Source organism: Schistocerca cancellata, chromosome 4 (assembly GCF_023864275.1).
Source record: "Schistocerca cancellata isolate TAMUIC-IGC-003103 chromosome 4, iqSchCanc2.1, whole genome shotgun sequence".
Lineage (NCBI taxonomy): Eukaryota > Metazoa > Arthropoda > Insecta > Orthoptera > Acrididae > Schistocerca > Schistocerca cancellata.
The window spans coordinates 2,131,845-2,420,202 of NC_064629.1; the positions used below are offsets into that span (position 1 = coordinate 2,131,845).

Sequence of the window (288,358 nt, forward strand, 5' to 3'; positions counted from 1 at the left end):
AAGGGTATTTTGTAACCCACATTTAATCACTCACATTTCATTAGTTAAATGTTGGAAACTTGTAAAGGATGACATTTGAGACAAATCGTTACTAATAGAAGTTGCATGGTACAATAGTTACCCGAGATGCCTACAATAATTGATATTTATGTATTCACTGCTTGCAATACCATAAGCTATATATTGAATGTACCTGTGGTAGACAAGGGGTGTTTCTTTATTCAAAATTTTGTCACTTCCTGTTGAAGTAGGCGCTAAGAAACATTAACTTGTTATACTCATAGAGCCCAAGGCAAGGATATGCTGTTAATTCATGATGCCAAATGACTATACACAAAATTAAGCAAACATCATTAAGTAATGATCACTTAAAAATGATTAGAGTAGCATATGCAAGCAAATATTTGTTTTTTCTCCCACATGTCTCCACAATATAAATTCCTAGAATTTGAAACATATTGCTTGTCCAACCTTCTCGAACCTTCCCACTGTAGGTATTATATGCCTTGCTGAACACTGGATAAAAGCTAAGGAGCTCTCATTTTTTAATTTTCCAAAGTATTTCATGGGCACTAGCTATTGCAGATCCACTGAAAGGGGTGCTGGCTGAATAATACTTTTAGGAAATGGCGTTCGGTTCAGTGAAATAAATAAAATGTATCATATAAATGTAGGAAAACACTTTTCTGTTGTTTCAGTTCAAGTACACAATGTTCAAACAGTCATTACTTGCAGCTACAGATCACCAGATGGAAACATGGCTCACTTTCTACAAAATCTGTAATTTGCAATTAATTATTACATGTCAAAGGAAAACAGTTATGATGTACTTTGATTTTAATGTAAATTAGCAGTGGCTTCATGTGAAGCCAGTGATTTAAGAAAAGAGCTTGTAATGTTCTCAATGGAAAATATTGTAAAAGAACCTACTAGACTAACTCAGACTTTCTCTTCTCCTACTGACATGATCATTGTAAACACCTACTCTACCCCAGTAATAAAACTTGAGAACTTGTCAAATGGTCTCTCTGATGATAAAGGCCTGTTAGATGTAAGCCTACAATATGAAGTAAATTCAATGTCCACCTAACCCAAAATAATTAACAGGTGGTGCACTAACAATCCTGATATTGAACAATTATTTAAGGATTTGTTAAAAGACAGTCTTTGGAAAATGTTTACCTGGAAGAAGACACTCATAAAAACGCTAAGAATTTTGTTCACACTCTGACCCACTGTTATAATACTGCCTTTCCTATTAAAAAAGATATGATTAGGATCTGAAAATGAAGGGTGGATAACACAATGAATATACAGTTCCTGTACAACCAAGCAAAGACTGTACAATGAAAGAAAAAGTAACAGAAACCCCAATTTTGTCAATTATTTCAAAAAATTCAAGAAAGTCTTTCAGAAATTGATATCCAAGTCAGATAAGCTCTCACTCAACCAGTGCAAGCAACACGAATAAAACTGTGTGGTAAGTTGTCAGTGGTACTACAAGAACAAAGCCTAAATAACCACTGCCTTATTTTATAAATGAGAATTGGAAAAAAATTCTCAGTTCCTAAAGAAATAAGTCAATTTTTTAATGCATATGCCACAAATAATGTAAGTATTTCGTCTTCAGGAATGGCAAAACAACAAAAAACTTCTGAAAAAAACAGGACGATCTCCTTAACACCAATGCCAGCTCCGAGTTTATACACTACTGACCATTAAAATTACTACACCATGAAGATGATGTGCTAAAGATTCGAAATTTATCTGACAGGAAGGAGATTCTGCGATATGCAAACGATTAGCTTTTCAGAGCATTCACACAAGGTTGGTGCTGGTGGCATCACCTACAACTTGCTGACATGAAGAAAGTTTCCAACCGATTTCTCATACACAAACAGCAGTTGACCGGCATTGCCAGATGAAATGTTGTTGTGATGCCTCATGAAAGGAGGAGAAATGTGTACCATCACATTTCCGGTTTTGATAAAGGTCGGATTGTAGCCTATCACAATTGTGGTTTATCATATCACGACATTGCTGCTCACATTGGTCAAGATCCAATGACTGTTAGCAGAATATGGAATCGGTGGGTTCAGGAGGGTAATACCGAACGCCGTGCTGGATCGCAATGGCCTCTTATCACTACCAGTCGAGATGACTGGTATCTTATCTGCATGGCTGTAATGGATCAGGCAGTCACATCTCAATCCCTGAATCAACAGATTGCATGAACAGTTTGATGACATTTGCAGCAGCATAGACTATCAGCTTGGTGACCATGGCTGTGGTTACCCTTGATGCTGCATCACAGACAGGAGCACCTGCAATGGTGTACTCAACGATGAACCTGGGTGCACGAATGGCAAAACGTCATTTTTTTTGGATGAATCCAGGTTCTGTTTAAGCATCATGATGGTCGCTACTGTGTTTGGCAACATCGCAGCGAACGCACATTGGAAGCGTGTATTCATTATTGCCATATTGGCATAACACCCGGCATGATGGTATAAGGTGCCATTGGTTACATGTCTCAGTCACCTCTTGTTCTCATTGACGGTACTTTGAACAGTGGACGTTACATTTCAGATGTGTTACAACCCCTAGCTCTACCCTTCATTCGATACCTGTGAAACCCTACATTTCAGCAGGATAATGCACAAGCGCATGTTGCAAGTCCTGTATGGGCCTTTCTGGATACAGAAAATGTTTCACTGCTGCCCTGGCCAGCACATTCTCCAGATCTCTCACCAATTGAAAACGTCTGGTCAGTGGTGGCCAAGCAACTGGCTCGTCACAATACGCCAGTCACTACTCTTGATGAACTGTGGTATTGTGTTGAAGCTGCATGGGCAGCTGTACATGTACACGCCATTCAAACTCTGACTCAATGCCCAGGCATATTAAGGCCATTATTATGGCCAGAGGTGGTTGTTCTGGGTACTGATTTCTCAGGATATATGCATCCAAATTGCGTGAAAATGTAATCGCATGTCCAATGAATACCAGTTTATCATCTGCATTTCTTCTTGGTGTAGCAATTTTAATGGCCAGTAGTGTAAAAATTATCAGAGAAACAAAAATCGCATACTTTTGTGATACTGATGACTTGTCTGACCAGTTAATAAAAAATTGTCTACAGATTTCTAGATCCCTTTGTGGTGAAATAAACAGTTTATTAAGCAATGACTGCTTTCTAAAACTCTTGAAAATCTCAAGATTCATTCTGTTTCTCAAAAAGAGGTGAGCAACATGATGTAAATAATTACTGGCCAATGTACCCCTTAGCAGCAGTAACAAATGTAACTGAAAAAGTCATGTGCAGTCATGTGTTAGAACTCCTGAATTAAGGAAACTTAATATCAGGACATAAAAATGGGTTTTGCAAGCACAGATCTGTTAATGAGCCCTCCTGCTCCCTGTGACTAAATTTTATTTTCTTTCAATCACAGAGAGTCTCCTCTGGGTTGTTCATTGATTTAACCAAAGCATTTGATTTGGTTAATTGCCATATATTGTTTCAGAAATTAGGCACGTATGGCAACTAAGTATGGTTTGAATCATACTAACAAACAGGATGCAGGTGATTGAAGTCTCTCCCACTAACAGAGAAAAAGACTTGCTCTAAGAAAGCCCTCATTACTTGTGATGTGCAACAAGGCCCTGTTCTAAAACCATGAAATCAATCCTGTAGAAGCAATGAAATTTTTTGTAAATACGGATAGATAACACTTTGAAGTGAAATTTGCACTAGGCTGAAGTACTGAATAAGCTGAGCAGCCTGTTATGCATTCAGAATCCTCAGTCAAACATGCAACACAGATACATTACGAAGGGTGTGCTTTGGCTTACTACATTCCATTTTAACATACCCCATCCCCTTGTGGCGATCATCGCAAAAGATCTTTATAATGCAGAAAAGGCCATTAAGGATAATGAATCAACAACACACTAGATCATCAGCAACACCAATTTCCGAAGACCTGAAAATTTTACCAGTAAGGATGATGCATTTATGCACCTCTTCACCAAAAATAGGATTATATATGATCACAATACGAAAATAGATTAGAACATTCATCTGCTGCCCCAGAGACAAAGTAAGTGTCAAGCAGGTGTCAGGAATACAGGCACTCATCAGTACAATAACCTTTCAATGCCCATGAGAAATAGTGAAGGTCTGTCACCCAGGAAGAAAGTAAAAGAACTACTTGTCATGCACTCTGTTTACTCTACTGATGAGTACTTAAAGGCAAATTTACACTAGCTCTCCAAAATTCCTTCCCCAGCAAATAACTACATGAGATCATTAATTGTCAAATAACACATTAAATTATTTTATCTATTCTTAATATTGTTTCATATAATGAAATTAATTGCACCCTAAGTCAGTTATGTATAGAAATGGGTCTATATGTTTGTACTAATTGTAGTTTCTTCATTCCCATATATATTACTGTTACTTCATATTCTATGCATTCAGATAACTGAACTGTCCGCAGTGGGTATTTGCCTTTATGACACTTTTTTATTCAATCATACACACAAGCTGCTCCTCTTTCTGGTAAGCTTTTTGAATATTTTAATGTCATCATACATTAAGCTTATGCATTTGAAAATATTTAACTTTATTACTATTTGTATTATATATTTTTAAAAAAAATTGAACAATTGCAATACAGTTACTGTAAACTATGTCCTATATCTTTGTACATTGTACACCAGAAAATGCCAATGACAATAAGTAAATAAACACATAAAGTAAGAAGAATACAGCCTGTTGCAGAGATACTTAATGACAGAATTCAAAATATACTGTAAGAAATGAAAGTGCTTTGACACAGATACACAGTAGCACTAAACACTGAAGGACTTACCTTGCTATGTAATGATGATAAACCCTATGGCAATCATTCAAATGGCTCTAAGCACTATGTGACTTAACATCTGAGGTAATCAGTCACCTCGACTTAGAACTACTTCAGCCTAACTTAACCTATGGACATCACACACATCCATGCCCGAGGCAGGATTTGAACCTGCAATCATAGCAGCAGCGCAGTACCGGACCGAAGTGCATAGAACTACTTGGTCACAGTGGCTGGCCCTATGACAATGTTAATCAGCTTGCAGACAAATTGAATCTTTGTAAATGCAGAGGCTATGGTGGTCAAATACTGATAGTACCAGAGTGGATTATTGAATGAAATATAACAAATAGTGATACAGTGCCAAAGGTAATATAGATTTAGAAAGCTATTTTGCTTACCAAGTTCAGCAGTTAAATGATTTAACTGTAACAGGACATAAGCTTGAGAGCTAGGAAGTAAAATCTTTTATCAATAAATGGCTGTTTTTAATGTCCTTTCACGGAGTTGTAACTCCAATTGGAGCTATGTAGGTTCAAGAGTAAGGATTGTACTTTTATTTTTGCTTATCTGTTGACACTGATAATTTTGTCAACATTCTTTTTCATTTCTTGTTTGTTTGGTTGTTTGTTTCATTTTAGGGCACAAAAAACAAGTGTGGTCATACGTGCCCAAGTCAAAATTGTAGAACACAAACAGAGACAAGGGAAATGACTGTGTCAGTCCCAATGGACAATAGGAGGCACCTAAAAGAGGCACATGGTGAAAGCACTAAAAAACAGCATACAGAAATGGAGGTCCAAAACTAAAAATTAAATGGCCTTCACCATATTGCTTTGGTGGATAAAAAGTAAAATGCAGTCAACTGCCTGCACGGTATTCGCTAAAACGGCTGATAAATGAGACGGCAAGGCCAAGCTGGAATGTAAATTGGTAAAACAAAGGGCATTTCAGCAGGAAGTGGTGGACAATTAAAATTTGGGTGCAATGCGTATAAAACTGTGGGGCAGCACCACTGAAAAAATGATGAGGGCTACAAAGGCAGTGTCCAATACGCAGCTGAGTTAAAATAATCTCCTCCCAGCAGGAGAGCTGCGAGGAGGTTGTCCAAGGTGCTGGAAGAAGCTTAAAAAGCCGAAGCTTATTCACGTGAAGGGAGGACCATTGGTGATGCCAAATGGACACCACCTCAGACAGATGGCAAGGCAGAAATCACCAGAGGGAATAGTGGTACTTGCGGACTGAGGTACGAGGATTGCAGCCTTGGCAGCAGTGTCAGCAGGCTCATTTCCTGGCAGACCAACATGACCAGTGACCCAAGGAAACTTAACATTGGCCCCACCAAGAGTGAGCAAGTGACAGTTTTCCAGGGCCCACTGCACTTAGTGATGAGCAGTGTACAATACACAGAGACTTAGGAGGGCGATGAGTGAGTCTGAGCAGAGGACACAATTGGGAAGACTGTGTCACTGGATATACTCTGTCGCCTGATACAAGGCAAAAAGCTTGACTGTAAATACTGAGGAGTGTGCCGGAACCCGATACCGAAAGACATAGGTGCAATGACGAAGGCACACCTGACCCCATGGTCTGTCCGAGAGCCATCGGTGTATACAGAGCTACTATCACAATCTTCCATGCAGAAGTTGGGAAACTGAACATGACAGACCGAGGCTGGAGTAGTGTCCTTAGGAAGTGAATGAAGGCCAAGGTTAACATGGGCCACTTTGCGAAGCCAAGGTGTTGAAGGATCCACACCCACAGGGAAAGCTTCAGGTAGGGTGAAGTTAAGCTGCCATAGCATGTTGCAAAAGTGGACGCCAGGGGTAACAGGGAAGAGGGACAAGCCCCATACTGTTGATCTAAGGAATGATCAAAGAAGGAGGCATAGGAAGGGTGGCCACGCATGGCAGACAAATGGCATGCATACCTGCCGAGGAGAAAGTCACGGCAGTAGGACAGTGGTAGTTCAGCAGCTTCAAAATACAGACTCTGAACCGCACTGGTGTAAAAAGCACCCATGGCCAAATGGATGCCACAATGGTGGATAGTGATGAGATGGCATAAAAGGGATGGGCATGCAGATGTCTAAACAAAGCACTCACAGTTGAGTTTCGCACTGACAAGGGACCGGCACAAACAGAGGAGGGTAGTTCGATCGGCACCCCAAGAATTACCATTGAGGATATGGAGGACTGAGGGACTGCGTACAGTGGGCTGCCAGGTAAGAGACATGGGAGGACCAAGAGTGTTTCCTATTGAGCATGAGCCACAGGAATTTCGTAGTCTGAACGAATGGAAGGGCAACAGGCCCAAGATGTAGAGATGCTAGGAGAAACCATTTGCACCACCAGGAATCCATAAAGACGGTTTTGTCAGTGGAAAAGTAAAAGCCACTGGCGATGCTCCATGAGTAAAGACGATTAAGACAGTACTGAAGACACCGCTCAGTGAGACAGGTCCGTGGACAACTGCAATAGATGGCAAAATCATCGACAAGCAGGGAGCCGGAGATGCCAGGTGGGAGACAGGCCATTATAGGGGTCATGGCGATAGCAAAGAGGATGACACTCAGGGTGGAACCCTGAGCACACCATTTCCTGAATAAATGTGTCCGACAAGGCAGAATCCACGCACACCATTAAAACTCAGTCTTGTAAAAATGCCCAAAGAAAACAGGGCAGGCACCCACAGAAGCCCCACGTGTGAAGAGTACCGAGGACACCAGTCCTCCAGCAGGTATCGTAGGCTTTCTCCAAATCAAAAAACGTGGCCAGTCTGGGATTTTTGAAGAACCATTCGTGACATGGGTGCACGAGGTAACAAGATGGTCAACTGCAAAATGCCATATGTGAAATCCACACTGTGCATTTGTGAGTAAATGGTGTGATTCTAGCTACCTCACCAGCTGGGCATGAAACATACCTTCTATCACCTTGCAAATGGAGCTGGTAAGAGAGATGGGGTGGTAGCTAGAAGAAAGGTTTTTGTCCTTACCGGGATTAGGTATGTGTATGATAGTGTCTTCACACCAGCATCCAGGAAATCTGCCCTCAGCCCAGATGCGGTTGTATGTGTTAAGCAGAAAGTGCTTGCCTGCAACACTTGAAAGTGGATAGCGTTTGGCCCTGGGGTGGAGGACCGGGATGAACTGAGAGCACAATCTAGCTACCTCATAGTGAATGTGGCATTATAGCCCTCACGATTTGGAGAAGAGAAGGGTATTGTCCAAGCCTATGATGACATCAGCACCTACTGTCAGACTGGAAATGGGGGAATGGATCTTGGTTCCAGAGAGCAATCGGAAGCTGGCCCACATGATAGAGGAAGGTGTGGAACTGTTAAAAGAACTAGTGAATGAAACCAAACTAGCTCTTTTGCTATCCTGAAGACCTTGACAACACTTTGCAGGCAACTTTTTATTGCAAATGCATTTTCCAGCATAGGGTGGTGGTTAAAAATGTGGAGTGCACATCTCTATGAGCAAATTGCATTGACAGGCAGAAGAGGTTGAGTTGGTTAAGAAGATCTGATGAGTTCTGTGAGAACCCCAAAGGGGATGATCCACATTAAAGTCACCAAGTAGCAGAAATGGGTGAGGGACCTGTCCAATAATCTGAAGGAAGTCTGCCCTGACGACATCAAAGGACAGAGGTACATAAATGGTGCACAGGGAGAAAATCGCATGGGGCAGGAAAAGGCAAATGGCAGCAGCTTTAAGACTGGTGGTCAGGGAGATAGGTTGACTGAACGTAATCCCACAGGAGCAGCATGCCACCCCCATGAGATGGGATGCTGCCCTCAGGGGGAAGGTCAAAATGGATTGGTAAGTAATGTGGAAGCTCAAAACAGTCCTGAAGGTGAAATTTTGTTTCCTGAAGGCAGAGTACAAGGGGATGCTGCAATGCCAGAAGCAGCCCTAACTCCTCGTTGTGGAACTGAAGGCCGCAAGCTTTCCATTGGAGGACAGTCGTGAGGAGGAAGAGATGTAGGGGTGTCAACTCGGTGGCCACTTAGGGACAGCCAGTGTAGGGTCGCTATTCCGGGGCATGGAAGCAGAAGAATCCTGCTCCATGGGGTCCACAGAAGCATCAGCATGCTTGTGTGGTCGGTCTGTGTAGTCCAATGCCAAAATAACAGTCTGTGGTGCACACCAGAGAGACAGAGGTCGCCCAGGCTAAGTGACCACGTGGCAACACCGTCAAGCATGATCGTTGAGTGGGCAAAGGAGAAGACTGTTTGCCCTTAGCAGAATTCTTCAAGCCCTTCAGGTTAGAGGAAGACTTGGGTAATGTTTGGCTGCAGGGATGGAGGAAGGCTTCTGAGGAGAACTCCTCCTGTCTTTTCCTGCCTGCCGGTTGTGTAGTGGGTAGCTTCGGGCCTTTAAGTGAGACTTTAAAGGTTTGTTGCTCAGCGGGACGGAGGGGGGGGGGGGGGGGGATGGCAATGCTACCTTGACACCTTGACACTGGGCGACTTCACAATCTCAAAGACAAATTTGAGGTCACAAGTTTGCACGACCATGTCCACCATGGAGTGAGGGGTAACAAGAATGGAACTATCGGTGCCAGACGAGAGAACACAGGGCTTGCGACCAGCCAGTAACTTGCAAGCTACTGGGTAAGGAGCTTTTTCCTTTACCCAAATCTCCTCAACAGCCCACTTATCTAGTTAAATGAGACAATCCCAGGAGGAGGCAGCATGGACACCATTGCAGTTGATACAGTGGGGAGAAGGAGGCAAGCATTGGCCCTCATGAGCATCCCTGCCACAGGTTACACCTTTGGCTGGGTGTCGACAAGATGTTAGAGTATGGCTGAAACGATGACACTTGTAGCAGTTCATTAGATTTGGAATGTGCGGCTGGACTGTGATGATTTCATAGCTTGTTTTAATCTTGGACAGCAGCACCAACCTATCAGAGGTGAGGAAAAGAGAGCTGGTGGGCACCAAGGATGAATAGACCTTTTTCATTACATGATGGATGGCAATTACACCCTGATCAGAGAGGTAGGATTGTATTTCAGCCTTGATTAGACTGTCAAGCAGCCTGGTGTAAGTGACACTATGGGAAGAATTCAAAGTTCTATGTGCCTTGACACGAACAGGGTAGCCGTGGAGAAGCGAGGCAGCAAGCAGTTGTCGTGCTTGAGAATCAGAAGCAATCTCCTAAAGCAAAGTGCAATTCCATAAATGAGATCAGGATTTCACAGGGCCAGCAATTGCATTAACACCTTTCTGAATAATAAACGGATTGACAATGATGAAGGACTGACCATCTTCAGTACATGATACCACAAGGAACCGCAGTGCAGCAGGAAGTGTCTGTGGATCAGTAGCCTAATTACATTTACATTTTGTCATCATCAGTGGAGAGGATGCGTTACTCATCATGATGAAATCCTCCACAGTTGCCAGTATCTTCAATGGTGCGCTCCTTCCAAATGGGGGCCGCACTCACAAGGGGCGCACCCTCCTTAGGTGATTGTTCACACCTCAGGTCACACGTACCAAACACAAGATGGAGGGACCAATTGGCAAGTCGGAAAGATTACAGCTGAGACAGTCTCTCCTCCCTGGGCCTGGACTGTACCAGGAGGTACGTTTGAACCCTACCTGTTGACTCAGAGCTGGGAATTACGCGTTACCCAGTCATCTTTTACGTGTCACACCCGTAGGCTGTCAGAAGTGCATAGGGAGGAAGAAGGAAAAAAGAGGTTCCTCAAACACTGAAGCTGAGGAATAAGAGGAGAATGGAAACAAAGAAAGGAAAAGGGAGCCAAAAAGAGAGTCAAGACTGTTCACAGGTCAGTGACACAATGGAGAACATTCCGAATCATACCCCAGACATGTTCCCCAATGGAGGGGAAAAAGAACAGCAAGAGGATGGACATACAGCATGGAAGGGAAAAAGTGCTACAAAGGATGGGGCCCCATGGTAGCCAAGCACGGGCCTGCCAGCAAGTGGCAAGCACCCTGGGGTTTTTTTGTTTTTGTTTAGAGCTGCAGGCTATAAATAATGTGGCGAGGTACAATAGTGAATCACTATCCTAAAAGAAAAATAATGAAATATAAACCTGATGGAGAACATTTCAGAGAGAATAAGGAAAAAGTGTTTGGAAGAATATCCATCAGATATGAGGTAAGTAGCAGTGATGTAACATCTGAAATAAACCATAGTCAAGGCAATATATAGAGGAAGTATAGAGAAGTAAACCACTGATTTTGATGTCAAGAACAGGCAAGAGTTGAAAAGAAGTGGTAAAGTCGTTTTAAAAGACTTGAGTGTATTCATATTGTAATCACAATAAGCCTGTACTGTATACAGGTACTGTGTGTTATTCTTGATAAGAGAATGTTAAATATTTGTAGATTTATGTATTGAAGATGATTACATGTAAATCAGCATAAAGAATTATTTCTTGCCTTTTGTAATATGTTCATGTATTGAATGACTATGATTAAATGAAACAGATGAATTCATTATGCATACTGGTAAATTTATATGGTGAAAGATTTAGGGTTTCTTGAAAGAGATGAATTAAATTGTAATCACAAGAAGCCTGTAAGCCTGTACTGTATACAGGTACTGTGTGTTATTCTTGATAAGAGAATGTTAAATATTTGTAGATTCATGTATTGAAGATGATTACATGTAAATCAGCATAAAGAATTATTTTTTGCCTTTTGTAATATGTTCATGTATTGAATGACTATGATTAAATGAAAAAGATGAATTCATTATGCATACTGGTAAATTTATATGGTGAAAGATTTAGGGTTTCTTGAAAGAGATGAATTAAATGTGTAGAGAGGTTAATCTCCATATTGATCAATTTATAGAGCAATTACAAATTGGTTATGTAAAGAAGATACATGTATGTGTGTGTGTGTGTGTGTGTGTGTGTGTGTGTGTGTGTGTGTGAAGAAAAATTGCAAATGAAGAAAATGAACTCAAGAGGAACATAACTGCATAAAACTCGCAGAAAAAAATTTTTTTGAAGTCCAGGGACAGACTACAAGACTTTCCCTGAAGGAGCAAGTATTGTAAATGATTTACATTAGGTATCTTGATGAGTTTCAAAGATGACTGCACAATGTGTACATGCAGAAGTGAAACTTTATGTCAACCAGGATGCTGAGAAGCTGATCTTTGGCTTGGGACAGCATGACTACAAAGCAGGAAACAGTGAAGCTGGGATGGAAAGAGTGCAGGTGACATGGGCAGCATGCAATCCATGGGTGTCACATTTGGGAGCCAATATAAACAGTGCAACAGACATTGTGAGGTATTCCAATGACAGATTGCCTCAGACACAGGAACTGCTATGCTCTGTTTCTGGGGTGGGGCTTACTTCCTCACAGCACTTACATGCACAGGGTTGGAACAGGATAGTACAATATTCAAGATGTTTAAATAATGGGCATTCTTGTTTTTATTACAGAGTACTTATTTATTCATCAATTTCAAATTTGTCCCTTTCAAAGTAATTCCCTCAGCTATAATACATTTGTCCCAGCACTGAATCCAATCTTCAAAACTACTTACAGAATTCAATTTCCATTGTGTTGTTCAGCTGTTTCAGCAATTCTGTTCTGTTTTTACCTTATAGTGGCAAAACAACATCCTTACACAGTTCTCCTCAGCCTCAGGAATAGAAAAACGTTGCAGGGGCTATGTCTGGAAAATACCCTGCCTGAGTCAACATAACAGTTTTGTTTTTTCTTGGCACAAAATTGTGGACAGGTATCAAGGTGTGAGTGGGAAAATTGTCATGATGCAATTTCCATGAGTAGTTTTGCCACAGTTCTGGTCATTTTCTGTGGATTGCTTCACACAAATGGGGCTTAACTTTTGAGTAGTATTACTTACTGACAGTATGACCATGAGGCAGAAACATATGATACGATATTCCATTTTAATCTAAGAATAGAATAGGGGAAACCTTCACCTGAGATCAATTTTTTAGAACATTTTTCAGTCTTGGCTCTTCAGGTAGTTTTCTTTGGGACAACTGCGCCTCAATTCCTGTTTCACCATCTGTTATACCCTTGTTTGGAAATTCTGAATAATTGCTACTATATTCAGCAATTACTGAGCAATGTTACACAATGTCTTTTTTGGTCAAAATTAAACAACTTCACAGATAAACTTAGTCCATACAGGTTTCTTGCCTAACACATTCAAAAAATTGCTTGGAATTATCCAAAGGACATGCCAAGATCATCAGCAACCTCTCTGATTTTCCAGAACCATTTTGTTTGCTTCTTTCACATTGTCATCAGTTATTGGTGTGGTTGGGCATCCAGGGTGGCCATTGTCCTCAGTACCTTCAAGCCTCTTTGAAATGTATACACCACTTTTAAATTCTTTTCCCTTTCGTAATAGATTTGTCAAAACCCACAGCCAAAATTTTGACTATGGTGTTGTAATTCATTCTGTTTTAAAATGAATTTTAATGCAAATTCATCTATCTATCTTTCATTGAGTACTAGAAAATACCTATCACTTTTTCAACTGCTAACAAGAAACTAAATATTCAAGACAGATGAAAATTCAGACGTACACCATGAACTATGTGTACCTACATGATCAAAGATGAAAATACGATGTATAAAGCCTACAAAACTAAAAAATTCCCACTATTTGATCACACTTTATACAAACTCAGTGTGCCCGTCTGGAATCAGATATTGGTCAAAATTCCCTTGTCATTTTTCACTAACTTTCCTAGCTGGAAACCTTCCAACTTATAATTTTAGACACCAATGCTACAAATTGGAAAAGCCCACTACACAACTGCAGATTAACATTAGTCAGCTCTGATCCTGATGTGCTTGCTGGGTGCTACAGAAAACAAATACCTGTTTATCTTCCTACTTATTCAGATTTCCTAATTTCCCATCTGTAAACTTTTTTTTAAATTCCCAAACATCTTTAAACATTAGGAAGACAGCAAAGACCAAATGCAAACATTTCTAAAAAATACAGCTGCTTGATGATATATGTAATTATTGAAATACTTACGATTATGAACATCATGCAGTTCATCGATCAGCTGGCAGGTGCAGCCACCTCTGAGCCCCACCTGACTGCAGCACTGAACCCCTCTTGATGTCACAGCTGCAGTCAGGTATTTCGTTTTATTTCGGCCAACGTATCTAATGAACATCACAAAGAGAATTAGATGTGTGCATTACTTTACTGTAAATGACATGCAAGAAAAGAAAATTTAAGTACAAAATACTTTACAGAAACAAACTAATGTCATATGCACCCATGTTATAACCTTAGATCACCGAGAATCAAAAGAACCTTAAATTTAGTAAGTTAAGCCCAACTGACAGAAGGGAAGTGAGCTAGAATGAGGACTGCTTCAAGGAGAGAAGTCTATAAAATACACAGCACAGGCAGCAGAGGTCCCAAACAAAAGATTAAATGTCCTTCTCCATAATGCTATGATGGATAAAAAGTAAAACACAGTCGACAGACCACGCACTGTTCACTAAAATGGCTGGTAGCTCTGAAGGCAAAAGATCATGTAACATAAGCATTTATAAAAAGGGCATTTGGTCAGGAAATGGTAACTGCCTGAGGTTGACAACAATGAGCACAATGACTTATCAAAAGGCAATGGCTAAAGGATCGTTCCGTGTTGAGTGGTCTAAGGCTCCTTCTGGACCATTTCAGATTTTGCTGAAATTTTGCATGTAGAGTATCACATACCTCAAGCAGACTTTGGTTAAGTTTTTCATTCTCCAGTGGAATATGTGCCAAGATAAAGCTGTTTTCTTGACACTGTACCCTGACCATATACAGTATGACACAGATTTCTCCAACATTGAGGACCTAATAACTCTCTCAGGGTCCTTTCTTTTTAATTTGAAAATTAGTTAGCTCATACAACTTCTGTGCTGCATTTAATAGTAATAATAATTATTATTTCAATGTTCACCAGAAGTAGATAAATTGTATCAAAGTTGTCCTAAAAATTGGCAATCTAAAATGTTGAAAGTTCAAAGTTGCATGTAACTAATTAAATAATTAAGTAATAGATGTCAAATTTTATGCATAGTATCTCAGAATGTTATTCTTTTATAATTTATCATTTGATATTGCTAGCTCTTTCTGTTACTTTAAAAATGTAGTGTGAGGTTTGCATTTTTTGTAAAAAGGCTAAAAATAGTTATTTTCAATCCCACATTGCAAAAAGTGTCTTCTAAAAACATTCTAGATCCCATCTCATTAAATAGAGAATGTTTTTAATCTCCTATTAGAGTTGATTTGATTGACAAACACTGGCATACCGTTCCCTAAGGATAGATAACCTTAGGATGGATAGGATGTGTGACTGCTGTGTACGGATGCAGGAGGAGCTGGCCACTGTTCATGAACAGCTGAGCGTGTTGATGGCCACGGTCAGCCGTCTTCAGGCTGTTGCCTTGGAGTGTAGCGGGAGTGGGGAGTCTGGTGCATCGCATGGTACACCCCAGGTGTTACATGCTACACCCACTGCCCCTGCTGTCGAGACATCTTCACGGGTACGGGGCGCAGTTGGGCTACCCTCTCTCCAAGGGGAGTGGCGGGTTAAGCAGCGTTCGCAGCGCATGAGGAAGAGGGTAAATGTGGAGGCTGGCCATGTGGCATTGCCTGCTCTGCCTGTGAGTGGACATGTGGCTGCTCTTTCAGAAAGGTCCGAGCAGGCACACAGGGGGAGGGGTTTATTAGTTATTGGGAGCTCCAACGTTAGGCGGGTGATGGAGCCCCTTAGGAAAATAGCGGCGATAGAGAGCACTGGGTGCACCCCACTGCAAATTGTTGCTCATGTTGGCACCAATGACTCCTGCCGTCTGGGTTCAGAGGTCATCCTCAGTTCGTACAAGCGGTTGGCGGAATTGGTGAAGGTGGAAAGTCTCACTTGCAGGGTGGAATCAGAGCTAACTACTTGTAGTATCATTCCCAGAACCGATCGCGGTCCTCTGGTTTGGAGCCGAGTGGAAGGCTTAAACCAGAGGCTCAGATGATTCTGCAGAGATGTGGGGTGCAAATTTCTCAACCTCCGCTATCGGGTGGAGAAATGTAGGGTCCCCCTGAATAGGTCAGGCATGCGCCGGAAGCAGTTACAAGGGTAGCAGAGTACGTGTGGAGTGCACATGGGGGTTTTTTAGGTTAGAGAATTCCCTCCCTAGGCCCGACAAGATGCCTCCTGAGACGCGGCAAGGTAGGAGTAGGCAAAATGCTACAGGGAATAACAATATTAATGTGCTAATAGTAAACTGCAGGAGCGTCTATAGAAAGGTCCCAGAACTGTTCTCATTAATAAGTGGTCACAACACCCATACAGTACTAGGGACAGAAAGTTGGCTGAAACCAGATGTAAACAGTAATGAAATTCTAAACTCAGATTGGAATCTATACCACAGAGACAGGCTGGACAGTGAATGGGGGGCATGTTTATAGCAATAAGAAGTGCAATAGTATCAAAGGAAATTGACGGAGATCCGAAATGTGAAATAATTTGGGTGAAGGTCATGGTTAAAGCAGGCTCAAACTTGGTAATTGGATGTCTCTATAGGCCCCCTGGCTCAGCAGCTGTTGTGGCTGAGCACCTGAACGATAATTTAGAAAATATTCTGAGTAGATTTCCCCACCATGTTATAGTTCTGGGTGGCGATTTTAATTTGCCGGATATAGACTGGGAGACTCAAACGTTCGTAACAGGTGGCAGGAACAAAGAATCCAGTGAAATGTTTTTAAGTGCTTTATCTGAAAACTACCTTGAGCAGTTAAACAGAGAACCGACTCATGCGATAACATATTAGACCTTCTGGTGACAAACAGACCCGAACTATTTGAAACAGTTAATGCAGAGCAGGGAATCAGCAATCATAAAGTGGTTACGGCATTGATGATTTCAGCTGTACATAGAAATATTAAAAAAGGTAGGAAGATTTTTCTGTTTATCAAATGTGACAAAAAGCAGATTAAAGAGTACCTGATGGCTCAACACAAAAGTTTTGTCTCAAGTACAGATAGTGTTGAGGATCAGTGGACAAAGTTCAAAAAAATCATACAATATGCATTAGATGAGTATGTGCCAAGCAAGATTGTAAGAGATGGAAAAGAGCCACTGTGGTACAACAACTGAGTAAGAAAACTGCTGCGGAGGCAAAGGGAACTTCACAGCAAACATAAACATAGCCAAAGCCTTGCATACAAACAAAAACTACGCAAAGCGAAATGTAGTGTGAGGAAGGCTATGCAAGAGGCATTCACTGAATTCAAAAGTAAAGTTCTATGTACTAGCTTGGCAGAAAATACTAAGAAATTTTGGTCTTATGTCAAAGCAGTAGGTGGAACAAAACAAAATGTCCAGACACTCTGTGACCAAAATGGTACTGAAACAGAGGATGACAGACTAAAAGCTGAAATACTAAATGTCTTTTTCCAAAACTGTTCCACAAAGGAAGACTGCACTGTAGTTCCTTCTCTAGATTGTCGTACAGATGACAAAATGGTAGATATCGAAATAGACGACAGAGGGATAGAGATACAATTAAAATCGCTCAAAAGAGGAAAGGCCGCTGGACCAGATGGGATACCAGTTTGATTTTACACAGAGTACACGAAGGAACTTGCCCCCCCTTCTTGCAGCGGTGTACCGTAGGTCTCTAGAAGAGCGTAGTGTTCCAAAGGATTGGAAAAGGGCACAGGTCATCCCCATTTTCAAGAAGGAACGTCGAACAGATGTGCAGAACTATAGACCTATATCTCTAACGTCGATCAGTTGTAGAATTTTGGAACACATGTTACGTTCGAATATAATGACTTTTCTAGAGACTAGAAATCTACTCTTTAGGAATCAGCATGGGTTTCTAAAAAGACGGTCATGTGAAACCCAGCTCACGCTATTCGTCCACAAGACTCAGAGGGCCATAGACATGAGTTCACAGGTAGATGCCGTGTTTCTTGACTTCCACAAGGCATTTGATACAGTTCCCCACAGTCGTTTAATGAACAAAGTAAGAACATATGGACTATCAGACCAACTGTGTGATTGGATTGAAGAGTTCCTAGATAACAGAATGCAGCATGTCATTCTCAATGGAGAAAAGTCCTCCAAATTAAGAGTGATTTCAGGTGTGCTGCAGAGGAGTGTCATAGGACTGTTGCTATTCAAAATATACATAAATGACCTTGTGGATGACATCAGAAGTTCATTGAGACTTTTTACAGATGATGCTGTGGTGTATCGAGAGGTTGTAACAATGGAAAATTGTACTGAAATGCAAGAGGATCTGCAGCGAATTGTTGCATGGTGCAGGTATTGGCAATTCTATCTCAATGTAGGCAAGTGTAATGTGCTGCGAATACGTAGAAAGATAGATCCCTTATCATTTAGCTACAAAATAGCAGGTCAGCAGCTGGAAGCAGTTAATTCCATAAATTATCTGGGAGTACGCATTAGGAGTGATTTAAAATGGAATGATCATATAAAGTTGATCGTCGGTAAAGAAGATGCCAGACTGAGATTCATTGGAAGAATCATAAGCAGGCGCAGCTTGTAACTAAAGGCTCTGAGGTGGAGCCACCCCAAAATATATGTTAAAGTAAATTTCGCAAGAACATATTACATAATTTAAATTATCAGGACGAATTTCGCACATTTCCCATTCCGATTAAAATCATGACGGTCAACGTTTTTGGAACTGTTTGTATCGATAGATGTTTTCCAAACAGTTAGTAATGTTTAAGCTGCGCCTTGGTACGTCTGTAAGCTGTATGTAGTAGCGGTTTGGGGGTGTGGCTTCTACATAATACTGCTCTTTATGGGCGACCCGAAGGCTCTGAGCTTGCAGCCTAAGGGTGTCATACCAACCACCACACGTTTTTCACGTTCCACTATCTATGTAATAAAGGAATGTAGAGTGGCTGAAACTCCGCTATCCAATCTCTGTCTCTGCACATCTCTACTACGCTTTGATGCGTCATTAATCAACGTTTAGTATTATTGTTTTGATAATGTTTCACATAGTTGTTTTGTTTCTACCATTGGCTATTTTATCCACATTTAGAATAAGTTTGCAAATATACCGCCAGAGTGCACTAGACTACTGTAACATAACAATACTGCCATCTAGCGAGAGTTTCGTAAGTGATTAGAGGACAATGCGTGCGAAATTTGTCCTGTTGCTTTACTCTCCTTGCTTGTTGATGCTGACTGCTTTTGTTTGATACCGTGTGATATTAGCAAGTTTCTTTTTCAGAGTGTATTTTGCAAGATTTTAGTGAGTTTTACTTGCTTGTGAATGTCTGCGACATACCACTAGTGTGAAACCAGCGCAATATGAATTCAGTGTGCAATTTAATAGGTAAAATCTTGTAACACAGCCATAGGATGCAAGTGAAAGAACTTGGTGCACCCGGACCCGATCTAATGATCAATCAAGAACGGAAACATTGCAAATCTAGGTAAGGATACAAATGCAGTTTTAATAGAGCAATGTATGATGCAGCTGAGTGGTTGTGTGGATGTGAAGTGAAAAATGCATTTTTCTGTTTCACCTTCTTTGTACAAATAGTACTGATAGTGCCTGGACTGAAACTGGTATCACTGACTTCAAGAATTTTCACGCACAGGTGAAAAAACATAATTCCACAAAATACATTGAACTTCGAGCTTTGGAGGTAAACTACAATAAACGCCTTAAATTTAGAACTTAAAACAGCAAAAATATTAAGCAGCTGCAAAGTTAACATTCATCACATTAAAGATCTCGCCGAAATGCGTCTTTTCATATGATTTGCTGAAAAGTGTCAGAAAATGTAATGATGACGTATAAAAACACTAACCAAAAATTTTAACTCGAAGTTAGCTTCTAATAATATTTAATACCTGATTATAGAAGATACAGTACATAAAATTATGGATAGAGAGTGATCTGCCCACCCCCACCCCCTGAATTCTTAGTTGTTTATGTCAGACTAATCTGTAGCATAACCAGAGGTCTACATTGGCTCCGACTGATAAATGCCGCAGCCTTCCCCAGTATAGAAACCACGAGTCACGCCTGATCCTAAGGAAATGCAATCCGAAAACAAAGGAAGTAGGTTACAGTATGCTTGTTCGCCCACTGCTTGAATAATGCTCAGCAGTGTGGGATCTGTACCAGATAGGGTTGATAGAAGAGATAGAGAAGATCCAACGGAGAGCAGCATGCTTTGTTACAGGATCATTTAGTAATCGCGAAAGCGTTACAGAGATGATAGATAAACTCCAGTGGAAGACTCTGCAGGAAAGACGCTAAGTAGCTCGGTACGGGCTTTTGTTAAAGTTTTGAGAACATACCTTCACCAAAGAGTCAAGCAGTATATTGCTCCCTCCCATGTATATCTCGCGGAGAGACCATGAGGATAAAATCGGAGAGATTAGAGCCCACACAGAAGCATACCAACAATCCTTCTTTCCACGAACAATATGAGACTGGAATAGAAGGGAGAACCGATAGAGGTACTCAGGGTACCCTCCGCCACACACCGTCAGGTGGCTTGCGGAGTATGGATGTAGATGTAGATGTAGATGTAGATCAAGATAAGGGGCATTTCTGTGTAACAGCTTTTATTTTAATCTTCAAATGCTGTCTTTTTTTGCATCAGACTTCTTTTAATGCTTTTTATAGAGAATTTTTCAGTATTCTATTGTGATGGTCCATAGTGACATTGTTGCTACTAGTTCAAGAACATTAACTGTCAACCCCTATTCCATAGGGGTCATGGCCGATAGCCATGTGATATCAGCCACAGGTGGATTTCTTAGTCCAGGTTCCCAAGCCTGTAATTTGGTTTCTCATTGGAGATTCCAAAGCCTTCAGGGGGTGTCTGTTTCCAAAGCCAACATCTCCTATGTTCTCAAGCCTAAACTTGATATCTATTATGGTTCCCAGGCTGATGTCCACACCTCAATTTTACTTGATAGTAATATTTCTTGCCATTTTGTTACATTTACAAGCTACATCCTTCATTACAGTTTTTGGAAACTGAAATTGCTGGCCAGACAATGTGACAAAGAGCTCAGAGTTTGCAAATCAGCTGTTTCTCCAGAATCCAACGTACGTCTTACATTTCCAGCCATTAAAATAATGAGCAGGACCTGGCGGATGCATAAATTTTATCAATGCATCATTTTCTTCAACTGAAACTTCAGTAACATTGCCAATCCACCATTTGTTGTCACAAATACAGGCAATGTACTGACAAAGGGAAAGCTCAGATAATTTCAAATACACAATAGTGGTATCAGAAATTCTGGCAACTAGATATATTGTGCCATTAGAAATTTTGCAGACACAAACTGTGTTTGAGTTAACTGGTGCAAGTTGGTTATGCTCTTTCGTACCAGCTACTGTGCTGCTTTCTCACCATCTTTCTTCTTGAATTTTTTTCTGCCCTCTTCAATTTCGGGTTTTGTGGCAAAAATACATTTAATTCTATTTATATTTTGACAAAAAAAGTTGAAGAGATCCTGTGGGGTTAATATTTGGTTAGATGAAGGTGTTTGGAGGCTTGCCGATGCAGCCAACCATTTAGCTGTGTCACCAACTCCATCACAGGGAGATTTCCCATTTTCATAATTCCAAATTTCCAAAGAAGTTCCATTCAGACTCAATATTGACGGTTGCATAGATTCACAAAATTCTTATAGCTTTTATATTGTGATGCTGAGCCATCACTGAAATTAGGTAACATTTGTTCGAGTCGCCAAAAGTTCAATACTCAACAGATTTATTCAACTCGTGTAGTACACTATCATGATGCAGTTTATCAGAAAACATGCAACAGTTAACAACTTGCAAGGTGCCCATGTGATTGACATCATAAGTGACAAATGGATGCACTGTGCCTGTAAATTATCCCAACAGTACCCCTGGGCAGCATCTTGGACTACAAATGAGTCGTTTTTGGCAAAGACCATCGGAACCATCAATTCTGTTTCTTTTATGTCAGTCTTCAGGACTTAAGTATGCATTTTGATGTTTTGCAACAAAGTGATGACGTGTCAGCTTACAAATCATGCCTGCGAGTTTTTCAGTAAAGTTCTCCACTGCTGAGACTTTAGTTTCTAGTGCTTCGCAGACAGTGTGAATCCATTGCTTGAATTCAATTAATTCCTGTGTATCCCAGGAAGTAAAGTTTAACTGCATGTTCACCAGGGCAGCTTTTATGATGATGCAGAATACAGTCCTTGGCATCCATACCAAACACTGCACTTCTATTAACATTTTGTAGTCATCCTTCATATAATATGACTTTGCAGCATGAGCTTAACATTCTGGTGTACAGTGCATGCACAAATGGAATGCATGCCTGAAACACCAACAGTTGCACCCAACTTTGGCTCAAGAGCAAAGAATTTGGAGAAACTACTTTCAGCCCCATATTTATTGCAATATACCACTAGACTGCACAGCAGATCTGTTTTTGTAGTTTAATACCACCAAAATTAACTGAAACTGTCTTTTTTGCCTGGACACAACATGTTGTTTTCATCGTCTTCATAGGAATTGTTGAATCTGTAGGTGACATCATCTGGCAATGGTTTGCCAATCTCTGTATCAAGTAATGCGCTATTACCTTTTCTGCTGTAACTTTCCATGCTCTTTTGACCCTGCATTCAGAAATGCCAAACTTGCATTTCCTTTATTGGTCAATTTTCAAGGCCATAGTCAGTAATTGAACTTCTGTTGATCTACTGGATATTTAAATTTTTTGCTTTCATTTCTTTGATAAGATCACTGTAATCATTACACAAACTGCATTCAGCAGAGTGATACATTGTACACTGTTTTCAGTTATTCCAGAGAGACACATTATTTCTGCTATTGTGTTTTGCATACATTCAATCTTTTGTTTCAAGTAGCCAGTTTTGTCTCTGTGGCTTACACTTCAAATTATCAATGGAGAAGTGTCTAAAACACCAAAGCTTTCATCCAACCTATATGAGGCATCTGGATCAGAATCATCTGAAGATGAAGTTGATGGGGCCTCAGCCATAGAAATGTATTTACTTTGCACTTTATTTAAACTTTCTGACCTGGCTTTTCTTTCATTTGATCACTTTATTCAATTACTTGGAGATAACTAAAGTAACTTTTAACAAACCACCTTCAACAATGGTATTCTGCTTTTCAAATGGAATGCAACATGACTTTTGGCTCATTTCATATTTTTGGCAGTGATTTCCTTGGTGATGCAAGCAGATCTGGTCATTGTGCATAAGCTCAACTTCTGATCAGCAATTAATAAGTAGTTTTTCATTGTCTGATAAGCTGTTAACAGAAATGAGTCCAATTTTGTTCGAATAAAATGACCCATGGTGGCATCTTGACAACAATTTGTGAACAACACTACATTTGACTATAGAATAATCATTATCAATTGGTTCAATTACATCCATTTTGATTTAAGTTAATTAAAAAACTAATTCCAATGTGAATCTGAAAATCTGTGTACTAGGTATATGTTTGGAATTTATGATGGATTCCCAAAATGCTGTTGACCACCACCACCACAGAATGCACAAAATACAACAGGAGACTCCACAGAACACTCGAGGTCAAAATAGTAATTATCTGGGAACAAACTTGGTGGCATAATGCCAAGAAAACTGCTACTGCACATTGGAAACTTCTGCAACTTATTCAGACTTGTCCACTGGAGAGTCTAAAATTTCACCAAAGTTAGTATGACGCATGTGGTACTCTACGTGTAAAATTTCAGCAAATTCAAAGATGGTCAAGCATGGCATTTTGAAAAAAATTAGGCTACTTGACATGCAATGTCTCTAAAACAACATTCTCAGTCCACAATCTAGCTAAAAAGATCTCCTCACGATGAGATGGCCAAGATAGGGTTGGCCTTGCTGCTGAGAGGAGTTTGATTCCTGGGGCTTGTTTTCATGAAGAGAAGACCAGTGGTGGTGCCAAAGTGCACCACCTGTCAACACATGGTAATGACTGAGGTATGAGAACTGCAGACAGCAATGGCAGCAATGTCACCAGCATCATTTCCCATCAGACCGGCATGACAAGGAGCCCACAAGCATCAGATTGGATCAGGAAGCTTTCCTGGACCCATTGCACTAGGGCATGAACTGTGTACAGTGCACAGAGGCTCTGAAAGAATCTAAGTGTATGACAGTTAAAAAGCCTGTCTCGCAAAATATGCTGGGTGGACTGATAGAGGGCAAAGAGCTCTGCTATAAATATTGAGCAATGTTCTGGAATCCAGTACCAAAAATGCTTGGTGGAAATTATGAAGGGACATCCACCACAATCGTCAATCTTAGAGCCCATCAGTGTACATGAAGGTACTATCGCTAAGAACTGTGTGAAGATCAAGAAACTTACAACAATAGATCAAATGCAGAGTAGTTTCCTGAGGAAGTGAATCAAGTTATAGATGTACATAGGCTGCTGCATGAAGCCAAGATGGTGAAGGGTTTACAGCCATCATGAAAGTGGCAGGTAACATGAAGTTAAGCTGCCAGAGCAATAGCGGAAACCAAACACCGAGAGGCAACAGGAGGAGGATGCACCCCCATACTGGTGGTCAAGGGAATCATTGAAGAACAAGGTAGAACATAGGTAGGACAACGGTATGGCAGCAGAAGTTCAGCAGATTCTGCATGGAGGCTCTCAACTGGGTGGGCTACTTTAATAGGTGACAGTGGTGAAAATAATTCCATGATGGTGGACTACATTAAGAAAGACAGCATAAGATGGAGGGATGTGCAGATACATAAATGAAACAACCACAGTCTGGTTCTGAATTGACAATAGGTTGGTAAAAATGGAGGAAGGTGGTTCAATCCACTCCCGAGGAAGTACCATTTAGAACACGTAGGGCATTATGAAAAGGTTTACGCGTGAAGCATAGAACAGTTATCACCATCATACCTTGGCTAAAGACCTGGCATGGAACATGAAGAAATTCTGCTCATACATAAAATCTCTAAGTGGATATAATGCTTCCATTCGGGCACTTGTTGACCAGTTTGGTTTGGCAGTAGAAGGCAGCAAAATGAAGCTGAAAGTTTTAAATGCCACGTTTAAGAAATCGTTCACACAGGAGAGTGTACTAATATTTGACCAATGTATGGAATCCTGCATGGATGACAGTAATAAGCATCCCTGGCATAGAGAAACAACAGAAAGAGTTGGAGACAAATAACTCACCTGGTCCAGATGGAACCCCTCTTCGGTTTTATAAAGAGTACTCAGTTTCATTGGCCCCTTACTCAGTCTATATTTATCATGAATCTCTTGACTAATGTGAAGTGCCAAGTGATAGCAAAGAAACGCAGGTGACTCTTGTATATAAGAAGGGTAAAATAACAGATCCACCAAATTATAGAACAAAATCCTTAATATCATTTGCTACAAAATTCTAGAGCATATTCTGTGTTTGAATATAATAAATTTCCTAGACACTGAGAAGTTCATATTCACAAATCAGCTTGAGTTTAGAAAGCATTGTTCATGCAGAACAAAGTTTGCCCTTTCCTCACATGATATACTACAAACAATGGATGAAGACCAACAGGCAGATTCCATATTTCTAGATTTCTGAAAAGCATTTGGCATGGACCCCACGCAGACTTAACAAACATACGTGAATATGGAATAGGCTCCCACATATATGAATAGCTGAAAGGATTTTTAAGTACTAGAACTGAGTAAGATTTTCTCTATGGCAAGTCCTGATCGGAGACGGTGGTAACAATAGGAGAGACACAGGGAAGAGTGATAGGACTGTTGCTATTTTCTACATACATCAATGGTCTTGCAGACAGGGTTGGAAGCAACCTGTGGCTGTTCACTGATTATGCTGTGATGTACAGCATGGTGTCAAGGTAAGTGACTGTAGCTTGAGACAAGACGACGTAGACAAAATTTCTAGTTGGAGTAATGTTAGCAGCTGGCTCCCAATGTTGAAAAACTTAAGTTAATGCAGATGAGAAGGAAAAACAAGCCTGTAATAATCAATTGCAACTTTAGTAGTGTCGTGCTTGATATAGTCACATCCTCTGAACATCTGGGCACAATGTTGTGAACGAGTATGAAATGGAGCAAGCATGTGAGGACTGTGGTAGGGAATACTAATGGTTGACTTCAGTTTATTGGGAGAATTTTAGAAAGCATAGTTCATCTGAAAAGGAGACACACTGATAGTGTGTCCTATTCTTGAGAACTGCTTGAGTGTTTGGGATCTGCACCAGGCTGGATTTAAAGGAGACGTTGCAATTCAGATTGGCACTGCTAGATTTCTTGCTGATAAGTTCAGTCAGCATGCAAGTGTTACAGATCTGCTTTTGGAGCTGAAGTGAGAATACCTGTAGGGAAGAAGCCATTCATTTTGAAGAACACTACTATGAAAGTTTTGAAACCAGTATTTCAAGCTGACTCCAGAATGATCCTACTGCTGCCAACATACATTTGCATCAGGACTACAAAGATAAGGTACAAGAAATCAGGTTTCACACAGAGGCACGTAGCCGCCTCCCCCCTCCACTCCTCACCCCACTCTATCTGCAAGTGGAACAGGAAAAGAAACAACTAGTTTTAGTACAGTGTACCATCTGCCATGCACCATACAGTGGTGTACAGGGTACGTATGTAGATGTAAAGAGATTGGATAAGGCATGCAGCCAGGTAAGAAATGTGGTAGAACCATGAAAGTTTTTCATCTAGCACGAACCCCACAGATCTTATAGTTTCAGTGAATTGAAGAGCAACATGTCCATGATGTAAAGACTAAGGAAGAAACCAACTGCACTGCTAGAAATTCATACAAATGGTTTTGTGTGTGGAAAAACTAAAGCCATTGTCAATGCTCCCATTAATAAAGAAGATCAAGACATGGCTGAAGATGATACTTATGGAGGAAAGACCATGGAAAATTGCAATAGCCAGCAAAGTTGTCGATGAAAAGAGAACTGGAGAAGTCTGTCAGGAGACAGGTTATAATAGGGTTACTGGCTATAGCAAAGGGGACGACATTCAGGATGGAGCCTTGATGCATGCTTTTCTTCTGGATGAAGGTGAGTGACAACGCTTAAATACACACATACCTGGAAAACTATCTTTCCAGCAGGTATAATATGCTTTCTCAAAATCTAAAAACATGGCCACCATCTAATATTTCTTAAGAAAACTGTTTGTGACCTTGGTCAACAAAGTGAAGAAATGGTCAACTGCAAAAAGGCATATTTGAATGGGAGATTTGAGCCACGATAACCACATATCATACATTCTATCACCTTGCAAACATAGATAGTGAGCGGAAATAGAGCAGTAGTTGGAAGGAAAGAGTTTGTCCTTACCAGGCTTGCGTACAGGTATGAGAGTGACTTCATGCCAGCATCTGGGAAACATGCTATCTGCTCAAATGTGATTGTATGTTTGAAGGAGAAAGTGCTTGCCTGGGAGAGAAAGATGCTGCAACATCTGAATGTTAACATCGTCCAGCCCTGGAGCAGAAGATCTGGATGAAGTGAGAGCATGGTCTAGCTACCTCATAATAAATGCAGCATTCATGATTCTGAGAAGAGAAGGGTAGCATCCTAGCCTCCTCCACTCATTTCTGAGGGTGGAAGACTTTATGCTAGTGGGGGGAGTTTGGTTGATTGGTTTGAAGTTTAAAGGGACCAAACTACGTGCTCATCAGTCCCTTGTTCCATTGAACTAAGTCCAAGGGATAAAAGGGAAAACATACAAGAGACACCACAGGAGTTTGAGAGGGACAAAAAGAAAAAAAACACAAAGCTGAACACACCAGGGACAACAGAAGACAAGAAAAGCACAGACATACCAGAAACAAGCATAAGAGCTTCAAATAGTAGAGCAGATGACCTGGGCTGCCTGATCACGAGGATAAAAAAGCGTGAGCTAGCCACTCTGCAACACATTAAAATTCTAACCTAAAAGGACTAGGGTAGAAAGCACAGGGAGACAAAAGACAGGAAATAAAACTTAAACCAAAGAATAAAAACCAGAGTCATGTAGAAAATGTAAAACCAAGTTAGCCGTGGAGGCATCGTCTCCTAAAATAGAAGGAAGGGAGTCAGGGAGATTAAAATTCCATCTTAGAGCTGCAAGATGTGGACAGTCAACCAAAAGGTGGACCACTGTCAAATGTGAACCGCAGCAACAACGTGGTGGGGCCTCATGCCAGAGAAGATAGCCACATGTCAGCCAATTGGGGGTGATGTGAATGCAGCAGAGGACCACAGAGTCCCTGCAAGAAGCCCGCAGAGAAGACTTCCACTCATTTTTGCTCTAATTGATGGCGTGGAGTTCGTTGGGCGTAACTAAGCTGTGCCATTCAGCATCCCAAATCCCGAGGCCTGTCTGTCAGTGAGCTCATTTCCTGGGCTTCCAACATGCCCTGGGGTCCATACAAAGACTACTGACCTACCAGATTGTTCAAGGGGATAAACAGACAAGATAGAAGCTACCAGAGGATGGCGTAGGTAGCACTGATCAATGGCCTGTAAACCACTCAGCGAATCACTGCATACCATATAGGACACACCGGGGTGGGAACGAATATGCTCAAGGGCACGAGAGATGGCCACCAGCTTGACAGTGAAGACACTGCAGCCATCTGGCAAGGAGTGCTGTTCGACATGGGCCGAGTGAGCATAGGCAAAGCCTGCACGACCATCAACCAGCAAGCCATCAGTATAGATCACTTCAGAACCTTGGTATTCGTCAAGGATCAATAATAAGTGACTGCAGAGTGCCTCAGGAGGAACAGAGTCCTTATGAAAACACGATAGGTCCAGTTGTAGTTTCAGCTGAGGCACACACCACGGATGCATGCTTGCATGGATCCGCACAAGATGCTGGAAAGGAAAGGACTCGGGTTCAAACAGTGGGGAACAGACAAATACGGCGATCGTTATCCCTGACTGAGACCATCATTCTGGGAGATGAACCACAGAGCTTGGGAACAAAAGACGGTAATTCGGATGCTGAGGAGAGCTATGGATGTGTGCTGCATAGTGGGTGAGCAGTTGGCGGCGCCTGATGCGCAATGGAGGGTCTCCAGCCTGCACTAGTAGACTGGCCACTGGACTCGTTCAAAAAGTGCCTATCGCTAGACGGACCCCACAGTGGTGCACAGGATCGAGCAGCATCAATGCTGAGGGCACTGATGAAGCGTACACTACATACCCATAGTTGAGTCGTGACTGAACTAGGGCTTCGTAGAGCCGCAGCAATGTTGAGCAATCCCCCCCCAAGTGATGTTTCTCAAGTAGCAGAAGGCGTTAAGATGCTGCCAGCACTTTCGCTTAAGCTGACGAATGAGGGGGAGCCGTGTAAGTCGGGTATCGAAAACCGGTCCTAAAAAGCAATACGTTTCGACTACCCATAGTAGATGGCCATAAAGAAAAAGGGCAGGCTCAGGATGGACTGTCAGTCGCCAACGGAAGTGCAAAACGCAGGTCTTGTGGGCAGAGAAATGAAACCCATGGTCGAGAGCCAATGACAGCACTTTCTGAATGGCTCCCTGTAGTCACCGTTCAGCAGCACTGATGGCTGGGGAACTGAAATAAAGGCAGAAATCATCAGCGTATAAGGAGGGTGACACTAACGGCCCTACAGCTGCTGTTAGGCCATTTATAGCCACTAAAAGCAGTGGAACACTCAATACAGAGCCCTGCGGGACCCCATTCTCTTGGATATGGGAGGAGCTAAAGGAGCCTCCTACTTGAACACGGAAGGTACATAGGGCCAGAAAGTTCTGTATGAAAATTGGGAGCGAGCCATGGAGGCTCCACTCATGCAGTGAGGCAAGGATGTGGTGGTGCCAGGTCGTGTCATAGGCTCTCTGTACATCAGAAAAGACGGCTACCAAATACTGGCGCATGGAAAATGCCGTTCGGACAGCAAACTCAAGGCACACCAAATTATCTGTCATTGAGGGGTCTCAGTGGCAACCACCCTGGGATGGAGCCAGAAGGCCCTGAGACTCCAGGAGCCAACACAACCTCCAGCTCACCATTTGTTCAAGTAGTTTGCAGAGAATGTTGGTGAGGCTAAGGGGGCGGTAGCTGTCCAATGCTGCAGGGTTCTTCCCAGGTTTCAACACTGGGACGATGACGCTGTCTTGCCACTGGAACGAAACTCCCTCGCTTCAGATGCGATTCGAGATATACAGAATCTGACGCTGTGAGGCCAGAGACAGATGTTTGATAAATTGGGAGTGAATTAGGTAAGGGCCTGGAGCTGTGTCAGAACAATGTGCAAGGGCACTGAGGAATTCCCATTCAGTAAAAGGAGCATTATACGGCACAGGGCGGTGTGATGCAAAAGACTAGTGCTGTCATTCTGCCCCCCTCCCCCCCTTCCAGTGAACGAAAAGCCAGGTGATAATTTGTAGATGCAGAACTCCGAGCAAAATGCCTGGCAAAATGCTAGGCGATTTCACCAGAGTCTGTGCACACTGCTCCATTTACTGAAATCCCAGGCACCCCCAGTGGTGTTGGGTAACCATAAAGGTGGCGAATCTGACTCCACACCTGGGAGGCAGGGGTACAAGAACCAATCGTATCTCTTCCAGCACTCTTGCTTCCGTCTTTGTATTAGGTGGTGGACATGGGCACGGGGCTGCTTAAAAATAATGAGTGTCTCCAATGATAGATGCCACTTATGTTGTCGGAGGGCCCATCTACGCTCTTTGATGGCCTCAGGAAAGTCTGGCGGCGACCGAGGTACAGTTTTACGCCGAGAGCACCCGGAAGAAAGAGGAACTGCGTGTTCTGCAGCTGATACAATCGACAAAGTGACCTTCTCTACCACCACATTAATAGCGCCATGTGCTGAAGTGTCAACAGTGACAGAGGATGTGAAAGACAGCCAATCAGCCCTATTAAGGGCCAATCGTGGCAGACGTCCAGAAGTGTGACACTGGGGTAGTGACAGGAAGATCGGAAAGTGCTCACTACTGTACAAGTCGTCACGAACGCTCCAGTGGACAGATGGCGAAAGTCCTGAGTTGCAAAGCAAGAGGTCAATGGCCAAATAAGTGCCATGAACCACACTGAAGTGCATGGGATCTCCTGTATTTAAGTGGCAGAGGTCGAGCTGAGAGAGAAGATTCTTGACAACTCTACCCCAGCCAGTAATCATGGTGCCACTCCACAAGGTGTTATGGGCATTGAAGTCCCCCAACAGGAGGAATGGTGCTGGGAGTTGGGAAACCAGAGCAGCCAATTCATTAAGAGGTACTTCACCATCTGGAGGAAGGTAGACATTACAGATGGTAATACCCAAGGTTGTCCCTATCCTAACAGCAATAGCCTCTAAAGCTGTACGAAGAGGCACTGATTGATAGTAAACAGAGGTAAGGACATAAAGACATACAATAACTGATGTCCTGCTATAGTCCGTCTGATTTTTATAAAATCCTCATAGCCAAAACAGGGCATGGGTCCACATTTCTGGGAACCAGGTTTCTTGGAGGGCAATCCAGAGGGCAGGTGTTGAGCTCAAAATCTGTCATAGTTCAGCCAAGTGGTGGAAAAAACCACCGCAATACCACTGGAGGATAACGCTTTCTGTGTTCTGTGAAGGCATGAAGGGTTGGATAATGTAGGTTACTCCCTAGAGTCAGCTGCTGCCACTAGTGAGGGGCTAACTGTTAGGAACATTTTATCAGAGGCATCAGCGAGAGCTAGATCTTTGGGGGACACTAGAAGCTCCTCAGAGGCAGAACTGGTGGTGCTGGTGGTGGTGCTGGTGGTGGTGGTGTGGGGACCACTGGAACCTCTTTCGGTGGAACGGGTTGTTTCTTCTTCTTTGTCTTCTCTTTCAGAGCTAGCTGGAAGGGCTTCCCAAAAGCAGCATCAGGTAAGGATGAAGAGCGGGAAGCCCTTTGACCTGTAGCCTGTGGCTCCTTGAGCCACTGGCTAACTCCTGCTTGTACACGGTGTGGCGCCTTGTAGGGTAGAGCCCCAAGGGACCCTGTACGTTGGAGATGGGCCGGAGAGGGGGGGCACTCCCTCAGCTCAGATGTGGGGACCGGCGGCCCAGACAGTTGGGGGGGCATTGCACCCAAACATGGAGGTGTGGGAGCAACAGTGAGATGGGGAGCCCCCACCCTTGAGTGGGCAGGTGTGGTCTTGTGACCCAAATGGTCACCCACAAGTGGCGTCACTGAGGAACGGGAAAATTGTGCGGTTGCAACAGCATATGAAGAATCCGTGTAGACTGGGCTTAACCACTCCAACTTTTTCTTAGGCTCTGTGAAGGTCACACGATCCAGGGTCTTGTATTCCATTATTTTTCATTCCTTCTGGAGAACTGGGCACGCTGGCGAGCAAGGGTAGTGGGGCCCCCACAGTTGACACAGACAGGAGTGGGAGCACATGTAGCATCAGGATGAGAAGGACATCCACAATCGTGGCATATAAGGCTGGAATTACAGTTGGAGGACATATTTCCAAACTTACAGCACTTGAAACATTGCATAGGGGGAGGGATGTATGGTTGGACATCGCACTGGTACACCATCACATTGATCTTTTCGGGTAAGGTGTACCACTTGTAAGCCAAGATGAAGGCACCGGTGGCTCCTTCAAGCCCCTGTATATGTGCCAGATGGAAAGAACACCTCGTCGCTCAAGGTTAGTGCACAACTCATCATGGGACTGCAGAAGGAGGTCTTTGTGAAAGATAAGACCCTGGACCAGGCTGAGACTCTTATGGGGCATTATGGTAACAGGAACATCATCCAGGTGGTCACAGGCAAGGAGCGTCCTTGACTGAGCAGATGATATGGTCCAAATTAGGGCAGACCCAGAACACATCTTAGACAAACCGTCCACCTCCCCTTATATGTCTTCTAAACATTCGACAATGAACTGAGGCTTCATGGGGGCCAAAGATTCCCCATCATAACGCATAAAAAGTAAGAATCAGGGCAAATATGGCTCATGCCATTCTTTAGCCTGATGTTCCTCTCATGGTGTGGCCAGGGAGGAAACCGAGTTCGGATAATATTTTATGGCACTGAACTGATGCTTTCTTCGCTTTGAGACTGCTGGTTGAGGACCAGCTTCAGATGACAAACTCCGCTTCATTGCGGGTCATCCGCCCTGTTGCCACCCACTCCAGCCAAGGGCCCTCTCTATGGGCGCCACCTAGCCACAGCAAGGATCACCCGGCAGGATGGCCATTGTCATGAGTCCTGATGCCCAGGGAGATAGGCATCTACTCCTTGGCATACGCGGGGAGTTAATGGCGCACGCAGTGGTAGAGCAATCCCTGTGTTGTCAGAGTGCTAGAACCAACAGGGTACATCACAGCTCCACCACAACAGACTGGCTACCATGCTGGATATTAAGTGACAAGTATTCCATGGTGTTCGTCAGTGCAGAAAACTACACTGCACAATAAATGGTGGAAATCGACCCAGGAAAGTATCCATGCCCAAGAGATGGAGAGCGGGTGGGACTGCAATGCGATGACGAATAAGCTGGTTAAAGGTCTCAATGCACGATGGACACAATGCACCAAGTAAGGTGCTGTTCCCCAATCGGCTCGCTCTTCAGAATAATTTTGAAATATGAAGGTCAAACCTGAGAGGGGACCATCACATAAGGGCCAAAACATTTGAGACTCCTTTTAGTCACCTCTTATGACAGGTAGGAATACCGCAGGCCTATTCTTATCCCCAAACCCACAGGGGAAGTGTGGAGCTTGAATAGTGTATGGAGATAGGTACAGGGTCCATAATGACATTACCTGCTATGATCAGGCCAGAAATCAGAGAATGGACCTCAGTCACAGAGACCCAACAGAGGTTGCTCCACACTATGGAACAGGTAGTGGAACTGTTAAAAGAAATGGTAAATGAAATTCAGATAGCTTTTTTGCTCTTCTGAAGAGTGCGACAACACTGTGCCTGTAACTGCTTATAAAAAATGCAGTTTCCCATCATAAAATGAGCAATAAAAAGACAGAGCATGTTGCCACGGGCAAATTGCATTGCAGTATGCCTCAGCCCCCCAAGGGCCCAAGACATGGTGTGGTAAAGATGAAGCACAAGTTATGGAACATTCTGTGAGGGTAAGGTTCGTGAGGTAAATTATCTGTTCATTGTACCTGGGGAAATATTGCTCGTTGTAGGTTTTCAGGTAGGAATAAAGACTCCAGTCAGCCTTACAAAGTGTTCACTTGAGTTTACATGTAAGTGGGGTAGGAGACAGCAAATGGATAGAGCATAGAAAATAGTCGCTCCACTACATGTCAGAGAGAATGGACCACTTGGAATGAAGGACAAGCTGGACAGTGCAGAATGAGAGGTCCAAATGGAATAGGTGAGAGTGGAGGCTGAAAGGAATGTGGGTGCTCATGTGTTGAAGCAGATGAGGATGGGTTTATTGAGAAGGTACACCTCTCTGACAGGTTCTGGAGAGCCCCAAAGGAGATGGTGTGCAATAAAATTACTGAGCAGCAGAAAGGGGGCAAGGAAGTTGTTCAAGAAGTGGGAGGAAGTCTGCTCTGGTGGCACTAAATGATGAAGCGATATAGACATTGAAAAGAGAAAATTTGAGAGTGAGGATGGATAACGCAGATGGCCCAGACTACAGCCAAGTGTTTAGTGAGATGGTTTAGATATGGACGTCATCCCACATGAGCAACACGATTTCCCCATGAATGGAATGTCACGCTTGGGGGAAGATCAGAGTTGACCAGATGGAAATATGAGAGGTCAAAATGGTCACCACGATACAATTTTGTATATTGGAGGTAGAGAACAGGTGGACACTGCAATTCCAAGGGCAGTCATAATTCCTCGTTTTTGGATTTAGTGCTCTGAACATTCCATTAGAAAAGAGTCATAGTGGGGATTGGGAAGAGGGAACAAAGGAAGGCTAGTCACCTTGATGGTTGCTTTATTGCTACTGGGAGCAAAGGCTGGATGATCCTGTTCCATGAGATCTACAGAGGTGTCAGTATTCTCATTGGATCAGCCTGTGGATTTGAGGATAGAACTGGTAGGCAATGCACACCAGCAAAATTGAGGTTGGCTGGATGAGGGTATCATGACAAAATGGAGGTTGACCATGTGATGTTATCATGTGGCAACACAGTGAAAGGGGATCTCCAAGTTGGGGAAGGTGAGGACCATTTGTCTTTCTTCGATTTCTCAGAGACTTTGCAGTTGGCAGATAAAGACTCAGGTGTTTGTTGGCTGGAGCAACAAAAAAGTCTTCATAGGAGTATTCCTTCTGTCCTCTCTGGCCTTCCAGTTGTATATAAGGTCATTTTGCTGCTTGGGTGAAGATTTGGTGGTTTGTTGCACAGCAGGACGACGGGTGACGGGTGACGGGGGACTGGGGACGGGGGACGAGGACGAGGAGAGCATGCTACTATGATACTGCACAATTTTACAACTGTGCTGCTGAATCTGAGGTACCAGGTCTGCATGGCCATGTCCTTCATGGAGCAAGGCGTAGCAAGAATGGCACTGTTAGCTCCAAATGGTAAAACACATTGTTTTCAACTAACCAACAACTCAACTCATGAGTGATGAGCTAAGGCACTTTCCCCCTTCACCCAGCTCTCTTACAAGGCCTGCTAATTGAGGTACATGAGACATCCTCAGAATGAGACTGTATGGTCACATTTCAACAGATACAACAGGGAAAAAGGAAAACTTTTACATCTGAGTCTATGTCTTGTAAAAGTGAACAGAATAAGGCTAAGATTCTTCGAATCTCCCAGATACACCTTATTTGAAAATGGATTATATACTGGAGGAGGTCAGTCCTCTGCTACAGTTAATCCATTTATTATTCAGAAATGTATTGATGCAATTACAGGCACTGTGAAATCCTGCTCTTGTTTGTGTGATGGCACTTTGATTATGGAGACCATTTGTGGTTTTCAAACCCAACAGCTGCATGCAGCTTCACTCCTAAAGGGCAATCCTATTTATGTCCAGGCGTGTCAAACACTGACTTACTCCTGTGATATTGTTCGCACTAGGCTGCTCAGTGGTCTGACCAAGGGAGAAATCCAAACTTACCTGTCTGACAGGGCATCACTGTAGTCCATCAGTTAATGAAAAAGGTTGTTGGTGGTTTTTCTCACATTTGATAGAGTAGTGCTTTTATCAAAGATCAAAAGTAGTCAATGAAGTCACTGCAGTACAAGTGTACATTCTGAACACAATGTGCTGTTACCAGTGTCAAAGTTACAAACACACCTACATGGCCTCTCAAAAAACAGCCATATGTGTTACTTGTTATGGATTCTCAAGAGAGTGATTGCCTGCTTCTTTTTCCCTGTTGTATCTATTGAAATGGTGACCATGAAGTCTCATTCTGCATTGGTAAATGACTTTGTGACCTTATTCAACAGTCAAATTCCTGTTATTGCCAATATCTTCAAGTCATGTGCCATGCACTCTGTCCAGGCCACTACCCCTTCACCTTCTAACCCCCTCAGTGCTATGCAAACCACACAGTGGCTACCATCACTCACATTTCCCCCTCATTTGAAATTTTAGTCTCTTACTGCCAGCTGGAGCCCCATTCCACTAGCCACGTTGGAGTAACTATTACACTTCTAGCAACATTACATGCCTCATCTGGCCAGCATACCCCCATGTCTGTTTATCTGCATTCATATTGCTTGAACTGACACTCTGGAAATGCCATTCCTATGCTCGATGCATTTTCTCACATCCTCAGTATGGTGGTATAATGTGGAACGTTATTAAAAATGAAACTTGTAGTTCAACACCTAAAATGGAAAACATTTCTCTAACACTTAATGACTCTAAGATCACAGATCCATACACAGTTGTAAACAAGTTCAATGAATATTTCACCTCACTAGCAGAAGGTCTCATTCAGGCAAACTGCAAGGTATCGTTCTTCAATTCCACCAATACGTCAAACAGCACTAATGCTACAATGTTTGTTTATGAAGCAAATCCTGATGAAATTATGAACATAAAAAAATTGTTACGCAAAAAATCTCTAGTGGCTATGATGAAGTACCTGACCTCATATTAAAGGTGTGTGCTCCCCACATAGTAAAGCCATTATCAACCATCTACAACCAATCATTAAAAACTGGCATTTTTCCAGATGCTCTCAAAATAGCTAAAGTCTCACCATTACTAAAGAAAGGTTCCCCTGATTTAGTATCCAATTATAGACCATTATCCATATTAAGCCTCTTTTCAAAAATCCTGGAAAAACTTTTTTATGACAGGCTTATAAATTTCATAAAAAACCATGCACCATTCAGCATTCAACAACATGGTTTTAGTAAATCTTTATCCATCCAGACAGCAATTTTTGAACTGTTGGAGCACATACTGAAATCAATTGACCAACATAATATAGCTGCAGGTATCTTCTTAGATCTCTCTAAAGCCTTTGACGTAGTAGATCATAAAATACTGCTTGCTAAATTGGAAAGAAGAGGAATAAGAGGTGTGGCTCACAACTGGCTATGCTCTTACCTACAAAACCGCAGACAGAAGGTATCACTTCAATATGATATTAATGTACAGAATAAAATAAATAACACAGTTTTCCTCTCGGAGGAAAGAACAATAAGATATGGTGTTCCCCAGTGTTCTGTTCTAGGGCCATTACTTTTCCTCATTTACATAGATGATCTTGTTGAACGTATGAGCCCACAAAAAACTATCCTGTTTGCTGATGATACAAGCATAGTGTTGACTGGATCTAGCCCTGAATCCCTTCAGATAATATCCGATAACTCTATGAAAAAACTTTGAGTGGTTTAACAAAAATGGCCTAATTGTTAATAGTGGGAAAACTGTATGTATCAACTTCCATCTAATTCCCACATCCAGTCAAAAAACTATCCAAGTAAAGTTAAATAATGATAAAATTGAAAATGTAAATGCAACAAAATTTTTGGGTCTATGGGTCCAACAAAATTTAAAATGGGACACACATATAAACAACTTATCAAAGAAACTCTCATCATTGTGCTATGGACTAAGAATACTAAAATCTACTACGAGTAAATCCACACTAATGCAAGCATACCATGTGCAGTTCCACTCATTGCTCCGCTATGGAATCATCTTTTGGGGAAATTCAACTAACAGCACAAATATATTTAAACTACAAAAAAGAGCACTGTGGATAATCTGTGGCCTCAAAATGCTGGAATCCTGTAAATGTCAATTTATAAAACTAAATGTTCTAAGCATCCCATCCCTATTCATTCAAGAAACAATCCTATTCACCAGGGAATACCTCTCAAGAACAGGCAAATTAATCCAAAACAATGATATACACGCTCATTATACCAGAGGGCAATCTAATATCCATCAAATTTTGTCAAGGACATCATCATACCAAAAATATATAACTCATCTGGGTGTCGTACTACACAATAAAATTCCAGAACAAATAAAAACTGCTCCAGATCCAATATTTAAAAATAAACTAAAGGCATTTCTGACAAAGCACTGTTTCTATTCAGTACAAGAATTCCTGGAAATGAAAAATTATAAAGTTCCTTTGTAAACATTCTGTAGGCAAAATAATAACCTAATTTCTATTATACACAACTATGTTTCAGTTTCACTTCCCAAAATTTTTCAACTCGCTTTTTGAATGTACAAGTACACATTCTATTCGTATTAAAACTTAATTGTCTGTGAAATCTCAATGTTTATTTCATGTGTAATGTAGTTTTTAAATGACATTGTCCTTCTGTTGTGTTTCCAATTGACATTTTTCACTATTCTGTAATCTCAGTTATTATTTGTGTAAATTTAAAGTAGCACTACATTGCCTACATGTTTCTTAGTTCCCCATGTAAATTGTTTGTATTCTCTGTATGTGAAGTTACTATATTCATCAATGAACAATTTTGTGTACATTTTTTTAAATGATATTTGTTAAGAAAAATGACTTGTCCTATATCATGTGTACTTTGTACAATATGAGATCCACAGGATAAATAAATAAATACAAATACAATACAAATACAAAAGCAATGTCTGACCATTTCATTGAAGTAATACTGAAGGGGGGTGGGGTTTGCCAACTGGTGTGGTGGTGGTGGTGCCAATGGCAGGGGGGGGGGGGTTGCCAACAGAGAGGTGGTGGAGACAAAGGGGGGGGGGGCGAAGGGACAAGTAGTGCATGGGTTAAGAGAGAAGAGCACTGTCTGGTGGAGTGTACAGGGACCAGGCACAGTGTTGGGAGCTTGTAGCTTGTGGGGCAGGGAGGGAAGGGGCAGAAATGAGCAAGAAACAAGTGGAGCATGGAAGTGGAAAGATGGCAAGTGCACTGGCAGAGGGCAGCACACAGAGAGGGTGGGGGATAATAGGGAGGAAATAATATGACAGAGGGGATGGAGACTGTTGGGTGAAAGGTTTGAGTACATTAGGTTGTCACATGTTGAGGCCACAAACTTTCAGGAACTACCGATAGCCTAAGTAGAACCATCTATGACTTAACTACTCCATCTGGTGTGCAGGATTTATGGAACTCACGAAATACCCTTGACCTCAGGAAAAATGTAATACTTTCATTCCCAAAGAAAGCAGGTGCTAACAGTTGTGAATATTCCTGAACTCTCAGTTTAATAAATTATGGTTACTAAATACTGAACAAACAATTTACAAAATAATGGGAAACTTGATAGAAGCAATCCATCAGCAACATCAGTTTGGACTCCATATGAATACACCGACATGCAAGGCTATACTGACCCTACAACTTCTCTTAGGAGAGAGGTTCATGAAATACACAGCTATATTTACAGCATTTGTAGACTTGGAGAAAGTTTTTTTACACTGTTGACTGGAGTAGTCTGAAATTCTGAAGGTAGCAGGGGTAAAATACAAGGAGCAAAAAGCTTATTTAAAATTTGCGCAAAAACAAAATGGCAGTTATAAAAATCAAGAGGCATGAAAAGGAATAAATGGTTGAGCAGGGAGCGAGACAGGTTCTAAATTTAGATCCACATCTACAAACATACTCCTTAAGCCACCATACAGTGCATGGCAGAGTGTACCCTGCATCACTACTAGTCGTTTCCATTCCTGATCCACTTGCAGATAGTTAGAGGGGGGAAGGATTACTCTACTCTCTATATACCTTCATATGAACCCTAGTTTACTATACGTCATCTTCATGGTCCTTCCCTCCAGGAATTCCCATCTGGATTATCAAATCATGTCTGTAACACTTGCGTGTTGTTTGAATCTACTAGTTACAAACCTAGCAGCCTGCCTCTAAACTATTTTGATGTTACTTCCTATAGTTTGACCTGGTGCAGATTCTCAACACTAACAGTACTTTATAACCAGCTGCATTAGCACTCTACATGATGTATCCTTGTGATGTCAGATGCTTTATGCTTTGCCAGAACATCATACCTTCCCTACAGGAGAGGGGTAATGAACTCAACAGTTTTCATGTAAGATGTAGTTCCACTGCACATGACTCATGAAGTTGACCTCTTTCTCCAAAACACATTTGAAATGATCAAATTATCACCAATTGTTTCCAAATTCTTTGTTGACATGATCACCTGCCTGTGATTTCTGGCTGTGGGACTACCTGTAGGACAGGGTTTACACATTTGCTGATCTGAAGCACAGCATATTGAGAGAGGTAAGTGGCATACCTAAGAACATGCTTTGCTGTGCTGTGCAGAATACAATCCTGTGCTTTCAGACTCTTCTGGACACTGAGGAGTGCAATACGGAACCCCCTTTCATAGCAGTAATGGTACTGCTATGTAATGGTAGGATGTACCATAGCAGCACATCAAAACTGTTTGCGTTACATTGATTCTACATTATTTCATTTCCTTGACAGTAATGCTGCCTAGTTTGGAACTCTTACGGTAATTAATTTCCATGTCATAATATGTAAATAGGAAATGTTTAATTATAACAACAAAGAATAATTATACAATGCCAAGAAAGTCCAAAATGCACCTCTCATTAAAATTGTGGTGTCGATAGTCTGTATTGACCACAAAACTTAATATCTGTGAACTCTAAGTGCTCTGTTGAGCCTCTGTCTCAACTTTACTTTACTCAGTTCTTTGTTATACTTCATTCTGTACAGAAGCAGTGTCAAGTGTAAATATATACAAGCTATGACATGTATGGGAATTAAGTTTTATATATCCTGATTACCGATCCTGTTCCCATAGTCGTGACCCCGCAGTTTGATCGTGTTTCGCATCTTTCGCATCAGTGTTTATTCAACAGGTTATACGCACTATGCAATGACCATGCCAAACAATGCCTTGGTCAAAGATGTGGAAGCACAGCTCCGCTCACCGTGTTTTGTCGTTTCCTCGCCAATTGCATATTCATCATTTACTCACAGTGATTTGCAATCTCAACCAATGCCGTGTGCTAACCCCATTAGTTTTCAATGGTCAACAGCTACCCCATTAGAGCAAACAATGGACTTGGGCTTCATGTCACCAGATTACGCCCATCTGACAGTGAAATGTGAACTGAACAATATTTCAAATTGTGTCTCTTCAGATTGAGTGTTTCAAGAACGTCTGCACATGTGGTGTTCCAGTTGTGTCTAGTTTACATGTACCTCACCTCAGTTGCCCGCCACATGCACTACAGGAATGTTATGCATCAGATAGTTTCCACGCAGGTGGCATTCTCAACACCCCCCCCCCCCCCCCTTACCACCACACTTACGGGGGTCCCGGTTCCCGGTCGCTCAACCACCTGCCCCTCCCACAGCACCGCCTGTGTCAGCCGTGGTGGTCTGTCACCCTGTTCCGGAAGCGGGTCATTTCCATCCGGCACTCATCACTCACGGTCCAGTGTTTCTGGGCCCCTCTCGTGTGGCATGCATCCACCCATTTCTACGGTACTGTCCGTGCCTGCTGTGCTGTGTTTTCATGACACACAGTTAACTATCCCAGTTGCTGCTACGATGGATTCGCTTGCCTGGTTGAAATTGAGGCCTTCTGCGCCAGCCTCTGACTTAACCTCAGTTCAGTTGCTATCCCAGCAGACACCTAAGCCACCATTGTCATCCACTCCTGGCCGTCTGCCGAAGCTACTGCCCTTATACAAGGACAACCCGGCATCATGGTTCACCCTCGTCAAGCATCTGTTCCAGTAACATCGTGTGTCTCACGACAACTCAGAGTTCCTCTGCCTCATCACACACTTCCACGACCACTCTGATTTGATTTGTGATCTGCTCCTTTTGCCTACACCTGCATCAAAATATGAGTTTGCAAAGAAAACTGTACTGGAACGACCTGCCTGCTCGCCACAAGAATTAATAATCAAGACTCTCTACGAGGACCACCTGGGGAAACACACCCCCTCACAACTCCGGCGCTGCCTTCTATTGCTCATGAACGCGCACACCATGCCTCATGCTATGCTATGGGCTGTGTGGTCTGCCAAACTACCTACCGATCTACAGATACATCTGTTACCACACTCGTTCGAGTCCATCGGACCCCGCCTACGCATCGCTAACCAGTTGTATTCGCTGCTGTGGCAACATCAGCTGGTTCATTCCACACCATTCATTGGCACAGCTGTCCCTGCATACCACCTTTCGGCTGGCTGAGGCAGGGCTCACTCCACCTTAGCCTCATCTGCTTCTCCTTGCAGCATCAGCTCACTCTCTCCTATGTCCGAGCACTCCAAGATCACCCACGTAACTTATGTACTGGTCTATTTACAGGAACAAATCAATGAGGACCAGCTACCCCCGCTGTTGCAGTCGCAACCTGCTCCTCACTCTGCTCACGCTTTCTGCTGGTACCACAAAGTGTTCGGCGATGACACCAAGAAGAGCAGATTGCCATGCCAACACCCAAACACTGACCTCAGGCACTAAGAGACGCCAAGTCCTGAGGGGAACATAACGGGCATCCTCTTACATTATACCCCATTCACTCGTCTGCCCGGCCGAGTGGTCACCTCTATGTGACTGACATTGCATCAGGTCTAGCTTTTCTGATCGACACTGGTACTGACATGTCAATCATATCTACTTTGATGGCTCCACCCGCTTCTTCACAGATGAAGTCACTTCTACGATCTGTCAATGCAATGACGTTACCTATCTCAGGCTCAGTAAAGTTTAAGGAGACCCGATCTCCTCCTCCACGTTTTCCGTGGACGTCCTACATTGCTGACATCAATGAACCGATCATCGGTATAGATTTTTTGTCTCATTACAAACTATCTCCGAATGTCATAGAGGATTCAGTGCTCCACCATTCTATGAACACTCACATACTGTGCAACCTCAAGTATTTCCAACACTCTGTTTCCACTGCAACATATGATACCATATGCGAATGCTCCATCTTTTCTGGGAACATTGCGACCTGCGTTGCCAACCTACTGTCAGAAAACAACTCGGTGACACAACTTCACCAGGACAACAAGAAGCTGAAACAACGCATCACATTTACTTACAGCAAGCTCGTTGCAGCTCGTACCTCACTTCTGCAACTGCAGTCCATGGATCCACCACCTAAACAAGATTGCTCAGCCGAGCCTAGATCGAACTTTCACCACGTTACTCCACAAACTTTACTTGCGTATGACGTTCAAACCCCAATGTCACACTTGCCTCATCCAGTGCCGTGTGTTTCAAACAGTGCTGCAAATGAGAGTTGCCCAGGTGCTGCGACGACGCCCACCTCTCGGACAGTTACCACACATTTTTGTAAACATTCCCCGTCTCTCACTCACTGGCCACATGACTCAGCGGCCATTGTGGCCCCACATGTGAAGCCAGCGCTGCTCTCACCAGCACCGGTTGTCCAGTGTAAGGTTAACAGTTGAAAGTCAATGCCCGTTCCCCTTTGCTCGGTGCCGTGCGCACACCCACCCCTCCACACAAGCGTATGACATGCTCCCGTAAGAGACATGTGACTTTTGTGTTACCTTTCCCCGCTCGCACTAATTGCTATGCCTTGTCATGCCCTACTCGTCCGAAGACTCGGCACCAGGACGTTAACCGACCTCATGTGCAGTTCTCAGTTTCTTCTGTCACTGATGGCTATGATACCATATGCGAATGCTCCATCTTTTCTGGGAACATTGTGACCTGCGTTACCAACCTACTGTCAGAAAACAACTCGGTGACACAACTTCACCAGGACAACAAGAAGCTGCGGGCCCTCCTATTAAGCATAAGGTCTGATGCGTCAACCCTATCAAGTTGCACACCGCCCGGTGGCAGATTAATGAACTTTTGGCGGCAGGTGATCTGTAAACTTCAGACAGCAACTGGTCTTCACCAATCCAACTCGTCCTGAAACACGACGGATCTTTTCGAATATGCGTCGATTACAGATGCTTAAACGCTCGTACCGTCATGGATGATTACCCAGTGCCGAACAACAACGACTTCACTCATATGTTACTGCCTGCCATAATTTTCAGTGTTAATGACTGTAAACATGCCTACCACCAGATTCCCGTGGCGCCGGAAGACATTCCTAAGATGGTTATTATCACGCCGCTCAGTTATTCCAATAGCACTTCATGCCATTCAGCCTAAAGAATGCAGTGCAAAAGTGGCAATGTTTCATTGACCTTGTCTTTTGACATTCTCGTTTTCAGCAGCTCAGTGGAGGAATATGAAAATCACCTGTCTACAGTCCTCCAGACCTAGAAATCCAATGGTGTCAAGGTCAACAAAAACAAGTTTCAGTTGCGCCAGGCGTCAGTCTCCTTTGTAGGTTACACCATCTCCTCTGACAGAATACAGCCTCCTAAATCTCTTATGCAGGCTATCACATCTCTGACGCCCCTGGCTACTTACAAAGAGCTTTGCGTTTCCTCGGCACCATTAATTACTATCATCGCCATCTGCCTTCCGCCGCCATTGTTCAGGCAACCCTGATGGACGCACTATCAGGGAAACAAACTTCCAGTAGTAAACCCATCTCTTGAACTACTCTGATGCTAGAGGCCTTCAAGACTCTGAAGTCTTCTTTAGCTCCCGCTGTGACACTCGCCCACCCCAAACCCTCTGGCGAGTTATTCATCACTACGGATGCAAGCGACATCTCGGTGGGGGCAGTGTTCCAGCAACGCAAGGGCAACACGGTACTTCCCCTTCATTTCTTCTCCAAGAAAATATCTACAGCTCAGAGAAAATATTCTGCATTTGATAGAGAGCTCCTTGCTCTTTATGAGGCAATCAACCAATTCCCCCCTGATGTTGAGGGACTTTTGCCTTTCGTCCTCACCAAACACAAACCACTGTCAAAAGCATTCTGTAACCCACCTGAGGACCCACCCCCTTGACGTTACCACCACTTTGACCTGGTTTCTCAATTCACAATGGACGCCCGTTACATCAAGGGTGCCAATAATGCCACTGCGTATTTCTTCTCGCAGATCAGTGCTGTTTCCCGTAATGTTGATCTTTCCGATCTGGCCTCCCTCCAAGCTTCTGACTAAGATTCTCAGGCTCTCCTACAAGACCCACAAACATCACTTGTTTTCACAAAGGTTAAATTTCTTCACATTTCTGAGGAGGTATGGAGTGAGTCTTCGACCGGCACCCTACGACCTTTGCTACCACCCAGGCTGTGCCGACAGGTTCTCGACACCCTGCATTACCTAGCTCTCCCAAGCATTTGAGCCACCACACACCTCATGTCACAACTCTTTGTTTGGAAGAATATCAAACAGGACTGTCAAACCTGGGCAAGCAGCTGTGTCGCATGCCAGCACAACGATATCAGCTGCCACACCGCCATGGCACTGGGGAAGTTCGACATTCCCGCAGGACGTTTCCATCACATACATATTGATCTGATTAGGCCTCATCCTCCTTTGGAGGGACATTGATATATCTTATCAACTATCAACTGTTCGTCTCGCTGGGTTGAGGCTGTCCCTCTCCCTAAACATTACTGCCGAGATGGTAGCCAAGGTTTCTCATGGATCGCTCATTTTGGGTGTCCGACCAATATACCCCCGATCAGGGTTGACAGTTCTAATCCTTCCTTTTCACTAGCCTCTGCAATATCTGTGGAACTAAAAAAATACACACTACTGTGAATCACCCAAGAAGCAATGGGTTGGTGAAGGGATGGCACCACACCCTCAACACGGCCCTTCGAAGCCATGACTGTCCCTGGTCGGTAGCTCTCCCATGAATGTTACTTGGTCTACGGTCGACCTATAATCCTGACCTGCAGGGGACTATATCTGAATTTCTTTTTGGCGAGAATCCGGTCCTACCGGGAGAACTTCTTTTTCCCCAGATTATCGAGGATCTTCCCCCCTCGCCAGATTTCATTAGCCAGATGCCCACACATTTTCAACAAACGCGTTTGCACCTGCCCATAAGTCACTCACCACCCGAGACTTATGTTCCCACCGCACTCTCCGACTGTTCCCATGTCATGCTGCGTGATGATGCCGTTAGGCAGCGTCTTCAACCTTCTTATCTTAGCCCCTACAAGGTCCTGTGGTGGGGGACATGACTTTTGATATCAAGATTAAAGACCGCACACAGACAATTTCTCTGCATTGCCTGAAACCAGCTTTCATTGACCCTGATGGTCTCACAATGCGACAGTCGGACTCTGCCGATGATCCATACTTGACCGAGAACAGAGACATGCTCCAATCAACCTCACTGCACACCGCTTCCACCAAAGACTGTTCACCACAGTTTGCTGGTTTCCCAACCTCACCCCCTGTTACACACTGGGCAGGTTTTGCGCCCTCACCTCCAATGTCGGAGACACACATTCACCTAATATCAGTTTGTCCTGCAGTGTGCTGCTGCACCAAGTGACCAAGTGCTCATTCTTTTGACAGATACAGAGGTCCTGTCATCAGATGGTCCCTTACGCGTCAACATTGCACACAACCTCACACTCCCACGTGAGTGTAACTGAGCATCTCTATGTGCTTTCATTTCCATGGACAACTCAATCTACTTAATGGCCACACACATCTTTACCACGTTGTCGACTACCCCACCCGCTTACTCCCGGGCCAGCCACCATCTCATCCGGCCACAGAGGCTGACTGACTAAAAAGATGACCTGCCTCTCGCCACTCTCCCTGCACAATCCACTTAGATTGAGATGGAAGTAACTGTGGTGCGCTTGCCTACACACACGATTTCCACTGACGTCGACGCCCGCATGCCCTCACACTTGGACATCTGCAGTACCCCCTACATCATATGATATGATATGATATGTTGACAAACGGTCAATTATATACTATTATATATGTTGAACACATTGTGCAAGGACAGCATCCAGAATCAGCATGAAATGGTGAAATGTGTTTACTCCAGTAATATCTTTTAATTCCTGATTATAGATTTTTTTAAGCTGATTCTCCATTTTCTAATGTAGGTCTTAAGAGAAACAAGAACTAATACTGATCATTTTACAAATACATAGCTCATGTGTGTTTACTAACTTAATACTGTGGTGTCACCACCAGACACCACACTTGCTAGGTGGTAGCCTTTAAATTAGCTGTGGTCCGTTAGTATACGTCAGACCCGTGTGTCGCCACTATCAGAGATTGCAGACCGAGTGCCGCCACACGGCAGGTCTAGAGAGCCTCCCTAGCACTCGCCCCAGTTGTACAGCCAACTTTGCTAGCAATGGTTCACTGTCTACACACGTTCTCATTTGCAGAGACGACAGTTTAGCATAGCCTTCAGCTACATCATTTGCTATGACCTAGCAAGGCACCATATTGAGTTACTGAATGTATTCTGAACAGATAAAATTGTGAATCGTGTACCGTCAAGAGTGACATTCATCTTAAATGGATTAAAGTTAAGTATCAAACTACCTACGTCCACTTTCTGAATTCTAATTCCTTGTCATGTTCCAGACCTCCCATCAGTATAGTCCTTCCCTCCTCATGCCAGCCTGTGTGAGCTAAAACGCGTGCATTTTGGCCTCCCCTAGTAACACGGTGTTGGCTCTCCTGCCAACAAAACAAATACCATGTGTTAAGAAGGTAGATTTGAAAAGTTCCAGATGTAAGAGATCCAATGTGTACCGTAGAACTTGCATACCCACCATTTGGATACTTGTTCTATTTCATTGGTGAACTAATGATAGTACCTCTTTGAAGTCAAGTACTGGCAGTTATTGTAACATCTTGAATATTGCCAAATGCTGTAAAATCAGACCTGTATTTTTATTACTAGTTTAGATTTAAACAGACAAATGGGTACAGTGGAATTCCAAATCAACAGAATCTTCTCATTGCTGAAAGCAAGTTTTAGAAAAGTCACAATATTCAGGAAAATTAGAAATATTTTTACTTTTCTCCATGTTTTGTCCCAAACATCCATAACTAATTATTCAAACAAATTCATTTTGGTATGTAAATTACTTTTTTAATAGGTGGCATCTGTATTCATCACACAACCTCGGCATCCTATGAGGCTCCTTTTGAAGAGAGATTGAGATTAAGTTGATTTTATTTTGGTCCACAAAGCATCACAGTTATTTGTGATATTTTTGAACGCTGAAGCTAATCTACAAAATGGGCTGGAGGTAAGAAGAAAAACAGCAAAAATTTCAAAATACGCATCTGTATCTAAGGGGAAAAGCAAATTAAAAAAAAAAAAAAAAAAAAAAAAAAAAAAATGATAAATGGAGAATGGTCATTATCAGATGTAGTGTTCTTTAACTATACCTGATTCCTTCCAGATGGAGTTGTCCCTCTATTAATACAGGGAACCAATCCTGGAGGAGGATTTTGTATCTCTGAAACAAATTGGTTTGATATAAGTTATATGGAAAAAAATTAGCCAATTTACAAAAATTATTTAATATTATACTATGTCACATTTAAAGCAATTTGCCAATCATTACATCACTTCAAAAGCTTATAAACACCTGGCAATGATTATGCAGTACATCACAGGTAACTCTCCTGTCAAAAGACTGAAGGCTATTAATTTTGTTTCTCTAGTCATCACCATAAAATTTAAGGATCCTAACATCCTTGGTGCAAGCCAGAACGTATTTCCTTTTCTACTGCCTTTTTTGCATTGGGGGACAAAAACAATTGAGGTCATAAGCACCCATGTCACAGCTTTGAAACACCAATAAGTAAAAGAAGTTAAAAGCAACTACATGCTAAGCCCAATCAACAGAAGGAAAGACCTAAAAACAAGGACTTCCCATTTGAGAAAGGTCCATAAAATACACCTTACAGAAAGCAGAGGTCCCTAACCCAGAATTGAATGTCCTTTGCAGTAAGGCTGTGACTGATAAACAGTAAAACATGATCAACTGCCTTTGCATTGTTTACTAAAATGAGCAATAACTCAGATGACAAATGTACATTGAATGTAAGCTGTTCAAAAAATGGCATTGGGTCAAGAAGTGGCAAACCTTGAAAGGTTGATGACAATATGCATTAAGTGGTAAGGAATCAACTACTTAACAAATGGTGATGGCTAAAGAGACAGTGTTGAACATGAAAGCTAGCTAAAATGAAGTCTTTGAGACATGAGGTAGAAAAGCAAGTCAGTCAAGCAATTGGGAGCTATTTAATTTCCTCGAGCTTGTTTGCCATGAATCAAAGACCAAAGGGTAGGCCCAAGTGATGCCACTTGCCAACAGACAGCAACACAGTGATCATCCAAAGGAATGGCAGAGCTAAGAGGACTGCACCATCAGCAGCAGACTCATTTCTCATCTGACTGTTGTGACCAGGGTCCCACATTCAAATCACAGTGCCTCCCTCAAAAGTCAGCAAGTGTAAGGTTTCACAGACTCATTGCACTAAGGCATCGATTGTGCACAGCACAATAATGCTCTGAACAGTACTGAGAGAATTGGAGCTTATGATACAATTAAAAATCCTGTGTCACCGGATGTACTAAGTGGCCTAATAAAGGGTAAAGAGCCCTGCAGCAAAAATTGAGCAGTGCCATGGAAGCTGACCAAACATAGTCAGTACCAATGACTAAGGCAAAGCCAACACCATGATCATTCTTAGAGCCAGCAGTCTACAAGAAGCTGCTATCGATAAGTTGCATGCAAAGATTGAGAAACTTATAGCAGTAGATTGATTCCGTACTAGGCTCCTTGGAATGTGAATGAAGTCTGAGACGAACATGGGCTGCCACATGTACCCATGATGGTGAGGGCTACACTCCCATTGGGAAACTGCAGGTAGCAAGAAGTTAAGCTGCCGGGACAGTAGCCAGAAGTTAAGATGGTGGCAAATGAAACTTTGTTGTGTAACGATGTCTAAGTTTCCTTAAAATGTGATAGTGATGTGTGTAAAATCTGCATAAAAAAGGTAAATAGAGGTATCCTATGCATTGAGTACAGGTTGTGGAATCACGATATATGTGTTAAAGTGAATCTAAAATATATAAAAGATGAACATGACTGGACATGCCGTCAGTGCATTGTTAGTGTCACGAAAAATGAGGTAATGTACACGATAAAATCAAAAGAAAAAAATAATAAGTGTGCTTACAGATGATTTAATGACTATAAATACAAAATATAAGGAACTTTGGCAGAAATATCAAGAACTGGAAACAAAATACAAAGAGATAGATTGAGATCATCGTCTAGCACAAGACTGTCGTTGGCCGTCGTTCTGTGCAAAAAACCTGGCGTGTGCCAAAAAAAAACAAATAAACAGAGAGTGAGTATAGTTCTGGTGACACTGCTATCAAATAAATTCACAGCACTAGATGAAGATTGTGATAAGACAATGAACAATGATGAACAAAAGTCAGTGACAAAACTTCCAATCAAGTGCACAGTCAAGAAAACATCTAATACCAAAAATAAACCAGTGAACATCAAACGACAAGTAATTGTACTTGGCAATAGCCACGCCAAGAAAACTGCAGAAAAAATAAATGAATACAGTACGTTATTCACGGCAACAGGTATGATGAAGCCCAGTGCACCTTTGACTGAGATAATTAAGAGCAGCAACTCACTTAATAAGCTATCTAAGAATGATGCCATCATAATCATGGATGGAAGTAATGACGTATACAGAAATGAGGGTAAACATGCAACCGAGTGTTTAAAAACTACATTTCTTGATCTGAAAGTACCGAACATCATAGTTACTAGCTTGCCTCACAGATACGACCTGCAAGACAATTCCATCGTACATCTGGCCCTTGCAAAAGTAAACAGACAGTTCTACAAAATATGCAAGTCCCTTCAAAATGTAACATTTTTGATCTTCCTGATGCACGAGATTTGTTTACGTAACGTGGACAACATTATAATAATGCTGGCAAGTCATATGTTGGCAAAATGCTAGCAAAATTAATACAAAAAGATGATGACGTTGCAAGAAAACCAATTGCCATGCAACCAGTTTCGACCAAGGAAATTGAAAAACAGGAAAACAGTTTCAAAATCATGCACATAGTCACAGCCACAGTACCATCTCAAATGGGAACATCACATCCAGAAGATGAGAAGGTGCCAGAACCAGCCTCAGAAGATACAGCAGAGATTGAAATTATTGTCACAAAAACTTTACCTACTCATCATCCAGATGCTCACACACAGGGAAACTGATGAAAGGGGCCAATTCTTTCCAAATTTGGCCCAATACAATGAATCCAGAACAAGCAGTCACCACTCAGGTGGATGTTCCATTACTTATAGTCAAATTAGTTTTAAAGGCCCTCTACCTAATAATATATGCAGTAGTAATTTCATTATGCACCTAAACATCAGAGGTCTGTCTGAAGGAATGATCAGGAAGCTTTATGATATATAAATTTTGCTAGAAAGTGTGAAAAAAATCTGTAAAAGTAATATGCCTTAATGAACATTGGCTAAAATCTGAAAATATCGGTCTCCTGAATAAACTAACAGTTATAAGCTGGCTTCCAGCTTTTGTAGGAACAATGGGTATGGAGCCTCTTGATTACTAGTTCATTCCACGGTAGACTATGATATCAGACAGAACTTTAGCCACCTGAATGAAGAAGGTACAATTGAAAGGTGTTGTATAGAACTTAAAGAGTATAACACACTAATTATCAGCATATATCGCACCCCTGGGTACCATATAAGCTCTGTATTTTTAGATACGTTTGATACATTGCTACATAAATTAAAAAGTGAGAAACTGTACAACAAAGTGGTTATATGTGCTGACTTCAACATAGATTTAAGGACTGATGACAAATTGTCATCACACTTAAAGAACCTGGTAGCCACAAATCGGCTGAATCTAAATTTTGATCAGCATACAAGAATTATAGCAACCTCTGCAACATGTATTGACAATATTGTAAGTAGTTATAATTATTATGTAAAAGAAAAGTTTCTTCTAGATTTAGGAGTATCAGGCGATAAAACGCTATTTGTATCACTACCGAAGCAAAATTCAGTCTGTACAACAAAAAGGTGCAGGAATCTCAGTCAAGAAAATGTGGAAGTATTTTGCAAAAAACTAAGCCAAACCAAGTGGACAGTCAGCAAACACATTTCCACAAGTGACAATTACAATAACTTTTTAACATTCAATGAATGCTTCCCTTTTGTAACAGTGAGGGCAAGGTCCCAAGAAAATACACTCCTGGAAATGGAAAAAAGAACACATTGACACCGGTGTGTCAGACCCACCATACTTGCTCCGGACACTGCAAGAGGGCTGTACAAGCAATGATACTGCCGAATTGCTCAACACGTGGGGCGTGAGGTCTCCACAGTACATCGATGTTGTCGCCAGTGGTCGGCGGAAGGTGCACGTGCCCGTCGACCTGGGACCGGACCGCAACGACGCACGGATGCACGCCAAGACTGTAGGATCCTACGCAGTGCCGTAGGGGACCGCACCGCCACTTCCCAGCAAATTAGGGACACTGTTGCTCCTGGGGTATCGGCGAGGACCATTCGCAACCGTCTCCATGAAGCTGGGCTACGGTCCCGCACACCGTTAGGCCGTCTTCCGCTCACGCCCCAACGTCGTGCAGCCCGCTTCCAGTGTTGCGCGACAGGCGTGAATGGAGCGACGAATGGAGACGTGTCGTCTTCAGCGATGAGAGTCGCTTCTGCCTTGGTGCCAATGATGGTCGTATGCGTGTTTGGCGCCGTGCAGGTGAGCGCCACAATCAGGACTGCATACGACCGAGGCACACAGGGCCAACACCCGGCATCATGGTGTGGGGAGCGATCTCCTACACTGGCCGTACACCACTGGTGATCATCGAGGGGACACTGAATAGTGCACGGTACATCCAAACCGTCATCGAACCCATCGTTCTACCATTCCTAGACCGGCAAGGGAACTTGCTGTTCCAACAGGACAATGCACGTCCGCATGTATCCCGTGCCACCCAACGTGCTCTAGAAGGTGTAAGTCAACTACCCTGGCCAGCAAGATCTTCGGATCTGTCCCCCATTGAGCATGTTTGGGACTGGATGAAGCGTCGTCTCACACGGTCTGCACGTCCAGCACGAACGCTGGTCCAACTGAGGCGCCAGGTGGAAATGGCATGGCAAGCCGTTCCACAGGACTACATCCAGCATCTCTACGATCGTCTCCATGGGAGAATAGCAGCCTGCATTGCTGCGAAAGGTGGATATACACTGTACTAGTACCGACATTGTGCATGCTCTGTTGCCTGTGTCTATGTGCCTGTGGTTCTGTCAGTGTGATCATGTGATGTATCTGACCCCAGGAATGTGTCAATAAAGTTTCCCCTTCCTGGGACAATGAATTCACGGTGTTCTTATTTCAATTTCCAGGAGTGTAGATCCTGAGTAACAAAAGGAATTAGAGTGTCTAGTGCTACTAAGAGGAAACTGCATATGGAGGCAAAAGTAAATCAAAGCCCTCAATTTCTTAAGTATATAAGCACATCCCCCCATGAAACATGGACCTTGCCGTTGGTGGGGAGGCTTGCGTGCCTCAGCGATACAGATAGCCGTACCGTAGGAACAACCACAATGGAGGGGTATCTGTTGAGAGGCCAGACAAACATGTGGTTCCTGAAGAGGGGCAGCAGCCTTTTCAGTAGTTGCAAGGGCAACAGTCTGGATGAATGACTGATCTGGTCTTGTAACAATAACCAAAACGGCCTTGCTGTGCTGGTACTGCGAACGGCTGAAAGCAAGGGGAAACTACAGCCGTAATTTTTCCCTTGGGCATGCAGCTTTACTGTATGATTAAATGATGATGGCGTCCTCTTGGGTAAAATATTCAGGAGGTAAAATAGTCCCCCATTCGGATCTCCGGGCGGGGACTACTCAAGAGGATGCCATTATCAGGAGAAAGAAAACTGGCGTTCTACGGATCGGAGGGTGGAATGTCAGATCCCTTAATCGGGCAGGTAGGTTAGAAAATTTAAAAAGGGAAATGGATAGGTTAAAGTTAGATATAGTGGGAATTAGCGAAGTTCGGTTGCAGGAGGAACAAGACTTCTGGTTAGGTGATTACAGGGTTATAAACACAAAGTCAAATAGGGGTAATGCGGGAGTAGGTTTAATAATGAATAGGAAAATTGGAATGCGGGTAAGCTACTACAAACAGCATAGTGAACGCATTATTGTGGCCAAGATAGATACGAAGCCCACACCTACTACAGTAGTACAAGTTTATATGCCAACTAACTCTGCAGATGATGAAGAAATTGAAGAAATGTATGATGAAATAAAAGAAATTATTCAGATAGTGAAGGGAGATGAAAATTTAATAGTCATGGATGACTGGAATTAGAATGTAGGAAAAGGGAGAGAAGGAAACATAGTGGGTGAATGTGGATTGGGGCTAAGGAATGAAAGAGGAAGCTGCCTGGTAGAATTTTGCACAGAGCACAGCTTAATCATAGCTAACACTTGGTTTAAGAATCATGATACAAGGTTGTATACATGGAAGAACCCTGGAGGTACTAAAAGGTATCATATAGATTATATAATTGTAAGACAGAGATTTAGGAACCAGGTTTTAAATTGTAAGACATTTCCAGGGGCAGATGTGGACTCTGACCACAATCTATCGGTTATGACCTGTAGATTAAAACTGAAGAAACTGCAAAAAGGTGGGAAGTTAAGGAGATGGGACCTGGATAAACTGAAAGAACCAGAGGTTGTACAGAGTTTCAGAGAGAGCATAAGGGAACAATTGACAGGAATGGGGGAAAGAAATACAGTAGAAGAAGAATGGGTAGCTTTGAGGGATGAAGTAGTGAAGGCAGCAGAGGATCAAGTAGGTAAAAAGACAAGGGCTAATAGAAATCCTTGGCTAACAGAAGAAATATTGAATTTAATTGATGAAAGGAGAAAATATAAAAATGCAGTAAATGAAGCAGGCAAAAAGGAATACAAACGTCTCAAAAATGAGATCGACAGGAAGTGCAAAATGGCTAAGCAGGGATAGCTAGAGGACAAATGTAAGGATGTAGAGGCTTATCTCACTTGGGGTAAGATAGATACTGCCTACAGCAAAATCAAAGAGACCTTTGGAGATAAGAGAACCACTTGTATGAACATCAAGAACTCAGATGGAAACCCAGTTCTAAGCAAGGTAGGGAAAGCAGAAAGGTGGAAGGAGTATATGGAGGGTCTATACAAGGGCGATGTACTTGAGGACAATATTTTGGAAATGGAAGAGGATGTAGATGAAGATGAAATGGGAGATACGATACTGCGAGAAGAGTTTGACAGAGCACTGAAAGACCTGAGTCGAAACAAGGCCCCCGGAGTAGACAACATCCCATTGGAACTACTGATGGCCTTGGGAGAGCCAGTCCTGACAAAACTCTACCATATGGTGAGCAAGATGTATGAAACAGGCGAAATACCCTCAGACTTCAAGAAGAATATAATAATTCCAATCCCAAAGAAAGCAGGTGTTGACAGATGTGAAAATTACCGAACAATCAGTTTAATAAGCCACAGCTGCAAACTACTAACACAAATTCTTTACAGACGAATGGAAAAACTAGTAGAAGCCGACCTCGGGGAAGATCAGTTCGTATTCTGTAGAAATACTGGAACACGTGAGGCAATTCTGACATTACGACTTATCTTAGAAAAAAGATAAAGGAAAGGCAAACCTATGTTTCTAGCATTTGTAGACTTAGAGAAAGCTTTTGACAATGTTGACTGGAATACTCTCTTTCAGATTCTAAAGGTAGCAGGGGTAAAATACAGGGAGCGAAAGGCTATTTACTATTTGTACAGAAACCAGATGGCAGTTATAAGAGTCGAGGGACATGAAAGGGAAGCAGTGGTTGGGAATGGAGTAAGACAGGGTTGTAGCCTGTCCCCAATGTTATTCAATCTGTATATTGAGCAAGAAGTAAAGGAAACAAAAGAAAAATTTGGAGTAGGCATTAAAATCCATGGAGAAGAAATAAAAACTTTGAGGTTTGCCGATGACATTGTAATTCTGTCAGAGACAACAAAGGACTTGGAAGAGCAGTTGAACGGAATGGATGGTGTCTTGAAGGGAGGATATAAGATGAACATCAACAAAAGAAAAATGAGGATAATGGAATGTAGTAGAATTAAGTCAGGTGATGTTGAGGGTATTAGATTAGGAAATGAGACACTTAAAGTAATAAAGGAGTTTTGCTATTTGGGGAGCAAAATAACTGATGATGGTCGAAGTGGAGAGGATATAAAATGTAGACTGGCAATTTCAAGGAAAGCGTTTCTGAAGAAGAGAAATTTGTTAACATCGAGTATAGATTTAAGTATCAGGAAGTCATTTCTGAAAGTATTTGTATGGAGTGTAGCCATGTATGGAAGTGAAACATGGACGGTAAATAGTTTGGACAAGAAGAGAATAGAAGCTTTCGAAATGTGGTGCTACAGAAGAATGCTGAAGATTTGATGGGTAGATCACATAACTAATGAGGAAGTATTGAATAGGATTGGGAAGAAGAGAAGTTTGTGGCACAACTTGACGAGAAGAAGGGATCGGTTGGTAGGACATGTTCTGAGGCATCAAGGGATCACCAATTTAGTATTGGAGGGCAGCATGGATGGTAAAAATCGTAGGGGGAGACCAAGAGATGAATACACTAAGCAGGTTCAGAAGGATGTAGGTAGCAGTAGGTACTGGGAGATGAAGAAGCTTGCACAGGATAGAGTAGCATGGAGAGCTGCATCAAATCAGTCTCAGGACTGAAGACCATAACAACATAAACACATACAAAAAACACATGCATCAAAATAGTTAAACTAGCAAAACTTACTGCGAACAATAACTTCATTTCAAATGTAAAAAAAACAAATCAAAAGGCCAATCTCACTGTTATCAATTTTCTCAAAAATATTTGAAAGAGCTGCATGTGATCAGATCGAAAATCACAACTCATCTAACAGCATTATCTTAGGCAATCAATATGGTTTCAGAAAAGGCTGCAGCACAATCGATGCAATAAATGAATTAGTCACAAAAGTCAGCAGATGTCTTGATGATAGAATGTGTGTGTCAGGCATCTTTTCTGACCTGTCCAAAGCGTTCGACACCGAAAATCATGACCTGCTTCTCCAAAAATTGGCACGCTATGTTTTTCAAGGCAAATCTCTTAGCTGGATGTCATCATACTTGGCAAACAGAAAACAAAGAGTACTTATTAACATCAATAGCAAGAAATTTCTCTCTGGCTGGAAACACACTCAATTAGGTGTTCCACAAGGTTCAATATGAGGGCCACTACTTTTTCTGTATTATATTAGTGATATGGCATGTCAGGTCTAGTCTGATACTATCCTCTATGCAGATGACTCAACAGCTGTAATCTGTTGTAAGAACAAGGTAGACCTAATTCGTCATATTGAACAAACACTTGGGGAAGTGGAGGCATGGGTCACAAACAATAACTTGACATTAAAATTTACAAAAACAGAAATTGTTCATTTCACCACAAAACAATCTGCACAGTCTATAAGGTACATGAAAAAAAAAATTAGAGACTGTAGACTCTGTCAAATTCCTTGGCGTATTAGTCAATAAAAACCTGTTATGGAGTCACCATGTGGACAACATACTGGGTCGACTGAATAGCCTTGCATATATTATGAATATCTTGTATAGTATTCCTGAATTAGCTGTAAGAAAAACTGTATATAATGCATATTTTGTTTCAGTCATTAGGTACAGTATAATTTTCTGGGGGTCTGAAAAAACAAATTTACTTAGAGCTTTTAGACTACAAAAAAGAATCATCCGAGAAATGGTGGGAGCAAAGCCAAAGCAACATTATAAACCTTTATTTGTAAAACTAGATCTAATGAGCATTCCAAGCATATACATATATGAATCTCTCACTTTCTCAAAAAGAAACCCACAACTTTTTGAGGGCAACTTGTTCTTGCATCAATATGATACTAGATATAGAATGAGCTACATGTTACCCACCCACCGTTTAAAATCATATGAAAAAACCCGATACTATATGGGCATGAAATTTGTAAATAAAATATGGAAAGATATGGATAACCCAAACGTAAAAGGTACTAAAAGAGACCTGGAAAAATATCTGAAAGGTAAATGTGACTATAGTGTAGAAGATTTTGTGAATGGCAACAATGCATTATAATTGTAATTAAAATACCTCTTTGAAGATGTTACACCATATATGTTATTAGTTTATTGTCCCTTTTTAGTATTATTATATATTGTGTAAAACTGACAACTCACCTGTGTCACAATCTTTGATTGTATAAGGCATGTTATGTGATAATAAAAATTGAATTGAAAATAATTGAATTGAAAATAATTGAATTGAGCTGCAAGATGTAACTGTAATGAAGGTCACACCCCATACTGACAGTTGAGGGATCATTGAAAAAGGTAACGCAGGGTGTGTGGCGTGGCATGGCATGGCAGACAAACAGCGTGAGTATCCTCTCAGGAAGAGATTATGCCTGTATGACAGTGGTTGTTCACCAGCTTCTGCAAAGAGACTCTCAACTGGGCTCTTGTAAAGGACACCATTGGCTAAGGAATATTGTTGAATGATCATCTAAGATGGAGGGGTATGCAGATAAATAAATGAAACACCCATATCCTAGTTTCAAACAGATAAGAGATCAGTATAAATGGGGGAGGGTTGTCACATCCACTCCCCTGGAAATACCGCAGCACGACACATAAGACACTGGGGGACCAGGTACAGCATGCAGCCAGGTAAGACATGTGAGAAGACTGAGAAAGTTTTCTAACAAGCACAAGTACAAGGAACTTCATAGTTTCAGTGAACTGAAGAGCAACAGCTCCAAGATGCAAAGATGGTGGAAGAAACCCATTGTGTCAACAGAAATTCGTACAACTGGTTATATGAGTGGAAAAGCAGAAGCCATTGTCAATGCTCCACAAGTGAAGACAATTGAGACATTGGTGAAAAAACTGACAAAGAAGACAAATCCATGGAGAACTTCAACAGATCATGAAGTTGTCAAAGAAAAGAAAGTCAGAGCTGCCTGGGGACGGGAGGGGTGGTAACAGGCCACAGTGTAGGGTTAATGACTATAGCAAAGAGAATGACACTCAGGCTGGAGCCTCAAAGCACCACTTCTAAAGGACAAAGATGTCAAAAGAAGCTGAATCCACACATACCTGGAAAACCTAATATTTTCAAAATTTCGAAAGGAAATGTGGCAGGCAGTGTAGGAAGCCCTACATGTATAGAGTACAGAGGGTACCAGTCCAGCAGGTGTTATAGGCTTCCTCCAAGACAGAATGAATGACCATAGCCTCTTATTTCCACAGTAAGCCATTCATGACATGGGATGAAAAAGTGACAAGATGGTCAATTGTAGAGCAGCGTGCATGAAATCTACACTGAGATGTGCTTAGTAGTTTGCGAGACTCCATGTACAATACCAACCGGCCATGAATTGTAAGTTCCATCACCTTGCAGACACAGCTAGAGAGATAAATGGGGGCAGTAGCTACAAGGACGATAATTGTTCTTACCTGGCTTAGGTATGATTATAACAATGGATTCACTCCAGTGTCTGGGAAAAATGCCATCTGTCCAAAAGTGAGTGTACATATGAAGGAGATTGTGCTTTCCTGCAAAAAGAGAGGTGCTGCAACATCTGAACTTTTTTTAAATTTTTTATGCTTTTAGCACGCAAAACATCTATGGTCAGAAGCGTCCATTATGTGGCTGAGTGAAGGATAAAAACAGGAATTTTGAATCAGCAGCAATGTGAGCGAAATTGAAGGAGGAGGGAAACTAAAAACTGAAGGAAATCTTAGGAAGGTAGTATTGAAAGGGTGGGGGGGGAAGGTTCACTGAAAATAGCTTCAAATGACTGATGTCAACTCACTAACAGTTATAAACTCAAGGACACCATTGATGAGAGCAGGCTATCTGCTAAAATGGAAGATATATCTGGTGACAGCTGTAAACAGGCACGTAATGGATTAAAATAGGGACACAAGTAAAAAGGGTCTCACCATTCAGGATTGAGTGCAGTGGGGACAGAGCAGGGAGGATCCCCACTTTAAAAATGTCGATGTCTAAAAAGACAGTGCCCAATCTGGAGTCTGGTTAAAATTCTCTCCACCCAACAACAAGCCTGGGACGAAGAGGTTCAGCCACAGGGATGATATTTTTACTTTCCGTAATTTATTATCCTGACGTGCAGACCAATGTGTGTCCATAGAAGAGCAACAAGACATAAAACACACTGTAGATCGGTGAAGGAAGACATGCAAACAGCAGTCCAAGGAAGATGCCACTATGTCAGCTGCCTTGCTTCCGTGTATACCAACATGCCACAGAGGTGGCTCCAAGTGGAGCATGTGGAGGTAGTCCAGAATCTGGGGGACCTGAGGGTGCATGGGACAAAGAGCTTGGAGGCTGAGAAGAAGAGAGCTGAGTGAATCTGATCATAAAATATACTGTATCCACTGATGGCAATGGATGTATTGCACAGCCTGGAGAACAGCGTACAGCTCAGCAGCAAAAAACAAACACTGGTCGGAAAGCCAAATTCTAATAGGGGTGTCCTCAATAATATAGGCATTCCCGACACCAAAGGGGGTCTTGGAGCTGTCAGTGTAAATAAATGTGGCATCCTCCACTTGTGTGCACAGAACAGCAAATGTCTGATGATAAAGTATAGGGAGGTACTATCCTTGGGAAGGTGACATAGGTCACAGAGAAGGCAGGTCCGGGGGTGAAGCTGAGTTGCCGTTGTAGCCCCATTTGTCAAGAAAATTTTGGGGAATTGGAAGGAAAATAAATGTAGCAGTTGAAGGAAGCAGACTCATGGAGGAGTTAGAGAGGAAGGGCTGGCTGCATACCCTAAATTCAAGCAGGCATCGAAAGAAAGGGCATGGGTCGGATGCCAGGAATAGAAGACAGATGACTAGCATAACAACTCAGAAGGACAGCTCACCAATAATACAGTGGAGGTTCAGCAGTCTCAGTGTAAATGCTCTCCACAGGGATAGTGTATAAAGCTTTAGACACTAAAGCAAATCCATTGTGGTGGACCAGATCTAGATGCCGAAGAATAGATGGCTGTGTAGAGGAGTAAACTTACCTGCCACCGTCGAATTCTGAGTGCACTAAGGGGTGATATAGAGGGAGGAGGACCACTAGATCAGTTCGCCAGGTAGTTGCACTCAGAACACGGAGGTTGTTGAGAGATCGCAGACAGTGAGCCAAAGGATATGAAATGTGGGAAGACCAGCATAGATTTCTGTCAAATGTAAGTCCCAAGAAATTGCTAACATCCATTAATGGAAGTTCAACAGGGTCTAGATATAGAGGAGGGGGATAATACTCTGTACCACACCAAAATTTTAGCACAGATTGTCTTACTGGGAGAAAATCCAAAGCCGGTTTCAATACTTGAGGCGATGAAGACATTCTTGAGGAGCTGTTAGGCTCTTCTGTTGAGAGCTGTAGTAGATTGCAAAATTGTTGACAAAGAGGGAGCCCAAGACATTGAGAAAGAGACAATCCATAATATGGCTATCGTTAGATGTTTCCTGAGAAAATTGTTCACTATATAAATGGAGAGAGCAACAAGATGGCCAACTGTGGAATGATGCTTTCGGAAACTGCATTCCACAGGTGTTAATAGGAGTCAAGACTACAACCACCAGCCTCATGGGCAATTTACTATCTGCTCCAAAACCTTACATTGGGGCGATAGATGGAGGGGAGATTAAACTTCCTGGCAGATTAGAACTGTGTGCCGGACCGAGACACAAACTCGGGACCTTTTCCTTTCCTATGCAAGTGCTCTACCATCTGAGCTACCCAAGCACAACTCATGCCCCGTCCTCACAGTTTTACTTCAGCCATTATCTCATCTCCTACCTTCCAAACTTTACAGAAGCTCTCCTGTGAACCTTGCAGAACTAGCACTCCTCAAAGAAAGGATATTGCGGAGACATGGCTTAGCCACAGCCTGGGGGATGTTTCCAGAATGAGATTTTCACACTGCAGTGGAGTCCACACTGATATGAAACTTCCTGGCAGATTAAAACAGTGTGTCAGACCAAGACTCGAACTCGGGATGTTTGCCTTTCGCAGGCAAGTGCTCTACCATCTGAGCTACCCAAGCATGACTCAACCCCATCCTCTGGCAGAAGTAAAGCTGTGAGGATGGGGTGTGAGTCGTTCTTGGGTAGCTTGGATGGTAGGGCACTTGCCCGCAAAAGGCAAAGGTCCCGAGTTCAAGTCTTGGTCTGGCACACAGTTTTAATCTACCAAGAAGTTTCATATCAGCGCACACTCCGCTGCAGAGTGAAAACCTCATTCTAGAGGGGAGACATTTGCGCTTTCCGTCATTTGGATCAGGAATGACAATAGCCTCCCGCCACCTTCTGGGAAAGGTTCCGTCGACTCAAATTCAATTATAAAGGCGAAGGAGGTAGCACAGAGTAGGTTATGATAGATTCAGCAACATTTTGACGTGGATATCATCCAGTCCCAGAGCAGAAGAGTTTGAGGGGCAGAGTGCATGTCCGAGTTCCTGCATAGAATAAATGGCAGTGCAGCTAATGCGATTCTGAGAGGAAAAAGCAAGAGGTTGTTCTTTCACTACCTGTTTATTCAGGAGAAAGACTGATGGGTAACTAGAAGAGCTCGAATTATCAGCACAGTGTCGACCCAATGAGTTAGAGATTGCGACTGGTTCCACTAAGGTATCCTGCACAACTGATAGCCCAGGGCTCAGGGAAAAACGACATGCCAGATATCAGTCACATTCAACTCCAAAGAAACGATGACAGTGTGAAGGTATTAAATGAGCTGGTAAAGAAATGCCATGTTGGCTTCTCGCTACCATGTTTGATGTTATAGCATCATGCATGTAACTGCTTATAGCAGGTACATTTGGACAGCATAGGATAATGGCGGAAAACACAATGAGCACATCTCCACTCGCATACTGCATCACAGCATGCCTCATTCCACCAAGTAACTGGGAAACACAGGGGCAAAGGGGCTGTATGAGGTACTGAATGTTCCATGGCTGTAAGAATAAATTCTGTAACAAGAGGGACCTCATCGTTGATGCTATGAAATTGACGGTGGTCCAATGTTGCTAGAGAAGAGAAAAGTGTCCAATTGGCTTGGGAAAACTTCCAGTGTCTTGGGTGCACAGATGGCACTCAAGGCTGTAATTGAAGGACACATGGAAAATGATCACTCAAGTGTGTATCAGAAGAGAGAACACCGAACTGGCCAAACATTACCAAGGTCCAAAGAAAGTAGGTTGATTTGAAGGCAGACAAAAATGTAGGTTCCCCAGTGCTGAGGCAAACAAGATCTGCTTTGTGGAAGAGGTCACTCAATGGAGAGCCTCTCAGTCAAGGACACAGAGATCCAAATAATGTGTGGTTGCTGTTGAAGTCCCAAACCAGCAAACAGGGGGGTGGGAGCTGACCAATAAAATGAAGGAGGTCGGCTCTTGCCACTGGTGTGGACAATGGAATGTATATGGTACAAGAGAGAAGCTCAATCCAGAAAGGGAAAGACATACAGTGATAGCTTGGAAGGAACTCTGTAATGGGATTGGGTGATAAGATCAGGGGGTAGGAATTAAAGGTCATGGAGAAGAAATTAAAATTTTGAGGTCTGTCAGTGGTTGATGATATTATAATTCTGTCAGAGCCAGCAAAGGAGTTGAAGATGAAGTTGAATAGGTTGGACAGTCTTGAATGGAGGGTATAAGATGAACATCGATAAAAGTGAAACAAGGTTAGTGGAATGTAGTCTAATCTAATCGGGCGATGCTGAGAGAATTAGATTAGGAAATGAGACATTTAAAGCAGTATATCAGGTTTGGTATTTTGGCAGCAAAATAACTGCTGATGTAGAAAGTATAGAGGATACAAAATGCAGAGTGGCAATGGCAAAGAAAATTATTCTGAAGAAGAAATATTTGTAAAAATCAAATATAGGTGTAAGTGTTAGGATATATTTTCTGAAGGTATTTGTCTCAAATTGAGCTACATATGGAAGGGAAACATGAGCAGTAAGATAAGATGTGACTAGAAGCTTTTGAAATGTGGCACTACTGATGAATGGTGAAGATTAGACAGCTAGATTGTGCACATAATGAGGAGCTATTAAACAGAATTAAGGTAAAAAGAAATTTGTGTGGCAACTTGAGTGAAAAAGAGATCAGTTTGCAGGACACATGAGACATCATAGGATAACCAATTTAGTAGTGGTTGGAAGGGGGGGAGGGTGCATCATAGAGGGAGAGAACCAAGATATGAATACAGTGAGCACATTGAGAAGGATGCAGGCAGCAGTTTGTAATGGTACTTGAATTACATAACCATTACGGCACCTCACCTCAGCCTCTCGATACCAGCAATACTCTACTGTGTTTCTGTAAAGTAGGTAACATATTTCTGAGACAACAATCAGATTAGATTTCATTAATGTAGAGGTACTTTGATACATTGATAGGTTTATGTTGCAATGATATTGTTCTTAAGTGTATTCTTTCTTTTGTCACTATGATCTCTGTCATACTTGTAACTCAGATTTTTTTTATTTTATTTTTTATTTTTTTTTGGCGCATAAGCGGTTACTAGAGAGAGTCAAGTCTTGGTCATCATGTTGAAAAGACACAAATTGTAGTCAGTTTATAAAATGTGAACTTTAACAATGAGGAAGATGTTTTCAAGAATGTTTTGTATTGTGAGGTGATGATTTGGAATTACTTGCATGATATTGCAACAAAAGTAATAAAAAATAAGTGTAATTTAAATTTGGAGTGCTGATTACTTTTTTACATTAACATTGTGCTAACTTGCAAAAGTTTAATCTTCAAGAATGGTTTATGAAACACATCTACAAAACTTATGAATATTGCAGAATAACACCTAGGCCTCTTTGCATCCGAGCTTGTAATCATCACCACCTAGATTTTCAATGATTGAGCCATGAGTTCATAACAAGACCAGCGTGGGAAACACGAAAAGATGAGTGGCTATTTTATCCAGTATTTCATAAAATGACTTTATTAACTGTGCTATAATGACACCTGCCACATAGTATAACTTCGTTGTTGCCCGAAAATGCAATATTTAGCAGCATGAGTAACACTACAAATCATAATTTTTGAACTTCGTTGTGGTAGGGTTGTTAGAATGTGGGTGCTCTTGCTGGGATAGGCAGCACCAAATATTCAAAAATTAACTATAGATGTGTTTCAGGAAAAGTACATAGTGAATCTGTTATGAAAAATATCGACATAAACCTGACAATCAAATATTAAGGTGACATAACCATAGGACGAAAAATGGACATAAAAATAAATGGGGCGACAAAGGATTTAAAATAAGCACTATGACTGGATTCTGATGGAGAAGACTTCAGCTGTGAGTTAAGTAAAAATTTTAAAGAATTTTGTAATTTGGTATTGTTATTTTTACTAGTTCAGTTTTTGTTAACAGTTAACAATGGACAAAATTAATGAAGGGGAAGATATAGTGGGGGGGGGGTCAAAAACTTGATAGAATAGAATTAATAATGCAACTCCTGAATAAGCAAAATGAAAATATAAATAATTTAAAATCTGAAAAGAGGGCTGAAATTGACGAAAAGTTAGGGAAGAATTAGGATAAGCAATTAAATGTAATAAATACTGAGTTAACTGAGGTCAAAAATACACTGGAAGGTAATTTAAAGGTGATAGAATTGAGGGTAGACAATGTGGAGAAAAAAGTAATTGTTTTTGAAAATGAATTTTGTAGTAGCCACCAGAAAGATCGCGGGAGGCGCACATTGGCACGGCGCGTCACGGACGGTAGTTGCCGCCAGTAGAGTCCCGTCCACAAGAGGGCACGCGAGAATTCGGACGCGACCTCTGCTGGCATAACAACAAGAACAACAACAACAACTCCGGCAGGACAGGCCGTGCGCCGTCAGTCAACATCGGGCATGCCTAGGACACAGTCCCGGTCTACGCTAAGTGAAGTGCGACGTAACGTGAACAGTGTTACTACACAATTGGCGACGAGTAGGGTCGTTCTTTCACGTGTTGCGCCGTTGTTCCGGTTTCGCAGTTTCTCCACGGCATGGAGGATTTGGTGCAGGTTTTGGTAGCGCAGCAGACGGAGCTCATGGCCACCATGAAACAAGTGCTTCCGGCATTTCTCTCCACGCCGTCTGCTCCGGCGCAGTTCCCTCCTCCCTTTCCCCCGTATGACGAGACGGCGGAGGATTGGGACGCATATGAACATCGCCTTCGGCAGCATTTCCAGGTGTTTAATGTTGCCGATGCGGAGGTATGTCGTGCTTTCTTCTTGTCCTGGATATCTCCCTCGCTGTATCAAGTTTTGCGGCAGCTAGCGCCGTTGCAGGAACCCTCGTCCTTGTCGTTTGACGCATTGTGTTCATTGCTGTCTTCATATTATTGCCGCCGCACGCATGTTGTGGCGGCTAGGGTCGAGTTCTATCAATGCAAGGAACAGCCCCATCAGTCTTACCGGGCGTGGGCCGCTACCCTGCACGGTCTTAGTAGCAAGTGTCATTTTGTCACGGAGCAGTCGCGGGAGTCGTATGCCCACGTTATGGTCCGCGACGTCATTGTTCGTTCGGCCCCTGATAGGGAGGTCCGGCAATGGGCCCTGCAGTTAGAAGACCCTTCCCTCGAGGAAGTCCTGTCCATTGCTCAATCGTATGAAGTCTCTCACGCAGCAGGTCAACAGCTGGAGGCGTGGTGCGACGTCGCAGAGGTTCAGGGCGGCACGGCCGCGTCCACTGTGTCCGGGGTGGACGACGTGCGAGCGGTACAATCCGGCCGTTACGGCCGCTCCCGCGTGGCGCGTAAACAGAATTCCGGCCGCCGGCCCCTGTTGCCGTCCTGTGCGTCGTGCTATATACATCACGATCGGTCAAAGTGCCCCCAGCGTTGGGCCGTTTGTCGCAAATGTCATAAAAAGGGTCACATTGCTAAAGTTTGCCGCTCAGCCTCAAAGGAATCGAAGGAAGCAAGTACAGAGGACATGGACGTTGACATTCAGGAAGTTTCATCTGGCCAGGCTCCCGACGCATCGGTACGCAAACTCTTTATCGAGGTGTCGGTTCGGTCGCGCCGGTTACAACTGCAAGTAGATACGGGCGCGGCAGTTTCGTTGTTGAATGCACAAATGTATTCCAACCTTGGATCGCCCCCATTGGCGCCAGTTTACCGGCGTCTACGCGGTTATTGTAAACAGTTCATTCCCCTCCTGGGTCAATTCACTACCAACGTGACTTACAAACCAGTCACTCGGCCTATTACTTTTATTGTTGTCAGTAATGCGAGCTCCGCTAACCTTTTTGGCCTGGATGCCTTTCAAGCTTTTGGTTTTTCTATCGCTGACACCATACAGTTGGTCTCCGAAGACGTTCCCTATCACTCATTAGAATCTTTGATCTCAGACTTTCCAGATATTTTTGAGGAGGGCCTGGGGCGTGTTTCAGATTTTGAAGCTCACTTAACGTTGAAGTCGTCTGCTCGCCCGCGTTTTCTACGCGTGAGGCAGTTCCCCTTGGCTCTCCGCCCTCAGGTCAAGGAAGAGCTCGACCGGCTGACAGCCCTCCTGGTCGTTCTTCCCATTTCTTCCAGTGAGTGGGCTTCGCCCCTCGTTATTGTCTAGAAGCCCTCGGGAAAATTACGTCTTTGTGGCGATTTTAAGGCCACCATTAATTCCCAATTGGTGGTGGACACCTATCCTTTGCCTCGTGCTGATGAATTGTTCTCTGCCGTGGCGGGAGGCCACTATTTTTCGGAAATCGATCTGTCAGAGGCTTATCATCAGATACCACTTGATGAGGACTCCAAACGGCTGGCAGTTGTCAACACCCCATTTGGCGTTTACCAATACCTGTGGTTGGCTTTTGGGATATCCAGTGCCCCGGCGATATTCCAGCGTTATCTTGAGCATGTCACGTCGACAATCCCTCATTGTATCAATTACCTGGATGACATAATTGTCACGGGCCACAGCACGACGGACCACTTGCACAACCTTCGCACCCTCTTTCTCAAATTCAGGTCTGTGGGCTTGCGTTGCAACCTGCATGAGTCAACCTTCTTCCAACCGTCCATTGAGTATGTGGGCTACACCAAATCTCGGCATGGCATCCAGCCACTAGGAAGTTTGGTCCAAGGTATCGTCAACCTTCCTCGGCCCACTTCGCTGAAGGAGTTACAAGCTTTTTTAGGCAAGATAGCCTATTACCACCGGTTCATTCCCAGTGCATCCACTATAGCCCACCCACTGTACTGCCGTCTGCACGAGGGTGTTCCTTTTGATTGAACGCCTGCATGCGAGCGAGCGTTCACCTCGTTGAAGGGCCTCCTCACGTCAGCCCCTTGTTAGGCTACTTTTGATCCCCATAAGCCGTTGGTCCTGGCTACGGATGCTTCGCAGTATGGGGTGAGGGCGGTCCTGGCCCATCGCAACGCAGATGGTTCCAAGCAACCACTGGTGTTTGCGTCAAAAACGCTTAGTCCCGCACAGGCCCATTACTCCCAGGTGGAAAAAGAGGCTTTGGCCATTGTCTACGATATTACCAAGTTTTACCCTTTCTTGTATGGCACGAAGTTTCAGTTAATCACTGACCATAAGCCGTTAATATCGTTATTTGGCCCCGCCTCTCAGATTCCGGATAGGGCGGCCCACAGACTACAGCGCTGGGCCTTGTTCCTCTCTAAGTACCATTATGACATTCGTTTTCGCCCTACAGGCCAGCATGCCAACGCCGATGCTCTTTCCCATCTTCCGGTGGGCCCGGACCCTACATTTGATCGAGAGGAGATTATGTGTTTTCCGCCAAGCGGTTGATGGCTTCCCGATCAATAGTTCTCGAGTCGCCAGGGAAACAGCGGCTGACCCAGTTCTCTGGCAAGTAGTTCACCTCATTCAGCAGGGGTGGTTGTCCCGCCCTCCGGGCTGGGCCTCGGACCCTCTTCGTAATTATTTTCTTCTACGAGACCGTCTCTCGGTCTTGGAAGGAGTTCTCCTTCTGGCTACCGATGACACAGCTCCTCGCGTGGTTGTTCCTGCAAGTTTATGAAGGGAGGTCCTCAAGTTATTACAGGTGGGGCACTGGGGTGTTTCCCGTACTAAAACCTTGGCTTGCAGACATGTGTACTGGCCCGGTATTGACAGAGAAATTGAGCACTTGGTGGCCGCCTGTTCCCAGTGTGCGAGCCAACAAGCATCTCCCAGGGCAGCGTTCTCTTCATGGCCACTGGCAACCCAGGCGTGGGAACGTGTTCACATCGATTTTGCGGGCCTGTTTCTCAATGGCTTTTGGCTCATTGTCATTGATGCTTATTTCCGATTCCCATATGTGGTTCGCTGCTCCTCAACCACTTCAGAAGTTGCAATCCAGGCACTAGCAAAAATCTTTTCTGTGGAAGGTCTGCCAATCACCCTGGTCTCGGACAATGGACCGCAGTTCCTTTCGCAGACCTTCCAGGATTTTTGTAGGCACCTCCTCCAGCCTGGTCCTCGCCAGTCTTCAGAAAACGGAGTACCTGGCTTTCCACTGGGTATGTCAGTCTGGGCCCGTGGGTTTGGTCACAATCCACATTGGATACCGGCGGTGGTCCTGCACCGACATGGCCGCAGGCTCTATACCTTGCAGGCGGGGGACCGGGTGGTACGTCGTCACCAAAATCAGCTCCGTCCACATTCGGGCACCCACCCTCTGACCTCTCGGACACCGGCTTCCCCATTGCCGGCACCTGTATTGGTTTCACAGGGGACGTTACCTCCTCTCCCCGCTGTGACTCTGCCGCACTGTGATGGTTCTCAGCCTTGGCAGCCTCCAGTGGCTCCAGCACCGGCATCGCCGTCATTCGAGATGCCCCAGCGGGAGCCGGCCCCCCTAGCTGGCCCGGTTTCGCAGGGGGCTAGTTCCCCTGTGGTCGCCCCTTCTCCTTCGTCCCCGCCACTGGGTCTTGCCCCTCCTGAGGTGGAACAGGATCCAGAGTTCGACAGCTTGTCGCCCGTGCTGTCCCGGGCTCTGGTTGTGGGACGACGGGGGCCTCTTCGTGTGGGTCACTTCCAGCCGTATTCAAAGGTTCCAGCTCGAGGGTTGGCAGATCCCCTCGACTCCGGCCATCCAATGGATGTGGAGGTCATCGCTCCTGCCCGACGCTCCACCTTCCGATGCAGTGGATCACAGTGATAAAGTTAATTTTAGAGAAATTGAAAATGACCTGTTACATGAACCATTAAAAGAAAAAGTAGAATACTGTGAATTAGGTGTCCATACATTAAAGCTTCAGTAAACAATTGGGAGGGTAAATGTCTCTTTGATACAGGGAGTCCTATTTCAGCCATTTCGAAAAATTCAGAAATAAAATTAAAGACAGTGTTGATTTTGTTGAGGCCCCTGTGATGGGAGTAAAGATAAGAGGAGCTACAGGCAAATACAGTGACGTCATCAAAAGTCAAGTATTTTTATCATTTGAAATAGAAGATGTAAAATTTGAGCAGGGTTGTCTTGTTATTCCAAGTTTAGAAGAGAACATATTGTTTGGCATTGACTGGGTGTTAAAGGTAAATGCTGCATTTAGCTGGAGTGAGATGAAGTTAATTGTGTGTGAACCCAAAAGCAATATTACTGTGTGTACACAACTGTTTATTATACACTGTGGAGAAGGTTGCAATCATGCCAGGAAAATCATGGACTATGAAGAGAATTCCTACTGTTATGATGACAATCCTCGGCTAAATTTTTCTGGTCAAAATTATGAAAACCTAGGTAAAAGTAAAGTAGAGGAAGCAATTAATTTGGACAGTGATCAAAAGAGACAGTAGGAAAATTGATTGTAGGAATTTCAAGATGTTTTCAATGAAAAATCTGGAAGAGTCAGGAATTATCAATGCACTTTACACCTTAAAAATTATGAACCTTTTTTCCTCAATCCTTATAGTATTCCTTTTGCAAAAAGAAAAGAAGTAGAGAGTGAGATACAAAAAATGGAAGCATGGAGTATAATTTAAATATGTAACAGCGATTATAATAATCCTTTGGTGGTAGTTTCCAAATGTGGAGGGGGTGTTAAACTGGTACTTGATTCTAGGCAGCTTAACAACTTTTTGAAAAGAGAAAATGATCATCCAGAAAACTTGGATGAACTGTTACATAAATTTGAATGCGCAAAATTCATGAGCAGCTTAGACTTAACTTCGGGCTTTCACCTAATATCCTTAGAAATAAATTCTAGAAAATACACTGCATTTTTGTATGGGGGAAAAGTTATCATTACAGTGTTGTACCATTTGGACTAACTGTTTCTGTTGCTGAGTTTATTAGAGCATTAGATCTTGTTTTGGGGGAAGAACTACTGTCTAAACTGACTGTATATGTAGATGATATTTTGATTTCTGGGAAAACATGGGAAGAACATTTTGAATTGCTAACACAGGTGTGTACAAAATTAAGGGAAGGGGGTATGACCTTAAAGTTAGAAAAATGTAAATTTGGTGTAAGTGAATTGAAATTTTTGGGACACATTATTTCAGAAAAGGGGACTGAAGCTGGCAGAGAAAAAATTGAAGCTATAGAGAATTTTCCTGTTCCTAAAAATAAAAAACAATTAAAATCTGTTTTTGGTCTTGCTGGATTTTACAGAAAGTATGTCAGTACTCAAGCTATGAATGCTTCTTGTTTATGTGATCTATTAAAGAAATATACTGTCTGGGATTGGTCGTCTGATTGTCAAAAAGCATTTGATGAGATAAAGAAACAACTTTCACAGAGCAGAATTCTATATAGGTCTGACATGTCTTTACCCTTCTGTTTAGTGACTGACAGCAGTGATACAGGATTAGGAGCACACTTATTTCAGGAAAAAGTAGTAAGAGATCATATTGAACACCATTCCATTGCATTTGCTAGTAGAGTACTACAAAAGTATGAAAATATTTACACTGTGACTGAAAAAGAACTTTTGGCTATACATTGGACTTTCAAAAAATTTAAAAACTACACTCCTGGAAATTGAAATAAGAACACCGTGAATTCATTGTCCCAGGAAGGGGAAACTTTATTGACACATTCCTGGGGTCAGATACATCACATGATCACACTGACAGAACCACAGGCACATAGACACAGGCAACAGAGCATGCACAATGTCGGCACTAGTACAGTGTATATCCACCTTTCGCAGCAATGCAGGCTGCTATTCTCCCATGGAGACGATCGTAGAGATGCTGGATGTAGTCCTGTGGAACGGCTTGCCATGCCATTTCCACCTGGCGCCTCAGTTGGACCAGCGTTCGTGCTGGACGTGCAGAACCCATGAGACGACACTTCATCCAGTCCCAAACATGCTCAATGGGGGACAGATCTGGAGATCTTGCTGGCCAGGGTAGTTGACTTACACCTTCTAGAGCACGTTGGGTGGCACGGGATACATGCGGACGTGCATTGTCCTGTTGGAACAGCAAGTTCCCTTGCCGGTCTAGGAATGGTAGAACGATGGGTTCGATGATGGTTTGGATGTACCGTGCACTATTCAGTGTCCTCTTGACGATCACCAGTGGTGTACGGCCAGTGTAGGAGATCGCTCCCCACATCATGATGCCGGGTGTTGGCCCTGTGTGCCTCGGTCGTATGCAGTCCTGATTGTGGCGCTCACCTGCACGGCGCCAAACACGCATACGACCATCATTGGCACCAAGGCAGAAGCGACTCTCATCGCTGAAGACGACACGTCTCCATTCGTCCCTCCATTCACGCCTGTCGCGACACCACTGGAGGCGGGCTGCACGATGTTGGGCCGTGAGCGGAAGACGGCCTAACGGTGTGCGGGACCGTAGCCCAGCTTCATGGAGACGGTTGCGAATGGTCCTCGCCGATACCCCAGGAGCAACAGTGTCCCTAATTTGCTGGGAAGTGGCGGTGCGGTCCCCTACGGCACTGCGTAGGATCCTACGGTCTTGGCGTGCATCCGTGCGTCGCTGCGGTCCGGTCCCAGGTCGATGGGCACGTGCACCTTCCGCCGACCACTGGCGACAACATCGATGTACTGTGGAGACCTCACGCCCCACGTGTTGAGCAATTCGGCGGTACGTCCACCCAGCCTCCCGCATGCCCACTATACGCCCTCGCTCAATGTCCGTCAACTGCACATACAGTTCACGTCCACGCTGTCGCGGCATGCTACCAGTGTTAAAGACTGCGATGGAGCTCCGTATGCCACGGTAAACTGGCTGACACTGACGGCGGCGGTGCACAAATGCTGCGCAGCTAGCGCCATTCGACGGCCAACACCGCGGTTCCTGGTGTGTCCGCTGTGCCGTGCGTGTGATCATTGCTTGTACAGCCCTCTCGCAGTGTCCGGAGCAAGTATGGTGGGTCTGACACACCGGTGTCAATGTGTTCTTTTTTCCATTTCCAGGAGTGTATCTTCTTGCACACAAGGTGATTGTTTACTCTGACCACAAAGCACTAAGTTACTTACAGGAGTGTAGGCTTTATCATAGTAGAATCACCAAATGGGCATTATTCTTACAACAATTTGATTATGAAATTATTAAGGGTAAGGAAAATGTTAATGCTGATGCACTTTCTATGTCACCTATTGGGCTAAATTTTGATAATGAAACAGGTATTGATGACAAAAATTTCAAAATTATGTATTTGAAGGGGATAAAAGAGGAAGGAGAAATTTTAAAAATTTGTAATGACATTAGGAGACACGAAAATCATGATGAAAATTGGAAATTGGTAAAAAGTTATTTGGGAGCTAAGCAAAAGGTAGATGAATATTATAAGGTACACAAAGGGATTCTGCTCAGAAGATTAAAACCTGATTTGGATTACTGGAAATTATGTTGGCTGGAGCAGCATATAGACACATTAGTTAAGTAAAAACATGAGAGCTTTGGACATTGTTGTTCTGCCAAATTCATACAAAAGATTCAGGAAAATGTCTACATTTATAATATTGCCAGAAGAGCCAAGAAAAAACTAGCAGCCTGTGACTGATGCCAAAGAGTAATGGTAAGTTATCATACATGCAGAGGGATGATGCAAAATATTTTCCCCAACAAAAATTTAGAGCTGACAGCTTGCGACATTTATGGACCCCTCCCAAAGTCAAAAGAAAGTTACAGTTATATCTTTGTGATTGTTGACATATTTTCAAAATTCATCAAATTGTATCCATTAAGGAAAGCCACAAGTAAACAGATTACATCTAAATTAACCACTGATTATTTCAATAAGGTAGATACTCCACAAGCAATCTTGTCAGACAATGGCTCACAATTTACATCAAAAGTATGGAAAGATTTTGTTGAAAATGCAAACATAAAACATATTTTGATTTCAGTTTATCGCCCATCCAGTAATTCAGCATAAATGATACATGAGAGAGATAGGGAGGTTGTGCAGAACATATTGTAGTAAGAACCATGTAAATTGGATTGAATATGTAAATAATTTCGAAGACATAATGAACAGTTTGCAACATACATCCACTGGCTTTTCACCTTTCAAAATTATGTTTAACAAACGACCTACTTGCTTTATTACAGAACACATAGATTTTTCAGTTTGTCAAATTTTGTCACCTCAGGAGAGAGAACAAATTGTAAAAGACACCATGAAAAAACAAGCATATTACAGAAAGAAAAAGACACGATGCAAAAGGCAGGTTTTCACACTTTAATATTGGTGATTATGTTTTGGTTAAAATGGAAGAAAAATCTAAACTTACGACATCAGAATCAAAGCAATTTTTTTGACATTTATATAGGACCATTTGAGGTGAAAGAAAATCCTCACCCAAATGCTTACAGATTGATCTATCCAAAGTCTAGGAAATTATTTGGTTTGAGAAATGTAACTGAATTGAAACCTTATAAGTCTGATACCTAGAATGAAAATTGCAAATCTCAATAACCTGGAATTCAAGGAAAATTTTTCACATTTTATAATGTTTATGAAGTTTGTTACCTATTATGTGATATGGAAACTATAAATGGTACAGAAACTTACTTATTGCTGAAAGGAAGGGCAAAATGATTTTGTTTTATGAACCATATACACATGTAATATACGCACTATTCATTGAATATATGCCTAGATGTAAGAAAATATTTTGATGGTTGCTTCTGCATTTTATTTTCTTTATGTGGTAGGACATGTGCTATTTTAATTTTAGTTTACTCATGTTAGTTATTAGACATTTTAATGAACATTTTGACATTCATATTTTGTACTTACTATTGTTTAAAAATACTCTTGAAGTATTACTAGTGTGACTTGTTGAGGAAGTTTTGTGTGGTGAGCAGTGGAGTCATGAACAACACTCATTTTGGTAACATAATGTTTATGGATGAGCCCATTATGTATACATGCTTAAATTTTGACAATTTTCTTCATGTGCTGTTGTCATTTATGCTGAAAATACTTTGTTGCTGTTATTATATTTTCTGAGCCTATATGTTGGAACACACCGGAGTTTGTGCTTGGACACATTATGAAGAGACTGAAATTGGAATCTTATGGACAGGCTATGCATGCTTATTTGCCCACTTGACAGTTGGGATGTGGGAAATTGAGAAGAACTTTCCACACTGTGGAATTAAATCATTCTTTTGTGTATTATTGGTGAACCATTCCGTCTGCCTATGGAGGCAACACACAGATACCAACAATTTTCATTTTTCTTAGTTTTGTCTTTGTATATCACATGTTGAGGATTAATGTGATACCTTTTGATATTTTGGATATTATGTCGATGAAATTAAGAGGATGATTGTTGTAAAATCCAACCTCTGCTTTTGTCATTTTGTAAAATCTAACTATATGCAAATTTTTGATATGACGCATCTTATTCTTAAATGTTACAATAATATTTCTTCTGTTTTTGTAAGACTCAGTGTAGCCCTGAGCACTTTTGTTCCTTTGTACATGTCATATTGTAGGTTTTTCTGCTACAGTTAGATTGGATCTGTATTTTGGGGGGGGGGGGGTGAATATTGGGATAGACAATATATATCAGTGATGGGTTTATTAAGCTACTGTAGCAGGAATATCACAGTCATGTGTTCTGCCATGCCTGCGTTGTGTTTTATATTGGTGGGCGGCTGTTGATATTCTGCTCTGTTATATTTTTGAGCCCTCCCCTTTTATTTCTTATCCTACTGCCAGTCACTGATTCTATTCTATTTTTCTTCTTCTGCTGATGAGAGGGGCCTAGGTTGAACCCTCCAGTAGTATATATTTCTATCTTTCTTTTCCATCCACATATTTCGAATGGAAAAACTGGTAGAAGCCGACCTCGGGGAAGATCAGTTTGGATTCCGTAGAAATGTTGGAACACGTGAGGCAATACTGACCTTACGACTTATCTTAGTAGAAAGATTAAGAAAAGGCAAACCTACGTTTCTAGCATTTGTAGACTTAGAGAAAGCTATTGACAATGTTAACTGGAATACTCTCTTTCAAATTCTGAAGGTGGCAGGGGTAAAATACAGGGAGCGAAAGGCTATTTACAGTTTGTACAGAAACCAGATGGCAGTTATAAGAGTTGAGGGGCACGAAAGGGAAGCAGTGGTTGGGAAGGGAGTGAGACAGGGTTGTAGCCTCTCCCCGATGTTATTCAATCTGTATATTGAGCAAGCAGTAAAGGAAACAAAAGAAAAATTCGGAGTAGGTATTAAAATTCATGGAGAAGAAGTAAAAACTTTGAGGTTCGCCGATGACATTGTAATTCTGTCAGAGACAGCAAAGGACTTGGAAGAGCAGTTGAACGGAATGGACAGTGTCTTGAAAGGAGGATATAAGATGAACATCAACAAAAGCAAAACGAGGATAATGGAATGTAGTCAAATTAAGTCAGGTGATGCTGAGGGAATTAGATTAGGAAATAAGACACTTAAAGTAGTAAAGGAGTTTTGCTATTTAGGGAGTAAAATAACCGATGATGGTCAAAGTAGAGAGGATATAAAATGTAGACTGGCAATGGCAAGGAAAGCGTTTCTCAAGAAGAGGAATTTGTTAACATCGAGTATAGATTTAAGTGTCAGGAAGTCGTTTCTGAAAGTATTTGTATGGAGTGTAGCCATGTATGGAAGTGAAACATGGACGGTAACTAGTTTGGACAAGAAGAGAATAGAAACTTTCGAAATGTGGTGCTACAGAAGAATGCTGAAGATAAGGTGGGTAGATCACGTAACTAATGAGGAGGTATTGAATAGGGTTGGGGAGAAGAGAAGTTTGTGGCACAACTTGACTAGAAGAAGGGATCGGTTGGTAGGACATGTTTTGAGGCATCAAGGGATCACAAATTTAGCATTGGAGGGCAGTGTGGAGGGTAAAAATCGTAGAGGGAGACCAAGAGATGAATACACTAAGCAGATTCAGAAGGATGTAGGTTGCAGTAGATACTGGGAGATGAAGAAGCTTGCACAGGATAGAGTAGCATGGAGAGCTGCATCAAACCAGTCTCAGGACTGAAGACCACAACAACAACAACATTTTGAGGTATCACTCCTCCCTTATTGCAGTGTCTATAATTGTACCGTGTCCTCATGCTGTTCAATACAGATCAACAAGCAATTGTTTTATTAAATGCTGTCTGGTAATACTTTTCTTTGTCACTAATTTCCATGTTAATGTAGTAAACTGTGTCTGGTTAAATAACTTTGAAGTTAATTGCCAAATGTATTTATACACTATCATATTGTACTATAGTAAAGTAAAAATTGCAATTACTTCCACATAGGAATGTTGAAGGCCTATAGATAATAAAAGCTTTCTTATGACATGTCACAAACAAGATTTTTTTCAAAGTAATGTTGGAAAACGAGAAATTTAATGTGTGTTGCAATATATAGAATTTTTATTGAATATGAATAATTGTTAGGCTATTATAATCTTTCATATTGTTTCTTTTATGTCATTCTAATAGTGTTTGATCATTCTTGGTGACACAATATAACACTGAATATATGTGTAGGAACTTATACTGAACTGAAAAGTAAAGCCTATGTAATTATTTCAGGTCAACTACCTGTGTAGATAAAGAACTCACCTGCTAAAACGGACTATGTTAAGGGAATACCTATGGACCTGCTATTAGAGGAAAAACTTAACAAGGAGAACAGGAACTACAATGGTAAAATGGACAATGAGTTATATATAAATCATGGACGGAAAATAACAGTTGGACGCTTGTTTCAAAAATTTTAACAATTTTCTTATTATATTGCCAGGAGACATATTCTGTGCTCATCTACATAGTTGTAACCAAGATTCAAAAATTTTATGAGTTTTTCTTTGCATACAATACGTTACAGCTTAACAGATTACATTTTGTTATTTATGTGTACTGTTGTAAAGAAAGTGAAGGGAGGGCTGTTGTAAAATTTAGTAATTTTTGCAAGTTTGAAAAGATATGGTTAAAGCAACTTTTAATCTATTACATTTCATTTCTTTAATATTATACCATGAGGATCAATAATCTCTATGTACTGTTTCAAAGATACTATTATTTTATATAATGATTACCGTAACTTACTACCTTGTTATTGTTTCTGTGAAGTACTTAACATATTTCTGAGACATCATTCAGATTTGATTCATTAATGTAGAGTTACTTTGACACATCAATATGTTTATGTTGCAATGATATTGTTCTTATGTGTATTCTTTCTTTTGTCACTATGATCTTTGTCATACTTGTAACTCTGATTTTTATTTTGGGCGCGTAAGCGGTTATTAGAGAGAGTCAAGTCTGGGTCGTCATATTGAAAAGACGCAAATTGTAGTCAGTTTATAAAATGTGAACTTTAACAGTGAGGAAGATGTTTTCAAGTATGTTTTGTATTGTGAGGTGATGTTTTGGAATGACTTGCGCGATATTGCAACAAAAGTAATAAAGGAAGTGTAATTTAAATTCGGAGTGCTGATTACTTTTTTACATCACCATTGTGCTAACTTGCAAAAGTTTAATCTTCAAGGATGGTTTATGAAACACATCTATAAAACTTTTGAATATCACAGAATAACACCTAGGCCTATTTGCATCCGAGCTTGGAAACATCACCACCAAGATTTTTGACAATTGAGCCATGAGTTCACAATGAGACCAGCGTGGGAAACACTAAAAGACGAGTGCCTAGTTTTCCATTATTTCATGAAATGACTATTAACTGTGCTCTGATGACACCTGCCACATAATATAACTTTGTTGTTGCCTGAAAATTCAATATTTAGCAGCATGAGCAACACTACAAATCATAATTAATTTTTTACCTTTGTTGTGGTAGGGTTGTTAGAAGTTGTAATTCAAATATGATGACATTTGCACTGCATAGGGCACAACAGAGAGCTGCTTCAACACAGTCTTTGGACCAAAGACCATAATGTCAATTTCTCTTCAACCAGTGTTCCATGATAGGCCTATATGAAAATAATGCTATCCAGTAGCTGCTTGCAGATATATTTATCTTCTCTATCATCATCATTACATGATGTACATTTAGGCATATAACACACCTCTCTCAGAATTCTCTGTGTCTTCTAAACATACATGCAGTTCATCTATGTTGTTCATTCTACCAAGTTCTTGATGGAACAAAATATCTTTACTTTTTTACAAACTAAACAATGTAAAATCCAGGGTGGAATGTAACAATATTATGAGAACGAAGTTGCTAACACACACACACACACACACACACACACACACACACACACACTCACACCCCAGGCAACTGAAACCACATTGCTACTGTATGTTAATATGTGAGCCTACTGTTGAAAAAGACCTTGGACGAAAGTCTTTTTGTTGTGAAAGTCTTTTTGTTGTTCTTATCTGTGACTCAACATCTCCACTTTATGGTGTGTAGCAACTTTCCTTCTCATAATATTATTTCTACAAATTAAGATATATAGTAGTCCTCTACTGTTCTGATGTCTTTCAAGGCAAGGCTGTCCATCTGTAGCCTGACTAACCTAAACTACATGACCATTGATTCAAGTTATTACAGAATGCTTTCCTTGTGCACAGTTATGTCCCTGTTATACATCCCCCAAGAAGCTCTTCTAGTCTGTCATTCACATTTGTGTTTAGTTTAGACCACAGTTACTACAATCTTATTTGAAGTTTGCTGCTTCAACATCAATTAAATTATTTAATGTCAATTAAATACAAATAAATCACAGAAAATAGAAGACACTGCTCTTCTTAAACAAAACAGAAACAGAGGGTATTAGGGGCATATATATCTTGGAACTGAAGCACTCTCAATATTTACTGAATAACAAACATTAGTGCTGGAGAACACTGGCTTTATCAGGCTAAGAACCACAATAATACGAAACACACACTCAGGACACACAAATGCTGAGAGTGCACTCAAAGTGCAGTCAAACAGAGAACTAAGACTACCCCCCCCCCCCCCCCCCATCAGCAAAACAGACACATCTTGTGCAAGCCAGGCAGCAATGGCTGGGAGAACAGAACCCATGTCAGTGTTCAGGAAGAGCTAAATTTTCTAAGTTCCCAATAAGTACGTCTACTGGAGACCATGTTGCACACACTGGCAAGTTCCAGGCTGAGGCAGTCTTTTGAAGTCCTTTCATCTGCTGATACTGTTTAGCCACTAGACACTGTGCTGACAGATTTATCACATAGCTCCATCCCTTGCCACGCCTAGAGACATCGCTGGATGTATTTACCATTACACTGATTGATCCATCTTATGTCCAATGGAATTATAAGTAACCCTATCAAATAAGTGCAACAAGAGATATATCACAGATTTTAGACTAATCTACAGTCAAAAATCAAACCCAGGTCATGGTGCTGCTGAACCTCAATGGAACTAGAATGTGCTGTTGCATACCCTAATCCATTTAGTTTATTTTTGAAGCTGTGATTTAACTCATTACCTAATAGATTTGCTCCTACTATAGGCATCTCATCTTTTCCATCAGAGAATTTGCATAAGGCATGGTATTCTCTGAAACCTTGTGAAGTCCAACACTATATCCTGATGTTTGTAACCTGGGACTATATACCTAACTTATATCTGTACTGTGTGTCTTGCAGCCCTTCCATGGCTATTATCTAGCAGCATCTTTTCTTTCTAGTTGCATATGTTTATGATGTGATGTTAATGATATTCCAATGAGTCTGCTGCATCCTATTTTGCTATAAAATTGGTTGTGGCATATACCAACCTATTTGAGGCAACAAGCCAAACTGTTTATTAATCTGATTTTCCAATGTGATTTCTCTATTTATTACCTTTTTATTTCTTATTCTTTCCCAGTTCCCACCACATTTTCTTTCATCAAAATATCTAATCCTAATAACACAATCACTAACCCTGCATGATGTACACTAATATTATTCCTCTTCTCTCTCCTGTCCAACCCACAGCTCTGTGGGAGAACATAACAAAGTATGTTACCCTCACTTCTCACCAAATGACAGACCAATCTATAATCTTTACACGTCTTAATGAAGAGGTGTCTACATCATACCAACAGCTGCATTTACAAAAGAACATTAAATTTTACAGTAATAAAAGTAAAGAACTCAAAAGTGCCATACAGGTGACAAAACAACATTGGAAAGTGTAACACTAAATAGCATTTAGAAATGCTATGCAAGCACTATTATCTACATGTGGACATATTTTTCACACCTAGGAATAGAAATACAAATGGCCACATATGACCTACAAACTCATCAGTGTGGTGCTGTGGTTAACGTACTGAACTCACATTCCGGATGACAGCCGTTTTATCTCTGCATGGCCCCTGAGACTTAGCTGTTCTATAGTTTCACTAAATCATTCGAGGCCTCACTTCCTTGCCCATCCTCTCCAAATCTGAGACAGAGTTCTGTTCCAAATAACTCCATCAGTAAAAGGATAGTCAACCCTAGTCTTGTTTCTATCCTTTCCCCCTCCCTTACTTCTAATCTTAACTGAATATTCATCTCCGACATTCTGTCATTACTTATACCAGTGATTCACATGTCAAACTTTCACACTTTAGAATTTTTTGGTGTGATGGTGGCCAAATGGTTAAACAAAGAGATCATCTTTGCACAACACCTGTCAAGTCTTAATACTGGTTGGTTATAGTTAAAGTTACCCCATTTAACATGTTATAACAAGGAAACTAATTACTGTGAAAGTACCAAACCTGATAGCATTAATGACCAGTGTATGGGGTGCATAGTTCCCATGTGTCACATCACCACCATCCAGTTCCAACTACGGCCACCAGGTGCCAAGATAAGTGACTGTGATTTGTGGTCTCACACACCTGACCAGTCACAGTGCACTTGTTGACATGTCAACATGAACTTGGGTAAAAGCAGCAGGACATTATTGGTGAAGCTCTATTGTCAAACAACAGTAATGCTGCAGCTGAACTTCAAGAATATTGCAGCTGAAAGTGGTTGCACCATAGTTGGTTGTTGAAATCACTGTTGCTATGGCAGACAATGTTGTGCTGTGTCACAACAGTTGAACATCCTGTGGTCAACTGTACAGAGGTTACTTCGTACCATTCTCAAATGGTATCCATAGAAGATCCATATCTTACAACGGCTTGCACCACAACACACATGATGTGTTGACTTTGCTCTCCACTTTATTGCAAGGACTGAAGTTGATGAGGACTGGCCCTGGACCGTCCTACAGATGTAGCTCATTTTCCTCTGACAAGTGAGATGAACACACAGAATTGCCAAGTGTGGGGAAATCTCCAGTCACTGTACATGAAGTTCCTCTTTATGGTGAACTTGTCACTGTATGGTGTGGCTTCACAGCTACATTCATCATTGGCAGATTCCTTTCTGAAAAGGTTGGCACTCAAGACCAAAGACAATCAGTGTGACTGGCCAGCATTACTGCAATAAGCTTGAGATAAAATGTCACTGACAAGTTTCTCCTGGTTAGGATATTTTTACAGCCACTGTTCATATGCTCTACTACAGGGCTGTAATCTGCCAGCATTCTGTGGACACATTGCAGAGAACAGACTCCTCTTAATGACTTTGCTTTAGAGAAAACTATTTGGTCTTTACCTCTGTTTATCTTCTATCAGATATATTTCATAACTGTGTACTGATTACTGAAGTCACTCAAATCCATTTTCACATTTGTCTTAATCCTTCACATCTAATTAAACAAAGGTATCAGACTATATTCAACTAAATGTATTTAATACTACTAGTTTATGTATGAATTGCCAGTACTTGAGTTAAATCACTGATTCACATGAAAAATATATTACACAGAAGGGCTCAACCTGAGTTCTTTCCAAAGACTGATAACCTTGAACAATAGTTTACAGTGCTGTTCAATGACATTTTAGTATTCCATAGGGTTAACTGTAATTTTAAAATGTGTTTCATTTATGAATGCACTAGAGGATGTGTATCACTGATAATTAATATATGCAATTACAGTTTTATTCTAAGTCACAAAATAGATACTAGTTATTTGGAGTGTTTAATTTTATCCTCTCCAATCATATTTATATATATTTGTGTGGTTCCAAACTGGAAAATGTTTAATACTTCTAATCATATATTTCATCACCATCTTTATGACAATTGTTTATCAGCTGCAAGATGACCACGGCAAGGTTCCAGGACTATGTCTCCACCCTGATAGTTTGCATACCCTCAACCCAGAGGCAACTGTCCATCTGTGAGTACTTATAAATACTACAAGGGCATCATATGTTGTGGGCTTGATACAGTACACAAACAGTTTGTTGATATGCTAATTGTTACAAATGCCCCCTGATGGCACTGGCCAGACCACCAAGCAGCAGAGGCATCAGCAAACTGGTGGCACTGCAATCGAGGAAGCACGTTCCATCGGCATGTGACTTTGTAATGTACATACTTCTACCTGCTAAATACTTAAGGTGAAGTGCAACCTCCTGAGACAACATTCAATTGTTTGCTCAGGTCCAGGCCAGGAACTGGCTATGCCTGATACCCATCAATCTCAACTACCTGAGACCATCCCGGATGCTCCATTCTACATTCCATCACCACCACACTACTTCACAGTAAACCACACAGCCACAAAGTGCACTCTCACACCCCCTACCCCTGCCCTGCCCTGCCGCACTCCACTCTGTGGACACCACACCTAAAAGCAACCCAGGATGAGGCTTCTCTCAGAATTTGTATTATGCCAGTGGACTTTGTTTCTTTTACTCTCAAGTGATCGTGGATCATCTTTCACTGGCTATCCAAACTGAACTTCATTGTGCAATTGTGCCATGAACAAAGTATTCTTAAATTCAGCCTGGAAATTCTCATTCACTACCACTTGAAGGTCTATTAAATTTATTTCTCTAGTCATCACCATACAATGTAATGATCCTCAAAAACTTCACTAGGAGCAAGCTAGAACTTACTTCCTTATCTACTGCCTTTTCTTTGTGTTGAGTCATAATAACAAATGATGTCATAAGCACTCATGTCACAACTTGTGAACACCAATATGTAAAAGAAGTTAAAAGCAACTACATGCTAAGCCCAATCAATGGAAGGAAAGACCGAAAAACAAGGACTTCCCATTTGAGAATGCTCCAAAAAATACACTGTAGGGAAAGCAGAGGTTCCTAACCCAAAATTAAATGTCCTTTGTAGTATTGCTGTGACTGGTAAATAGTATCCTTTACCACAAGTCTGTGCATTATTTACTAAAATGACCAATAACTGAGATGACAACCATACACTGAAAGGTAAACTGTTCAATAAACGGCATTGGGTCAAGAAATGGCAAACCATCAAAGGTTAATGACAAGCAGCAGGAAGTGGTTGGGGATCACTACTTAACAAATGGTGATGGCTAAAGAGACAGTGCCCAAGATGCAAACTAGCTCAGATGGTCTCCTTGAGACAAGAGGGCCATAAAGAGGTCAGTCAAACTGTTGGGAGGAATTAATTTTGCGGAGCACATTCCCATGAAGTGGAGACCAGAGATGATGCCCAAGTGACACCACCTTCAGACAGACAGCAATATGGAGATCATCCAAAGAAATGGCAGAGTTAGATCTGCTTTGTGGAAGAGGTCACTCAATAGAAAGTCTCTGAGACAAGGACACAGAGATTCAAAAAATGATTGGTTGGTGTTGAAGTCCCCAACCAGCAAATAGGGGGGGGGGGGGGGGGGGGAGTTGACCAATAAGATGAAGGAGGTCGGCTCTTGCCACTGGTGTGGACTATGGAATGTATATGGTACAAAGAGAGAAGGTCAATCCAGAAAGGGAAAGACATACAGTGACAGCTGGGAAGGAACTCTGTAACGGGATTATAGTATAATGAAGAACAATCATAAGCCCCCCTGTGTGCCGGAATGACATCAACAGAGCATGAGGGAAGATGAAGTGATCATTGAGACATAGCTTTGTTTCCTGAAGACAGAAGATGACCGGGGAGTAAGATTTTAAGAAGATCAACAGTTCACCCTGATTGGAGTTATTTCCGGGGATATTCCAATGGATAATGGACACAGCATGTACAAAAAAAAGTAAAACTACCCCCAATGTTGCTGTCAACTCAGTGACCACTGGGAGCTAGTGGCTGACAGTGTGGAATGGCAATCGTCCTGTAGCAGAAGATCCTGATTGTTAGGTTGGTCGAGGCAGCTCCTGCCAACAGTGATCCACTGATTGATCAGCCACCAGCAGTGCACCTCCGCAACATGGAAGACGGATGAGGGTGGCTACCACTTGGTGGCACTTTAGAGCTGTCACGCCATGGCGGAGAAATAGAGGACCTGTTTTTTTATGATCCTTCTTCAAAGCAAGACATTGAGATGAAGAAGGAGTTGATAGTTGTGAGATCTGGGTACGTAATAAATCTTTGTAAGTAGGTTCTTTTTTGGAAGTCTAGGCATTTGATTTAGCAGGAGCCCATGCAAATTGACCTTAGAGTGAGAGGATGAGGGGGGGGGGGGGTGTTGGATTCTGATATTTGGTCTGGAACATCTGGCAACCATAGTGCTGAAGGTGAAATTTCAAGTCTGCATGGCTACCTCCTTCATAGGTCGAGAAAAGGAGAGGACAGTGCTATATTTACCATCTGGGAGCACAGTAGGCTTCCTACTGGTGAGTAACTTACGAGCAGTAAAGTTAAATACCCATCCTTCACTCGGATTTCCTGAATAATTCATTTGTCTTTAAAAACAGGACACACTCAGGAGGAAGCTGTGTGGTTGCCCATACAGTTGATGCAGTGAGGGGATGGGGGTGAACAATCAGCCGTCATGGTCATACCTGCCACAGGTAATGCATTTGGCTGAATTGGACCATGACTGGCTGGTATGTTTAATCCTCCAACACTGACAGCAATGCATAGGGTTGGGTATGTAAGGGCAAACTGAAATTATCTCATATCCTTCTTTAATATTTGATGGAAATTGAACTGTGTCAAATGTCAAGAAGAGAGTGTGGGTCAGTACCATTTCCTTTTCAACCCTTCTCATTACTTGATGTACAGCCATTACTCCCTGATCAGACAGGTAATCTTGAATGTCCTCATTTGATAATCCGTTGAGTGATCTTATATCGACTGACCTGTGCAATGAGTGAAGTATGGTGTGCTTCCACCCAGACAGGGAAGGTGTCTAGCAGTGTAGTTTGAAGTAATTTGTGTGCCTGGAGGGCACTGTATGTTTCTAACAACAAGGCGCCATTTCATAATCAGGAACAAGACTCTACAGGATATGCATGTGTGTTCACACCTTTCTGAATAGTGAAAGGGTTGAGAAGGCTTGACCTTTGTCAGACCGAGAAACAACTAGGAACTTTGGCACTGACGGAAGGATTTTCTGTGGCTGAGACTCATCTAGCTTTCTCTTTTGGGCAGAAGTTGTAGAAATGGAAGGAACCATTGTGAAAGTAGCCCCCATGATTACCGGCATTTCCAGTGGCATGCTCCTTTGTAGTGGGGAGCCTCTCTCAGGGCGCTTCTGCCTTAGGCGATAGTCCACACCTCCCAAAAAACAGACAGAGAAACTGATCGGCATGTTCAAAAGATACTAGCTCACGTAATCACCTCTCACTGAGTCTGGCCTACTTGTCTACCACTGGCAGGGAATTATGCATTACACCATCACCAGCTATGTGTGTGGATGCATGGGTCAGCCTTCAGAAGAGCACAGGGAGGAAAGAAACGAGATGAGAGAAAGAAAGAAGAGAAGAATTCTTGAACTCCACAGTGGAGAAGAAGGTAATGAGAAGAATAAAGGAACAAGGAGGACAAAGTAATGACAGATACATTACATTGTAGAGATGAAAGAAGAGAAACCTCTTCATTCATTCATTCATTCATTCACAATCCTCTGTCTCCGGACATAGACACAAAACATTATCCCAAAGAGAGGGAGAAGGGGTAGGGTATGGGCTGCAATTGGGGGGGGGGGAGGTAAGTATGGGGCACAGGGGGGTATGTGGAAAGGGAAGGTATCCAGCCCAGAAAGGAATGAGAGCTGCATGCTTGGGCTTCTGTGCTCGACACACATGTATCCACAAAAGAGTTGTGTACCCTGAGAGACCACCTGAATGTGAATATTGTGCAGCCCTGGGATGGAGGATCAGGATGAAGCAAGAGCACACTCTAGTTCCTTCACAGTAAAGTCAGCATTGTAGCATTCATGATTCTGAGAAGAGAATGGTATCATGCGAGGCACCTCCACTCGTTTCAGAGAGAGGAGGTGGTCATAATGGGTGCAGCTCGAAATGTAATCAAAATAGCGACCAAAGCTATTGGAGATAGGTATTGAGTCCATAATGAAATCATCTGCTACAAGCACACCAGTAATCTGTGAATGGACCTCAATCCCAGAAAGCTGATGGAGGTTGCTCCACAAGACAGAAGAGGGAGTGAAATTGTTAAAAGAAGTAGTGAAGGAAATCCACCTAGCTTTTTTCCAACTCTCAAAGAATGCGATGACACTGCACGCACAACTGTTTCTAAGGAATACAGTCTGCCATCATAGGACGACAGGTGATAAAGCGAAACCACATCTCCAGAAGTGAAACATATCACAGCATGCCTCAGTCCACTAGGAAACCAGGACACGGTGCAGAAAAAAAGTAATGTGAGGTAATCAACATTCTGCAGTGGTTAAAACAATTTTGATAAGGTACTCTACCAGGTCATCAAACATTTGTGTAGTTGATGTTTGTTGAAAGTAGTGAGGGGGGCTTATGTGTCTATTGGCCTTAGAAAGCAGCGAGGGGGAGGGGGTTACGCCAGGAACCCAGCCAGCATTTACACAGTTGATTAAGTTCCAAAAGAAACACTGACTGTTAGCAAATGATGTTTGAGCTAGTTGTGTGTGAGCAGTATCTGCTATTCTAGTGATATATTATAGATGAAATATGATGTGTGAAAATGGAATCACTGTACAAAAAAAGTCAATCAATAAATAAAAAAGACAAAAGGAATCTAGCCTCTGAGTGATGTCACTGCAATTTTCTTGCAACTTGTTAAAATGCTGTGAATACCTGCCCATAGTGATATTGGTTTCCAGGAACTAATTATGCTTGTTTCCAGATTACTTGATAAATGTCTGATATGACGTAACATTTCAATACTGTCAGTAGTAATAGTCCGGTGCCATTCGCCATTGTATGCTGTGTGACAGTTGTCTGTGTAGTGGCTCTACCTGGGTTGTCAGCTGAGCTGTGGCCAAAAGAATTTTGCTAAGCCTTGTTGAGTGGCGGTAATTAATGTAACCTTAAGGGTTGTTAAAGTCCTCCTTGTCCACATGTGAGATGCTTGCATCACCTGGTGTGTGTAGTGTGGAAATAAATTTAACAATCAAAGTTTCTTATCACTATTTAATGATTAATAGAAAATTTTAGCCTTGTGCATTTTATATGGGTTGTATAAATAATTGTTATGCTGTTATGGTTTTTCTGATCATCCGGTTTTAAGTAAATTTTAATTGTGTAAATGGTCATTATGTTTTTACAGTTCTCTAGTTAAGTAACTTCAAGTAAATTAAAATTTTAGAAGGAAGCAGTTCTATTTAGTTGTAAGTTTCAGTGAATTATTTTATTGAAACTTGTTTGCTAAATTTCCAATGGGACATATAACCCTCAGAAGGTGTACCCAAAGAGGAAGATTGTGATTAATGACTTTATAATTTGTATTTGTGTTTAGCTTTAATAAAAATTTGAAAGTCTCATTGTGAACTTCCAGCACCTAGTCAGTACTGCATATTACCATCTGGTACATCAGAGACCTCAAAAAGTTGCCAACCTTTGTATTAGTCTAGACCGCTTATGACCACTCACTCAACTATGGCCAAATAGTGATCCAGAACCAACACACACACACACACACACACACACACACACACACACACACATACACCACATTCATTTACTGGCACTGTTTGCACAACATTCCACATTTAGGTCTCCAATACCCTGACCTTCCACTCCACCTCCAAGTTCAATAGTGGAAGGAAGGTAGTGGTGGTCATGTGCTATAAACCACTGCACTGACAGAATGTGTCGAACCTCGAAGCTGCGACTTGGCGGGGGTCAGAGACTAGCGTGGCTGGTGCATCCTCTCGCTACTGGTGGATCTCAGTGATGCTGTGGATGTCCATGCTATGTAGGAGAAATACGACTGGAGGACTACCAGTATCAACCACATTTCCTCAGTAAAGGGACTGGAAAATCCATGAGTGAGGCCAGTTGAGAGCAAGGTGAAAACAACTCGGGAGTGGTCAGTCAGTTCTATGAATAAGCATGACACAGAATCACCAGACATTCAATACGGCAGTTTATATCAGACCAATATAGGTGCCATCACGCTAATGCTTTCCTGCGAGCCATGCACCAGTGAGATGTGTGCAGCAACTGGGGGACGTGTGGACAAGGTGAAGGTGGAACTACAATTTGACATTCAACAACCATTGCAAGCAACAATGTTGCCTGACAGACTGATCCTCTGTTCCAAACTGAAGTAAGGTCAAAAATTGGGATGGGCATCCTTAGGAAGGTGAGCAGGTCATCACATCTCATCTGCTGCAACAATGCTGCACAGCACTGACCTGTGACTTGTGGCTACCCATACTTCTTTAGCAGTAAGTCTTTCAGTGTTGTCAATGATGAAACAAAGTATTTCTTCAATATTGAACTCTGTATTGGGACCCACAAGCAACTGGGACAACACAGTGTCATTAACATGCTTGGTGGTGGGCCAAAAATGGGCATCATCAAGATAATTGTTGACATATAATCTCAATGCTATATTGTGAGCCATCTTGTCAGGAAGTATGGCCTTATGTTTCAACAATGATACCAACAGTTTATGATATATTACCAACTGAAATTTGGAGACATACAGAAAAATTTATAACTTTTAACACCTCCTCTATCTAGGAGTAATTCTTTTGGGCAGGTGGAAGGGTCTCGAGTGCAAAACAAATTGGCTGCTGTGACGCACCGGCAGCCAGTGTTAAGGTTTTCTTCAGATAGAAGTTTGTGAGGTGAGGGGCAGAGCCTAAACAATGTTTTAGCAACAAAAAGGCATTCCGACATGTGTCTGACCGAATAAATATTACACCTTTCTTATGGAGCTCACTGAGAGGGTGTGAGATGACATACGAGTACACATTTGGTTTGAATTTATCATAATAGTTTCTCTCAGCAAGGAATGACAACAGCTCCTTCAAGTTCTGAGGGACAGCCAGCTGATTGAGTGCTACGATGCAATTGTCAAGTGGCTTAATGCTCACATTACTTAAGGTGTGCCCTTTATACTTGACACAGGGTGCAGGGAGCCTACAATTTTCCATCTACAATGCAGACCACTGTCCTCCACACCTGCAGCACCATGTGTAAGATCTGAAAATGTTCTTCCCTGGTGGTGCCTCTCAAAATCAAAGCATTCAGACGAACTGCACACTTCAGGGTACAGCAAACTCTATGTTCGATGAAATGTTGAAAAATTTCTGGAGGTGACAAAACACCAAAAGGCAATCAGGTAAATTTACAGAAGACAAATGTCATATTAATAACAATCAACTGCTGCAACTCATTATTGAGGGCTAACTGCAGGTATGGGTCCCTCAAATCAATGTTTGAAAAATAATGTCCGCCGGCCACCTTACCAGAATCTTTTCAGTGCAAGGTGTTGGATGAACTTTCTCCTCACTATGTATGTTAATCATGGCTTTAAAGCTGCCACAAAACCCAATTACCACACTGTGGTTCCCCCCCCCCCTCCCCCCCCTCCCCCCCCCCCCCCCCCCCCGAAACTAATGGCATTGTCCGCTGACTATGCTGCAGGCAAAATAGCCCTTAATTCCTGTAATCTGGCTAATTCACTGTCAAATTCATCTCTCCTAGCAAGTGGAAAAGTGCAGGCACAAGAAGACTTAGGGTTATAGGTGACTTAAGCTGAATGTGGGCCAGAAAATCCCTTTCTTTACCCAATGTTTACTCAAACAACTGTTAAAGGAACTTCAAAAGGTACTCAACATTAAGAAAAGGAATGACTGGTGCCAGTGAAGTAACATGATCAACAACTTTGAAATCAAAATGCTGTAAAAGCACCCAACCTAAAAATGTTTGACACCAAAAAGGAGTCAACCACTAGCAATGTTACTTGGTGCTCCATATTCTTATATTCTGTTGCCACAACCAGTTGATCTTTTAACAGAATTCTTTGGCAACTACAGGAGGTGCTCATTTTGTTAACAGTTACACAGCTCCTGATTCATATGCCACTTTTAATGATGAGACCAAAGCTCCAGTATCGAGCTAAAACAAAACTGAGCATCCCAAAATAGACAACTGCATCACAGGACTGTGAGCTGTATGCCAGAGTTATGAGCTAGGCATGGAATACGAATTAATTGACTAGTAGTAAACATTGCTAACATTATGCTCCATAGCATCAACAGCACCTGAATCCAACTTTATTTAAATGCAGACCTTCCCATCACTTGTGTTGTGTTTGGTAACTTGGACATGCACTACAATCTAAGAAACTGCCTAATGCCAAGGAGTTTGCCATTATCTTCACCTGCACCATACCAAAAATTGTGATAACTACTGCACCTTTCATGAGGAGGCACACCCACTCACAGGGAAAGCTTATTCCCAGTTGTCTACCTTAAATTGCTTAATAGAGCAGCAGTAAGATTTCTTTCTGACAACTAATGGTGACACATGCATGTCAGCCCCCAGGGAATGAGACCATGCTGTGTACTCTGACAATGTACGACAGGAAAAACTACAATCCCCTTATGCTATGTGTCACTGTCCACAAAGGCTTCCTGGACTGTGCAGACAGTTCATATAACCATACAAACTGTGCCACATCACCCACAGATAGATCAGTTAACTGAGGACCTTTGTTCGAACACCTGGTCCAAAGCAAATATTGTAAATGTATCACAGATAATGGAATCTGCACAACGTCCACCACACTGGTGATATTCAAACATACAATCTCTGGACAAACCCTGTAAGTCTGCTAGCCACTCTGCATACAATTTTTGTAACACAAAATGAAGTAGGGCCTGTGTGTAGACAAAACCTTTGCACCAAATTACAGGAAAAGAAACAAGAAGGAAGGAGGTCTGTACTCAAATCTACAGGATCACTAATTTTTCTTGCATTTCAGGTTGCTGTCTGACTTCTCAATACCTATGTCAGAAAGTCCAAAGAGCTGGATGGTTCACACAGACAGGAAGGGTGCCTGGTGTTGGTGACACCTGTTTCTGCAGTTGCTCTCGAGATGGCAATACTTGCAGGAGGGCAGCATTTCAGGACATCGTTACTGTAGTTGTTGTTGCTGCTGCTGCTGCTGCTGCTGCTGGCGCCACTGTAATTCCATAAATGGCTTGTCCACAGTGATGTAGCTTTATTGGTGCATGCACGAGAAACATTTGTCACCATATTTACAACTCATTCTCAGAGTAAGGGTTCAGAAACATTAAGTCACAAACTGGGGGAAACACCACACACTATCTAGGCTGTACCATGTTGCAAACACCAAGAGTTCTAACTTTTGATGAACTGGATGAATCGAAACAACACAGTAGCCAGAGATGTGAGAGTCACATGTAATATGTCGAGACAGGAAACCAAGAGTGTTACCCAAAATCATTACATAAAAATGGGTGACCATCTATGAGTGGTACAGTATCAGCAGGCCTGGCTTCTATGCAGCCGAACACCTACTGCATCGAATCAGCATACTTTATCAACACATGAGGATACCAAAGTCATGAACACACACACACACACACACACACACACACACACACACACACACACACACACACACACAGAGAGAGAGAGAGAGAGAGAGAGAGAGAGAGAGAGAGACTATATATATTTGAACTATATGTTTAAACTACATACTTTGGCTCAGAGGTTTCAAGACACTCTTAAAAATAGCACTAGTCTCACTTTCTATAGTTTACAAAATATACAAAAATTCTAATGACAATATTATGAGAAAGAAATATTGCTACTCACCATACAGCAGAGACACTGAGTTGCAGACAGGAAAAACAAAAACACAAATTATCTTTCAGCCAGAAGGCCATCTTCTGAATCAGACAGCACACACACATGCTCACTCAATCAATTTGGGTGGTGGTGGTGGTGGTGGTGGTGGTGGTGCTAAGGAGGAGGCTGTTGCAGGGAAGGGAATGGAGAGCAATGTATAGGTGGGGGACAATAAAGAGTGCTGTTTGCATGAGGATACAGGAATGAGATGAAATGAGGGTAGGGCAGATAGGTGCAGTTGTAGGTTAGATGGAGGATAGTGTGTGTTGTGGAAAAGGAGAGAAATAAAAATATTGCTGATTCAGTTGTGTAACAGAAGGTTGTGTGGTACTGGAGTGGGAACTGGGGAGTGATTAGGCAAGTGAAGGAAAATAAACAATGAACAAAGGTCAAGGCCAGGAGGGTTACAGGAATGTGGGGGATATTGTAGGCAGAGTTCGCACCTGTGCCATTCAGAAAAGCTGGTGTTCAGTAGGAAGATACCAGAAGGTACAGGCTGTGAAGCAGTCACTGAAGTGAAGAACACTGCGTTTGACAGCGTGCTCGACTACTGGGTGGTACAGTTGTCTCTCGGCAACAGTTTGTCACTGGCCATTTGTGGGAACAGATAGCTTGTCAGTTGTGCCCATGTAAAATGCAGCAGAGTGGCTGCAGCTTAGTTTGTACATCACATGACCTGTTTCACAGGTTGCCCTCCCTTTTGATAGGTGATGCTTCTGACTGGACTTGAGTAGGTGGTGGTGGCAACAAGGTGTATTGGACATGTCTTCCATCAGGGATATGAGCCATCAAATGAGGGGTTGCGGGAAAGGGTTGTGTAGGGATGAATGAAGATAATGTGTGGGTTTGGTGGATGGCAGAATACCACTGTTTCAAGAGTGTGAAGGATAGTGGGTAGGACATTTCTCATTTCAGGCCATAATGAGACATAGTTAAAACCCTAGTGGAGAATGTGATTCAGTTGTTACAGCCCTGGGGGGTACAGACTCATGAGGGGAATGCTCCTCTGTGGCTGTACAGTGGGACTTTGGGAGATGGTGAGCAGTTGAAGACATCTCCTGTGATAAATCTCTTCAGTCAATTACCACCACCCGAAGTCCCAGAAGCATTCCCATAGTGACTCAGTACCACACAGGACTGAAACAATTGAATCACATTCTTCAATAGGACCTTTCACATATGGCTTGTAATGAGCTATGTCATACCCACTATCTTTCCCACCCCTCAGACAGTGTTATTCTGCCCCCACCAAACCTACAAAACAACTTCTTGTCTAATGACTCACACACCTGTAATATAACTGGATGCAAGGCCTGTGTTGTACATCCTCCCACCACCACTGGACTCCAGTCCGGTCATAAGCACCTCCTATCCCACCAATGGCAAGGCTAGATGTGAACCTAGTCATGTGATATACAGGTTAAGCTGCAACAAATGCACTGTTTTCTACTTGGGCATGACAACCAACAAGCTGTTTGTCGGTACGAATTTCCACCATTTAACTGTGCCTAAAAAAAAAAGATGATGCAGTTATTGAGCATGCCGACCAACAGTATGTTCTTCATTATAAAGACTGCATCACAGTGTTTTCCATGTGCTACCTGCCAACTCTAGGAACCAGAATCAGATCAGGAGCAACAAGCTGACTGGCTGAGTGTGCCGACAGCGATGCCCCAAAACCCAAATAAAGACAGACATGGACGACGACAAGGACAATGACAGCAGCAAAGGATGACAATAACAACAACCAGGAATGGATATCACAGTACAAAATTCTGTAGAGTAAATCAGACTGAGAGCCAAATATGGTGCGATTCCAGAACCGACAACAATACTTAAGGTATACAAGACAAGAGCTCAGTCAGAACACAACTGAAACAGAGCCACTGCACTGCCAGCTTTGTAGGGCCACTCTGAGTACTTATAGGTTGGCACGGCAGGCGTGGCTTGCACACAGTGCTGTGGCAGCAACAGCAGTGCTCATTAGTTATGGGTGTGCCACCTAGCAGCTGTCATCTATATCCTTGCCTTCTGGTGGGCTGTCCAAATTGTAGAACCGGGACACCATATGCCCCCACTCAACATGGATGCATAGGGTCTGAAGGGGCCTGGTCGATGCTTTTTGAGGTGAACAGGTGGTGTCCTGTCAGTGGAGGCCACCAGCTGGGAGATGGAACACAGGACATTGGGCACTGCACTGGAGAATTGCAGTGTGGTGAATGACAGAGGGGTAGACTGAAGCAGTGGTGATTTTCCGACCTCCCAGGAGCTGCTGACACTGTCCTGGAGTGCAAATAGTACTCGTGAAGACAAGGGATATGTGAGAGTGGGGACGCCATTTCAGAGTGATCCTCTGCTGAAGGTGTAGACTGGAGGTGGGGGCGGAGATGGTCCGTGTGATAACACACCAAACCTCTCAGGGATCAACCATTTCCAGGTGCAGAACACGAGGCATCACCACTGTAGCTGACATATATGAGGGATTTGTCTCATAGGAACATGCCTTAACAGCTGAACTAGGAGGGTGTCATCCAGCATGTCAGGTCTGAGGTTCCTTTCTTTGGGGTACGAGGAGACGGATGAGGGTTTGTGACTCTTAACCATGAAGGAGTTCTGCTGGGCTGTGGTCACAGATAGGGGTGGACCTGTAGGTGCTCAGGAACAGTGTGAGAACTGCTGTCTTGCTTGATGCCTTAAACATTTTTTGCTTAAGTGTGCACACCATCCGCTCAGCTTTGCCACTGGAGGAAGCATGAAATGGAGGGATACACAGGTGTTTGATGCCATTAGTGGTGCAGAATTGTTCCAATGCTGTAGAAATAAATCGGGGCACATTGTGCATGACAATGGTGCAGGGAAGCCCTTCTATGGTGAGAATCTGCAGAAAGGCATTGAGCATGGCCGTAATGTTGGTGGACACTGTGCTGGTCATGTAGGGGTAGTTTGATTAAGTGTCTATGACAATAAGCCACATCAAACCGAGGAAGGGGGCAAGTAAAATCTAAATGAATGCAATCCCAAGGGTGACTGGCAGTTGGTGAAGAGAAAAACTGGAGTGGAGCAGCATAATGATTAGCACAGGCAGAACAGCAGAGCACCATAACCTCCAAATCCTTTGTCAGACCTGAACAGTAGGCACATCACCTGGCACAGGCTTTCAACCGGGACATACTCCAGTGTCCGCAATGGAGGAGTTCTGAGACATGAGTGTGTAAGGTAGTTGGGATGAAACCATGAGTGGTACCTGCCCCTGCATCCAGCACAAGCATATTGGAGATGATGGAAAAGCTGTGAGAGAGGCGAGCCCAGGCCCGGAGCTCATGAGCAGCAGACATGGAATAATAAGATGGCTACCAATCAGGAAATAGTGTATGACATGCTGCAATATAAGTTTCTGGTGTGTGTTTGACACCACACAAGTAGTGGCAATGGGAAACGCTCCTAAGTTATGTTGTCATTCCACGTCAATGTGGAAACAGGAGAGCACCAGTTGGTCAAACACTGGGTCTCATCCAGAGGGCAAATGGGAGAGGGAATTCACATTTTCGTGTTGTTCAGTATGCTCATAGCTGATGATGTAGTTGTAGGAGTTAAGGAAAAGAGTACAACATCGAAGTCTCTGGGCTGTCTACTTGGGAAGCCGAGAGCTCGGGCCAAAGAGTACCATGATCAGTTTATGGTCTGTAACGAGTGTAAACTGGGACCCAAATAGATATATATGGAATTTCTTCACAGCAAAGATGATTGCCAGTGCCCCTTTCTTGATCTGGGAATAATTATGTTATGCATGCATCACTGTTTTGGATACATAGGGGATGGATTGCCAGCACTGCACCAATGACATTGTGAGTAACGTCCGCATACAAAACAAGTGGGCATAACAGAAAAAAATAGTGTAAGGTACGGTGCAGAACTTAACATGTGCTCCAGCAGAGTGAACACCTGCTCACAGGATGCTGACAGTGAAACAAAATACTCTTCTTCCACAACTGGATCAGAGGATGCAAGAGGTGTGCTGCTTGCAGAAGGAACTTGGAATAATAGTTCACTTTCCCCAAAAAAGCCTGCAATTGCTGGAGGTTTTGTGGACACAGGAGAGAATCAGTAACAGAAACATTACAATCAGTGGGCTGAATCCTGTCTTTGGTGAGAAAGTGACCCAGGTAATCTATTTGCTCCTGGAGAAACTGGCATTTGTGCAAACAATACTTGAGCCCTGCATCACACAACATAGTAAAGAGGGTACAGAGGTTATACAAGTGGTTTTGGTGCATCGTACCCATAACAATTAAGTCACGCAGGTAACTGGAACAATCTCAGATGGACATAGTTAACTTTTCCAGCTATCTGTGGAAGATAACTCTTGCAGAAGAGATTCAAAAAGGTAAACACTTATTTGTTTATGCCACAAGGCACAGTTATGACAACAACAATGTATTGCAATTCCTCATCAAGTGCAATATGTAAGCAAGGATCAGCAAGGTTTATTTTCGAGAAACATTCATCTCCAACAAGCTTTGAGAGGAGGTGCTCTTGACATGGTATGGGTAGGTTTCCACCAGATCTTGGGCATTTATTGTTCTACATCTACATCTACATCCATACTCCGCAAGCCATCTGACAGTGTGTGGCGGAGGGTTGTAACATCTCCACAAAGCTAGAATGAACCATTTGGTTTCTGGACTACAACCAAAGGCATTGCCAAAGCAGTAGTTTCGAGCAGTTCTATGACACCAGCATCTTTACCGGGGCACTTCATCTGGATGTAAAGAAGTATGTGGTGCACCCCAAGCCAGGCTAAAACATGGGTGAAAGGAGCACAAAGGTCACCACGTTCCTGGAACAGAACCATGTCAAAGACAATGAGAACACCTGTGACAGAGAACCCAAACAGTGAGAAAGCATCCAGGCCAAAAATGTTGCCAGCGGGATGACCTTTGAAAACTTATAGCATTAGGGGCCATGTAACCACCTTATTTGTGGACATAGTGGTGAACTGACCTCTGAGGGAAATAGAAAAGTCACCATATGCAACCATCTCACGAGAGGGCAGGGCCAAAGATGGGTAACCGAGATGTGTGTGTGTCGGCAGGTTAACCAGGGTAACTATCACTCATGTGTCAACTTGGAAATGAATGTCCTGAAAGACAGTCTTGAGATCAATAAAAACTTTGTGGGCACAAGGATTGCCCTGGTGAACCATGACCCGAAGCTCGTGCACTGTCCTGTGATGCAAGATAGGAGTATCATTAGACTGACCTGACGGCCAATGACAAACAGTTCAGAGATGTCCATCCTCGCCACAACAGATGCAGTGTGCTCAATTATCAGGGCAGCCTGTCCGTTGGTGCCTCACAAAACAGGGAGGGCAAGAAGGCAGGCCTGCTGGTTGCACTGACATGGCTGGACTGTCTGCTCAGATGTCACTGGCACATTAGAAAGGGACCAATCATGACACCACTGTCAGGAAGCAGGCTGGCAAGATTCCGGCCCTGAAGTGGTGGCTGAACTACAGCGATCTGTGGGCAAGGTGCAAGATGTTTATTTGCTTCCTGTGTGATCTCAAAAGCGTGTGTGATTTTTAGTATGTTGCCCAAGGATGGATTCTTGAATTTGAGGGCTGCACTGCAAAGTTCTGGATCAGGAGCCAGTTGGACCACTTTTGTCTCTGATCAGGGAATTGGTGCATGGAGTTTTGCAAGACAGGATGGCACAGATAAAATTGCAGTGACCACTCAAATCTTGCAAATCTATCCCCCACGACTGATAAGACTGGCCTCCTTGCTGTGGTACCGACGGAACTTTAGGCACGGTGTGACCACATGGAACAATTGTGAATAATATGTCGACAGTAACAAATACATTTGCTGGGAGGTGAGTGCAACTGGATTTGAGAGTGAAGCCAACTTTGTAAGGGAGAAAAATTTCCCTGGGGAATCCCAAGAAAGGAAAATCAGCAATTGGAGAGTGTCATCCAAAGCAAAAAAAGGGGCAGAGAGTGTTTCAGGCACTGCAAATACGTGTCCCATTCTTCCTGTTGTTGTTTAATGGTAGAAATGTTGGTGGACGTGACACTTTGGGAGGTGACCACAGCCAGGACAGTTTGTCAATCCTGTACCTGCAAGCAATCTGACAGCAGCTGAATTTCCTGACACAAAATGTCCATATGCTGCTGGAGCCGGTGATAGAACAGCTGTTGTAATTGCTGCTGCCAGAGCAGCTGTTGCTGTTCCATGAGCTGTACAAGTTTCACGTTCATAATGCACCATTAACCTTTTAAGTCATTGTCATGTCCAGTAACCAGAACCAGATTGGTAGCAGCAGTCTGACCAGTTGAGGGTGCCAATGGTGAGTTGCCCAAACTGCAGAAAGACAACTACAGATGACAACAACAATAATAACAACAACAACAGATGGACACAGCAAATGATAACAACAATAACCACGAACAGATATAGCAGTAGACAAGCCTGTAGAGTAAGCCAGATCAAGAGCCGAGATGTAGCAATAGTTGAGAATCAATAGTGATGCATAAGGTACAGAACACAAGAGCGCAGTCGGAACAAGACTGTCTCAGAGTCCTTGCACAACCAGCTTTATAGGGACCCCATGAGTGTAGACAGGATGGTGCAGCAGGCACAGCCAGTGCGCACCACTCTAGCAGTGACAGCAGAGCTCACAGGTTGTAGGGGCGCTGCCTCGTGGCAGTCATCTGACAGGCTGTCCAAATTGTCAGACCAGGACACCAGACTAACACCGGCTTTTTTAATTTTACAGGTGGGAACTCTCCTTCCAATATATCCTATGTTCCCATAACCCTTCCGCCCTCAACCTTTGTTCATTGGGCATTGTCACATTGTCTTTCACCTACTTAACTGCTCTCCTGTTCCCACTCCAGCACCACACAACCTTCTATTTCTCAAGATCACCCATAGTCTTTTGCCTTCTCTCATTCCCCCCCAACCCCTCCCACCCTCCATGTAAACTCCTGACTGGACCTAACTGCCATATCCTCTCCCCACCACATATCTGTATGCTCCTACAAACAGCACTTGACTGCCCCCAACCTGTACTCTACTCTCCCTCCTGCCCTACCTGCCCCAGCCTGCTCCTCAAGCCCACCACCCAGCCACCACCCAAATTGGTTCTCCCATCATTAGCAGTTACTTGCAGCCAGAGACAGAGAGACTGTGGTCAAGTGTGTGACCTGCATTTCCATGAATTGATACGTGTGTGTGTGTGTGTGTGTGTGTGTGTGTGTGTGTGTGTGTGTGTGTGTGTGTGTGTGTGTGTGTGTGTGCAGTCTACTTCATAAGAAGGCCTTCTGACGGAAGCTTGTGTACTTAGTAGTCTTTTTGTTGTGCACCTGTTCGACTCAGCACCTCAACTGTATTGTGATCTATCCTTTTCATAATATAGTCATTACCCAGTCCTGGATTACCATTGTCTGAAATTAGATTTCTACTTATTTTTGTTGCCCGTTGTAGTTTGCTTATAATTACTGAGACCAGTTCGAATATAGGTACTGTACAAAATGTTGATAGTACAAGACACTATAACTATAACAATAGTGAATAAAAAGTAATATTCAAACATGTTTCCATATCTGTATAACTCACAAACTGTTGTTACAAGGCTTACAACACTTTGGCAATAATTTGTTACTGACCAAATTCATAAGATTTCCTCTGTCTGACAGAAATCTCTGGCTCTATAGTGCAATGATATGTTAGTATTATGTGACAGATTCTCTCCTTTCTGTTAGAATATGTTCCTTCCCATCAGTGTCGATCAAAGGGCAGTTTTGAGAATATTGAACTGGTTGAATCCTATACGACTGTCAATCTTCTTCACCTGAAACACCCACCAGCGAAGATGTATTTGCCACTTTTTGATGTCATGGAAGCCATTGTAACACACGACATGTATGTCAACTTTTCTTTATACACTTTTTTTTTTCAGTTCAAGATATTTGTATCTGAAATCTTTTAACAGTTCACAATAGGATGAAAACTGTAAGAAAACTTTGATAGAAAAATAGCTACTGAATAAGAGGTGTAACAGAAAAAAGTGTTGTTGATAGAGAGATGCTGATGGGAACACATCCAGCTCTCAAAAGGACAACACATGAAATATACAATGACTTATCATCATCATCATTTGTCCAAAGAACAGTTTGATGCAGTTATCCGTTACCGCACTACACCTCCATCTGTCTTGGAATGTGTCCTATCAACTGACCTCTTCTTTTAGTCAAATTATACCAGAAGTTTCTTTTTACTTAATGCAATTCAATACTTCAGCATTCATATGTAGCACCACATTTCAAAATCTTTTATTCATTTCTTGTCTTAACTGCTTATCATTCACACTTCCATTTACTACAGGATAATACCTTCAGGGATGTCCCTGCCAGTGAAGTTGAAATCAGATGTGAATAAATTCCTCTTTTTCACAAACGCTTATCTTGCAATTGCCAGTCTGCATTTTATATCCTCTCTACTTTGGTCATTGTTTATTTTCCTGCCAAAACAGTGAAACAAGTCTAATACTTTTAGTGTATTTTTCCTAATCTGATTCCTCAGCTTTGCTTCATTTCCCTTGTTTAACTTTTGTTGATTTTCAACTCACAATCTCTTTTCAAGAACCTAAATATTCCATTCAACAGCTTCTCCGAGTCTTTTTCCATCTCTGACACAATGACAGTGTCATATGCAAAATTCCAATGTTTATTTCATGCCTCTGAAATTTAATCTCTTTTCCAAATTTCTTCTTGGTTTCCTTCATAATTTGCTCAATGTACATCCGTTTGTCATAATCTTAGAACATGTTCTGACCTACATAATAATAAGTATCTCTAATGGAATTATCTCTGCCATGAAAATCAGCAGAGATTCCAAAAACAGTCATCATACAAAACCCAACTCACAATTTACTCACTCAACATATTGAAAGCCAAGGATCAAGAAAGTCAGGTAGACGCCGTATTCCTCAATTTCTGAGAAGAGTGTGACTCGATACTACATCCAAGCCGAATATCAAAGCATGAACTTGTGAGAAACTGAGCAGAATTTTATGACTGAAATGGGCATTTTACAGTAGGTAGGACACAGCAAGTTAGCTCAGGTGAGAGTCCTTGACAGATGTAAAACTAACTTCAGGTGTGTCCCAGGAAAGAATGTTAACAACTTTGCTGGTAATGTTGTATTCTAATGAACTTTCAGGTGTTAATATCCTCATATCACACATTTATCTATAGTTAAGTACAGACTGAAAGAAGCTGCACAAGTATTCAGTCATATCCTGAAATCTTTTCAAAATGATGAAATCTTTGGAACATTCATTGAATGTTCAGTAACATAAAATTGTGCACTCAACAAATAGGAAAAACATGGTATTCTAAATAATAAATGACACAGTTAGTATGTGTCAACTCTTTCAGACACCTGGGTGTAACAATTTGCAGGGACATGAAACAGAACACGTCAGATGTAAAGCAGATGGCATTATGCAGTTCATTACTTGAATAACAGAAAAATGAAATCAGCCAAAAAACGAGACTGTATACAAAAAACTCATGTGGACCATCCTAGATTATTCTTCAAATACATAGGATGCATAGCGAATATGAGTACTGTAAGATATGAATGAATATGAAGAAGGGCATCACAAATGATCACAGGTTTCTCTAACCCATTGGAGAGTGTCACAAAGATGCTGAAAAAACTGAAGTGGCTGATGCTTGAAGATACACACAACCTACCCCATAAAAACCCTCTTAAAATGTTGCTATAAAAATGTTACAACCCCTTACATATCACTACCATAGGAATCATGAAGACAAAGTTGGACTAGTTGAAGTAAATGCACTGGATTTGAGCAATCATTCTTTCTCAGGTCTATACATGAATGGAATAGGAAAAAGCCCTACATCTGGTACAATGGAAAGTACCTTCCACCATTCACTACACAGGTTTTTTCAGAGACAATAACTATAAGATGTAGATGTATACTGAATAACCTTGGGGATAGGCTATAGCCCTGTCTCCCTTTCTTATGAAGTACAAATCCCTTTCTCTCTCTCTCTCTCTCTCTCTCTCTCTCTCTCTCTCTCTCACACAACAACAGTTAGTTTCTGAAGTTGCAAATCAGTTTTTGCTCACTGTATTCTATCCCCACTACTTCCAAAATTTCAAAGAGCCTAGTCCAATCCACATTGTTTCAAGCTTTCTCTAAATCTACAAATGATAAAAATGTGGGTTTGCCTTTCTTCAACCTACTTTCTTGCACAGGTACTAAGGTCAGCACTGACATTTAGGCAGAACCAAAACTAATCTTGTCAGAAATAATGTTCTACCAGCTTTTGATTCTTCTGTATGCAATTATGGACATACTGTTTAACTGTGACAAAATGATGGCTCAGTATTATTTGCATCTGTCAGCACCTGATTTTCCTGGAAATGGAATTTTTGCATTTTGACACACATCTGAAGATATTTCCCCAATCTCTTATCTTGCACACAAAGAGAAATAATTGAGACATATCTGGCTCTCCTACAGGACTCAATAATTTGGATTGACTGTCATCTACTCCAGGAACTTTGTTCCTACTTAGGTCTTCAGTGCTTTGTTCAATTCTTATAGCATCAGCATATCCCTTGTCTTATGTTCACCTGCTCCCTTCTCTCTTTCTATAACATAATCCTCAAGAATCTTCTCTTATGTACACTCTCTCTGTTTGCCCCACCTTCCAGCTTTCCGTTCGTTACTTATTACTGGCTTGCCATCAGAACTCTTTATATCCATTCAGCTGCTCTCCTTACCTCCAAAAGTCTCTAACTTTCCTACTGGTGGTCTCTGTTATTACCATAATTATGCACACTCTTACAGCCTTGCTTTTGTCCTTCAGTCATTTCTGGATAGCCATTTTCCACTTTTTGTCATTTTCTACACATTTGTATTCATTTTGTCTGCTTCACTGCTACATTTTAATGCTTCTTGTGGTGTCACAGCCAGACACCACACTTGCTTGCTAGGTGGTAGCTTTTAAATCTTCCGCAGTCCACTAGTATACGACGGACCCACGTGTCGCCACTGTCAGTGATTGCAGACCGAGTGCCGCCACATGGCATGTCTAGAGAGACTTCCTAGCACTCGCCCCAGTTGTACAGCTGACTTCGCTAGTGAAGCTACACTGACCAATACGCTCTCATTTGCCGAGACGATAGTTAGCATAGCCTTCAGCTACGTCATTTGCTACGACCTAGCAAGGCGCCATGACCAGTTATATTGACATTATATAATGTATCAACAAGAGCAATGTTCTCCAATTATGGATTAAAGTTAAGTATTCCATCAATTATTTTATTTATTAGACTCAACTCCTCTAGCTACACGGTGTTGGCTCTTCTGCCAACACATCACTTCCGACATTCATCATAGTCTTGTCCTCACCTCTGTGATTTTCTGTTGCCTTCCTTATTTCAATTTTCAAAGTTACCCATTCATATTTTGCTCTGTTTATTGCCCCCCCCCCACCCCCACCCCCCACCCTCCTCCACACATTCCCTCACAGTACCATTTCTGGTGCTTTTGTATGATGATGCTGTTGCCCAAAAGCACAAAATATACGTTAATTAAAAATAAATTGGGAGCTAATGGGGTTAAGTCACAAAGTAGAGCCACGCAGCAACAAGAAAAAGGAATGACCTTAGTTTCCCCATGATTTTAGCTGTCCATGGTACCGGCACACCAAGGCCGTAATAGCAGATGTTACAATACCCAATCAGACTTACAGGCAGTTGCCACTACCACTACTGAAAAGGAAGCTGCACTCTTCCAGAACTAAAGGTGAGTCCAACATCTCCACAGATACATCCATGTTGTTGTTGTACATACAGTACAGATATACATATTGCTGAATCAATCAAGCCACCTTGGCTAGGCATTGTCCATAGTTCATGGAGTGTCGGGCCTTCAGTGACAACTATAGTATGATCTTACTAAAACATTACACGCCCACGCCCATGCCCATGCCCACTATCTCTGGCTGCTCAGGCCAGACACATGTTGAACAGGAGGAACAATCCATAGGGGAGCAGGGTAGGGAGAGAGACAGCCTAGCACAGGTGGAAGAGGAGGAAACAGTCCAATTTGGTGGAGTGTGCAGGAACTAGAGGTGGCAGACAAGGATATTTAGTGTAGCACAGGAGACTGGGAGGGAGGGAGGGAGGGAGGGAAGGGAAAAAAACTTAGTACAAAGGAGAGGAGCACAGGAAAGCAGAAGGGACTGGTTGGTACACCTGCAGAGTGCCATGCACAGTGGAGATGTGGCTCAGGATTCAGTAGATTCTGAATGTTTAATTTAGTTATTTGTGGAACTCCTTCTATGGTACCAGAGAAATAATATATTTCTCTATAATGGGTAGAAAAAGGTAAATTATGAACTTCATAGTTTTTTGGCTGTAAATAACTAAGAGTTACTGATCAAGGGGCCCTTAGTTAATGAATACAAAATTCAGTTAGAATTTACAGAGAAAAATAATGAGGCAAGCAAAACAAATGAATGTTCCAGCTAAGTTGGTAATGAAATGTTCAACTGTAATTTTACGGGTCATCCTCATAATCAGGAAAACTGAAGGTTCCACATCTTCAGAACATAAAGCAATAAATCTTGAAATTTGCTGCTTCTGTCCCTTGGGTACCACTGGGTCCTGGTTGGTTTTCCAAGCATGTTCTCTCATTAAGTTGAGAAGTTTCGTTTCTGTGCTCTGCTCAGATTTTGGGTTTTGCTGTGAACTGTACAACTTTGTCAATGTTCCTTTTCCTGCTAACAAAGACTTCAAAATAACTTTTGTCATCTGTATTTTGAGCCCTGCACTAAAGTGGTTTTCTTTTCCTTTTTGTTTTTGCTGTACTTGTGAAATACATAAAATACCATTTAATTCTCTAGTATGCGTACCACACACTGAGGATGTTTATCTGCCATTCTTTGGTAGTGTTTCCTGAATGTTCCTGAACAACTCCCCCTACATTTCTTCAATAACTTAGGGAGAACTGTCAATTGCTGAATCATCAGATAAGTTAGATTCACCACAGCTGAAATTTGTTTCAGTAGGATGCTCAGTAAAAACTAAAGTTGCAAATCTAGACTTATTGACTGGAAGACAAGATTCCAGTTATTTTGAAACAGCGGTCAGCCTCACTGGTGTCATTTCTCTCAGTCAGGTACTTACAAATATCACATCTGTGACTGTTTTAATTCTTCCAGTTGTCCAGTAACGCCGGCCGAAGTGGCCGTGCGGTTAAAGGCGCTGCAGTCTGGAACCGCAAGACCGCTACGGTCGCAGGTTCGAATCCTGCCTCGGGCATGGATGTTTGTGATGTCCTTAGGTTAGTTAGGTTTAACTAGTTCTAAGTTCTAGGGGACTAATGACCTCAGCAGTTGAGTCCCATAGTGCTCAGAGCCATTTGAACCATTTTTGTCCAGTAACTAGGTCATCAACATCCCAAAATATTCAAATGTTTTCAAGACACCTTTATCAAGTAGCATACATTCACATTTAATTCCTTTATAGGCAATAAAATATTTTGTTGTTTTCTTAACCAGCAGCATCAATACTAGGCATCCACATGTGATTTAGCTCTGTCAACAATAAGGAAGGTCTTACAAGGGTACTGGCTGTAATTGAGCCTTCTCTGTTATTTCAAATGCTTTTCATCTTTACACAGCTTTCCTCTGAACACAATCACAGGTGCGATACTTTTAATTAGAGCATTTTCACATTAGACTATTGTTACATTCTCATCGCCATCACCAGAAATAGTCTAAACTCTTTTTGTCTGTTAAAAAGAGTCAAGTGGCAATCTACCTTATCGACACTATATGTGTTTTAGAGTTTACCAAGAAATCCTTCATTTAATTTCCAACATATGCCAACCTTGGCAGTGTCAGTGTAAGAAACATTCTCAACCATGCCCTGCTAGGGAGCTTATGTATCTTTTTGCAGGGTATTTAAAAATCATTCATTTAGTAAAAGCTAAACAATCTGCCAAAAAGATATGTTCTGGTTGCAAAGTTTATATCGTGTGTTTATCCAATTTGCATTCACAGTTTAAACTTTGACTCTGCTTGCATGAAGTACTTTGAGGTATTCAGAATTCATCAGCAGTTGTCACACTCAGTCCACCTGTGATTCCATCTATTGCCCTCCCAAAACATTTTGTACCCACTGTCCATGCTATTTGGATTTCTTATTATCACTTATGAATTCTCCATGAAAGGAGGAAGAAATCCTCTTTAATTTAAATTTAACACAAATTTAATTCATAAATTGTACTTATAATGACCGGCTAATCAAAAGGGTGCTCACAGGTGGCAGCTGTCACATAAACTACAATTAATTATGGTGGAGCACAGTATGATGAGATCCTCACTAAAGGAAACATAATTATTTCTTATTACATCAAATATATGAAACAACAACCACTGGGGTCTTATTATGAACCTTCTACTTTCAAACAATGAAAATTCAGGAAGGAATGTAACAGTATGAGTGTGGTATCAGTTGCCTGAGACTGTGTGTGCATGTGTGAGTGTGTGTATATATATATATATATGAATATAATAGAGGGAAACATTCCAAGTGGGAAAAATATATCTAAAAAGAAAGACGATGAGACTTACCAAACAAAAGCGCTGGCAGGTTGATAGACACACAAACAAACACAAACATACACACAAAATTCTAGCTTTCGCAACAAACTGTTGCCTCATCAGGAAAGAGGGAAGGAGAGGGAAAGACAAAAGGATTTGGGTTTTAAGGGAGAGGGTAAGGAGTCATTCCAATCCCGGGAGCGGAAAGACTTACCTTAGGGGGAAAAAAGGGCAGGTATACACTTGCACACACACACACATATCTATCCGCATATTCACAGACACAAGCAGACATTTGTAAAGGCAAAGAGTTTGGGCAGAGATGTCAGTCGGGGCGGAAGTACATTGGCAAAGATGATGTTGAAAGACAGGTGAGGTATGAGTGGCGGCAAATTGAAATTAGAAATTAGCAGAGATTGAGGCCTGGCGGATAGCGAGAAGAGAGGATATGCTGAAGGGCAAGTTCCCATCTCCGGAGTTCTGACAGGTTGGTGTTAGTGGGAAGTATCCAGATAACCCGGACGGTGTAACACTGTGCCAAAATGTGCTGGCCGTGTACCAAGGCATGTTTAGCCACAGGGTGATCCTCATTACCAACAAACACTGTCTGCCTGTGTCCATTCATGCGAATGGACAGTTTGTTGCTGGTCATTCCCACATAGAATGCTTCACAGTGTAGGCAGGTCAGTTGGTAAATCACGTGGGTGCTTTCACACGTGGCTCTGCCTTTGATCGTGTACACCTTCCGGGTTACAGGACTGGAATAGGTGGTGGTGGGAGGGTGCATGGGACAGGTTTTACACCGGGGGCAGTTACAGGGGTAGGAGCCGGAGGGTAGGGAAGGTGGTTTGGGGATTTCATAGGGATGAACTAAGAGGTTACGAAGGTTAGGTGGACGGCGGAAAGACACTCTTGGTGGAGTGGGGAGGATTTCATGAAGGATGGATCTCATTTCAGGGCAGGATTTGAGGAAGTCGTATCCCTGCTGGAGAGCCACATTCAGAATCTGATCCAGTCCCAGAAAGTATCCTGTCACAAGTGGGGCACTTTTGGGGTTCTTCTGTGGAAGGTTCCGGGTTTGAGGAGATGAGGAAGTGGCTCTGGTTATTTGCTTCTGTACCAGGTCGGGAGGGTAGTTACGGGATGCAAAAGCTGTTTTCAGGTTGTTGGTGTAATGGTTCCAGGATTCCGGACTGGAGCAGATTCGTTTGCCACGAAGACCTAGGCTGTAGGGAAGGGACCGTTTGATGTGGAATGGGTGGCAGCTGTCATAATGGAGGTACTGTTGCTTGTTGGTGTGTCTGATGTGGACGGACGTGTGAAGCTGGCCATTGGACAGGTGGAGGTCAACGTCAAGGAAAGTGGCATGGAATTTAGAGTAGGACCAGGTGAATCTGATGGAACCAAAGGAGTTGAGGTTGGAGAGGAAATTCTGGAGTTCTTCTTCACTGTGAGTCCAGACCATGAAAATGTCATCAATAAATCTGTACCAAACTTTGGGTTGGCAGGCCTGGGTAACCAAGAAGGCTTCCTCTAAGCGACCCATGAATAGGTTGGCGTACGAGGGGGCCATCCTGGTACCCATGGCTGTTCCCTTTAATTGTTGGTATGTCTGGCCTTCAAAAGTGAAGAAGTTGTGGGTCAGGATGAAGCTGGCTAAGGTAATGAGGAAAGAGGTTTTAGGTAGGGCGGCAGGTGATCGGCGTGAAAGGAAGTGCTCCATCGCAGCGAGGCCCTGGACATGCGGAATATTTGTGTATAAGGAAGTGGCATCAATGGTTACAAGAATGGTTTCCGGGGGTAACGGACTGGGTAGAGATTCCAGGCGTTCGAGAAAGTGGTTGGTGTCTTTGATGAAAGATGTAATGGGTTGAAGGTGTTGATCTACGTAGGCAGAGATGCGTTCTGTGGGGGCTTGGTAACCAGCTACAATGGGACGGCCAGGATGATTGGGTTTGTGAATTTTGGGAAGAAGGTAGAAGGTAGGGATGCAGGGTGTTGGTGGGGTCAGGAGGTTGATGGAGTCAGGTGAAAGGTTTTGTAGGGGGCCTAAGGTTCTGAGGATTACTTGAAGCTCCGCCTGGACATCAGGAATGGGATTACCTTGGCAAACTTTGTAAGTAGTGTTGTCTGAAAGCTGATGCAGTCCCTCAGCCACATACTCCCGATGATCAAGTACCACAGTCGTGGAACCCTTGTCTGCCGGAAGAATGACGATGGATCGGTCAGACTTCAGATCACGGATAGCCTGGGCTTCAGCAGTGGTGATGTTGGGAGTAGGATTAAGGTCTTTTAAGAAGGATTGAGAGGCAAGGCTGGAAGTCAGAAATTCCTGGAAGGTTAGGAGAGGGTGATTTTGAGGAAGAGGAGGTGGGTCCCGCTGTGACGGAGGACGGATCTGTTCCAGGCATGGTTCAATTTGGATAGTGTCTTGGGGAGTTGGATCATTAGGAGTAGGATTAGGATCAGTTTTCTTCGTGGCAAAGTGATATTTCCAGCAGAGAGTTCGGGTGTAGGACAGTAAATCTTTGACGAGGGCTGTTTGGTTAAATCTGGGAGTGGGGCTGAAGGTGAGGCCTTTGGATAGGACCGAGGTTACAGATTGGGAGAGGGGTTTGGAGGAAAGGTTAACTACTGAATTGGGGTGTTGTGGTTCCAGATTGTGTTGATTGGAATTTTGAAGTTTTGGAGGGAGTGGAGCTGGAAGTGGGAGATTGAGTAGATGGGAGAGACTGGGTTTGTGTGCAATCAGAGGAGGTTGAGGTTTGCTGGAAAGGTTGTGAAGGGTGAGTGAGTTGCCTTTCTGGAGGTGGGAAACCAGGAGATTGGATAGTTTTTTAAGGTGGAGGGTGGCATGCTGTTCTAGAACTTAAGGTGAGGCCTTTGGATAGGACCGAGGTTTTGGATTGGGAGAGAGGTCTGGAGGAAAGGTTAACTACTGAATTGGGGTGTTGTGGTTCCAGATTGTGTTGATTGGAATTTTGAGGTTTTGGAGGGAGTGGAGCTGGAAGTGGGAGATTGAGTAGATGGGAGAGACTGGGTTTGTGTGCAATCAGAGGAGGATGAGGTTTGCTGGAAAGGTTGTGAAGGGTGAGTGAGTTGCCTTTCTGGAGGTGGGAAATCTCCTGGTTTCCCACCTCCAGATTTACTGTCCTACACCCGTGCTCTCTGCTGGAAATATCACTTTGCCACGAAGAAAACTGATCCTAATCCTACTCCTAATGATCCAACTCCCCAAGACACTATCCAAATTGAACCATGCCTGGAACAGATCTGTCCTCCGTCACAGCGGGACCCACCTCCTCTTCCTCAAAATCACCCTCTCCTAACCTTCCAGGAATTTCTGACTTCCAGCCTTGCCTCTCAATCCTTCTTAAAAAAACCTTAATCCTACTCCCAACATCACCACTGCTGAAGCCCAGGCTATCCGTGATCTGAAGTCTGACCGATCCATCGTCATTCTTCCGGCGGACAAGGGTTCCACGACTGTGGTACTTGATTGTCGGGAGTATGTGGCTGAGGGACTGCATCAGCTTTCAGACAACACTACTTACAAAGATTGCCAAGGTAATCCCATTCCTGATGTCCAGGCGGAGCTTCAAGTAATCCTCAGAACCTTAGGCCCCCTACAAAACCTTTCACCTGACTCCATCAACCTCCTGACCCCACCAACACCCCGCATCCCTACCTTCTACCTTCTTCCCAAAATTCACAAACCCAATCATCCTGGCCGTCCCATTGTAGCTGGTTACCAAGCCCCCACAGAACGCATCTCTGCCTACGTAGATCAACACCTTCAACCCATTACATGCAGTCTTCCATCCTTCATCAAAGACACCAACCACTTTCTCGAACGCCTGGAATCCCTACCCAGTCCGTTACCCCCGGAAACCATCCTTGTAACCATTGATGCCACTTCCTTATACACAAATATTCCGCATGTCCAGGGCCTCACTGCGATGGAGCACTTCCTTTCACGCTGATCACCTGCCGCCCTACCTAAAACCTCTTTCCTCATTACCTTAGCCAGCTTCATCCTGACCCACAACTTCTTCACTTTTGAAGGCCAGACATACCAGCAATTAAAGGGAACAGCCATGGGTACCAGGATGGCCCCCTCGTACGCCAACCTATTCATGGGTCGCTTAGAGGAAGCCTTCTTGGTTACCCAGGCCTGCCAACCCAAAGTTTGGTACAGATTTATTGATGACATTTTCATGGTCTGGACTCACAGTGAAGAAGAACTCCAGAATTTCCTCTCCAACCTCAACTCCTTTGGTTCCATCAGATTCACCTGGTCCTACTCTAAATTCCATGCCACTTTCCTTGACGTTGACCTCCACCTGTCCAATGGCCAGCTTCACACGTCCGTCCACATCAGACACACCAACAAGCAACAGTACCTCCATTATGACAGCTGCCACCCATCCACATCAAACGGTCCCTTCCCTACAGCCTAGGTCTTCGTGGCAAACGAATCTGCTCCAGTCCGGAATCCTGGAACCATTACACCAACAACCTGAAAACAGCTTTTGCATCCCGTAACTACCCTCCCGACCTGGTACAGAAGCAAATAACCAGAGCCACTTCCTCATCTCCTCAAACCCGGAACCTTCCACAGAAGAACCCCAAAAGTGCCCCACTTGTGACAGGATACTTTCCGGGACTGGATCAGATTCTGAATGTGGCTCTCCAGCAGGGATACGACTTCCTCAAATCCTGCCCTGAAATGAGATCCATCCTTCATGAAATCCTCCCCACTCCACCAAGAGTGTCTTTCCGCCGTCCACCTAACCTTCGTAACCTCTTAGTTCATCCCTATGAAATCCCCAAACCACCTTCCCTACCCTCCGGCTCCTACCCCTGTAACCGCCCCCGGTGTAAAACCTGTCCCATGCACCCTCCCACCACCACCTATTCCAGTCCTGTAACCCGGAAGGTGTACACGATCAAAGGCAGAGCCACGTGTGAAAGCACCCACGTGATTTACCAACTGACCTGCCTACACTGTGAAGCATTCTATGTGGGAATGACCAGCAACAAACTGTCCATTCGCATGAATGGACACAGGCAGACAGTGTTTGTTGGTAATGAGGATCACCCTGTGGCTAAACATGCCTTGGTACATGGCCAGCACATTTTGGCACAGTGTTACACTGTCCGGGTTATCTGGATACTTCCCACTAACACCAACCTGTCAGAACTCCGGAGATGGGAACTTGCCCTTCAGCATATCCTCTCTTCTCGCTATCCGCCAGGCCTCAATCTCCGCTAATTTCTAATTTCAATTTGCCGCCACTCATACCTCACCTGTCTTTCAACATCATCTTCGCCAATGTACTTCCGCCCCGACTGACATCTCTGCCCAAACTCTTTGCCTTTACAAATGTCTGCTTGTGTCTGTGAATATGCGGATGGATATGTGTGTGTGAGCGAGTGTATACCTGTCCTTTTTTCCCCCCTAAGGTAAGTCTTTCCGCTCCCGGGATTGGAATGACTCCTTACCCTCTCCCTTAAAACCCAAATCCTTTTGTCTTTCCCTCTCCTTCCCTCTTTCCTGATGAGGCAACAGTTTGTTGCGAAAGCTTGAATTTTGTGTGTATGTTTGTGTTCGTTTGTTTGTCTGTCGACCTGCCAGCACTTTCATTTGGTAAGTCACATCATCTTTGTTTTTAGGTATATATATATATATATATATGTGTGTGTGTGTGTGTGTGTGTGTGTGTGTGTGTGTGTGTGTGTGTGTGTGTGTGTGTGTGTGTGTGTTTTTGCTGAAAAAGGCCTTAATGACAAAAAGCTACAATTGTGAGTCTCCTTGTCATGCCTATCAGTGTCTCAACAGCTCTGCTATATGGAGAACTAATTTCCTTCATTCAATTACTCACTACCTCCACACAACTAATAATTTTGCAAATTTAATATCAGAGAAATGATCTTTTGTGTCATGCATAACAGTAGATATCTTTCAAATTATTTCAGATATCTAAAAGAAAGTCATTCTCTGAGACTGGTCAAATGTAGCACTCCAACTCAACATTACTTCAAGAGGATGGTGGGACGGAAATAACAGCTGAAATATATTTCTAGTGCCATCAGGAACATGCTAGCAGAAGATTCTGTACAAGTTGTGACCTTCCATGTCTCACTCATTCTTCCAGGACTGTGGGATGTATTTAAAACTGAAATTTAAATATATGTACCTTACTTCTTTATACGGCATTCATTCATAGTAAATTATCCTCGCTAATGAATTTATATTCAGTGGAAATTGAAGTGTATCATTACAAAGCATGTGAACCATTTACTTTCAACAATTGTAAATACACATTTTGTGTGTCAGTTGTGAGGTCATATTGGGGGGAGGGGAAGAGATAGATGGGTGAAAAATGTTGAAGTCGGGGGTAATAAGAACACAGGATATATTGCTGACAACAGTGAAGCCTTTGAAAATGTGGTCTTTGAAGTTTTGTGGGGGAGGAAGGGTTGGGCAGGTTGGGTGGGGGGGGGGGGGGGGGGGGACAGAACAATGAAGGTCAGTATACTGATGGACGTGACAAGGTTTCGATATATGGTGGATCCGCCTCGAGTGCTTCAAAACGTACCATCAAGTTGCCAGTCACAGAACTGCCACCATTTAATAGTTACATAATACAATTTATGCACTTTTAGGACATTTTTGAGTCTTGTGGTAAATAATGAGGAATTACAGGACATTGCTAAGTATTATCATTTGCTTAGTTAAGAAACATTAGCAACTCACAATGAAACTGCTCATCTTCTGGTGACTAGCACTTATTTTAAGGTAGCCTTTAATATGGTTTGCAACAGATACAATAACCCTCAAATTATTGCATCAACACATATGAAGAAACTGTTAATGCTCCCACCAATGATGAGTTCATGTGCAAGTGAACTTCGTGTGCTTCTTAACGAAGCTGGGAACAGTGTTCATGCACTGGTGTCATTAAAATTAGATGTATCATTGGGAGACACGATTATGTCACAGCTTCTGAAAGAAAACATTGACCAGTGTGTAAGAACAAAATCTGAAGCCAGTCTGAGTCCCAATAGCTCTCTCACGTTTGAAGAGAGTGTGCGTTTCTCAAAGATTTAAATGCTAATCATTGGGAATAATCAAGACTGCAGTACTGCCATGGCACAGCACATCTGTGAACAAACAGCAGACTACCTCCAATGCCAAGCACTTTGTGCATTGGAGATAAATTTATGTTGCTGCTAGTGCTGCACATGTCACAAGCAACCTGCCTTATACATTGCACAAGAGCAGCATATTCAGGAAGGCTGCATGTAGTGATTGCAAAGCTATTGTAATGCACAGCAATTTGTGCTGCAGTTATACAAAGGGTAATCGTAGGGCTTTGAATTGCACATCTGTTTGCTGTCACACTTGTTGAAAATGACACCACACCTTGCTACATGCAGAAATAAAACCACACGAGATGGAACGAGGAAGGATTGTCCAACTGACATGAAACACATGCACTGTGGCTGACATATGTCAAGTACACTCCATTACTGACTTTCGAAAGTCAGCTCTGGCAAACGAGTGCTGCTTGTGACAGTGAGAATAAGGTTGCAACACAGCAGTGGCAAACCTGTCTTGCTCTTTTCTGAGTCACAGTCATGCTTTATATCTAAGGCGTGTGCACAGTGCCTCAGACTTCAAAACTGGCACAGCAGAGTACACATTCAGGAAAAAGGTCAAACCTTCTCAGAAACAAAACACCGCATCTCAGTTCGAGTTGACTCCTGTACAAACATCTTCATTTTATCTGTAGAATGCTTAATTTTGCCAAAGATAAGTGACATCTTGTCAGTACAAACAAGCAATAGCAGTACATGGGACTCTATGAGTGTAAAACGTGCAGATCTAGAATTCCGGTCACCTGCCAAGATTGACATGTTGCTGGGAACAAAAGTTTGTCCTCCATTGCTGAGCACATAGGGCACTGGAGACAAATCTACATTGCTACTAGAAGGCAAGGGCTATCTCATAGGAACTGATCATCCTGTGCTTTGAGAGACAGAACTGGGTTGGGCTGTATACATCTGGGCAGTATCAGTGGTAGAGCACAACATTTCATTGAGGTGTTCAGTCTTGTTATGCTTTGCAAAAACTGACACTGGTGCTCCAACTTCCTTGAAGAGATACTGGGAGACAAAAGAATTAAATCATGTTGTAATAATGAGAAGAGCAGCAATTTAAAGTACACTTTACGGGACACACAACTAAAAATTACACAGGCAGATTCATTGTTCATCTTCCATTTTCAGAAGAGCTAGGTCAGTTAATCATTTCTTTTCACACTGCAGCAAAATGCTTCTCTCAGACTGAACAAAGCTAGTGACACAACCAAAGTTTAAGGAAAGCTATACAGAGTTTCTGAGAGACTACAAAGACTTAGGACTCAAGGAACCAGTAGTCATGATGGATGCCCTTTTGCATTGCATGGCACATAGTACTGTCTCTGAGAAAGCCAGCTGGACTATTGAAATGAGAGTAGTGTTTGACTGTTCAGCCAAAGCGAACAGAATTTGTCACTAAACAATTTTCTAATGATAGGAACAACCATTCGACAGGATTTGTTATCCACAATATTGCCTATCTGCAGACACTGCATTGCCTTCACAGCAGATATAGAGAAGACGTATCAACAAGTTCTGGTGACAGATGAAGGTCACGCTTACTGACAAATATTGTGGAAGAGTGATTGATTTGCACCACTTCAGGAATACCAATTAAAGACATTCACAAATCAATCTGCTTGTGCAACGTTTCTTGTGGCATGGTGTCTGTTACAATTAGCTCACAAACAGAGTAAGCAGACTGAAGCAGCAAACATTTAAACTAATCATTTCTATGTCAACCATCTAATCTCAGATTGTGACGCAATAGGGGCTGCAATTGAGCTCCAGCAAGATCACGTGAAGGTATTTATGAAAGGTGGATCCTCAGTATGGAAATGGTGCACCGACAGTTCAAAACTACTCTAAAATGTCCCATCAGTGGTGCCAGAAACACAACTACATTTACATCTTGATAATGATGAGTTTGTTAAAATTTTAGCTTTACTCTAGCATCCAGAATCTTGTGAACAATGTCTACAGCTTCACAAAATGCACTGTACTGTCTGTCACATCATCAAATTTTTATCCATTTGGATTAACTAGCCCATTGTGATCACAATAAAGATAGTTTGCAATGACTATGGCAACATAAGTTAATGTGGAATGAGGCCTAGCCTTTCAAGTTGCCGTCCTTATGGCAGACACTACACAGTGAAAGTCGTATGACAGACAGCATTTGTGTTGATCATTGACTCATTTCAGTAGGGACACCTGTCAGCATACAGAAGTCAGTAGAAGATCTGGAGGATCGTCGAGAGAATGACCATTTGCTTCTGTTTCATCTACCAGAGACCTATCTGAAAATTACTGGAAGCAGATCCCAAACAGCAAAAATATCTACACAGTTACTTTCACATTAAACTGCACTCTCTGAGATACATGAGCTAAATAACGCAAAGTTAGTTTTATTGTCCTTCTAAGCAATGCGTGTTAAGCTCACGATTCACAGTGATGAGAATACCTATCTGTGAAGTGCATGTGATATCAATTTAAAAACCAGGAAAGTATTTTAAGAAGGTTTTAGGAAGTTCATATGGCCACTATTGTAGCAAGAAGAGTGGCTCTTCTATCATTTTAGAAAGGTACTTGGGTGTGTAACTGCAGAAAATAAATATTTTTGGTGATTGTAATGTTTAATGAATACCAACTGTGATGAAACCTATTACTTTGGTAATGTTATATATTTCACTATGTCTATAGTACCAATAAATGACGGTGGCTGCCATGAAGTCACTTTTTAGTTCAAATGAATGATTTAAACTTTTCTATGCTTTAGGAGTTTTCTCTCTTGTGCATGAAATCTGGTGGAGGTGAATGAAGAATTTCTGCAGGGTGGGACAACAATAGCTGCTCTACAATGCTTCACTGTACCTGCTGATGCGAGTGCTTTATTCCATGCCATCTCATCCTGGTTCAGTGATATGCCTTGCCCTTAGACCTGTGAGCACTGTGACAGCTGCCATTACATCAGGAGAACAAAGATAAAGTTGAGCTGTCATTAAGATTCTGCATAGTAAAAACTAATCCATGTATTGCCTTTAGTTATTAACACATTGGAGCTGACAGACCTACTAATTACATTCACTATGTTTGAACCATAAAATCTGATGTACATATGTCATACATTCTTCACTTCTGTCTTACTTATTTGTGATTTAAACACGTTTTATGTTTGTAAATGGTGAGAATAACTGTTTAGCTTGTTGTAAGTGCACTGTTGATGGGTAGTGCACACCAGTCTCTCTTGAATGGTCTCAGTGTTAAGTGAAATGTGCGTGCACTCTGAATTTTGTTGAAGGGTGTTTTGTTCTATGCTGGCTGCCATGTTGTGCTATTGTGCAGAACCTTCCCATGTGTAAAAACATATAAATAGTGAATATGGCTAACAGAAGTCGCTTATCAAACTTGGATATTGAAGACCTCTTGAACAATGGTTCAGAAATCGACAATCTTTTGGATAACCTCAGTGGTTTTTCAGAAGATGACGATGACTCACGTGAGCTGGAGAGCAAAACCTGTGCTGCTGATAGAAATGGTGGTAGTGAGTATGAAGAAGCTAATGCACAATTTCTATTAGTCGGGTTTGTCATTCAGTTTGATAGCCTGCCCTTCATAATGAATGGTCTCATTCTGATGCACTCCCTGAATTACCTCTGTTTGAAGAAACAAGTGGAATTCAGGTTCCTGTTGATGCATTATCAACAGAACTAGACTGTTTGTTGCAATTCTTTGATCACAGCATGTTTCTAATAGTCAAGTCAGAGACAAATATATATGCTACAGATACTATTTCTGAACTTTTCCCATCAGAACAGAATCAAACCAAAATCTTTATGGAAGAAATGGAGAGCAGTGAGGATACACGAAGTATATCATTTTTTGCAATCGTTTTGCATGTGTGTGTTGCAAAGAAACCTAAACTTAGGGATTATTGATTTGAAGACCCTGTGCTTGCTTCATCATTTGCTTCTCTGCTAATGTCACAAGATATAGTATTTCTCATATTCATGATGCTGCATGTGAACAATAATGCACTATGAATACTTCAACAAGAACCAGGCCATGGCCATCTGCAGAAAATAAGAACAGTTTGGGACTTTTTCACAGAAAGATGCAGAAAAGAGTTTTAGCCATCACAAAATCTGACTGTCCTTTTCAAGGAAGAATTGGATTGTATGTTTATATGAAAGGCAAACCAGAAAAGTAGTCTGCAGCTCGTTGTCGTGCGGTAGCGTTCTCGCTTCCCGCGCCTGGGTTCCCGGGTTCGACTCCCGGTCAGGGATTTTCCCTGCCTTGTGATGACTGAGTGTTGTGTGATGTCCTTAGGTTAGTTAGGTTTAAGTAGTTCTAAGTTCTAGGGGACTGATGACCATAGATGTTAAATCCCATAGTGCTCAGAGCCATTTGAACCATTTTTGAACCAGAAAAGTATGGGATAAAACTGTATGATGTAAGTGATGCTCAAATGGGGTTACATGTGTGATGCTGAAGTTTATACTAGAAGAAAAGGAAATGTTGACAATTCTGTCAAATCCCTGCTGCTGAGGCTATGTTCATCCTAATTGGGAAAAAGATAAGTGGTATATATAGACAGATTTTATATAAGTCCTGCAGTCCTTGAAGAACTATGGGAAAGAAATACATTGGAAATTGTAACTGTCATGAAGAACAAGATAGGTTTGCCTAGAGACCCTAATAAATCAAGAACTAAAGAAATGAGAAATGACATTTTGTTGCAAATAGGATAACAAACGTGCTGTACCCATGTTGTCAACACTTATCCGTGTAAAATCCAGGGGTGGATATGGTGATGTAGTAAAGCCAGAAGTTGTACTAGACTACAACTTGTCTAAAACAGCTCCTGCCAGAGGAGACCATCTAATGAGTTACTATCTCTCCCAGCGAAAGACAGTAAAATGGTGGAAAATGAATTTCTTCCATATTTTTATGGGGGCAGTTGTGAACGCCAACATTATTCACAATACCAAAATATGAAAAAAAGTGTGCATTAGCAGATTTTACCCATAAATTAGCAAAGCAATTTGTTCAAAAAGAGAAGCGGAGCTAAATAAGGACACACATTCAGCATCTGGAGTTGCAAGTGCAAACAGACTCACAGAGCATCATTTTCCTTATAAACTGCCATGAACAGAAAAGAAAGGAAACCTAATCAGAAGATGCAAGGTCTGTTGGGAAGAAAGGAAAGCTGCAGGAACGGTAGTGAGGAAAGAGACCAGATACTACTGTAGCCCATGTAACACAGGCGTTTGTGTTCCCGAATGTTTTGGAAGATTTCAGCCAGAGGAAAATTCTCTGATTTGTAAAAATGAGAAAAAAGTATTTTCCAATAAAACACTTTACCCATAATAGAAGCATCTAGTATTTCCTGCTGACAAGTGATATGAAATCAATAGCCTACCCTTTCTGACGATTTATGAAAATTTTTCCAATTCGGGGAAAAATAAAAACTCTGAACACAGTATCTTCAGAATGGTACCTACAAATCCCTGTACAATACTAAATGTATACATAGTGAATAAAGAGGAAGGATGGAAGGCTAAGCTGATACACTGCCTAAAGTGGATTAGTGAATTTATTAAGAAATTTTAACTTGTAGCAAATTTTCTCAGGATCCAAATATTAACTGACTTTCTGACCTGTTAGGCTCCAATGTGTTAAGGAGAGTTTCTCTTCTAAATGAAGAGTCAGTATGTGAGTATTCCTTGAGAAATCTTTTGGGTTGTTCAGTAAAGAATTTAGACTTGAGACAACATTTCAGTTACCAGTGAAAAAGAAGTTACAAAGATTGTGGTGTCAGGAAACAGACTGGAGTGGAACACGTAATGAGAATGAAGTGGAGATAAGTAAGATATGTGGGAAGGAGTCTATTTGATTGAATAAGATGGGAGTTCAAAAATGGCTCTGAGCACTATGGGACTCAACATCTTAGGTCATAAGTCCCCTAGAACTTAGAACTACTTAAACCTAACTAACCTAAGGACATCTCACACACCCATGCCCGAGGCAGGATTTGAACCTGCGACCGTAGCAGTCCCGCAGTTCCGGACTGCAACGCCAGAATCGCTAGACCACCGCGGCCGGCTAAGATGGGAGTGTGCACAGCAACACACAAAAGTAGGAAGTATTGTGATGGCTCAGAACCCTGTTCTGATAAAATTTGCAAGCACCCTGTAAGGAGGCAAAGAAGCGGTCAGGGCTAATCATATGCTACAAAATCAAACTTTTTCCTCCTGGTGAAACTTACCATCTCTGCCAGTCTCAGATGTGCTCCCTGCACTCTCCCTTTCCGCTTCAATTGGTGGGAGCTCTTCCTGCAGAGGGCCTGGTTGACAGAAAAAGAAATTTTGAGTTAATTTATCAAATACTTTATCTGCAATATTAAAAGAACCAAATGAGAAACTTAGATAGTTTCAAGATGAAATGAAAAAGAACAGAATCAATTATTTCAATCTTTTAGAGTCCCTGCTATTCAGTGTATGACTGAGCATCTAACCTACTCAATTATGTACAAGAATCAAAATTACTAATGAAGTTCCAGAAAGCCAGAACTTTACTCCAGTTGCAGGCTGGCTATTTAAAGACCTTCAGGGTCAAACAATGTTTTAATGGCAACATTTCACATAATTATTGAACAAATTTTAAAATTTGAAATCCTGTAGTAATCTACCTATTAAAACATACAATCTTATGTTACAAGGTAAATTCACTGCGGCAAGTTTTATAGTTACAAACTGTGTGTATGACCTTATATGCAGTCTCACTCACTGCAGGCATAAACCCACATTTTATTAATCCAGTTTTTTTGCAAAGAGAGCACTTAGTGACTAGCAAAAAACTTCACCACACAATATATTAGGAAAAATGTTTGTCACTTAGGCCTACTACATTTTTGCTGTTCGTGCAGTTAAATTGCCACATAAAACACATACAATGTAACACTCCTTTCATTACTTACAGATGGGTACATGTAGCCAGAAAAATGAGTAGCAGATGGGATGGGGTATTTCTCAGCTGGATTCTTTCTAGAGGTGAGGCAGGAAGAAAAACTGATGGGTATGGCAACTGTATTGAGTAGGAGACACACTAGGAATGAAGCAGAAGTGGGTGGTGCAGCATCTGGTTGCTGCCTTAAAATCCAGCCTGTGCCAGCCACAGCATAGTTCCCATCCATGAGCCATGTGACACTAGACAATTTTCCAGTGTTCCTCCACTGGTCAGCCATTACAGGTCACTGCACCGTGGCTCACCACCCAATCCAAGTTCCAGACTCGACATCAACTATCTACTTTGTAGTGCCAAGACTACATTCCTAGGAGTGCGGCACACAATATTGCTATTGCCAGTGCAACCTATACTGATGGTGCTTACAGCAGTGTTTGTCAGTTGTTACAGACAGAGTGCAGGACTGGAAGTTTCAAGAATAGTTCTCCTATTAGTGACAATCTCTTAGTGGATCAAGATGATCTCTACCTTGCCTTCAGTAGAAAGTTGTTTCATTTGCTGCATTTTATCACATACAGTCTGTTTTGCAATGAAGCTCTATTCTTCTTGGCTACCCAGGAATATCTGTCTTTTTGAGCAATTTTCATTACTTATTCCCAGTGTCTTGTGTTCCATCAGGTAGACTTTCTCTCTGTGTTTATGTGCTACCACACAGTGTTTGCACGGTTTTGCTCCGTGTTTAAAAAACATTGCTTCTGTTTCCTTTGGGTTGCAGGTGACTATACACTTTTGTTCTCTCATGTTCTGTGATTCTTTGACTCATTCTTACTCAATTTATCTTGTCTCTGTCTTGTGCTACTTCATTCTGGTGTCTTTCTGCCAGTGTCATTCCATCACACCATCCCTCCTCCATGATGTCCTGGCCTGACTCCTGTATTTTTCTTCCAGGTCTTCACCTCCTGAATGGCACTTCCACCTCCTCTGTGGGGATGACTGTTGTCAAATTTTTGCTGCTCTTGCAGTCACAACTTTTCCTCCGAGTGCAACACACAACATTGGAATCTGGGACATCGCCAGTGCAACTTGTAATCCTCAACTTGCACCTTTGAGAATGATTCTCATATTAGTGAAACCCCTACAGCCTATCAGGTCTATATTTATGTTGCTTTCACTAGGAAGCTGATTCACTTACTCAGCATTATCATGTACCTTCTGTGTTGCAATGAAGTTCTAATGTTCATGGCTACCTGGGCACATTTCTCTTCTTGTGCATAGATCATTCACAATAGGTGGTACGTAGGACCGTGAGAGTGGCTGGCAGGTGGGGCAAGGGAGTTTCCTGTTGGACTCCCTATAGCGAGGTGAGGCAGGAAGACAGATTGGTCTGTGAACAGACTGTAGCAAAAGACTTAATGGGAAAAATTTTATGAGCACAGGGAGTTGCACCCCAGATAAATCAAGAGAACATAAAGTGATACCATATGTACATTATCTTTGGATACTTATTATCCATTATTCTCTCCTCATGTGTCACCTCCTCTACCCTATGTGTTTCAGTTGTTACTACTATACTATTTACTACCAACATTTTCATTTCAGAGGTGATCAGCTCATGTATCATAAAGTAGATCTTGTAAACCTTATTTCTGCTTACTGGATTCTTCATTACCCCCTACCTACACTATGTGATCAAAAGTATCCATCCAGACATGTGGTTGAAAGTGACTTAAAAGTTTGTGGCGCTCTCCATCGGTAATGCTGGAATTCAATATGGTGTTGGCCGGCCCTTATCCTTGATGACAGCTTCCACTCTCGCAGTCATATGTTCGATCAGTTACTGGAAGGTTTCTTGGGGAATGGCAGCCCATTCTTCATGGAGTGCTGCACTGAAGAGAGGTATCGATGTCAGTCAGTGAGGCCTGGCATGAAGTCAGCATTCCAAAACATCCCAAAGGTGTTCTATAGGATTCATGTCAGGACTCTAAAAGAAACAAGACATCAGAGGATACTCCAAGAGCATTTTGTGCACCATACTAAAATGCATAATTCAGCTTAAAGTGCACATTCATATGTGCAGATTCAGATATGAATTTTCTTGAAGTACTGGTACTGTATTATCTAATGTTTGGTTCTTCATTATGGCATAATGTCATACGTGCTAGAAGATGAAAACATGCACTTTTGAAATGCAGTGAACAGTTGAAACTAGCCAATAGTGTGGAATGAAACACTATGTTCCAAATAAATTGACTCTCTCATTGGGAAGAATTAATGAAAGCCAAATTTCTTCAGCAAATCAACAAAAATAACGTCATTGTTCTGCAAGGTGATTAATACTTGGCTGTCAGAAAGGTGGAAATAAAATAAAATAAAATCTGAAACTAATAACATATTTTAGCCTTCTGTACTCGTGTCAGTGTATTTTAATTCACTTGATAGCTCCCGGCCACAGAAATCCAATTTGTTTTTACTTGATGTGACAGCAATGAATGAAGAGGAAGCAGCAAAATCACTAAATGTAATGTAAATGCCGATCACAAGGAGATTATCAAATTTCCAACTCTAACTCAGACTGCTCTGTGCATCAGGAAAAAAACCTCGCAATCATTATTGGATGGGATAATTTGTAACCGGGAGAACAAGAATGTTCAGAAAATTTGCATTCTTTATTGCCTATAGCTAATAACTTGCTTTTTTGTGAGAAATAAAATTAAATATATGATACATGAAGCAGTAGAAGAGACAAGGAAGACAGTACACATTTCTTCAGTCCGTAAGTTCTAGCATTTTTCTCTCCAACGTAGTTACAGCTTTACATGCCATGCTTTCCTTTCTGGAAAGAATATATTACCTCATCAAAGGTTGTCAAATGTTTTGCTGCATGAAAAAAAGGAATCTCTAATACTGAGAAAGCTGTTAATACAAACAGTACTCAAGACTTGTGCGGTTTCTCAATCTGATTACATGTATTTTGTCACTGTCTGCTAGATAAAATGAAATAGGCCTGTCTAATATCGCAGCTACTGTAACACACACCAAATAAACGAGACTGTTTTGGCACAAATGGTCATTTTTATAACACAAGAAAATATAATTCACAAAGTACCAATATCAAATGACTATCAGGCCTACTACAAGCAAAAAGATTTATCTTCACTTAAAACTTCCGGGCTGATAGGCCATGGTCGAAGTATAAAACTGTCTCCTGACATTTCATCTCCGACTTCGGGAGACATCCTCAGAGGTAAAGCGGCAAACTGGGCAGGATGTCTTCTGCAGTCAGAGACAAAACGTCAGGAGACAGTTCTATACTTCGACCATGGCCTATCAGCCCCGAAGTTTTAAGTGAAGACAATACCGGCTGTGAAAGTTTACATTGTATGAAAAAGATATATGTTCGGAAATAGTTTCACATTTCATTCAGATGCTCCAGCTTCTCAAGCATGAGATTGAAAAGTAGGAGTATGAAATTTTCATATAAATTTGGAATTATGTTATTCTTCCAAAATTTGTGTGATGTCCCTGTTTCTTCTCCTTCCTCATTCTTCCAAACAATCTTGTCATCATTAATTCTGTAACTTATTCTCTGGTTAACTTTGCTGGCCCTGCCACAATCAATGGATTAGTTATCCCGCGTTTATTCTCTGGTTAGGCAATATTATATGTTCATACAACGCGTATTCCATGCAACTGAGGTGGCTACTACCCTGGATAGTACAACTGGTCCTTACTAGTGTAGCGGTCTTCCCAAAAATTTTCTATCAAAATTTAATTTTCTTGGATACACCAAGAAGAAAATACGTAATGCTTCTTACCTATGATCCCTGTTAGTCGTTTATTTCCACTCTGGTAGTCTGAATCCATGGATTTTGCTGGTAATTATAACAACGCTGATCATTCGCAAACACAATCATCCACATAAACAAACAGCAATTGCCATTCACAGTTCAGCTTTATTCCGCTCAGCTCATAGAGCTCTGTCCCTTTTTGTCTGCAGGAAAGTTTATTTGTAGATGTGACACTGATTCCCCTGGCAGATACATGACATACACTATACATGCAATCTAAATTCAACTTATTATTCATTCAGAAATAAACTTAGAATATGTTCTAGAATGTTCAAAAACCAACAGGCATGCATTTAAAAATCATTTGAATAATCAACAGACCAACATGCACTGGATACTAGGTGCTTTGTGAAACAAGGTTTTTTTCCTCAAGAATATAAATTTGGTGGCCCCTTCCCATTCCCCTGAAATTGCCGCCCAGGGTAGATACCCCAGTTTGCCCCCAGTGAATCTGGCAACTTGCATGCACCAGTAAAATTTTTCTGGGTAGCATTTTGCTGCAGCTGCTGCTTATAGAGCTGACAGTGATACTTCTGTAGCCAGAAGCAGGAGAAGGTACTATACATGCGTGACTCAACTGCGCATGTGCATGAGCCCGCGCTGCTCAAACAAATCTAAAATACACAGTTGTGACATCATGCTCATCAAATATGGAGGCAATTTGTTGTTATGAAGCACTGAACAGTCCTCCTAAGGCCTATAACACATTTTGCTGTTGGAAGACGCTTGTATGCGTTGTTGTATATAGTGCATTTCCTTTGCAACTTAAGTTTTATTTTCATTTTTTTTCTCTTGTTCATGTTTTATTGCTGCATTATTATTCTGCAGTAGTGGGATACATAATATCCTTTGTTAGAATATTGTTTCTTAGCAGTTAAAATTACAAAAATTTAACAGAAAGCTACAAAAAAAATTCCCCTAATTCCAAAAAATTCCAAGGTTTATGCCAGTTTTCTCCCAGATGAAAAAATTCCCGAGTTTTTCCCAGATCTCCCAGTTGTCCCTGGTCATAGACACCCTGTATACATTCCCATGTATACTGTAATTAAGTATTTTCTGGTAAATTTGCAAATCTACTCTACACTTTGCATATACCTCTTAATACTTCATCTAATCTCTCGAGTCCTCCTCTGCTTATCAACTTCTGAACTTCCAGTAGATACCATGTCTGTATACACTATTCAGCAGGTAATATGCTTACTTAGGCTATTTGGGTACCACTATTCTACAATTTGTCACTTTATCAGAATATTTATTACACCAAATTTGCTTAGATGACTACCATGACCAATTCCACACTCGCTTGCATTTTTTTTTTTCCTTTGCCCACGCCTCCCTTCTTACATAGACTCGAGGTAGAATCATCATTGTTTTAAGATACTTATATATATGTATGATAGTTTTATAGGCAATGTAGAACCATCATAGTTTTCATATATATGTGTGTATATGTGTGTGCGTTTCCCTGTGCAAACATATCGTTTCCCCTACGATGCCTGGTGGTTCTCACATCGTGACAGGTTTTTACTCTGTAATTTTATTGTTTGTGTTTAAATGTCTTCTTGCTTACTTAGTATAAAGTATCCTATACAAATAGAAAATTATACACTACAGTATAAGAGTCGTTCACCTCGTGTGTGTTCATGCAGTCTGATTCTTCGGCCATCTTACCTAAAGATAAGATGTAGGTTATTAGAAACCACAGAAAGTAGCAAGGACTTCTGTGATATAAGTATGTGAATATGGAAAGAGTGAAAAAATAGATATGGTCCTCAAATGAGAAGTAAGAAAGGAAATAAATAGAAATGGTTGCTAAGATTAAAGAAGAGGAAAGCCTTCCTACATCCCTTCCCCAGTATCCCTACGCCTCAGGTACTTGAGTGAGATGCTGGAGGTGGTTTGGTGTTAAATCATCTATTACAGAATGGAGACTCCCACCTTCACCCTTGAGGTCCCCAAAGAAAATCTTAGCAAACCTATGGAAATGGCAAATGGTGAAGAATCAAGTATACTTGTTTGTGAGGGTTGTTTCGAAGGTGTGATGTGTGTTTTGCATTAGCCATGATTTATCTGTTGTTGTAGATCATGCTTCACAATACCCACTCCTTTAAAAATTGATACAAACCCCACCATTTACATCACATCTCATAAAAGGTATACGAGGTGCATTCAAGTTCTAAGGCCTCCGATATTTTTTCTCTGGACTTGAAAGAGATAGAAACATGTGCATTGTTTTAAAATGAGGCTGCGTTCATTGTCAATACATCCCAGAGATGGCAGCACTGTACGGCAGATGGAATTTTACCGTCGGCGGCGAGAATGAGAACTCTTTAGATACTTAAAACTGCGATGTTTTCCTTACTTGAACAGCGTGCAATCATTCGTTTTCTGAATTTGCGTGGTGTGAAACCAATTGAAATTCATCAACAGTTGAAGGAGACATGTGGTGATGGAGTTATGGATGTGTCGAAAGTGCGTTCGTGGGTGCGACAGTTTAATGAAGGCAGAACATCATGTGACAACAAACCAAAACAACCTCAGGCTCGCACAAGCCGGTCTGACGACATGATTGGGAAAGTGGAGAGAATTGTTTTGGGGGATCACCAAATGACTGTTGAACAGATCGCCTCCAGAGTTGGCATTTCTGTGGGTTCTGTGCACACAATCCTGCATGACGACCTGAAAATGCAAAAAGTGTCATCCAGGTGGGTGCCACGAATGCTGACGGACCACCACATGGCTGCCCGTGTGGCATGTTGCCAAGCAATGTTGACGCACAATGACAGCATGAATGTGACTTTCTTTTCATTGGTTGTGACAATGGATGAGACATGAATGCCATTTTTCAATCCAGAAACATGCCAGTCAGCTCAATGAAAGCATACAGATTCACCGCCACCAAAAAAATTTCGGGTAACCGCCAGTGCTGAAAAAATGATGGTGTCAAAGTTCTGGGACAGCGAGGGTGTAATCTTTCCCCATTGCATTCCAAAGGGCACTACGATAACAGGTGCATCCTATGAAAATGTTTTGAAGAACAAATTCCTTCCTGCACTGCAACAAAAACGTCCGGGAAGGGCTGCGCATGTGCTGTTTCACCAAGACAACGCACCCGTACATCAAGCTAATGTTACGCAACAGTTTCTTCGTGACAACAACTTTGAAGTGATTCCTCATGCTCCCTACTCACCTGACCTGGCTCCTAGTGACTTTTGACTTTTTCCAACAATGAAAGACACTCTCCGTGCCCGTACATTCACCAGCCGTGCTGCTATTGCCTCACCAATTTTCCAGTGGTCAAAACAGAGTCCTAAAGAAGCCTTTGCCTCTGCCATAGAATCATGGCGTCAGCATTGTGAAAAATGTGTATGTCTGCAAGGTGATTACGTCGAGAAGTAATGCCAGTTTGATCGATTTCGGGTGAGTAGTTAATTAGAAAAAAAATCTGAGGCCTTAGAACTTGAATGTACCTCATAAAGTATCCTATACAAAATAGAAAATTATACACTACAGTATAATAGTCATTCACCTCATCACAGTATATTTTTCACAAACATAATATTCTTATTCCATTTATTTCATCTAAATTGATATTTGTTTTATTGTCATATCCAGTTTTCCAAGTAAGGATTACAGCATAGTTCAAGATTTTCAAAATACATGACAGAATAATTTAAGATTTGCAAGGAATCCGGTGCAGGAAAATTATTTTGGAAGAAACACCGAAAACAACTTGGTATCTGACAGTCGTCACTCTGCTCATTAACTCAGAATGTTAACATCCCTGGAGGATTGACAACTTCACCTAGATTCCATGGATGTGATATTAACTTCACTTGAGCAAGTGCAGACCAGTACTTCTCGTTAAATTTTGTTTGGAAGTCTCTCCACTGCAAAACAATCACCACTTTATGAGGTAACACAAGATTAGGTGAAGTTACTCTGTTTTCTACTCTGTCCTGGGCAAATTTGAATTCTTTCCATAAGTCATATATAACCTTGTCGTTATCAGTAAGTTTGGAAGAAGCAATAATCAAAAAATTTCTGGAGGTTATTCTCTCTGTCACTTCTCAGTCTACAATTTGTTCAAATGGCTCCTCCAAACTATGTACATTTATAATGTCAATGTTGGACATATTCTCTTTGAAATTCTAACCTACCTTATCTACTCTAATTTGTGACTGAAGGGCAGGCATTAACCATTCTGCTTATGTACACTTTCCTTTAAAGTGCTCAGCCCCTGCTTTACAGCATTAAATACAACATTACACACATTTTTGAAAGATCCTAATTTATCATTGATTTCTGATTCTACATTATTGCAGCTGTCCTCAATCTCTAATTCTAACTTTTTTGATAACTCCTGGAAGTTATCATTCTGTTTTCTACTAAAGTCAGTGAACATTTGATTTACATGAAGGTGCAGGGAACTAGTCAGCTCTTTCTTTAGATGTATCTTAAAATTCTCTACTTTAGTATTTGAAGCATCAAATTCAGTCCTCAAATCTCCCATGCCTTCACATAGATTACTATATTCTTTACTTTATGAATCTACCTTGGCACTTAACAATCCAAAAGTTTCATTCTGAACGTCTAATTTAGCATTTAAAGTTGTACTCTGAGCATTTAATTTACCATTTACTTGAGCATTTTGAGCTTTGATTAGATTTACTAACTCAGACCAGTCTAGCCCTTCTTTACTAACTTTCATAGCCGTGATTGGTTCTGAAGTTTCCCCTACTTGCTGTTCCTGATCCATAATTTTACAAGCTTTAGACCTTGTGACCATCCAAAAATTAACTTTAAGTGTAATTAACTACACTAGTTAAGTTCATTCAACAGTTTATATCACATTGTATTAAAACAATAAAGTTCTGTTTTACCCTCACCCAGCATAGAATTTGGGCTGCGTCAATGAGCGGATGTGTAAATAGCACCAGTGAACAGCAACTGGTGCCAGCAGCGTCGAATGTCAGTTTATGCATCTGTGTACCCACGCTGTGTGAGAGCCATATACTCCCAATGCCAGATCATCATAGTCATATCATTCTAGGCATATCCCTTCTCAGTCAAATACACCGAGATGTTCTCTCTGGATTTGATGTGACTTTCTTACGTCTTCTCCTTTTTTACATTGACAAATTTTCTCTATCTGATACTATGGACTTAATTCAATTTCCTAAAATGATTCTTTTGTCTCATTAGGCTCAGTTGCTATAGCAACACATGATATGTTCATATCTCATTTTTGTCTTGAAATTCCTGTTTCCTTCTGTCCTTTCATACTGGTTGCCACATTCTAATATTTTTGACGACTAAAGTGTGTGAAGTGTATGTTCAAACTTCCCACTTCTCTTATAAGAGTCAACTTACTTGGTGTACACAGCCAATCTTCTTCTCTGGAGTGTCTATAAACTTCTTCTCCAAAGAATGATGCTAGGTACAGGTGCCTTACAGACTCCCTATCTACTTGCAAAATAATTAGGTACTTGAAGAATACTCTTTGACAACTATCGGTATATTTGAGCTTCATACAGAACATTCACAGTTCACATATAAACATTTAACTTATTGTGTAAATCATTCGTATCATATCACATTATGAAACCCATTTAAGTACATACTAGAAAAGAGTTGGCTTAACAACCATGTCTCTACTACAAACATATTGTAAAATATGTCTTGCCTCCAGCAAGTCCAAGATAGGAGTTTTTCTTTTTAATTTGTCACTAACAATATTCACAATGATAAACAGCACTGACTAACCCAGAAGTTCCTCAGTTCTCCCTTGCTCTTTCAGTGTGACTTCCATGGATCGACCGGCAAGTACTAGTTGGTTCCATTCGACCGCTGTGTCTACAGTCTTCTAATGACCAACTTCAGCCCTGCACACACTGACATGTGATGCACAGTATGTAGGATTCCATCATCCCACTCTCACATCTAAAATATCATTTGTTCGGGACAGTGGAAGGCCGAGTGATTCTAGAATTTACGCAAAAATTCTCAATGCACTACAAGCTGTACTGAGCATACAACTGTTTTCAGAAGGTGTTAGTAAGAAACAGAAACCCATGCTCATTGTATATTTGTAAAAAGGACAGAAAGAATGAAAGAAAGAAAGAAGAAAGAAGAAAGAAGAAAGAAAGAAAGGAAAAAAAAAAAAAGGATAAGTTTTCGACATTGTCCTCCGGGACACAAATTTTATGGACTGTGCTTATACATAACACCCCAGAGGAGTGATGCCACACGTATGTCCTCTTAAAAATAAATGATATTTTTTTAACGTTAATACAGAAAATGGGAACATTAAAAAAAATATCATTCATAAATCTACAGATATTGTTCATTGGATATATTTTTATTTATTTCTGTTTTGTATGTGTTGACAAAAGTCAAGGGACAATGTGCACCTTCAGCACTGGATAGCTATCACAGCAGCTTCAGGTGAGAAAATATAACCTCAGATGTGGAAAAAGTATTTTTAAATCTCTACACTGTCCTCCAGAGGCACAGGCAGTACGTTATTTATAAAAATGTGATGTAGTAAAGACATCAATTTTGAATTTTAAAGTAAATATAACAGAGTTTCAGAAGAAGTATAGAAGATAAGGTATAGCAGGTAATACTCCATTTGACTAAATAGTTACATCACAAGACATCTGACTGCAGTGTTAGGAGACAAACAACACAGAATGGAAGCTGTGGTTGACAGAGGAGTAAGACAGGTGTCAGAGTCCCACACAACTGAGCAAGTGAGCATAAAATGTGAGATTAATTGGCCACAGCCTTAATTGATAGTCTGGCCACACCACCTGCCATTGCCAAGTGCAGAAGATGTGACTGGACCCTAGAAAATGTATAGTTGTAGTGTCTGCTCTTTTGGTCACACATCCATGCCTTTACAAATATAGGGCATATTTGCCTTTCAGTCCAGATGCACTATAATGTCCAATATCCCACAGGAGTACAGTAGCCTCAGCAGTTGAGTCCCATAGTGCTCAGAACCATTTGAACCAGTACAGTAGCCCTGCAAGCAAAGAACAACATCATACTGGATACACTACCCTCCAGTGTCCACCATATGGAGATTTGGGTCAGATAGGAAACATGCTCAGACAGTCAGAGTGGTTAAGGTGACTACTCATCTAAAATGAGAAATCTTTGTCCAAATTCCGGTACAGAAGAAATTTTCATATGCCAATCTAGAGCTGTTTCAATGCCCTATTCCAGTAGAAGTCAGAAATTCCTTTCATCAGCCCTAGATAATGTTTTATTCCAAACATGTTTAATGTATCTACAGTGCTTGACTGCATCCATTACTGTTTTCTCATTTGTGTGCAAATAATCCTGTAGCATGAGAAAACCAACACAGTGAGGAGTAAGACTGACAACAGGGCATATACCCTGAAGAATTAAATACAGAGCTTCTAAACAGTAAAGTAAGGAATACATTTTGATTGGTTGGGGATGAAAATCTTTCAGGAATACAGAATATATTAAACAATGGTATAACAACAAAGTGTGTAGCCATATGTGCTAAAGACACAAGTCCTTGTAATGCTGTTTCAGGTGGAGGTATCTAGGAACTAGGTGCACATTCAGTACTTCATACATGCTGAATACATCAGCACAACACTACAAATATCAATGGTGTATGCTATGCCTTTTGTTTGGAAACAGATCTCTCCACCTTAGAGCTTCCATTCAGTATGGGTCAGTTCTTTCTCAGGTTTGTTCTCCCACCCCTATTAGTTCTACATGAATAGTGACACACAGAACTACTGAACTTCAATACAGGTTCACCAAGTGCAATGGAATGATGACACTATGGTGAGCTATTCCCGCAGCAAAGGCAGCCACATCACAGTTTCATCAACATGTAGTGGCATTAACCTGCATTTTGAGTTCTGATGTTTGCATATTTAGACTTCCATTTTGCTAAAGTTTTTCATGGCAACAATTATAATATGACTAACAAACTAAACCAATTATAATTACACTGTTACTCTGTGACAAGCTGCTGCAGGTTGTGTGTCCCTTATACCAAAATACTTAGGTACTCCTGAACAATGTCTAGATATTTGTCTGTGGAGTTCTTGTTCACTATTTGTAATTTCTTCATATCTGAATATTTTGTGACAATTTTTTCCAGTTTTGTTAATTAGTTCATGAAATATACAATTTAAATATACTGTAAACTCATTACTAAGCAAAAATACATGTGTCACAACTTCACCTTAAGACACAACAGCCTAGTCATCTTTGTAGACCAACTGTTCCTGACACTGAAGAAGTACTATTTATACTTTATTTATGTAGTTCAACAGTCACTCATTACTGAAGATACTATTTCAAGACATTAATTACTCTTTTACACTGTCACACTATTCTAAGAGTCACGCAACATGCAATCTGAAATGTTCTGTACATAGTGGCATTCTATGGTTTCCAAATTAATTTGGCTCAAAGGAATTATTAAAAATTTAATTTTTTTTAGTTAATTAACAGTAGTGACTGTTGGAAATCAGGGGTATTTTGAAAAATATCAAGAACGAAGTGCCTTGTGGTGTAAAACACAGATACAAATCATTTAGCACATGAACAGGTTAGTCCTAAAACTCATATGTTTACAATTATAATAATTTCTCCAGAAAGGTGCAATGTGTGTGTGTGTGTGTGTGTGTGTGTGTGTGTGTGTGCTGTAAACAACAAAAAATATGGCAGGAAGGATGAGTCTGAGCATCCTTGATGTTCTTCCAAACTCAAGTTCAAAAGGAAACTAAGCAAACACGAATGTGAACGTAACAAGAAACTAGGAATTTGTCTCTGATCATTACATGACTAAAATTAAACAAACTTCTCCTAAAAAAAGCAAAAGAGACAGCAAAAATTGATTAAATATAACACAAACCGGCTCAAAATCATAAGAGAGACAATGCAACATTGTCAAGAAAAAATTGAAATAGAAAAATCGGGAAGATGTGAAGAATTATCCAAAGCAATCAATAGGGCAGTGAAGAAAGTTTTGGAGCAATAAAAATTAAGAAAAAAGTCTGTTGAAAGGGAACCTGTGAAAAAGCAGACGCAAAAAGAACAAAACAAAGGAAAAGCAGGAAATGTTCTTCGAAGTCTGAGCACTTTGATGAATTTAAAGTGCAAAGGAAAGAAACAGAAAGAATAATATAGGGTGCTAATGATCTTTGGAGAAGACAACTTCTTGACATACAAAACAGCTTTGTTAAAAATCACTCTCAGAATTTAAATAGGATGTTTCAAAATCATCTAAAGGGCTCCTAAGCTTCAAGGATTTGCTTCAGAGATGAAAATGGTGAAATAGGCCTAAGCAATAGCCACACATGTTAATTACTAAGAACATACTTTGAACAACTCTTGCACTGTGGAGAACTGAAATGTTAGCTAGAATTTCCAGATCTTCATGGAAACAAAGAACCAAATAAACCACCTCCAGCTGAGAAATTTAAAAAAGCAATAAATACTCTGAAAAACAACAAAGCCAGTGGAGAAAATTATAAAATTGCTTCAACCGTAACCCACCTCAACCGTAACCTGCCTCAACCGTAACCTGCCTCAACCATAAACGGTCTCAACCGTAACCGGTCTCAACCATAACCGGTCTCAACCATAACCGGTCTCAACCAAAAATGAGAACCTACATTCAGATTATGTTTCAAAAAATATGAGAAACTGAAAAGATTCCAGTAGACAAAAGTGGCTCCTATTCATCCTGTGCACAAAAAAGGTGATAAGCATGATGTAAATCGCTGCAGAAGTATATTTCTTTTACCAGTGGGCTGTGAAATATTTTTAACAATATTATTAAGCTATTTGTGGGAATATCAGAGTGGATTTAGAAAGGGCAGATCTTGCACAAAACAGAATTTCAGCATGAAGTCCATAATCCAGCACAGACTTACAAACTTAAAGCCATAGTTGTAATATTTATTAAAAAGGCAGTTGATTCAATTGGCGGGGAAACACTTGATAAAGAGACTCAAGAATTTGACATTAAAGCTAAACTACCTTATTCATGAAACACTCCCAGACACAGAAGCAAAATTATAGTTTTGGTTTGAAATATTGAAGGTACTAAAAATAAAAACAGTTGTTAGACAAGGTGACAGCCTGTGTCCACTCCTTTTGAACTGCAACCTAGAGAAAATAGTAAGAGAATAAAAACAAAAACTGAAATAAGTAGTATTCCCAGTACTGAAATTCACTGTTGAGCATTTGGAAACAATTATCCCTGCTGTTCTGTTCGGGTCTATATGACCCGAAACGAATATGAACGTTATTTTACATTATGTAAATACCAATATATATTTATGAAACTTTGTGACTTTGTCTGAAAATGGATGAGCAGCATGTGTTTTAAAAGGTTTTAAAAAAGTTTAAGAAGTTTGGGCTTCAACTGTAATAGTTGCATATGTAATGTTCGGGTCATAATGACCCGACACAAATATGTTTAGTGTAACTCGTATTTATTTCTAAAATCTGGAAATGGCGAAAATTATTTTTGTTGTGTTGTGTGGGAATAGTGACTGCATCATTCCAACTTACTCTCAACAATCACCTAAAGCTCCATGCGTTCACAACAATGGGCTTGTTTGTTGCTTTCCCCAGGAAATAATAATTGGCAGTTCTCAATAATTGGAATGCTTTGTTTCTGCCCAGTTTGACTTGTGACACCATGGCGATGAGACCATTGAATGATCGTGAGTTGGAAGAAATAGTAAATGCCTCACCAGATGAAGGATCACTTTCTGAGTTTGAAGATCACATCAGCAATGCATCTGAAAGCGAGTGTTCCGATGACAGTTACGACAGTCCACAGCCCATACAAAATAGTGTAGAGACTTTTCTTTCTAAAAATGGGAATATAGAATGGCAGTTGCATCCACCAGCACAACATGGTCGCCTACCAGCTTCGAACATCATCAAGAGTACCCCAGGAGTTACCAGGTATGCAGTCAGCAGAATATCTGATGTAAAATGTTCATTTGAAGCAGTATTTCACACAGCGCTTCAAAATGAAATAATAGAGATGACAAATATTGAAGGGCAGCGAGTTTATGGTGAACAGTGGACAGATATTGATGGTTCTGTTTTCCATGCATACTTAGGACTCTTACTCCTAGCGGGTGTATATCGATCTCATGGGGAGTCTACAAAAAGTTTGTGGGATAAAGATACTGGGCGAAACATATTTCGAGCAACCATGTCTCATGAAACATTCTGTAAGATATCACGTGTCCTGCGATTTGACAAGAAATCTACTAGAGAGGAAAGACGACGTACTGACAAACTTGCCGCAATTCGTAGTATTTGGGAGAAGTGGGTAGAGGTCCTTCCTAAACTGTATAATCCAGGAGAAAATGTTACTGTTGACGAGCAGTTAGTAGCATTTAGAGGTCGCTGTCCATTCAAGCAGTATATCCCAAGTAAACCGGCAAAATATGGGATCAAAATATGGACCATGTGTGACAGCAAAACTTCATACGTACTGAAAGCCCAAATTTATACAGGAAAGGTGAGTGGAGCGGCACCAGAAAGAAATCAGGGAATGAGGGTGGTATCTGATCTCACTTCTGAGTTACGTGGTCAGAATATCACGTGTGACAACTTTTTTACGTCGTACAATTTGGGGCAGCTGCTTCTGAAAAGGAAATTGACTATGTTGGGAACTATACGGAAAAATAAGCCGGAGCTTCCACACAAAATGACCAACAAGGAGGTACACAGCTCTTCATTTTACTTCACAAATGACACTACTGTGGTTAATTATATTCCTAAGAGACACAAGAATGTTGTACTTATGAGCACTCTCCACCATGATGCGGAAATCAGTGACAGGGCTGATAAGAAGCCAAAAATGATTTTGGACTATAATTCAACCAAAGGTGCTGTAGACACGCTTGATCAGTTATTAGGTACATATACATGCAAACGAAAAAGTAATAGGTGGCCAATGATAGTTTTCTACAATATTCTTGATGTTTCTGCTTATAATGCATACGTTTTGTGGATTTCGGTTGACCCTAATTGGAATGCAAGCAAATTGACTAGAAGGAGAATATTCTTGGAGGAACTTGGAAAGTCACTGATAAAAGAACATATTGCATCAAGAACGCATTTCCCAAGAACAGAAGATTCTTTGAGAATGGTCACAAGCATCCAAAACCCGAATGATGTGGGTGGTGTGTCAGAATCGGTAACAACAAGAAAATCTACAAAACGTGCACGCTGTAAGTTCTGTCCATCAAGTAATGACAATAAAACAAACATGGTGTGTGGAAAATGTAGTAAACATATTTGCAAGAAACATGTAACCTACTTGTGTCCACAGTGCAAGCAGTAAGAAAAGAACTGTAGTATTTTATAAGATGATTGTATTGAAAATTCTGTTGTTTCAAATTTATGTGAATACTTGTGCCTAAACTACAATCAGTAAGAAGAGAGGATTCTAAAGTTGTAGTGCTTTCTATGTTGGAATGTAATAAAAAAACTGTAGTGTGTTCTGTACTGTAGTGTGCTCTAAGATGAATATCTGTAATGACAACTGTCTGTTGTTAGAAAATGTCAATACTTACGTCTAAACTGTCAACAATAAGAATAGAAGTATGGAAAAACTGTAGTGCTTTCTAAGTTGAATGCCTGTAATGGAAACTGTCTGTTGTTTCAAATTTATGTGCATATTTAAATGAAAAATATCCCTCAATAAAGTTGTATGCATTGTTATTATTATTATTATTACCATTATTATTATTATTATTATTATTATTATTATTACTAACAAGGTACTGGAATAGAACAACAATGTCGATAGCTAAAACTGTACCAAAATTTATGTTTCTAAAGCATTTTGATATGTCGGGTCATATTGACCCGAACAGTATATATGTCAAGTAAAAGTGAACAGAACAGCAGGGTTATGCCATTCTACATGAAAATCTAACAAATGCAGAAATACAAATCAATCTCTTAGGAGAAACAGCCAACAAATCATCATTAAGAGTTTCTGTAGAGAACACAAAATTTGTGACAAACATTAGAAATTCCCCTGAAATGCTGCAAACAGACAATGGACAGAAAGAGGGTTAGTAAATTTCAATATTTGAGAGAAATGGTAAATGCAGAGAGCATGTGGTATAACCAGGAATGTTTGCAACAAAAGGTCTCTGCCTAAAAATTTGAAAATATAGCACTACAACACAGTAGAAAAACCAGGTGAATATTTAGTGTTGAATTAACAAATTACACAAATCTGAAGTCCTAAAAAGAAGAATCATTTGCAAAATACTCAGTGTGCTATGAAATACAGAGGTTGAATGTTAAGAAGTAATGAATAACTATATGGCAACATAGAAAACTTAACTCAAATGCTATGGAAGAGGTGACTGCTATTTTTTGGACATTTATACAGAATAAACAGCAACAGGTTAACCAAATAGATCCAAATAGATTTTTAAATATATCTGTGACAAGAAGGCAACAGTAGCATGCATTCAAGAAGTTAGCATGGATTTGGAAAGATGCAACAGAAAGGGAGATTCTGAAGAAGAAAGTGTTGCAAATGGAAGGATTCAAGGCAGGAGGAAGAAGAAGATAGGGTCATAATGGCCTGAGGAGAGGAAAGGATACCTAGTGAGATTATGAAAGAAGAAGAAAAGAATAACAAAGGAGGAAGCACTGAAACTGGCATGTTGACATTGGAGGTCCCAAATGGGAAAAGAAAGAAGGAGAATAATGTCTGTCAGATAATTATTATACATCGACACCAAGGGTCACACACTTCCCTGGAGCACAGCTAAAGGTGCTTCTACAGTGTTCTGTGAAGCACTATGCTGCGTCCTACCTACCAATATATCCACAGTCTGGTCACGTATCTTATTTCCTTTGTACACATCTTAGTGAAAAAAAACCATCAATATTTTATGATGCTGGTACACTATTAAAACATCAAGTGTTGGGAGCACAGAAGAGACACTTCTTAAGTGTCAATTATGAACCCTGTTATTGGTATTTATGCAACTGATACCAATAAGGGTAACATTAAGCACACAATGCATGCCTTAAGTCAGCCTTTCCATTCTTTGTGCTTTTATTGTTAGTGGTATTACATTTGATCTAACACATGTTCATATGCCTACAGTCAAAAGGATAGTATGCTTTTCCACTATTTTTAAAAATTACATTACCTTGTTCTCACCTAGTGTGGACATATTCTCTCACGTAAATAGTGAACCTATGGACGTGATGTTGACACAAAGTGCTGCTAGATTTTAATTTAAAATGGCTGAACAGGAAAAATGAGAACTGTCATGTTTATGAATAAGTGGTTTTAATGGTAAGAAATAAAAATTACTTTAAAAAGTAACTTGTCTTTGAATAGCAACCACAAAAAACTATAAATATTAGATTGATGCCTAAGTTTATAGAGTTTCTGTTTTGCATGTTGGTATTCTGGTTGCTATGGGTTTATTTATAAATTGACACTTTTTATTTGTAGTTCACTGCTGCTACTTGAGTTTTGATATTGCCGTTCTGTTATTTGGAGATAATGTGTGCTGCTGTGGACACTAGAAAATGGGGTGCCCAGTGGGGAAATCTGAACATTTCCAAGTCATTCTTTAGTTTGAGCTCAGTAGAGGGGTGATAGCAGTGGATGAATCCAGAAACATTTCTGCCATGCATGGGGTAATGCCATTGGACAAAGCATGGCTAGAAGTGTTTTCTCCTTTTAAAGTGGATGATTATGTCATTAGAGACTCTCCACATTCAGGAAGACATACAGCATGCATTAATCCACAATCATCCACACCAGTGCACTCGAAAACCAGAAAATCTGATGAACTGATCATTCCATCACTGTGTGACATTTGAATGCAATGGAGAAGGTTCAATGATAAAGTAAATCCTAGAAATCAGTGGTTCGCCATATGTACACCATCTCCTCATCAATTATCTTGTGAACAGCACTGACCATTCCTATCCTGTACCATCAACAGTCACTAGAAATTTTGTCTTTATGCTAATGTAAGGAAAAGAATGAAAGGACTGCTTGAGCCCAAACAAAGCAGTAATTCCCCATACAAAGACCTGTGTGAATCCACAAAACATAAATTGCTTCCTTGAGATGTTATCTTCACTGCTGACATTTACTGTCAACAACATACCTCTTGCAGATGTCATCGCAGAACAAAAACTAGGGAGACTGTGTGAAGTGATGCTACTCCACATTAACACCCACTGGCATTGTGCTAGATTGACAAAAAACACTATACAAGAGTTGGGGTGGGAAGGCAATCTGCACCCACCTTTATCACCTGATCTTGTGCCCGCAGGTTTTCACCTTTTCTGATCTCTGTCAAATGACCTTCACCAAACTTCCTTTTAGGATGAAAATACTCTTTGAACATGGTTCAATGAGTTCTTCATTACTACTTATAGTTTTGTGCCAACTGGTGATGTTTGATTACCTTCATCATGAGCTATTTTTAAATGTCAATGTGGTACTTCAAAATTTGTCATCTTTCTCTTTGATCAAGTGTTCCTCACAATCTACCACAGTAAACACAATTGCTATATTTGTAACCAATCTTTTGTTGTTACAATGACACTGCCAATTATACATTATGAATTATGCACTACATAATTAACATCCAGTGTCAAGTTAATGTCTAAAATTTAGAACAACTCTTTCACTGAAATACTTTAGCATAGAACAAATTAAGGATTAATGACAAAGAAAGAGACAAAAAATATATTACCATGTAATAAAATATTAAAATGTTACCTTTAAAGTGTAATAAAGCTGCTGAAGAAAGTGAAAATCTCACCTGCCAATAGCTCCTTCACATGTATCTTTTTCAGCCCCTGCAAAAAAATTAAGTATTTTTATAACTTTACATCAATTGAATTTGATTGAAAAACAAACACCTTGAAACATGGCAGTGGTATGTCATCTCACTGCACATGCTCATCTCACTGTTAACAAGTTGGTAAACTGAAATAATGATGGAGATTAGGAATCAGGTGCAGTGACAAGTAGATAGATATGAAATTTTATTAATGTGAGACTGATGAAAACTGCATAATGATCCAAGTGAAGAATCACAAAATATTTGAATTTTAATTGAGCTTAATGGTCTGAATTCACTAGAGCTGTCAGCTGCCACGTACAGCCACCATCACAGAGCAAGACACAGGTGCCCATAAAATGCAAGTCAACACCATGAGAATGCAGACCTTAGCTGCTAGATGTTTGAAGGTTGGTGTAAGAATACTGCCAGTGACTGAAATACAGTATGATTTCCAGGAATGAACACCCCTTACCTATGGCCTTGTCTGAGGGATCACTGAAGGGGAAAGGAGTAACAGACCATTATAAAATTACAGATTCTCACAGTAATGAGGTAGGAAATAATATGTCACTCATAATTCTGACAAAATCTCCATTGTATTTTGGGTTTCTGATCACCCGCAGATCCCTAACTGTTGAGGCACAGTGGTTTGTAGTCCCATGTGGCAGACATTACAAATCATATTCCATGGAGGTTAGCAGAGTTGCGGCAGCTTATAACTGTAAATTCATATGTGAACCACATTCTTTTGTATTGGCAGTGTGATGCTGAGAGGAAGCAGTAAAGGTCACACATCACATGAATCCTAATGAAAGTACTTTTAACTTTTTGCAACTAATGTAATGACTGCATACTTACAAAAGTGGAGGGCACTGGCATCAACAGTACATTATTATTTCATGAGATTTGTCTATTTATGGGTGGACTAACCTTGCATCTTAGAATAATTCTTCATCAGAGTTCATATGTTGGATTACAACATGCTAGTAGCTGTGCCATGGGTAAAGTCAAGGACTTTTAACATGTTGAAGATGTGCTCACAGATAATTAAGATGCAGGGCCATGCAACCCTGTTAGGTTGCTTCTTACTGATGCACACAGTTTGTTCAGGGTACTTTACTGGTTAGGATTCAGATAGTTATTCCTCTCTTTGTGAACCTATGTATTTTGGGTTTATTAGCACACGTCAGTTGGCTCCCATACTACAGTAAAGAACTACTGCAGTTCAAGAGGCTACAGTAGACAGCAATGCGACTGAAATATAGCACTGTAGGCATCCAAATAGCTATCGATGGCCTTCTTCTGTAAAAATGTCTGTCACTACTGGCATCAGTGTACCAGCTTCACTGAATTGTAGTTGAACACACAGAACAAGCCAGACTGGTGTGTTTCATAGCGAATGAAGGGGATGGTGTTAATGTTCTATGCAGAAACATATGTCTAATTCACAAAGAAGATGGTGTATGTGTATTGGAGTGGACTATGTGATAGTGGTATCAATGATATAGACATCATAATGCAAACATACTAGGACAGCTTAATAAGTTATTTATTTTATTTATTTATTTACACGTCAAGTTACATAGGACCGAATTGAGGAGCATGTCAGTACATGAAATTATAACATGAAAGTAATAACAGATAAAAATAAAATGTATATGAACCTGAAAATAGTCAAACCATAAATTTAAGTAAATGCAACCAACAATACAACAGGAATCAGCTTAATTTTTCAAGGAACTCCGCAACAGAATAGGATGTGTGACCCATGATGAAACTCTTCAGTTTCAATTTGAAAGTGCATGGATTACTGCTAATATTTTTGAATTCCTTTTAGAATGGGAAGAGTTACTCCAAAATATAATGCCATATGACATAAGTAAATGAAAATAAGCACGGCTGACTAATTTTCATGTTGAAAGATCACTCACTTCAGATACTGTTCAAATAGTAAAAATGGCATCGTTAAGTCTTTGAATAACATCCTGAACTTGGGCTTTCCATGACAGTTTACTGTCTTATGAACAACTAGAAATTTGAACTGTTCAGTTTCATTAATAAAATGCCCATTCTGTGAAATAAAAATGCCAGGTTTTGTTGAATTGTGTGTTAGAAACTGTAAAAGCTAAGTCTTACTGTGATTTATCATTAGATTATTTTCTACAAGTCATGAACCTAGGTCATTAATTACACTATTTGAAATTGAGTCAATATTGTACACAACATCCCTTACTACCAAGCTAGTGTCATTAGCAAACAGAAATATTTTAGAGTTACATGTAATACTCAAGGGCAAGGGCATATCATTTATATAAATAAGGAATAGGAGTGGCCCCAACACTGATCCCTGGGGCAACCCCTACTTGACTGTATCCCTTTCAGACCCCACATCACAGTCATTCTCAACACTGTGAATAATGACCTTTTGCTGTCTGTTGTTAAGTAAAAGGTGAACCAATTGTGAGCTACTCCTCGTATTCCATAATGGTCCATCTTCTGGAGCAATGTTTTGTGATTGACACAATCAATCACCTTAGTTAAATCAAAAAATATGCCTAGTGTTTGAAAACCTTTCTTTATCCCATCCAGTACCTCACAGAGAAAAGAGAATATAGAATTTTCATTTGTTAAACTACTTCTAAAGCCAAACTGTACATTTGATCACAAACCGTGTGACACTGCAGAGAGGAACAGTGAGTGTGAGGAAACAGCACCCAGGTATGGGAGTGTAAATCTTAACAGTTGCTGTATCTCAGCCAGGTGGTGGAAAAATCCACAACAATTCCACCGGGGGATGACATTATCGTTAGACTGGGAAGGCATGAAACATTCAATGAGGCAATTTATGCCTCAGGGTCACATGTGGCCACCAACGTTTTCCATGAGCAGTCTATATGCATTGTGTCTGAGGGTCTGGCGAGATCTAGGTCCTCAGCGGACACCAGAATCTCCACCTCATCCTCAGACGCAGAGCTTCTAGGTAGCGGTGCCTTGACTCTTGGGGGCCTTTTGCTTTTTTGGTTTCTCTCACTGCCCATTAGGTTTGTCCCACTGGGAGGGCTGCACTAATTTTATTTAAGGGACGGAGGACCATGAAGCTATATGACCGGCTACCTGGGGTTGCTTCAGCCACTGGCGGCTGTGAGCTGTGTCACTGGTAAGAACCTGGGGATGAGAGCGACCTCAGTGACCCCTTCCTAGCGAGAGGAGTTGAAGAAGTTGTACGCTTCTCCGGCTTTGAAGCGTTTTTTTTTTTTTTTTGTGGTTTTAGGGCGCAAAACTTCTATGGTCATTAGCGCCCAGCCCGTGACTTAAGATAGTAAAAAACCGAAATTGAAAACCAGCAGCAATGTGAACAAAGTCATAAAATTGGAGAAACTAAAAGTAGAAGGAATGCTTAAAAATCCACTACAGAAAGGGGGTGGTTGTCCCCAAAAAAAGCTTCAAATGACTGACGTCATTTCACTGTCACTAATAAAGTGGAGAACGCGGTCGGCTGAGCACGTGTCATCTGCTAAAATCGACGACAGATCAGGCGATAGCTGTAGACGGGAGCGTAACGGATTAAAATAGGGGCATTCAATTAAAAGGTGTCTTACCGTCCACAGCTGAGAGCAGTGGGGACAGAGTGGGGGAGGATCGCCGCTTAAAAGATGTTGATGGCTAAAAAGACGGTGCCCTATCCGGAGTCTAGCTAAAATGACCTCCTCCCGACAACGCATTCGGGAGGAAGAGGTCCAAGTGCAAGGAAGGGCTTTCACTTCCCACAATTTATTACGGGGAAGTCTTGACCAATGCACATGCCATAAATGAGCAACTTTGCGACATAAACCGCTCCATAGATCGGTGAAGGGAAGCGACTGAATAGCTGGCCGAGGAAGAGAGACTGCAGCCTTGGCCGCTATATCGGCCGCCTCATTCCCACAGATACCAGCATGTCCCGGGAGCGAGAGGAACGCCACCGAGACACCCCCCAGGTGGAGCAAGTGCAGACAGTCCTGAATCCGGTGGACCAGAGGGTGCACAGGGTAAAGAGCTTGGAGACTGAGGAGAGAGCTGAGAGAATCTGAGCAGATAACGTACTGTATCCGCTGATGGCGGCGGATGTAGTGGACAGCCTGGAGAACAGCGTAAAGCTCCGCAGTATAAACCGAACACTGGTCGGGAAGCCGAAAGCGATTTGGGGTGTCGCCAACAATATAGACACTCCGCTTTGAGGCGGTGAAGGACATCCCTGATAGTTGGTGAGGGGTGGGGGTGGGGGGGATGTAGGTAGTGTAGGAGCAATATGGATGGAAGTGCCCACGCTCTCTCTCTCTCTCTCTCTCTCTCTCTCTCTCTCTCTCTATCTATCCCCCCCCCCCCCCCCCCCCAAAGGGGTCTGATGTAGTCTTCCAGCTCTGAGACTCTGAGAGGTAACTGGGGTTGGCGGAGCTGATGGGAATAGAAAAGTTGCAGCGGCGGTGTAAGATGATGTCATACAAACAGGATGGAGATGTTCAAACTTCCATTTAGCCTTAGTGTAGGTCAGTCGATTCAGGGTCTTGTACTCCATGGTTTTTCTTTTTTTCTGTAATATCCTGCAGTCTGGCGAACAAGGGGAATGATGCTCTCCACACTTAACACAAATGGGAGGTGGAGCACATGTAGTTTTGGGATGTGAATGACATCCACAATCTCAACACATGGTGCTGAAAGTACACTGGGAAGACATATGGCCAAACTTCCAGCATTTAAGATACCGCATTGGGGGAGGGTTGTATGGCTTGACATCACAGCAGTAGACCATCACCTTGATGTTTTCGGGTAATGGGTCACCCACAAAGTCCAAGATGAAGGCACCAGTGGCAACCTGATTATCCCTCAGACCACGATGGACATGCCGGACAACGTGAACACCTCGTCGTTCTAGGTTGGTGCGCAGTTCATCGTCAGACTACAAAAGAAGATCTTTGTGGAATATAAGACCCTGAACCATATTCAAGCTCTTATGAGGCGTGATGGAAACAAACATCCCTCAGCTTATCACAGGTGAGTAGTGCCCATGACTGGGCAGAGGATGCTGTTTTGATGAAGACTGACCCAGAGCGCATTTTGGACTAGCCCTCCACCTCCCCAAACTTGCCCTCTAGATGCCCAACAAAAAACTGAGGCTTCATCCACATGAAGGATTGCCCATCAGCTCTCAAACATACAAGTTACTGGGGAAATAAGCTTCACCGCCATCCTTAGCCTGGTGTACCTCCAATAGTGTGGACAGGAAGGAAACAATTTGGGGTCATACTTCTGTGCATTAAATTGAGCCCTGGAATGTGTAGGGACTGCTAATGGGTTGCCACCAGCAAGAGATGACGTACCACACTTCATTGCATGTCATTTGCCCTGATGACACCCATTCCAACCAAGAACCCTCCCCAAGGGTGCCACCCAGCCTCAGCAAGTGTCACCTAGCAGGATGGCCATTGCTCGAGTCCCTATGCCCCAGGGAGGTAGGCACCTCGTCCTCGGCGTACGTGGGGAGTTAATGGTGCAGGCATCAACAGAGCGATCCCTGTGTTGTCAGGGGGCTACAACCAACAGGGTACATGGTGGACCCACCACAATGGACTGGCTACCATGTTGGATATCAGGTGCAAAGAAGTCCACAGTCATCATCTGCCCAGCAACGACACTGCATAGTGCATGGGGGAAAACTCACCCAGTGAGGTTTCCTCACCAAAAGATGGAGAATGAGCGGGACTGCAATGCAATGACAAGAAACTGGGCTAAAGATCTCAATGCATGATGGACATGATGCACCACGTGAGGCACCCTTCCCAATTTGGCTCAGTCTTCTGGAAAATTTTGAAGAATGGAGGCCAAACCCTACAGGGGACCTTCACAAAGGTCAAACCTTTTAAGACTCCTTTTAGTCATCTCTTACGACAGGTAGGAATACCTTGGTATATTCTTACCCCTGGATCCACAGAGGGTTTTCTCTTACTGAAAGGTGCTGGGGTGTAAGGCAGATTGTCACTTGGTAAGGAAATTGAGTGCATGGTCTTGCTGTTGTTATGTAGCTCTGACTAGGCAAAATGACCAATTGTGTATCAGACGGCCACTAACAAAGCTGTGCTTTGTCAGGCTGTAGAGGGTGCAAGATCGAAATTACATGATGTAGTGTCCCCATTATTTCTTCAAGGCTCCAAAAAGCTATCCCAAATAGCATAAGCTATAAATGGTTTGTTTCACAACCAGTTATCTGACAGTGTTCCTGCTACCTCCACCCTCATATTTTCCATTGTGTTCATGTAAGCAGCCAGTCCATTACATTGATGTCCATGTTGGACAGGTGCTGCTGAATGAAGCAGACTTGTACACATACGAATGTTCTTCCTGCCGCACAAATTCTCCTTACAATATATCATTCACACTGAAAGCAGTATCACATTCTTCAAAAATGGGGCATACTGCCTGCTATTGAGGAAGCATTACTGCTCCTCTCACAGAAATCCAACTTCTCCAGGAAACTGACAATGGGCTACTTCTTCTTGTTGTTACTACATATTTTTCATGGTATCTCTGTTCTCATGACCAATAAACTACTCTCGGGCCACGGTAAGACACCTTATCTGTGAAAAGTACATTTTCACGTGCTGCAGTCAGATGGAGCTCTATGACTACCAGAAATACCACATGTTCCTCACTGGGTTCCTGTTTTACAGTAGATCTTTGTGCATGCAGAACAGCTTTCCTCAGCCTTCAGTGAACTGTATCACCAGAACTGGGAAGCTGGTCACTCACTGCAAGTACTACATATTTAGGGAAAAGAGTTGTTGTCTCTTACACACAAGCTCCGTGTGGTCGTGCTTTTGCTCAGTCTCTTCCTGCTTGAGCCAGGAATTCTGCTGATAGTGCCTCTTTCAACACAATTCTTCCAATATGTATTTACAGTAGACAGTGGCATGCCATACCTTTTACACGAATCTCTAATCGAAAACTTGTCTTCTTCAGTCAGAGTGTTAACTGTCTCAAACTTAATGTTCCCACTGAGCTGTTGCAACTGGCTGCTTGTGATGCCATTTCTTCTTGTTGCTCTCACGCTGCTGCCTGTGGCGGAAGTAAATATGTTGCCATCAAAAGGAGTGACAGGGGCGACAGTCTGATCACTGTCTGGCCACAAACCCATGTGGCTCCAGCCTGTGGAGGCCATTTGGAGCAAAACGGATGCATTTTCAGGGGCCGTAGGTTCGAATCCCACCTATGACATAGATGATGTTGTCTTTAATTTATGCTCATCTATTCATATCTGTGTTTGTGCCTATATAAAAATTTATGAACCTGTTCTTAAGAAACTTACTGGAATTTGAACAAATAATTGATAACTGTAGAGTGGAGTTGCTGAATGCCAGTGGTATGGCAGATGTGTTAGAGCTTGATGCTCCAAAAGATATATGGATGAAGGTAAAAAGTTTGTCTGGTTGACCTCCTGTTGCAGATGGAATGAAGATGGAAAGACAGAGGTTGCTAGTTTGAATTTGGTCGAAGGATGAACCATTTTAATATGCATCTGTCCAATGCTGGATTCTTAATCAAAGGAAAAATGGAAGCAGCTACTGCAGACACATATGTAATGTATGTCAGACTGCTGTTGGTTTGTCCTGAATACCATCCATTTATTGGATCACGAGTCTGACAGTCCCAAGATTCACCCATCACTCAGGCTGACATTTAATCCACAGTTCCCAATACTCCGGCAACTTTCAAGAGATGATATTGTATACCTTCGACAATAAATGTTCCTACCACTTAATAGTAGTTCTTGCATGCAGGATACCTAGAAATTCATGAATGTGTAAGATACATGACAGGTACGGATGGAAAAATCATTTCATCTGCATACTTCAGACGTTTGCTGAATCCCACACAGCTTACACAGGAGGACAGGCCGTGTGGTCAAAGAAAATTTCTTTAAAAGCTTTCAACACTATTGGCTGGATGTGAGAGAAATCCACAATGGATCAGCATGCCATTTCTGATATACAAGTCATAAACACCTTTGACTATACCTCACTTACCGTCACCCATTCGCAATCAGTACCACAAGAATATCACAGTTAAGCAGACATCAATGGATTGATTTGGACCAAGGGCATGTGTAATGACATCCAATGGTGTATTCGTTTATCTATGTTTATTTGTTATGTTTGTCACTAGTAATTAGGGCCTCACTGCTGTTCAAAGGTCTCCCATGACATCCTCACTCTTCTGTGTCCCCAACTATTGCTGCCATGATGGTCCTTCGCAAGATTGCAGCTCACCTCACCATCATCTTCTTCTTCGTCTTCCTCTTCTCATTAAATATTCTGTCAGAACTTGATAAAGTTTCAAAGTGGTGCGAAGATTGGAAACTTTGTTTAAATATTCAGAAATGTAACACTGTGCACTTCACAAAATGAGAAGTTGTATCCTTTGACTGTAATACTGATGAGTCACTGCTGGAATCGGCCAATGCATACAAAGACCTGTACGTAACATGTTTTGGAACACAAAATGGGACAATCATATAGGCTCAATCAAGCGTAGAGTGGGTGGTAGACTTCTGTTTATTGGTAGAATACAGTGCAATCAGTCTACAAAAAAAGATTGCTTACAAATGATCTGTGTGACGGGTTCTACAATATTGTTCAAGTGTGTGGGACACATACCAAAGATGACTAACAGGGTATGTTGAATGTACACAGAGAAGAGCACCACAAATGGTCACAGGTTTTTCTGATCATTGGGAGAGTGTCACAGAGATATTCAAGAAACTGAAGTCTCTCTCTCTAAAACACACACACACACACACACACACACACACACACACACACACACACAGTCTCTCTCTCTCTCTCTCTTTCTCTCTCTCTCTCTCTCTCTCTCTCTCTCTCTCTCTCTACCCCCCTCCTCCCCAACCCCCACCATGCCACCACCACTGCCGTTTCCTTCATATTGCAACTACATTTACAAATTTAGACCAAACAGGATATCCTGTCAGTCCAAGGAAATGATAATCAGCACCGTAACTAAACTGATTTTATCACATAACAGAAAATGCCATGTCCCTGTAAAATAATTTCTCTGCCATTTTTGTATTTATGTTCAGAGGAAAAACAGAGTATGTATTTAAACATTTATTAGTGCATGCAAACCCAAGACACATTTTCACGACTGCATTGACTTCCTTAATTAAGGTTACAAAAATGGCGATTCTTCTTATGTTTTCAGTTATCTGCTTTATTATAAAAACTAAAGACAACTAACCAAACAATCATATAATTCCAAGAATTAAATTTATTAAAACAAAACTGTTGAAATGTCTAGTAAATACGGCATTACCCGTGTATCGGAAAGTGCGCATTTCTGTGTGTAAAGAAAAGAGAAATGCTTTGTCAGTTGGTTAGAGAGAGACATCAACGATGGAAGCTAGTAGCTTATTATGCTTTGATGCTTGGCTATGCTGCATAACAAACTGTGCTTTATAAACTGTGATTGATATACAGCAGGTATGAAGAGATGGCATGACTTTCGGAAATAAACAAACAGATAACATCTTGGGTCCAGTTTAATCATTAACGACCCACTGTCCAACTTTTGAAAACAGCTGGAGAAACCAGATGCAGATTGGTGCACAAACCAAATAAGTAAGAGAATCTGAATTCTTAAATTGAACGTATTGCTCTCATCGTGTAACTACAAGCACTGACACTTGAACATATGTACTGTCATCATGGTCAGAAGAGATAGCCAGCAATCTAATATTTGTGATATACAAGAGAGGTTTACACTAGGAAACTGAATCAGTTTTCTTGCTTGTGACCGGTGTCTTGAGGCTATCATCCCATTAGAAATTGAAATCATCCTCAAAATAAAATAATTTCATAATTCACTACTTCCCAGAAATAGCTAACTTCCCATCATCTTATTTCAGCTTTTGTTTTCCTTTCTGTTAATTCTTCTACTTGTCTAGTCTGAAATATGAAACAGATTGTGCTGGCATAAGATCAAGGGATAGATGTGCATGGATGGTACCTCAATTTTTTCTGGTGAAAATAATTCCCTTCAGTCACCAGTAGTGCCACATTTTTACATATTGTAATATTAGATGCCTATTGCCCATGTTCTGGTATTTTGGACCATCACTACTTATTACAATACAAGCTTCACAATCATAGTTTATATTGAAATGAAAGTATTACACAACATCAAGACATGATGTGTAACCGTAGTGTACTCCAGGACACCAAATATTCAGCCATTTTAGTAAGAGGTACCTTTCTGCAGCTTCTACAGGGACCATGATAGCGGCTGTCCATATGCAGTACTGTTTGAAACTGACCATCAAGTGGTGTTTTGGATAGAACTATCAAAGCATATCAGTACATAGTCCAATATCAGGAGATTAATGCAACGTCTTGGAAATTATAATGACCTTAAACAAACTGCAGTAATCAATACAATTCACAAACTTAAGTGCAAGAGGCTACCAACAGCTACAATTTTGGATCTCTTGTTCTACAAAATTATGTTCTGGCACATGAATGTGTACACTTTAATAAAAATTTTCAGTAAATAAATAGATAAAATGAAGTACCTGTTTACTAAACAGGAATAACACCAACAGTGAAAAGAAGAAAATGTTGTTAGTTTTCAGAACCAAGTGCTCCTGGTAGGTGGCGTAAAAGGGTTGGTGCAAATGAGCATTAGCAAAGTAACAAAAGACTCTGGTGTAAGGGTGGAGTCTAGAACATGGATTTTTTTTTTTGGTTGGGTTTAAGGGCGCTCAACTGCTGAGGTCATTAGCGCCCAGTCACTGTTGTTAGAGCACATGGAATCTGGTAAAACTCAAGGGGATGGAGGGGACACCAGAAGGACCCGACAAAGATGCAGACAAAATAAGTAAAAAGATTAAATGTCTTTGGACAAGCCAGTTAAAGTTATAAAACGCAGAATACGAGCAGCTTTTCGAGCGTCATCAGCTAAAACATCCGGTAAAGTAGATGGCAGGAACAGGACAACACGAAATTGACTAAAACGGGGACACGACAATAAAACGTGGCGCACTGTTAATGCCTGACCACAAGGGCACTGCGGGGCTGGGTCACCGGAGAGCAGGTAGCGGTGGCTAAACCGGCAATGCCCAATCTGCAACCTGGTCAGAAGGACCTCCTCGCGCCGAGATGGTCGGGAGGATGTTGTCCAAGCAGTTGGTAGCGGTTTTACTGCCCGGAGCTTGTTTCCTTGGAGGGATGACCAAGCATCCCACCACAACGACACAAGCCTCTTACAGACATCCCCACAAACGTCGGATGACGGGACACAATGGGAGGCTGGCCGAGGCAGGAGGACTGCAGCCTTGGCTGCAGCATCCGCAGCCTCATTCCCAGGCACTCCTACATGTCCGGGAACCCACCGAAAGCTGACAGAACCACCGTTATCAGCGAAAGAATGGAGGGACTGCTGTATCCATTGAATCAAGGGATGGACCGGATAGGGAGCTCCAAGGCTCTGAAGAGCACTGAGTGAGTCAGAGCAGAGTACATATGATGAATGGTGGTGGCGGCGGGCATACTGAATGGCCTGATGGAGAGCACAAAGCTCGGCCGTAAAGCTGGAACATTGGTCGAGGAGCCGGTATTTAAATGTGGCGGCCCCGATGACAAAGGCACAGCCGACACCATCGTCAGTTTTGGAGCCATCGGTGTAAATAAAGGTGTGACTGGCAAGTCGAGCACGAAGTTCGGCAAACCGTGAGCAATACATTGCAGCCGGAGTACCATCCTTCGGGAGTGAGCTGAGGTCGAGATAAATATGAACCGGAGCCTGGAGCCAAGGTGGTGTCGGGCTCTCACCCACTCGGAAGGTGGTAGGGAGGGCAAAATCCAATTGTCGAAGCAGGCGACGGAAGCGGACTCCGGGGGGCAGCAGGGCAGACACATACTACCCGTACTGACGGTCGAGAGAATCGGCGAAGAAGGACTTGTAAGAGGGGTGGTCGGGCATAGACGACAGCCGGCAGGCATACCGACACACAGTACGTCGCGCCGGTAGGTCAACGGTAACTCGGCAGCTTCAGCATAAAGACTCTCGACAGGACTAGTGTAGAAGGCTCCGGTCGCAAGACGTATCCCCCGATGGTGGATGGAGTTGAGCCGGCGTAAGAGGGACGGCCGAGCGGACGAGTAGACGAAGCTCCCATAATCCAGCTTCGATCGGACTATGGACCGATACAAGCAAAGCAGGACAGTGCGATCCGCTCCCCAAGATGAACCGCTAAGAACTCTGAGGACATTAAGGGAACGTGTACAACGGGCTGCCAAATAAGAGACATGTGGAGACCAACACAGTTTCCTGTCCAACGTGAGCCCTAGAAACTTAGTTGTGTCCACGAATGGGAGAACAACGGGACCAAGATGTAAGGATGGCGGAAGGAACGCTTTATATCGCCAAAAGTTGATACAAACCGTCTTTTCTTCAGAGAACCGGAAGCCATTTGCCACGCTCCATGAGTAGAGGCTGTCTAGACAACGCTGAAGGCAGCGCTCCAGGAGGCATGTTCTCTGGGCAATGCAGTAGATCGCGAAGTCATCGACAAAGAGAGAGCCTGAGACATTAGGTGGAATGCAATCCATAATTGGATTGATCGTGATGGCAAAAAGGGCTACGCTCGAGACGGAGCCCTGAGGCACTCCGTTCTCCTGGAGGAAGACGTCGGACAATACGGAGCCCACACGTACCCTAAACTTTCGATCCGTTAAAAAGGAATCAATAAAAAGGGGCAGGCGACCGCGTAGGCCCCACCTGTGCATAGTGCGGAGGATACCTCCTCTCCAACAGGTGTCATAAGCCTTCTCCAAGTCAAAGAACACGGCTACCGTTTGGCGCCTTCGCAAAAAGCTGTTCATGATGAATGTCGACAAGGTCACGAGGTGGTCAACAGCGGAGCGGCAGCGACAAAAGCCGCATTGGACATTAGTAAGTAGCCGTCGAGATTCAAGAATCCAGACTAACCGAGCATTAACCATGCGCTCCATCACCTTACAGACACAGCTTGTAAGAGAAATGGGGCGGTAACTAGATGGAAGGTGTCTATCCTTCCCAGGTTTGGGTATAGGAACAACAACGGCGTCACGCCAACGCATGGGGACTTGACCTTCGGTCCAGACGCGATTGTAGGTACGGAGAAGGAAGCTTTTGCCCACCGGAGAAAGGTGTGCCAGCATCTGAACGTGAATGTCATCCGGCCCCGGAGCAGAGGACCGGGACAATGCAAGCGCACGTTCGAGTTCCCGCATAGTAAAGGGGACATTATAGGTTTCCAGATTCAGCGAGTGGAAGGAAGGTCGCCGAGCCTCTTCTGCCTCTTTCCTGGGAAGGAAGGCAGGATGGTAATGGGTGGAGCTTGAAACCTCCTCGAAAAAGTGGCCAAAGGCGTTGGAGACAGCCACCGGATCAACAAGGACCGCATTACCTGAGGTCAGGCCAGGTACCGAGGAGTGGGCCTTAATGCCCGACAGCCGGCGCAGGCTACCCCAAACGACGGAAGAGGGAGTAAAACTGTTAAAGGAGCTGGTGAAAGAGGCCCAACAAGCTTTTTTGCTGTCTTTGATGACTCTACGGCATTGCGCTCGGAGTCGTTTGTATTCAATACAATTCGCCAACGTAGGATGGCGGCGAAAGGTGCGTAAAGCACGTCGTCGAGCACGGATAGCGTCCCTACAAGCCTCGTTCCACCAGGGGACGGAAACGCGACGTGAAGAAGTAGTACGAGGAATGGAACGTTCGGCAGCATGGATGATAACAGCCGTGAGGTATTCGACCTGACTGTCACAACTGGGAAAATCGTGGTCTGGAAAGGTCGCCAGGGATGAGTAAAGTCCCCAGTCAGCTTTCAGTATGTTCCAGCTCGAAGGACGTGGGGATGGGGTGTGGTGCAGGAGACGAACGACACAGGGGAAGTGGTCGCTCGAATAGGTGTCAGAAAGGACATACCACTCGAACCGACGGGCAAGAGTGGTAGAACATATCGAGAGGTCCAAGTGGGAGTAGGTATGAGTGGAGTCCGAGAGGAAAGTCGGGGCGCCGGTATTGAGGCAGACAAGATTGAGATGGTTGAAGACATCTGCCAAGAGTGAGCCTCTTGGACAGGATGCAGGAGAGCCCCAAAGGGGATAATGGGCATTGAAGTTGCCAAACAATAAAAACGGCGGGGGAAGCTGAACGATCAGGTGCATCATGTCAGCCCGACTAACAGCAGACGACGGTGGAGTGTAGATGGTACAAACTGAAAAAGTAAAAGCAGAAAGAGTAATGCGGACAGCTATTGCTTGGAGTGGGGTGGTCAATGGGATGGGATGGTAATAGACGTCGTCCCGAATGAGCAACATGACCCCACCATGAGCTGGGACACCATCCACAGGGGTAAGGTCATACCGCTCCGAGGTATAGTGGGTAAAGGCAATACGGTCAGTCGGGCGCAACTTGGTTTCCTGGAGTCCAAGGACGAGCGGACAGTGCAGGCGGAGGAGCAGTTGTAATTCCTCCCGATGAGATCGAATACCTCTTATGTTCCAATGAAACAACGCCATCGCTAGTCAAAAAGTTGGGGGAACGAGACGGGGGAAGAGCTGGTCACCTCGACGGCCGCGGAGGGCCAGGTTGCGAGGGAACAATGCTACAACCGACGGGAGGCGGATCCGGTTCCATCAACTGGTCGCCAGCTGCGGCCACTGTCCCTGGTTGTGTAGGAGGGGCAGCATCATTTGCCAACGAAAGGCCAGCTGAGCGCCTGGCAGCAGAGCGTCCCGGCGAAACTGAGGACGGCCGGGAGCGGCGACTCACGGATGGAGCGTCAGTCGAAACGCGCCGGGGTGGAGAGGGGGATAGAGACTTCTTCTTGGAGGCCTTCTTGGAAGGCCAAGGAGGCACAGGAATGGTGGGCTGGACCCGAAGAAGGTCCTCACGCGCGGGGTCCGTTTTGGAACGCCGGACCTCGGAAGCCGGGGTCCGGAACGTTTCCCCGATGGACGCCTGAGAAGAGGATCGCTTCTCAGATGGCGTGTGGGGAGAAGGAGGAGGAAGGGTGGCCCCTGGGGCAGAGGGGGTGGGGGCCACGGGGGAGGAGGATTTGGTAGGGAGGGATTTGGGAGGCGGAGGCAGAGCCCCCTGATGGGCGGAGGAGGCGGAGGGGGGACAGGAGAGGGGTGAGGATACCGCGGAAGGAGTGGACACAACTGAGGCAAACGAAGTGGTCAATGGCACGGGATGGAGGTGGTCGTACTTCTTCCTGGCCTCAGAATAAGACAGCCCATCCAAAGTTTTGATTTCTTGTATCTTCTTCTCCTTCTGATATGCGGGGCAGTCTGAGGATCTAGGCGAGTGGACGCCAGGACAATTAACGCACCGAGGTGGTGGGGTGCATGTATGTTCCTCACAAAGAGGACGTCCACAATCGCCACAGAGGGGCTCAGCATCACACTGTGACAACATGTGCCCAAAGCGCAAACACCTAAAACAGCGCATAGGAGGCGGAACGTAGGGTCGCACGTCACACCGGTAGCACATTACCTTTACCTTCTCTGGGAGAACGTCCCCCTCGAAGGCGAGGATAAAGGCCCCAGTGTCGATGCGACGGTCTTTGGGGCCGCGCTGGACTCGCCGGACGAAATGCACGCCTCGGCGCTCCAGGTTGGCCCTGAGCTCCTCATCAGATTGTAGCAGGAGGTCACGATGAAAAATAACCCCCTGCGTCCTATTGAGTGCCAGATGTGGGACAATGGAGACTGGGATGTCCCCTAGGCGGTCACACGCCTGGAGCGCCGCCGACTGTGTGGTGGACGTGGTCTTGATAAGAACGGACCCTGAATGCATCTTGCTGAGAGCCTCGATTTCCCCAAAGATGTCCTCAATGTGCTGAACAAAGAACATGGGCTTGGAGGTGGCGAATGTCCCCCCATCGGTTCGAGAACAGACCAAATAGCAGGGGAAGTACTTCGCTCCTAGCCGGCGGGCCTGTCCCTCCTCCCATGGAGTGGCCAAGGGGGAAGGGGCAGGAGAACCAGAACTAGAAACGGTACCTTTTCTTTTGAAAGACTCGGCCGCAGAGCGACCCGATACGTGGTGACGTTTCATCTGCGAAACGTCCGCCCCGATACCACCCACTCCGACCAGGGGCTCTCCCCACGGGGACCACCCAGCCGCAGCAAGGGCCACCTGGCAGGATGACCATTGCCGGGAGTCCTGATGCCCCAAGGAGATGGGCATCTACTCCTTGGCCGACGTGGGGAGGGTGCAGCTCAGGTATCGGCAGTATGATCCCTGTGTTGTCAGGGGGCTACAACCTAGAGGGTACATGACGACCCCACCACAACGGGCTGGCTATCGTGCTGGATTTCTGGTGCCATGGAAAGTCCATCATGATCGCTGGTGCAGATGGAGACGCACTATGGACGTAACTGGGACAACCCAAAAGGCGTTTAGCCCCAATTTGAGTAATAGTGGGTATGGTTACAACGCCGGTGCAATGCTGAGTGCCAAGGTCTGAGTGCACTTAGGACCAGTGGTACACCACGTAAGGTGTCCTTCCCCAAAAGGCTCGTACTTCTGTAGAAATTTAGAAAAATGGAGGTCAAACCCCAAGGGGGACCATCACATGGAAGGCCGAAACGGTTGAAACTCCTTTTTTCTTTTAGTTGCCTCGTACGACAGGCAGGAATACCTCGGGCCTATTCTTACCCCGGACCCGCAGGGGGGTAGAACATGGAGTCATGGAGGAACAAAATTTTTCGAAAATGGGATGCAACAACAGTTAGCATTAGTTGATTTTATCCTCCAACAAGCATACTATGTGTTCCATTAATACAGAGCCCTGGGTTATTTTCTGTATAAATTCTCATTTCATTCAATCAGATGAAAGAAAACCAAGTTCTTAAAGCCAACAAGTTCACATCTAGCACTGCTGCTGCCCAATTATGCAGAAAAATGATTCTGTTTCTTCTGAACTGAAGTTTAAGTTTCCTGGATACCACTGCTAAGGATAATCAACACTTTCCCTGTGTTAAGAACACAGCAGCAGAAGAACTGCCAACTCCTTTCCATCCACAGTACTCAAATTTCTGTATTTTCTATGCTCTATTATTCACCTAGAATTCTCCCGTAGAGTCCAATACATCCAGCACCACATGGAAGTTTTACTGCAACTGGAGAGAAAGCTCCAAGTGACGACAGCAAGCTGCAAAAAGTTCCAGCAGGTAGTTTCACAGGTAAGGACACTGTCTTTCCTGTTAACAACTTCAAGCTCTCATTTAGTAATTACTACCAACTGTGCTATCTGTGAGTATTATATCTGCAATCAAAAGATTCCTGCAAAATTCATTACACAATTTAAAAAATGAATAACTACAGGGAATCTATCTTCTTAATTTCACCCCATTGACATCATTTCTTAATTAACATTAAGTTTGATGACAACTGGCACAGAGAAGCAATATAGTGTTCATAATATTTGATTAGATGAAAATTGTGACAAAGAAACAAAGAACATATTACATCACAATACTGGTTAATAATTGTAGTTCATAGCAAATCTACTGACAATACTGTAAATGTACTTCTTTGCCCGAGAAGAGAAGAATAGAAGAAAAGCTTAAGAAGAGAACCAGATTTCTGGAAACAGCTAATGTGGTAAGAAGAACTCTAATTTGAATGCAATAGGATTGGGAAATGCTAGTCACAGGGACTTTGAATCTCTGTAATTATATGTAGCTTTCTAACTAAAGGCTCTTACATAATAAGAAAAACCGAATATCTGGAAAGTGACTGTAATATCCATTAAATAAATGAAATTTATGCTATGTATACTGGTTGAAAAAGATACAGCATAACAATACTAAGAAAGAAGACTATGGCATCAGATATGGCTACCAGTCCTAGAAGGTGGCTGAGAAAGTATCATAAGAAATGGTCAGAAAAAAACCCACTGTTCTACTATGTAACTAAAATTGAACTACTGGTAACTGCAATTCACTCATGACTTGTTATTGGCTGTCTTCTTCATTACTACCTGAAGGCAGTCAGCTGGAATGGAGTGGCAACAGCTTTCTTCAGCAAAATATTAGTAAACACACTTCCAACAGAACTTCAATACCCCTAAACCTCATATTTATCATAATTCACTGGAACATGTATTGTGCAGCATGTGTTTATCCAAATACATTGTTTCTTATTTTGACAAACCAAATTAGTTACAGTATTTCATTGCTCTATACCTGGCACTGATGCGGTCAAAGGCATAGTACTTTCCAACTTTGATTTACTGCAGTACAGACACAGTGGCCTGGACACATTCTCAATATGCGAAGATGACAATTTTGATACCCTCAGGCTTCTTGGAAGCCCTCTCCACAGTGGTTGAGCTGAATCTGAAGCTGTCCTGGGACATGTGCTGGTTTCCCAACATCATCATCTCTCACATGCTCACCATGTGACTGAATCTGTTAACACAAAAATGTGTGTTTTGACACTGACAAAGTCTCAAGGGATGCGCATACTAAAAACGTTTCCAAAAATCGGCAGGTATTGCAATTCAACAGTGCATTATATTGTACCACACAGAGAACAATTCCAGTACCTGCTGCATGGAAAAGTCAAATTACGATTTCTGATTGTACTGGTGAATCAATTCCATTCTAATAAATATGACAGGAATACATATAACAACATGACAAAGAAATAAACTCAATTTTGAAATATGTATATATATATATATATATAAAAGGAACACTGGAGAGTTATCTACATCATTATTTCTAAGACTTTGCTGTAAGTGGAACTCTTTTCAATGATCACTTTTATCATAGATGCTCTCGTGTGTTTCTATAATACATTTTTAATGCAACATTTTTTAACAAACCACAAAAATTACAATTATTATTATTGTTGGTTGGGTTGTTTGGGGGAAGCGACCAAACTGCAAGGTCATTGGTCTCATCGGATTAGGGAAGGATGAGGAAGGAAGTCAGCAATGCCCTTTCAAAGGAACCATCCCGGCATTTTCCTGGTGTGATTCAGGGAAATCAGGGAAAACCTAAATCAGGATGGCTGGATGTGGGATTCAACCGTCGTCCTCCCGAATGTGAGTTCAGTGTGCTAACCACTGCATATTATTATTATTATTATTATTATTATTATTATTATTATTATTGTTATATTTATCTGCTTCAAGAACTAATTTCAAATTTAACTCAAAAGTTTTTAAATTACTGAAATTCTACTAGGTCATCAATCCCTTTTTCCTCAAACATACAAGTCTCTATGAATTTAGATCAGAGATAGGCTACCACACTAAAACCAGGTGAAGAAAACCCCAAGATCTGCCAATGTGAAAGAAGCTGTGTAAGGAACAAAATGGAGGAAGGGAGACAGAGCAAAGGGGGAAAGCAAGGTGCCCCACATAAGGAGCAGCCGGGTGCCCCTGAAAGCAGAGTGCAAAAACAGGATACACACCCCCAGCTCCCGTCATGTACCAGGGGTACTCCATTCCAAGGCTGCCTTGGAAAAGCTATCAATGTGGACAGGGCCAGTGTGGTGTCATAAGCTGTCAAGAGCACACCGGTTTAATATGTAGCACCAAGATCGATAGAAGGTGCTCGATCGAGTGCACCTATCACAAGAGGCCAAAGACAGACTTGCAAACAATACGCCACCGAGACCCTCTGGACACCAAGTATTTAGGCCACCACCACTGACTGGAGAGCCTCACTCACCAGCTCAGTCGCTAACTCGCAATCCTGTTTGGTGTCTATCATTCATTCACAGAGAGGGCTTAGCGTACAATAGGATACAATGACCAGAGTATGTTCATAGTGGGAGTCATACTTTCCCAGCAGTGAGGCTAGCAAGAAATATATTGGGGGAGCTTGTACCACAACATGTGGACTCTGTTAAATTTAAGTACTGGCTATCTGTTCCTGTAAATAAAGAACTGTGTCACTCCATGTGTGTTGCTGTGTTGTAGAAAGAGGATAACAGCCACACGTAACCAAATCCTATCCCTTGCTTCCCCAGTATGAGGCTCTACAGTGGTGAAGGTGATCATTCGGTCACAACTGAAGTTATTCAACTTGGCTAAAGATTTAGCTTGCTGCTCTCATGTTCTAGCTTGAATGAGTGAGCGTGTTTCTCATTGCCAAATTGTTGTTATGTTCTTGCACATATTCCGGGAGGGGAGCCACAGAACTAATTAAATTTCTCTTTTCAGAGGCTTTGTTGCTTTTTGCCATAACATATTTGTGTGAACTGTAAACTCTCCATCCCCTGCCTGCATGTCTCAGCCACAGACAACCAATGATTTTTCAGTGTCAGAACTGACAAATTGCTACACTACTGATGGCGGTACACCTACTGGCTGCACGAGCTGCGTCAGCCACACAACTGACCGACTGACCAGCTGAATGAGTGCTGCCAACCAGCATACCAACATCCCAGCAATTTAATGACACAGGAGAGAAATGGCTCTGAGCTGTGGTAAAATTTGCTGTTTTGAAGAGCATGACAAAGCGCATAGTGTAAAGCAGTTGCCTTACATTTCTGGCGGTGGCACTGCTGTGGTAATTGCAGCTTTGGTGTCTCCCTCTTGTGGAAAAGCGGTAAGGTTACCTGTTCACGTGCATTTAAGGGGTGCTATCAGCTCAGCGGGGGGTCAGTTGGAGCGAGGCTGGATCAGTCTCACGTCACCAGTTGCTGGTCTGTCTCTCGTTTGCATCTGTGCTGCAGTTAGTGTCTGTCTGTTGTCCGGAGTGCTAGTACTTGTTAGGCCACCAGTCTGCTCGAGTTTGCTCAGGCAATGGGCATTGGCAGTTGGATCAATTGGTTGGTTGGTCGTGCACTGCGACACAAGATGACTTGTCCACGTGGAGCGTCGGCACATGTGAGGTCACCACGTGGGTCCAGTGGTTGCGCCGTATAGCAAGGGGTAGTGGCTTCGTGATTGACACGAGAGCAACAGGAGTGAAACCACCACATTCGGCTGGCTGGGGTGAGCTACAATGCTGTGAGATGGGAGATTGGCCTGCCTTCCTGCAACCATTGAAGTGGATGGCACTGGACAGTTTGGGAGAGTGTTGGGGGTGCTGCGCCAGGTCTTCACCAGAAATCGCAGTTTATTAGAAGTTAAGTGACTGGAGATATGCTGTTTATTTACTTGTTAAATTCTACTTGTTTTCTTGGACAGTCTCTCATCCCCAGTTTGCTCGTTTGTCTCTCGTCCACATTTTTGGGCAGTTAGTGTCTGTCTGTCTGTCTGCCGTACGACCTCTGTCATGTTTGTCGGATTCGGTGTTAATGAATTTATTGCTTAAAGGCCGAATTCTTGAAATATGTTTTTATCTTGACTATCATCTTGGGGGTGGTACATGTGTAATGTAGAGCATGTTGTACATTTTATGTAAGTCTGCGTTTTATTGGTTTTATTTAAGTAGTCATTTCAGGTTATAAAGTTGCCACCCTTCCACCGTAAGAGTCCTTAAATAAAATAAAAATAAAAATAATTGCACTTTTGGTGGCAAGTAATTTGAGTGTTGTACCATTCCCATCCCTCGTATTGTGTGCATAGTTTATGTGTTAGTGTGAGTTCTTAAAAATTTTTTAGTTTAAAGTAATCTGGTGTGTTGCAAATTTGCACCAGTGTACTCTTTCAGCGGTTGTTGTGAGCAGTCATGATTGCAGCCATGTTGAAAGGTAACAGGAAAGCTTCTTAGCCCAAAGGCTTCTACTGTTAATATTGTTCTTTCTGCCTCTAAATAAAATTGTAACTTGATATTTTGAGAGGTGCTTTTCTGCTTATAATTTTAAAACTGTTTTTGAAAACGCTTTTAGGAATAAAATTCACATTTGTTAAAAGTAATTTTATTTTGCATCAGTTAATTCCTGGCAACTACTTCCATGCTCACCTAGTATTATTAAGTGTGTAAATGTTCTTGATGAATTGCTAGTAAATAAAGGAAATGGCTTAAGAAAAGATTTTGAAAGTTAAAAATCATGGTTAAGGTTCCAATACCTGATTCACTTCCAAGCACGTTGTCAAATTCATCATATTTGAGGTACTGTAAAGTTACAGCATTTCTTTTGGACTGTGGGGTCCCCAATGTTAGAGTTAATACAAAAACTATTCCTAACCACGCCTCTTGACAAACTCAGCTGTGACAAAGTAATCATTGCATTAACTCAATATTATGACCAACAAGTCCAGGTAGCTACAACTAGATATCAATTCTTTTGCTTGCAGTAAAGCTGGAACAGACAGACCGCCCATGGTACACAGATGAATGGGCAAGCCCGGGAAGCATAAATTTAAGTATAGTTGTGACAAATTTTATAGTGATTTAACGATCTGTGATATGATAACATTCCATGTCCCAGATAGTAGAATACAGGAACAGCTCCTGAAGTACTTATAGCAATATGATTTGGGTACCACAGCTGCCAGTAAATTTGGCCAGGCCCCAATTTGTCGGGTTGTGTCACCCCTCATTCATGACCGCCCGAGCCACCACAACAACGAGCGTGTACACAGCTAGGTGGACAGCCATGTAGACATGTAAAAGACGCCTGTGAATTTAGTGAAGTCTTGCCCTAGATGTTTTGCTTGCCATAAAAGACAGGAATGCCCATCACATAATGCAATGAGTTACACATGTGGAAAAAGAGGCAATGATCAAGCAGTTCATTTGCAATGGCACAAAAATGCCAATTTTGCCTGCTCCCAGAAAATATAGGTTCGTATAGTGAATGCTGTATTTTCTAAACCTACAACAGGCTCTGACAAAAGTAAGATTAATGTCACGCCCCCTACTTACTCTAGTACTGTGCAACAGCATTCTAACAAACTATTTGTTTCATTATTAATTGTTGGCAGTCATGTGAACTTTCAGTCAGACATGGGTCCCACAGTAACTGTGCTTTATCATGCTATGTATGAACAGTTAGGCTCACCATACCTTCCTGACCCAGCAAGCACCTCACTGCTTACAACAGACAGGAAATTGCAGTGCTTGGATAGTGTAGTTTGCCTGTCCCTTACAAATATCACACCAGGACAGTGAATTTTATTGTGTTGAAATCAAGAGACAGTGAGAACATACTCAGTTTAGATGCCTTTGATTTCTTTGGACTTAACATCTGAGACAACATACTATTAGTATCTGCTTTTGCACTGAAAGACAGTGTTGCCAGCTTGCTTAAAGGATTTCCTGAGCTATTTTCAGGAGGAATGGGGGAAGCTAGTAACTTTGTAGCACATGATACACTGAAAGACAATGCACAGCTTAAGTTTTTCCAGACCCACCCTGCTCCAACTGCTTTAAGAGGTGAAACAGTTGGTGAATTGAAAGAACTGGAGGATAATTATGTAACTGCTTCCATACAAGCTAGTCAATGGGCAAGTCATCACGTTTTGTTGCCTAAGCCTTCTGGTTGCATTCACATTTGTGGTGACTATGTCTACAATCAAACCACAGACAGCGTTTGACACTTGTCTGTTACTTCACCCTGAGGAACCTGTGAACTTGCTTGGTCCAGGACGTTACTTTTATAAGCTAGATTAGTTTGATGTCTACTCCCAGATTCCATTGGATGAAGAATTACAAAAAGTGTTTGTTGTAAATATACATATAGGACTGTTCAAATTTTTGCATTTGGCCTTCAGCGGTGCTTTTGTAACCACTATTTTTCAATGTTACTTATAACAGCCCACTGCAAAAGTGCCTTTTTATTTGAACTACCTTGATGATATTGTCATCTCAGGTCAAACACCAGAGGAGCACATCACCAATTTGCGTACTCTTTTTTTAGTGTTGGCAGAAGCAGGACTCGAGTGTCATCTCGAAAAGCGTGACTTTTTTTCAAACTGAGCTACAGTACTTAGGTTGTGTGATAAAATTTGGGTATGCACCCCCTTCAATTTCATTTGCTTGCAATCTGTGACCTATCTGTCCCTCACAATGTGTCTGAACCAGAGTCAGTACTAGACAAGAGACATACTACATTCGGTTCATACCAAACGCCACACAAATGGTGGCTTCATTGCATTGCTTGCATCACAAATATGAACCTTTTGTTTGCCCTAAAAACAGTCAAGACAGATTTTGGAAATTCAAAAATGCCTTGCTTAGTGACAGATGTTTAGTGCATTCTGACACTGCAAAGCCAGTAGTTTTACAAGTCGATGCTTGTTCCTAAGGAATCGACACTGTGATTTCACACAGAATTGGTGCACAAGACAGACCCATTGCTTCTGCCTCAATGTTGTTCACTCAATTTCAGTGCAATTATTCTCAAATAGAAAACGAGGCTCTCACTATTGTTTATGGTGTGACCGAACTACATAACTACTACAGCTAGAAAAGCACAGAGAGACAAAAGATAAACAAGTGTTACAGAACACATGAGGATGGGTCTAAGGGCAGTAACAGAGTCAGAGCAAGTAAGTCAGGACTGTGCCAGATCTCCACGCCCAGATAGCTGCTGCTGCTCGGTCTCGGCAGAAGAGAACACAGAGTTTACTGCCAAACCCTAAATGGGCTGGTAAGCTCAAGTAACCCTTCTTAAAGAGTGTGGTAGAAGCTCACTTCGCAAATAGAAAATAAGGCTAAATCAGACACTGGGGCATTGGCTCCTAAAACCAGGGGTAGTGAGCCAGGGAGACTATGGGTCTGCCATCGGGCGGCTAGGTTGGGACAGTTTAGAGAAATGTGGACCTCTGTCATATGGATGCCATAACAAGAAAGGGATGGATCCTCACTATGGAGGGTGTAACGATCAGTCAGACAAGTATGGCCAATATGGAGCCAGCAAAGGTAGAGGCCTTGTGACAGGCCTGCATGGAGGACCTCCACAGATTCGTAGTCTGCTTTATCACCCGTAGTTAGTTTGCTTAAGTCAGAGTGAGCCATTGCATATTCCCGGCACCTACAACTTGATGGTGTAATACACATCAGAGGTCTGTTTCTGGAAAACCCATCTCAAGAGTCAGTTTACCAGAAGCCTGTTTTGTCAGGCTTCCAGCAAGGTCCCGACACGGCCCAGGATCCAGACAAATGTCACCGAGCTTCCGTATTATTTCAGGGCATACAGGGAATCGTGGACAGTAATAACTGAGAGATGGTGAAGGTAGCACAGGTCGAGTGTGCAAGCCATTCGGGAAGTGCAGAAACGGATATGCTCGAGAGCACGAGAGGCAGAGACCAACCCCACAGTGAAAATACTACAGCTGTGTGGCAAGTACAGCAGTTCAGCATCTCCTGCACGAGCATAAGCAAAGTGTACATGACCAGCAGCCATCGAGCCATCAGCATAGACAACTTCTGTGCCCTGGGATGAACTGACGATGGAGAAAATTTTACAGCGGAGGGCATCAGGATGAACTGAGTCTTTGCACATTGTGATAGGTGTGGCTGAAGGATGGAGTGTGGAGGCATATGGGAGAGGGTCCAGCGGAGAAGTGGAAGAGGAAATAACTAAAGTTCAGAGAGGACAAACTGGATGCAGATTGCAATTGTAAACCCCAATCGGGGCTGCCGTTGCGGGAGATAGATTACTGTGTTTGGAAAGAGGTGGTTGCAGTTCAGTTGCTTACGGGCACTACCAATGTGGGTAGTGTAATCGGGAAGCTGCTGTCGGTGTCTGATCCACAATGGATGAACCCCAGGGTCTACAAATATGTTGTTGACAGGGCACATTTGACAAAGCTCCTGTTGCATGTCAAACTCTACAGTGGTTTACCGAATCCACTATGCACAATGCTGACAGCGATGCCGAACTGTGTGCCAGACTCCCACAATTGAGGTGGGATTGTAACAGGGCTTTGTAAAGTTGCAGAAGTGTACTGCATTCTGTGACCCAGCTGGTGTTACTCTGGCAACAAAGGATACTGAGGTGCAGCCAGCAATTTTGGTTAAGTTGTTAAAGATGGGGAACCCATGTCAGCCAAGAATCAAAGACCAGTCCTAAACAGCAACAACTCTCCTTCACATTACATAGCTGGTCATGTGTGAATGGTATGACATTCGCAGAAGTGCATGATCCGAGCCTCAGTGATGGAAAATCCTAAGCCACAGGTGAAGACTAGTGCCTGCACCTTTTGTATGGCATTGACAGTCAACAATCAGCAACATCCGGACTGGAGAAGGAACAGTAGAGGCAAAAGTCATCAGCACACAAGGACAGTGATACTGAGCACCTCACAGCTGCTGATAGATCATGGATGACTACTAGAAGGAGACAGAGACTCAGTATACAGCCCTGCATGATCCCATTCTCTTGGATATGGGGGATACTGTGGGAAGCACCAACTCAGACCCAAAACATAAGGTAAGACAGGAAGTTCTGGATGAAAATTGGGAGTGGATCCTGGAGACCCTACTCATTTAAGGTACCAAGAATGTGGTGTTGCCATGTGGTGTCATAGGCATTTGCAGACTGAAGAAGACAGCTGTAAGATGTTGACATTGGGCAAAAGCTGTTAAGCTGTTCAGATGACTGACTCCAGGTAAATCAGATCATCAGTACTGGAATGGCCTCGGCAAAAACCACCCTGGAAAAGAGGTGAAAGATCACAAAACTCAATGAACTGACACAGCTGCCAGCTTATCATACGTTCAAGCAACTTACAAAGAACATCAGTGAGAATTATCAGGCGATAACTGTCAATCTGTAGAGGCCACTTACACAGTTTCTGTACTGGGACAATGATGCTCTCTTGTCATTTCAATGGCTCCGGATGCAATTAACAGTGTTGAGGATATGTGTTTGATCATTTGGTATGTGCCTGATAATCCGGTTGTGGATGTGATCCAGTCTTGATGCTGTATCAGGGCAGTGGTCGAGGACACTGACGAATTACTGCTCTGAATGGAGCATTATATGGGTCCAGGTGGCATGTAGTAAAAGATATTTGCTTCTGCACCAACCACTCTTTTAGGACACAAAAGGCAGGTTGGTAATTCTCAGACTCTGACCCTCAAGAACAGTTCAGAGCAATATGTTCAGTGATGGCACCATTGTCAATGTAGACAGTGCCATTCAAGGTAATACCAGGTATACCTGCAGGTGTCTAGTATCCAGAAGTGTGATCTCAGCCCAAACCTGCAAAGGAGAAGTACATGGTCTGACCATAGAAATGTAGCATTCTCACTTTTGTCTTTTCATTAGGTGGAGGATCCAGGCACAGAGACACTTAGAGTAAATGCGGTGCTCCATCGACAGGTGCCACTTGTGGCATTGGAGTGTACCCGCCTACAATCTCTAATTGCTTCTGCGATTTCTCAGGACTAACAAGTTACTGTCTTCCTTTGTGGCAGGCCCAAGGAACAGTGGATCACTAAATCAGTTGCTGAAAGAATGACTGTTGTCACACAATAGATTCCCTCACCAATATCTCCGTGCACTAGGGAGCCGAGGTAGACAGCAGAAGTGAAAACATCCCAGCCAGTACTGTTGAGAGCCCACCTGTGCAGGCATCCAGGTGAGTGACACTAAGCAAGGGACAGGAAGACTGTAAAGTGGTCACCACCACACAGGTCATTGTCGACCCTCCGGTGGATCGATGGGAGAGGGCAAAAGATGCAGATGGAAAGGTCTATGGCTGAGTAGGTTTGTGTGCCACACTGAAGTGTGTTGGGCTACCATAACTTGAGAGCAATGGTCAAGTTGTGAAAGTAAATTTCAGAAGCCTTTACCATGGCCAGTTACCATGGTTCCACCTCACAATAGTTTGAGGGCATTGGAATTTCCCAAGACCAATAAAGGTGGGGCAGCTGAGATTCTAATGCAAACAATGTGTTCTGAAACACTTCACCGCTGGAAGGGAGGTAAACTTTGCAGATGGCAATAATCTGAAGTGCCTTTAACCAAAAAGCAACAACCTCAAAAGAGATATTAAGAGATACAAGATCGTTATACAGAGTCTAGAACATCATTGCAGGTTCAGCCTCAAATCCCACCACAGGAAGCATTGTTTTAATAATATCCCCAGTGTCTGAAAAGGGCTGGGGTCTGCATTACTGGAAACATGTGCTTTTTGGCCAAAGTGGAATCACAATCAGTCTGTGTACAGACCAAATATTGCAGGGGGTATTGCTCTGCTTGCTCCTAGTGCTGTGTTCCTCCCAAGGTGTAACCAGCAAAGGGAAAATTTTAGGGTTGCACCTCTCTGCATTGAAAGAAGACTGTTCTTTCATAGAGACTGTTGGGGCCCTATGACACCAGTGGGAGATAACCTCACCCACTTAATTTGTGGCTGATCTGCCATGATGCCACCAACTCTGAACAGGGCTTATCCCCATTGGTGTCAACCAGACTCAGCAATGGCTACATGGTCAGTAATCCCTGCTCGGAGTCCTGTAGCCCAATTGTGGAGTCCACAAACTCCTTGGCAAGTATGGGGAGCTTTCATCTCAGACACAGACAGTGCGACCCCCACTGGGTCAAGAGGCCACCACCATGCAAGTTCTCAATTCCCCCCCCCCCCCCACCCCACCCCCCCCAATCACCACACTCACCCCCCACCCACCACATGGGATGGCTACAGTGCTGGGTTTTAGGTGTATTACTGAATGAAAGGGAAGGATGCACAGATGGAATGCAGATAGGTAGAGCACAGTATGCATTGGGTGAATCTTCCTGCACAATCCGGAGTTCTGGAGATTTTGAAAACTGGTGGTGGGTGAAACCCATGAATGGGGCCATATGTTTATTTGACGATATTGTGTAGAATACACTAGAAGTTATAATTTAAAGATAAATCACAAACGAGGTCCAAGCAGGCTCAGCAATGAGAAAACAATCCAATGCAGTGGCAGAGGGAGAAGAAGATAGTGGAAGTAAAATCAAACAACACAGAAATGAAGTAATATTGCAAAGGTTGCACCCCATGGAAAGCAAGGACACGCTCAAAAAAAGAATTGCAAGACCCTGGGATGATACTTAATATGTGCATGAATTCTGTTAATGGTTTCCGACTAGCATTTTCTTCAAAGAATGAAGCAGACATCAGTTAAACATAAATTTCATATCCTGCTGCCAACACGGTGAAAGGGCATGTGATGCCCATAAATGGGTTTTTGATCCACAATTTAATCTGACATTTAATTTGCTGTTCATTTGAGAAAAACTAATTCAATGATTCACACAAATATTGCAAGTGCTGAATAACTTCTGCAGTACATATTGCTACTCTTTCAAACCATTCCTCTTTGGAAAACGCTTTCATTGCTGGGAGCCAAGAAACTCACGAGAGTGCTTGCAAATTCTGTTAATTTTTATTTTTTCTTTCAAACAAATAATTTTTTGATGAGCAGATAAAATATTTATTTATGTGTCTTCAAGGGTTAAATTAGTATCTTTGTAGAAATGTTCTTCAAATAATCAACATGAAATGTCGCAATAGTAGATGGTTGAGTGATACAGGCTACTGTGGGTGCTGGAGCACTTGCTAACAGACACGATGGAGTTTGAACGGCCTGCTACAGTCACGCATTGTGCAGTTGTTCCCTCACTGCTGTGCTTGCCACGTGGAAAGATGCCATCTAGCCTCTGATAAATACAGCCTTTTCCACTGTTGGTGGCACATTCGTAGTGTCTATCTAAATTAGTAAGTGAAACTGAGAATTAATATTTTTTTTGATGAGGTAATGTCATTAAGATACTTTCTTGAATCATATTAAGAAAAAATGGTAACTAACATTCATTTTGTGGAATGCTAAATGATCTCCACTGGACACTACCATTTAAATCAATAAATATGGCAATTATGGTTAGGATGTTTCTTTCTCCTACACTCAATTAGAACACATTGAGGAAAAGCTCTGCATTCAACATTGTAACATTTCTTAGCTTCCTTTATCCTTAAATACACACCAATAACAGTTGCTACATTGGCACAGTGTAGAGCAATCTTAATCCTATAATTAATCATCATAGGTTAAGATTTTTAGGTATACAAGTACAAAGCTGCGATTTTCAGCAGAAAATAATTATCACTTCTGCATCTGTCAAACAATGAAAACTGGAAGTTGGAGAAGCCAAAGGATAAATTTCTATTCATTTTAAAGGTGACACAATGAGTTGCAGACAAACACAATGAAAAGATTGTTGGGATTCTACTTTTGCCCAAAACATTCAAGCGAAATGAAGACAAACTTTCATTCACACCAGCAAGCACACCTCACACACATGACTGCAATCTCTGGAAGCTTGAACTGCAATGCCACTCTCATGTCAAACAGAAGCAGTAATGTGCAGGGGGCAAGGAATAAAAAAGGATAGTGAGATATGGGTGGAAGGAGAGGTGAGCTCTGTCTGGTGGAGCATGCAGGGACTAGAGGGAGGCATGAAGACTGCCAGGTGCAGTGCCAAGGAGACTACAGGGAAGGGTGGGGGGATGGGGAGTGGAAAATGAGAGAAGCAGGGAATGGGAAACATGAGTGGGTGTAATGACATAAGATGACACACAGTGAGGGTAAAAGATTACAAACTGGGAGGAGGCATTAGGACAAAGGGGGTGGAAACTGTGGGTGGGTGGGAGGGGGGGGGGTATGAGAGAGGGTGTAGGGACAGTAAATAACCTACTCTCCCCACGGGTTCCTCCCAACAATTTCCACACCCTCTTCTACCACATGCTGCGTACTCACGCCACCTCACCTTCATCGGGTGCCAACACAATCCTCTGTCTTTTCCCTTCCTTGCTTCTCTTCCCACCCACCTCACCTCTCTTGCCCACAGCCAGTCTATGCTGCACCTGCCAGTCTTCATCCCTCCATCTAGTCCCTGTACTCTCCACCATACAGTGCTGTTATTTTCCATAATTGTATCATGTTACAACTTCGCCTTCCCTGCCCTCCCCCAATTGCTGCTTTCATTCAGCATGACAGCTGCATTCTGGCTTCAACTGCCAGAGATGGCTGTTATGAGTGGTGGTGTCTACCTCTAGCTATTTATGAAGGTTAGTAACTAATTTCCCCACAATGTCTGCTCAATTGGTAAGAGATAGAATTCAGTTTCATTATTAGTCAACATTCCATTTACATGTATTTTTTCTACATAGCTTTTCATCATGTTTTAAGGCCCTGTAGCAGTATTCTGTAAGAGCACGTATTTCCAGATTATAAAAGCTATTGTCCTTTGCTTGTAGCAATCATCACCAGCAAAAATCTATGACAGAAAGGTCTCTCCATTGGCCTCAAACTGCTCCAAAAATTCAGATGAAATGGCTTCTCTTTGAATTTTGTCATCTCTTCTGAACATTTATGGTACATATCTTGAGCACAGCTTTGAGTATCCAAGGGTGTCAATCTTCCAATGCCCACCATTTGCTGTAGAGCCGACTGTCACATAGTAATGAAACAACCTGCACGAGTAAGTGTCATGAGCATGGCTGTGACAGAACATCCTCAATGTGTGATTACAGGGCTCGGTTTCTCTGCTTCCTGATGCTTTGGGAGTGCATACCAGTCACCCATGAGTACTATCACCTTGCTCATTACTATGCAACATACAGTAACATTTAGAGATGATGGTATACTTTCTTTCACCATGACCAAGGATACAGCAAGAGAATGTTCTAATGTTCTAAATATGCCATTTTCTACAATTCTGCCATATGTCTGAATTCTTCTAAACTGAAAACAGGTGCTGAAGAAATATAAAATTTTAAGACATGAGTGGCAATGGTGGCAGTAGAGGAGAGGAGGAGATGGGATGGTGGTGGTAGGAGGGAGAGGGATGGGGGAACAAGGGGGTGGGGGAAAGAGAGAAGAGAAGTGAAGAGGAGGGAGAGAGAGAGAGAGAGAGAGAGAAAGAGAGAGAGAGAGAGAGAGAGATGGTCATCGGGTGGGGGGGGGGGGGAGATTATTTTATTTACTTAATTACCCTCATAGAACTGTGATAGAAGTACATGCCTCACTAATGTTGCACTGGAACCTTAGTCCATCAGTTAGAGGTATATTAGAGCAGCCCCCACATGCTAGCCACAGTAGTTTCATCACTGATAACATGAAACATAGTTTGGAATTTTCAGTGCAGCCTCACCTGGCTGCCAACTCTTCCACTACCTCCTGGTGGATGAGATCCTCCAGAAGGCAAAAATTCTTTCTTGTGCTCTCATTTCTCCAGAAGCACCCCTGTCTTGTTAACAATGGATATCAAGCACCATTATTGAGGTACCTATTTCACACTTCACACTGTGTTATTTACGTAGGTATGAAGAGTGGTTGAAATAATAAGAACTTTAAGGTGAATATGCAATATATCCTTTCATGATGCACCAGAGTTTTCTTTTAAACTAGTGCAGTAGCTCTGAAAGGAATGTCACCAACACTATTGAGAATGTGAGGCTAAATATAATAATATTATTTGTAGCTATCTACATGCCATTCTTTGCTACCCAGAGCTGTAAATCTTTCATTGATCAATTCATATTGTTGAGATTATCTGTGTAACAAACATATGATCCACAGCTGTAATTTCTTTTCTGTGAAAATTTATGGTAGTGCATCATTTCTGACCCCGTACAGAAAACCATGTTTTGAAGAGGTCACTCTCCACATAGCACCTACAAGTGAGAAAGGCACTGATCATTCCAAAATGAAAACCTTACAAACCATGACAAGATTTGATGATCTCAACACAGAGATAACAACACAATTGCTGTTTGTACAAAGACTGTTGTACAGAATATCTAGCATACTGATGTACAACTTGGACAGCTTCCACACAATGAGAATATTTCTAAAGAGCTATGTAAAGAGTGTCCCAACATACAGACGTACAACCTGGATATTACCGAGGCACAAGAAAAATTGCCTAAAAGTTGTGAAACTGCTGTTGTATGGAGAAATACAAGAGCTTGCTGCACTGAGAAAAAAACAAAGGGGATGGTTCTACAAAGCATAGGAAAGAAAGAACTACTGAAAGTTCCCAACACAACATAAAGCTCACTGAACTATTAATTAGACATGATACTTTTTTATTAAACATTTGCAAATACAGAGAGGAAAATATGGAGAGGACTGAAACAATCCTACCTAAAATTATGATCTGTGAGAGGAGTGCTGAAGGGAGGAATCTCTGGCTGCAAATTAGAAAGCAACAGAAAAAGTAAGCAAGGAAGAAGAAGATGAAGAAGAAGAAGAAGAAGAAGAAGAAGAAGAAGCACATTTTACCATTGAATTAAATGTTTTAAGGAAGATAGTGTTGTGAGGTACTAAGCTCAGTTGAGTAAAATATATTACTATGAAATTGTAACACTATTAATTGTACCAAAGGGAAAACTCATTCAACAAAACAACAAAATTACAAGGAGACAGAACAGTCATCACTAATTACCTACAGTTGACAAAATTACAAGGAGACAGAACAGTTGTCTCTAATTACCTACAGCTGACATTCAGATACTGCCGAAGTATTAAAAGTGAAAAAACTATTCCTACCTTTAGGATTTATTAATTACATTCACAGGAAGCGAGAAGGGTAGGTTGTGGAAGTTTAGAAAGGGAGGATGAGAGTGGCTCACCTGTTGTGAGGATATAGGTGGACAGATATGAATGGGGAGGTGACACACTGAGGTGGTCAAAGGCTGCAGTAGAAGAAGTGTTTGTCCAATCCTTAGTGCAATTTTTTTATAAGTATTAGATTTTCGTGTCTCAACAAGATATGACCCCAAATGTGGTGTCAAAAATGAGGTGAGATATGTTTGGCACAAACTAATGGGTATTCCTTTGGTTTCCATAAACAGACAAAATCCAGTTCACACAGTTTTTTCTGTAAATAATACTGCTGTCTGGACTTCAGAATATAAACTAAGGATGAAGGATGATAAAAAGAAATAAATGTTAAATATATTTTCACATGGGGTACTTTGACAATATTGTCGATGAAATATACCAAGTAGATAAATGTGTCCGCACAAATAAAAATTTTAATGTGATGACCACATGACAGCTGACACCGTAATCTACATAACTCCATACTTACATGGTCTGTTTCTCCACAATGCAGGAGGTACTGAACTGAGCCAGTTGCTGCTGTACTCCAGGAAACCAGTTAATAAATTTACGATCACCGATCATCCCTTCAATCTGGCACAGTTAAGGTGAAGTCAGCAACTCATATTCCTGTGTGAACCTGTTATTCTGTATGACTGTACACACCATGTCTTGTTGGGCTGTTCCGTGAAGACATCTGCAAAAACAAAGCGGTCGCAACTTTTAATTCAGTGTTACAATTAATGAAGAGAGGTGGAATTGCCACAGCACATGCTGACAACCCACCATCAGTACACATCATTTTGCACTCCTAACACGAACAATTAGTTGAAGCAATAAAGATACTTTGATACAAAAAAAGTGAGCCAAGTAGTAAAAATATTTATATTACAGCAAACAGCTCAAAATGGTTTTACACCACACCTGCAACAGTGAATTACAGTAAATCACCATGCAGAATAGCCTGCATAGTGGTGGTAAAAGTGAATCCCCTGTCTTAGTGCAGTTCCACAGAATGGACTGTTTCTCCAACCGTGAAAAGCTTGTGCACACCATTCAGCCTGTCAACATGCCTTAGAACATCACTTCAAGCTCAGAAGAGATGCAGATAGTCCTTTATGGCAAGAAGAGTTGTTAGCATGGGAGACAGGAAAACAAATTGGTGTACAGCACAGCTACAGCATTGGAACATTCGACTACCTTCTTGACACAAAACAGTAATGGTCTGCCACTTAGTAGTTGCCCCACAATTAACAGACCAACTGGTAACCATTGCTTACAAATAGAAGCTCTCAAATACATTGACAAGAATGTGAGAAACAGTTGTTACATCTGCAATGACACAGGCAGTATGCAACACAATGTCTTGCCAACAATACTGCATCTAGAAGTCTACAGGTTGAGCCAAATAAAACTGGCCTGGGATTTACTTACAATAGGAGAGCCACAGGATTGACCTGATGGTAATAAAATGCTGTGCTCAAATTGTCAAACAGTTTGTCAATTAAAGCAGCTCTGCCTGAGGAACAGCAGCTACTATGTATGTGGCATTCTGTTTTAGATATTTGAGTACACCTCACCCATTAATTTTTTTACAGGAAAAAAGATCAGGTGACGGTGATGGCCAGGAGTTCGCACTGCCTCTACCAGTCATCAACTAGAGTGCACGAGGTGTCCGGAGAAACAGTGTGTGCTGTTGGAAAATCCTGGTAATACATCCATTTAGTCATTCATTTTGTGAGAGTTGATCTACATATGGATTAAAAGTTTTGTAGACATACCTGTTACCATTTACAGTGCTATTAAATAATTGTGTTACAATGCAATCAGATATTGTGCCTGATCTTCAGATTACACAATGGCTCTTCAAAGAACTTCTTGTCATTTTCTGATGCACAATGGCAAACATGCTCTGTATTCATTCATATACTCAGCCAGATTGACTCAGGATTCCTCTGAAGAAACAAAAAACTGAAGATTCAAAAGCCCCAATTCCATTTCTCTTCAGGTGTGTGTGTGTGTGTGTGTGTGTGTGTGTGTGTGTGTGTGTGTGTGTAATTTCACTCAGTAAAACTGAACCATGTGGAGATAAACTGTAAAACTGTTGCATGCTCTTGCACTTGCAATGACCGTAGAGTCACTGTATCTTGCATGCTCTAAAGCAGCTTAAAAATAAGGTAAGTAGTTATATACAAAATTAAAGAATAGGTAACACAAAATACAGAAGAGCTGACAGAAACTCACAAGGGAATGTGACTGGCTGACCACTTACAAAAAACTTGGGTGAGTCAGTCACCCTGTTAACACTTTAAAGCCAACTCCATAAAATTCTGGAAAAAAAAGTTTGACAGTTAATAAAACTTTTAACCTTAAATCACATTCATTTCAACATTACTTAAACAGAGGGCAGACCTGTCTACAAATTGGCTGCAGCCCACTGGTAGGAAAAGAAGACTCATTCCAATAAAATATTGTACATGGTGATCTGCGCACCATGACCAGCACACCTCTCACAGCTATACCTGCCCACAATATGCAGACGCCCTGCTACCCAGGCGAGTCATCCCTCATTCCCAGCAGTTTTTGTCGAGACTGGAATCCCGTATATTCTGGATTACCTAATCTGCTATGTACAAATAGTGTAGAGAGTTTGGAGCACTGAGAGAATCGGAACAGACAAGAAATTTGGCACTGGAAGAACTTCTCATTTGGTCCAGAGAGCGTAAGATCACACGTTTAATTTTGCATTGAAAACAGTAAAATCTTAAGTTAGTCAGATCCAGGTAAATGACCAAATTAACAAGTCCCCCTGCTTGGATCCACTCCCAGAGACAGCTACGTACTTGTGGTCCTCATATAAAACATCAGAAAATGCCATATTAAAAGCAGAAATGGGAGTCTCTGCTGTAATGCACTAAATCTCAAACAGCATTGGGTGTCAACAGTATCCAGGGTGGCAGATGGTTAGAGCCCTGGATTTTGGGTTGTACGTGCTGCACACTGAGTGACTCCAGCATGTGCTGCATGCGGATCCCTAACAGCACTGTGGTGACGGACAGTTGGAGAAAGGCATTCTGGAGATGGGTGAGCAACAGTACAGTATACAGAGAGAGAGAGAGAGAGAGAGAGAGAGAGAGAGAGAGAGAGAGAGAGATCTGCGTAAAACAAAAAGCTCTTCTTTGCAGCACACTCCTCTACCCTCTGCAATTTTAAGAAGTTGCAAATGATGGCAATAGCTTAATGTATAGTGTGATATGGCCACTGGACAGAGTTTACAAAGGCTGGAGACCAGAACAGAGGTGAATGGCTGAGAATGATCCAGTAGCAATACAGAAATGAGTGGGAGTACCAGGGTTTAGGATGCAAGGCTCTCAGGATGTCACAAGGCCCTCCAAAGGCTGACCCCAAGGGCAAGTAGAGGTCGAGCCCCACAATATGTGACAAAGATAGAAGTCTCCTGAGAGGAGAGATCTGTGAAAGTCTCTGGATCAGACAGAGGCAAATACACAAAGCTAACTGTGATCCTCCAACACGTACCAATTTTAACTACAACTGCCTGCAAGTCAGTAGCCAGAGGGAGGGTAAAGAGAGGTGTGCATTATTTACAAACACAACAATGACTCCCTCAGCCCTTTCCCCAGTCAGGCCATCCTTGCTATAGACTGTATAGCGCATACAACGGGGATACTGGAAACTTTAAAATTAAGTTTTTGTAAACACATCCACACTTGGAATTCCTCTGCTAGTTCTTCAATGTGTGTCATGAACCCATTAACGTTCCACTGCAGAATGGGAGCCATTTATCATGGAGGTTGCACTTTCACCCTGTCTTTCCATCCCAGAGGGAAGCCTACTATCTGAGGGGGCTCCACTTTGTAGTGAGACGGTCGCCCCAGTCCGATATCGAGTTCTGTTAGCTCTGATGAATAACCGTGAGATATGTCAGAGAGGATGAGTTTGACACTCTCGGACAGCTGACTTCCTGGCTCTGACACTAGCTGAAGCTTTTTCTCAGGTTTTTTGCCCTGAGTGAGCACTGGAACCACAATCGTGACTGTGGGACTAGCAGCACTGGACGGTGGACCATGTTCAACCTGTGTAGGGGCAGGTAGCTCCACAACAGTGGCATCCTCAGCCTCAGGGGAGGGGTGGGCTTTGAAATAACTGCAGCAGAACTAGTGCAATACCAGATGCAGGTACTAGTGCGGACACTAGGCACCACTGTTTGTGAAGCACACTTCATAGGAGATGAACAACTGAATCCTTCATGGACAGCAGCCCCATCTTGGCCACAAGCAGCATTACCCTTACATCAAAGCGTAGTATGCCCAAATTTCTGGCATTAGAAACAGTGCATTTGGTAGGAGACATAAGCCTGCATGCTGAGATGAAGGAAACCTGAGTTGACATGCCTGGGAAGTTTCATGCTACTGAATGTCTGGGTAAAGGAGTCAGATTTGTAAGATCAACATCTACCCTTTTCAGAACATTTTGCACATCGACAATACCTTCTGGAGACTACTCACGTTCCAATTTCTCCTCGGGAATCTCATCTAGATTTCTGTGTGTTACAACACCTTTGCTATAATTCGAGGTGCTGTGCAGTTCAGTTGCATACTACCTAAGGCATCATTTAGCTCTTTGCAGGTTAGTGACTTGTTAGGAGTGTGAAGTTTCAACCAGTATTGTAGCATTGCACAAATGGTTTACTAACTGTAAGGAGAAACAGGTTCCCTTGAAACAGTTTTGTATTCAGAAGGCTGAAAACTTCTCAAACCTACCCTCCTTCCTTTTCACTGCTAAGGACACACTCTGGTGAGCAGCAAGCATTCTGTTACTAGATACTGTACTGTCAGAATGAACTCCTTAGTCAGGAGCACTGGCTAAGTGAGCCCTCTTGTGAGATTGGGTGTTTGTACCTTCCAGCGGCCCACTCTTTCCACTGGGGAGGAGGAAATGAAAACTTCAGAATATCCATTTCTGTCCTACGAGGTGCAAGGAAAATAAGGGTGAACTCAGACAGAACCTTGAATGCCTAAGTTGACTTTATACAGGTGAAGTGCAGCAGGTTCCCCAGAGGTTGCCTGTGAACGACTGTTCCACATTGACAGCCATGCATCTTATCATCTCGTCAGTGCACAGTGCAGATCACTTTTAAAATTAAAGAGTATTTTTACACTTTTCAGTAATGTATTTACATTAGCCCAAACTTAATTATCTTAACAGATATTAATAATTTGAAGTTTAACTTGATCCAGATTTTTAGTGCCAGTTATAGACAAACTGCTGTGAATTCCACGATTCGTTGACATGCTTTTATCATCCGATTTTTCTGATTCAATTGGCGCCAATGTTAATGGGCAAGAGACGCAAATTAAAAATTACAGAATTTTCAGTAACAAAATTTAAATATTCAAGGTGGATCCCATAATCATGAACCCATGATTCACAATGCATAGGCTTAAATTAGAACTGCACATTTCAATAGATGATGCTTGTAAGAAATAAAATATTGGTCCAAAAAAAATATGACAACAGTATCAATAGCCAATAAAAGATTAATATGTAATAATGTTCGCATTTCATCATTGCAGGGGTTAACCCTGTTCGAGCAATCACCCTGATGTTGGACAACTCACTAGTTCAGTGTGATCTGAACTTGCAGCAATAAGCAATAAAGGACTATGAACATGACAGTGGGAAGCCCTCTTTGGGACTGTTTGAAAGATCACACACAAAATCCTTGCAGGATAATGTTGCCGACAACTAATATTTTGTATTAATGTCATGCAGTGCTAGAAGTGCTATTATTGTTCAATATTTATTACAACTGAAGGAAGTAAATTTTTGGCAAATTGTGGGACTTGATCACAGACGAAAGGAAATAGAAATAATCTTATATACACATTCTTCATCATCAGCATTATATACAGAGAGAGAGAACAGAAATTTGATGGAGATCCATAGTATTTTGAATGTTTCAAAGCCAGAAGCCACATCGAGCATGTTTCCAACTGTGCAGCTTTTCTTTGAAGGCCGATTATGATCAATCATGTTCCTTAGTAGCTATTGTTGATACATTGCTTACTGTCTGCATTATACAATTCACTCTTAATTTCTACCTTGACCAACTAATTGTAGAGTTTGACAATATTATAATACAGCTCTCTGACACAGCATTTACAAACTGAAGGACATCATTCAACCTTTGAAGCTGTGTACCATCTTTTGCTGAAAGAAAGTCTGTAGCACCACAGACAATCGATTGAGGAAGACTGTGTGTTGCTCATATGCCTGATCAGGAAGAGCACATTGTATGGACTGTCAGGGAAGTGACAGGTATCTGTGCAAGACAAGTGCCTCTGGCACATGTTACATCATGATTCACTCTGTAGGAAGTACCAGAAAGTAATTATATGTGGTGACTTCAATATTAATTTTGTACATGATTGTGCAAGGAAAAGGATGTTGGTAGATTCATATGATCTGATGCAAACTGTGTTTTTTCCAACTAGGGTGCAGGAGAATAGTAGCACAGTCATAGCCAATATTTTTATTCATTCTTCATTTCTAGATGGGCATTCTGTTAGTAAGAGGATCAATGGCCTTTCAGACCATGATGCACAAATTTTAACATTAAAAGGTTTTTGTTCTCAAACCAACGTCATATTTAATTACAAACTACATAGGAAAGTTAATCCAACAGCAATAGAGAGTTTTTCAAAACTTGTCAAGGAACAAGAGTGGCAAGATGTTTATTGTGTCGATAATATAGATGATAAATACAATGCTTTCCATAACACATTTTTCATGCTCTTTCCATTAGAACATTCTAAATGGGGTACTAGCAGTAATGGACAGCCCGGTTGGCTGACTAGTGGGATAAGGATATCATGTAGAACAAAGCGGCAATTATATCAAAATGTTAGAAGTAGTCACAATCAAGCTACGGTGGCCCATTACAAACAGTTTTGTAAGGTGCTTAAAATGTTATTAGCAAGGCAAAAAGTATGTGGTATGCAAATAGAATAGCTAATTCACAGGAAAAAATTAAAGCCATATGGTCAGTTGTGAAGGAAGTGTCTAGTCAGCAGCACAAGGTTAATTATATAAAGTCAGTTCGCAGTAATAATATTTCTGTTACTGATAAATCAGATATATGTACAGTATTTAAGAACCATTTTCTGAGTATTGCTGGTGAATTAAATAAAAATTTAGTTTCTACAGGAAATCATATACATTTCTTAGCAAATGCCTTTCCGAGATTGACGTCTGAAATACTCCTCTGTGATACAGACAAGAGGGAGATTGAGTCAATAATTAAATCACTGAAGACTAAGGACTCGGGAGAAAGGGATAATGTAGATAATTTTAGACCTATTTCTATGCCATCAGTGTTTGCAAAAGTTATTGAAAAGACAGTGTATGTAAGGTTAATTGATCATTTTATATCACACAATTTGCTATCAAATGTACAGTTCCACTTTAGAAGTCGTTTGACAACTGAAAATGCTATATTCACTTTTCTCTGTGAGGTACTGGATGGGCTAAACAAAAAGTTTCGAATGCTTGGCGTATTTTTTGATTTAACAAAGGCATTTGACTGTGCTGATCTCACAATATTGCTCCAGAAGTTGGATCATTATGGAATAAGGGGAGTAGCTCACAACTGGTTCACCTCTTACTTTATCAACAGGCAGCAAAAGGTCATTATTCACAATGTTGATAACGGCTGTGATGTGGGATCTGAGTGGGGTACTGTCAAGTGGGGGGTGCCCCAGGGATTAGTGTTGGGGCCGCTCCTGTTCCTTATTTATATAAATGATATGCCCTCTAGTATTATGGGTAACTCTATAATATTTCTGTTTGCTGATGACACTAGCTTGGTAGTAAAGGATGTTGTGTGCAACATTGACTCGGTTTCAAGTAGTGCAGTACATGACCTCAGTTCATGTCTTGTAGAAAATAAACTAACATTAAATTACAGAAAGACTCAGTTTTTACAGTTTCTAACACACAATTCAAGAAACCCAGACATTTTAATCTCACAGAACAGGCATATGATTAGTGAAACTGGACAGTTAAATTCCTAGGATAGTAAGCTGTCGTGGAAAGCCCACATTCAGGATCTAATTCAAAGACTTAATACTGCCATTTTCACTATTCGAACGGTATCGAAACTGAGTGATACTTCGACATGAAAATAAGTCTACTTTGCATATTTTCATTCACTTATGTCATATGGTATTGTGTTTTGGGGTAACTCTTCCCACTCTAGAAGGATTTTTTGGCTCAGAAATGGGCAGTTTGGGCAATAAGTGGTGTGAGTTCACGAACCTCTTGTCGACCTCTGTTCACGAGTCTGGGAATTTTGACATTGGCCTCTCAATATGTATATTCCTTATTGTCATTTCTTGTTACCAATATTAGTTTATTTCCAACAATAAGCAGCTTTTACTCGGTTAATACTTGGCAGAAATCAAACCTCCATTTGACTCGGACTTCCTTAACTCTTGTGCAAAAAGGTGTGCAGTATACTGCTGCATCCAATTTCAATAAGCTGCCACTCAAATTCAAAAATCTTAGCAGTAATCCATGCGCTTTCAAATTGAAACTGAAAAGTTTCCTCATGGGTCACTCCTTCTACTCTGTCGAGGAGTTCCTTGAAAAATTAGGCTGATTCTCATTGTAATGCTGATAGCGTTTGCTTAAACTTATGGATTGATTTTCTTTCAGGTTCATGAACATTTAATTTTATTTGTTATTACTTTTATGTTGTAAGTTTATGTACTGACACGTTCCATGACCTTTGAGATTTTCTCCTCAATTTGGTCCTACAGAGCTTGACATGTAAATAAATAAATAAATAAATAAATAAGTAAGTAAATAAATCACCAAATTCATCAAGGAGGATACCTCAAGAGCAACTTGGGTATTTGTACCATCTTCAATGTGTGCAGAGCCTTACATCTGCTAAATGTCTATCATGGTAGAACTTTTTTGAATGGATTGTTATACCAACTGCTAATCTGTTGTTTGTCTCTTCAGTTTTTTTACAGAGGAGGCATGTTTGAAAGAGCTAAAATAAATTTCCACAACCAACATACATAGGTATGCTACAGTAAAGGCTAGACATCAATATCAGTTTAATGCGTGGGCTGGTATCTTAGGTCTGGTAGGATCGTATGTTTTCCCAGTACAGCTTACAGTTGCTGCCTACTTTATGACAGGCCCCGGCTAATAAGAAACATGTGACTTATGTCTGATGGAGCACCATTACATTCCAGTCTCAGTGATCTGACTGTATTGAATGGATGTACAGGTGGAGGAGGACCAGTTCCGTCACCTGCACGTTCTTCAAACTGCAATCTTTTGCAGTATTATCTCTGGGGATAGCTTAAAAACTGGTTCATCCAGCTGATCACAATGCACAAATGATACATCAATGTGACACAGAAGCCCACAAAAGCATTCAAAACTATTTGAAATTGTGCAACAGTTCACTATTTGACGAGTACATGTATGTTCAGGAAGAAGCAGATGACATTTTAAGCATTTATTATCAGTCTCTATTTTGCTAAGCCCTGATCAGCTAAATTGTAAAATTTCGTTAATTAATCAAAAAGAACAATTTTTAGAAATGTGTAAACATAACCTTTTTTATTTCTTTTTCCATAATAAACCTTTCGCCAAAGTTTTTGAAAGTAGCTGTGCAAATAAGTTAAAGACATCAATACAAATATATTTTGTTGCAGATACAGTATAGAATAAGTTTTACTAAGTATGTAGGTGAACTGAATATATTGAAGTACTATATTAGAATAGTATAGTTTTTCATGTGGTGTTATGGTGTTGGGTAGTTGTACCAAGTTTCTGAGGTCATCAGTACCATTTCTTTTCTTTGTAGGGTTTCTATATTGTATTATTTTCTGAGGGATGTTTATTATTCTTATGTTAGTTTGTCTCCATCCAAAACCCTCAGTCCCTTGTGGCAGACCCATACATTAAATTGTTGGGTATTAGGGGCTGAAATGATTTTCAAGTGGACAATGTTTGTTTTTTAATGCCATAACAGCAAGGGTGTGATGTACTTATCACAATTTTTTAATTTGTTTTCCCTTCCTTTGTGAAGTTTATGTTTCTGTATTCCTTACAGTAATGTGTTACGTAGGTATCATATGACCTGTCAGAACTATGTACATGCTTAAGAACTAATTATGTGATAAAGAGGGTGTCCTATATGTAGGACGTCTGTCGTGTATCATAATTACATTTGTGGGACTCACTTGTAGGGAAATTGATGACATTTCAAAGTTATTAGCAGTTAACACTACATCAAACAAACGTTTCAGCAATCACATAGTATTATAAGTCATGAACCCTTTTACATGCAAACCACATTAGACTTTACACATCTTTTGGTTTTTGCATGGGAAAGGTTGCAGTGAGACTGTTTCTCTTGGACCATCACACAGTGATCTCTTCTGTGAATTCTGGTGTCTTGATGCTCTGTCTTTGATGGCTTCCTTTTACACATGCATATTTGGGCATTTGTTTCCAGGGAGGAAGTTACAATATGGCATCAAAATTCAAGATGCACCAGTTTCTCATTATCTATGCACTTGTCACGCATTTTGTTCAGCTGTGTGATCGCAATGCGCTATTGAAGTGAAGTATCATTTTTTCCCCCTGACAAATGTTCTGTACAGACTTATGTTATGATCATCACAATTAACTCCTCCAACATTCTCATAGCAAAGATGAATCATTTGAGGTTGTTTGATCATTATGTTTTCTTTTCACTCTTCAAAAATCTTTTTCACTCTGTGTAGTCATTTGTCTGGTGTGGAGGTGGAAAAATTGTGACCACACTATTGCCATTTCATCTGGTAACTACTATATTGCTTGGCTTGTGACTCTTGAAATAAATTGTTTCCTGAGCTGATTTCTTCATGTTCTTCTTGTTCAGTAGGGGGCATCTGAGATCAGCTTCCATCTAATTGTCCATGTATCTTGGATTCCTTTATCATATAATTCAGTAAGGAGGGGGAAATGATGTGAAGCAATTGTCAAAACCAGGGGAAAATAGTATTTCCCCAAACTCAGCAACACTGAATAATACTGAAGAACGATACTTGCTCCTAAGCCCAATTGTTTGTAGTTCTGCAGTATGGTGGTATTTTAATTTGGGCAAGGATACACATTTTTAAAGTATCAAGTCCTTGCAGCTTCAGTCCAAGTTTTGTAGCCACACTATATTTGTTTTTCTACAATGAACTGCTTGCACCAATTTTTACTGAGATATGGCACCATTCTTTTATCAGTGCTATGATTTCCTTCATGGAGTGGATTGATTGTTTTGAATCATTTGCCAAGCAAGTGAAATAACTGCCTCATGTCAGTCAGCCTGTTTGGCTTATTTAGATCATCACTGTCACATAAGTAATAAGTCTAATTTAGTTACTATGAATTTGAATCTGCAATGGGATAAAAGTTGCAGCAACATGTTCCACCTCAATTCTTCAATATAACTGCTAACTGAAATTACTTCAATAAATGACCTAATTTCAATTGAAGTCACATCACTGAGTCTATTAAGCTGGAAACATATTGGTATGTGACTGTAACAGTCATTATTAAAAATGACCAAATCATTTGAAAAGGTCTTCAATTGTTGGGAACATAATATTGTTGAGACCAATCTTTATTAAACTCAGCCAAGTTACCTTTCTCCTAGTAGCACCATTTTCATTCTGTCTCCTTTCCCTTGCACTTACCATTTCTCCTCTTGCTCCATTCATTCCCAGTGTGTTCACATTCGATAACTAGTTGTTGTCCTTTAACACATTCAATTACTCTATCTGCTTTACCAGTTCTCAATAGTTTTCCTGGAAAATTATCTAAATCTGCAATATTTTCATCACCTGAATCCTCACCAGTCACACCATTTCAAGGATTAGTGGGACAGAGTGCTGTAAGTGAAATTTGCCTGCTGGCGTTCATAGTGTCATCACTCTATACATCATTTCCAAGGATTCTCCGAGACTGGTCCAAATTGAAACACATATGTAATAAAAATTATAGTACATTAACATTTACTATAAATGAACACCCTTTTTTGTGACTGGCACACTATATGTAGTAGGGCAATATATAACAGTGAACGCTGTGTATCACTGTTGGCAACATACTTTTTTAACACAACGTAATAAATTGTTTTGTTTTCAGTTTGCGGATATAAAATTAACAGTTTCAAACAAGTAAAGTGTAAATTACACAAAAGTGTTTGTATAGAATGAGTTACCATTCTGCCTGTTTCGAAGCATGGGAACATTAACACACCTTTCCAGTCACATTCACATGTCAGTACTGCCAGATCCTGATAGCCGACTCTGAATCGGACTTCCAACAAAGGCTCACAGTAGTTACAAGCCACTGATAACATTAGATTATGATACACAAACAAACAAACACACACACACACACACATACACAACACACACACACACACACACACACACACACACACACACACAAGGAAAATAATCAAATATGATTTATGATGCCAGTAAACTCCACTGCAACAAAGCTACATGTAAAACATCACTATGAAATAGAGGAACACAAAAAACTAGATCCAAAGGGAATGACAAACTTACCTAAGATAACAGATGTCCATGCTCTACAAGTTATCATCGGATGCTACAGTCACGCCACAGGCAAGGTCTAGGGGGTATGGTGGCAAAGCTGCAGGGTGAGCCGTATCAGGTGTGGTCGGCCAGGCCACTTGAGTGCAAAAAACTACTGGGGTCATATTAACCCAAGTAAGAACTACAAAACACAGATACAGAGAAGAGTTAAACAACTATATGTCATCCCACAATGGACAGAATAAGAGAGAGCTAGAAATGGACGTGTAAAAAATGCTAAAAAAAACACCATACAGAAATGTAGGTCATAAACTAAAAATGAAATGGCCTTTAACTTATTAATTTGGCAGATAAAATGTAAAAGCCAGTTACAGCCCGCAAACAAAGATGGCTAAAAAGGCATTAACAATATGCTGCAGAGTTACAATAATCTCATCCCCACAGGTGAGATGGTGAGAAAACACAATCCATGATGCTGGGAGAGGCTTCATAAGCCGACAATGTGACAATGTTCCCGTGAAGCGAGCACCATTGGTGATGGAAAAGGGACACCACTGCCTGACAAATGACAAGAAAGTCCATCGGAGGGAACATAGTAACTAGTGGGCTGATGTATGAGCACTGCAGCTACCACTAACAGGTGCAATCAGCTGGGGGCAAGGCATTTCACTCACAAGGAACTGCACTCACAAGGCACAGTGCTCACGAGGTACTGCACTCCAGAGGCAGTGCAGTTGGCCAGAACCATCAGGTGTGGTTGTGAGGCAGTGTACTTGGCCAGACACAAGAGATGCAGTGGAGATGCTGATGCCCATCAAGTGAGAACGTGAAGCAGTGGGAATGTGAAGCAGTGCACTCTGCCAAGCCCAAAAAGTGACGTTGTGAGGGGGCATTTAATGAGGTCTATCAGGTAAAGACATGACGATGCACAATTGGCCAGGTCCATCAGGTGGGGTCGTGACGAGGCGCAGTCGGCCAGGACCATTAGGTGGGGTCGTGAGGTGGCACGGTCGGCTAGGCAAATCAGGTAGGGACAAGAGGCAGCATGGTTGGCGAGGCACATCTGGAGGGGTTGTGATGCAGTGCGACCAGCCAGCCCCATCAATTGGTGACATGCGGCAGTGAGGCAGTGCAGTCAAACAGGCATATCAGTTGAGGTCATGAGGCGGTGCAGCACTGCAGTCAGCCAGGCCCATCAGGTGTGCCCGTCATGAGGTCTGGCAGTGTGGACGGCTGGGCTAATCATGTGGGGTCATAAGGTGAAGAGTTGGCATGGCATATCAGGTGTGGACAGGAGGCAGAGCAGTCACAATGGCCCAACAGGTATGGTTACGGGGCAGTGTGGCAGTGTGGTCTGCAGGCACATTGGTTGCGATGTGAGGCACAGTGGTTGGCCAGGCCCATCAGGTAGGGTTGTGCGACTGAGTGGTCAGCCAGGCAAATCCTGTGCAGTACTGAGGCAGAGCAGTGGGCCAGGCAATTCCAATGGGGAAACTGTGCATAGCAGTTAGCCAGGCAAAGTAAATGTGGCCGCTAGGCAGAGTGTTTGGCAAAGACCATCAGTGGGGGGTCGTGAGGAGGTGCATTTGGCCAGGCCCACCTAGTGGGGGCATGAGGCAGGGCGGTCAGCACAGCCCATTTGGTAGGATGGTAAGGTGGTGCAGCAGCGCAGTCAGGAGACCCATCAAGAGTGGTCGTGAGGCGGTGACGCAGTGCGCTTGGCCAGACCCATCAGGTGGGGCAGTGAAGTGGTGCGGCAGTGTGGATCAGTGCTGTCTGTGAGGCCAATTAGTTGCGGTAGTGGGGCAGAGCCATCAGCCAGGCCAATCAGTTGCAGTCGTGGGGAAGTGACGTCGGCCAGGACAATCAGTTGCGGTCGTGGGGAAGCGATGTCGGCCAGGCCAATCAGTTGCAGTCGTGGGGCAGTGACTTCAGCCAAGCCTAATAGGTTCGGTCGTTGGGCAGTGACTGTGGTAAGGCCCATCAGGTGCAGCCATGGTTCAGCAATGTCGGCGAGGCTCATCAGGTGCAGCCGCGGGTCAGTGACGTCGGCCGGACAAATCACGTGCAGCCGTAGGTCAGTGACGTCGGCCGGACAAATCACGTGCAGCCGTAGGTCAGTGACGTCGGCCGGACAAATCAGGTGCGGTCCTGGGGCAGTGCTGTCAGCCAGGCCCCTTAAGTGCAGCTGTGGGGCTGTGCCGTCGGCCAGGCCTGTCAGGTGTGGTCGTGGGGCAGTGCTGTCGCCCAGGCCACTCAGGTGCTGTCAGGGAGCAGTGCTGTTGCCCAGGCCCATCAGGTGCTGTCAGGGGTTCAGTGATGTACCCAGGCACATCAGGTGCTTTCATTTGGCAGTGCCGTCAGCCAGGCCAATCAGTTACGGTCGTGGGGCAGTGCAGTCGGCCTAGCCCATCCGCTGTGTTCATGGGGCAGTGCCGTCAGCCAGGCCCATCAGGTGCGTTCTGGTGAAGTGCCATAGGCCACGCTCATCAGTTGCTATATTGTGGCAGTTTGTCGGCCAGGCCCATGGGATGCAGTTGTGGGGCAGTGCTGCCGGCCAGGCCCATCTGCTGCGGTTGTGGGGTAGTGCCTATGGCCAGGCCCATCAGGTACAGTAGTGGGGCAATGACGTTGGCATGGCCAATCGGTTGCGGTTCAGGGGCAGAGCCGTCAGGCTGGCCAATGAGTTGCAGTGGTGGAGCAGAGCCGGTGGCCAGGATAATCAGTTGTGGTCATAGGGCAGTGCTGTCCAACAGGCGTATCAGTTGCTGACGTGGGGCAGTGATCTCAGGCAGGCCCATCAGGCACGGACGTGTGGCAGTGCTGTCGCCAAGTCCCATGAGAAGCGGTCATGGGGCAGTGCCATCGACAAGGCCCATCAGCTGCGATCGTGGGACAGCGCTGTCACCCAGGCCCATCAGGTGTGTCTGTGGGGCAGTGCTGTCTGCGAGACCAATTAGGTGCCTTCTCATGAAGTGTCATAGCCCAGGCCGATCAGTTGCTGTCATGGGGCAGTGCAGTCGACCAGGCGCAAGAGGTGCAGTCGTGGGGCAGTGCCGCCAGCCAGTCCCATCTGGTGCAGTCGTGGGGCAGTGCCGCCGGCCAGGCCCATCTGGTGCAGTCGTTGGGCAGTGTCGCCGGCCAGGCCCATCTGGTGCAGTCGTTGGGCAGTGCCGCCGGCCAGGCCCATCTGGTGCTGTCATATGTCAGTGCGGTCGGCCAGGCCCATCAGGTGCGTCTGTAGGGCAGTGCTGTTGGCCAGGCCAGTCAGGTGCATTTGCCGTCACTGCCGTCAGCCAGGCCAGTCAAGTGAATTTGCCGGGCAGTGCCGTCAGCCAGGCCAATCAGGTGTGTTTGCTGGGCAGTGCCGTCAGCCAGGCCAATCAGGTGCAGTTGTGAGGCAGTGCCGCTGGCCAGTGAATCAAGTGCGAGCTTGGGGCATTGCCATCAGCCAGGCACATCAGGTGCAGTCGTCTAGCTGTGTCGTCGCCCAGGCCCATCAGGTGGGGTCGTGACCCTGTGCTGTCGGGCAGGCCCATCAGGTGCGATGTTGGGCCAGTGCCGTCAACCAGGCCCTTCAGCTGCGGTCATGGGACAGTGCCGTCGGTCAGTCCCATCAGGTATGCTTAGGTGCGGTTGTGAGGCTAAGCAATCGGTGAGGCTGATCACGTGCGGTTTTGAGAGAATTTTTTCAGCCCGGTCCACCCGTCACTGTAGTTTAACACTACAAATGGCCATGCCCTTTGGTGAGTTTGTGAGGCAGTGCAAATCGGGCAACGCCATTACTTCAGGTCACAAGGCAGAGCAGTTGGCGAGGACCAACATGTTCGGTCATGATGCGGCAAGTCCGCCATGTCCATGATGTGGGATTGTGCGATGGTTTGGTTGGCTAGGCCCATTTTATCCATTCATGTGGTGGTGCAGCAATGCGATCATCTAGGCCCATTAGGTGGGAATGTGAGGAAGTGGTGCCTTGCAGTCAGCCAGCACCACGTGTTGCGGTCATGAGGCAGTGCTCTCGGCCATGCCCATCAGGTGTGGTCGTGAGGCAGTTTGGTCGGCCAGTCCCATCATTTGCGGTCGGCCAGGTCCATCAGGTGCGGTCAGCCAGGCCCATTGGGTACGGTCGGCCAGGCTCATCAGGTGCTTTCGTGTGGCAGTGCGGTCGGCCAGGCCCTATCAGGTGCATCCGTGGGGCAGTGCTGTCGGCCAGGCCAATCAGGTGCGTTTGCCGGGCAATGCTGTCGGCCAGCCCAAACAGGTGTGTTTGCCAGGCAGTGCCGTCAGCCAGGCACATCAGGTGCGGTCATGAGGCAGTGCCGCCAGCCAGCCGCCAATTAAGTGTGGACTTGGGGCATTGCCATCAGCCAGGCACATCAGGTAAAGTCATCTAGCTTTGTCGTTGCCCAGGCCCATCAGGTGCTTTCATTTGGTTCTGCCATAGGCCACACCAATCAGATGCTGTATTGGGGCAGTTTGTCGGTCAGGCAAATGGGGTGCAGTTGTAAGACAATGCTGCCAGGTTGGACCATCCACTGCGGTCATGGGGCAGTGCCTACAGCCAGGCCTATCATGTGCGGTAGTGCAGCAGTGCAGTCAGCCAGGGCCACTAGATGCGTTTGTGGGGCTGTGCTATCGGCCAGGCCGATCAGGTGGCGTCCTGGCCCTGTGCTGTTGGGCAGGCCCATCAGGTGCATTTTTGGCGCAGTGCCATCGGCCGGGCCAATCATGTGCGATGTTGGGACAGTGCCGTCAACCAGGCCCATCAGGTGCGGTCAAGGGGCAGTGCCGTCGGTCAGGTCCATCAGGCGGGCTCAGTTGCAATCGTGAGGTGGTGCAATCGTGAGGTGGTGCAATCGTGAGGTGGTGCAATCGTGAGGTGGTGCAGTCGTGAGGCAGTGCAGTCGGACAGGCCCATCAGGTGCGTAAGGTGCACTTGTGAGGCTAAGCAATCAGTCAGGCCAATCACGAGCGGTTTTGAGAGACTTTGTTCAGCCCAGCCTATTCGTCACTGTAGTTCCAAACTACAAATGGCCATGCCCTTTTGGTGAGTTTGTGAGGCAGTGCTATTGGGCATAGCCATTAGTTCAGGTCACAAGGCAGGGCAGTCGGCGAGGACCAACATGTTCGGTCATGATGCGGCAAGTCCGCCATGTCCATCATGTGGAATTGTGCAGTGGTTTGTTTGGCTAGGCCTATTTTGTCCATTCATGTGGTGGTTCAGCAATGAAATCATCTAGGGCCATTAGGTGAGAATCTGAGGAAGAGGTCCCTTGCAGTCAGGTAGCACCATGTGTTGCGGTCATGAGGCAGTGCTCTTGGCCAGGCCTATCAGGTGTGGTCGTAAGGCAGTGTGGGCGGCCAGTCCCATCAGGTGTGGTTGGCCAAGCCCCCTCAGGTGTGGTCAGCCAGGCCCATCAGGTGCGGTCGGCCATGCCACCTCAGGTGTGGTGGGCCAGGCACATAAGGTGTGGTCAGCCAGACCCATCGGGTGCGGTCGGCCAGGCCCAACGGGTGCAGTCGTGAGGCAGTGCATTTGGCCAGGCCCATAGGGTGCGTTTGTGAGGCAGTGCGGTCTGCCAAGCCCATCGAGAGCAGTCGTGTGGCAGTGCGGTCTGCCAAGCCCATCGAGAGCAGTCGTGTGGCAGTGCGGACGCCAGGCCCATCTGGTGCGGTCGCCAGGCCCATCTGGTGCGGTCGCCAGGCCCATCTGGTGCGGTCGCCAGGCCCATCTGGTGCGGTCGCCAGGCCCATCTGGTGCGGTCGCCAGGCCCATCTGGTGCGGTCGCCAGGCCCATTTGGTGCGGTCAGGGGCAGTCGTGAGGCAGTGGGGTCGGCCAGGCCCATCCGGTGCGGTCAGTGGCGGTCGTGAGGCAGTACGGTTGGCCAGGCCCATCAAGTGAGGTCGTGAGGCAGTGCGGTCATCCGGTCACATCAGTTGAGGTCGTGAGGCAGGGATGTCGACCAGGCTTATTAGGTGAGTACGTGAGGCAGTGCGTTCATCAAGGCCAATCAGGTATGGTCTTGATGCAGTGCTGACATCCAGGACCATCTGGTGCTGTTGTGTTGCCGTGCTCTCGTCGCGATCCTTCAGGTGCAATAGACCATCCCCATTACGTGCAATACACCAGGCCCATCATGTGGAATTGCCAGGACCATCAGGTGCAATTAGTCAGGCCCATCAAGTGTGGTTACGTAGTATTGATGTCGCCTATCAGATGCGGTTGTCATACAGAGCGGTCTTTCTTTCCCATCATATTCGGTCGTAAGGCTAAGCAATCTGTCAGGCCAACCACGTGTGGTATTGATGCGATTTGTTCAGCCCAGCACATCCGTCACTGTAGTTAAACACTACAGATGGCCATGCCCTTTAGGTGAGTTTGTGAGGCAGTGCAATTGGGCAACGGCATTAGTTCAGGTCACAAAGCAGAGCAGTTGGTGAGGACCAACATGTTCGGTCATGAAGCAGGAGTGTCCGCCATGTCCATCATGTGAGATTGTGCGGTGGTTTGGTTGGGTAGGCCCATTTTCTCAGCTCTTGAGGTGGTGCAGCAATGCCATTAGGTGGGAAATTGAGGAAGTGGTGCCTTGCAGTCAGCCAGCAGCTTGGGTTGCGGTCGTAAGGCAGTGCTGTCAGCCAGGCCCATCAGGTGCAATCGTCAGGCAGTGCGGACGGCCAGGCCCATCACGTGCAGTCATGAGGCAGTGCGGACAGAAAGGCACATCAGGTACAGTCATGAGGAGGTGGGGTCGGCCAGACCCATCAGGTTAGGCAGTGGGGTCGGCCCGACCCATTATGTGAGGCAGTGGGGTCGGACATGCACATCAGGTGCGTTCGGCCAGGCCCATCAGGTGCCATCATGAGGCAGTGCAGACCTCCAGGCGAATCAGGTGCAGTCGTGAGGCAGTGTGTCGTCCAGGCCCATCCTGTGAGGTTGTGAGGCAGTGTGTCTGCCAGGTCCATCAGGTGCGGTCATGAGGCAGTGTGTCGGCCAGGCCCATCAGGTGCGGTCTTGAGGCAGTGCAGTCACCCAGGCCCATCAGGTGCGGTCTTGAGGCAGTGCAGTCACCCAGGCCCATCAGGTGCGGTCATGAGGAAGTATGGTCTCCAGGCCCACCAGGTGCGGTCGTGAGGTAGTGCGGTCGGCCGGGCCCATCGGGTGCGGTTGTGAGTCAGTGCGGTTGGCCAGGCACATCACTTGCGGTCGTGAGGCAGTGCTGTCAGCCAGGCCCATCAAGTGAGGTCGTGAGGCAATGTGTTCAGCAAGGCCCATTATGAGCTGTCGTGAGGAAGTGCAGTTGTCCAGGTCCATCTGGTGCTGTTGTGAGGCCGAGCTGTCGGCCCAGTCTATCAGGTGCCCTAAACCAGGCCCTACAGGTGCAATAGACCAGGTATGGCAGGTGTGCTTGTGAGGTAGAGATGTCGCCCATCAGGTGCAGTCAACATACAAAGCTGCCTTCCTACCCCTTCATATGCATTTGTGAGGCTAAGCGACCGGTCAGACCCATCACGTGTGGTTTTGAGGCAATTTGTTCAGCCCAGCCCATCCGTCAGGGTAGTTTAACACTACAGATGGCCATGCACTTTAGGTGCGTTTGTGAGGCAGTGCAATTCTCCAACGTCACTAGTTCAAGTCACGAAGCAGAGCAGTCAGCTAGGACCATCATGTTCAGTCATGATGTGGCAGGGTCCGCCATGTCTATCAGGTGGGGTTGTGACATGGTTTGGTTGGCTAGGCCCATTTTTCAGTTCATGAGGTGGCGCAGCAATGCGATCATCTATTATCATTAGGTGGGAATGTGAGGAAGTGCTGCCTTTCAGTCAGCCAGGAGCATCTGCTGGTCTCATGAAGCACAGTGGTGCCTTGCAGTCAGCCAGCAGCTTGGGTTGCGGTCGTGAGGCAGTGCTGTCAGCCAGGCCCATCAGGTGCAATCGTCAGGCAGTGCGGACGGCCAGGCCCATCAAGTGCAGTCATGAGGCAGTGCGGACAGAAAGGCACATCAGGTACAGTCATGAGGAGGTGGGGTCGGCCAGACCCATCAGGTTAGGCAGTGGGGTCGGCCAGACCCATCAGGTTAGGCAGAGGGGTCGGCCTGACCCATTAGGTGAGGCAGTGGGGTCGGACATGCACATCAGGTGCGTTCGGCCAGGCCCATCAGGTGCCGTCATGAGGCAGTGCAGACCTCCAGGCGAATCAGGTGCAGTCGTGAGGCAGTGTGTCGTCCAGGCCCATCCTGTGAGGTTGTGAGGCAGTGTGTCTGCCAGGTCCATCAGGTGCGGTCATGAGGCAGTGTGTCGGCCAGGCCCATCAGGTGCGGTCTTGAGGCAGTGCAGTCACCCAGGCCCATCAGGTGCGGTCTTGAGGCAGTGCAGTCACCCAGGCCCATCAGGTGCGGTCATGAGGAAGTATGGTCTCCAGGCCCATCAGGTGCGGTCATGAGGAAGTATGGTCTCCAGGCCCATCAGGTGCGGTCATGAGGAAGTATGGTCTCCAGGCCCATCAGGTGCGGTCGTGAGGTAGTGCGGTCGGCCGGGCCCATCGGGTGCGGTTGTGAGTCAGTGCGGTTGGCCAGGCACATCACTTGCGGTCGTGAGGCAGTGCTGTCAGCCAGGCCCATCAAGTGAGGTCGTGAGGCAATGTGTTCAGCAAGGCCCATTATGAGCTGTCGTGAGGAAGTGCAGTTGTCCAGGTCCATCTGGTGCTGTTGTGGTGGTGGTGGTGGTTGTTGGGATGTTTAAGGGGGGCTAAACAGCGAAGGTCATCAGTCCCCCATTCCAAAAACAAGCGAGACAAAGTCGCAGAGCAGATAAAACCCCAAGGGGAAGGAGACTGCCCCCCCCCCCCCCCCCCAGGTGCTAAAGAACACAAATTAGGCAACGAACACTACAGAAAAGAAGAGTACGGACGAACACCAGACAGAAAGAAATAGAAGAGAAGAAGATGGCCGGAGACTGGTTGACTGACCACGACAACAAAAAAGGGAAAGAGTCAACCATCTCACAGCACACCAGAACAGCAACAGACACAAGGACAAAAGACACAGAAGGGGAAAGGTGCAGGACCTCCCTAAATCGAACCATAAAACGGACCACCACGGATAAAATTTAAAACGGCATCAGCCATGGAGGCATCGTCAGATAAAACCAAAGCCAAAGTGCCCGGGAGATTAAAAGATTGCCGGAGTGTGCGCAGTCGAGGACACTCCAGCAAAATGTGGCCGACCGTCAGCCGGGACCCACACCGACACAAGGGGGGATCCTCCTGACGCAACAAATGGCCGTGCGTCAGGTATGTATGGCCGATGCGCAGCCGACACAGGACTACCGAGTCCCTGCGAGAAGGTGCTGTTGTGAGGCCGTGCTGTCGGCCCAGTCTATCAGGTGCCCTAAACCAGGCCCTACAGGTGCAATAGACCAGGTATGGCAGGTGTGCTTGTGAGGTAGAGATGTCGCCCATCAGGTGCAGTCAACATACAAAGCTGCCTTCCTACCCCTTCATATGCATTCGTGAGGCTAAGTGACCGGTCAGACCCATCACGTGTGGTTTTGAGGCAATTTGTTCAGCCCAGCCCATCCGTCAGGGTAGTTTAACACTACAGATGGCCATGCACTTTAGGTGCATTTGTGAGGCAGTGCAATTCTCCAACGTCACTAGTTCAAGTCACGAAGCAGAGCAGTCAGCTAGGACCATCATGTTCAGTCATGATGTGGCAGGGTCCGCCATGTCTATCAGGTGGGGTTGTGACATGGTTTGGTTGGCTAGGCCCATTTTTCAGTTCATGAGGTGGCGCAGCAATGCGATCATCTATTATCATTAGGTGGGAATGTGAGGAAGTGCTGCCTTTCAGTCGGCCAGGACCATCTGATGGTCTCATGAAGCACAGTGGACAGTCATTCATATCAGTAGCAGGCGTGAAGCAGTGTGGTCACCCATTCCCATTTGGCATGAGTGTGAAGCAGTGCGATAAGCCTGGCACATCATATAGAGCCTTGAGGCTGAGCCTTTGGCCATGCTCAATACCTAGTTAGTGACGTAGAGCAGTCGGCCTAGGAAATGAAGGGTGGTCTCGAAACGAAAAGGGCCAGATATGCATATGTGGTGTGGTCATGAAACTGTGAGGTAGGCCCGGCTTTTCAGTTGCAGTACTGTGGCAGTGTGGCCCGCAGCTAGTGAGGTCACCTAGGCCCTTCAGGTGCGGTTTTGAGGCAGTGTGTTCAACTAGACCCTTCAGGAGGGTTTGTGAGGCAGTGTCGTAACCTAGGCCCTTCAGGAGGGTTCGTGAGGCAGTGTCGTCACTTAGGCCCTTAAGGTGCTGTCGTTAGGAAGTGTGGTCACTTGGCAATTTAGGTGTGGTTGGCCAATCTCACTGGACGTGGAAGCAAAGCACTTTGTTCGGGCCAGGCTCATCAGGTGTGGTCGTGAGGCAGTGCAGTCCGCCATGCCCATCAGGAGCGGTCATGAGGCACTGCAGTCCGCCAGGCCCATCAGGTGCGGTCGTGAGGCAGTGCAGTCCACAAGGCCCATCAGGTGTGGTCGTGAGGCAGTGCAGTCCGCAAGGCCTATCAGGTGCGGTCGTGAAGCCGTGCAGTCCGCCAGGTCAATCAGGTGCATTCATGAGGCAGTGCAGTCCGCCAGGCCAATCAGGTGTGGTCGTGACGCAGGTGTCGTCGTGAGGCAGGTGTGTCAGCCAGGCCCATTAGGTGAGGTCGTGAGGCAGTGTGTTCATCAACGCCCATCAGGTACAGTCTTGATGCGGTGCTGATGTCCAGGACAATCTGGAGCTGTTGTGAGTCTTTGCTGTCGGCCCAGTCTATCACGTGCCGTAGACCAGGCCCATCAGGTGCCATAGACCAGGCACATCATGTGTGGTTGTGTGGTAGAGATGTTGCCCATCATGTGCAGTCATCATACAGAGTGGTCTTCCTTTCCCATCATAAGTGTTCGTGAGTCTAAGCAACCGGTCAGCCCCATCACGTGCGGTTTTGAGGCGGTTTGTTCAGCCCAGCCCATCCATCTACATAGTTTAACACTACCGATGGCCATGCCCTTTAGCAATCACCCATCACCATTAATTCAGGTCTGGAAGCAGAGCAGTCGGCAAGCACCATCACGTTCAGTCATGATGCGGCAGGGTCCGCCACATCTATCAGGTGGGGTTCTGAGGTGGTTTGTTTGGCTCGGCCCATCATCTAGTACCATGAGGTGGGAATGTGGGGAAGTGCTTCCTGGCAGTCAGCCAGAACCATATTATGGGTTTGTGAAGCACAGTAGACAGTCATTCCCAACAGTAGCGAGCGTGAATCAGTGTGGTCAGTTATTCCCATTTGGCATTAGTGTGAAGCAGTGCGATGAGACGGTCACTTCAGCTACAGTCTTGAGGCAGAGCTTTGGCCATGCTCAATAGCTCAGTAGGGACGTAGAGAGGTCAGCCAGGGAAATGAAGGTTGGTCTCAAAACTAAAGGGCCAACCATGCATATGAGGTGTGGTCGTGAAGCTGTGAGGTAGGCCAGGCTCATCACATGCAGTCCGGACGCAGTGCGAGCCTCAGGTAGTGTGGTCACCTAGGCCCTTCAGGAGCGGTTGTCAGGCAGTGTGGTCACCTAGGCCCTTCAGGAGCAGTTGTGGGGCAGCGTGGTCACCTAGGCCCTTCAGGAGTGGTTATGAGAAAGTGTGGTCACCTAGGCCATTAAGGTGGGGTCGTGAGACGATGTGGTCACCTAGGCCATTAAGGTGGGGTCGTGAGCCTGTGTGGGTACCTAGGCCCATAGAGTAAGCTCGTGAGCCTGTGTGGTCAACTAGGCCCTTAAGGTGCGGCCATAAGCTAGTGTGGTGAATTAGGCCCTTAAGGTGCGGTCGGCCAGGCTGACGGGGTGAGGCAGCGAGGCATTGCGTTCGGCCAGGCACATCAAGTATGGCGACAAGGCACTGCAGTCTGACCAGGCCCTTCAGGTGCGGCGTCGATGTGCTAGGGTCGGGCAAGGCCCATCACGCGGCAGTGAGGCACTGCGGTCGCGCCAGGCCCTACAGGTGCGGTCGGGCTAGGCCCATCTGATGCGGTCAGGCCAGGCCATTTGGTTGCGGTCGGGACAGGCCCATCGGCTGCAGCGGCAAGGCACTGCAGTCAGGCCAGGCACATCAGGTGCGGGGGCGAGGCACTGCGGTCGGCGAGGCCAATGAGGTGCGGCGGCGAGGCACTGTGGTCGGCCAGGCGCATCATTAGCGGTGGCGAGACATTATGGTGGGGCCTGGCCAATCAAGTGCGGCGGCAGAACACTGCGATCGGGCCAGGATCATCTGGTGCGGAGGCAAGGGACTGCGGTAGGGGCCAGGACCAACAGGTGCGCCGGCAAAGCACTGAGGTCGGCCAGGCCCAACAGATGCGGCTGCAAGGGAATGTGGTCAGCATAGCCCATGAGGTGCAGGGCGAGGCACTGCGGTCGGCCAGGCCCATGGGGTTCAGCGGCGAGTCACTGCGTTCGGCCAGGCCCATGGGGAGTGGCGGCGAGTCACTGCGGTCATCCAATCACATAAGCTGCGGCAGTGAGGCACTGTGGTTGGCCAGACCCATGAGTTGCAGCGGCGAGGCACTGCGGTCGGCCAGGCCCATGAGTAGTGGCGGTGAGACTCTGCGGTCGGCCAGGCCCATCAGGTGCGTCAGTGCGGCACTGCGGGCGTGCCAGGCCCACCAGGTACGGCGGCCAGGCACTGCGGGTAGGCCAGTTCCATCAGGTGTGGTGGCGAGGCACTACGTTCGGTCCAGGTGCATAAGGTGCGGCAGCGAGGCACTTTGGTCGGGCCAGGACCATCAGGTGTAGCGGCGAGGCACCACGGTCAGGCCAGGCCCATGAAGTGTTGCATCATGCCACTGCTGTCGGGTCTGGACTATCAGGTATGGCGGCGAGGCACTATGGTTGGGCCAGGCCCATCAGGTGTGGCGGCGGGGCACTACTGTCCTACTGTCGGGCTAGGCCCAACAGGTGCGCCGGTGAGGCACTGCAGTCTGGCCAGGGCCATCAGCTGCGGCGGTGACGACGCACTCCGGTCGGTCCTGACCCATCAGTTGCGCCGGCAAGGCACTGTGGGTGGGCCAGGCCCATCAGGTGTGTCGGCGAGGCGCTACAGTCGGGCCACGCACATAAGGTGCGGCAGCAAGGCACTGTGGGTAGGCCAGTCCCTTCAGGTGCGGCGGCGAGGCACTGCGGTTGAGCCAGGCCTATCAGGTGTGGCAGCGAGACACTGCAGTCGGGACAGGACCATCAGCTGTGGCAGTGAGGCACTGCGGTCGATCCAGGACCATCAGGTGTGGCGGCGAGTCACTACGGTGAGGCCAGGCCCATCAGGTGTGGTGGCTTGGCACAACTGTCCTACTGTCGGGCCAGGCCCAACAGGTGCGGCAGCGAGGCACGGAGGTAAGGTCAGGCCCATCACGTGCGGCAGGGAGGCACTGCGGTCGGCCTGGCCAATCAGGTGCGGAGGCAAGGCACTGCGGTCGTGCCAGAACCATTAGCTGCTGCGGCAAGGCACTGCGGTCGGTGAGGTCCATGAGGCGCGATGGCAAGGCAGTGCTGTTGGCCAGGCCCATGCGGTGCGGCGTCGAGGCAGTTCAGTCGGCCAGGCCCACGGGATGTGGCGATGAGGCACTGCTGTCAAACCAGGCCTATCAGGTGCGGTGGCAAGGCACTGCAGTCGGACCAGGCCCATGAGGTGTGGCGGCAAGGCACTGCAGTCGGACCAGGCCCATCAGGTGCGGTGGCAAGGCACTGCAGTTGGACCAGGCCTGTCATGTGCGGTAGCAAAGCTCTGTAGTCAGACCAGGTACATCAGGTGCTGGGGTGAGTTGCTGCAGTCGGCCAGGCCTATCAGGTGCGGCGGCGAGGCACTGCATTCGGCGAGGCCCAACAGGTGCGCTGGCAAAGCACTGCGGTCAGCCAGGCCCAATTGGTGCGCCCGCGAGGCACTGCGGTCAGCCATACCCAACAGGTGAGTAACTGCGGTCGGCCAGGGCCATGGGGTGCGGCGGCAAAGCACGGCAGTCAGCCAGGCCCATGAGGTGCGGTGGGCGAGGCACTGCGGACAGCCAGGCGCATGAGGGGCGGCGGCTAGGCACTGTGGTCGGCCAGGCACATGAGGGGCAGCGGCTAGGCACTGCTGTCGGCTAGCCCCATGAGGTGCGGTGGCGAAGCACTGCAGTCGGCCAGGACCATGTGGTGCGGCGGCGAGGCACTGCGATCGGCTGGGCCCATAAGGTGCGGCGGTGAGGCACTGTGGTCGGCTGGGTCTATTAGGTGTTGCGACGATCCACTGTGGTCGGCCAGTCCCATCAGGTGCGCGGTGAGGCACTGCGGTCGGCCAGGCGCATGACGTGCAGCAGCGAGGCACTGCGGTCGACCAGGCGCATGAGGTGCAGCAGCGAGGCACTGCGGTCGGCCAGGCGCATGAGGTGCGGCGGCGAGGCACTGCGGTCGGCCAGGCGCATGAGGTGCGGCGGCGAGGCACTGCGGTCGGCCAGGCGCATGAGGTGCGGCGGCGAGGCACTGCGGTCGGCCAGGCGCATGAGGTGCGGCGGCGAAGCACTGCAGTCGGCCAGGACCATGTGGTGCGGCGGCGAGGCACTGCGATCGGCTGGGCCCATAAGGTGCGGCGGTGAGGCACTGTGGTCGGCTGGGTCTATTAGGTGTTGCGACGATCCACTGTGGTCGGCCAGTCCCATCAGGTGCGCGGTGAGGCACTGCGGTCGGCCAGGCGCATGACGTGCAGCAGCGAGGCACTGCGGTCGACCAGGCGCATGAGGTGCAGCAGCGAGGCACTGCGGTCGGCCAGGCGCATGAGGTGCGGCGGCGAGGCACTGCGGTCGGCCAGGCGCATGAGGTGCGGCGGCGAGGCACTGCGGTCGGCCAGGCGCATGAGGTGCGGCGGCGAAGCACTGCAGTCGGCCAGGACCATGTGGTGCGGCGGCGAGGCACTGCGATCGGCTGGGCCCATAAGGTGCGGCGGTGAGGCACTGTGGTCGGCTGGGTCTATTAGGTGTTGCGATGATCCACTGTGGTCGGCCAGTCCCATCAGGTGCGCGGTGAGGCACTGCGGTCGGCCAGGCGCATGAGGTGCGGCGGCGAGGCACTGCGGTCAGCCAGGCCTCTGAGGTGCAGCGGGGAGGCACTGCGGTCGTCCGGGCCCATAAGGTGCGGCGGCGAGGCACAGCGGTCAGCCGGGCTCATAAGTTACGGCGGTGAGGCACTGCGTTCAGCCGGGCCCATAAGTTACGGCGGTGAGGCACTGCGTTCAGCCGGGCCCATAAGTTACGGCGGTGAGGCACTGCGTTCAGCCGGGCCCATAAGTTACGGCGGTGAGGCACTGCATTCAGCCGGGCACATAAGGTGCAGCGTCGAGGCACTGCGATCGGCCGGGCCTATTAGGTGTTGCAACAATCCACTATGGTCAGCCAGGCCCATCACATGCGGCAGCAAGACACTGCGGTCGGGCCAGGACAATCAGCTGCTGTGGCGAGGCACTGAGATCGGGCGACGACCATCAGATGCAGCGGGGAGGCACTGACGTCGGGCAAGGCACATCATTTGCGGGGGGAATGTGAGGAAGTGCTTCCTGGCAGTCAGCCAGAACCATATTATGGGCTCGTGAAGCACAGTAGACAGTCATTCCCAACAGTAGCGAGCATGAATCGGTGTGGTCAGCTATTCCCATTTGGCATGAGTGTGAAGCAGTGCAATGAGACGGTCACTTCAGCTACAGTCTTGATGCAGAGTTTTGGCCAGGCCCAATAGCTCGGTAGGGACGTAGAGCAGTCAGCCAGTCAAATGAAGGTTGGTCTCGAAACAAAAGGGCCGGCCATGCATATGAGGTGTGGTCGTGAAGCTGTGAGGTAGGCCAGGAACATCACAAGCAATCCGGACGCAGTGCGGGCCTCAGGTAGTGTGGTCACCTAGGCCCTTCAGGAGCGGTTGTGACGCAGTCTGGTCACCTAGGCCCTTCAGGAGCGGTTGTGGGGCAGCGTGGTCACCTAGGCCCTTCAGGAGTGGTTATGAGACAGTGTGGTCACCTAGGCCATTAAGGTGGGGTCGTTAGACAATGCGGTCACCTAGGCCATTAAGGTGGGGTCGTGAGCCCGTGTGGGTACCTAGGCCCATAGAGTCGTGAGCCAGTGTTGTCAATTAGGCCCTTAAGTTGTGGTCGGCCAGACTCACGGGGCGTGGCGGCAAGTCACTGCGTTCGGCCAGGCACTTCAGGTACGGTGGCGAGGCACTGCAGTCGGACCAGGCCCTTGAGATGCAGCAGTGAATCACTGATTTCGGCCAGGCCCATCAGGTGCGGTGGCGAGGCACTGCGGTCGGCCAGGCAAATCAGGTGGGACAGCGAGGCACTGCGGTCGGCCAGGCAAATCAGGTGGGACAGCGAGGCACTGCGGTCGGCCAGGCCAGTCAGTTGTGGTGGTGAGGCACTGTGGTCGGAGAGGCCAATCAGGTGCGGGGGTGAGGCACTGTGGGCGGCCAGGCACATCAGGAACGGATGAGAGGCAATGTGGTAGGTGAGGCACATCAGTTGCTGTGGCGAGGAAATACGGTCGTCAAGGCACATCAGGTGCGGCAGTGAGGCACTGCGGTCGGCAAGGCACATCAGGTGCGACAGCGAGAACGACCATCTGGGCCATGCCATGAGGTGCGGCAGCGAGGTTTTGCAGTCGGCCTGGCCCATCAGGTGCTGTGGTGAGGCAATGTGGTCAGCCTGGCCCATCAGTTGCGGCGGCAAGCTACTGCAGTTGGCCAAGCCCATCAGTTGCGGCGGTGAGCTACTGCGGTTGGCCACGCCAATCATGCGCGGTGGTGGTGCACTGTGGTCAGGCCAGGCCAATCAGGTGCGGTCAGGCCAGGCGCATCAGGTGCGGTCAGGCGAGGCCCATCTGATGCGTTCGGGCCAGCCCCATCAGGTGCGGCAGTGAGGCTCTGCGGTCCAGCCAGGCCCGTCAGGTGTGGCGGCAAGGTACTGCGGTCGGGCCAAGCACATAAGGTGCAGCGGCGAGGCACTGCGGTCGGGCCAAGACTATCAGGAGGGGCGGCGAGGCTCTACGGTCGGACCAGGCCCATCAGCTGTGGCAGCGAGCCACTACTGTCCTACTGTCGGGCCAGGCAAAATAGGTGCGGCGGCGAGGCAGTGTGGTCGGCCAGGCCCATGGAGTGCAGCGGCGGGGCAGTTCGGTCGGTCAGGCACACGGGTAGGAGTGGCGAGGGACTGCCGTCGGGTCAGGCCACATGGCATGTCGGTGTGGCACTGCGGTCGAGCCAACCAATCAGGTGCGGCAGCAAGGCACTGCAGTCGGACCAGGCCCATCTGGTGCGGCGGGAAGGCACTGCAGTGAGCCAGCCCCATGAGGTGTGGCTGCGAGGCACTGCGGTTGACCGGGTACATGAGGTGCGACGGGGAGGCACTGCAGTCAGCCAGCCCCATGAGGTGTGGCAGCGAGGCACTGCGGTCGGCTGGGCCCATGGGGTGCGGTGGGGAGGCACTGCAGTCGGCCAGGCAAATGAGGTGCGGAGGCGAGGCACTGCGGTCGGGCCTGGCCCATCAGGTGCGGCGCCGAGATGCTGCGGTCGGTCCAGGCCCGTCAGGTGCGGCGGCGAGACACATCGGTCGGTCCAGGCCCATCACGTGCGGCGGAGAGATACTGTGGTCGGTCCAGGCCCATCACATGCGGCGGAGAGATACTGTGGTCGGTCCAGGCCCATCAGGTGAGGCGGCGAGACGCTGCGGTCGTTCCAAGCCCATCAAATGCGGTGGCGAGTAACTGCAGTCGGTCCAGGCCCATCGCGTGCGGTGGCGAGACACTGCGGTCGGGCCAGGACCATAAGCTGTGGTGGCAAGGCACTGCGGTCGGGCCACGACCATCGGGTGCGGCGGGGAGGCACTGAGGTCAGGCAAGGCCCATCATTTGCGGCGGCGAGCTATTGTGGTCGGCCCAGGCCCATCAGGTGCGGCGGCGAGACTCTGCAGTCTGTCCAGTCCCATCAGGTGCGGTGGCGAGACTCTGCAATCTATCCAGTCCCATCAGGTGCGTCGGCGAGACACTGCGGATGGTCCAGGCCCATCAGGTGGGGCGGCGAGACACTGCGGTTGGGCCAGGCCTATTACGTGTGGTCGGGATAGGCCCCTCAGGTGCGGTCGGGCCAGGCGTATCAGGTGCAGTCGGGCCAGGCCCATCAGGTGCAGTCGGGCCAGGCCCATCAGGTGCAGTCGGGCCAGGTTCATGAGGTGCCGCAGTGAGGCACTGCGGTCAGGCCAGGCCGATCAGCTACGGCGGTGAGGCACCGCGGATGGTCAGGCGCATCAGGTGAGGCGGCGAGGCACTGCGGTCGGAAAGGCGCATCAGGTGCGGCAGTGAGGCACTGCATTCTGAAAGCCCAATCAGGTGCGGAGACGAGGCACTGCGGTCAGGCACTGTGGTCAGCCAGGCCGATTTGGTTCGGCGGCAAGGCAATGTGGTCGGGCAAGGCCCATCTGGTGCGGCAGCGATGCGCTGAGGTCAGGCAAGGCCTATCAGGTGCCGCGGCGACACACTGCGGTCAGGCCCTCCCCATGAGGTTGGGCGGCGAGGCACTGCAGTCGGGCCAGGCCCATCAGGTGCGTGGGCAAGGCACTGCGGTCTGCCAGGCCAATCAGGTGTGGTGACAAGGCACTGCCGTCGAGCCAAGCCAATCAGGTGTGGCGGCGAAGCACTGCGGACGGCCAGGCCAGTCAGGTGTGGCGGCGAAGCCCTCTGGATGGCCTGGACAATCAGGTGCGGCGGTGAGGCACTGCAGTCGGCCAGGCATGTCAGGCAAGTGTACAAGATAACGTGGTATTTCAGGCACATCAGTTGCGGTGGGGAGGCAATGCCGTCAGCCAGGCACATCTGTTGCAGCGGCGAGGCAATGTGGTTGGCAAGGCACATCAGTGGTGATGGCGAGGCACTGCGTTTGGTCCAGTCCCATCAGGTGGGGTCAGGCCAGGCCAATCTGGTGGAGTCGGACCAGGATCATTAGGTGCAGCAGCGAGGCACTACGGTCGGGCCAGGTTCATGAGGTGAGGGGGTGAGGCACTGCGGTGGGTCAGGCCCACCAGGTGCAGCGGCGAGGCGTTGCGGTCGAGCCAGGACCATCATGTGTGGCAGCGAGGCACTCCAGTTGGGACACACCAATCAGGTGCAGTGGTGTGGCACTGCGATCGGGCCAGTATCATCAAGGGCGCAGGCAACGGACTGCGGTTGGACCAGGCCCATCATGCGCGGAGGCGAGGCACTGCGGTCGGCCAGGTCAATCAGTTGCGGCGGCGAGGCAGTGTGGTCAGGCCAGAACCACCATGTGCATCAGCAAAGCACTGTGGTCGGGCCAGGGCCATCAGGTGTGACAACGAGGCACTACTTTCGGTTCAGGCCCATCAGGTGTGACAATGAGGCACTACTTTAGGGCCCGGCCCATCATGTGTGGTAGCAAGGCACCACGGTCGGGCCAGGCCCATCAGGTGCGGTGGCTGGAGACTACGGTTGGGCCAGGGCCATCAGGTGTCACGGCGAGGCACTGTGGTCGGGTCAGGCCCATCAGGTGTCGTGGCGAGCACTGCGGTCGGCCAGGGCAATGTGGTGCAGGGGCAAGGCACTGCGGATGGGCCAGGGCCATCAGAAGCTGCGGTGAGACACTGCAGTCGGGCCAGGCCCATCAGGTGCGGCGGCTGGAGACTACGGTCGGGCCAGGGCCATCATGTGTCGCGGCGAGGCACTGTGGTCGGGTCAGGCCCATCAGGTGTCGTGGCGAGCACTGTGGTCGGCCAGGGCAATGAGGTGCGGGGGCAAGGCACTGCGGATGGGCCAGGACCATCAGAAGCGGCGGTGAGGCACTGCAGTCGGGCCAGGCCCATCAGGTGCGGTGGCGAGGCAATGCGGACGGCCAGGCACAGGGGTGCGGCAGCGCGGCTCTGCGGTCGGGCCAGGCCCATCAGGTGTGCCATAAAGCCACTGCAGTCGTGCCAGGCCCATCAGGTGCGTTGGTGATGCACTGAGATCGGGCAAGACCCATCTGGTGTGGTGGCGAGGCAATGCTGTAGGGCCAGGTCCATCAGGTGAAGCGGCAAGGCACTGTGGTCGGGCCATGCCCATCTGGAGCGGCGTCGAGGCACTGCTGTAGGGCCAGGCCCATCTGGAGCGGCGGTGAGGCACTGCTGTCGGGCCAGTCCCAACAGGTGCGGCGGCGTGGCACTGCGGTCAAGTGAGGACCAACAGTTGCATCGGCGAGGCACTGCAGTGCAGCCCACCAGGCCAATCAGGTGCGTCGAGAGGCAGTGCAGTTCACCAGGGCAATCAGGTGCGTTCAAGATGCAGTGCAGTCCACCAGGGCAATCTGGTGCGTTCGAGAAGCAGTGCAGTCCGCCAGGCCTATCAGGAGCGGTTGTGAGGAAGTGCTGTCGGATAGGCCCATTAGGTGTGGTCGTGAGGCAGTGCTAGCGGCCAGGCCCATCAGGTGCGGTTGTGAGGAAGTGCTGTCGGTCATTCCCATCAGGTGGGGTCTTGAAGCAGTGCTGATGGCCTGGCCATATGCGCGGTCGTGAGCCAATGCAGTCCGCCAGGCCCATCAGGTGCAGTCGTCAGGCAGTGGGATCGGCCATTCCCATCAGGTGCAGTCAGCAGGGCCCATCGGGTGCATTCATGAAGCAGTGTGGTCGTCCAGACCCATGAGGTAGGATCATAAAGAAGTGCGGTGGCCAAGCACATCAGGAGTGGTTGTAAGGCAGTGCTGTTGACCAGGCCCATCAGGAGTGGTCATGAGGCAGTGCAGTCCACCAGACCCATCAGGTGTGGTCGTGAGGCAGGTCTGTCGACCAGGCCTATTAATTGTGGTCGTGAGGCAGTGCTGTCCATCAGACCCATCAGGTGCGGTCGTTAGGCAGTGCAGTCTGCCAGGCCTATCAGGTTAGGTCGTGAGGCAGAGCAGTCCATCAGGACCATCAGTTGTGAGGCAGTGCAGTCCACCAGGCCCATCAGCTGTGGTCGTGAGACAGGGCTGTCGACCAGGCCTATTAATTGCAGTCGTGAGGCAGTGCTGTCGGCCAGTTCCATCAGGAGCGGTCGTGAGGCAGTGCTGTCGGCCAGGCCCATCAGGTGTGGTCGTGAGGCAGTACGGTTGTACAGGCCCATCAGATGCATTCGTGAGGCGGTGCTGTCGACCAATCCCATTGGGTGAGGTCTTGATTTAGTGCGTTTGGTCAGGTCCATCGTGTGTGGTCGCAACGTAGTGTGGTCAGCTAGACTGAAAGGTAGTGGTTGTCAGGCAGTGCGGTCATCTAAGCGCATGGGTTCAGTTGTCAGGCAGTGGGATCGGCCATTCCCATCAGGTGCGGTCGGCAGGGCCCATCAGGTGCATTCGTGAAGCAGTGTGGTCGTCCAGGCCCATGAGGTGGGGTCGTAAAGAAGTGTGGTGGCCAAGCACATCAGGAGCAGTCGTGAGGAAGTGCTGTCGGCTAGGCCCATCCGAGGTGGTCGTAAGGCAGTGCGTCGGCCAGGCCCATATGGTTCTGTTGTGAGGCCATGCTGTCAGCCCAGTCCATCAGGTTCCATAGACCTGTCCATTCAGGTGCAATATACCAGGCACAGCAGGTGTGGTTGTGTGGTCGAGTTGTCACCCATCAGGTGCAGTTTCCCATCATATGCGATTCGTCAGGCTAAGCGACCAGTCAGGCCCAGTCATTGTCGACAGTGGACAGTCATTCACATCAGTAGCGGGCGTGAAGCAGTGTGGTCAGCTATTATCATTTGGCATTAGTGTGAAGCAGTGCGATGAGCCGGTCACATCATATAGAGTCTTGAGGCTGAGATTTTGGCCAAACTCAATAGCTCGTTAGTGACGTAGAGCAGTCGGTGAGCAAAATGCATGTTGGTTACGAACCAAAAGGGCCAGCCATGCACATTAGGTGTGGTCGTGAAGCTGTGAGGTAGGCCAGGCTCATCAGGTGCGGGACTGAGGCAGAGCAGCCCTCAGATAGTGTTATCACCTAGGCCCTTTAGGTACAGTTGTGAGACAGTGTGGTCACCTAGGCCCTTAGGGTGCGGTCGTGAGCCTGTGTGGGCACCTAGGCCATTTAGGTGGGGTCGTGAGTCAGTGCGGTCACCTAGGCGCTTAAGGTGGGGTCGTGAGAAACTGCGGTCACCTAGGCGCTGAAGGTGGGGTCGTGAGCCAGTGCGGTCATCTGTGCCCTTCAGGTGCGGTTGGCCAGGCCCACAGGGCGAGTCGGCGAGGCAGTGCGATCGGCCACGGCAACAGGGCGAGGTGGCGAGGCAGTGCGGTCGGCCAGGCCCACAGGACGAGGCGGCGTGGCAGTGCGGTCGGCCAGGCCCACAGGGCGAGCGGCGAGGCAGTGTGGTCGGCCAGGCCCAGAGGGCGAGGCGGTGGAGGCAATGTGGTCGGCCAGGCCCACAGGGCGAGGCGGCGAGGCGGCGTGGCAGTGCGGTCGGCCAGGCCCACAGGGCGAGGCGGCAATGCAGTGCGGTCGACCAGGCCCACAGGGCGAGTCGGCGAGGCAACGCGGTCGGCCACACCGACAGGGCGAGGAGGCGAGGCAGTGCGGTTGGCCAGGCCCACAGGACGAGGCGGCGAGGCAGTGCGGTCAGCCAGGCCCATGCGTTGTGGCAGCGAGGCAGTGTGGTCAGCCAGGCCCATGAGGCGAAGCAGTGAGGCACTGCGATCGGCCAGGCCCACGTTGCGTGGCGGCGAGGTAGTGCGGTCGGCCAGGCCCCCTGGGCGTGGCGGTGAGGCAGTGTGGTCGGCCAGGCCCACAGGGTGAGGCGGCGAGGCAGTGCGGTCGGCTACGCCGACAGGTCGAGGCGGCGAGGCAGTGCGGTCGGCCAGGCCCACAGGGCGAGGTGGCGTGGCAGTGCGGTCAGCCAGACCCACGTGGCACGGCGGCGAGGTAGTGCGGTCGGCCAGGCTGACAGGCTGAGGCGGCAAGGGAGTGCGGTCGGCCAGGCCAACAGGGTGAGGCAGCGAGGCAGTGCGGTCGGCCAGGCCCCCTGGGCGCGGCGGCGAGGTAGTGCAGTCGGCCAGGCCCACAGGGCGAGGCAGTGCAGTCAGCCAGGCCCACGCGGTGCTGCGGCGAAGCAGTGTGGTCAGCCAGGCCCACGCGGTGCGGCGGCAAGGCAGTGCAGTCAGCCAGGCCTACGGGGCACTGCGGCAAGGCAGTGCAGTCAGCCAGGCCTACGGGGCACTGCGACAAGGCACTGCGGTCGACCTGGCCCATCAGGTGCAGTGGTGAGACACAGCAATTTGCCAGGCCCATCAGTTGTGGCGAGCAGTCAGCCAGGTACATCAGCTGCGGCAGTGAGGGGGCGCAGTTGGTTAGGCCCATCAGATGCAGAGGTATGACGGAACAGGCAGGCAGTGAACTTGGCCCACCAGTTGTGCAAGCAGTTGGAGCAGATGGTACTTCAGCTGCAGTGGCAGGATTTTTTACGGCACCTGTAATGTGCAGTTTCATGAAAAGGTTTTAACATATTCCTGTTCAAGCTGGAGTTAAGGGAGGAAAAGGTACTTAAATACTGATGCCTTTAATGATGTCATTGAAGAGGTATACTTGTGATGTGAGACTCCTGTCAGAGAAACTACAGAATAATAAGTAGTTTAAAGTAAAATAATATCCACGCTAGAGCACTGAAGTACAGTAGATGATGATTGTCATGTTTATGACAAGATAAATTTGATAATAATGGTATTTTTTGTGTATGTAGTGTGATACTTACCAGTATTTTTAAATGACACTGTGCATCACAATCAACGAAATGTAGCGAGGAGTATGAAGCACTGGAGTAAGATGAATTTGTAGTAAGAAAATTAATAATATGGATTAGGAGAAGTGTAACATGACGTGGTGATGTTTAGAAACCCATCTTTATAGTTATTTCTTTTGCAGATGCCCTGCTACAGTCAACAAGGTTGTATGGAAAGAATTTAATGAAGTATCTGACAAACAACTACATAGAAGCAACTATGTTGTTTGTTGACATATAACACCTACATAACTTGATTAACATATATTATTTATGGTAGTGTAAGTAATAGATAGAGCAAAATTATAACTCACTGAACAGGTAATAAAACTGATATTGCTGCTTGCACATACTGTTTTCAAAAGTAATGTAATGCTTAAATGATTTATGCAGTTAAGACACAAGTACCCAATCCCAAAAAACAATTAATTACTGATCACTTCCAACAAACGAATATAATGTATGATATTCCAACAAGAAGAACAACAAGAATGTGTTTCTTAGTAACACATAAATTTCAGGAATAGCTCCCATTCCCATATTCCATCAATGATGAGAATTAATTTGGACCTTGCCATTGGTGGGGAGGCTTGTGTGCTTCAGCGATACAGATAGCTGTACCGTAGGGGCAACCACAACGGAGGGGTATCTGTTGAGAGGCCAGACAAATGCCGTGGTTCCTGAAGAGGGGCAGCAGCCTTTTCAGTAGTTCCAGGGGCAACAGTCTGGATGATTGACTGATCTGGCCTTCTAACACTAACCAAAACAGCCTTGCTGTGCTGGTACTGTGAACGGTTGAAAGCAAGGAGAAACTACAGCCGTAATTTTTCCCGATGGCATGCAGCTTTACTGTATGATTAAATGATGATGCCGTCCTCTTGGTAAAATATTCCGAGGGTAAAATAGTCCCCCATTTAGACCTCAGGGCGGGGACTACTCAAGAGGATGTTGTTATCAGGAGAAAGAAAACTGGTGTTCTACAGATTGGAGCGTGGAATGTCAGATCCCTTAATCGGGCAGGTAGGTTAGAAATTTAAAAACGGAAATGGATAGGTTAAAGTTAGATATAGTGGGAATTAGTGAAGTTCGGTGGCAGGAGGAACAAGACTTCTGGTCAGGTGACTACAGGTTTATAAACACAAAATCAAATAGAGGTAATGCAGGAGTAGGTTTAATAATGAATAGGAAAATAGGAATGTGGGTAAGCTACTACAAACAGCATAGTGAACGCATTATTGTGGCCAAGATAGATACAAAGCCCACACCTACTACAGTAGTACAAGTTTATATGCCAACTAGCTCTGCAGATGACGAAGAAATTGAAGAAATGTATGATGAAATAAAAGAAATTATTCAGATAGTGAAGGGAGACGAAAATTTGATAGTCATGGGTGACTGGAATTCGAGTGTAGGAAAAGGGAGAGAGGGAAACGTAGTAGGTGAATATGGATTGGGACTAAGAAATGAAAGAGGAAGCCGCCTGGTAGAATTTTGCACAGAGCACAACTTAATCATAGCTAACACTTGGTTTAAGAATCATGATAGAAGGTTGTATACATGGAAGAACCCTGGAGATACTAAAAGGTATTAGATAGATTATATAATGGTAAGACAGAGATTTAGGAACCAGGTTTTAAATTGTAAGACATTTCCAGGGGCAGATGTGGATTCTGACCACAATCTATTGGTTATGACCTGTAGATTAAAACTGAAGAAACTGCAAAAAGGTGGGAATTTAAGGAGATGGGACCTGGATAAACTGAAAGAACTAGAGGTTGTACAGAGTTTCAGGGAGAGCATAAGGGAACAATTGACAGGAATGGGGGAAAGAAATACAGTAGAAGAAGAAGCTTTGAGGGATGAAGTAGTGAGGGCAGCAGAGGATCAAGTAGGTAAAAAGACGAGGGCTAGAAGAAATCCTTGGGTAACAGAAGAAATATTGAATTTAATAGATGAAAGGAGAAAATATAAAAATGCAGTAAATGAAGCAGGCAAAATGGAATTGAAATGTCTCAAAAAATGAGATCAACAGGATGTGCAAAATGGCTCAGCAGGGATGGGTAGAGGACAAATGTAAGGATATAGAGACTTATCTCATTAGGGGTAAGATAGATACTGCCTACAGGAAAATTAAAGAGACCTTTGGAGATAAGAGAACCACTTGTATGAACATCAAGAGCTCAGATGGAAACCCAGTTCTAAGCAAAGAAGGGAAATCAGAAAGGTGGAAGGAGTATATAGAGGGTCTATACAAGGGTAATGTACTTGAGGAGAATATTATGGAAATTGAAGAGGATGTAGATGAAGATGAAATGTGAGATACGATACTGCGTAAAGAGTTTGACAGAGCACTGAAAGACCCGAGTTGAAACAAGTCCCGGGAGTAGACAACATACCACTGGAATTAGTGATGGCCTTGGGAGAGCCTGTCCTGACGAAACTCTACCATCTGGTGAGCAAGATGTATGAAACAGGCAAAATATCCTCAGACTTCAAGAAGATTATAATAATTCCAATCCCAAATAAAGCAGGTGCTAACATGTGAAAATTACCAAACAATCAGTTTAATAAGTCACAGCTGCAAAATACTAACGTGAATTCTTCACAGATGAATGGAAAAACTAGTAGCAGCCAACCTTGGGGAAGATCAGTTTGAATTCCGTAGAAATATTGGTACATGTGAGGCAATACTGACCCTACGACTTATCTTAGAAGCTAGATTAAGGAAGGGCAAACCTACATTTCTAGCATTTGTAGACTTAGAGAAAGCTTTTGACAATGTTGACTGGAATACTCTCTTTCAAATTCTGAAGGTGGCAGGGGTAAAACACAGGGAGTGAAAGGCTATTTACAATTTGTACAGAAACCAGATGGCAGTTATAAGAGTCGAGGGACGTGAAAGGGAAGCAGTGGTTGGGAAGGGAGTGGGACAGGGTTGTAGTCTCTCCTGATGTTATTCAATCTGTATATTGAGCAAGCAGTGAAGGAAACAAAATAAAAATTTGGAGTAGGTATTAAAATCCATGGAGAAGAAATAAAAACTTAGAGGTTCACCGATGACATTGTAATTCTGTCAGAGACAGCAAAGGACTTGGAAGAGCAGTTGAACAGAATGGATAGTGTCTTGAAAGGAGGATATAAAATGAACACATCAACAAAAGCAAAATGAGGATAATGGAATGTAGTCGAATTAAGTCAAGTGATGCTGAGGGAATTAGATTAGGACCTGAGACACTTAAAGTAGTAAAGGAGTTTTGCTATTTGGGGAGCAAAATAACTGATGATGGTCGAAGAAGAGAGGATATAAAATGTAGACTGGCAATGGCAAGGAAAGCGTTTCTGAAGAAGAGAAATTTGTTAACATCGAGTATAGATTTAATTGTCAGGAAGTCATTTCTGAAAGTATGTGTATGAAGTGTAGCCATGTATGGAAGTGAAACATGGACGATAAATAGTTTGGACAAGAAGAGAATAGAAGCTTTCGAAATGTGGTGCTGCAGAAGAATGCTGAGGAGGTATTGAATAGAATTCGGGAGAAGAGGCGTTTGTGGCACAACTTGATTAGAAGAAGGGATCAGGTGGTAGGACATGTTCTGAGACAGCAAGGGATCACCAATTGTGTATTGGAAGTCAGTGTGGAGGGTAAAAATTGTAGAGGGAGACCAAGAGATGAATACACTAAGCAGATTCAGAAGGATGTATGTTGCAGTAGGTACTGGGAGATGAAGAAGCTTCCACAGGATAGAGTAGCATGGAGAGCTGCATCAAACCAGTCTCAGGACTGAAGACCACAACAACAACAACATTATTCAAAATATTCAGTGTCTCTGAATAATCCCCAATCCTGCTGTCATTATGAACACAGTTTAGATTTAAATTTAAGGAAGAGTTCAGGTAGAGAATTTTGATCATTGCAAAACACTGATATAAGATGAGCTAAAGATACTGTACTAGAGATTTCACAGTTGTAGTGCAGTATTTAGACAATTCCCACTGAAAACTTTATTTGCTGTTCTAATTAAACCCAAATTATGGAACTTGTACACACATAATTTACAGTTTACATGTACAAAATAGTTACATAAACCTTTTTACTTTGCTAACTATACATTTATTACATAAACCTAACCATTGCCTGAATATATAACCCCTCAATTTCCACAAATTTCAACCTAGTTATTTTACAAACAAATACGTAGTTACACAAAATATCTTTATGTCAGTTTATAAATATGTCTTTCCTAAAAAATAATCTTCAGACTGCCATCATCAGTAACACTTGCAACATCTATGTATTGAGTCTCCAGTCATTTTGTCAGTATATGTTATTATATAGTAACATTGGTACCTAGAGAGTACGCAATTTAGATGTTGATGCAAGTTTGTGTTCTAACAGATCAATTTAGGCTAAAAGGACATAAAATCCCATCCACTATGATTTTTGGCACAACTGAATATTCCAGGGTCATTTTTCTGGCCAACAAAATGTCTTATGATGTATCTATTTGAATATAAACAGTGTTTACCTACTTACAATTGGTGGATGTGTTTTGAGAATTAGTGCAACATTAAATATTTATGGGAACTGTAATAATGAACAGTGTTCAACTTCCTGTTTCTATAGAAAGTAAATTATGAGGTGACTTATGTTAAGTGTTGTCACTGAAACTGTCACTGGATGGGTGGTCCAGCCTGGTTCTTTTGATCTACAAATGCACTGAAGAGACAAATAAACTGATACACCTGCCTAATACCATTTAGGGCCCCATGCAAGCATGCAGAAATACCACAACACAACATGGCATGGACTCAATGTCTGAAGTAGTGCTGGAAGGAACTGACATCATGGATCCTGCAGTGCTGTCCATAAATTTATAAAAGGATGAGGGTTTGGAGACACTTGTGAACAGCATGTCACAAGGCATCCCAGATATGCTCTATAATATTCATGTCTGAGGAGTTTGGCAGCCAGCGGAAGTGTTTAAACTCAAGAGAGCATTCCTGGAGCCACACTATAGCAATTTCAGACATGTGGGGCATCATGTTGTCCAGTTGGAATTGCCCAATTCCATAAAAACACACAATGTACATTAGTGGATGCAGGTAATCAGACAGGATGCTTACGTATGTATCACCTGTCAGACCATATTTGGACATATCAGGGGTCCCAAATCACTCCAACATCACCCACCACACACCATTACAGAGCCCCCACCAGCTTGAAGAGTCCTCTCTTGACATGCATGGTCAATGGATTCATTGGGTTATATGCATACCCGTACATGTCCATCTGCTTCATGGTTGATACAATTTAAACTGAGACTCGTCTGACCAGGCACGATGTCTCCAGTCATCAACAGTCCAATGTCAGTGTTGACAACCCCAGGCATTGTGTAAGGCTTTGTGTTGCGCAGTCATCAAAGGTACACGAGTGGACCTTTGCCTCCAAAAGCCCATACTGATGATGTTTTCTTGAATGGTTCACACACTGACACTTGATGTCCCAGCATTGAAATCTGCAGCAATTTGTGGAAGGGGCACATTTCTGTCATGTTGAAAGATTCTCTTCAGATGTCATTAGTTCTGTTCTTGCAGAATCTTTTCCAGCCACAGAAAAGTTGGAGAACTGATGTTTTACCAGATTCATAATATTCACAGTACACTCGGAAATGGCTGTATGGGAAAATCCCACTTCATTGCTACCTTGGAGATGCTGTGTCCCATCACTTGTGCACCAACAATAACACCACTTTCAGACTCACTCAAATCTTGATAATGTGCCATTGTAGTAGCAGTAACTGATCTAGAAACTGTGCCAGACACTTCTTGTCTTACATAGGCATTGCCAACTGCAGCACCATATTCTCCTGTTTATGTATCTCCATATTTGAAAACACATGCCTAAACCAATTCCTTTGGCATTTCAGTGTAGAAGTGTTAGGTGACTAGTCACCATCCAAACTGCCAATTTAAAGTTAATGAAAGTGTGGCGAACTGACACTACAAGACAATTGTGTTGCACCTGTTGTTGTATAACATTCAAAATTGTAAAGATTTCAGTGGGGAGACTATGGACTTATGCCTTACCAAGAAGAATAAACACATGGGGCAGGAGTCAGGCTGGTAATCTTTCAAGCTCATTTTTGACTACATCAGTTACCTCCATTTTGTGAAGTCCCACTCTGTTGTGTTCTACTGATGTATTGGCACATATCTGATGTGCTAAACTGCAGGGTAAATTTTTGTGGCTCTTAAATTATGAAAATTTGTGTTTGTACTGTGTGTTAAGTGACTTAATTCTATTTTTCAGCAGTTAATTGTGTTGCAGTGTGTGGTAAGCGTAAATGTTGCCCGTTGGGTTGACAGACAGGAAGTGCTGTGTGTAGATTGTGGTTTGGAGTTTCAGTTGAACAGCTCTACTGGGCAATTTTTCTCATTTGATTGTAAAGCCACTGGGTAAAAGCGTAGAAAAATGATCCCATGGTTTTGATGAAATTCAACCAGAACTTCTGCATCATCTGCTCAAAAAATGTTAGAGGAGGTATTCTAGGTGTCAACTTCAATTACTTTTCCAACAAATGCATTAAGGTAAACCTAAAAAATGTGAATGATTAAGGCGTGTGTACAGTTGTGGACAAAAAGAGCGAGACTCCTCGCCTTTTCGTTATGCTGTGCCGCACGTCTTTAAAGACTGCTACACAGCATAACAGGCAAGGCGACGAAGTGCTACCAACGTACTATGCACAGGAGTGAAATTGACAAACTATCTGAACTTTTTTAGGCTGTTTTCAATAATTTGTAATATTATATTAATGCTGATTAGTGTGTTAAATAGAACACGTAAATATAAAACAGAACTGAATGGAGAAACGCTAATTGGAATGAACTGTACCAATAAAAATAAATTTCAACTTATCGAGATAAGATAACTGTTTTAGTAAGACAAAGAACCCCAGATCGTTACGAATTAGCAAAATATTGTCCGCATTCGGCCGCGAAACGGTCTGTGTCAACGTTCAGACCAGTCATACTGGATTACCGTTGCTGACCTACCATGAAAGTGCGCAAATTTAGCAATGCGTGAAGATTCATAACGAAATTCAGTTAAAAATCATTCAGTGCCACACTTAAGTCAATTCCATTATTGACAGAAGCGGAAAAAGTAGGCAGTAACATGTATGAAATTCTACAAGAGTGTCATATTGACATGCACAGGGCGCCAGTACAGAATAAAGGTAGCGGTAAAACGTTATGGGGAGCGCGAGAATTTCTTAAAATTGCTTTTCTGATATTCTACCTGCCTCCATCGACATTAGAACCGAAAACAAACCAGACTTTCCTTTCACTACGCTAGCAGACAACCCAGGCAAACAGCCCTCTATTACTACCCCAGACATGAATAAGCCGGCAATTGCACAATGAAAATGGCAAAATGATCTGCAGTTTCTGTTGCATAGAGCTTTCTGTGCTCAAAAACATGAATTTTCTTCCTTTATGTCACCGCTTATGTGACAATCATTCGGGATGTTTATCGAAATAACAAATTACTGTTATTAGAGGGTAAATTTAGTAGGATAATTCTGCACCACCTCAGGAAATAAACGGCTACATAGCTGCCAAACATATTCTACACTGTTTCGAATTCTCCACTAGACTCGCCACAGCCGGAAAACATTCATTAGCCTAAGTGTTTCTTAAGCTAGCTAGCAATGGGAATGTTCGCACTTATAAAACGCGGTGGCATTAATGCTGGTATGTGAATTACCACGTGTATAGGCAAATGGGTTCTATTTGCATTCCTGTAAACATGATTTGGATCGAAAGCGTAGCTACGATTAATATGCTGATGTATCGACTACAACTAGAACATTTCGAATAAAGAGTAGCGGGTGTTATTCATGCGGCCCTGATCTTCAGTAGCTGTCGTAGCTCTTTTCGTTGTTAGGATTTCGTCACCTATACCGGTAAAAACGGAATCCTACAAGTCTCATTTGCTTGACCGTCTATCGGTCTACCCAACCTTTAAAACCCGTTTACCTCCAGAACGGGTGGACATAATAAGCGGAAATGTATCTCACTTCTTGCGGTAACTGATCCCTTGGTGGTGTTAAAAATTGAGCTTCTATGTCAACGTAATCTAAAGATACGGCCGTTTATGTAAAGAAAATTTACGTGAAAGGTCAAAAAATGGCTTCAAGAACTATGCGACCAAACTGCTTATGTCATCAGGCCCTAGACCTAGAACTACTTAAACCTAACTAGCCTAAGGACATCACAGACATCTATGCCTGAGGTAGGATTCCAACCTGCGACTGAAGTAGCCGTGCGGTTCGTGACTGAAGCGCCTGGAACCGCTCGGCCACAACACCCGGCGGAACCCTATTCAACTCATGTATAATGATAATATATACTGTCTAGTGAGGATAAACTGTATTCGCCAGCAACTCAGATCGTTTTATCACGGAACTCTTACGAAGCTACATTCAAACTTTGTTCGAAGTCGTCTGCAATATCCATTTATAAACACCCCAGGAACGTCGTATGCGATATCCACTTCTGAAGACGCTGGCAGATACTGCAGTACCATAACAAGTAGGTAAGAATTTATTGTTATTGGTCCATGCATCACACTTTATTTCAATATCAATTTAACGCGCCTAGGCGTTCGTATATGGCTGAAACTAATGAACAAAAAGTAAATAAACAGCAAACAACTTCGATGTTCAAATCAAATGAAAGTCACATGTCGCAATTACAACATAATTTCGTTGTTACATCTACATGACTACATCAACAAGATTTCTTTGCAATCCAGACTTACATGCCTGGCAGAAGGTTCGGACTATTTCTCTACCGTCCCACCCATTAACAGTGTGCGGGAAAAAGGACCACTTAAATCTTTTCTTGAGAGCCTTGAATTACATTATAACTATGGTTTCTTCCTGTGTAAATTCCCGATGAAATAATGTTTTGGCATTCAGAACAGATGTTGGTGATTGAAATTTCGTGAAAAGATCTCGCAGCAACGTAAAACGCTTTTGTTTTCATGAACGTTACCCCAACTCGATTATCAAATCTAGGACCATCTCTCCCCTATTTCGTGACATTACAAATCGTGCTAGCGTTCCTTGGACGTTTTTGCGTGCACAGTCAATCACGTCTGTCAAGGACATTATAGCAGTGGACGGACAAACGTAGTGTAGGCAGTGTTTTCAGTGGGCTTGTTGAGTATTCTTAGTGTGCGGCCAATAAAACGCATTCATTCGTTTGCCTTCCCCACAAAAGTATGTTTTCGATCGTTCCAGTCGTAGTTTTACTGGGTACTGAGATGAACTGACAGTGCTTCGACTTGTGTTTTGTCATGTAACCGAAAGTTAATTATTGTTATTGGACGCAGCTTTCGTGTTTAATGTATTCCTCATTCAACAGAGTACACTCCTCCTACACCACGTATAACTGTTTCAAAGTATTAAATTGTTACCAAGTTGCAGTGGTCATCTTAACTTGCCGTTTTGAAACAAAGGAAAAGATTATGGCGAAATGTAGCAACTAAGAAGCGGAGTATCCAAATAAACAAACATTTCCGGTTAAAGTAGTTGCAGTAGGTCTACTACACAGTAACGTAAGTTAGGAGCAAAGTCCATTAGTAGATCGTTATCAGGAAAATCAGCCCTCATAATGCAAAGTGTCACAACAAGAAAGAAAGTTTCCAAACATGTCAATGAGTAGTCGAGGAAAGTGGACGCATTCTGTCTACTGAATCCCAACGCACGCCACTTACGAGGGGACACGCCAAGTGTCATACCCCGATCTGGCTGAAACTTCGCTCAGTGAAAGAGCGGACGAAATAAGCGAAACGTGTCTCGGCTTATCTGCTTACACTCTACCGCTTCTGAGAAAACGACGGTCAAAGTTTTCAATGCGCTGTTGCTATAGTGTAGATACCTCTTAGCGGGTAAGGATTCAACTGAAGCGGTGGCTCGGCGGCTACCATAGCGACTTCGGAACTTTGCGCTGCGAGATCGAAACCCGGTTTTTCCTCCCCCCCCCCCCCCTCACTCTCTGAATTATCTACAAATGTTTATTCCAATTTATGTTGAAACACTGTTGTCGTTATTCGTCAGTTAATTTACTGTGTAAAGAAATAAGTTAAAAAGGGAACACACAGGGCGTAGTGGGGCGATTACTCTGTTGTAGAAATAATTCAGAAGCCAAGATCGCTTAAATACTGTTCACTGGATAACTGGTTTCAACACACTAAACGTGCCATCATCGGATCTGAATGGAGATTAACATTTATAAGCCATTTGGATAGAATGATACATGAGGCAGACCAGATGATTTTAGAGCAGCTTGTCTCATTCGATTATGTTTTTAATTCATTATTTACACAAAGTTAATTGGCGAATAATGACAACATTATTTCAACATAAATTAGAAAAAACCATTAGTAGATAATTCTGATAGAGAGGCAGGAAAAAATAATAATAAAAAACCCAATATGGTCTCGAACACGGGAATCAAAGTTAAGAAGGAACGACGGTAGCCACTGAGCCACCGCTTCAATTGCGTTCTCGGCTGCAGAAGGTATCTACACTATAGCAAGAGCGCGTTGATAACTTTGACCGTCGTTTTCTCGGAAACGGTCGAGTGTCTGCAGATAAGTCGAAACACATGTTCGCTTATTCTGTCCTCTCCTTCACTGAACAAAGTTTCCGGACAATCAGCCTATGACACCTGGCGATTTCCCCTCGTTAGTCGAGTCGCTTCTTATGCCCGGCGAGAATTATGTATGCCTCAGAGTAAACTGCGCCACTTGGAAACACGGCGAGCGAGGATAAACACGTTTTACTTCTTATAAGGCAACCTTCTACAGCTAAAATTCACGAAGTGTTCTTCAGGTTGCCTCATATATTTCAGAAATGTTTCTTGCTTTAGGCCTGACGCATATGCAAAACGTAAACATTTCATTTCATGTAATATTTATCAGGATAAGACATGACAAGAGTGGACCAGTCGCTTCTGAGAAAAATTACAGATTCAAAGATGCTCCACTATGTAATGACCCGGGTACGGGCTTGCGACCTCTCGTTTATACCATCGATTTCCGTGTTACACATACTTGGCCACTGCGTTGTGGCTGCCGTCGTGGAGGAGGCAGTCTGTTTCCTACTAGCGCTGTTTCCGCAGCAGATATTAACCGCGACGAATCATTCAGTCAACGCTAAATGGCCCATCTGGCTGAGGAAGACAAGGGCGCTATAATAGCACTCCATGCAGAGGGATCTTCAAATGGCTATATAGCAAGAACTATGGGTCTTCCCAAGTCGACGGTAGCCAGGTGGTTCAAATGGCTCTGAGCACTATGGGACTCAACGTCTGTGGTCGTAAGTCCCCTAGAACTTGGAACTACTTAAACCTAACTAACCTACTTAACTACACATCCATGCCCGAGGCAGGATTCGAACCTGCAACCGTAGCAGTCGCGCGGTTCCTGACTAAGCGCCTAGAACCGCTAGACCACCGAGGCCGGCCTAGCCAGGTGGATCAGGCGAAAGGAAGAGAGTGGTAACCTAAATGGGAGGCCTCATGGCCGTCGCCACAAAACAGCAGCAGCTCAGGATCAGCAGATACGCCGTTTCAGTGAGAACCACCCATTTGTCAACGCACGACAAATTCAGCAGACTTTGGGTCTCAATGTTAGCAGTAAGACCGACACTCGTCGTCTAAGGGAAGGTGGACTGAGAGCAAGAAGCGCTGCTGTGAAAGAGACATTGATTGTTTCCCACAGAGAAGCTCGCCTTGCTTTTGCTGCTGAAAATGTCGACAAACCTCTCCAGTTTTGGAGGCGAGTGATTTTCACGGACGAAAAAGTTTTCTCTACAGCATCAACCGGAAAAGTACTTGTTTACCGGCCTAAAGGTGCTAGGTATAATCGAAAATATATTACAGTTGCCGAAGGAGTGGCAGGGAGTCGGTAACGGCATGGGCATGGATATCGGCCTAAGGATGTGGGCTCCTGTGGGAAGTGGAAGGAAGATTCGATGCGCGCAATTACATATTAATTCTGGAGAACGTGATGTTGCCTTCTGTGACAGCAAGATTTGGCAATGATCAGATCATGTTCCAACAAGATCGTTCGCCTATTCATATTGCACGTTTGGTTAAGAGGTGGTTCGACGACCATAGTAATATTACAGTAATGGAATGGCCACCTAAAGGAGCTCACATGAATCCCATTGAGGACATTTGGGCAGAAATGGTCAGAGTAATAAGAGAAAAGGGGCAGTCATCGTCGACTCGCCGACAGCTTTCGGATGTGATTCATGACCCTTGGAATGAGTTACTTGAATCTCCTAGTTATGTGGCTCGAGTTGTGGGCTCAATGCCCAACAGACTTCGAGCTGTTGTGGAAGCCGAAAGAGGCTATACGCGATACTAAGCAGCATCAGCGGAGGTGTTTTTTTTTTTTTTCAGCCCTTCACCAATCAGCTGCAACAGCTGTTTCAAGTCTTTTCTTTATTTACAGACGTATATTTTATATAATTTCAAGGAAACGCAGTAAGTGGAATGTGGACAAACAAATTAATTCCCAGCAAGATATGTAATATTTAATTTGACAAGAGAAGAAATACACACCTTATATATTCATGCAGTCTCTAAAAAATACATGACACACGTGTATATGCAAGAAGGGTACAAAACAATTCAGCACAAATGAAAAATATTGGGGAGAAGCTCGCCGATGAAGGCTTAATTGGAGAACAAAGGTTGGGCTAGAAGGAGAGGTAAGGAGGCCCGAAAAAGCAGAGAAAAGTCAAATACCCAATAGACTGAGTCGTTGTGGCAGCAGAGGGCGGTTGGTATATGCGATTCGGAGCAACAGTAGAAGAATAGTTTTATTTACTGATTTCTGAGGCTTTATTTTGTGACGGCTAAACAGTGCTGCATCATGAGACCCACTATTTGTCCACATGTGGCTAAACATCAGAGGCGTAAAAAATTTTGAGAGGTGCCGAAGTTCTCTGGAAGAGTAACGTGTTTTAGACAAGAAGGTGATTTTTAGTTCATTTCATTTTAACTATTCACACTATGCTTTGACATTCTAATCTTTGATTTCATTTTATTATCATGTATCTTTTCTTCAGTGAAAGTCAACGGTAGTAAGTTTCAAGATATGAAGAATAACTGGAAGTGTTTAATTTGTGGAATAGCGTATTTAACAGTTAATATTTTCAACAAATCTGTAGTTATAGGACATATTAAGAAACAAGTCAAAAATGGCATTGTGGAAAGATCAGGTTGGTCTCTAAAGGGTAACGACGGAAAAATAGCAAATACGGAACTATGGGTAACAACTATTGTTGATGGTGAGGAGCCATAATCGATATGCCTGGACTGATACCGATACTCTGTTTTACGTAAAGAATATAACCTCCAAAATTTATTTAGCAGCGCAGAATATTAAATCATAGTTTATAGATCAGGAACCTAATCCAACTGCCTTTAATTTTATTCTCACGGATGACATTGAGACAGTAAATAACAAGAGAAATAACAAAACTCTCAGAATCAATATAGAGAATTCAAGTGTCCAGTGGATTCAAAAGTTTGCTATAATAGCGAATAATTGCTTTTACTGACTCCTTCATGCCTACGTTTTCTGTCAGACAATTTTTCCACAAATTGTGAAATTGGAAGTCGGAGAGCCAGTTACATAAATTACGATGACAACAAACTGATCACAGGAGGCATCCAACACATTTATTGTGTGTTACGTGCACAGTATGTAAACTGGCAATGCCACCAACACACAATACCACTAATAAGGGAACATCCCCATCGCAACCCCCTCAGATTTAGTTATAAGTTGGCACAGTGGATAGGCCTTGAAAAACTGAACACAGATCAATCGAGAAAACAGGAAGAAGAAGTGTGTAACTATGAAAAAAATAAGAAAAGTATGCAAACTGACTAGTCCATGCGAGAGATACGCAACAAGGACAGAGGGAGCTCAGGAGCGCCGTGACCCCGTGGTTAGCGTGAGCAGCTGCGGAACGAGAGGTCCTTGGTTCAAGTCTTCCCTCGAGTTAAAAGTTGAATTTTTTCTTTTCGGACTATTATTATCTCTCCGTCCGTCCGTCCGATGCGAGGTAACTGCGCCGTAGTATGATGACGCTATACCGAAACAAACATCGAAACACATGACGTCAGTCGGCTACAGCGCACGGAAGAGAGAGTATTCCTGCTAACGAAGCTCCCTGGCTGGCAGTTGACTGTTCGCTACTTTGGAAAAGAGTGCATTAAATACGTGAGATGCATTCCGTAGGCAATATGAATCCAGAAAATAGAGCTCGAGACTCAATAACAATGTGAATGAATATTTTCCGAACTATAAGGCATCGGAAAGTTCCTTAAGGGATCGAACGGTTGTCGAACATTTGTATGATTATCTCCTACATTTGTTGATAAATAGAAGACTTGAACGTAGGACGTTTGACTCCGCAGCTGCTCACGCTAAGCACGCGACCACGGCGCTCCCGAACTCACACTCTCCCTGCACACGGACTACTCACTTTGTATATTTTGCTTTTTTTTTTTTCATAGTTCCACACAACTTCTTCCTGTTTTCTCGGCTAACCTGTGTTCAGTTTTTCAAGGCCTATCCACTGCGCCAACTTATAATTCAATCTGAGGAGGGTGCGATAGGGAGGTTCCCTTGTTAGCTATGGAACAACTGTAGGAAAACGGAGCATCCTCGTTATCCATGTGATGTATAAGACGACTAATTCGAAACATAAATGTCAATGTGAGCATCAGTTTATGTTGGAACGTGCTTCCGGGACCAAACAACATACATTTCCTACGTCTTCAATATGAATCATGAAGCAAATGTAATTTAAAGGACATAAAAATATTGAGTGTTTTTACTAACATAATTATGAACCACCCACGAACATAAATTGATGATCACATAGTTGACAAAAGTATTCTACAGTATTGCCATTGTCCATTAGACTTTTTTTTGTGGTTTTAGGGCGCACAACTTCAATGGTCATTAGCGCCCTGACTACTCTAAGAATGCACCGCGAGGCACAAGTTGACAACAACAACTAAAAGGAAAAACACAATAAAAGACAGACTGACAGGCATAGGATTAAAAAACTTCATCAAATGTCCTTAGCGAGGTGTGTCAAATTGATAAAACAAAGAACACGAGCAGCTGCTCGTGGGTCATCCGCTAAAATGTCATCGAAAGTATTAGGCAGGTTAAGATCGAGGCGCAGTTGGTTAAGATCGGGACAGGACATTAAAATGTGTCTAACCGTCAGCAAGTGCCCACATGGGCAGAACGGCGCCGGCGCAGCCGTCAGCAGATGGCGATGGCTGAACCGGCAGTGTCCAATCCTTAACCTTGCTAAAACGACCTCCTCCCGCCGAGAAGGGCGTGAGGAGGACGTCCAAGCCACGGGAAGAGGTTTTAAGGCCCGAAGCTTGTTGTCGGTAAGTGCAGCCCAATCGGCATGCCACAGCGACAAAACGCGCCGACAAATGACCCTGCTAAAATCGGACGAAGGGACACAACAAGAAGCTGTCCGAGGCTGGAGGACCACAGCCTTGGCCGCGGCATCTGCAGCTTCGTTCCCAGGGATACCGACATGGCCAGGAACCCACATAAAGCTAACCGGCGGACCGACGTCCACCAGCCGCTGAAGAGAGCGTTGGATCCGGTGTACGAAAGGGTGAACCGGGTACGGATCACTGAGGCTCTGGATGGCGCTCAGGGAATCTGAGCAGATGGCATAAGCAGAATGTCGGTGGCGGCAGATGTAAAGAACAGCCTGGTAGAGGGCAAAGAGCTCAGCTGTGAAGACCGAACAATGGTCATGGAGCCGGTATTGGAAACTTTGTGCCCCGACTATAAAGGAACACCCGACCCCGTCATTGGTCTTAGAGCCATCTGTATAAATGAAAGTCATGGTGATGAACTTCGAACGAAGTTCCAAAAAACGGGAGTGGTAGACCGAACTGGGGGTGACCTCTTTTGGGAGCGAGCTGAGGTCAAGGTGAACGCGGACCTGAGCCTGGAGCCAAGGTGGCGTGTGGCTCTCGCCCACTCGAAAGGTTGCAGGGAGTGAAAAATTAAGGTGTTGAAGGAGGCGACGAAAGCGAACTCCAGGGGGTAGCAGGGCAGAGACATACAACCTATATTGACGGTCAAGAGAGTCGTCAAAAAAGGAACGATAAGACGGATGGTCGGGCATTGACAGTAGCCGACAGGCATACCGACAAAGCAGTATATCGCGCCGGTAAGTGAGTGGCAATTCGCCAGCGTCAGCATGAAGACTCTCTACGGGACTGGTATAAAATGCTCCGATCGCAAGTCGTAAACCCCGATGTTGTATGGAGTTGAGGCGGCGTAAGATGGATGGCCGTGCAGAGGAGTATACGAAGCTCCCATAATCCAGCTTGGAGCGGACGATCGACCGATATAGACGAAGTAGGACGGTTCGATCCGCTCCCCACGACATACCACTGAGAACACGGAGGACATTTAAAGAACGGGTACAACGGGCGGCCAAATATGACACATGTGGAGACCAGCTAAGTTTCCTGTCAAAGGTAAGGCCTAAAAATTTGGTTGTCTCCACGATTGGGAGAGCAACGGGACCAAGTCGTAAGGACGGTGGGAGAAACTCTTTGTAGCGCCAGAAGTTAATACAGACCGTCTTCTCGGCAGAAAAACGGAAGCCATTGGCGACACTCCAGGAGTAAAGACGGTCAAGAGAACGCTGAAGACAGCGCTCCAGGACACGTGTACGCTGCGCGCTGCAATAGATGGTAAAATCGTCCACAAAAAGAGAGCCTGATACAGCAGCTGGGAGGCAATCCATTATTGGATTGATCGCGATGGCGAACAGAGCGACGCTCAAAACTGAGCCCTGTGGCACCCCATTCTCCTGGCGAAAGGTGTCGGACAGGACAGAACCCACACGTACCCTGAACTGTCGATCCAGTAAAAAGGAACGAATAAAAAGAGGGAGGCGACCGCGATGGCCCCATGTATGCATGGTGCGGAGAATGCCCGCCCTCCAACAGGTGTCGTAAGCCTTCTCTAAATCAAAGAACACAGCCGCGGTCGGGCGCTTCCGCAAGAAGTTATTCATAATGAAGGTCGACAAGGTAACCAGATGGTCAACAGCAGAGCGGCGCCTACGAAATCCACATTGGACATTGGTAAGTAGGCGTCGAGACTCAAGCAGCCAAACCAATCGAGAGTTAACCATTCGCTCCATCACTTTACAGACACAGCTGGTAAGTGAGATAGGTCGATAACTGGAAGGCAAGTGCTTGTCCTTCCCCGGCTTAGGAATCGGGACAACAATAGACTCGCGCCAGCATGCGGGAACATGTCCCTCAATCCAGATGCGATTGTATGTACGAAGAAGAAAACCTTTACCCGCAGGAGAAAGGTTCTTCAGCATCTGAATATGAATAGAATCAGGCCCTGGAGCGGAGGACCGTGATCGGCCAAGTGCGGTTTCGAGTTCCCGCATGGTGAATGGGGCATTATAACTTTCACAATTCGAGGAGCAAAAGTCAGGTGGCCTAGCCTCCTCTGCCTGTTTGCGGGGGAGGAAGGCAGGGTGGTAATGAGCGGAGCTCGAAACCTCGGCGAAAAAGCGGCCGAAGGCATTGGAGACAGCCTCAGGGGCCACAAGGACTTCATTCGCGACCGTCAAGCCAGAAACTGGGGAGTGGACCTTAGTGCCAGATAGCCGGCGCAGGCTACCCCAGACAACAGAAGAAGGAGTAAAACTGTTGAAGGTGCTTGTGAAAGCAGCCCAGCTGGCTTTCTTGCTTTCGTTAATAATACGACGACACTGAGCACGTAATCGTTTATAATTAATACAATTCGCCACTGTAGGGTGGCGTTTAAAGGTGCGTAAAGCACGTCGACGAGCACGTAAAGCGTCTCTACATGCTGCGGTCCACCAGGGGACCGGTACGCGACGTGGAGAAGAAGTAGGGTGAGGGATGGAATATTCAGCAGCAGCGAGAATGACTTCCGTGAGGTGTGCGACCTGACGATCGCAGCTTGTGAAGGTTTGATCCTGAAAGGTCGCCCTGGAAGAGAAGAGCCCCCAGTCTGCCTTGGAGATGGTCCAACTAGAGGAGCACGGAGAGTGGGTATGCTGCAGGAGATGGATAACACACGGGAAGTGGTCGCTCGAATATGTATCAGAAAGTGCGTACCACTCAAACCGGCGTGCAAGTTGGGGAGTACATATAGAGAGGTCTAAATGGGAATAGGTATGAGATGTGTCCGAAAGAAAAGTAGGGGCGCCAGTATTAAGGCAGACAAGATTGAGCTGGTTGAAAAGGTCTGCTAACAAGGAGCCCCTCGGGCAGGAGGCTGGAGAACCCCAAAGGGGATGGTGGGCATTGAAGTCTCCAGTTAACAAAAACGGTGCAGGTAGCTGAGCAATAAGTTGCATCATGTCTGCCCTGGTAACGGCAGATGACGAGGGAGTGTAAACGGTACAAAAGGAAAACGTAAAAGTGGGGAGAGTAATGCGGATGGCGACTGCCTGCAGGCCGGTGTGCAACGTGATGGGATCGTAGTAAATATCATCCCGGACCAGCAACATAACCCCTCCATGAGCTGGGATTCCTACCATAGGGGGTAGGTCAATACGCACAGAGGTGTAGTGTGCCAAGGCAATGTGATCGCATGGGCGTAGCTTCGTTTCCTGGAGGGCTACGACGAGCGGACGATGCAAGCGGAGCTGCAACTTCAAGTCCTCTCGGTTGGAGCGAATGCTGCGAATATTCCAGTGAATAAGTGCCATCGTAAGAAAAGGAAGATGAGAGAAGGGGTCACCTCGAAGGCCGCTTAGGGCCTGGCTTCGAGCGAGCACTGCCGCCGCTATCAGTAGGCGGACAGTCATCGTCCATTGGGTCGATAGGTTCATCGGCCATCTCGGGAGGATGGCCGGGAGGGGAGCCTCCTCCGCCGGTGAACGGCCAGATGTTTGGCTACCAGCGGTGCGGCCAGGCGAAACGGATGACGGCCTGCGGCGGCAACCGCTGGGTGGCGCAGGAGAAGAAATGCGCCGTGGCGGAGAAGGAGAACTGTGCTTCCTATGAGCCTTTTTGGAAGGACGTTTGGTGGAAGTACCGGTCGAAGGCTGGGAGGTCGAGGTACGTAGGAAGTCTGCACGGGATGGTTCCTTCTTGAATGCCCGTGCATCTGACTTCGGGGTCTTCGTCTTAGCAGAAGCTGATGAAGGGGCTGGTGTCTGTGGGGTGATGGGAGGAAGAGGAGACGTCGACCGCGCGACCTTAGCACTGGCCGAACGGACGACCGTGGTGCTGAAGGTCAGATCGCATGTCTGGGTTGCTACCTCCTTGGTAGTCCGAGGAGAGGCGAGGACAGTACTGTATTTCCCCGCTGGGAGCAGCGCGGGCCTCCTACTAGCCAATAGCTTGCGAGCAGCCGAGGTGGACACTTTCTCTTTGACCCGAATTTCTTGGACACAGCGTTCTTCCTTATAGACAGGACAGTCGCGGGAGGATGCGGCATGGTCACCCTGACAGTTCACACAACGAGGAGATGGAGGTGGACAGTCACCCTCATGGGCATCCCTGCCACAAGTGACACATTTAGCCGCATTGGAACAAGACTGTCGAGTGTGATTGAAACGCTGACACTGGTAGCAGCGCGTAGGTGTCGGGACATAGGGGCGAACAGAAATAACCTCGTAGCCCGCCTTGATGCGCGATGGCAGCTTAACACTATCGAAGGTCAAGAAAAGTGTCCGGGTTGGTACAAGGTCATTGTTGACCTTTTTCATGACCCTATGGACAGCCGTCACGCCCTGCTCAGCGAGGAAAGATTGAATCTCCTCGTCAGTCAATCCGTCGAGGGAGCTAGTATAGACTACATCACGAGACGAATTCAAAGTTCGGTGGGCCTCCACCCGGACAGGGAACGTGTACAGGAGGGTGGCCCGAAGCAGTTTTTGTGCCTGAAAGGCACTCTCAGTTTCCAGTAATAAGGTATCGTTACGCAACCTGGTACAAGATTTGACAGATCCGGCTATGGCATCTACGCCCTTCTGGATAACGAAAGGGTTGACAGAGGAAAAATCCTTTCCGTCCTCAGATCGAGAAACGACGAGGAACTGTGGGGCAGGCGGTAGTACTTTTGTCACTGGTGGCTGGTCACGTTTCCCTTTTTGGGCAGAAGTCGAAAGCGATGGAGTAGAATCCATTGCGGAGGAATCCCCCATGATTGCCAGCGTTTCCGATGGCGCGCTCCTTCCTTGTGGGGACCCTCTCAGAGGGCACTCCCGCCTTAGGTGAATGTTTACACCTCAGGTCACACCTCCCGAGAAACAGACGGAGGGACCAATCGGCATGGTCAGAAGGTATCAGCTCAGGCAATCACCCCTCCCCGGGCCTGGCCTTTACCAGGGGGTACGCGCGTGCCTTACATGTCTACCCAGGGCGGGGACTTACGCGTTACCCCGTCATCGGCTACGCGTGCGAACGCGTGGGTCGGCCTTCAGGCACGCACAGGGAGGAAGGAAGAAGAGGAAAAAGAGGAGAGAGAGGGAGAAAGAGGACAGACTGTCTCAAACGCCGAGGCGGAGACCAGAGAAGGCAAGGAGAAGAAGGCAATGAGAAGGCAAGGAGAAGAAAGCAATGAGAAGACAAGGAGAAGAAGGCAATGAGAAGGCAAGGAGAAGAAGGCAATGAGAAGGCAAGGAGAAGTCAAGGGAAAGAGTAAGGAAGACAGTGAGGTAGCGAAGAGCATAGAAAGGAACCAACAAAAGGAAGGAAGAAACGAGAAGTGAAAAACCATAAAGACCACAATTATAGGTCGTGGAACCGTCCGTCTCCGGATGCAGGCGCTAACTACCCCCGTGAGGGGGATGGACTCCTTTTAGTCGCCTCTTACGACAGGCAGGAATACCTCGGGCCTATTCTAATCCCCGGACCTGCAGGGGGGGTCCATTAGACTACCAGCAGGAAGAAAACGTTCACTCAGCTGTGCTGAGACATCTTGCACTGACGAAGCTCGCGCTTCGAAGATGCCACAGCATCGTCTGCCAACATTTCATGGGAAACGAAATACAGTGTACAGTCTTAACATTAAAACTGACCGCCGGCCCAAGCACCATGCGATCCGCGAAATGACGCCGTTGAAAGCATGGCTAACCCACGCCGGCAAGCTGTTAATATCATCTGATGTTGCTAACACGGTATTTACTTCTGGTGAATGATTTTCTGCGCAGTTCATTTAAGATAGAATAACTAAAATATATTTGATGTTACGGAAGATGAAGGACGCCTAATTCATTTCCCTCTCTTTACTTATGATGTTACATTCGCAATCTCAGCATACGTATTATCCATAACCACACTTTAGCGCCACACAGATATGTGATTGAAACACATTGGCGTACAGTTTTAGACATAAAAACTGACCGCCGCCCGGCCGCCAGAGACACTAAGTCTGAGTCTATTCACTTAACGTGGGCAATAAAACTGACCGGCCCTCTGGACAATCTGGCAACACTGTAAGATGCGGAAGTGTTAGGGGGAAGTGTTGGCTACTTCCGAGATGTTCTCGGATTGTGTGAGCCCGTGGTCCAGTGCTAGCTGGCACGGTAGCTCAGCGTGTTCGGTCAGAGAGCCGGTTGGCCTCTGTAATAAAAAACTGAGTGGAATGGTCAACCACCGAACTTGAACAGGATATCTTGCGACGTCCGCAACGACGAAACACAATGATCAATGATGAACACAAAAAAAAGTGGTAATCGTCATGCATTCTAAGCTTATGGTCGCCTGTTCGCGTCCAACTACTTTTTTTACCACATTTCGGTCTAAAGTTATGAGTCTGATTGAGCATCGAAGATAATTCGCTTAACATTCTACCGACCAGCAATAACAAGTATTCCAGAAACAACTCCGCAGGACAGCTCGTGGCTGCGCTGCGATCATAACAGTTTACGCTCGAGCATTTCCTCGCGCTGCAGCGGCTACTGGCCACCGGCCAGACGCCACCGGCCACCTGAAATCCGGCGAAGCCCATGTGAACGCGGCGCCACGCTGTCAGTGTATGTATCAACTGTCATTTTCGAATTTTTAGTTCTAGTTATCATCTTGCAGTTAAGCATTCGATTTTGCATACTTGAAAATCATGAACTACAGTTAAGCAAGTGGAAAAATGTGTAACACCTGAAACACAATGTTTACTTTTGGTATAACAGAGGAGTGAATGCAGAGGAGGCAGCTAGAAAGATTTGAACTGTGTTTGGAGCGAGTGCTTTTGGGAAAAATACGCCAGAAAAAGATATTCGTGTTTCATCAAAGATCGTTCTGGCATGAATGATTTTCCACATTAAGGAAGTCTCGACTACTGATATATGTGATCGATTACCATTTAACCATCATGCGACATTTGCATTCAACAGGCAAAGTTGAGAAGTCTGGTATAGGAGTACTGCATGCTCTAATTCGAAACAACAAAAATCAACGGAGTGACTATTATTGAACGTCATCAGGTCACTCATCGAGCATTCCTATGCAGTACTGTTACTGGTGACGTGTTATGATGCCTTTATCGTTAACTTCCTAAGAAAAAATGAAAGGCTGAGCCCCACCAAAAGACGTAAACTCGAAGAAAGAATAGTGTGAACATGATATTTGACATCTCATAAATCCAAAAGTGTGTTTTGGGCTACGAATGCTGCTCCCAGGGCGTGTGCAACACAGCTGGAATTTGTTGTCAACAACTGAGACACCTTTCGGTCGCAGTGTAAGAAAATCGAGCAACAATACTACATCACCTGTGCTACTGCATGATAACCCACTATGTTGATTTGAGAAACAAAACTATTCAGGAGATTGATAGGAAGTCGTCTCTCAGGCACTTGTTTTGATAGGGAAGTCCTCTCTCAAGCACTTGTCCCTCTCGTCATATATTTGTAAAATTTTACCTTTCCCGCACTTGATCGATCAACCGTCAAGGCGATTCATTTATAGACGAAATTACTCTTAAAACTACTCTGGTTAATTGACATCGTTAGAACCAGCAGGTTTCTACAGGTGTAGAATTTGTTAACAACTTTAGCATTGTCAGATCGTTTTAGATATCGTGAAAGAAAATTATGCTGCTTATTAATTTCTCTTTGATAATTACTGTTGCGTTTAGTAAACTAATGGAAAATTCAATTAAAATATTCACTGTACTAATACAAATTAAATTCAGCTTACTACAGAAACATCACGGCGGCAGTCTATCTTAATAAAGCATTAAGTGTCTGTGAGACGATTGAGCCTATTTTAACACGAATTAGTAGGATATTACCGACTTTTGACTTCGAAAATATCTGTATTTATTTCATTTCCTGTACCATTCGTAAGTATTATGAAAATGTGACATTTTATAGATAAAATTATGTATTCACAACAACAAAAAATATGTCGGCAGAAAACAAAAGTGGCATTATGAATTTGGCAGTACCGTAAGGTTTTCGCTGTGGCACTAAGAGTTACTGATAGTAGCAAGACTAATTCTGCTCGAGCGTTGTCTTACGATTCCCTTATTGAGTTTTTATCAGCCTGCTTGTAGCTGTGCTACAGAAGTATTAAAAATCTGGCTTTCAGCGAGTCTCGAAAGGCGAACGAAAGCAGCTTGCACCTGTTAGCTAAGCATGTTACCTGGGAACTGGTTTTCTCCTAAAGTGTGAAGACATCCTTTTGTGGTTGAATTGTTGGCAAATGTCAGTCAGACGTGTGCCGTTGGTCTAAGCGTTTCGGTGTGTTGAATTTGTACCAAAGATTTTTCTATAGGTTTTTTCTGTCCCAAATAGAGAGTTGAAGTCTCCCATTAGTATATTCACGTCATCCTGGTGAATTTTGCTAATAGTATTTTCGAGTGTGTTCCAGAATTTTTCGCCATTTTCGGTGTTTTTCTTATTTTCGATGTTGGTGGGGACACGTGCATTGATGAGTGCATATTTTTTACTGGGGTTCTGAATGTGCATAGTCAAAAGTCGCTTGTTGATGGGCCGGCCGTGATTACCGAGCGGTTCTCGGCGCTTCAGTCCGGAACCGCGCGACTGCTACGGTCGAAGGTTCGAATCCAGCCTCGGGTATGGCTGTGTGTGATGTCTTTAGGTTAGTTAGGTTTAAGTAGTTCTAAGTTCTAGAGGACTGATGACCTCCGCTGTTAAGTCCCATAGTGCTCAGAGCCATTTGAACCTTTTGATTGTTGATGGGTGTGATTTCTTTGACAGAGTTGATGATAGATCTCTGTTCGAGAAATGCAGTGACGAAGATTGGTACGCCTTTCGCTACCTTTTGTTGTATTTGCTCTTGAAGATGCAATGGCTTCCCTAATGCAAGGTTTCATTGTCAGTTAATCGTGGTTCATGAAGAGCAAGGATGAGAATTTTTTGTCGGTGAATTTCTTATGTGAGATTGTTTAGGTTTTGTGTTTGGATCAATGTATCGATGTTTACTCTTAAATTCATGTGTTTTGCTTGTATGGAAATCTTCGATATTCTCTGCCGTGCTAACCCGGACTCCCCGGCATCCGAAAATCCAACTGCCGCCTATCGACAGCCGGGTTGTGTACCACCTGGGGTAAAGTTGACTTTGCTTCCATAGTTCATGTTTGCTTGTGTTTCATTGGTTTGGCTTGGGTGATAGCAGGACCGGACAGGACCAGAGGGTGTTGAAGCCTTTGAAAGCAAATATTTACAGCCAAGCTCACTGAGCTAACAGACGGTGACCAGAGTAGCGGTGATTTTCACTCAGACGTGTCTGGATTTTGGGTTGAACGTATTCAGTAGCCGTTCAGGATTGTGTTAGTATTTGGTTCACCCCTAGTATTTGATTTCCTCGGTACCATCCATATGGGAGAGTGTTTCCCCTATCCGCCACACGCGATTATTATTATTATTATTATTGTCATTATGTCATCAGCAAATCCGATATGGTGTGTCTTCCCACCACTGAAATAGATGTGTATTGTTCGATTCAGTATTTCCATCACATAAATGTGGGTTATAATTACGTTACATTGCTGCTAGTAGACATATTTCTCACTTTTTCTTAGACAGTTGCTACCTGTTACTCCATCATAGGAATTTATGTGCGCAGCATTGTTGCAATACAGACGTTCAAATTATCCGATTTCTGTAATTTCGTTTCGATACCGGATAGTTCTAATCGGATTCAGCCAAGCAGTCTTAATGTGGATATCCGACAACGACTCTCATCATGTGATAGACTGGGTAAACCACATTCTTAATCGCACTATTGAATATAGATCACTTATCTATGACAGGGCCTGAATTCTTAAACACTGTGGAAAATAATAATCCAATGTGCTTATTACAAATACGTTATTTAAATATAAATACATGAACTAACGAGATAATAGTTTATTTACAGGAGCAGAACCCCATCCATCATAGCAGAGCAGTGCGAGATTGGTTTCAGGGCCAAGAGAGGGTAAAGCTGTTGCCGTTTGTTCCACGATCACCAAACATCAACCAGATAGAGAATATGTGGGCAGAGGTAACAAGGCCATTGCCACGTGGATCTACAAATGCAAGCGACCTTTGGACAAATATAGAAGACATATGTTGGGCAGTAAACCATCACGCTACACTGTCGACGACTTAATGAAATCAATTCCCCTACGCCTTCGAGAAATCTTACGTAATGATCGTGGGTGGGTTGGTTACTAAAAGTATAAAAAATGTTCAAATGTGTGTGAAATATTATGGGACTCAACTGCTAAGGTCATCAGTACCTAAGCTTAGACACTACTTAACCTAAATTATCCTAAGGACAAACACACACACTCATGCCCGAGGGAGGACTCGAACCTCCGCCGGGATCAGCCACGCAGCCCATGACTACAGCGCCCAAGACCGCTCGGCTAATCCCGCGCGGCTACTAAAAGTATACTCGTCCACAAAACCCATGTGGACAATTATCTGATAATCGATCAAGCTTTGCTTTGTCGCAGCTCTTTAGCATACAAGTCAATTTACTTTCAGGTTCCTCCTTACAATTCTTGCAATGCAAGGTAATTGAAAAAACTCATCCACTCAACGTCAACTGCGGAATTGACTGGTGCATGTGTTGTTCAACAGACAGTAGTTGTTAGCCTCACTTGAATCAATGTGTGTGTGTGTGTGTGTGTGTGTGTGTGTGTGTGTGTGTGTGTGTTTTTCGTGTCCATGCACAATCTGAATCAATACTATTAGTATTAGAGAGACAACCAATAATAAATAATGCATCAAATATGACTGTAATGTATTTTAATGCGATGGGAAGTTACAAACTAAATTTTCACCCAACCCACGTCCTGCATATTACGTTAAGTAAAATGTATTAACTCCATAGTATCGTTAGCAGAGACAGTGCGCACTTGTTGTCGAGGGTCGCGACAAGCGCAGCGATCAGCAGTGCCCAATGCCGCCGCGATTTGTTTATGTTAGTTGAGTGTGGACACTGCAGCAGACGCTTCGCCATAAACAGAAAGAAATCACCTTGGCTCTGAGCGCAGTGAGCGGATGTCTCGGTTCCTACAATATTGCAATCAGTGGGCACTGGTTAAATGTAAGTGAAGTGAGTCTCCATCTCGGATTGTGGTTAAGGGCGAACCCCAAGCGCATTGCCACGAACAATTGGGAGCGGAAACTTAATGTCATCGGAACCGTGTTAATGGGCCATGACATGCGATCGTTAGACTGACTGCAGAAAGTTCAGTTTATAAATACATACATACTTAGCAAAATTTATCATGTCGCAGCAGTCTTACCGATACTGCAGGTCACTGCACATAAAATATTAGCTTTAGCCTCTCGGTATGTGTGGAAACAAAATATCTTCAAAGTATTCTTCCACACGGTGACTTTGCAGAGGCAAAACAGAGGACTTGGAATTTAAGACGTGCCTTTAATCTAATACATGCCACTAAGACAAGCATCACGAAACTTCTGTCCCTCTCGTTAGATCCTGGGGATAGGAACGCTCCTGTTAATGTAGCACGCCAGCCTAAATTACGTCCGAAAGTACTATGGCGATTGGAGGTGTATAAGACTTCCACCAGCACAAACCTACACTAGAACCGTCTATGATTATATTACCAGACATCGTCTACACAAACCAATTCCGGTGAATTAACCTACAAAAAACTGTAGGAACTTCTGGAAAAATATCAACAATAAAATTATAACGACTAGAGTGCCGTTTGGTGCGACGTTGTAAACGAAACCATATCCACAGCGGAACGATTATGAAAAATCAAATTGAGACCATCTTCATATTGCGACAAATGTGGGCTTGTAGAAACTGTAACGCACACCTTCTTATGTGAAAATAGAATCAGAATTTGGAACTGGACTAGGAAGAAATTAGCACCATCAACAGAACTGCAGAAAGTCATATACCGATAACTGAAGCTTTACAACCTGACTGGAAATGTTACCCGTCCGCAAAGAATAACGGTTATTCGTGGCTTCTGGAACAGTTTGTGTTTTACGTCATAATAAACAAAACTTAGAACTTAGAAGAATGCATGTTTTATATTGCAGAAGAACATTTTAAGCTGAAGAAGAATAACAAATATAAGGAATGGTTTAAATTTTTTTTATCTATTGCTTTATGCGGACTACAAAGAGGTGGATAGTTTTATTGATTAGAAGCAGAATACTATTCTTTCACTTTTTTTTTATTCCTGGAATATTCTTTTACGTTGGTTCTAAAATCAGAAATGTTCTAATTTGGCAGAACCCCTACGGCTCCTAAACTTCTTCCATTTGTTGAAAAATATATGGCTTCCTTACAGACCTCATATACATCCAGTGCATAATAACTTAAATTGTGAATATATTTCTGAATGAATGTTTGTTATTTATATTTCCGTCACTCTGTTCACTGTTATAAGTTATGTTCCACAATGAACATTGGAGGGGACAATCTGTAATTTATTTTGCCTTAATTACTACTTCAATTTGTTCAACAATTTAAAGGAATATGTGAGTGCAAACATGGAATATATGTGAATAATGCAGCTGTTCAGTGACAGGTATGGGGGGGGGGGGGGGGGGGCATTGTGGCCAGGCCTCGGATTTTCGACCCCTGCCCTCTTTGCCTCCGCCTACCTGGTGCTGAAAGTCTTCTCAAACTCAAAAAAAAATAATAGTGCAGTGGTCAGCACGTCTGTCTAGTAAGCAGCAGGTCTAGGTTCGAAGCTCAATCGGTCACAAATTTTCATCTGCCGTCGTTGCTGTATTTCAACGCGTTGTGACAGTGTGGACGTCGGTCCTTCGATATTTAAGATGCAATTGTTTTTTGAGGCAATAGAGGTGATTTGCGAACATTTGTCTTGCCATCAAAATAACGGGACTCCAACGGCATCGAATCCTTAGTCGTACCTTCGTGCCGGAGCTAACCCATGCCATATACATGCGAATTAGATTGTAGTTCATATTTAGTTAAATAACGAATGGTCAGTATACAAGTATGCCGGCCAGGGTGGCCGAGCGGTTCTAGGCGCTACAGTCTGGAACCGCGAGAGAGCTACGGTCTCAGGTTCGACTCCATTCTCGGACATGGATGTGTCTTATGTCCATAGGTTAGTTAGGTTTAAGTAGTTCTTAGTTCTAGCGGACTGACCACCTCAGACGTTAAGTCCCATAGCGTTCAGAGCCATTTGAACCATTTTTGACGTATACAAGTATTTACAAACAGTAGAAGCAGGATTGCAGCGAACTGATCACTTAAACAAGTGCAACATAGAGTACCTGTGTAATGAGTCATTCCAGCTGCATAGCTGAGGGTAATATTTTTTAAACAATTCATTGCAGAATTAATGTAATACCCGCACGATGATCTCTGTAGTCATGCTGTATCATTAGCAGCCCGCGAATGTAGTACTATATTCATTAAATCGGATTACTCAAGTTGATGCCAAATAAAGACGCCACAACACTATCTTTACGTAAGTAGGTTGTCAGCGCTAAATTATACGCGCCACCATTAACGTTGCTGTAAGCAGTTTGACAGCATAACACCACCACAACTACTGACAACCTGAACCATTATCATCACGCAGTTGTAACTCGCAGTGATTACAAGTTTCTCATGTTTGTCAAGAATAGCGGAAAGCGCCTCTGAAGTTCCATTTCCATTACGCCTAGGACGGAGAAAATCCTAAATATCAGTAATAGGTCACCTAGCGAAGACAAGAGTCCACGTATTGTCTCAAGTTCTTGCAGTTTGATGTTAATGTAATTCCAGATGGTTTCGCACTAACGGGTTCTTTTGGCTATCGGAATACTAATATGGGAATTATAGAAGTGTAATTGCTAGAACGTACAACTACCTTAATAACACCTCATTCTGGATTGAATACGACTCGGAAAGAAACGTTAATTTGACGTTTCCATCCATCTCCTGGCGTCTTACTGAATGAAGTCTGAAGTGCACGCACAGTTGTGCTGCGTGCCGCAAGCATTCTGTGAAGTTTTGTGGCAGCTGGCGGTCATTGCTGAATACAGACATGTGCTCCAGGGGAACTCACCTTTGTTGCATTTTTTCCATACCGTAAGTAGCACAACAACATAAGGCTTGTTTTGCTGAAGAACAAGTCCTTAGATAAAAATCTCCTAGCGTGAGTAATGCATGAAAGGAAACAGACTTTTGGACAAAAGAATGGACAGCTCCCTGCTTTTTGAGTTTCCGATAGCGCCTACGATAAGAATCTGGTGTCATATTATGTTTCAGAACCCTAAACTGTTTATTTTTTTACCTCATACTAAAACAAAAGTTATGATATGAGACGAAGAAATGACTTACATGCTTCTCAGGAACTTAAGGTTTTCGTGTATATTTTCCCACTTCATACCAAAACAAGGGTGCCAATATGCGAAGAGGAAATGAAATATACGCTTCCAAGACATAATATGCTACTGCATACATGAAAGCCCTGCAGTTAATTTTTGTATGTTGGATAAATTTTGATATCACCTCACATTCCTTTGTGAGAAGGTTCCTATTTTCTTGGGATTCAAATAGAATGGACATTACACAACTGGTTAATATTGTGATGACTAATGACATGATACCCATAGCAATTGCTCCATGGCACCTGTCAGTAGTCTCACGTTGGTTACTATAAGCACACGCAGGCAGTGATATCCGCTCACTGCGGTCACAGCCAACGTGATTTCTTTCTGTTTATGGCGAAGCGTCTGCTGCAGTGTCCACACTCAACTAACATAAACAAATCGCGGCGGCATTGGGCACTGCTGATCGCTGCGCTTGTCGCGACCCTCGACAACAAGTGCGCACTGTCTCTGCTAACGATACTATGGAGTTAATACATTTTACTTAACGTAATATGCAGGACGTGGGTTGGGTGAAAATTTAGTTTGTAACTTCCCATCGCATTAAAATACTTTACAGTCATATTTCAATTACCTTGCATTGCAAGAATTGTAAGGAGGAGCCTGAAAGTAAATCGACTTGTATGCTAAAGAGCTGCGACAAAGCAAAGCTTGATCGATTATCAGATAATTGTCCACATGGGTGTTGTGGACGAGTATACTTTTAGTAGCCGCGCGGGATTAGCCGAGCGGTCTTGGGCGCTGTAGTCATGGGCTACGTGGCTGATCCCGGCGGAGGTTCGAGTCCTCCTTCGGGCATGAGTGTGTGTGTTTGTCCTTAGGATAATTTAGGTTAAGTAGTGTCTAAGCTTAGGTACTGATGACCTTAGCAGTTGAGTCCCATAATATTTCACACACATTTGAACATTTTTTATACTTTTAGTAACCAACCCACCCACGATCATTACGTAAGATTTCTCGAAGGCGTAGGGGAATTGATTTCATTAAGTCGTCGTCAGTGTAGCGTGATGCTTTACTTCCCAACATATGTTTTCTATATTTGTCCAAAGGTCACTTGCATTTGTAGATCCACGTGGCAATGGCCTTGTTACCTCTGCCCACATATTCTCTATCTGGTTGATGTTTGGTGATCGTGGAACAAACGGCAACAGCTTTACCCTCTCTTGGCCCTGAAACCAATCTCGCACTGCTCTGCTATGATGGATGGGGTTCTGCTCCTGTAAATAAACTATTATCTCGTTAGTTCATGTATTTATATTTAAATAACGTATTTGTAATAAGCACATTGGATTATTATTTTCCACAGTGTTTAAGAATTCAGGCCCTGTCATAGATAAGTGATCTATATTCAATAGTGCGATTAAGAATGTGGTTTACCCAGTCTATCACATGATGAGAGTCGTTGTCGGATATCCACATTAAGACTGCTTGGCTGAATCCGATTAGAACTATCCGGTATCGAAACGAAATTACAGAAATCGGATAATTTGAACGTCTGTATTGCAACAATGCTGCGCACATAAATTCCTATGATGGAGTAACAGGTAGCAACTGTCTAAGAAAAAGTGAGAAATATGTCTACTAGCAGCAATGTAACGTAATTATAACCCACATTTATGTGATGGAAATACTGAATCGAACAATACACATCTATTTCAGTGGTGGGAAGACACACCATATCGGATTTGCTGATGACATAATGACAATAATAATAATAATAATAATCGCGTGTGGCGGATAGGGGAAACACTCTCCCATATGGATGGTACCGAGGAAATCAAATACTAGGGGTGAACCAAATACTAACACAATCCTGAACGGCTACTGAATACGTTCAACCCAAAATCCAGACACGTCTGAGTGAAAATCACCGCTACTCTGGTCACCGTCTGTTAGCTCAGTGAGCTTGGCTGTAAATATTTGCTTTCAAAGGCTTCAACACCCTCTGGTCCTGTCCGGTCCTGCTATCACCCAAGCCAAACCAATGAAACACAAGCAAACATGAACTATGGAAGCAAAGTCAACTTTACCCCAGGTGGTACACAACCCGGCTGTCGATAGGCGGCAGTTGGATTTTCGGATGCCGGGGAGTCCGGGTTAGCACGGCAGAGAATATCGAAGATTTCCATACAAGCAAAACACATGAATTTAAGAGTAAACATCGATACATTGATCCAAACACAAAACCTAAACAATCTCACATAAGAAATTCACCGACAAAAAATTCTCATCCTTGCTCTTCATGAACCACGATTAACTGACAATGAAACCTTGCATTAGGGAAGCCATTGCATCTTCAAGAGCAAATACAACAAAAGGTAGCGAAAGGCGTACCAATCTTCGTCATTGCATTTCTCGAACAGAGATCTATCATCAACTCTGTCAAAGAAATCACACCCATCAACAATCAAAAGGTTCAAATGGCTCTGAGCACTATGGGACTTAACAGCGGAGGTCATCAGTCCTCTAGAACTTAGAACTACTTAAACCTAACTAACCTAAAGACATCACACACAGCCATACCCGAGGCTGGATTCGAACCTTCGACCGTAGCAGTCGCGCGGTTCCGGACTGAAGCGCCGAGAACCGCTCGGTAATCACGGCCGGCCCATCAACAAGCGACTTTTGACTATGCACATTCAGAACCCCAGTAAAAAATATGCACTCATCAATGCACGTGTCCCCACCAACATCGAAAATAAGAAAAACACCGAAAATGGCGAAAAATTCTGGAACACACTCGAAAATACTATTAGCAAAATTCACCAGGATGACGTGAATATACTAATGGGAGACTTCAACTCTCTATTTGGGACAGAAAAAACCTATAGAAAAATCTTTGGTACAAATTCAACACACCGAAACGCTTAGACCAACGGCACACGTCTGACTGACATTTGCCAACAATTCAACCACAAAAGGATGTCTTCACACTTTAGGAGAAAACCAGTTCCCAGGTAACATGCTTAGCTAACAGGTGCAAGCTGCTTTCGTTCGCCTTTCGAGACTCGCTGAAAGCCAGATTTTTAATACTTCTGTAGCACAGCTACAAGCAGGCTGATAAAAACTCAATAAGGGAATCGTAAGACAACGCTCGAACAAAATTAGTCTTGCTACTATCAGTAACTCTTAGTGCCAGAGCGAAAACCTTACGGTACTGCCAAATTCATAATGCCACTTTTGTTTTCTGCCGACATATTTTTTGTTGTTGTGAATACATAATTTTATCTATAAAATGTCACATTTTCATAATACTTACGAATGGTACAGGAAATGAAATAAATACAGATATTTTCGAAGTCAAAAGTCGGTAATATCCTACTAATTCGTGTTAAAATAGGCTCAATCGTCTCACAGACACTTAATGCTTTATTAAGATAGACTGCCGCCGTGATGTTTCTGTAGTAAGCTGAATTTAATTTGTATTAGTACAGTGAATATTTTAATTGAATTTTCCATTAGTTTACTAAACGCAACAGTAATTATCAAAGAGAAATTAATAAGCAGCATAATTTTCTTTCACGATATCTAAAACGATCTGACAATGCTAAAGTTGTTAACAAATTCTACACCTGTAGAAACCTGCTGGTTCTAACGATGTCAATTAACCAGAGTAGTTTTAAGAGTAATTTCGTCTATAAATGAATCGCCTTGACGGTTGATCGATCAAGTGCGGGAAAGGTAAAATTTTACAAATATATGACGAGAGGGACAAGTGCTTGAGAGAGGACTTCCCTATCAAAACAAGTGCCTGAGAGACGACTTCCTATCAATCTCCTGAATAGTTTTGTTTCTCAAATCAACATAGTGGGTTATCATGCAGTAGCACAGGTGATGTAGTATTGTTGCTCGATTTTCTTACACTGCGACCGAAAGGTGTCTCAGTTGTTGACAACAAATTCCAGCTGTGTTGCACACGCCCTGGGAGCAGCATTCGTAGCCCAAAACACACTTTTGGATTTATGAGATGTCAAATATCATGTTCACACTATTCTTTCTTCGAGTTTACGTCTTTTGGTGGGGCTCAGCCTTTCATTTTTTCTTAGGAAGTTAACGATAAAGGCATCATAACACGTCACCAGTAACAGTACTGCATAGGAATGCTCGATGAGTGACCTGATGACGTTCAATAATAGTCACTCCGTTGATTTTTGTTGTTTCGAATTAGAGCATGCAGTACTCCTATACCAGACTTCTCAACTTTGCCTGTTGAATGCAAATGTCGCATGATGGTTAAATGGTAATCGATCACATATATCAGTAGTCGAGACTTCCTTAATGTGGAAAATCATTCATGCCAGAACGATCTTTGATGAAACACGAATATCTTTTTCTGGCGTATTTTTCCCAAAAGCACTCGCTCCAAACACAGTTCAAATCTTTCTAGCTGCCTCCTCTGCATTCACTCCTCTGTTATACCAAAAGTAAACATTGTGTTTCAGGTGTTACACATTTTTCCACTTGCTTAACTGTAGTTCATGATTTTCAAGTATGCAAAATCGAATGCTTAACTGCAAGATGATAACTAGAACTAAAAATTCGAAAATGACAGTTGATACATACACTGACAGCGTGGCGCCGCGTTCACATGGGCTTCGCCGGATTTCAGGTGGCCGGTGGCGTCTGGCCGGTGGCCAGTAGCCGCTGCAGCGCGAGGAAATGCTCGAGCGTAAACTGTTATGATCGCAGCGCAGCCACGAGCTGTCCTGCGGAGTTGTTTCTGGAATACTTGTTATTGCTGGTCGGTGGAATGTTAAGCGAATTATCTTCGATGCTCAATCAGACTCATAACTTTAGACCGAAATGTGGTAAAAAAAGTAGTTGGACGCGAACAGGCGACCATAAGCTTAGAATGCATGACGATTACCACTTTTTTTGTGTTCATCATTGATCATTGTGTTTCGTCGTTGCGGACGTCGCAAGATATCCTGTTCAAGTTCGGTGGTTGACCATTCCACTCAGTTTTTTATTACAGAGGCCAACCGGCTCTCTGACCGAACACGCTGAGCTACCGTGCCAGCTAGCACTGGACCACGGGCTCACACAATCCGAGAACATCTCGGAAGTAGCCAACACTTCCCCCTAACACTTCCGCATCTTACAGTGTTGCCAGATTGTCCAGAGGGCCGGTCAGTTTTATTGCCCACGTTAAGTGAATAGACTCAGACTTAGTGTCTCTGGCGGCCGGGCGGCGGTCAGTTTTTATGTCTAAAACTGTACGCCAATGTGTTTCAATCACATATCTGTGTGGCGCTAAAGTGTGGTTATGGATAATACGTATGCTGAGATTGCGAATGTAACATCATAAGTAAAGAGAGGGAAATGAATTAGGCGTCCTTCATCTTCCGTAACATCAAATATATTTTAGTTATTCTATCTTAAATGAACTGCACAGAAAATCTTTCACCAAAAGTAAATAACTTGTTAGCAACATCAGATTAACAGCTTGCCTGCGCGGATTAACCGTGCTTTCAACGGCGTCATATCGGGGATTGCACGGCTGCTTGCGCCGTCAGTTCCAATCCTTTCCCAGGCATGGATGTGTATTAGGTTACGTTGGTTTAAGTAGTTATAGGTCTAGGGGCTGATGATATAAGCAGTTTGGTCGCATAGGTCTTGGAGCCACTTTTTGACCTTTCACGTAAATTTTCTTTACATAAACGGCCGTATCTTTAGATTGCGTTGACATAGAAGCTCACTTTTTTACACCAACAAGGGACCTGTTACCGCAGGAAGTGAGATACATTTCCGCTTATTATGTCCACCCATTCTGGAGGTAAACGGGATTTAAAGGTTGGGTAGACCGATAGACGGTCAAGAAAGTGAGACTAGTAGTGTTCCGTTTTTACTGGTTTAGGTGATGAAATCCTAACAACGAAAACAGATACGACAGCTACTAAAGATGAGGGCCACATAAATAACACCCCCTACTCTTTATTCGAAATGTTCTAGTTGCAGTCGATACAGCAGCATATTAATCGTAGCTACGCTTTCGATCCAGATCACGTTTACAGGAATGCAAATAGAATCCATTTGCTTATACACGTGTTAATTCACATCCCAGTATTAATGCCACCGCGTTTTAGAAGTGCGAACATTCCCATTGCTAGCTAGCTTAAGAGACTCTTAGGCTAATGAACGTTTTCCGGCTGTGGCGAGTCTAGTGGAGAATTCGAAACAGTGTAGAATATGTTTGGCAGCTATGTAGCCGTTTATTTCCTGAGGTGGTGCAGAATTATCCTACTAAATTTACCCTCTAATAACAGTAATTTGTTATTTCGATAAACATCCCGAATGATTGTCACATAAGCGGTGACATAAAGGAAGAAAAGTCATGTTTTTGAGCACAGAAAGCTCTATGCAACAGAAACTGCAGATCATTTTGCCATTTTCATTGCGAAATTGCCGGCTTATTCATGTCTGGGGTAATAATAGAGGGCTGTTTGCCTGGGTTGTCTGCTAGCGTAGTGAAAGGAAAGTCTGGTTTGTTTTCGGTTCTAATGTCGATGCAGGCAGGTAGAATATCAGAAAAGCAATTTTAAGAAATTCTCGCGCCCCCAATACGTTTTACCGCTACCTTTATTCTGTACTGGCGCCCTGTGCATGTCAATATGACACGCTTGTAGAATTTCATACATGTTACTGCCTACTTTTTCCGCTTCTGTCAATAACGGAATTGACTCAAGTGTGGCACTGAATGATTTTTAACTGAATTTCGTTATGAATCTTCACGCATTGCTAAATTTGCACACTTTCATGGTAGGTCAGCAACGGTAATCCAGTATGACTGGTCTGAACGTTGACACAGACCGTTTCGCGGCCGAATGCGGACAATATTTTGCTAATTCGTAACAATCTAGGGTTTTTGGTCTTACTAAAACAGTTATATTATCTCGATAAATTGAAATTTATTTTTATTGGTACAGTTCATACCAATTAGCGTTTCTTCTTTCAGTTCTGTCTTACATTTACGTGTTCTATTTAACACACTAATCAGCATTAATATAGTCTTACAAATTATTGAAAACAGAATAAAAAAGTTCAGATAGTTTGTCAATTTCACTCCTGTGCATAGTATGTTGGTAGCACTTCGTCGCCTTGCCTGTTATGCTGTGCAGCAGACTTTAAAGCGGTGCGGATCAGCATAACGAAGAGGCGAGCGGTCTCGCTCGGTTTGTCCACGACTGTACATGCCGTCAATGAATTTTACACGATACCGTTATGGAATCCAAAGTTAATAACATGTTACAAAGGCAGAAACAAACAATTGTCTCCCTGAAACACGATACAGTGGAGGATATTATCAAATATTTAACAGCACTAATGAAATCTTAACATCTAGAACTGAAGCGTAATTTAGTAAGAGGGAAGGAAGAAAAACACCAGAACTGAGAGCTCATGACTTGAGTTACAGACATAAATACTGGTGACTAAAAGCAAATTGCTAGAAAAGTGAGTTAAGAGAAGAAAGTTACATGTAAATTATTCTCAAAGTCCAACTGTGTCAAAGTTAATTGCAAATAGTAAAAATGTGCAGTCATTACTAAGCCTGATCTTATACATGTTCTGTGATGTGCACACCACACGTATGCCCTCCATGTGATCCACACACATTCACAGTGAGTGCAGGCTGTGTCAGTGTGAGTGGAGCAGTGCAAAGGGGATAACGTGTATCACACCAATCGTGCGGAAAAATACTCTGCCTGGACCTGCACACACATCCCTACCTAACTGCGTGTTGTTCACGCATTACAACCAGCATATGCGTCTCGGCACCTCCAGTTTTGTGAATGGCTGTTCACCGAGATAACAATTAACGACTTAGACACGGATCTGTTCTTTACTTCTGATTAAGCCTGGTTTCACCCGAGTGGTTATGTCAACTCACAGTATCATACATTCTGGGCAGTGAAGAATCTGTGGAACTTCCACGAAACACTATTGCACGATAAGAAGGTCGTCCAATCTTCATTCATCAGACACTGACAATTGTGCACTGCACTGTGAACATTTTTAAACCATTTGCGGCAGCATTAATAGAGGAGGATAAGACCTACAGTTACTTCCAACAGGAGTGAGCAACTGCTCACACAGCTGGTTGAACCTCAGATCACATCTGCACAGTCTTCATGCCTGACAGAGTTGTTAGCAGAGGTCAGTCTGATCATGGCCCTAGCTGGCTACTCAGTTCATCTGATCTGTGAGTGTGTCATTATTTTGTGTGAGGAGACCACAAGTGTAAGGCGTACCATAACAACCTTCATAGTCTACAGAAACTGTAGCATAACATTTTGGATGAAATTCCGGAAGTCGAGCTGTGGTGCCATGGGATGAAGGTGGTCACTTTCAGCATCTGCTGTAGTCCAGTTGGTACAGTAATTCCTTTTCTCCAGTGTGCGTGTTTGTATGCTGGAACACTGTTCTCCAGGCCACTTTTATTTGTCCCACCCTTCATATGACAGTAGTAATTTCTTAAACTTGTGTTTATGCTTAGTAAGAAATAATTAGCTTTTTGAATCATTTTCAGACTTCAGAGTATTACTTTCCCTTGTGTTTAAATATTATCGGTGATAAAAAACCACTTGCATTATGCCCTTACGAGCTTTCCATCGTCGCCCCTACACGCAGGCAATATCGAAAATGTGCACATTTGTTAAAGATGCTTGTAAAATAATGGAAAACTGAGGATGGAATGTAACAACGTAATGAAAAGGACAAATGCTACTCACTCTATAGCAGAAATTGGACTAAGCATCTCCACTGTATGGTGAGTAGCAACTACCCTAATCATTATATTGTTACTTATATATTCTTTCTCAAATTACACAAATGATGTTTAAGAAGCCTGAAAAACACATATTTAAAAGAAATAACAGTGGTGTCCAGTTTATTTAATGATAACCTTAACCTTTCCATCCTGCTCCCCTTTCCCCTAATGCTGATGATGTAGTAGCAATGTTCCCCCCTTAGGTCATTCTAGGTTTAATTAAAATGGAAGATAATAATGTAGTGTGCAGTGGCCTGAACCACAATTAGAGCAGAAACTCACAGTGCCATTGCACCATAAGACTCATGTGGAACAATTGAGCCAATGAGATGCTGCTGGAAAGCATTCCCAGAGTCAAAAAATTAAATTTCCTGTCCCACCCTGTCTTCTTACATGAGAATATGTAGCACAAGACATCAAAATGAAAGGGAATTCCGAGAGAATTTAACAAAATGATTCAGGACCACGTGCGGAAGTAACTACACTGTCACAGCATTGGCAAATCCTTGCAATGATGTTGCAAATTCTTAGCTGGGCTAGGAACAGCTACTTAGCCAAATGTTTGTGACGCTCATCTTATACAGATGGTCTGAGGTGACATGCAAATTCATTTGGTTTTATACACTGTGTCATCTCCTGATGCTTTGTAACATCACGTATTCGACAGTCACATGCAATGATACCAAATAGTGATAGGAAACCTCTTATGATTGAACAGATAACAACTCAATAGTAACAATAAAAAACTAATAATTAATTAAGTTTATTGCTTTACGAAACTTTTAAACTAAAAATAAAAGTAGCCTGATGACCAGTTGGTGCAATTCAAAGGTTTTCTTGGCATTTTGTTACTGAATTCTGTTCTGGTTATTTCCAGAGGAAAAAAGAAAATAAACCAAAGTGATATACATTGGCAGTACTTTGCAATCTGAACCGGCAACTGCTCTTGCCTTAGATGATGAGATGGGCATGGTGCCATGGAGCAGACATGACACTATTTCATTCAGCTCTCTGCCATTGCTCTGGTGGTGGTTAATGCAGACAGTTCACGACATGAAACACCAAACCAGTGGAAATGTAAGCAAATAATTACCTTCCTAGCATCAAAAAATGATATTAATGATCTCGATCTCACATAGATGTGATGACTATTAACATTTATTCATCAGTACAAAAGGAGAACGTTAAGAGAATTTAGCACAATCACTCAGTACTGATTCCAAAAGTGAGTTAATGACCGTGAAGTGCCGGACATCGTCAGCAACATCTTTTTTATAAGTCATTCATTTTGTTTATATTTCATTTATATGACAGCAGTAAATGTTAAAATCACTTTTCTCCCCTCAGTGTTACTGACATGTTTTATTTCATCAAAATATGCTAAGTCAGTTACCATTGGTTTTAAATCAGTGCAACACCAAGCAACGTATGGTTGCCCCAGGCTGAACAGAAATGAAAACACTGGATTAGGTTCACATGCTTGTGGAGATACCCAAGATGTGAACATAAAACTCTGGAGCAATTGTTTTCCACCTAAATTTATGGACAGCTCACAATGTCCTCATGGCTATTCACAGCCTGCTTCAGCCAGCCCTTACTGGAGCTGTGCAATCAGATGCCAAGGTGCCAATCTGGGGGACAGCTTCAAACTGACAGTAGGGTATACCAGAGGAAACTACACACGAGTTGCAAATTTATCCTGTTTGACTTGTGGTTTAAGATTGTTATAAGAAAACTAAAAATGTATGTAAAACTACCTTGTCCAAAATGGGACACAGAGTTCTACTAAACACAGTCAACACCTGAACAAGAGAGAGTAAGATACGTAGCCTGATCTCCTTACAGAAAATGGAGCATGAGATACCATCACACCACTCAACATCTCTGTGTTTACTGGTGTCATAGAGGTACCTGTGTTAGTTTAGAATTATGATACAGGCACCATGTTTTGAAAGAACTCAAAATAACTGAACAGACCCACAAAATATGCAAGTATCCACAGGAAAGTAAGGCTAGCTTATTTCATCAGAATATTAGAGGATAGAGTAACAAGACAATACAGCTTCTTTATCTCTTTGGAAATTTAGAGACCTCTAAAAATAATTATGTCCAGCATGTATCTCAGTACCACCCCAACACAATGTTGGATACATTAAATACTTTACGATTACATTGTAGCATCTTATTCAAGTAAAACTAAAGTGGGAAAAGAATTAGTTGTTATGTACATGAACACAGAACATACAATTAGAAACACTGAGACATGTTGATTTTGTGATCATCAGCACACATGAGTGCATGCTAGTGAAGCAACACTAAGAATTATCTTGTAGAAAAGTTCTTGTAGAATGACTGCTGCACAACATCTGTCATTTGGATCCTTCCTACCAATACCAGCTTTTCTGAACTGTGCAGGGGGCAGACATCCTGCAATATATCGTACATTCCATAACCTTTCTGGCCTCAACCTTTGTTAATCATTGTCCTTTACCTACCTATCCCCTTCCCTGGTCCCATTCCACCACTAAACAGCTTCCTACTCCAACAATGCACCCATAGTCTATTTACTTCTCTGCTTTTCAGAATTGCACCCCCACCTGTCACCTTCCCCCCCTCTCCCCCCTCCAACTGCCATCCGTCTAACCTGCCAACTCCACCTACCTACCCTAACTTCTCTCCACCTTGTTCCTGTATACACCCACACACAGCACTTTACCATCTCCCACTCCGAACCTGCTGTCCCTCCCCCTCCCAGCCTCCTTGTTGCTCCCACCATCCAGATCATTTCTCCCATCGTGCAGCATTACTCACAGTATGGCCTCAGTAGCCAGAGACAGTAGTTATTTTGAAAGTATCTTTTCTAAAGGATTATGGTAGGAAAAATATTCTGGGAATCTTATTTGGATTCAACAATTCATTTAATCAGTTAATTGCTCATCAGTTTCATTTTCTATAGATCTTTTGCATGATAAATCACTAAAATGTGGAGCTTGTCATATTACAGTCACATCAAAATTTAATTTGTAAATATAGATACATGCAGAACATTCTGAAGACTTTTATAATGTGCAGATCTGTGTTATTAGCTCCTGTCCACCACCTTCTGTACATTACAATAACAGAAACTATTTGTGGAATAGAAGGAATTGCCAAGGAGAAGATTTTTCACTTTGCTTTCAAATTTGATTCTGCTGTCTGTAAGACATTTTATATCACTGAGTAACAAATGTAATTGTTTTGTTGCAGCATTGTGCACCACTTTCACCGCTAAGGACAACCTGTGTGTGGAGTAATGGGTGTTACTTTCTTCCATCTCATATTGTACTTATGTACATCAATGTTCATTTTGAACAGCAGTGGATTACACACAATGAACTCCACAAGGAAAGAAATATACAATGAAGCAGTAATTGGAATGCCCAACTCTTTATAAAGATGTCTCAGAAGATGATCACGTATGAGCATCATATATTATTCTTACAACACATTTTGATTTCTTCCCAGTTAGAAGAATCTCCACTGCTTACATGGATTGGATAGTGATGTACAGATTTCTGCACTTTTTGGTCAGCTGTGACATCCCATTCTGCTATGACATTCAGTTTGATAAAGCCTCAGTTTTTCTAGGAGAATATTGTGATTTAAACAATTAAATGCATTACATGGACTGCATGAAATACCAGACTCTGCTATTTTGTTACTTAATGCTTGTAAAATTTGGTGGCTGGAGACCTATATAACAATCTCAGCAGAGCAACTCTTCTCAAATTACAACTGTTATTTACTGAGGAAATGACTGTTACATATCAGACACTTAATTTTAATGAAAACCTATCTGGAAGAAGACCAAAAGCTTTTACTACAAACTCACTTCCTCATCTCAGAGTTTCAAGTGTTCACAAATGATGGTAACGATAAACATACTCCCATTGGGATACTACAGTTTGATTACTCAGTGACCCCCTCATGCTGTTTTGGACAAAAGTTAAATTTCGGTGTGCAGGTCTTTAGAAGGGGAGCTGGCTACTCATATTGAGCCTCCTGCATTCAAGTGTCAAAACTATGGAAATTTCTTTAATGCATTGCTTTCACGCTACAAGTTGCAAGCAGAGCAATTTTGTGTCAAACAACAGCATCACACTCACAAATTTCCAACTAGCTGCCTTTCACAGTCATCCCAGCTTCTTCAAACACACGGTTTCAGAAGTATCAGTTTTTGGATAATCCATGTAATCCTGCAGAACTCATAAGCATATTTTCGACAAAGTTACTTGTACAATTGAGGCATATTATTCTATAGAGACATTGTAAGCACAATATTTATGCATTTCAGAAGTTTGTACAACAACTAGACTAGGACAACTATAATTCCTGATCTTGGTTCTTCAGTCTATGGATGAAATTACCAGAGGTCCAGCCTCAGCAATACACGCAAAATAAATGACAACCTAAGGGTAAATTTCATAACTAAGCAATATTCAGGGATCCTTGGAACCCACAAATGCATTACAATTGTGTGAGCAGGTTCATTGGAAACAGTCACAACCAGAAAAGTTTTGTGGAGTTTAGATCCACAAACTTAGGACATAGTCCTAGTGGGTGATCCTCACAACAGCAATGACAACACAGATGGTAACTGATGCAACAGATAGGGTGAAGAGAGCAGATTTGTGAGCCTTCATTCCTAAAAGCCTACAAAATGCCACCCACCTGAATTAGTGAGTGGAAAATGTGGAACTAATAAAATGATTGTTTATATCATAAACAGATGTGTGTAATTGAGGACACATTTTGGGACTATGTCAATCATTTTAATCAGGGCTTATGGAACACCAAATACTGAGACAAGGCTGATGAAGGCAATGAATATATTCCAAAACTCAGAGAGAATATCTAGTTTGAGGGACACAGGAATACCAGCATTCACTGGGAAGATGGTACAGTGAGTGATTTATTTCAACAATTCTCCAATCTATGGGTCACCCAATAAATGTAGGTAGGAAGTAGTAGTTTGGATTTATTTATGGTTCCATGTACTAGCTATTAAGAAGAAAATAAGACTGTAATGCAAGTGGTATTTGTCTGCAAACACACCTGTTACTGGAGAGATAAAAATGCAAAGTGATGTTAGCTCACATTTTTGCATCCTTAAGTTTTATACCTGTGAGCTCTATGTAAGTATTGTTGATTAATCATAAGCACAAGAAATGCTAGAATAATAAACTAACTTGTGGTAACCATATGCAATGTCTCTGAACTCTGATGTTTCAAATGTCAAAAACACTGCAGGCTATATTCCATCATCCATATATTAATTCAGCAAGTAATATTTGGGTCTTCCAGCAAAAAAAGGGAATGAGAAGTGCTTAATGTAAACTGGATACCAATATACCTTGTGGACGCCATTCCTCTTGATTACCAGCAAAATTATGTCTGAAGCAGAATTTGCTGCTTATCATTGGGACAGAGTATGCAAAAAAAATCAAACTAAAGTTTCCCATTGTTCTTCACACTGCTATTGCCCTTTACATCAGATCAACAACATTTATAAGGATTAAATATTTCAGTCAAGAAGCTAAGTTGGAAGCCACAGGGAAATGTGTGAGGGAAGGCGGCAGCTCTGGATCTCATCTGCACCTGGTAAATCCCAACAGCGTCTGGAGCACGCTACACTAACAGTGGTCTTCACTGCATTAGACCACTGACTTATTTTCCCTGAGCTGTAACACTTCAGACATGACACTTTTATTTGGTTTGTCGAGTCACAAAGTAAAATTAATGGTTCATATGCCACAGTATCTGTGACACAGAGCATTTTTCATGTAATCACAGTGCCACACCATGAACAGTCCTTGTTGTGCCATCAGGTGCTCAAGCCAAGGGGAAGCATTTCCACCAGATAGATCATGTGTGTGTTGTATTCACCTCTCTGGTGAATGCCGGTGTACACACACCATACTAGTGTCTGAAAGTAGCTCAAGTCCTCACACAGAAGAAACTGCTGTACCATAACCATGATCTGGAGCCAGCAAGTCACAGGCAGAAGCCACTGCAAACCCATCTGCTGACAGAGCCAGGGAAAATCCACAGTGTAGTCCAAATGAAAACAGCATGTCAGCAGAAAATCAATGAGTTAATAACTAATGACTTCTCCCAGATACTATAGTAGAGTGTCTTAAATATGAAGGATATCTATCAGTTACAGACCCTACTTAAAGTGTTCGCACAGTCGTTGTCAAATGTGTGGTGTCTGGGAATCCTGCATGCTTAGTACACTAGACAAGACACTCCAACAATTCTTATTAATGGGTTTTGTTACAAAATGAAAAGATACAATACTTAATTTTGCAATTACACAGATGAGTCACATGCAAAGGGTCAAAGGGTGACATACAATATAAGCAATCTTCATCAGTATAGACAATCCTAAGTCTGTGCTACATAGAATGAGCAAAATGATTGGAATTGACACTTCTATCCAAGTCACTAGTTTCTAAGCTGCTACTTGACTGGCCCAACACCAATTGATTGCTGTACTAACATCCTCTTCACATAGGCATTGCAGCCGTCACATCGTCGTCCCGAAGAGGGGTCGGTCCGCGTGAGATCGGCTGATGTCTTCCCGCAGCTGTATCGTCTCTACCATTGCCGTCTGGCATGCTGGTGCTTGACCTTACACCGTAACACTTAATATGAAAACTGAGGGCACGTTCTGAAGGAGAGCTTTAGAGCCAAACCTGTGGTTCCCACAGCAGGGACATTTTCCATGGCATTTTTCAAGGCTTCAGAAATTGTGCAGTTAATCCAACATGTATGAAGTATGGTGGGCATTGTTTAACTGTGAAGCCTCTCCAGGTGCTCCAGCCAAGTACACGGAGTGCAAAGAAAACAACCCTGCCGAGTACTGAAAATGTAGCTACTTTCTGGAACAAATGGGCAATTCCTAGAGCAGATAAAAGAAGACAACAGCTGCTGTACACGTTACCGACGCTCCCTTAGAACTCACCTAGAGGCTCCAATCTGCAGGACTGAACATGTCACATTTCAAAAGTTAATTTTGAATGTTAGTTGTATAGAGCCAGCTGATCGATCTCTTGTACAGACTCAATGCCAATGACGACAAAATTGCCGTGGTGGGCAAATCGTCAGAAAGTAAGTTCAAAATAATACCAATTTTTTAAAATCTGCAGTAGGAAAGGAATGTTTTGACACTTGTTCATGAGTGGTATCAGATGTGTGGCAATTCACTGCAAGTAAGCAAAATTTAAATGTGGTACTCAGAAATCTGATGTGGTACTAAGCAAAATTAATAATATCCAATTTAAACATTTCTGCAGCTGCAAAGATCTATAATGCTAGGAATACATTGGAGTATGCACACTTCAAGTAACTCAAATTTCAGAACTAGGTATGCAAGATGTGTGGACAGAATGTCTTTGGAGTTGGTGGGCCAACAGCTGTCATACTTGACAGCATTTTTTTGCACATCCATAATGAAAATATGGGAGAAGTGTGCATTATGTAGCTATATAGCTACATTCGTATGTGATCTCACTTTTGTATCCAGGAGTTCTATATCAACTTAAACGGCGCCAACAAACTTACTATATGGAACTCTGTTCATACTTGTTACAGTTTATTTGGGAAAAGAAGTTGCTAACATAATTTAACTTCAAATACTTTAGTGCATGCCACACTTTATTTATTGAATTCAAGCGTAACAGAAGTATATAATCTGAGAATGATAACAAAAATGTATTTGTTGGAATAATTATCTTAAGAATTAGTGTACTCAATTACATACCATGTTTCAACAATGGAACAGTAATCAGAAATGAAGTTTTTGGGAAGATAGAAATAATATTTTAAGAGAAAATTGCTGTTAAAACTAACAAATGAAGCTAGAACACAGAGAAGAGTGGATAAAAGAAGAAAAGAAAATCATTTATCATGGAAAGAAGAGGACTAAGGTGTAGGACTATCCTGATGTCAAGTAAGTAAATCAGACATATGGTTGTAGTTTTTTTCCCAATTTCTAGCAAGCTAAGATTTTCACAGCTTTAGGTAGCAGTCTGTCAGAAACTACTTGCAATAGGGAGTCAATATTACACACCAAGTTTTAGTTGTAACAAACGAGCAGTCTAACTTTCCTAGTTTTTTTTTTTTTTTTTTTTTTTTTAGAGACATGAATAAGGAATTTGAAAATGTAAGTATTATTTAACATTTTTATATGTCATTCATTTTGTTTATATTTTGTTTATATGACAACAGTAAATGTTAAAATCACTTTTCTCCCCTCAGTGTTACTGGCATGTTTTATTTCAACAAAATATGCTAAGTCAGTTACCATTGGTTTTCAATCTGTGCAACACCAAGCAACGTATGGTTGCCCCAGGCTGAAGAGAAATGAAGAAAACACTAGATTTTTATATATTTTCAAAATGGCTGTTCATAATACTATTTTCATCTCATAGTATAGGGGCAAATGGTTGTGTAGATACCCAAGATGTGAACATAAAATGCTGGAGCAATTGTTTTCCACCTAAATTATTACCATATTACTACTGTCAGAATGACCTGGTGAAGTGTTTAAAAGCTATTTAATAGCTTCTGGATGTGACAAAAATTTCAGTTTCATTATAAAAATGTATTAAAAATGTAAAATACTGTCATGGTCTACTCACTAAGATGAACAATCTTATTTTAAAGGTCTATCACAATACAAACAAATAAGTGTACCAGTTAGGAACAGTGTTTTGGTCTCGAGGCAGTGTTACTGACGGCATGCAAATACGTGCTATGACCAATTTAATTCTTATAACATGTTCAGTTTGCCTGAAAAACCAGGAAATTAGGCTAAAGCTACACCATCTTAATGAATGAAATAAGGAACACACACTGGCAACCATCATACTATACTGTCACCAACTGGTGCAAATGTAATGACATAAAATGCCTGGTTGTCGTATGTAATGTTAAAGACCAAGCCAAAAACAATAATTATAGTCATTCTGCTGACCACCTGGTGGAAGTATGGCGAGTAGGCACCCAATAATTACAAGGAATGACAAAACCTCAAGTACAGAACTTAGATTAAAGAGTAAGTAAAAACACTACCCAATTAATGGAAACAATTCAAAAACAGATACAAATAAAGGTGAAAAACACAATCCTATAAAATAACAATGGAACTGGTGCTTCACTTACAATTTAATTTAACATGTATAGCAACAGAAATAGAACAAATTATCACCCTACAGCGGACTGCGCACTGATACAAAACTTCCTGGCAGATTAGAACAGTGTGCCAGACAGAGACTGGAACTTGGGACATTTAGCTTTTGCACGGCAAGGTGCTCTACAACTGAGCTATCCAAGCATGACTCAGACCCTTCCTCACAGCTTTTTTTGTATAATAGCTAAATGGTGTTGCATACTAATTATGTAAAAGATGTCAGGAATAGTAATTATGATCTCTCAGAATCATCTTAAGTCACAAATAATGTAGTTACAAAAGATGCATTGCCACTGAAATGTCTTGTCACTGAACTTGTGCAAGAATTAACAATAACTAAACTGAATCAAACAATGGAAAATCCAGGACAGAATGTAATAACATTACGAGAAGGTAAGTTGTCACTCACCATATACCAGAGACACTGAGTTGCAGATAGGCACAACAAAATGACTGTCACAAATAACACCTTAGGCCCATAAGGCCTTAATCAGAAATGGATAAAACAACACACACACACACACACACACACACACACACACACACACACACACACACACACACACACACGTGTGCACTTTCCCCAAGTGAAGGACTGCAGATGTAGATTTGCATGGACTTCACGTCATCTCTCTGCTGACAGACAAAGAATGACCTTCTAAAGTGACAGTCACCATTCTTCCAGCAGTAGTCAACAAACAACAAATGACAAGGACAACTGCAGATGTGTGTGAGGTCTGTGATGACTGACAACTCAGAATGTAGAGTGTGCTGAAGAGGGATTGTTTAGCGACCGAGTACAGTGGTATCTCCGATACTTCCAGCAATGCTCCACCACAGCACTGTGCCCTCATTTCTCCTTTGGTGTTCTCTTGACATGTGGAACCCAGAAAATTACTTTCTTCAAATATAATCTCCAGCCCAGTGTTTTATGTCACTGGAATTCTGAAACAGTAACCTCCACAGTATTGCTTGCAATTTTTCACAAGCCAGTGAGGTCACTTCAGTACTATGCTTTTCTCCAGGGTTCCCTCTGTAGCAATGGCAGCAACATGGGTTTACTGTTTCCAATATTCCCCATTACTTCTTTTGTCAATGACACTTAAAAAAGCAGCAGCATTTAACATTTGATTCTGCTTACACCTTTCTAGTAAGGATGTTTATTTACACACACAGAGATGTCTCTTACTGAGGGTCGCATTTTGTTCTAAAACTGGAGGAATTCTGAGTGAGTGTGCTATCACACAAACACTGCTGTCCACCCGTTTTGAATGCCAGGCATTATTTTTCATTTAACTAAGGCATTTGATTCCGTGAATCACAAAATAGTGCTCCAGAAGTAGTAGTGATTCGAGAATTTCTGCGTAAATCCTAGAACCACTCGACCTTCTACCATCTTGAACACACAATATTTTATATATGAGCGCAAGAGAGGGGAATCCTACCTACTGCGCGTCACACATTTGTGTGAGCAGGTTGGAAATGAGTTGGAAGCAGAATGTAGATGCGGCAGAGTAACTGCACCAACAAGCACTTGTCGGTCGATCCATGGAAGTTTAGTGGAAGTGGACAGAAGAAACATTGAGTGTTTATGCTACTCTGTTCTAATTAACCATTTAAAATTTTGTCTTAGCCTTGGTGAAGGGAAGACACGTATTCCATTTCATGCTGAGAATGGACATGATTCTTAAGCCAGCTTTCTCTCATATGTAACTTATTTTGTTTCCAATGCATGGAGACATGAGAGGCTTAAAAACAGTATTTATTTATGTGATGTGTGCAATTTGTAATATGTCTGAAATTAAAATATGCATCATTAATTGAAGCAAGTGAAACTTGGCATGTCTACTTACTTCTATTAGGAGAAAGTGTCTTAACAAATTCCTGTACCTAGCAACATACTTCGGAGAAGAAGTGAAAGAGAGTTTGCAGCAGCAGGCTAACCAGCAAGGAGGGTTGAGCGAGTGCCTCAAGTACGTCATCTCAGAAAAGAAGTGGAAGTTTGCATACATACTTCAACACTTGAAGTCGTCCAAGCCATTAGAAAGTTTGACCATAATGGAATATGGGGAGTAGCTCTCAATTATTATTTTAATAACAGACAGAGAAAGGTCATTATTCATAGTGTTTTGAGAATTACTGTGACATAAGGTCTGAGTGGGGCATGGTTGAATTGGGAGGGGGGGGGGGGGGGGAGGTGTTCCACCAGCTAGCAGTGTTCCTTATTTGCTTATTTGTAAAAATGAAATGCCTGCTAGTGTTACAGTTAATTCTAAAATATTTCTGATTGCTGGTGACACTAGCTTGGCAGTAAAGGATGTTGTGTACAACATTGGCACTATTTCAAACAGTGCAGTTCATGACCCAAGTTCATGGCTTATAGAAAATGGACTAATGATGTGCCACTGACAACCCATATTTGAGATCTTGTCCAAAGAATTAATGCTGCCATTTTTACAATTCGAGATGTATGTTTAGTAAGTGATAGCTCAACTGAGAAAGTAGTCTACTTGGCTTATTTTTGGTCACTTATAACATATGGTATTATATTTTGGGTTATCTCCCCATTCTCAGAGGTTATTTTTGGCTCAGAAACAGGTAGTGCAGGTATAAGTGTTAGTAAGTGATAGCTCAACTGAGAAAGTAGTCTACTTGGCTTATTTTTGGTCACTTATAACATATGGTATTATATTTTGGGTTATCTCCCCATTCTCAGAGGTTATTTTTGGCTCAGAAACAGGTAGTGCAGGTATAAGTGTTGTAAAACAGTATCAGCTTATTCCCAAGGCTGAAATCCAATCTGCATTTGGATTGCACTTGCTTGACTCTAGTGCAGAAAAGTGTGCAATATACTACTGCATCCACTTTGGTAAGCTACCACAAGAATTTTAAGATCTTAGCAGTAATCCATGCACTTTCAAATCAAAACTGTGAAGTTTCCTCACAAGGCACTCCTATGCTGTCTAGCAGTTCCTTGAAAAATTATGCTGATTCCTGTGTTATCTTGTTGACTGTGTTTACATGAATTTATGGCTGGTCTTTTTTGGGGCTATAAATATATTATTTTATCCATTATTGATTTTAAATATTGTAATTTCATGTACTGAAACATTCCACGACCTTTGAGATTTGCTCCTCAATTTGATCCTATGGTATTAGACATGTAAAATAAAATAAATAATATAAAACAAATCTGAATGTTTTGTGATGACCCACAGGACTTTCCTTTCTTTGGCATTCCACCTGATGAAAGAAAAATTGAGATAACTGCAGAAACTTACTCCCTGTGTTCCTTGTATGCACCCAAACTGACAGAGGTTCCTTTCCCACTACTAAGCCAATGTCCTTTGAAGATAACATCAAAAATTAATTTAGAGAATTATTCTATCTTGATTAAAACAGCAACTCTTACCCTGTTCCAAGCATTACTTGTAAGCTTTGACACCTAAATGTGATCATAACACTCAATAAAAGCCAGTGTTTGGCACAATGTTTACCTTTTTGTGCAGTTCAATTCATTATCTGTCTAGACTGTTGGGTCTCAATGAAAAATTAAAAGAATGAGGAATCCACTTCACATATCTTGCATGTCATGACAACAAATGAGATTGACACTGGAATATTCATCCTTGCTTTGGAGAGTGATTAGCTTACTGACAACATCAAAAGCATTGTCTGACACTGTTACATGGTGTCTTACTTCTCACTCTCTATGCAAGCCTTTGAACACCAACACTTCAAGCATGTGTGATCCTGTTGTACAAACAACCCAGTTTGTTGAGACTGCTCAGTCACTTCACGAAAACGCATTTTCGATCATCATTCTATGTCAATTGTGGAGACTATCTCCTTCCACTCCCTGAAGTGTAGTACCCTCATTCAGGAATGTAAAATCCAAGAAATTTAGGTGTCCTCTTCCCTTTCATCTTCTTAAACATTCATTCAGAAAGTAGTACTGGTCATATCCTATATCAGTAGTATCAACCCGTGTAGCTACTTTAGCCAGGTCATTGGCAGTACCTTAATTATTACGTATTTGGGGCCATTTGCTCCACATCTGGCTGGAAAAGCAGCATTCTCCATTGGCCTCTACTAGCTACATTTACTCAAATCTGTGCCCAGGAATCTATATAACAAATGTGATATTATGAGCAGCAGGTCATATTTGTATATTGATCACATTACGAAAGGTTTAACTGAGTGATGTGTGCACGCTTGGATTTCCTGAGTTATCAACTAACTTCTTAGTGTAAGTGTTGTAACTGTTAATAAAAACACTAATCAAAGGCTACAGACACTCTAGAAATGTGTACACATCTGGTACGTAATATGTTAGTGCTGGAGATCAGCTACAGTATTTCACATACATACATACAAACAGACTTTTTATTATAAATAGAAATATACATTACTATTATTGCTGACTGTTCAAACAATTAATTCTCCACAGTAACACAAAGTATTTACTGGCTGCATTATTGTTATAGTGTTATTTTAATTGTTTATGTTGATTTACTAAGAAATTCATGCACTAATATTTATAAGAACAATAACAGAACAACATAGTTCAAAACCAGCACAGGTGTATATATGTATGGTCCTTTCACTAGATATCATTGTTTCAGTTTGTGCAGAATATAAAATGTAACTTTGTGTTAGTATCTTCAGAATATGCTAGTGAAAAGATATGATGTGCAATTACTACTGTTCAAATATGTATCTTGTGCATATGTGAAATATTTGAAAACCTGTACACAATGTACATCTGGCTTGTAGAAACTGTTGACTAAGAATGTCAGTCACCTGAGATGGTAGAGAAGGAAGCAGGCACAGCACGCACTGTGGTCTATCTGTCACCATTCTTGGTCGGGTAAGGTGCTACGAGCTCGAGCAGCCTACACATCGCATGTGTATGTAAGTGTCAGTGTGAGGTGGAGCTACATTGGACATAGTCATTTCAGTCCATTAATTTGCAGCTTGATAATTAGTATTCACTGCAAGTTCATATAGACTTTGCATACAGGACATAGTTGTTGGTGAATTGCCATTTAGATAGACTTCAGAAAACTATCAAATATGGGAATTTGTTCAGTTAACATTAAAATGCACTGCACTATCACACTCGCACATGTTAAACTCTACCCATGTATGCTCTGCTTACTTTGGCTGCACTACTATTATACATTCGTTTGACTCTGTATAATATTAGCCTCTGTATGGCTGCTATTGATAGCAGAACCAGGCCCGTAAACTGGTAGCAAGCTGTGAAATCAATCTGTGGTCATGTGCGTGCCCTCTGGTAGATGGACAGCAACAATTTAGTATCATTGGAATAATTTAACTTTATAATTTTGTTACCATAAACCAAACGGGTAAGTTGCATTGCAATTCCACTCCAACCAGTGGCTGAAGGACATGAGCTGACATACCTGGGACCTCCAGTCCCTCTCCAGGATATAGTGCCACATGTCACTTTGGTAAAGTGATGGGTTGCATGAGCATTTTCTCAACTGACAGATGATGATTGCCACTATAAAATGTTTATTTTTGTAATGAATTAGACAAATTTCTATAACCTACTTTTTGAATATATGTTTTATTTAAGCACATGTATTAGCATACGAGATGAACACAGCATATCTGCAAGCTGGGAGAGCAATAAGCATTCTACTGTGTTCACAGTGCCTGCCAGTCAGATGGCTTATTCTGTATCCTCAGTACTTGCCTCTCAAATATGCTGCAAGCTACACAGGAAGACTGGTCACTGCAATGTCTACAAGGTCACAGGCATAATTGAAAATGGGTTGTATCCTCTCTCTCAATAGGGTTCTGTTAAATAAGACAGAATGCTTTTGGACTTAGTCTTATGATTATCAACATGATGCTCTCAAAGATGGCACATTTTTGTATCTCACAGTCATTGACACAAAGGTACAATACTTTCCAGCAGTAACTGCAGAACGAGATGAACAAAGTACTAAGGGGATGAGTTTGGTGAGTGTGCTGAAATATTAAGATGAGGTAGATTCAATAATAGAAAGACTTTCCTCCCAATCAGACTTTCGTTTGTGAGTCAATATCATGGTAATAAAAAATCAGCAGGACATTGCAAATTCCTACAACTGTTTGAGATAAGGCCTCATAAGTGGCCCAGCATTCTGAGATGGTTGAAGACAGACAGCAGAAATACCAGGAGAATGCTAGTCCTGTGACACCAGGGGTACCAGTCCCCTCCCACCATCAGACTCTGGACCCAAGTACATCAATATTTTTCCACCCCAAACAAAGAAGATGGAACAAAAACTCTGAGCTTGATGCTGAAGACAAAAGGTACTAGCCCTTAAAGACATCAGTAGAGAAAGCTAGAACAACAAAAAAATGGTTCAAATGGCTCTGAGTACTATGGGACTTAACTTCTAAGGTCATCAGTCCCCTAGAACTTAGAACTACTTTAACCTAACTAACCTAAGGACATCACACACATCCATGCCCGAGGCAGGATTCGAACCTGCGACCATAGCAGTCACGCAGTTCCAGACTGTAGTGCCTTTAACTGCGTGGCCACACCATCTGGCGCTAGAACAACAGTAAGACATGCTAGTGACAGTTCTGATCTGACATAAAAAATTACAAGATCTCAAACAAGCTTGCCGATGACTTGGATCATTTTCAGAAGCAAAATATTCATAATACAATTCAAGAGAGCAGGAAAAATTTGCAGGAACAAGACTGTTTGTTTTTACAGAAATCTCACTCTCTTGGTCTGTAAGCATTAGGTGTTCCAGAATGCCAATAATGATACACATCCTAATACTTTTCTTTAATAGTCAGACTGCTCACTGGCTCCCCAAGGGCACACCGATCACAAGCTTGAGGTTGCCGCACATGTATCGGAAAGTGAAACTGGCAGCTACAAGTATCCGTCCTCTTGCTTGTGAGCATTACATCTGTGGAGATTCTTGTCAAGACTTGCTTTCTGCCTTCTGGTAACAAGCAATGCAAGTTCATGTCAAACACAACACCAGGATTAGAAATTTCAAACCATCTCATTGTTTAAGTGCTGCCCATTTCTTTGGATATACAATTAAAAAAAGATCACACTTCCTGAAAACGCATATAGTCCTGCAGAGCTAAGGCATAGGAATAAGGCATATTAGACTGTCAAGTCATTGCAAGGATGAGGATTAAACATTCCAAAGTCCCATATTGAAGATAGAGCTTGACAATCTCAACTAGCAACTGATAAATCACAAGTAAGAACCAAAGCTGCCAGAGGTCTGCCCTCAGCCAAACACACCAAATAACAGGTAATGGAAGAGAGAATGTCAAAACTGGGTATCATTCAGAGACAAGGGCCTGGAGCTCACAAAGTCATTATAACAATTACGGGAGTAGGTTTGTGCCACAAAGAGGCATGAAGATGGTGGAGGTTATGTTTGAGAACCCAGAAAATAATCCTAGAGAAGACAGTCCCTCACAGCAGTAACAACACAATTAGTAGTCGATGCAACAGATGAGAGTAGAGCAGAGCAGAGCACACTTAGCAGAACCCATTTGCTATTTTATGAGGACATACAGGAAACACTTTTCGAACACACACATTCTCTTTTGTTCACTCTGTGATTATTTTTATCGATAAAGTCCTTCTGTCTCACATGAAGTAGTGTTGTGGTCATCAGTGATGTCACATTCAGTGGGTGTAACAATGAAGGAACTTCACCAAGCCATGACAGATAATGAAAGTTGAGGAAACCACTGTGGAGAAAGAAGTTTCGAGGTCGGATTATGTTTACCTATACTATACGTCAGCAGGTAATATTGCGACTGTGTGTCCTGTCACGTGCACAATTTAATGGTTATATCAAGGCAGTAATGAATCTCAGTGGTGCAGAAGGAGAGACACATGTGAGGTTTCATGTATCTATACCACCCACCAGGCATTATAAAGTTTGCAATGGAATTTTAAGTTTGTGAGACAACAACTGCAGTTTTGCAGAATCCGCTGGACCCGACAGTCCATTTCACTGAACCACACCTCCAGCACATCTGGCCTCCCTCTGCTGCCACAATATACAACAGCCAGTGGCAACGACATGACCCACTTGCACTCTGAGCCTCCTTGCTACGTGATACTACTAGACGCCATCTAGTCATGGCTACAGCACCGTCATTGATGCTACTTCTCACTGCATTATTTGTAACAAGCCACTTGGAGAAATGCAAGCTAAGTAAATCTCCTGCTTGTTTTCTTGTTTGTTAATCATTTCTGTTCCTGTCCAGATTTCCTATGACAACAGTTGTAGTCCACCGCTTCTTACAGAGAGTAACTGGTAGCTCTATAGTGTTTAGGTTTGAAAACTGGGTTTCGAGAAAAGACATTTGAAATCATCACCCAAGATTTCTCATGCACGTACTGAACTAAGATCCTTTGATGGAGCTACACGTGAGGTCAGGGTGTCGTGTTCTGATCGTTAACAATCTTCTTACATCTCGAAAACAGTGTGGGACAAAGTGCGTAATACGTAAGGTTCTTCAGATGCGGACAGACTTTAATCGTAAATACCTCACAAATTCAACAATATGGTAAAGGAGACAGAGAAAGAAATTGTTCTGAGAAGATGTGACAGTGTTTTGTGACCATTTTAACCAAACTGTCCTCTAACTCGTGTACAACACATGAGAGACAGTCAAATTAAATTGGAATAACTTAATCTCCACTGTATAGCGAAATATTAATTATTGCTAATGATTGCCAATATATAATGACTTAGATATTAATTTCAAACAACAGACACTTCACTTAGGAATATCAAACAATTTAGGAAAAGACAGCTTGCTACTTACCATACTTACTTACATACGGCTTTTGTGTGTGTGTGTGTGTGTGTGTGTGTGTGTGTGTGTGTGTGTGTGTGTGTGTGTGTGTGTCTTTACCTGTGAAGGCTGTGGCCAAAAGGTCTGTGAAATTGTCTTAATTGTGCCCATTTCCAGCTTAATGTGTCTTCTTTATGATAAGCAGTAATCTGTCTTTCACTACATTGTAGATTTTGGTTTTCTATGTTAAATTGCATGCCTAGCCAAGTGAAGGCAAGCTGAATGCCAATGAGGATAAGAAGGAAGCAGTTATGCTGAAAATATCGGTGACTCCACTGCCACTACTATTTGGAGAACCAACACTCTGCTCCCTGTGCAAAGGAAAATGTGAGGTAAACAAAGTCTTTCAGAGCAGGGGTTTACTGAGTGGGATAAAAGAATAACCCCCATCAGTGTAGTTTGTCCCCGAAAATAGCAGACTACATCTTAGATACATGCAGGACTACAGAGCCCATTTCTAACAAGCAGGTCAACTGGATGTGTACTGCCTAATGGCCCAAGTCCTGGAGGAACTGCTTTTGCGGAATGGAACATTGAGAATTAAAACTCTGCCAAAAATTGTCAGCTATTAAAATGAAATCTTAGAGAGCACTACAGGAACACAAAGTTGGAACTTCTTTGTAGTGTTTGATGTGCTGAAATTCATCCATGTGACACCATAGTGAACAAATATTTAAAGGAATTTCAAGACAGCTCTTAGTAGTTCCCATAAATAACTTCAGGGTGGGAAAAGAGAATGTAGCTGTGCTTACAGGTACATAATTCTATTAGCCACTGTATGAAAGAAGTCACAGAGTGTTAGTAAATCGTACACATTTCGGAGCCTTCAGACTAACTTATTTTTTAACTCGTCAACCACCTGAAATCCGAGTAAGGAAGGGAGGCTAGCACCTAGCAAGGCATGTCACTGGTTGGAACTAAAAGTAATCAGTATTCCACCAATTAAAATTACACCATTGTGAAAGACACAGAGCTCTCAGTTTACCACTCTGCATATAATCACTTCTCCTCCAACCCTTCTCACCAAGACTTCATTTGCTGAAAGTCGCTCCTACTTCTCCACCAGAACTTCATTTCCAGACTTCTGGGACAAGAGTCACTCAACTGCCCAAGGCTCAACTTACAATCTGAAATTGGAGGCTGCAATGGTAGCAGTATCAGTCATCAGATCAGTACTGTCAGCTCATTTCCTCCAGCATCAAATGCAATTGACAGCTGTGACTGGGAAGTGAACTGTGGGGGAGGCACAGTTTACGTAACTGTGTGCAGTGATTCCAATCTCCATTTCTTAGGCTGATTTCATGTTAGAAGTTTGACATGCTTCCAAATTTTGAAAAAGATGCACACTTATATTTCTTTGCAGTACTCTTGATCTCTGTGAACTAACCTACAGCAATCAGGGTACAACTTCTGCGATTGTAGATTTTACATTCAGATACCAGGTGTACCAGTATGAAATGAGCGTTAAGATACAAATATGTTGATAGGGAACATTTGTTGTGAACAAGCCTTAATTTTTCTTTGTTTGGTTGGTATGACATCTGTCAAAGATATTTAGTATACGTCAAGTCACGGAACAAACATCATCATATGTTTCCATCGTATTAACAATGTTGAATTTTGTACCAGAAAGTGATGATTTGCAGAAAGCATAAATTTTTTGTTTTCATTTGAGAAAATAGTGCTGCAGAGTCACATTGAATGCTTGTTGAGGCATATGGTGATCATGCTCTATGAGAAGCAACATGCAAAAGATGGCCCTGTAGTATTTGATATATTTATCCAATGGAGGAAATCGTCGTCCTCATTAGACAAAGGATGAGAATGTGTATGCTACCAATAGCATTGAGAAGCAAAACAAATATTCTTTGTGGTTTTCTTCTGCTGAAGTGGATAAATAGGTCAGCCACTGTGACATGCAGAACCACATGACACAAAAGCATAGGCAATATTCTGACAAAATGTTTTACACCTGCACGAATATGAAATCTGTTACACAGAAATATAGAGTAATGCAAAATTCACATGACATTGCCCACATATTAATTTTAAGAGCTCTATCTCCAAAATCGTATGCTTACTTGCAAATGTGAGAAATTCTTTTGCCATACAGGGCAACAATTCACCAACGAATAGTAGAATTTAAACACTGACCTGATGTTGTCAAAGATGTCCTGCATTTATTGTCAGAGGACATCATTTCACATTCCAATGTTCAGTTTGTCATGATTTGCAGGTTGCACAAGCAACCAGTGAATTACAATTTCTATGCAGTTATGACTAGTAGGTCACTTCAGACTGTCATCTCTCAAAGAATCTGAAACGTATATTCGAGCTGTGACATAAGATATTGGTGTAAAAGATAAGAAAGTTTGTGCTGATATCAAGCAAACAATTTCTGCATCCAGGAGTATATGCATTTCCTGTGAAACACTACATCAGTTAAAGCTGTTGCAGAGCCATTTTGTACACAGAGGCATTATACTATATAATGGTTTGAAAGTAGCACAGGCTGTGATGAAGGAGGTTAATAAACAGTGACCTACCAATAACGTTCCACATTTTGAGGTGGAGTTTCTTTTAACAGGAAGAGCAAGGCAGAATGAAGGATGGTATCAGTCCATTTTAATAGTATGTTCACCTCTGTACAGTAGATTTAGAATCCATCTTGCAAGAATAAAGAGAGAATGTTGTACATGTTCAACTACACTAGCTCATGACCATGACTGATTGTCGCATTTCCAAAAAGGTTTCACTATGTCAGTAAAATCTTTCTTTCCCTTTTCAAAAAACAAACAAAAAGGATTAAAGTCATTTATAGTAACTTCTAGAGTATACCATGATTGATTGTAAGTTTTTTTTTTTCTATGAGATGATCTACATCTACATGTGCATCCATACTCCGCAAGCCACCTGATGATATGTGGCAGAGGGTACCTTGAGTACCTCTATAGGTTCTCCCTTCTATTCCAGCCTTGTATTGTTCATGGAGAGAAGGATTGTTGGTATGCCTCTGTGTGGGTTCTAATCTCTCCAATTTTATCCTCATGGTCTCTTCACGAGATATATGTAGGAGGGAGCAATATACTGCTTGACTCCTTGGTGAAGGTATGTTCTCAAAACTTCAATAAAAGCCCATAACGAGCTACTGAGCATCTCTCCTGCAGAGTCTTCCACAGGAGTTTATCTATCATCATAATGAAGCGTGCTGCTCTCCGTTGGATCTTCTCTACCTCTTCTATCAACCCTATCTGGTATGGATCCCACAGTGCTGAGGAGTATTCAAGCAGTGGGCGAACAAGCGTATTGTAACCTACTTCCTTTGTTTCCGGATTGCATTTCCTTAGGGCTCTTCCAATGAATCTCTGTCTGGCATCTGCTTTACCGACGATCAACTTTACATGATCATTCCATTTTAAATCACTCCTAATGCATACTCCCAGATAATTTATGGAATTAACTGCTTCCAGTTGCTCACCTGCTATATTGCAGCTAAATGATAAGGGATATTTCTTTCTATGTATTCGCAGCACATTACACTTGTCTACATTGAGATTCAATTGCCATTCCCTGCACGATGCGTCAATTTGCTGCAGATCCTCCTGCATTTCCGTACAATTTTCCATTGCTAGAACATCTCGATATACCACAGCATCACCCGCAAAAAGCCTCAGTGAACTTCTGATGTCATCCACAAGGTCATTTATGTATATTGTGTATAGCAACGGTCCTACGACACTCCCCTGCGGCAGACCTGAAATCACTCTTACTTCGGAAGATATCTCTCCATTGAAAATGACATGCTGCATTCTGTTATCTAGGAACTCTTCAATCCAATCATACAATTGGTCTGATAGTCCATATGCTCTTACTTTGTTCATTAAATGACTGTGAGGAACTGTATCTAACACCTTGCGGGAGTCAAGAAACATGGCATCTATCTGGAAACCCGTGTCTATGGCCCTCTGAGTCTCGTGGGTGAATAGCGCGAGCTGGGTTTCACACGATCATCTTTTTCGAAAACCATGCTGATTCCCACAGAGTAGATTCTAGTCTCCAGGAAAGTCATTATACTCTAATATAATACGTGTTCCAAAATTCTACAACTGATCGACGTTAGAGATATAGGTCTATAGTTCTGCACATCTGTTTGACATCCGTTCTTGAAAACAGGGATGACCTGTTACCTACGCTCTTCTAGAGACCTACGGTACACCGCTGCAAGCAAGGGCGCAAGTTCCTTCGCGTACTCTGTGTAAAATCGAACTGGTATCCCATCAGGTCCAGCAGCCTTTCCTCTTTTGAGCGATTTTAATTGTTTCTCTATCCCTCTGTCATCTATTTCAATTTCTACCATTTTGTCATCTGTGCGACAATGTAGATAAGGAACTATAGTGCAGTCTTCCTCTGTGAAACAGCTTTGGAAAAAGACATTTAGCATTTCGGCCTTTAGTCTGTCATCTTCTGTTTCAGTACCATTTTGGTCACAGAGTGACTGGACATTTTGTTTTGATCCACCTACCGCTTTGACATAATACTAAAATTTCTTAGGATTTTCTGCCACGTCAGTACATAGAACTTTACTTTTGAATTCATTCAACACCTCTCACATAGCCTTCCTCACATTACATTTTCCTTCACATAATTTTTGTTTGTCTGCAAGGCTTTGGCTATGTTTATGTTTGCTGTGAAGTTCCCTTTGCTTCCACAGCAGTTTTCTAACTTGGTTGTTGCACCACCTTGGCTCTTTTCCATCTCTTACGATTTTGCTTTGCACATACTCATCTAAGCCATATTGTATGATGGTTTTGAACTTTGTCCAATGATCCTCAACACTGTCTGGACTTGAGACAAAACTTTTGTGTTGAGCCATCAGGTACTCTGAAATCTGCTTTTTGTCACTTTTGCTAAACAGAAAAATCTTCTTACCTTTTTTAATATTTCTATTTACGGCTGAAATCATCTATGAAGGCTTATTCCCTGTTCTGCATTAACTGTTTCAAATACTTCAGAGGTCTGTTTGTCACCAGAAGGTCTAATATGTTATTGCCACGAGTCGGTTCTCTGTTTAACTGCTCAAGGTAGTTTTCAGATACAGCACTTAAAAAAATGTCACTGGTTTCTTTGTCCCTACCTCTCGTTATGAACGTTCGAGTCTCCCAGTCTATATCCGGCAAATTAAAATCTCCACCCAGAACTATAACATGGTGGGGAAATCTACTCGAATTATTTTCCAAATTATCCTTCAGGTGCTCAGCCACAACAGCTGCTGAGCCAAGGGGCCTATAGAGACATCCAATTACCATGTCTGAGCCTGCTTTAATCTTGACCTTCACCCAAATTATTTCACATTCCGGATCTCCATCAATTTCCTTCGATACTATTGCACTTCTTATCACTATAAACACACCTCCCCCTTTACTGTACTGCCTGTCTCTGCGGTATAGATTCCAATCTGAGTTTAGAATTTCATTACTGTTTACATCTGGTTTCAGCCAACTTTCTGTCTCTTGTACATCTACATCTACATCTACATTTATACTCCGCAAGCCACCCAACGGTGTGTGGCGGAGGGCACTTTACGTGCCACTGTCATTATCTCCCTTTCCTATTCCAGTCGCGTATGGTTCGCGGGAAGAACGACTGTCTGAAAGCCTCTGTGCGCGCTCTAATCTCTCTAATTTTACATTCGTGATCTCCTCGGGAGGTATAAGTAGGGGGAAGCAATATATTCGATACCTCATCCAGAAACGCACCCTCTCGAAACCTGGCGAGCAAGCTACACCGCGATGCAGAGCGCCTCTCTTGCAGAGTCTGCCACTTGAGTTTGTTAAACATCTCAGTAACGCTATCACGGTTACCAAATAACCCTGTGACGAAACGCGCCGCTCTTCTTTGGATCTTCTCTATCTCTTCCGTCAACCCGATCTGGTACGGATCCCACACTGATGAGCAATACTCAAGTATGCTATGTATGCCACTATGTGGGCATTGTGACCATTTATTAATGACAGCAGTTCTGGGACCTTTCTATAGATGCTGCTGCAGTTTACTATTAGCACATTAATATTGTTATTCCCTGTTGCATTTTGCCTACTCCTACCTTGCTGCGTCTCAGGAGGCATCTTGTCGGGCCTAGGGAGGGAATTCTCTAACCTAAAAAGCCCACATGTGCACTCCACACGTACTCCGCTACCCTTGTAGCCACTTCCTGTGTGTAGTGCATGCCTGACCTATTCAGGGGGACCCCACATTTCTCCATGCGATAGCGGAGGTTGAAGAAATTGCACCCCACATCTCCACGGAATCGTCTAAGCATCTGGTTTAAGCCTTCCATTTGGCTCGGATCCAGAGGACCGTGATTGGTACTGGGAATGATACTACAAATAGTTAGCCCAGATTCCACCCCATGAGTGAGGCTTTCCACCCTCACCAACTCCACTGACTGCCTGTATGAACTGAGGATGACCTCTGAATCCAGACGGCAGGAGTCATTGGTGCCAACATGAGCAACAATTTGCAGTCGTGGGTGCACCCTGTGCTCTCTATCGCCGTGGGCATGGCCTCCTCCACATCTCGGATGAGACCCCCTGGCAAGCAGACAGAGTGAACACTGGCCTTCTTCTCCGACCTTTCCACTATTTCTGTAAGGGGCTCCATCACCCACCTAATGTTGGAGCTCCCAATTACTAATAAACCCCTTCCCCCCGTGTGCCTGCTCGGACCTTGCTGAAGGAGCAGCCACATGTCCACTCACAGGCAGAGCGGGCGATGCCACACGGCCAGCCTCCACATTGACCCTCCGCCTCGTGTACTGCCAACGCTGCTGAACCCGCCACTCCCCTTGGAGAGAGTGTGGCCCAACTTCACCCGGTACCCGCAAAGATGTGTCGACAGCAGTGACAGTGGGTGAAGCCTGTAACATCTAGGCTGTACCATGCAACCCACCAGACTCCCCACTGCAGCTACACTCTGAGGCAGCAACCTGAAGACAGCTGACTGTGGCCATCAACATGTTCAGCTGTTCCCGAACAGTGGCCAGCTCCTCCAGTTTCCATAGACAGCAGTCACACATCCCATTTATCCTAAGAAATCAATTTACTGTAGAGAGTTAATCAACTTTTAACTAGACTGCTAACTCACTAAAGACAGTTGATAGTTGGCTAAACTGTGGTTACTAGACACTTCTTCTAGAAAACAATGAAAATAGCACTACCTGTCTCTGGACTGTATTCAAAACAAACACTAGCACTACTGGCACTATGGCTGATTAAAGGGACTCTCTGACTGTATTCAAAACAAACACAAAATCTGTGGTGTCACTGCCAGACACCACACTTGCTAGGTGGTAGCTTTATATCGGCCGCGGTCCATTAGTACATGTCGGATCCGCGTGTCGCCACTGTCAGTGATCGCAGACCGAGCGCCACCACACGGCAGATCTAGAGAGACGTACTAGCGCTCGCCCCAGTTGTATGGACGACTTTGCTAGCGACTACACTGACGAAGCCTTTCTCTCATTTGCCGAGAGACAGTTAGAATAGCCTTCAGCTAAGTCCATGGCTACGACCTAGCAAGGTGCCATTAACCATTTCTAGAGAGAGTCTCACTTGTATCATCAAGAACGCTGTATACAAATGATGGATGAAAGTTAAGTATTCCAGCAACTACGTACTTAATTTGCTATATTAACTACTTTACACTGTTCCAGACCTCACGCAAGCCTGCGTGAGCTAAGCGCGTGCATTTTGGCATCCTCGCATAGTGGCTTGGCTGTCTTGCCAAGTCACAACAAAATCTATGGAACATTATTACTAGCACTCGACAATTAAAGCTTCCTAAAAGCAAAAACACACAGAAGAAGAAGTGACAAGTAAGAAAAATACAGTTAATACTTAAATTAACGTAGCTCGCTTCACAGCAGACGTGACGCAGATGGCAGTTACGACGACACTGATACTTACGTTTCATTCTTTTAATGTTAAGTTCACACCATTTGAATGAACAAACAGAGTGTTTCACCTTATAATAGTGGCTAATATCCACCTGGTAACTCCACTCTACTAAAATATCTCCTGTTCATATATTACTGTACTGCTACATCACTCAGTCAGGTGGCACAAACCAACTCCATGAGCAACAAATACTACAAATATGTTATGCCTGATGTACATCTCATTCAGACAATTTTTGTCAATGCTGCTTATGAGAGAACTTTGATTAACATTAATGGAAGCACCTCACAATGGCAATCACATGATTGAGGTCAAAGTCCTATCCAACGCATACACATCTGCATGTTTTCATCCAAAATTGAGTCCATAAAATTACACACAGCAGGAGCTCATGGAAAGTTACCTCACCATAGACCTGATGCTCTGGCATAACATTCTGATTTTATGAATGGACTGACTGACCTTAATTACAATATTAAAATTATAAGACATTATTTGGAACACACAACAACCTTCCTCCACCAGATCACTATGCAGTGAATTTCTGAATGTAACACTGACCCCAGTAGCAGAAATATGATGATCCCATGAGACACATGTGTCTCCCTCCAATATTTAAACAATTAAATTTTATGAGTTTAGATTAACAAATGCGAAGGTAATAAATCATGGGAACAACTGAAATAGCACATCGCTTCACTGCAATTTGCATTTATTGTAACATTTGATAACAGACCAAGGAAATGTCACATGTTACACTTGACATATAATAGCACTACAACAATAATAAATACCTTGTTCAGTTTTCTGCACTTTAACTATAGTTCAACAGGGGAACTTACTTTAAGTTCTTCCATAAATATAAGTATGCGCATAGGCACATTAAGTCACTTATAACATCAAGGCAGGCACACTCCGCGTAAAGAGAAAATAATTAGCAACAAGTTTGTACATTGACTAGAACGAAATGAATATTAGGAAAGTGCACAATCCACAACACCTTACGGCTACAATTAACCTCCAGTAAGTTCCTTTCTTTACAATATGACATTAAGTACAGTTCAATGGTAATATAAACAAACACACGCACACGCACACGCACACGCACACGCGCACGCGAAATTGACAAATCTATACTCAAAGGAGCCGCACTCCATCCAAATACCCAAAAAATGGCAACTTATTGGCTACCTAGAGTAACAAATTAAGAATAGCGTACTTATAGATTGACTACAATAGAGGAATAAATAACACATACCCAGCTTCTGATGGCCAACAAACTGTGTTTGGCTATTGAGCAGTGATTAATTTAAAATAGCCACAACATATGCTAACTAGATTAGCGGCATATTTAAAGACAAGCGTTGAGCAACAACCCTGGTCAGAAGGTAATCAAAACTAGCAGTATTCCCTTACATGGCAAATTTATTCCCTTACATGGCACATCCGTTCAAACCCCAGAATCAACTAGCGCAACATAAATCATTGACAAATTTCAGATAAAATTTTAAAACAACATACTTAAATACCTTTTTTTTACCCAAGCATAATTAGTTATCAGGTTAGGCTCTGTTACTGAAGCCACGCAAATGAGGTAGCAAGTTAAGTTCTACAATTCTACTTTGCCATTTAACATGCATCGTGACTAGGAAAGGAAGAATCCAGTTAATTAATTGAAAGTCACTAAATAGATTCAGTATTTGACGATGTGCTCAAATTTGACAGACAAAGGTGAGATTCAAGTTTACACTCATAAACAGTACAAGCAGAACATGAGCATAAGGTGAACATTAAATAAACTGCTCCTTGTTCAGTCATTTACACACCAATGAAACAAATAATCTTCACCAAATTACTGCAGATGCTGGAATCCCCAATTGCTTCAAACTACACAAAATAATGGTCAAAACATCTTACTTTAAGTCTGATGACATCCACAGGATAGGAGTTTCAACGGACAACCAGGCGTCATCCCCTTTGATCCATCTGTGATTGAGACAGTAACATGGCTGGTATCACTGTCTTAACAATGCACCACACCTGACACAAGTCGCGCCAAACATCAACAAAATGACATGGCCTCCCATACGCTCTCAGATGTCCACAATTAGAGTTCCTCCTCCAGACCAACACTCTCTCACAAACGTGGCAGGCAGCCGGCCACAGCAATGCCAAAGCACAATCTGACTAGGGTAAGGAAACAGCAGAGTGCAAATCAGGAATTTCAAAGGGAATGAGCTATGGACTAGGAGGAAACGCAGAGAACCAACCGTGACATTTTGTCATGGTTCACCTCCTTACAAAACGAAAAATGGGAATTAGGGTCTCCACAGCAGTACTGAGGTACAGCCAATTAATATTAGCCCTTTCCAGGATGATAATTCACCTGCTTTAACAAGAGACTAATTATTAACTGCAGATAAAGGCCAGGATTAATCACTTGTGTCAAACACTGCGTGTCTCAAATTCAGAAAATACCTCATCTCCAGCCACATTCCCTTCCCGTGCAAGACATCACAAACGTTTTTTACATATGCAGACACCTGTGGAAAATGAGAAAAGCTTCATTTCTTGTGGTGATTTAGCAGGGGCATTTCTATTCTCTGAAAGAAATATCAAATTGTCTAATGACATTGACAATTGCATGTCATTTGAAACACATTATTCTTAAAGAAGTTCTGATTGCATTTTGGTACAAAGTGTTCCATCACAAAATAATATTTTGGTACAACCAAGTAAGAATACACACACCTTCCACAGTAATTTGTGAAGTGGGGAAAAGCATGTGAAGTCACACAGTCAAACAGCATTTCAGCTCGCGGAGATGAAAATATTGCAGATATTACAGCTGTCCTGCCCAAATCTTTGCTACGTACTGTATGAGCTTGGCAATCTGAGAAGCCTAGGCAGCCAAAGGACATCACATGGAGATAGGTACCATCATTCCTGTGACTGCACACGATTAAGTATAAAACTAAGTCACACACAAAAGCCACTATCTAGGGAACTGAGACTACAAAATACACCAACTGGAGAGCCTTAAATGTAGACTTGGGACACGGTGGAGTGTTCAGGACAACTTCCCAGACAGAAAGAGATGGCCAAGTGACATCTTCAATGCCTCATGACAGCACGACTAACACTGGCCAGTCTCACATAAATACTGTTAATTTACAGTGTGACTAACTCTGTCTGCAGCCCACCTCCCCATAGGAGGGACATACGTCGGTCCGCCAATAAACTGTCTGTCTGTCCACAAGCTTCTACGGTGTATCAGTTCCCTTCTAGGAGACTCAAATTCCATTGCTGCAACATCTCCGCCCATGCCAAATCTGAGGAGACCAACTTTGGCACCTTTGACTGGCAGACTAATTTGAGGGCTCTGCTGCAATTGCTACTGCCTGGCACCTTGAGGGTCTCCCACTGCTCTTCCATCATCACAAAGGGAGAGCTATCTCACCCGACTGCCTGCCTGTTTCCAGCTCCCGAGGGCACTCGACACTTCAAGTTGCTGCCCTACCCGTGTGCAACCTACAAGGTGACCACAGTGATAATGTGCACCATGACCACGCATTCCTCAAGTGTCTAAGTGACTTTGACAGTACGGACGAAACTGCATGTCTGCTGTGAGGGCTGACGGACTCGTGCTGTGACCAGCACCCGTGATGCTGCCACACCCACGAGCCTCACCTCGGTCAGTGCTCGAGGGGCAGATGTCTCCAGCCAATGCGCCTACCAATACTAAGACCATGGAGTGTCAAAACATGAACCATTGTACTTTCTGAATGGCAACAGTTTAGTGTTTCAAAATTGTTTTACAAATGCCAAATGGCATCAGAGAGAAATCCACTCACTGATCCACTATCCTCCCACACCTGGGGTGACAGGTTGACAGCCTCCTGACACCTACTGTCCCCATGTGCCATCTAAAATAATGTCCAGCCCCACGGATGTTATGTCAGGTGTCAGAAGTCATCTGGCACCGGAGGTGTAGTGAGACATTATCACAACTTTGGTCTCACCTTTCCTACAATTTTGGTGAGTGATTCCCACTCTCGGCCTCTCCTTTTTCAGTGTTACAGGTGTACGTAGTAGGCAGGACATCCGTTGTAACTTAAAACTGACTTTAGTCTGTAAGGTGTTGGAGAAACTGTAAAGAATGCTTTTATGAATGCCATAATTTTTCTGGGTACAAGATGCGCTATACAAAGACAGGGCCAGTTACGTGCAGTACTTGTAGAAGTTTTTGCACAATGCACAGCAGACCTCTGAATCTGTCAAGGCTTAATCTTACTGTATCACCCGTGGTATGTTGATGGTGATTATCCTTCATGTTTTTGTATTATTAAGTGGAGGTTGCACAAATGCCAGAATCAAGAATAGCATTGACACACAAATTGACTGAATTTTTATCTGGGCAATAAACTGAGGTGCTCAAAAATAATGCAGTGCTGTGGCAAAGTTATACTGCATTACAGGAGCAAGTAGGAACTTTGCTATCCATTAATGAGCATGGACAGGCTGATCCAGTACAGATAAAATCCTTGTCAGATGTCCCTATCCCTCCTACCGATCCTTTCACATCTAATTTGCTGACTGATGTTTTGGGCTAACTGACTGTAGGTGTGCCAGAATCTGTTAGTGATTTAAAAGCTAACGCTAAGTTTGCCATATGCGAGCAGGTCAGGTCCCATCTGGCCAATTTCTTACATTAAATTATGATGCAGAGATGTACTTCGTGTACTGTGAGGGATAAAGTGAGCCACAGGCATTTGAATGACTTACAGGAACTCATTACAGAACAGCTTACCAGTTTGTCACAGAAATGGAATGAAGCAATAGAAGCATTTCTGGATAGAACTATGAAAGTCAATGGACAGACTTACGAGTTACTACCAAATGCTGAAGCAGACTGAATCATTTTGCAGGAGACAGAGTATAGAGTGCCGGATGTATATCCGTAAGATATGCTGAGAAGCACGAGAATGGAACCCCCAAAAGACTAACACGCCACCACTAGATTGACACACTACCACAGGAAATTGACACTGTCAACTGAGGACCAGACAATTAAAGTGTGTTTTCCCCTGCGCTGAAATGTTACGGGTATGAACATTAAGGCCACATTAAGAATTGATGCCACTAACCTCTGTGTTATTAATTCAGTGACGTAGTGCATCAGACACAGGGCTGTCAAAACGAGAGACAGAATGGAGAGAGTGCTACGACATGCATTTATTAAATGCCAGAAGAAATTCCTCAACTTCAGGGCAGCATTCACAATAAAACAAAGAACTGCAGAAACTCACACAGAGGCAAAATGCTATTTGTGGGCCACGGAAAACATTTTTAGTGGACACAGGGGCCAAGTCTGTATCTCTTCTGTGCCTCTCGAGTACACAGAGATTGAAGACTGACAATATAGGCTGCACAGTATGGGGACAATGAAGCAGCATCACTGGAGTTAAGGCATTCAATTTCGGTGTTGGAGCAATAAATTTTTAAAATAATATGGAAGTATTTCCACATGTCGGTGATTGGTATTGCTTAATATGAAAATATATACTGAGCTCATGCATTAAGAAAAAGTTGATGTTTCAGTGTCTACAATCAAAGTAAATGAGGCACTGTTACAGCTGCCAATGACCAGTAAAGTGTTACACCATCCAAAGTTTCGTCTGTTGTGAAGGTAGTACTAAATAAACTGTAGATGTATCCACTAAAGCTCACTTTGCATGATAAGATCCCAGGACGAATTGGAAAGACAGTCATTGTGAGTGTTGATACTGAAACACCAAGTGAGATGACGTGTGCTAAAAATACAATTGAATGTAATGACAGAATGCATACACTGCACTATTTTGTGTGCAGTGGTATAGTACGTATAGGAGAAAAAGATGGAGGTTATTTAGTTCCAGTGAGTTGGCATTATTTGAGCACAGATGGGTCTGTCAAGGAGTTTGCCAATTACTACCAACTCAGACATTTCAGAGGAGAATGGGTTAGGTATATCAAGTGGAGATATATGCCATAAGCAAACCGTCAATGCATCTGGATGTGAAAACCTTTATCACTTATGGGAAGAACTAACAATGGTGTAAGACTTTATTCATATGATTCACAGATTTATGTACTCCTGGTGGAATATTACCAGCAACACCAAAAATATAATAAACAAGTCATAACACTCCAGTTTACAAAAAACCATACAGGGTCCAACAACACCTACAACCAGTAATGGAAGAGTTCCTCCACCAGCTGTTACCTGATGGCATTATTAAACATAGTGTCAGTCAGGGGGGTGGGCATCTGTTTGGATTCTTCACCAAAAAGTCATCATCAGATGGTACAACACAGTATATGTTTTGGTGTCACTACAGGTATCTTAGTGCAGTAACTCAAACCAATGCATATCCTAAACCAGTTATAAGAAAGAATCTGGACAGTTTGGGACAGTATAAAGGCTTTATGATGATGAATTTAAAAGAGGTTATTACAAGTTTTAAGTAGTCCCAGCAGACTGGGAAAAAACTGCATTCAGTCCCAAGAGTGTGCTATCAGTATTGTTTGGACTCAAGGATGTTCCAGCTATTTTAGATGGAGCGCTCAAATGACTAAAACTGAAACAATGCATGGTTCATATTAGTGATATAATTGTCCTTTCCAAAGACATGGAAGAGCATGTATAATGCTTGGAGAAGGTATACGAAAGGGTGTGTTAAGCATGTTTAACAGTGAGTGTTGATAAATGTCAGTTTGCAGCAACATGAGTGCAATATCTGGGTTATTTAATTCATTAAGAGGGGTGAAAACCACAGTGCAATTGATTTATGCTGTGTATTATTTCTAGCAACAACAGACAGGAAAGGTACATCAAATATTTCTAGCACTTTGTAATTACTATATATAATTTGTGACATATTTTGTGTAAGTTACTGGATTTTTAAACCCTCTGTTAAGGAAAGAGGGTGAAAATTCAATGGTGTACTAAATGTCAGACTGTGTTTGGAAATTTAAAATGAACATTAACAATAGTTTTGATATTGGTGTTTCCAAACTTTGAGAGATAATTTTATCATGAGATATCACCAATTTGGTGATCGGATGCATTCTCAGCCAGACTATGGATGCCAAGGAACAACTGGTGGCATATGCACCGAGGCAGTTAAATAATGCAGTACAGAATTATTCGACAACAGAGAAGGTGGTGCCAGCCATCATCTAGTGTATTCTGTACTTCCACTGTTACCTGTGGGGAAGAAAATATAAAGCTGTGACAAACCATGCTGCACCGATATTCTGGAGTTAACAGCATGCTCAGGCATGTACAAGCAATAGTGGATGCAAATAGGGCAATGGTGGACTGGCATACTACACAACTGATAAATTTGTAACACAATATATTGAATAATACCAAGGTAGTTCAGGAATTGACTATGGAATTGGTGTGAAATATGAAGGATAGTATTGGGAGTAAAGCACAGGCATCGAGAGAAAACTATTTTAGAAGGGGGGAAAAAATCTTAAAATTTTGTGCAGATCTCTGTAGCTTGATAACTACTGCAACCTACATCCATATCAATCTGCTGATAGTATTTATGCCATCAGTTTTTTCCAACACACTTCCAACGGTTACTGAAATAAGTATTTATTGATGTCTCAGAATAAGTTCTATCAACTAATCCTTTGTTTTAGGTATGTTGTGCCACAAATTTCTGTTCAATCCATTGCAAATTCATTAACTCCTTAGTTATGCAGTCTGTCCATCTGAACTCCAGCATTCTTTTGCAGACCACATTTTAAAAGCCTCAGTCTAACTTGTCTGAACTGCTTATTGTCTACAATTATTTTTCACATAAATACCTTCAGGAAATACTTCTTAGCACTTAAATTTATGTTTGAATTTAATAAGTATGTCTTCTTCGGCAATGCTTTTCTTGCCATTGCCAATCTTCATTTTCTAACGTGTCTCCTTCCAACATCATTTATTTTACTCCCCAGATACATATGTACAGACTGAGAAGGGAGTGAGTCAGGGTTGTCACCTGTCCCCTGCATTAGTCAACCATTGCTTCCATTTTATGCCCTTCAGCTGACATTCAGTTTTTATGTGAACTGTATTCAGAAACAATCAATAACTTTCTTCAAGTCTACAAATGCTATAAACATCTGTTTGACTTTCCTTCATGTATCTTCTAAACTTAGCCATAAGGTCAGTATTGACTCAAGTTCCTACATTTCTTTAGAACCTGTACTGATATGCCTCACTTTTCTATCCTTGAGCAAGTAAGTTTGTAGTGCTTCGAGAATTTCAGCGTTAATTCTAGAACCACTAGGCCTTCCACCGTCTTGAACACACAATATTTTAGATGTGAGTGGGGAGAAAGGAACCCTATCTACTGCGTGTCACCTGTCTGTGTGTGAAGGTCAGAAGTTTAACGTGAGAAGACTGTAGATACGGTGGTCGAACAGCACCGTCAAGTACTCATCAATCATGCCACCTAAGTTGTAATGAAAGAGCACAGCAGAACCAATAAACTTTGGTGTTATTCTGTGCTGTTTTATAACTGTGACTATTGTTAGTGACAAAAAAACATTTGAGCTGAAAAAAGATTTTGAGTAACTTTTAACTTGAACTTGCTAGAGGCAAGACAGGTGTATGATTTCTGTATAATAGTCATGGTTAGCAAGCCAGCTCTGTTGTAAATGTAATTGCATTTCTAACAATTGGACATTCAAGGATACTTACTTAACAGTATTTATTCATGTGGACAGTGAGACTTTTAAAAGTCTGAAGTTTAAATATACGATGTTAAGTGAAGCAAAAGAAACTGTGTATGTCTACTTATTTCTATTAGCAGAAAGAGTCGAGAAATTACTGTTCCCAGCAATATATTGCAGAGAAGAAGAGAAACGGAGTTTGCAGCAGCAGGCTAACCAGCTAGGAAGGTCAGCTGACAATCTCAAATAAGTTGTATCGTTAAAGAAATTGAAGTTTTCATAGATACTTCACCACTTCAAGTCATCCAAAACGTCAGAAGTTGAGCCAATCTTCCACAACCATAACTTATTAAATTGGAAATTCAGTAATATTCATGTATGTCAGCAGCTGCTTTCTTTGGAATTATTATGTTGTTCTTGAATTCTGAAGGTATTCCATCTGTCTCATACATCGTACACACTAGAATGTCAGTAGTTCTGCTAGAATTTCTTCTATTCCAGGAGCCTTGTTTCTACTAAAATCTTTCAGTATTGTGTTCAATTCTTCTCCCATCATCTTGACTCCTATCTCTTCGTCTCCCCATTCTATAATATAGCCTTGAAATTCATTTCTCTTATATAGCCTCAGCACATATCACACTTGAATTTCTGTTTTCCCATCCTTCCTTAGTATCAGCTTGCCATCTGAGCTCCTGACATTCATACAGCTCTCCTCTTCTCTCCAAAGGATTCTTAATTTCCCTACATGCAGAACCCATCTTCTCCCTAGTTTCTAAAGACTTACATTTGTCCTCTAGCCATTCCAAGTCATTTTGCACTTCCTATGAATGTCATTTTTTAGATTTTTATTCCCCTTTGTTTGCTTCATTCACGACATTTTTATACTTTCTCCTTTCATCAGTTAAACTGAAATCTCCAGTTATATACAACCATTCCTAAAAGGCCGTGTCTGCTTACCTTTTTCATCCTCTGCTGACCTTACTATTTCATCTCTGAAAGCTACCCATTTGTCTCGTTCTGTATTATGGTTTCAGTCAACCATAGCCTATTGCTTCTTTTGAAGCTCTCAGGTATCTCTGCTCACCTCAACTTGCCCATGGTTCATCTCCTTAATTGCCTACCTTTTTGCAAGTTACTCAGTTTTAGTCTACAGTCCATAACCAATGAATTGTGACCACAGTCCACATCTGTCCCAGGATAAATGTTGCAGTTCATATGAATGCCACTATTCTGATTCAATTTTCTGAAATTACTTCCTCCTCATGATGAAATCCACAGACTTTAAAGAGTTGTTCACAAATAGTTTTTGTTCATGAACAAAAAATGTTGTTTTTTGCTTAAAGTTAAAAATCTCAAATGGGTGAATCATAACAGATTTTTTTTTTTTTTTTTAATCTGTTGCATAGCAGAAAAGCCAAATTATTACTCCCACAAGTCTAGAAACAGACATAAATTTTCAAAATCAAAAATTCTCTTCCCTTTAGGTGTATAAACATAACTTTAAAAAAAAGAAAGAAAGAAAGAAAAAACAATCAAAAAAATTCCGATTGCACTCAGTAATGCTAAATCTGTGATGATGTAGAATCACAGGCAATCACTCTTATAAATTTGCAAAAGTAAGGTCTGTACTTTTAGATATCATGGGGGCAAACTAGACTAAATTTTCTGAATGAAAGAACAATTACTACTCTCCCCTGTAGGAAGTTTTATCGATGCGAGCGTTGTGGTAGTACCATTCTGAGCAGTAAATCATCATGTAATAAAGGATGGTTATAATTTATATTTCAATACTTCAGAGCAACCTCATAAAAACGACTGTAGGGTAATCAAACTTTGTGAAAACACTTGCAAGGATATGCAGAAGAGAAATAATGACACCACTGAAAGAAACACGTTTTAATTTCAACTCAAGACTGTAACATCTGTTCCTTACATACCATGTGTAACTTTCAGGTTACAAATTTTGCTCAGTGTGATGACCATTTGCATTCACAGCAGCCTGAAATCAGAGCAGAGATATCAATTCAGAATTGTTTGCAGCACTTTTCAGCTAGTGGACTGTGGAAAATTTGGCTGTTGTGACACAGCTCATGGAATCCTTGTAAATCACATACTCTGTCTAGAATCCTCAGCCAAGGCAACAGTAATTTAGCAATTTATGGCACAATTGGCCTTTGGCCATACCCAAGCAATTCCAAAATTGTCAGTTAATTCAATGTTACAAATCACACTTTTCAATACTGATGCAGAAAGAGGACCTTTCCCTATTCCTTTAATGCATCAATACTCTTAATGAGCAGCAGCATTACTGATGCTGTGTCAGTGTAACAACTTTGTGAGTAAAGCCTCACTCACCTTGCCCAGACCCCACATCAACCATCTGTGACTGTAATGTACAACGATGC

General features: G+C 43.3%; 1 protein-coding gene across 1 annotated transcript; it reads right to left on the minus strand.

Moving 5' to 3' along the window:
- Positions 1–208,399: 208,399 nt before the first annotated feature.
- LOC126183242 (nascent polypeptide-associated complex subunit alpha, muscle-specific form-like) lies at positions 208,400–212,035 on the minus strand. Its single transcript, XM_049925037.1, has 3 exons — positions 211,889–212,035; positions 210,992–211,845; positions 208,400–208,655 (listed from the first exon to the last, which is right to left on the minus strand). Exons 1-3 carry the CDS (start codon positions 212,033–212,035, stop codon positions 208,400–208,402), a joined length of 1,257 nt encoding a protein of 418 aa, XP_049780994.1.
- Between the last annotated feature and the right edge of the window lie 76,323 nt (positions 212,036–288,358).

What these genes read in the sequence shown, in the direction of transcription:
- LOC126183242 (XM_049925037.1), bottom strand. Translation starts at nt 212,035, where the DNA reads ATGGGCCTAACCAACTGCGCCCCCTCACTGCCGCAGCTGATGTACCTG. An exon ending in GTGCCTTGTCGCAGTGCCCC is followed by an intron (nt 211,846 to 211,888) that starts GTAGGCCTGGCT and finishes AGTGCCCCGTAG; the next exon opens with GCCTGGCTGACTGCACTGCC. An exon ending in CTGCCACGCCGCCTCGTCCT is followed by an intron (nt 208,656 to 210,991) that starts GTGGGCCTGGCC and finishes GCACGACTGCAG; the next exon opens with TGGCTTTATGGCACACCTGA.